The sequence below is a fragment of the Desmodus rotundus genome, chromosome 2 (genome assembly GCF_022682495.2).
Source record: "Desmodus rotundus isolate HL8 chromosome 2, HLdesRot8A.1, whole genome shotgun sequence".
NCBI classification, from domain to species: domain Eukaryota; kingdom Metazoa; phylum Chordata; class Mammalia; order Chiroptera; family Phyllostomidae; genus Desmodus; species Desmodus rotundus.
In genome coordinates, this window is record NC_071388.1 from 194,477,691 (window position 1) to 194,703,353 (window position 225,663).

Below are 225,663 nucleotides of genomic sequence, written 5' to 3' on the forward strand. Positions count from 1 at the left end.
GTGGCCATTAGAGACCTCTCCGTCCTAGTGGACTGCTGTGCTCTCCCCTGGCCTGTCCCCACCCCAACACTCGGGGCTGGGAAGATGAACGCCTCTCATTCTTCCCCCCCCCCCCGGGGGTGGGCAGCTCCTTGCACCCTCCCCCGCCCACGCACACAGAGGAGGAGATCTGCTCCTCCCAAAGATTGATCCCCGTCTCCCCATCTCCACCTCCTACCCCTCCCACTCTCATCCCCTTGTGAATCCAGCCTCGAGCCTGCCTCCTGGTGCCCCAGATGCTGATCTGCCCCCCAAGTGTCTGAAGATGGCCTACCGTACATGAGATACCGCCCCTTTTCCCTCGCTTGCTCCCCTCCCTTTTTCCCTGGTAGAAACGCGCTGGGAAGCGAACCTGCAGTACCCTCGCTCAGTTCCATCAGCTTCAGTGTGAGCTGGAACCTCAGAGCCTTTGCCAGGGTTAATACCCAGCTGGCCTGCCTCTGCCCTTGTCCTCCTCCGGGTCCTACTGGATTTCCTGCTCTCCATGCAAACACCAGTCCCCCAGATTTGCATCCCAGGGGCCCACATAGGCCAGGGAGTCACCAGGGCTCCCAACTTTGAATGAGACCGCAGTCAGCCTTTCACCACCACCACCCACACACGCTTCACCCACATAAGGCTCAACTTAACCACATATATCTGCACTTCCTGTGTGCCAGGCGTGTTGCCAGGACCGGGGACACACCATGACTAGGGTATGCCTCTGCTCTCAAGGAACTCACACCCGAGTGTAGAGAAGGATGCCTGAGCAGACTATCTAAACCTGAAATGCTGCAAATGTGCAGAAGAGAACATGGAAGGCCTGGAGCACAGGGGGACACCCCACCCCACCTGGGATGGCCACGGGGGTTTTGGAAAGTGCATCCCGAGGAAGTGTGGCTAAGAGGAGCTTGGGAAGGAGGAGAGGTTTGGGTGTTGGCAGCAAGGAGATGCACCCAAAAAGAAGTCAAAAGAGCCAAGGAGCCTGCCAGAGAAGAGAGTATGGGGAATGACAACAATTTTGGAACTGTACACAGTGGGAGCGTGGGAGATGATGCTGCAGAAGGCAGGAGGCTTCTATGGCAGACCAAGTCGCCTTTTTCTTGCAGAGGGTGCCTTTGAGGGACACTGAACAGAAAGAGGTGTGCTCAATCCTGGCAACGTCAGTTCCCATTGGAAGCTAAGTCACGGGTAGGGGACTGGAGACATCACTGGGAGACCACAGCCGTGGAGGATGGGGATTGAAGACTGAACTGGGGTGCAGAGGCAGAGTGAAAACAGAAGAAGGAAGGATGGCTGTGAGATAGGAGATAAACTTGGCAGGAAGCTGTGGCTGGTTGGCTCTGGGGACAGGGGTGGGAGAGGAGGGAGGCAGGCTTTGGAAACGTCAGGTGTGAAAATGTCTCTAACTGGGCCCAGTATAAAACAGATATTCACTATTTGCCTGTTACACACACAACAGATGGAACAGTCACCCGATACAGTACAACTGCTGGCAGGAGTGTAAACTGGTACAACCTCTCCGGAGAGTGATTTGACAATACTGTTTTCCAAAAATATTTTTAAAATTCAGAACCCTTTGATCCAGCAATTCCACTGCTAGAAATTTATGCTGTAAATAAAATGTGTATACATATGACCTTGTATGTATCCAGGTATTAATTGCATCCTTATTTATAATAGCAAAAGGCTTGAAATAACCTGTGTCTGTCAATGAGGGACTGATTAAACAAACCTTGCTCTGTCTATGCCTGAGAACACCGTGCAGGTATGAAAAACAGTGAAGTGGAAGTACCCAGGTAGATACAGAACAATCCCCAAGGTAGACGAGTAAATGAAACAAAGCAAGATTCATGACTATGGTGGTGGTGTATTGTCACTAAGGAGCACTATAAAAAAGGACAAATACACATATATAGTTTCATACTCGGTAGGTAACCAGAAATGGGCACTGTGGCTAATGCTGGGCAGCAGGGCTGGGGGGCTGGGTGGAAGTCACCCAAGAAGGGAGGAACACTTTTTTCTGTACATCTGTTCATCTTTTGAATTATTTTACTAAGTGCATTTATTAATTAAAAAAATAAAAAACAGTTTAAAATAAAAAAAAGACACAGTCACCTTTCTGAACATAACATCATACAGAACTCAAATTCCATGTCTTTCCTTCAGTCATTGCCTGCCTGCTCTACCCCAGGCGCTCGGGTCCAGCAGTGAGCTGAAGAAGAAGACACCGTAGGGAAAACAGAGGTTGGAAAAGTAATGACAAAACGAGAAAAGTAGAGAGTGGTGAATAAAGAATTAAAAATTTTTGTACTGCCAGTGCCAAGTTGTCACCCCAAGATGACTTCTGATCACAAAGAGGGGAATGTGCCTTTAAGGGGGAATCGCTGGCAGTAAGCAAGGGAGCAAACTCCGCATCAGTCACACTGGGACAACCTGACACCACACACCCACCCACCCCGTATGATGCAATGGGAAGTTCTCAGCATCACCTTTGCCCGTGCTACTTAAAGTGCTGTCTGAGGACCAGCAGGCACAGCAGCCTCACCTGGGAGCTTGTCAGTAATGCAGACTCTCAGGCCCCACCCAGACATATTGAATCAGATTCTGAATTTCAAAAAGGTTCCCAGATGATTCTTATGATAGCACAGTTTGAGAAGAGCTGACTGTTTTCAAGTATTCTTTTTTTTTTTTTAAGGTTTTTAAAATTTTTTTATTCTTAGACAGAGGGGAAGGGAGAGAGAGGGACAGAAACATCAATGTGTGGTTGCCTCTTGTACTCCCCTCTCTGGGGACCTGGCCCCCAACCCAGGCATGTGCCCTGACTGGGAATTGAACTGGCAACCCTTTAGTTCTCAGGCTGGTGCCCAACCCACTGAGCCACACCAGCCAGGGCCGTTTTCAAGTATTCTTGAAAAGACTTGTTTAACCAGAACTTATCAGTGCTTCAGAGGTACTTTCAGTTAGTGGGAAATACAGGAGGAAGAGGAACAAATTAAATAATGCACAAAGACTTAGACAAACCCACAGTGCAAACAAACATTCTACGAGACAACAGTCCTTGCCCTGGCTGGTGTAGATCAGTCGGTTGGCGTATCATCCCAGAAACCAAAAGGTCGTGGGTTCGATTCTTGGTAAAGGCACATGCTTAGGTTGCAGTTTCCTCTCTGGTCTGGGTCTGTATGAGAGGCAACCAATCAATGTTTCTCTTTCATATTGATGTTTCTCTCCCTCCCTCGACCTCTCTCTAAAATCAATTTTAAAAGTTCTAAAAATATATAAATAAGTGAAAAATTTGTAAAAAATACAACTGTCCTTGACTCAAGTAAGTCAATGCCATAGAAAAAAAGCTGCGGGACTGTCCTAGATATTAAAAAATACTGAAGGTATGTAACAACCGAAGTAAAGGCATGATCTTGACTTGATCATGAATCAGTAAAAACATCCGTTAAAGTCCTTGCGAGGACAGTTGGAGAAGTTTGACCGTGGACTGGAGAGATGACATCACAAATGATTGGTGAGGTTCTCAGGCGAAAATCAGATTACAGTTATGAAGGAGCAGGTCCCCATTCTTAGTTGGGTGCTAAACTAAGTATTTTGGGCCAACACGATATCTGCAGCCTTCAAACACACACACACACACACAGCAAATGAGAATTCTTGATTCTATGGGTGTTTGTTGTTATATTATTTTTCTATTATTTATATTCTTTTCTATTCTTGACACTTTTGTAAAAAAAATTGAAAACAATTTTTAAAAACATAGGTTCTGCCAAAAAATCCTGAGGCTAAATTAAAAGGCAAGCAGCAAAGTGCAGTAGAGAATCCCATGAATGACAGGCAGATTACCAACCTTCACACATTAAACATAAACAACTCAACAAATTACTTAAAATTTTACAAAAGAAGACATAGTCAATAAATATATTTAAAAATAGATTATCCCATTGGCTATATATATATGTGTATATATATACACACACACACATATGATGTATTTATATATATATATATATATATATATATATACATATATATATATAATCTCAACACAATGCTGATTTCCTTTCTGACATTCAAACTGAGATTTCTTAAAAGCTGGAGCCCAGGGCTGGGCAGAGTGTGAAGTGGGCAGTCTCCTGTCCTGAACACAGGACTACCAATTAAAGCAGCTTTCCTGGACAGCAATTTTTCTATTCACACCTTTGACCTAGCAATTCCACTTTTAGGAATTTATCCTAGAGGAATAATAATGGATGCAATCTAATGGCAAAGATTTAGCAATAAGAATACTTAATACAGCATTCTTTGTAGCATCAAATAATTGGATATACTTTGGAAGTCTAAAAATGAGCTATTGGTTACATAAACTATGCTATCTCATGGATTGCCATGGGACAATTAAAATGAAGTTGCAGTAAACCAAAGGGTCGCCAGTTCGATTCCCAGTCAGGGCACATGCCTGGGTTGTGGGCCAGGTCCCCAGTGGGGGCCACGTGAGAGGCAACCACACGTTGATGTTTCTCTCCCTCTCTTTCTCCCTCCCTTCCCCTCTCTGTAAAAATGAATAAATAAAATCTTTACCAAAAAAAATGAAGTTGCAAAATAATATGTAACATGTAATAGGAAAAATATATATGTAGATGGACCAATTGCCCAGTCGAAGGATATTATATGTGCACAGCACACACAGAGCTTACGTGCTGAACAATGACTCGAAATACTACAAGAGCTCTACCAGTGGTTTATCATAGTAGTGGAATTATGGGTGTTTCTTCTTTCTTTTTTGTCTGTTTGTATAATTGAATGAATACATACTTCTTTTTATTCACAAAAATATGGGTGTTATTTAAATTTTTTATCCTCATTTAAGGACTTTTTTTCATTGTTTTTAGAGAGAGAGGAACATTGATGTGAGAGAGAAGCATTGACTGGTCGCCTCCCATATGTGCCCGGACCAGGGATAAAACAGGCAGGGATCTTATTGGCCTGGACCAGGGAACGAGCCCACAACCTTTCAGTTATGGGACGACTCTCCAACCAACTGGAGCACACTGGCCAGGGCATAAGGGTGTTATTTAAAAAAAAAAACAAAATAGCATCTGTAGGGTGTTTATTCCTTTCAGCAGACTCTGTGTGAGCACACTCACATGCACACACACATGTGCACACACATAACATTTGCTCTCCAGAACTCAGCAAGGTGTGGTCAGGAGGAGGGGCTGCCCTTGCCCAGCCCACTGCAGTTCACCTTCCAACCCGAGTTCAGAGGTGGCAGACAGGAGAATTTCTGCAGGAATGGAGGCTGGAAGGCAGCTAGCCACCCAGGATGCTGAATTTGTAGGCAAAGCCAACTCCTGCACTTGAAAAGCTCGCACTCCTGTCCCACCCTGGATGAGATGGGGCCCCTGGATTGGGAGCCGGAGAGGAGACCGTGGCTGCCGGGAGAGAGTGGCACACGGAGTCCAAAGGCGGTGGTTTATGGCAGCTCATAAAAACTCCAGGTGGAGCCTGAAGCTGTGGGGGGGGCAGGGCAAAGAACATTTGTACCCCCTCTGAGCGAGTGTCATGCCAAGTACAAGAGACCTCTAGGGGTGCCGGGTCCCATCTGTCTTGGAGGGATCCCAAGCGTGGACCCCTGGCCCTCCATCCCTGGGTCTGGGTCTCCCTTGCCCAATAAGCCTTTCCCCAGGGAAGGAGGGGGGACTGCTGAGCCTCCTCCTCTGGGCTGGTGGGAGGAGGCACCTCCCCTGGTCAGGGCTCTCCACCTGCAGTGAGGGCCTGGGCCCTGGGCAGAAATGCACCCCATCCCTGGGGGCTCTCCTGGGAGCCTACGGTGAGGCACATGGGCCCTGGCTATCAGGCTGTCACTGGGCTACCCGCTCCCAGGGACCTGGCAGGCACCTGCTTCCCCACCCCCTCACCTATTCTTTCTCTCTCAGGGGCCCTATATTCCCTTATATGGTGAAGGCAGTTCCTAGAGAGGGGGGTGGGGTGGGTGGGGACAAAGGTCGTTCTCCTGCAGCCAGTCTGCCACAACTCCCTGAGATCTCCCAGGTGGCAGCTGCCTCCTCCAGCCAGGTAAGACAACCCTGTGGGAACGCACGGGGACCATAGGTGGTGGGAGAGGACAGGATAGAGTCCCCTGCTTCTCTATGGCAACATGGGGCCTCCCGGAGCACCTTGGACCTGCAACTTGGCACTCTGGGAGAGTCTGGCAAGAGCAGAGAGCCCAGCGTGGCTGCCTTGGCCTCCAAGGAAAGAATTGTTGAGGCTTCCCCCCGAGATAATTGTGCATTCAGACCCCTACCTGCCACTAGCTCGCCGCCCACTCCAGGTATCAACCATCCCCATTGCCCTGAACTGAGGAGAATGGAGATGTGGGACTTTTGGACTTAAAATTTGGACAGTCCTGAGCAAACTGGGACTAACTGGTCGCCCTGACATCTGTCCCTATACCCCCCAACGCTTTACCCATTTCTTCATCTGAAATGATTTCCTTTTCCATGTCATCACTTCCCTGGCACTCCTGGAAACTCAGGGCTCTTGTCTCTTGGATTCTAGAGTATAAGCAACAGCCATAGGGATTGAATGGGCAAAGGCAGAGGCAGGGGACACCTCTGCCCATCTCCCCTCCACCAGGACCTGTTGTCCCATTGGCCTCGCTAGCCACTATGACCCCACTCAGCGGAAATGGGGAGAAGGCAAGAGACATGTGCAGACCAGGGTCTTGGGACATACTGACCCCCCTTCCCAGGAAGCCTGCTCAGGCAGCCTCAGATGCCCATTCGGGCAGAGTCTGCAGGCTGCAGGCTGGGGCGTGTCCACTCCCACTGCTATTATAGGCCTGGGGAAGCAGGAAGGTGTCCTTGTTTTAGGGACTGCCACATCCCTGTCTAGCTCAGACCCGAATGACTGAGGACTAAGAGCAGTGACAGCCCCTGGAGTTCTCTGGAACCTGAACTCCAAGGCCGAGGACTCCGAGGGCAGCAGACAAGAAAAGGATGGGACCTGGCTGGGCAGGAACCCTACCTCCATCCAAGGCCCCAAGAAGGCCAATCCCCTTCCATTCCACTGTTCAGTCTTTCAGCTTCATGAATATTTGCTGAGCACCTACTATGTGCTGGGAGTAGGGGGCTACCCAGACAAACACATCTAGATCCTTGGTCCAGAGGACCTCACACTTACAAACAGGTCATTTAATCACCATGTTGTTGGAGGCCAAGAGAGGCATCTGTCCAGGATGCCTTGGGGCCTCGGATGTGGATTCTGAGAAGGTCTCCTGGGAGAAATGATGCCTAAATTAAGTCTAGAAGAACACGTAAGTGTCAGCCAAGGAAAAAAAGTGGGGGGGGATGTCTGTCAGTAAAGGGAACAACATCAGGATCAAAGACATGGAGGGGGGTGAGAAGCAGCAAGGGGGCTCTCAGAGCCACCCGCCCCATAATCCCCTTACTCACCCCCTTATTCATTCAAGCTGGAGGTCCCCAACCTTGATTTCTCTCTAGGGAGGGAGAGCGCCGGCTTTTTCAAGTCCTGGCTCCCTGGGATCTCCCCTCTGACAAGCAGGAAGTGCGTCCACATGTCTACCCTCTCCTCCTCTTGCTGGGCGGTGGGACTTTAGTGATCATCTGGTTGACCCCTCCCACCTCACAGATGAAGAGACAGGGCCCATGCTCATACGCTAGTGAGCGTCAAAGAATCTGCCTTGGAGTAAGGGGAACGCTGACAAAGGTGGCAATTAAAACAAAACATTCTATTCCTTTGTACCCGGATTGGTTCTACCGAACCCAGAGTTCCTGTGGGTGGAACGCATGAGGGAGGCAGGCCTCAGCCTGCAGGGGCAGCAGACAGGACCCAGGCTCAAGGGGCTCCTACAAGCTCTGCGCTGGCAGGGGGCTCTGATCTCCTGCAGGGGGTGCTAATCAGACGCTGGGCAGGGAGACCTTGCCCCTAAACTCCAGGAGGCCAGGGTGAGGGGTCACCCCTCAGGACTCCAAACAGGGTGTTCTGAGCAGTGAAAGAAAGGCCAGGTCATCATTCCAAGAGACGATTCAGAGTCAAGGTGCAGAGAGAGATTAGATAGAGACACTCCAGCCTGCCGTTCTGAGGCTAGATCTGGGGGGCCCGGTGACCTCTCGTTCATTATGGACCAGTTCAAGGAGCACTCATGGGGTGACTGTACAGCAGGCTGGGAGGTGGGGAGTGGGGTGAACTCCAGCCTGGGGGGGAGGGGAAACCAGGGACGAGAACCCCTAGGGGCAAGCGGTCCTTTGCCCTTGCTCATACCAGCGTCACTGGGGAGTTTTAAAGGCACCCAGGCCTGGGCCCGCCCTGGACTAATGAAGTCAGAAGCCCTGGGGAAGTGGCTTGCACACTGCAGTGTCAGTATTGTGTAAAGGCTCCGCAGGTGATTCTGATGAGCGGCTGAAGTGGAGAACACAGCTGCAGGTCAGAACCGAAAGTGCCACCAACGACACCGTAAACGAAGCTTGGGGCCTGGCTGGTGTGGCTCAGTGGGCTGGGCGTGGTCCCACAAACAGAAAGGTCGCAGGTTGCGGGCCAGGTCCCTGGTTAGGGGAGTTCGAGAGGCAACTAACTGGTCTTTCTCTCTCTTTCTCTTTTTCTCCCTCCCTAACTCTCTCTCTAAAAACAAACAAACAAACAAACAAATAAAAGCTTGGAGAGCGGAGGTTTCTTCTAGCTCGTGAGTGTAGGGTGGTTCACCTGGAAGCTGTCATCCGTCCATCCATTCGCCCACCGGCCCGCCCCCCCAGCGCAGCGCGGGCACGGGGCTGCATGCTGAGAATTCATTACTGAATGAACCAACCTGCCCATGCCCTTGTGGGGTCTACATCTTGTGGGCCCCCAGAACAGTGATCCAGGGGTGTCTGGGGGTAGCGGGGAAGGAATAGGAAACTGCTGCACACACTCGTTTACTGGGGTAAAACACGTAAGATTTCCCATTTTAACCACTTGAAAGCGTTCAGCACATACACGACACCTTCACCGCCACTGTCTAGCTCCAGAACTCTTTCCACATCCCAGGTGGAAACTCCATGCCCCGTACCAGTGACTCCCCATTTTCCTCTCCCCCCAGCCCCTGAAAACCACACTATCTCTACAGATTTGCCTGTTCTGGTATTTCATGTAAATGGAGTCGTCCAATACAAGCTTTCTGTGTCTGGCTGCTTTCACTAAACACAATGTATTCGCGGGTCGCCCGCACTGTCGCGGGCATCGGTATTTCTCATGGCTCCTACTCCACGGTGGGCGTCTGCAGCCTTTTGTGCATCCATTCATCTGCTGATGGAAGTTTGGGTTGTTTCCGCCTTTGGGCTATTGTGAGTAATGCTGTAATGGACTTCACGAACAAGCATTTGTTTAAACTCCTGTTTAAAAATTTTCTTTCAGCCCTTATTATTCTTTGCTTTCCTTTAAAAAATAAACTGGCTGACTTTTTTTAACCAAGCATGGCTTTCATGAACATTTTCAAAAAGAAAAAATGTTTAGGGCTAGCCCTGACCAGAGTGGCTCAGTCAGTTGGGCATCGTCCTTCTAAGTGATAGGTCACTGGTTCAGTTCCTGGTCAGGGCACATGCCTGCTTTGCAGGTTCGATCCTTAGTTGGGACGAGTACAAGGGGCAACCAATAGATGTTTTTCTCTCACGTCGATGTTTCTCTCCCTCTCTTACTCCCTCCCTTCCTCACTCTCTAAAATTAAATAAATAAAATATCTTGAAGAATTGTTTGGGGCTAAAGAAAGGCCTTCAGTGACAGGCTAAGGACTGGGGGCTTTATTCAGAAGGTGGTAGGCAGTCAGGGCAGGTGTTTGAGGAAGAGAGTGACAGGATGGGAGCTGGGTCTCAATCCTCAGTCAATTGGGGCCCGGAGTGGGGAGCCACCCCCGCCCCAGGTCCCTGGGCCCCGGCCTCCCGGCACTGTTGGGAGCTCTCAAGGCTGGGTGGGAAGAGCAGCACCTGAGCCCCAGGGCGCTCCCAACTCCTCAGTCCTTCCTCTCACACCTCCTTCCCCTTAGGCTCATCGCCATGACCAAACTGAGCGCCCAAGTCAAAGATTCCCTCAACATCACCACGCCTGGGGTGCAAATATGGAGGATCGAGGTGAGGTCTGCTTGGGCTCAGGGTGGGGGAGAGGACTGAGGGGAGGGAAGGCCTGGGATTACTCTTAAACTGTCCTCCAATACTGCCCTGCTGGTGAGGGAGCCCCTGGTGCCTGTCCCCAAGTGCCCCACTCCCTTGTCCTCAGGTATCAGCCTCTTTCTCCTGCTCCTTTACCTCCACCCCTCCTCACAGCCCTTCTCCTGGTCAGCTTTGTCATGCCCTCCTCCTCCCAGCTCTCTCCCTCTCCCACCTCCTGTGCCCAAGGGAGGAGGAAGCTGGGCATCCTGGGAGGGTCAGGCCAGCCCCTCTGACCTCCCTTCTCTCCCTAGGCCATGCAGATGGTACCAGTTCCTCCCAGCACCTTTGGCTGCTTCTTCGATGGTGACTGCTATGTACTCCTGGCTGTGAGTGGGGGTGGGCCGGGGAGGGGGCTGAGCAGAGAGCAAAGCCCACTGCGGTGTCAGGGAGGAAACTTGAGGCTGGGGCAGTGGGAAGAGCTGGTTGGCTTCATGCCAAGACAGTCCTTTCCGGGTGTCCCCAGATGCCCAGTTTAGTGGCAGCTCTGTAGGATCAGAGGTATAAGACACTCTCCCTGCCCTTGGACCACTGAGGCGACCTCCTGTGGGTTTATAGTCTTGGGGGACCTTCTGAGTTGATAGAATGTCACCCTGCCTTGAGTCCACATTTCCAAAATCCACAGCTACCTCCATATCTCCTTCTTGGTTTGGGCCACACCCTAGTACCACTTGTACCATTGGTGCATCCGCATTGTCTCTTATGTAACTCACTTTGAAACTTTAAATACATTTATTTAAAAGTATAACTCTGTATCACTTCCGTAAGTGGAATGCAATGTCCTGTGTCCCAAACGGAAAGTAGCTATAAAATATTTACACAATAATTTCACGTATGTGTTTGTTTGCACATCACCTAACCAGCCCATGGCCCTCTGATGGTCCATGCACATTGCTTTGGGAAATGATGCTATAATCCAATCAAAGTATTCTCAGGAGGAGAACAAGGCCCAGAGAGGAAGCCACTTGCCCCTCATCTCAGGATCTATGGAAGAGCTGGTGCCACAACTCAGGGCTCATCTGTGGCTCAGGCTGCAAATGTGTGGGAGACCATGCAAAGCAGGGAGGTGGGAGAGGGCTGTGGGTGCCCAAGGTCCTAGGTACATTGGACATCCCCTCTCCCTAGATCCACAAGATGGGCAACAACCTATCCTATGATGTCCACTACTGGATTGGCCAGGCCTCATCCCAGGATGAGCAAGGGGCAGCTGCCATCTATACCTCGCAGATGGACGACTTCCTAAAGGGCCGGGCTGTCCAGCACCGGGAGGTCCAAGGCAACGAGAGCGAGGCTTTCCGAGGCTACTTCAAGAAGGGTCTTGTGTATGGAGGGTGCACAGCAGGCTGGGGAGTGGGACCAGGGCAGGGGAGAAACACGCAAGGCTGGGGGCAGAGCTGGAGCTGGCAAGGCAGCCTGGGCCTATGGGGGAGCCCACAAGGGTGATTTATGTTCACCTTTGCACTTCCCCACCCCCATTTCTGCTGCCAACTTGTCCTTGGTTTTCATCCTTCCGATTGTTGTCTTTGGCTGCCCAAATGCCATCCTGAAATTCTGTAACTCTGGGTACCATGGATTTTGTAAATCAACTTTCAGGGCATCACATCAAGTCTCCCCTTTAAACAACCAGCAAATGACTTGCTCCTATCTCTAAAGGAGGCCTTTCACACTAAAAGCCCAAATTCCCAGCTTTCCCTGAAAAGTCTGAAGTTCCAGTCTCTGGACTCTCCCATGGAAACACATAGTCAGGAGCCAAGTTGCTACTGATCTGTAGGATAGGATAGGAGCTCTCCAGTTAGCCACAGTCTCCACCCCTCCCTTATGTCTCGCTGCTTCCCTTCTTCCCACATTTACAGCAGCATTCACTCCTTTGGGCATGTGAGCTGGCACCTCTGTTGCCTTAGCCTGCTTGGCCTGCCATAGCAAAATACAGAAAATACAAAATATAAAAAATAAACTGGGTGGCTTAAACAACAGAAAATAATTTCTTCACAGTTCTGGAGGTTGGCAAGTCCCAGATCAAGGTGCCAGCTGATTTGGTTGCTGGTGGGGGTCTCCTGCTGGCTTGCAGATGGCTACCTTCTCATTGTCTTTACCTGGTGGAGAGAATGAAACTCTTTGGTGTCTCTTCTTATAAGGGCACGAATCCCATCGTAAGAGCCCCACCCCCACGACCTCATCAGAACCTCCTCTAAATCTGTTACCTCCCCAAGGCCCCATCTCCAATACCATCACGTTGGGGTTAGGGCTTCAGCTTATGGGTTTGGGAGGGGACACGGTTTAGTCCATGGAATCTCCCCTCTTCTTCTCATCAGTGTCTGCTGTCAGAGTCCTGTACTGTCCTTCCACATCACCATGCTCCTGTACTTGATGGCCTCTTAGCAGGGGAGAGACTAAGTGAAGTGAGTGAGGCAGTCCAGGGTGAAAACTTTAAGGTGGCATTCACTGCTGGGGGTATGCAAATGCAGGTGATACACCGACCTTAACACTTGTGTGACCCTGAGAATGAATGTCTCCTTAAAGTCTGCACCTGAGGTGCCTCAGGCACCTCATCCTAGTCCCAGACTGCAGCCTCAGATGGCCCCAGCGGCAGCCAGGCAGCCCACTTCCCAGCCCACTCTCCAGCTTCAGCTCACCTCTCTTCTCAGGATCCGGAAAGGGGGCGTGGCTTCCGGCATGAAGCACGTGGAGACCAACTCCAGTGAGGTCCAGAGGCTGCTGCATGTGAAGGGCAAGAGGAATGTGGTAGCCGGAGAGGTGGGCATCAACCAGAGCCCTAGGGCATGGCCTCCTGTCCCCCTCCCAGCAGAGGCCAAGGACGGGAGGGGCTGGGTGATGGATGGGGTCTGACTGGGTCTGCGCCTTCCCCATGGCTCTCCAGGTGGAGATGTCCTGGAAGAGTTTCAACCGTGGGGACGTTTTCCTCCTGGACCTTGGGAAGTTTATCATCCAGTGGAACGGGCCGGAAAGTAACCACATGGAGAGACTCAGGGTAAACCCTGCCCAGGCAGCACCCCTCCCCAAGCCGTACCCTGTTCCCACCTGCTCCAACACACCAGCACCTGGCCTGCCCCACGGTCAGGCTTGCCAGACTTCTGCTGCTCCAGCCCACCCCACCCCACGTCCCCAGGTCTCTCTGCCCAGGGCGGGCGTTTGAAGGTGGGCCTGAGTCTCCATGTGTTTGGGATGAGGTATGCATGCTGGAGTTGGCAAGTGTGCACTTGTGGCTCATCCCCTGAGATTTCACGGGTCCCTGCTGTGTGGCACACCCTGTGCCAAGCGTTTGGGATCCAGTGGCGAATGAAGCAGGGGAGCCTGGCCCTGGCTCTGGCCTCCAGCTGACCATCCAGTGGGGGAGGTGGACATGAAGGGAATACCCAAGAAGGGAGGGGTGGGGTGTGCAGATCTGAGGATTCTGGGAAGGCTCCTGGGAGTTGGTGAGGGAAGGGAGGAGAAGGCCCTAAGGCAGGAGAGAAATGGCTGGGGAGGGTGGACCACCAGAGCAGCCAGAGCAGCCAGAGCATGAGATGGGGGTTTCAGGGAGCTTGGACAAGAGGGAGGCAGGTCACACAGGGGCAGGTTCTGTGGTCAGAGGGCTGTGTAAGAGGGTTGGGATTTGTTCTCAGTGCCAGGGAGGCTGTTGAAGGCCATCTGACTTCTGAGTGACAAAAGGGGGGTGAAGGGGACAAGGAGCCCTCTGTCCATCAGATGAGGAGTGGGATAGGTGCCCCGGCTCCTTGGACTGGGAAGGTGGAACCCACTGGACTTGTGTGCCGTATGGGGGTGAAGAGAGAGGGGCAAGGCAGGACTCAGAGCATTGTACCTCAAGTATACGGATGGATGGAGCCCCATTTCCTGAGCTGGGAAAGATCAGGAAGCAACAGACTCGGGAAGGAAATCTAGAGTTCAGTTTCGGACATCTTAAAATGGGGCCACCACGGAAGTTGGACAGATAAGGTGAGAGCAGAGAGCTAGGCTGGGGACAGAAGTATGGGCCTGGGTGAGCTCATGAGAGGGAGAGAGAGAGGGCCTGGGACTCCATGTGAGTCGCTGAACAGTAGACATTGGGCGGAGGAGGGTGAGCCAGGCTGTGTGCGAGTGTGTGTGAGTGTGTGAGCACATGAAGACTGCTGGCAAGCACATGTGGACTGTTCACCCTGGGGGTGTCTGTTTGAGGACCCGAGCGTCTGGGGGGTGTGCGTGTGCCTGTGTATGCACGCACACGTGAAGCTGTGTGTGCGTGTGCACACGTGCTCGAGCACACCTTGGGGCAAGCAGACCAAGTACTGCAAACTCCAGAGCTCAGCTTTCGTCCAAAACTGTGACATAAAATCACAAATTTCACACAATGTCAAAAACGAAGACCCACAAATTCTCCCCAAAACACCCTTCCGCCAACGAGGAAACATGCTTTCTCAGCGGGTTTTCACCTGGTTTCCTTGCATGCACCTTAACAGCCCTCAAAGCAGGAAAGCAGGGAGGTGCCTCACCCCTTGGGGCTGCTGCAGGGTGGGCTGTGGTCTCCTGCCATGGTTTGGGATGGTGGATGCTGCCCTGTCCCCTGGCCAGCTTCCATGGGTCACCTAGTGCCTCCCTGCAGGGCATGACCCTGGCCAAGGAGATCCGAGACCAGGAGCGGGGTGGACGGACCTACATAGCCGTGGTGGACGGGGAGAACGAGAAGGAGTCTCCGCAGCTGATGGAGGTCATGAACCAAGTGCTGGGCAAGCGGAGGGAGTTGAAGGCAGCTGTGCCTGACACTGTGGTGGAGCCCGCACTCAAGGCCGCCCTCAAGTTGTACCAGTGAGTGTTCAGCGGGGCTCCTCCTGGGTGCTGGGGGATTTCCTGGGGGGAGGGTGCCCCAGCTGAGGGGTCTGAGACCCCTCCTAGTTTAGGCTGTACTTTGTCTTGCAGCGTGTCCGATGCAGAGGGAAAGCTGGTGGTCAGAGAAGTTGCCACGCGGCCACTCACACAAGACCTGCTCAGTCACGAGGTGAGAGGGCTTGGGGTCCCCTAGCCATGACTCTCAACCCCCTGCACCCCGCCCAAGCTCCCTCAAGCCAGTGCAGTGCCGGGGCCAGGCGGGTGTAGGAGGGAAACCTCCTGTGCCGCCAGCTCCCCAGCCCAGCATCGGCTCACCATCAGGCTCTCACTCTGGGCCTCTCTCTCCTGCCTCCAGGACTGTTACATCCTGGACCAGGGGGGCCTGAAGATCTACGTGTGGAAGGGGAAGAAGGCGAATGCCCAGGAGAGGAAGGAAGCCTTGAGCCAGGCCCTGGTGGGCATGGGGTTGGGAGGGAGGACTGTGAGGAGAGTCCAGCAGGGAGAGGGAAGCAGGGTCAGACAGGGGCATAGAGGCCAGAGGAGGCTCTGGGCCTGACTCAGCTTGGGGGCCTGAGGGGCTGCTCTGTAGCCATCTTGGAGGTTGTCTGCACACCAAGGAGCCAACCACCATGTGACCTCAGGGCTTCCTTGGGATATGGGCTCCTACCTCAAGCTGGGTTCAGAGGAGGGAGGGAGAAAAATGGAGGCTGTCCTTCATACATAGAGGATGGGGGTCAGCACTGGGCAGGGCCAGTCAGGGTTGGGGGTCATTGTTGGGCCAGAGTCAGTAACCCTAACTGGCTTAGGGTCAGTGCTGGATTGAGGGTTGGGTTCATGGTTGAAGATGAGTCTGAGGGCCAGGGTTAAAATTGAGGTGGGGTCAAGTTTGGGGTGAGATTTGGCCTTGGGGTGGGGGTCAGAGTTAGATTTGGGGTGGTGTCAGGTTGAAGGCCTAGTTTGGACTTGGGGTTGGAGCCAGGGCAGGGTCAGGATTGGGACTGGGGTTGGGTTCTGGTTTGGGCTTGGGGCCAGGAGGGTAGGTTCACAGTGGGGTCTGTTTGGGGTAAGAGCCAGGCTTTGGCTTGCACTGTGGGGTGGGGGCAAGAGGTGTGACATGGCCCCAGCTACCCCCTCTCTTCCCAGAACTTCATAAAAGCCAAGCAGTACCCTCCGAACACGCAAGTGGAGGTGCAGAATGATGGGGCGGAGTCCGCTGTCTTCCAGCAGCTCTTCCAGAAGTGGACAGTGCCCAGCCAGACCTCAGGCCTGGGCAAAACCCACACTGTGGGCTCTGTGGGTGAGGGCTGGGTGAGGCTGGGTGGGCTAGGAGCCTGGAATGGGGCCCGGAGAGCACCCAGACCTGCCTCCTGCCCTCCTTTCTGGCCATGCCTTTCCTATGTGCACTTTCACCCCGGTCTGTGCTCCCCAGGTGGTGTGGGGCCATGAGGGGACATGGATGAACTCAGGGGTTGTCACAAATGGGAGCCAAGAATGACCTGACTTTCATCTGAAATGGGGTTGGGTCTCCCTAGAAACCAAATAACTCAGTCTCTCACCAAATCACATTGGCTGAGGGCAAGCTCAGTGCCAGGCACCTGGGGGAGGGTGAAAGGGTCGTCCCTCTCCTGGCTGCCCTGGGGCACCCTGGAGAAGTGTGAGTCTGAGGGGCAGGGAGACCTGGTTCTGTATTATAACTCTGGCAGGTGTAACCTTGGGTAAGCTATTGGATCTCCCTGGCCTTGGTTTCACCATCTCTAAAACAGTTGTAAGGATTATAGCTACCCCTCAGGGCTGTGGGGAGGACCTAGGGGACCTAAGCTAGTGACACAGTATCATGACTCCCTTCACTCCATCCAGCCAAGGTGGAGCAGGTGAAGTTCGATGCCATGTCCATGCACATCCAGCCTCATATAGCGGCCCAGCAGAAGATGGTAGATGACGGGAGCGGGCAGGTGGAGGTATGGCGAGGGGAGGGAGGCCTGCCCTGGGTGGGAGGGGTTGCTGGAGCCTGTCCTGGACTTCACACCAGCCTGGTACTGGCCCCAGGTGTGGCGGGTTGAGAACCTAGAGCTGGTGCCTGTGGAGTCCAAGTGGCTGGGCCACTTCTACGGGGGCGACTGCTACCTGCTGCTCTACACCTACCTCATCGGGGAGAAGCCGCACTACCTGCTCTACATCTGGCAGGTCAGGCCCCACTCACCCTGTCCAGAGCTCAGCCAGCTCAGCTCCTACCCCACTATACCCTTGCCAAGTGGCCATCCTTTTGTGTTGAGTACTCCTGGTAATGGGGAGCTCACCCCTTGTCTATTTTGGAACTGCTTTGGCTGTGAGATCCCACCGACACTGAGTACCTTCACTCACAACTCTTTTCCCCCTTTTGAGTCTCCCTTCCCATTTCCCTTCACCTGCTCTGACTGTGGGTTCCTGTGTCCAGATGTGAGGGGGCAGGGGGATGCTTGGGTGCTTGGGGTGAGTGGGGTGGTAGCCATGGTGTTTCCCCAAGAAATGTACAGTGAAGAGGAGGGGAGGTGTGGGGTCAAGGCTGGGACTGCAGGTGGGCCAGGGCTGCGTGAGGCTGGGAAAGGATTGGGTGTGGGGCTGGGATCAGCACCAGGATCTGGGTCACACTGGGGTTTCAGCTGTGACCAAGGTACAGTTTGATGAGGGGGACAGTTGGGCTTAGAGCCAGGTCAGAATTGGGGATGCAGTTGCCACTGAGGTCAGGGGTGGGGTCAGAATCAGGGGTCAACCTCATCCCACCCCTTGCATTCTGCTCATCCCCAGGGCAGGCAGGCCAGCCAGGATGAAATCACAGCCTCGGCCTATCAGGCCGTCATCCTGGATCAGAAGTACAACAATGAACCGGCCCAGATCCGAGTCCCGATGGGCAAGGAGCCACCTCACCTCATGTCCATCTTCAAGGGACGCATGGTGGTCTACCAGGTGTGGCTGCTGGACTGAGGGGCCTGGCAGAACCCCAACTAAGGCGGGGTGGGTGTCTAGAAGATCGGGGAGGGGACCTGGGATGGGAGCAGGGCTGTGGGCGAAGCCCATTTTCCACAGAAGAGGACGATTGAGGCTCCTCACCGAAGTGGAACTGGTGGTAGCGACAGCTGCTTGGCGCTTTAAAAATCCATGCAATGAGCACTTGGCATGTACAAGCACTGTCACTCTCTCCACCCCAGCTCTTCTGGCCCTTTACATGAAAAAGGAAGTCATTTTGGGTAGATTTGCCTAAATGATGGACCTGTCCGAACTGCATTGGTGCCTTCCAACAAAATGACATAGACAGCTTCTGCGTTCAATCAAGCAGTAATCTCTTTATTAAGCACCTACTGAGTACCCAGCCCTCTGCAAAGTGCCAAGGGGCTGGGGGTGGGATGGGGAGGGGAAGAATGCCACACTAATACTGTTTCCCATCTTGTTGGGAGAGCAGTGGACTAACAGCCCGAGGCACCATGTGGTTAAATGCCAGTAACACAGGTTGAGTTCAAAGGGGAATGTGGATACAGTGACCTGGGAATGGGCATGGTGTACTGGTGGGGAGGGGGGTGGAGGAAGTCTTGGCACTGGGGTCAGTTGACGAGCTTGGCCGAGGAGTGGTGAGGGCCTGCAATGCAGGGGGCACGGACAGGAAAAAGGGCCAGAGGGAGGGGTCTGTGGGGTCAGTGAGAAGCCTGGCCACGTGAACTGGACGGTTTGGAGAGAGCGGAGTCCACCTGCAAAGGCAGTTTGCAGCTTCATCGTGTGGGGCCTTCAAAGGCCCCTCTGAAGTGCTGAGTTCTAGTCCATAAGCAGTGGGGAGCCACTGAGGGCCTTGGGCAGGGAGGTGCCATGACCAAATGTTTTGGAGATTAATCTGAGGTATCAGCGGACCCAGAGGGGCAGGCAGGCCCCACCCCAAACTCTTTTCCTGTTTGGTTCTCTTCACCCCTCTAATCCCCCCTCATCTTAACTAAGTTACTCCTGTCTTCTCCCACAGGGAGGAACCTCCCGGGCTAACAGCCAGGAGGCTGTGCCCTCCACACGGTTGTTCCAGGTGCAGGGAATGAGCAACAGTAACACCAAGGCTTTTGAGGTCCTGCCACAGGCCACCTCCCTCAACTCCAATGATGTCTTCATCCTCAAGACCCCGTCCTGCTGTTACCTGTGGTATGGGAAGGTGTGTGCAGGCCCCCCAGCCTCAGAGCAGACTTGGGTTGGGGTGGGAGCCTCTAGCCCCCGTCCCTTCCTCTGCAGCTCTGGGTCTGGAACATCCTCAGAATCTCTGCCTCTGTCTGAGTCCATTTCTCATTGTCTGTCTCTGGCCACCACTGTCTAACCCGGCATTGGTCTGTCTTTATGTCTTAGGCTCCCTCTCACTACCCCTGTGTCTGTCACTCTGCTCCATCTATCCCTAATGAGGACTCTTGGCCTCTTGTAGTCCTTCTCCTGCTTTGTAAGGACAGTGAAGCTTCTCTTGCCTCCTCTGACGTTCCTTGGGGTGTCAGTGGAGAGGATGGGAGAACTGTCCCTGCTCCGGCCATGTGCTCGGGGTCCTGATCCAGGAGAGCCCTCCCATACCTGGGAGCTCAGTGAATATGGTGGGAAGGTGGGCATCAGCACGGCACTGGAGACGGTCTCCCCCAGCATACCCAGCTCTCCTTTCCCAAGGGCTGCAGTGGAGATGAGCGGGAGATGGCCAAGATTGTCTCTGACGTCATCTCTCGGACGGAGAGGCAAGTGGTGGTAGAAGGGCAGGAGCCGGCCAACTTCTGGATGGCGCTGGGCGGGAAGGCACCCTATGCCAGCACCAAGAGGTAAGTAACAACGGGGTCCCCCTGCCTCTTGCTCACCTTCTGAGGCTGAACAGCCTCCTGGCACCTCCACCCTCACGGCCCAGAGCCTGCAGCAGGCGTGGATTGAGGACCTGCAGAGCCACAATATGAGTCAGGAGCAGTCCACGCCCTCAGAACCTCTTTGGCACAGGGGCTGTGTCTGTGCTGCTCACCGTGGTCTGCTTGGGGCTTGGCAGGGCGTTTCCCTGGCAAAGAGAGTTCACAGCCACAGGAGGCAGGTTAAAGAAAGGGGCGGGGCTACAGGTTTGCCCTTTGGAATGAAGATGTCGGAGCCCATGCAGTCCCTTCCTTTTGGGGTTGACACAGGACCCAGGTGCTGAGGAACACCAGCTGTAAACCCTTTTCCAAATGGTTTTTCTTAAGAAGATCCAGGACCCCTAGTTTAAAAGCAAAAGGGTATGAACTGCAGTAGCAGCAGGAGGGATAGAAGGAAGATAACAGAAAGGACTTCCAAACAGGACTAGAGAAGAGCCACTGGAATGCAGGTCTTGAAAAATCAGTGGGAATTTCTCCCATGGAGCACTCTTAGACTCTTGGGAGGAGGAAGGACTTTTTGTCTGATCAGAGGGAAGAGCATTTTCCTAGAGGGTGGGTTTTCCATGTCGGAGTCCCTCCCTCAGAGTTCTGTGCCCTTGATTCTCCTTTTCCCACACCTTCCTCCTGCCAACACAATCTTCTCTCCATCCTGCAGACTGCAGCAGGAAAACATGGCCATCACCCCCAGGCTCTTTGAATGTTCCAACCAGACTGGGCGATTCCTGGCCACAGAAATCCCCGACTTCAATCAGGATGACTTGGAAGAAGATGATGTGTTTCTGCTTGATGTCTGGGACCAGGTGGGACTGAGGCCTGCCCAAGAAATAGTGGCTTTAGGGATGGAGAAGATATATTTTTTAAAGATCTTATTTATTTACTTTTTAGAGAGAGGGGAAGGGAGGGAGAAAGAGACGGAGAGAAACATCAACGTGTAAGGGATACATCAATCGGTTGCCTCTCACACGCCCCCAACTGGGGACCTGGCCTACAACCCAGACCTGTGCCCTGACTGGGAATCAAACCAGCGACCTTTAGGTTCACAGGCTGGCGCTCAATCCACTGAGCCACACCAGCCAGGGCAAATTTTGAAAAAAAATTCTATTGATTTGACAGGGAGAGAGGACAAGAGAGAGAAAGGAACATTGATTTGTTGTTCCACTTATTTATACATTCATTGGTTAATTCTTGTATGTGTGCTGACCAGGGATCCATCCCTCAACCTTGGCGTATCAGGATGATAACTCTAACCAACTGAGCTACCCAGCCAGGGCAGAGGGAAAGAGAAGATTTGACTTTTTCTTGGCTCCCATATATGTTCTCCCTGTGGAAAAGTATTATAAATGCAGGAACCTAAGAAAGAAGGAAGCAGCCTGGAGGGGCTACTGTGTGGGATGTATCTTTTCTCGAAGTCCACTTTATTTCACAGGGCAGAGCAGTGTGTCTGAGGGGCTTTAGCTTCGAAGTCACACATTTGCAGAATATCCAAGTAGAGAGCATCTGCCCACCCTTCTCATTGCCCAGATGCAAAGTCAAGGCCAGATGGGCCTGTGCAAGGTCAGGGTCCACAGTTGGACATCCATCTGAGTCTGGATGAACAGAGGCCTGTGTGGGGGCCAGGAGGACAGGGAGGACTGACAGAGCTCCTGGGCTCTCCACAGGTCTTCTTCTGGATTGGGAAGCATGCCAATGAGGATGAGAAGAAAGCCGCCGCCACCACAGTGCAGGAATACCTCAAGACCCACCCCAGTGGCCGGGAACCTGAGACCCCCATCATCTTGGTGAAGCAGGGACATGAGCCCCCCACCTTCACAGGCTGGTTCCTGGCATGGGATCCCTTCAAGTGGAGTGTGAGTGGCCCCAGTCCATCCTGGTCCTTACAGCCCAGCAATTCCTTCTCTGGGTGGCTGCTTCATGGTATATCCCGGGGGGCAGGGCAGACTCCCTGGCTTTCTGTTCTGTTCTGTTGTGATAAATGACATGTGATATATTGATAAAGGGGTTAGAGAGGCCTTAGAAGGAGAAGTAAGACTGCAGTAAGACCACTAATCTCCCTGGTGAGGGTGAGGGTGAGGGAAGGAAGTCTATCAAACCCTGGCTAGTGACAGTACCTTGTCTGTACTCTGGATTTAGCTCAATGCTGTTGGACGTTATTGGTGGGAGCTGTACTGGCTACTTGACTTTAAATTAATTAAAATTAAACAATGTTGAAGATTCAGTTTCTCACTGGCCACACTTTAAGTGCCCGATAGCCACATGTGGCCACAGCTACCATATTGGATGGCACAGGGAGAGAACATTTCCATCATCACAGAAACTTGTAGGGGACAGCGCTGCTGGGTCCTCATGCCACATGAAAGGAAACATGCCAGTTCTAGAGGACACATGGGTGTCTTCGTGGCACTAAATTCTAAGCAAAATGGGTCATACGTATGGCCTTTCCCAAGAGACAGCCCTTCCATGGGATTTCCTGAAACTGGCCCCAGATGGAAGCAGGTCCTCACAATGGAACCCCAGCGAAGGTTTCTGCAGGAAGGAGGAAGGCTAAGGTTAAGATGAGTGCTGCGCTGGTGGCTTTGGGTGTGCTGAACTGGCTCAGCAGATGAGGTTGGGGAACAGAGAGCTTTGAGTAATTTCCTCAAACACATGAAAAACAATTCAGTGGTTGATGGGTTGGATTTAGTCTTGTGGATGGATTCAAACAAATCTCAAGGCTGCAAATCCAGGTGCCAGAACTTTGTATATTCATATCATCAGTGCCCCAAGTCAATGACTTTGGCATTCTTGCCTCACCTCGAGTCTGTGCTGGCTTCCCTCCCTCCCTTCCTCCCTCCCTCCCTTCCTTCCACCTAACCAAACCTCATGATGTGCCATGCTTGGTGCAGACCCTGGGGATATGGAGATGGGGCTCCTTGTGGAGCCATGAACCCTCCTACTCCCTTCGCTCCTCTGTGGCAGAGTTCCCTCCCAGCTCTGAGAGGAGCCTCCCAGTTCTTCAGGACCCCAAGTCTCCTAGCATCTACACAGTGTGGCGGGGTTCTGAATTCTGGAAGGGGCTGCTTGTATGGGCCGCCGAGGGCCGGAAAATATCATACCCCTTAGTCCCCATGCTGGGCTGAGCAGGGGCAAATAACACCTGTGGGGGCCTTTTGTGACCTGCCAGCTCCTTCAGTGCTGATCCTTATCACCCTCCTTTTTCAGGGACCCTCCTCCAGCCTCCACCTAGCTCCCTGTTCCCTTTCTTGGCCCCAGGCCCTGGGCCAGCCTTCTGTCACCTCTTGAAGGAAAATGGTCTCCTCTGCCGAGAACCAGGTCTAATTTGTTACTTGCTTTATACGCAGAATGCCAAATCCTACAAGGACCTGAAGGGGGAGCTTGGCAACTCTGGGGACTGGAGCCAAATCACCGCAGTGAGTATGGGGCAGGTGGCTGGGCCCTGCAGTGGGCATCTGACCGTGATCAGACCTGTGGGGGGCTGGGAAAGCTTCAGAGAAGATGCCAGTGTCCTGTGCTTTCCTTCCTGCTATTTCCTCCTACTTCTCATGGAAGTTCTTCTTGCTGTTTCACTTCAGTGTCTCTAGCTGTTTTGTCTTCTTCATTTCCTAGTGAAATGATTCCCAGATTTTAGCATACATGAGAGTCTGGGTGATGAGGAGCTGAAGGGTGAGGGAAGCATATTAAACTGCAGATACACCCTGGCTGGTGTGGCTCAGTGGATTGAGCACTGGCCTGCGAACCTAAGGGTCGCCGGTTTGATTCCCAGTCAGGGCTCATGCCTGAGTTGTGGTCCAGGTCCCCAGTAGGGGGCGTGCAAGAGGCAACCACATATTGATGTTTCTCTCCCTCTTTCTTCCTCTCCTCTCCTCTCTCTAAAAACAAATAAAATCTTAAAAAAAAAAAAAGTTCACAGGCATGCAGGGAAAATGAAGCCAAGTAGCATCAGCAGAATGTGTCCAGAACATGGGATGGGAGCAATTTCCCAAGCTCACTTCTGTGATCAGCATATAACATATATGACTCCTCAGCCCCACCCACAGCCACAGAACCCCATGGCATTCCTAAACCCTTCTTTTTAGAATGGTGGTACAGGCAGGGACTTATAGATAGGTCAAGGCTACCTGATTTTACAGATAACAATTTCACAACAGCTAAGAGAAAGAGGGTCATAAATGTCCAAGGTATACCTCGAACATCTGGGGGAAGCCATCACGAAATTCCTGTGTCATAAAATAAGTCATCTTGAACCAACTGGCTTTGGTTGGATACACACCAGCTTTATGAAGCTCATGGGTCCAATCCAATGTGTTGTGTTCTTATGTGTGTGTATGTGTATGTGGGTGGGCCAGTGTGGGAGGATCATGGAAGGCATCTTGGAGGAAGTGCCCTAGGATTACTGTCAACTTCAGAGAGAAAGGCAGCCTGGGAGGTAGCCACAAACCAGCTGAAGTAACAGTGGTTTCCTTTTTTTCCCTAGGAGATCACAAGCCCTAAACAGGAAGTGTTCAATGCTAACAGCAACCTCAATTCTGGGCCTCTACCCACCTACCCCCTGGAGCAGCTGGTGAACAAGCCGGTGGAGGAGCTCCCGGCGGGTGTGGACCCCAGAAGGAAGGAGGTGGGTCAGACTTGAGGATGAGGAAGAGCTAAGGCTTGTCCATTCATTGGACAACACTAATTGATCTCCAGATTGTGCCCTTGGAGGTGACTAGGTGGTGGGGACAGCCGGTTGAACAAAAAATACCTGGTCTTCAACTTCCTGTGAAGTTACATGTTGGTGAGGGGAGAGATTGGAGGGCCCGGTTATACTATTATTTAATTTCAGTGAGGATAAGTGCCATGAAGAGTATTACAGAAAGGAACCTGCTTTAGACAGAGAAGACTCCCTTCTGAAAGATGAACAGGAATTGTTCAGGCAGAGTGGGCTATTCCTAGAGAAGGGGACCGTATACAGAGAGCCTCCAAGCCCCCAGACAAGAAAGGAGCACAGGGCGGAGCAACACTCCAGAGTGGTGGCTGCTTGAGAGCTGGGGAGGGCGGCTGGCCTGAGGGGCAGGGGCGGAACTGAGCAGTGCCTTCTCCACCATTTAAGGATGGTGGGGAAAGGGTAAGAGAGCCATCAGGGTTGAAGCAGGCGGATGGCGGTCAGGTTTACTCTTTCAAAGACCACTGTAGCTGCTCAGTGAAGAACGCGTTGGAAGGTGGCAAAAGCAGCCGCTCTAAATTAGGCTGAGAGGTAGATGGGAGCTTAGAAGAGGTGGTGGTGGGGCAGCTAAAGGGAAGGAAGCAGTTTAGAGAAATATTAGGAGGTAAAATTAACGACACTTGGTAAGTACTGGGTAAGAGGTGTGAGAGAGAGAGGGGGATATTGTATTATTCTCTAAGATTAAACAACCAAACAAAACACCCTGGGTCAGACTGAGCTTAGAGAATGATCATGAGTTCAGTGGCAGCTGTGTGGTTTGAGGCACCTGGGAGACATCCGGGTTGAAATAGGTGCTCAGTGGGCAGGCAATTCAGAGCGCGCTGGGAAGACCCATCTGGTAGCTGCAGCTGCAGCCTCCGTGGATCACTTGCGGGGGGGTTGGGGTGGGGGAGAGGGAGTTGGGCAAGGACTTGTTAAAAACACATTTCTAATGTTCATGAAGATCCCCAACAGACTTCAGATCTAGCTTGACGGGGGTTACCGAGAGGAGAGAAAATTTACTCTGTGTGTAGAAAAGCATAAAGAAGTCTTACAAATGGATTAAGAAATCCACAGGAGAGAGATGCATGGTTTCTCCAAGAATATCCAAATCTGTGAGGGGTTGGGGCCTGATATACGTGGAAGTGTACTGTTCCCAGAGCATTTGTGCCTGCCCTTCCCCTTGGAGACCACTTCCAGGCATTCTCCCAGATATGCCCATCTGTGTCCTCACTGATATTGGCATGATCCCAATATATTATTCATAATAATATTATAAATATGACTTGCCCAGCCCCTGATACATAAAAAGTTCTCTGTAAATGTAAGCTGTGATTATCACTGCTTTTTCTACTCCTGAGAAAACTCAGGCCCAGAGAAGGGAAGTGACTTGCCTGATGTGACATAACTAGTTAGTAGCCAAGACAGACCAAGAGCCAGGTCGTCCGAGTCCCACAGTTACCATTAATCACATCACTGGCATAAAAAGAGGATTTCTAAAGGGAAGGGCAGCCAGTGTTATTGAACCAGGTGATTGACATAAGTGGGTAGTTAATTTTGAGTGAAACCAATAGAACCACCACCACCTGCAACTTAGTGGAAGTAGTCTAAGAAGTCTTAGGGTCTTTAAAAACAATCAGTTGTCTGTTGCTTTTTTATCGTGGGAGTAGCATACATTCTTGTTGGACAGCTGTGGGTTCAATGTCAAGTGGTGAGGGTGGGAGAGGTCTCCAGACCTCTGGCTGCCCCAAACTCAAAAGTGGGGCCAGTGACAGTAAACAGTGGGGTGGTAGGTCTGACTAAAAGCGGTAGCAAGAGGGTGTCTAAGTGTTTGAACACCAGTGAGTAATCCAGAGAGGCGGATGTGGCCATGGGTGAGGCCGGCAATCAGCTGGCAGGACTGCAGCGTTCTTCAAGAACAGGACCAGGGGAAAGATACAAGTCCACTGGGATGGGCATTCCCTGCTATCTAGCTCCAGGGTCAAAGTCCAGGTCTCCACCAAACTGCAGAGCCAGCCTGGGTGGACCAGAGAGGGCACCTGAAGCTACTCGCAGACCAAGGACATTGTGCGGTTGGAGGGACCTGGCAGGGGTGGGGAATGCTACAAAGACTTGGGGTAGGCAGCACTTCCCTATTCACTGATGTCCAAACCACTTACATGTACTCTGTTTCCAAACAAGGCACTCCACTGCCCTGCCTGGGGGTGGAAGGAGGGCTCCCAAGAGGCTTAAGGAGAGAATGCCTAGAGGCTGGAGGAAAGTCTAAGGACAGGTTAGAGAACTGGGGCATCAAAGCCACCTGAGCTTGAGATCCAGCTGCAGGTGGTCAGTTCAGGGCTCTCTGTGGGAGTCAACCAAATGCTCCTCAGAGCAACTTTCCTTCATGAAAAAGAAACTCACTGTTTCACCCCACCCTGTGCCATGTTGGGGGGGCAGAGAGAAAGATTGGAGGGTGCCATTTTATAGCAGCTTTAATTTGGGGTTCATACTTGAGTGTGTCTTGAGGGTATTTAGCTTGCCTTAAAGAGTATCACTACCATATTAGCGGGGAGCAAGGTTCATTTCAGGCAATCCCCTCATTTTATGGCTGAAGATACCCAAGGCCTACAAAGGTGACTCCTAGCTGTAGGTTCAGTTTTGTAAGTAGATGAACAAGAGACCTTGTTGCCAATGCCCTTTCATATGTTAGTATCTTCATTGCCAAAAAAGCGTTACAAAGAAGAGGCCTTTAAGAAATTTGTCCCACTTTATAGAGAAAAAAATGTCCTAATTCTTATTTCAGGGCTAGTGTGAACTTGACCCTGGTCAAAAGGAGCTAATCTAGCTCAAGCTTGTTACCATTTTATTCCCTGCATTTTCAAATTTTTGATTCTATCTAGAGGAAGAAAGGGAAATATAGATGTCGGAAACATCGACTGGTTGCCTTCTGTATGCACCCCCGACTAGGTAACTGAATCTGCAACCCAGGCACGTGCCCTGACCGCTGGGAATTGAACCGGTGACCTTTTGGTTTGCAGGTCAACGCCCAACGGAGCCACTCCTGCCCAGGCTGTTACCATCCTTTTCGTTACATTCCCAATTCAGGGATCAAATTTCTCGGACTTCAGTGTCCCCTGCCTCATCCCTTTCCTGGCTCTCCTAACATGCCTGTTTTTGCTTTCTATACCACACCTATGTGACTCATCAAAGCAAACCCCGGAGAGGAATGTGACCTTTGCCTTCCATCCCTCTCTTCTAGGAGCACCTGTCCCTTGAGGATTTCTCTAAGACCTTTGGAATGACTCCAGCTGCTTTCTCTGCCTTGCCTCTATGGAAGCAACAAAACCTCAAGAAAGCAAAGGGACTATTTTGAGAAGAGTGGCTGTGATTGCAAAGCACTTTCGTTATTAATCCTTTGCTAATTGAAATTTTAGTTGTACCTGTGAGCAGCAGTCTGTGGCAACGATTTTGTTTACTAATCTATTCTTCCAGAAAGATGGCGCCTCCATAGAGCCTGTGGTCCCAGTTTTTGTTCTCCAGAAGGTAGCTGCATTGTTTCTATCCTGGGGTCAAGAGCTTCTCCTTAGAAGAGCAGCCAGAAACTCCAGGAAATATTCACTCCGAGTTGTCTTCTGTAGACTTTTCTTTATCAATGGCAGATGGGCTGAAGTATATCTGCAGTTTTACACCTTTTCCCAGAGTAATGTTTTTCTTTTCCTTTTCACATATACTTTCCTCACTGACTTCCTTGGGTGATAAGTTAAAAGGGATCTCTTCTTTGAAAGAGAGTTGAATGGACTAAGAGATGGCCTTAGTAGGTTCCAAAATACTCACTAGCCAGTCCTCAGTGACAGCAACACATCCATTGGGTCCAGGCTGGAGACCTAAAGGCAAGTATGACACACAAATGCTATTTCACCCCCTTCAGTACTCTTAATAAGGCAAAGGAAGAAAATAGTTAAGAAGGATGCTGGGTTTACAGTTATCCAGAGTCTCTGCAAAGCCTCATTGGCTCCTCGGATGAAAACAGCAGGAACTTGGTGCTGACTTTGGGTATGCGTTGGATGGCCACCCCATTTCCTTCAGGGTTTAACAGTGATGCACGGGAAGTCCGTCTGAGGCCACCAGTAGGCGGTTTCCACAACTTCAATAACTATTGTTAGGTGTCTGCAAGAGTATGTCCTTTCCAGAAATAAATCGAACAAACACAAGGTTAATAAAGGCTTTAATTTCACACACACACAAAAAAACTGCATAATTTAAGAAATCAAAACAAGGAAAAACTGTAAAGGATAAAGAGGAACAGTTCTGCTAAAACACAGATAAAGTGCTGCTCCATACAAAACAAAACATAAAGAATTAGAACCAGAAGTCACTCTGAACACAAAGAAAATCACCTCACAGATAATGTGGCCAAAGCTGCCAGCAAACCTGGTTGTGGCTCAGTTAGGCCAAGTGTAGGAGGCTTACTTCTCTTTTCCTTTCCTCAGCATAAACCATCGCTAGCAGGCCAGAGCAGTCGGAGGGAGGGAAACCTGGGACCAGAGGTGCCTACAACCACGTGTGATCGCACTCTGCATCTCGTGCTTGAAAGACCAGTTCAGCTGATTGCTTGTCTTTGTTTTGGCACGTGACCTAATGAACTTGGGTCCTGATCCAGACCCTCCATCCACTCTATTCTTACACCAGTGTACATGCCTATTCTTCGGACCTCTGTACTTTAAGAAAAGTCCAATGTTACCAAAATCAATTGCTTATATTCATACTGGCACACTTTCTAATTAAAACTGCAAAACCTCAGACACATAGCACACATGGAAAAGAAAATTTACTCATCGTTTATAAATAGGATACAACCAAAGAGACTGCCTGAAGCCTAGCAATCAAAGCATGCCACAAAGGGGTCAATGACTGCGCTGAGACACAGCCAAAGGCTTCTGTCACACAACTTTCAAGGCCTAACAAACTACAGATTCCCAACTAAAAAAAAAAGTGTTTTTCAGATGCTAATAAGACCTATCAATAAATACATTAGAATTTTGAAGTCATGTATTAGATGTTAGAGGGCAGGAATCTGTTTTTGTACACATTTAAAGAGAGCATTACTCAGTGTAAAGCAAGATGGGATGAGGAAAAGGACATCTGTTTTGGGGGAATATCTGTTCTACGTGACTTGCAACTGGTGTTGGGTTGTTGATTTTTCTAAAAATCTCCACATAAATACAAGATGCACATGTAATTAGAAATCTAGCTGTTTCCCCAATTTAATACAAAATACTACCTAAGGGGGTTGGTTGGTTAAATCAAATAGGGCAAAAAAAAAAAAGGAAAAAAGTTTGGATGACTAAGAGCATCCACTGTGTCATTTCACCAGAGAACGAAAGAGAAGGGTAATGTTTTGGTTTTGATATAATCTTTTCAGATCACAAATGAGTTTATAAACTACCTTCTTCTGTATGTTTCTACCCCATCCTCCATGCTCTCTCTACACTCACAATGCTCAACTATCTGAGACACTATCAAGAATTTCTTTAATTTAGGTGTATTCAAATAACCTTAACAACTACACCTGTAGCTGCAGTTATATTTATATAGTTATATAATGCTAACTGCAGTATGGAAGGGTAAGTCATGAATTCACTTGCTGAGGTTTTAATTTGTAAAGCTTCTCTTTCAGAAGAATTTCACACTAGATTAAAGAGAGAAAGAAATGTGCAGTCTAATGCTGCCTCCCAGAGTTAGCTGATGTTTAAGTGTCGCTGCATACTTCTTAAACAACACACCGTGGCAAGCAAACAGCTTTTGGAATAAAAATACAAATAGCACAAGTCATGGATTTGCTTCTTTTCTACCTTGCTGAAACAAAACGTAGGAGTGCGCACACACACATAAATATACTGCCCCCAGAACAGACTCTCTCTTCTCACAGGCTTACATTATAGTCATGGCTACCGAAGTGACGAGAGTATCTGGCCACATCCAACTTTTCAGTTCTCCGCAATAACATTAGCCAATAAGAATCAACAAGTTTAGTTTAATTTTCCCTTAAAAAAATAAATCCCAACTAAGATCAGTTGTGTGCAGAACCAAGTGCCGTGAAGTTCCAATTCAATGTCCTTTATAGTTATGTAGCCACATGTGGCATATTCAACAGGAAAGTTAATTACTGTGCAGGCTACCTGGGACCCAAGCACCTTGTACCTTCCTGGTCCAACATACCAAATGCACCACCCCGATTCTGAGCAAACTGATCATACTACACAAAAAATATTATCTACTTACAATTTTTAAATATAATCAGCTCAAAAAAAATTAACATGGTCCAGAAAAAATCTCCATCTGTAGTCATTGATCCTTCACTAAAGCAAAATACGGAAGTAACTTTGTAAAAGGGGTAATAAAGGAGTGCAGACAGAAAGACTGACCAGGCCCAACCATGAACGGCTATCGAGGAAAATTCAGTGAGGTAACTCATCTACCCCAGTGACCTATAGTCATTCAACTAAGCCCTGCCCAAGACATAAAGACCAAATCCAATTAGGTTTCTGAGCCAAGAGTACTTTCTACTAAACCAGACACCACATGCAAGCTATGAAAAGCAAGTTAATGAGGGTACTTCATGGACCATCTAGGTGTATGGCATTATTTCTATTTTTTTATGTCCTAATATACCCCCCTCTCACTTCAAATAATTCCCCCCACGTTTTTTTAATAGCACATCTCAAAATCTCAAATACAGACACAGGGAAGGGAAGTAATAAATAGCTAAAGAATTTGATTACCGCTTCACTTGTGTGAGAAAACCAGCTATTTTCAAGGAAGAAGAAAATGGCTCCCCAGTGGAAAAAGCTACTTTTTAAAACAAATATTTTCCTCTGCTCTATACTACTCCTGCATATCCTACCACCACACCACTGGAACATTCACTAGAGCATTATCTAAGTAAATGATAGGAGGCAAAGCTTTTATTAGTAGTTACGCAAAGTGCTGGGGCCATTTATAATTCAAAGATTCAAAATTTTAGAAGAGACTTTATCAGAACACATCCAAGTTTCAAGAGTTGGGGCTGGAGCTCTCTTAAGGCAATTTTCCAGAAAAGATGTTGCATCTTCTGTGAAAATGAACTTTAAAATATTTTTCCCCTTGAAAACCAGATATGGTTTTGCTCCTATTAGGAATGGGAGAGTAATCTTGTTTAAAATAAAAGAGAAAAAAATAAAAAAGACATATTGAAGGTTTCAGTCTGCTATAGTTAACTATGATCCTAACGATCCCCGGGCAGAATTCTACTCTCAAAGTCTTGACATAGTTTCACAAGTTGCTTAATCAAGCTGCTTCAGTCAGCCGGGTGACTAATGTAGCAGTTAATGTTGTACTACCATATAACATCAACTCAAAGCACCTAAAAAGGTAAATGCATTATGCACCGTTTTTATGTGTTAGTTCTTGTGATTACCTAAACCAATCACATTTTAATCCCCAGCCTATTTTAAGGGCAAGGCCAGACAGACAGCAAACGGTTAAATGTTCAAGCTTCATCTGATAGCTCATGTACTCACTTCACATTCCTAGTAGGGCTTTTAGCTTTACAGCGGTCCAGAGTTTTAGCTTTAACACGAGAATACCCCTCTTCACCTCTCTGTTTGAGACGGAGATGCTAGCATTCTTCTTCATCCCTAAGTATCCTTGCTGGGGCATCCCAATTATTTTCCTGCCTCTTAAAGTTTTGGTTGAACTGTTAGGATAATGCTTGCTCCATAGAAGAATGACACAGAAGAAAAATCAAAGATTCTATCTTCACCACCATAATAATATAGATGATATGCAATAAACACACTCAGTGAAGAAATCTCTTTAAAGAAAATACAAAGTGTACAATTAATACCAATGTGGGATCTTAACATATTCCAAGCACCAACAATCCATTTCTTGGGACTGCATGTAAACAGCAAAAGCATTACAAATCCATGAATTAATTCTTTAAAAAAGCTCCCAAGTCAGGTGGCAGAAATGCCCCCCCTTTGCAAGGAGGACAAACTGTCCTTAGTGTAACATGGAGAGCTGGTTTTCCAGTGAACTTTACTAATAAGAAACACGCATGAAAGATTACAGACTTGAGTGAAACTACTCAAGAACATAAAAGCTAAATGCTAACTGATATGTATACCTTCACACATTTCTTAGGTGAATGGACTCTTTGACAACTTCATTTCTTTCCAAACTGCTGTGCTACTAATTTTGAGCAGGCATACTCTGGTGGCTCATCGTAACTCTTTAAGGCTCCATTCATTCCTCATATATGTGTGTGTATGTACATATATATACATATGCATATTTACAACATATATTTCTAAGACAAAAGGAAGTGCTATTCTTGTAGGAGAAATAGAGGATAATCAACTATAGAGGTGAGACCAAAGTTTCCATAAAACAGTTAGCATGGAGCATTCCGCAAAATTGCAATTTTTGTCTTTTGGTTTGGCCCTGAGCTGTTTGTTGCTCCCGCATCAAGCAGAGTTCTGAATTCTCCTCAGGCAGAGGGAAAGTGAGGTGGGTGACAGCAAGGGAGCATATGCAGTGCGCACTGCCAACCCAGGAGTCTGCTCCTCACGAGGCCTGACGAGTGGTCTTCACCGCTTCCATGCTAAGTGCCTGAGAGTTCTTTTCTGTTTCCAGCAGCTCATCAAAGATCTCCCTTAAAATCAAACAAAAAAATGAGCATTCAGTGAACAAAGCCAAAAAATAGACAGAAAGTACATACTGATAAAGTATGCATAATCCCATTTGGTGCCTAAATATTACTAAACAAGTGGCTCATTTATTTGATCACCATCTTAACCCAAAGTGTTGATTTCTGAGAACAACAGGAGGGAGGAAGCTGGCAAGAGTCAGCTTTCATAAAAATGTTATGTAGTTTCCATCAACATAACTCAGATTTTCTAGCCGATACAACTAGAAGACAGCTTCTATCAATAAAGGAGTCTCAAGTTCCATACCTAGATGCTACAGTGTGATGGGTAATTAATGCTGAGTTAAGAAAGAAAATAATCTGGACTTACAAGGAAATAAGACATAAGCCCTAAGAAAAGATAACGAAACCAAAATTATCAACCAATTAAGTGATGGGAACATTTGATTCTTAAAGGAAGAAGAAAGAGTTGGGTAATTTTTAGCCCATGGCCTCAGATTGGGAACAGTTTCTTACTTGTGCATATAAAAGAAGATGTAACCACTCCGATCCCGATCACTCTGTACCGAAGCCTCTTGGATTTTAGATACCTCCAGGTCATTATAAGTAAACCACGCCTGCTTCTTAATGTCATACACATCACTAATGTAATGACCTGAAAAAAATAAAATCTTAAAATTGAGGTTTAAAAATTTTTTTTCAATTTTTCTCAGATACAGAAAGTTTCAGAAAGAGATAAAACAACCACACTATCTACTTTACTACCCCACCTCCTCCAAATTTCTAAAAACCATTAAACAAGCAAGTACAAACATTTAAGGGAGGAATATACCACACCAGGACAACTTTTTGACAAAAGATTTTGAAGTTTTTCTTGATGCATTCAACTTACACCTCCCAAAGCCAGGCACAGAGCAGCCTAATAAGGAGTAAATGCTGGCTACTACATTTATAAAATGCTGAAATCATTTTGTCCATTTACCTGAAGAAGAAGTGCTACCAATGTGGCTGACAACACTGATGAGCCGATAGGAATGAGGAAGATTTCCTGTCTGGAAAACAGAAGTGGGCATGACTTTTAACTCCTCACTTGAATAAAAGCAAGACATTAAATTTATTATCAAAGCTGACATGGCTAAGTTTTAGCGTGGGTGTAGTCAGATTCAATAAATTCTACTCCCAACTAAGAACATATCCTAAAAAAATAATTTGAAAGAAGAGTACATGTGCAAAATTACTTACTGTAGCATTATCTTTAATAACAAAAAGTTGGAACTAACAATAGGCCAATGATAGTTGAACAGTTTAGTGGTGTAACAACTCAACACAATATTATTCAGTTATTTAAAAATATCTTATGGGCCACCAATGTATTAACTTGATTTTCAAACCCACGAAAATGCACAAAATAACCACAGATCTATACAAATAAGTATGTTAATGGTTAAGTACTGAAAAGCAGGAAGAAATAAAAAATGAAGAGTTGGTATATTCCTGTAGGGATTATAGGTAAACATTTACATTTCAAATATTTTTTTAAATGCTATTAAAATATTGTCAGAAAAATAAAACAAAACTGAAAAGAGTACTCCCTACACTAAGGCAGCACCATTAGGCACAATTTTGGGCACAAATACAGCTATATGTAAACCAGAAACCACAAAATATTTATAAACTTCGATGCAGTAATTTACTTGTGGAGATTTAAAGAAAAAAGGTCCCAAACATAGAAAACATTACAACCTTACACAGTTCCTCAATGGATGCTTTATTATAGTGAAAAAACAGGAACAACTTAAAATGCTCAATGTTAGTTAAAAATAAAATAAACAGTATATTCATTTGAGGGAATATAGCACAGCCATTAAAAATAAACTGTGTAGCCCTGACTGGTGTGGCTCAGTGGTTTGGGTGTTGTCCCACAAACTGAAAGGCCACCGGTTCGAATTCCAGGCAGGGCACATGCCTGGGTTTCGGGCCAGGGCCCTGGTTGGTTCGGAGTGTGTGAGAGGCAACCAATAGATGTTTCTCTCTCACATCGATGTTTCTCTTCCTCTTTTTCTCCCTCCCTTCCTCTCTCTCTAAAAATAAGTAAATAAAATCTTTAAAAATAAAATGAAATAACATGCTTATAAAGACCTAGTTTTGAAAAGCAGAGTAAAAACTGTACTTAAAGGATCTCTTTTTAAAAGCATACTCAGGGGTATAGAAATGACAAAAGAATATGGTAAAACGCTAAATGTAGTTTTGTTAGGACTGTGGGATTCTGGGTAATTAAAACTATTAAAAAATTGGAAAATGGAAAAAAAGCAATTATTTAAAGAAAAAGAAAGATAAAAGATTCCAATGCATTCTAGTTAACACCTTTGATTCAACAGATGTTATAGTTTTGGTAGAACTAAAGATGATTTAATATACGTAAGACCTGGGGAGCCACGTTACTCGGTTATTACCTAACTGCATGTAAGGTATATTTTTGTTTTTGTTTCGTTTTGTTTTGAATCTTATAAGAAATGATGAGCAAAGGACAGGAGAAAATGAAGGCCATTTGATGGCTGCCACAGGGGCAGAAATGAATCTGCAATGGAAACTGACAGTGGGGTCTGTGAAGATGAGGAACAGAAGCAATACTGACTGTCTGACCAGGGCCACCCAGGGACTGGTGAGTAAAACGTCACTTACCTCCGCATTTCTCCTCAGTTCCTCAGCTTCAGCTTCCGTGTACTCCATATCTAAAACATCCTCATTTCCAGAGTCCTCATCAGAACCCAGTGAATCCAGAAAAGAGTTGTTAAACTCTAAAGAACACAAAGACAGAGTCTCGTAAAAATTTCTTGGAATAGACACAAAGAGATGATTAGGAAGATAAAAAACCGCCTGAGTTCACATTTTTCTCATTCTAAGAAAATATAAAACATATATATTATTATTAGGGTTACAATTCACCTAGTCCGCTCTGGGGACCAACAATTCAGGCACCAGGTATCTGTAAAAGAAATGCTCCTTTTCCTTTTTAAATGTATTTATATGAAAGGGGATGTAACTATATAAAGAATAAAACTGAAGAGAATATAATTTTATTTTTAAAAAATATTTTACTTATTATTTTTAGAAAGAGAAGAAAGCAGGGAGGGGGGGAGAAACATCGATTGGAGGCCTCTCGCCCACCCCCAACTGGGGGCCTGGCCTGCAACCCAGCCTTGTGCCTTCACTGGGGATCAAACTGGCAGCCTTACACTTCACAGGCCAGCGCTCAATCCACTGAGCTACACCAGCCAGGGCATAAAACATTAAAACAAACAAACAAGTAAATAAATATAGTGGTTTTCTTTTTTTGTTAAAACTTTTTGATAATTTTTTTTTAAAAGATTTTATTTATTTATTTTTAGAGAGCGGGGAAGGGAGGAAGAGAGGGAGAGAAACATCAATGTGTGGTTGCCTACTGGGGATCTGGCCTGCAACCCAGGCATGTGCCCTGAGTGGGAATCCAACCAGTGACCCTTTGGTTCACAGGCTGGCACTCAATCCACTGAGCCACACCAGCCAGGCCATCCATTTTCTTTAATAATATGCTTCCACTAGAAGAATCCATCTTTACTAATGGCTTTAAATAATCATAGGAACATTTGTACGTAAATGGCCCTTTGCTTTGAAATATAATTAATTCCACTAAAATCACTGTATTGAGTTGTTTAAAGGACACGAACACATAAAAATGAAAGAACAAGAAAAGACTATGTCTTCAAAATTCTGGAATCTTAAAAGTAGGTGGTTGACAGACTTAACAGACCCAAGAAAACTGAAGTCAAACCCTAAGCCAGTAAAGGAAAAATTGAGAACCAATCCAATTTACATCACAGAATCTTCAAAAAACATACAACTTGGAAATACCTGATACCTCTGAAACTGGAGGCTAAGTAAGAGATAAAAAGTAAGAATTAGGTGAAAGTTATTTGAGAAAATAAACTCCTAGCTCCATTTCCCTCACTTCATGCTGCTAGCCAATGACAGAAATGTGGAACTTTATTTGGTAGAGAGGGTAAAGCAGTCTCTGGACTGGAGGATGCCAGGCACAGGAGAGGCCATTGAGTACCATACTGAACACAGGAGTAGGTGACAGCTTGCATATTGAAGGATGACTACAACTGCTCCTCCTCCCTCAGCCTTATTCTTCTCCTTGGCTTCCAGAACTCTGACAGTCAAATCTTTTACCTCTAGGCAAAGGCAAAAGATTAGAAAATCCCTCCTGAGAAATCTGACCAGTCCAGGAGAAAGGATAAAACACCCCCCCCCCCCAAACACCCCCATTCTGTAAAACTCAAAAGTTGACTAGCGCTAGTTATTCATGTGTTCAGAGTGTCCAATTATCTTTTCAGTCCTCTATTCTTAGCCATGAGCTGACAGTCAAGGATTACTAGATATCTGAGAAAAGCCTTTAACAAGAAATATAAGGACCATAATACACACAGGACAGAGCAATCTGGAGGAAACAGAATCTATCCAGGGACAGTAAATTTATTTTTAGATTTTATTTATTTATAGAGAGAGGGGAAGGGAGGGAGAAAAAGGGAGAGAAACAGCAATGTGTGAAATATCCATCAGTTGCCTCTCGCACGCCCCCAACTGGTGACCTGGCCTTGCAACCCAGGCATGTGCCCTGACTGGGAATTGAACTGGTGAACTTTTGCTTTGCAGGCCAGGACTCAATCCACTGAGCCAAACCAGCCAGGGCTGGGACAGTAAACTTTAAGTAAACAAACAACTATATTTAATATCCTCAGAGAATTGAGATGGTATTGTTTCTATGAACCAAACCAAACCAAAACAAACAAAACATTATAAAAAAGGAATAGTCATATAAGCACAAGTCAGTTTTTTAAAATATAAAAATAAAACACTCAAAAGATTATTCCGAGTTGGTTGCAGGTCAGGTCCCCAGCAGGGGCTACATTAGAGGCAACCACACACTGATGTTTCTCTTCCTCTCCTTCCCTTCCCCCCTCTCTAAAATAAATACATAAAATCTAAAAAGAACCATACTAGAAAGTCTGGGTAATAGGAGTTTCAAAAGAGAAGAGAGAATGTGGAGGGGAGGGAATCAGTGAAAATTTCTTAGAACTCAAGGACACAAATTTCTAGATTAAAATGATTCAGTACCCAACAAAAGGGCTAAAATGGATCCACACCAAGGCACATCATCGTGAAACTTGATCACAAGAAAAACAAACAGAAGATCCTACCAGATTTTAAAGGTAAAAAAGAAAAAGAAAAAGAGATCATGTCTTTTTTCATTTTATTTTATTTTTTAATGTTTTATTTATTTATTTTTGGAGGGGAAGGGAAGGAGAAAGAGGAGAGAAACACCGATGTGTGGTTGCCTCTCATGTGTCCCCTACTGGGAACCTGGCCCGCAACTCAGGCATGTGCCCTGACTGGGAATTGAACTGGCAACCCCTTGATTTGCAGGCTGGTGCTCAATTCACTGAGCCACACCAACCAGGGCTCTTTTTTCATTTTAGAGAAAGAGAAGAAGGGAAAGAGAGAGAGAGAGAGAAAAAGAAACAATGATTTATCATTCCACTTATTTATGAATTTATTGGTTGTTTCTTGTATGCACCCTGACTGGAGATCGAACCAGAAACCTTGGTGTATCAGGGTGACACTCTAACCAACTGAGCTACCTGGCCAGGGCTGTAGAATTTTCACACAGCAACCCTACAGACAAGACTCCTCCCACTGCCCAGCAGCATGACTGCAAACCTGGACTTGTGTATTTAGCCAGACAATCAAATACTGCAGCAATGAAACTTGCAAAATTTCAAAAAAAATCTAAGTCATACCCCCCCCCTTTTAAAGATTTATTTATTTATTTATTTTTAGAGAGAAGGGAAGGGAGGGAGAAAGAGAGGGAGAGAAACATAAATGTGTGGTTGCCTCTCATACATGCCTTCTGGGGACCTGGCCTGCAACCCAGGCATATGCCCTGATTGGTAATCGAACCGGGGTCCCTTTGGTTTGCAGGCCTATGCTTAATCCACTGAGCTACGCTACACCAGCCAGGGCTTTATCCCCCTCTTTTGAAGAGAATACTGGAGGAGCTCTAACAAAGCACAACTAGACCAAGAATGAGGAAGAGTGAGATATAGGAAATGGGAGACTCAAACAGAGGAACGAATCAGAGGGAATTCCCATGATAATGATTAGAATAGCTGTAACAGATCTCAGGAGAGCTGTGCATAGATGTATATGGCGACCAGACTAAATTGGAGCAATACGACTCTTGATACAGCCATCACTACCACCATAGAACCATCTTTTAAATCCGAGGACAGAATGCCTGGGTGAGCTTAGCTTGAATTCTTATTTGTAACTGTCTCTACCATGTCCCAGTCAAATTCCTGCTCTTTCTTCCATGTCATGGTGTCCAGACCAGCTTAGAACACTCATTTTGTACCATCAAAACGTTCTGCTCTGATCTATTTCCGAGATTTGGAGAAAGACCACAATGATATTAGAAAACAGAGTTAGCCCACTTCCGGTGACTACGTGTTCCTGTGGACTTGCAGCACTTGGTTCATATATTCTGCCAAATGCCATGACTGTGGTGAACCTTATGCTTCTGAATACCCACTCATAACTGCCCACTGACTTCCCCAGAGCGATCTCTTACAAAAAAATATATTGTTTAGGGGCTATCAATACAATAAATACTATTTTTAAAATAACCAAGCTACTGCCCCAGCTGGTGCGGCATCGTCCTGCAAACCTAAAGGTTGCCAGTTCGATTTCAGGTCAGGGCACATGCCTGGGTTGCAGGTTCAGTCCCCAGACTGGGTGTGTGCAGAAGGCAACCAATCAATGTTTCTCTCCCTCCCTTCCTCTCTCTAAAATCAAAACAAAAATTCTTTTAAAAAGGGGAAAGAAAAAGCAAGCTACTAATTAATACAAATGTTAGAATAGTGGTTTCCTCTGGGAAGGAGGAGGAAGGAAGGGTTATCCAGGTAACTTCTAAAGTTTTATTTCTTTACCTGGGAGGTGTTCGAATTTATTGTTATTTAAACTAACAAACCCATTTTTCATGCTCTCCTCTGTGTGATACATTTCACCATTGAAAAAGGTAATTAAAATAATCTCCATACCTTGAAGACTTAACTCTGTAGCTCTTTTGATGTCATCATCTTCTTTCTGTTCCCAAGCCTCCTAAAGAGACAAGAACAAAACTAAGGTATTTAAAGAAGTCTTGATTAAAACTTATTTAATGAGGATAAAATTAGTTGCTCTAGAAGTATTTGCTAATAATGTTTTCCATAATTTTATGGATGTTTGGACTATGACCTATTGGAGGATGTAGAGAAGTTCTGTTCTTTCTCCTAAAACACACCCTCTGGGATTAAAAAGGCTTAAATGCTATCTTTGCTAGTCAGTGACAATTGGCATGCCAACCAAAAGCCATTCAATGTGACATTATGATATAATCCCCTTCCTTCTTACATGTATGAAATATCTGGCATATGGCAGATACTTAGTAAATTGCTCTGTTCTCTCCCTGATTTATAGCATGCACTAATCCCCATGGTGTAAGTACTGTCACCATGGCCAATCTTTGGCCACCAACATAACACTGAATGCAGGGTAGGAAAGAGGTATATGAAGCTGGCTCTCCTGAGCTGACAGTGAACTGGCTCTAGCACACCAATGGCCCAAAGTTTATGACAGCAGGATAAACGTTACGTCCACAGATAGTACTCAGATTTGTATATTTGTCCTTGCTAAAGAAACCAAGACACATAAACAGATGCTTGGTAAATACTAAATAAATGCTGTTACCTATTACTTTTCTAAATACATCTGAAGTTCTCTTAGAAAAACTGGTACCTCTGAAAATGTCTCAACTAGATGACTAATTACAAAAAGACATGGGGAAATGTTGATAATAAAAAAAAATTATCACCCCCATTTTCAGAGAAAAGATAATTTACAAAGAATGCACGAATAAAGAAAAATTATAATTTAATGAGGATAATTTTATACTTTCCTCAACTCTAGACTTGCTTTTAAAGATCTTAGAACAAGCTATTCTACATTATAGTACTGGAAGCAATAAATACTGTGTTCAAAAACCAACAGAGATATTATCTAAGGGAGAAAAAAGATTCCTTAAACTTATCCAAGTATATAAAGTCTATGCTGAAAACAGAAAGAGACTCTCTTTTAGTTATTAATAGAATAATGCAGGTATACCAAACTAAAGAAACTTCATCTTATAATCATACTCTCACATCTAAGGAAAATACAGGGCAGGACAAAAAAGGAGGTTTGCAGTTGTCAGTACATGAAACAATTTCTTCCTGCATTAGTATTTATTACTTATTGTATTATTTTTCTTATGAATCTCTTTTGCCCCACCCTGTAAGTTTGTTTTAACTGGGTCAGCTGACAAGAAATACTGTAAGATACTACTATAAAGAAATCAGATTTTGGTCTTTTACATTAAAAGTAAGTTTTCTAAAACAAATGATCACTATATATTACTTGTAAAATAGTTGGACATATAGCCCTGGCTGGTGTGGCTCAGGGGACTGAGTGCCGGCCTGCAAACCAAAAGGTCACTGGTTTGATTCCCAGTCAGGGCACATGTCTGGGTTGTGGGCCAGATCCTGAGGTGGCGCATGCAAGAGGCTACTGATGGATGTATCTCTCCCTCTCTTTCTCTCTCCCTTCCCCCCCGCTCTAAAAATAAATAAATAAAATCTTAAAAAAGTAAAATAGTTTGACATACATACACTTGATGACAAGGTGGGTAAGGAGGTATTTTTTATAAATAAAAAGATATAGAACAGTTAGTTCTGAAATGGTTTTAAAGTAGAAGTCCTCAACCTTGGCTGCACATTAGAATCAGGGAATAAAGTTTAAAAAAATCCTTATTAAAGGACTCATGGACACGGGCAACCCTGTGGTGACTGCTGGAGGAAGAGAGGTATAAGTAGACTAAATGGTAATGGAAAAAAAATACAATAAAAATTAAATTTAACCCCCCCCCAAAAGAAAACTAAGGAATCTAGATGCCCACACTAGAGCCCAGATCAATTACATCAGAATCAAGCACCAGTATTTTTTAAAGCTCCCCAGGCAATATTAATGTGTAATTAAGCTTGGGACCCACTGTTCTAGAGAAATTAGATTTCTTAATCTGATTGTCTGTAAACACTAAAACTGTGTGTTCATTCTAGGGAGTCTTGGTAAATTTTTATTACTAACATGACTTGGATTGCACAGGATTAGACAAGCAAAAGACATCACCTTTTAGTCTGATACCTTAATGACTACAACTGTGCAAATAAGCCAGCTTTGGCAAATGTTAGTATAAAGAAGTAAAAATTAAAGGATAGATTACTACATAAAGAGGAGAGCAGATAAATGTTAATATATGACTAAAATCTAAGTATCAGATAATATTTCTAAGAATTTTATCTTCAAATAATTCATAGGGAAGGACTAATATTGTGAGAAAATGACCAAAACAAACACACTGCCTTAAAATATTAAAGATAAAATCATGGTGTTATACTGGCTGTTTCTACAGCTTGCAAATAGGTTGGACTGGGATGGGGTCTAATAACCCCTCTTGCTTTAACATGCAGTGAATTATTGTAATGGGAGGTAACCAACAATGTATATTGTTGCAGTTGAATTTTCAAAAACAGAAAAACTATCACCATATCTGTTCAAATCCAATGCAAAGCTCCAAAGAAGTTTTTATTTTGTTTGTTTTGGTAGAGCAATGATATTGTATTCAAATCACCTGGAACAATGCCTCACACCCAGTAAGTGCTTAACACATGTAAGTTATTATTATTACTATTATTCTATTTCTTGGGAAAGGTAAGTATGGAGAAAGTAGCAGTATGACTATCTCTTACTTGCTCCTGGAGGCTCTGAGCCAAGGCTTGCTGAAGCTCTTGCTCTTCCCTTTCACGGTCCATGTCAAACTGCTGAAGCCAATCAACCTCTCCTTGAGATCCTTCTGGGGTTTTGTTTTCTTTATTCTCATCACAGTCTTTAGTTATCTCAGTAAAACTGGCTGGATCTGAGGAAGCAGAACATAACATAACTGGGAAATCCTCTCTAATAAACTGAAATCTCTGGACTAGAGTGACATCTACTGTTCAGAAAGTAATTTACCACAACAGGACATAAAATTCATCTTAATACATCTAGCCCAGGGTTTCTCAATCTCAGAACTACTGACATTTTGTGTAGGACAATTTTTTGTTATTAGGGGAGGGGTGTCCTATTCATTGTAGAATTTTAGCAACATCCCTGGCCTCTACCTACTAGATGCCAGTACCAACTCTCCCCACCCCACACCTCCAGTTGTGACAACCAAAAATAACAGACATTGTGAAATGTCCCCTGGGGAACAAAACTGCCCTTCTTTGTCATCCACTGATCTACAGCAATGGTTCTGAAACTTAATCAATCACCAGAAGCACTATGGTTAGGACAGAGAATTAAACAGCCATATTCATGGGTCATACATAATGTCACATGACGAAGTACTAGGAATAAAGAATTAGAGTAAATTAAGAATTAGTCTAGAATCATTAAGCTAATAATGAGATTTATCCCATTTGTTACAATGTATGTTAAGTGTTTTTGCATTAATAATCAAATAAGCCTTGTACATATTCTGAATCAAGAGTTCCATAAAACATGTAATAAATACCTCATGTACCACACAAGTATATGACAACATGTGTGTTTAGAACATTCATCCAGTGAAGTAAAAGAAAAATGAATCATCAATTTCTTTTTGTTCTTCAGTCCCTAGTCTATGGCTAGCTGGGATAAACAGTATGGTCATGATTTTGTTCCGGTTATTTGAACTGTGGATCAACATTTCATTATAATTTGTAATACTGGCAAGTATTAAAGGTAAGCAGGGAGAAGAGGACTCTACCTACCTATCTACCTGCCTATCTACCTCAAACATTTTACCAAAGCAAAAATTCTCACCAAAACAAGTTAAAGAAATTCTCATAAAAAAATCAACAGATCAGTAAGAATTACCTTTACAGGTTCATTCTATATAAATTGTTTTAAAATTAGTGTATGCTCTTTACCTGCCCCCAAACTGCATTTTAACCATTTAAACGATAGATACTTTTCTATAGCACTGACAACTCTGAAGCTTACAGCAACCTGGTTTCAGATTCTATTCAGCAACTAGTCATCATTTTAAAAATTGTATTGAATTGCTAAATATTTACCGCTAACACTAACTCAATATTCATTATGAGAGGAAAAGAAACTCAGGATATACTAAGAACAAAAAGCAGTATGATCCCAATTTTTAAAAATTATACTAGGGATATTAATGATTTCTTCCTTTTCTCCATGCTTAGAGAAACAATCATTTCTGCAGCCTGGAAGAGGCAGCTCTGAAGTCTATACAAATCTGCCTATCACTTTGGCCTTAGCTTAATGAACCAGGAATAAATATTTGGGTCAACCAATCAGACTCCTTGTAGAAATCTGGAACCGAGATATTCAAAGTTAGATGTGTTAAGCATTTCAAGTGGAAGATTTAGGAGCTGAGACTACTATTTTAGGGCATAAGATGAGTAATACTACTTTATCAAAACATATAAAAAGGTGACAGAGGTACAATTTTTTTAACCAGTAATTTTCAGCATTCAATGTACCAATGCACTTCACACAATCCTAGAATTACAATAGCAATTAATCCATGTGATAGAAAACAAATCCACAAAGTTCACATTGAGATGCTGAAATTTATACATACACTGTATTTACCTTTAAGACAAGATTATCAGATGGATACAAAAACTACTTAAGATCTACGGGAACAAATATGACCATGAAATAATACACTTTTAAGAAATGTGCACAATGGATCAAAGGGGAACATGTCAAAACTCAATATTCTTATACTAAATATATCACCCACCTCTGCCCCCACCACAGCTAAAATCTAGTTCTTTACTATATTCTACATTTCAGTGAAAGAGATCACTGGACACCCAGGTTTTTTTTTTAATGACAGAAACCTGGGAGTCATTTTTCACTTCTCATTTATCCTTCACATCAGGTAAACATTCTTTCCTATCTATTGAATCCATCAACTTTTTTTCTTTTCAATGCCAAAAGGGCACCATTAACTTTTGGTCTGGACTACTGCAGTAACTTTCTAACAGGTCTCACAGGATTACTTTGATTCTTCTCTGATCTATAAACTATACACTGATCTTTTTAAAATATAATTCTTTATCAAACACTTGTTTGCTTACAACTATTCAATAACTTCCTAATGCTTTTGAAATAAAAGTCCAAACTCCTAAACATGGCTTTAGGTCATGTAAAAACTTGTCTAGTCTCATCTCTTGTTTTCCCCCCTGAACACTATGCTCCAGTCATGTAGCTCATTTTGAACTTGGTTTTTGGTTCACTAACTTGCCATGACTGTTCTCACATCTAGGCCTTTGCACACACTGTTCCCTCTGGCTAGTGCCTAGGGACAATGAAAACTTACTTAGCCAGCATTCCTGTGCCACCTCAGTTGATTCATGAGACAGTTAATCTCTTGGGCCCCAAATATCTATTGGGGATCTACTATGTACCAGGCACTGTTGTAGAAGCTAGGGATGGATATAGTGTTAATTAAGGCAAGATGGCTCTTTTGCTCAAGAAGCTTAAGTGCAAAGGCTGAGATGAGAATGAACTTAAGCATATTTGAGGGAGAGAGAGAGAAAATGTCATTATGGCTGAAAGAGTAGAGTGAAAGAGGGGTAGAGTAGAGATGGCCTACGTAAGAAACTTGGATTAAGTGTAATGGGGAAGTCACGAGTTTTAAGCAGAAAAGTGACAATGTGGTTTATGTTTCAAAGATTACTTTAGCTGCTTTGTTCATGAAAGAAGGTCTGTAGGGGGCAAGAGTGGAGGAAAAGACATTAGGAATCAGTTGTGGTGGCCCAGGTGAGAGATGGAAGACTGGAGTTGTAGCTATGAAGATGTTGATCAATGGTTAGATTCAGAACATATTTTGTAGGTACAGCTGATTAAACTTATTGATGGAATGAATGCAAGGTATGAGGTAAAACAAATTAAGGGAGACATTTTTTGGCCTGAGCAACTGGATTTATCATGGTACCAATTTGCTGATATGGGGAAGGCATATTTGGAGAACAGGGATAAAAATTAAACAGCCAAATGGACATTTCAAGTAGGCATTTCAACATACAAGTTTAAAGCTCAGGGGAGAAATCTAGGCTAGAAATATAAATTTGGTATTTCATCAGTATATGAGGTTATGGTACTACATATAACTTAGGGAGAGAGCTTAGGTAGAAAAGAAGATACAGCTAAGGACAGTATCCTGGAATATTCTAACAATTTAGAGTTCTGATGAGGAAAGGAAAACAAACAAACAAAACACAAGCCTGAAATGAATAGTTTAGTAGAAAGAAAAAAAACTCAACAAGCATGGTATGATGGAAGCTCAGAGAAAAAAGTTTAGAAAGTTTTAAATGTTAAGAAGGGAGTGGTGGATTGTGAAATACTTCTAATGTAAACTTGATCAAAACACCCTTTCAGTGGAGTGGTGGGGATGAAAGCCCACTTGGACAGAGCAAACTTAAGTACTTTATGGCCTGTATAGGGTGGGGCAAAAATAAGTTAACAGTTGTTCATATGGAAAATAATACAATAATTAATAAATAATAATATAAAAATAAACTTTGTTATATTTATTTTAACATATAACAAATATGTTAAAATATTTGTTATATGCCCTTAAATATAAAATAACAAATATAAAATATTTGATATTTTATATTTATAACACATATAAAATATTTGTTATATTTGTTATATACTCCCCCCTCTCCTCTAGCAAGAGCTGAGGAGAGAATGAGAGGTGATAAGAAAGAAGAAAGTATGAATTAAACAACTCTTTCAAAGACTTTTGCTGTGGAGGGAGCAAAGAAAGGGGGCAGTAGCTGAAGAGGCACATAAAAGTCCTAAGGGTGTTTTAAAGATGGGCGAAACTAAGGCACAACAGAAATAATTAGAAGAGAGGGAAGACTTGAACCATTGCATGGCCTCTGCCTCTAGGCTGTGGGCAATGAAGCAGGTTGCACAGTAAGGAAATAAAAAAGAACAGAGGATCTTATATACAAGGTGGGGCAAAAGTAGGTTTAACACTTGTGAGTTCATGAAACAAAGTTTATTTTTATATTATTATTTATTAATGATTGTATTATTTTCCATATGAACAACTGTTAACTTATTTTTGCCCCACCCTATACACGCCATAAAGTACTTAAGTTTGCTCTCCCCAAAGCTGGTATAGTTATAAAACCAACTGTGATCATTAATGGTTTTGATAACCTCAGTGTTCTCTTCCACTGGCATCGATCACCTAGAACTAATTGTACATAACTGCCTTTGTTAATTTTAAGGAGATGTAGGACTAAGCAAAAAGTTAAAAGAGCTGAAAGCAGGAAATAAATGGACAGGGGACCAAAGCGCTAATGTTAACCAATGATATCCAAGGATAGTAATTATAAGTTTATTATGAGAAGTGGATTTCATAAGAATACTTACATCAAGAGGGATAAAAAAAGGAACACCTACAAAGATCATTAGCATTTTTTTCCCAGAAAAATTGAGGATAAACTAATTCTTTTCACTTGCACATAAAATAATTCAAAATTGATGAGGTCCTAACCTCAAGAATATAGAAAATAATTCTGTGATACAGTACCATTCTTTTTATTTCCAAAATCCTACGCTTGATTATTGAAAACACATTAGCTGGCTAAGTAGATACAGATATTAGCAATATCAGAAGAAAAAAATTACAGTTGGACATAGAAAGAGGCAATAAAAATTTTCTACCTAAAATTTTTAAAATACCCACAGTGCAAAGTAAGGAGGCTCAGCTTGGTTGTTCCCATGGATAACTTGAGAAATAACAAAATATAAATAATAATGACCACAAAAAAATAATTGTTTTATCTGTAGAACACTTTACATTAGATGTATATACTATCTAACATTCTATTTTGAACCTTCTGAAACTTGTCTGGTAGAGCCCCATACAGAGTAAGAAAACAGTATCAAAGAAGTTAAATTACCTATTTAGAAATTCACAGCTGGTAACTGGTACAGCTAAGACAAGAGATCTCTTAGTTCAGTGGTCTTCCTACGATTATGAAGGAACAGACCCAAAGGAGAACGAAGAATCTGAATTGTTTATATAGTTGACCCTCCATATCTATGGGTTCTGCATCCAAAGATTCAACCAATCACTGATAAAAAGTACTTGAAAAAAAATGTTACCCTGTTGCTGATGTGTACTAGTAGGTTAAGGCCTATGTTAGTTTCATCTGAACTGAACACACACAGACTTCTTTTCTTCTCATTATTCCCCAAACGATACAGTACAACTATTACATAACATTTATATTATATTAGGCATTAGAAATAATCTAGAGATGATTTCAAAGTATATGGGAGGAGTGCATAGGTTATACCCAAATACTATGCTGTTTTACATAAGAGACTTGTGCATCTGCAAGTTTTGGTATCTGCGGGGGTCCTGGAACCAGTCCCCCACTGATACTGAGGGATGACTAGACACTAAAACTTAGTACCAGTTCAGATACAGAAAAATGAAGAAAGAATTACACACATTTCTGAGAGACCAGTGATGAGAGAAAAGTGACCAAAAACTAACACAAACATTATTAAGTGCACATAAAAATACTTAACTTTTCTTTTGATGTACACCTAAAAGAATATGGCATATTTTACCATTAGCCTCTGGGTACTACACATATTATTTACTTCTCGTTTTTTCAAAATGTTAAAAAAAAAAAAGCATGAAAATATTATTAACTCTGTTATACACCATACAGATCCATCTTACCTCCCATTATTTAGAAGCCATTTGTCACATTAAAGCTTTGGAACACAGCTGTGCCTTGTTTAACAGATATCTTCATTAATCCTACCTGGCTCTGTGATTGTTTTGGGTTTCTCAGTTTCCATAGGGTCTGGATTTTCAGGCATTTCTTGAATATCATCCTCTGCAAATCCAGTGTCTGGGCTGCTGGTTGGTTTATCGTCATCTACATGACTCAGAGACGGTGAAGCTTCTTCTCTCTTACTTATCTCTAAAACAGCTGCTAGAAGCTCTTCTTCGCTCATTGCATCAAATCCTGAGTTTTCCACTTCAGACTTATCAGGCTCTATTCTGCCTGATTTTGAATCCTGAAGAAAAGAGTTAACTTTTAAAGGAAACCTGAATACCTACAAATACAGCGATCTTAGAGTTTAAAGTGAGAAGTTTATTTCAGTTGTAAAAAGTTTCCTTTCTTTGATACTTCGGGTTATTTAATAATCAATAATATCTAAAGTCACTGACAAACTTAATATACTTTTACTAATAACTAAGTAAGAACACATGTTCACTTAGAAAATGATTTATTTTCTTGGTTACAGTAAGTGTTAAGTACCCTCTTTGTAGAAATTTGGAAAATCTATAAAAATAATAAAATAAACAATTCAAAATCCATCAGAGATAATACTGTATTTTTGGCATATTTTCTTCCAGATATACGTGGATTATACTGTAAGTACTGTCTCTATATTTAATATTGCTTTTTAAAAGTTGGCAGGTCTTATTATTTTTTAATAAATGAGAAAAATAAAAGATACATTAATATTATGTAAATATTCAGAAGTTATTTTCTGAATACGTTTTATTTTGGGGAGAATTTCTGACTTTTTGTGATTCAAGGTGATCAACACAAACTACCTCCAGCTTTAAAGTACGGTGGGAAACAAGTCAGAACAAAAATAACTACTAAAATAATTACCTTCCTAAAAGGGAGGTTTAAAATCAAACAGTTGCACAAGATGATGCAAACTCCTAGAAAAGCTTGTGTCTTCAAAGTATTAACTATCCTTATGTGTTAAGATAGAAGATAATGTAATTAAACCTTTACACTCATTATTTAAACCTTTAGCTTATGTGGTTAGCCTGTTGATGTAAAACTTTTACTCTGGTTCCACCACATTAACAATTAGTACCAAAATTAAGCAAGTAATTACAATATTTGAGTACCGATATGTAAAAGCAGCTTTGAAGATTTATAGGAGAAAGCAATTTATCTACAACTTCCATTTCTTAAATGTCTCAGTGCTGGAAACAACCTGTGTCCATGGATGGATGGATGAATGGATAAAGATGTGGTATATAAGGGGAGACCCAAAAATCCCTGGAAGGCAGGCCCTTGTAATACAGGCTTTCCTGGCTAAGTGAGTGTTCCAGGAACCTATCTAAGGCAGTGTAACAGCTGGCATTGTTGTGAGAGGCTGTGTTCAGCTTCAGTGAATGTTTTTTGAAGATTCTTTCAACACATTTGCTCGTTTCATGATGGGTGATTAATGAGTGCACCAGCCCACACCATGTCATTGCATGACCCCATGTCCCACCCTCCCTATTACCTGATCTCGTCCTGAGTGACCTTTTTTTTGGTTTCCCCAGATGAAAAAAGTCTTCAAAGGGAAATGTTTTGCTTATGTGGGGAGGTGAAATAATGACAGAAGCACTAAAAACCATCATAATCAACAAGTTCAAACACTGTTTTGACAGTGGAAAAAACATCTTGATAGGTGTATTGCATCAAATAGAAAGTAATTTGAAGGTGACTGAAGTTTAAACATATAAGAATACACAATTTTTATAAATAAATTCTGGAATTTTCTTGGTCCCACCTCATATAAATTATTCAGCCATAAAAAAAGGACTTCTTGACCCTGAGGGCATTATGCTAAGTGCAGTAAGTCAGACAGAGAAAGAGGGTATCACGTGATCTCACTTGTATGAGGAATCCAACAAACAAACCCAAGCTCACAGATATAGAGAACAGATTGTTGGTTGCCAGAGGAGGGTGGTGGTGGTGGTGGTGGTTGTGGTGATGTGTGTGTGTGTGAGAGTGTGAGTGAGTGATGGGTGAAAGGGGCTGAAAGGTTCAAACTTCTAGTAACAAAATAAGTCCTGGAATGTAACATACAGCACGGTGACTACAGTTAATAATATGGTACTATATATCTGAAAGTTGCTGAGAGAGTAAATCTTAAAAAAACTTTAGTCACAAGAAAAAAAATGCTTTTGGTAACTATGCATAGTGATGGATGTTAACTAGATGTATGTGGTAATCATTTCACAATATATGCAATACAATATATCGCATCATTATGTTGTGCCCTGGCTGGGTGCCTCCATCTGTTGAGTGTTGTCCTGCACACCAAATGGTTGTGGGTTTCACCCCCAACCATTGTTAAACACTTAGACAACACTTAAACAATTGAATCTAAAAAAACAAAATAAATGAACAAGCAGAACAAAAACAGACTCATAGATACAGAGAATGTTTTGGTTTTGGGGGGGGGGCCACGCTGGGGGGATGAGTGAAAAAGGTGAAGGATCAAGAAGTACAAATTGTTACAGGGGATTTAAAGCAAAGCATAGGGAATATAGTCAATAATATTTTAATAACTACGTATGGTGTCAGATTGGTGTGAGATTTATCAGGATGATCACTTAGTAAGTTACATAATGTCCAAATACTGGGAAGTACACCTGAAACTAATATAATGTATGCCAACTATAATTGAAAAAAATATGTTAAAAAAAACTAGTGTTTGAACAGATCTGTTTATGATCTATCTTGTGTATTAAATTTGCTGATGCTGGTTATAAAAGGCATTTGTTTGGACAGTAAGAGCTATACATATCTTTGTCAGATGTTGTGATGAGAAATTACCTACCTTTTCCAGGTCTTCCTGCTGCTGTTCACAGCCTGACATTTCACAAAATCTCTGGCTAAGGGCCACAGAACGTTTTAGCTCATCCTCACTGTCTGAATCAAGACATAAAGCCAATGAACTCTTGGATTTAAAGGGGAAATACCTGTAATTCAAGGGGAAAAAAAAACCCTATATAACTCTGATAAACACCGCTCTTGTTATTCTTTTGATACATAAATCCCAAAATAAAAGAAAAAGCTTTTCCTAAATGGAAAATAATAGAAAAAAAGATGTATCAAAAGGTGTATTTAAGAATTACCTTTGCCCCACTTCAAAGGAGTCATGCTTTGAAAATTAGCTCTTATACCACTACACATTATCAGCAAACCAATCACTTTGTGCCTTTTTTCTTTTAATGATCAGCCCCAAAGTTGTTTGTTAGTGTCTTTATACAGCAAGTAATCCACTGAATGCATGCAGACATAGCAATGAAAAAATGTTGTTGACAATAGAGCATGAGAACTAATTTTTAATCTTTTAAATTATGATTCATGTACTTTAAAAGTAACAGTAACATTCCACTTATCCACTTTATATGTAGGTCAGACTTCTGGCAACCTCTACCTTCCAGAACACAGGGATTCAAAAGTAAGAAAAAAGGCATCTGAGGAAGGCAGCAGTTTCAAAGCCCATGCACTTTACTCTTTAGACAGGGACCCTTCTTTCCCAGGAAATGATGTATAAAATAATGTAGCAAGTTCGTCAAGAAATGAGAGCTAAGAAATGAGAGAGAATAACCACAAATACAGTAATAAAGAACTATAAAGTCATTTAATGTAAAGGTAAACCATCTCGTGAGATAACGTCATCTGAGGTCATTATCGTATTAAAGCACAGTGCAATAACTGACACTCCGTAATGTTGATTCCAAGTCATTACAATATATTTAAGTTATCTTCAGTATATTTTACTCAGAATATAAAGAATTCTATAATGTCATAGAGTACATAACCACCTAAAATGGTTAAATTTTTTAATTCTTAAAAGGCAAGCTTCAGTTATATAAAAATTATTTGTGAAATATCAAATATTCTTCAATGATACTAGATAAGTAAGGTGTTACTGTGTAGGCTTCCAAGTGAGCTGAAAATAAATTAAAGGAAAAAGTGGTAAAGGTCAAAGAGCACAAGCTTTCTTTGATGGAGGTTAACATAAATTCATATGCTATACTAAAAAAAAAAAGTAAAATGGAAATTGGAAAAAATGCAATTCATCTAAATGTGAAACTGTAAATAAACATAGAGAATGATGGCACTAAGAAATAAGAGGCCACAATGGAAACCAGGAGAACTGCATAGCAATGTAGATCAAAGAAAAGAGGCAAGTGGTCAGTGATAAGCCCAAACATAGTCTGTGGCTGAGAGCAGCCAGGATATCACTGCACTCCAGCCTGAATACTTGAATAGCCTCCTGTTATGTTGTCAGAAGGGTTTTTAGTATAACTTAGGAACAGCCAATTAGCCATCTTAATTTCTCATTTCTGATTTCATGCTCACCAAGCAAAACTGAACATATTAGTTTGTTTATCCAGGTAAATACTTTACTGAATGAGGGTGACACCTGGCTACCAATAACACCAGGGTCAAATGTGACAAAGGACACTGTAGAAGAACCAATGGTATTGTTTCATAACTCAGCCTCTTTTAAGTTTGATCGGCATGACAGGTCTTCTAGGGCCTAATATCTTTTATTGAACAACTCTCAAATTCTCATACCAATAGACCCTGGAGAACAGATGACCATGCCAAGTATCATGAAGCTCAATGAAATCTCTTTCTTGAAACTACAGTGATTTGGTACATAAAGAGTGCATTCCATTAATAATTACTATATTCACAGAAGGCAGCTTGCCTGTAGTAATGAAAAATATTCATCCTGTAAATGCATCACTTGCTCACTTTCTAAGCAGCCAAGTGGTATTGCTCATTTGTATCTTGAGAACGGGCAAGAGTATTCATATCGGTACCATTTCAGATTTCTAGTCATGTTAGTCATCTGGTTTTAATTGCACTGAAAAATAATTAACAGGAGGAAAAGAAAATAGCAATTCCCAAATGTCATTTTATGGTAATATAAGACCCCCCAAAGCCCTTAAACAACAAAAGTGTCTTTTCTAAAAGTATTTTTTGGACAACAAATTTTTAGGAAAACTAATTTTAAGGATCAATGACAAGCAAGTCATTTAGAAGTGTCTAATCAGGAACTGTGTGGTTCTAGTTTAGTCACATAAGAGGTATATTTTAAAAAAGCATTTGCTTCCCTTCTTGGACAAACCTTTGGTCTTAAACAAACAAACAAACAAACAAAACATTTGTAGAGTAGCTACATTCTAGTGTGTGTTTGCTTCTGTCTCCTTTCAGAACAGCTCCAGCTCATTGTCTAAAACAAGAAGTCCCAGACTGGCTAGCTACAAGTAAAAAGATATTTTGGGATCTCCATGTATATCTTTGAAGAACAGTGCTTTGTATCAATATGGGTTATTTCGGCCCTTTAATCCTTAAAATTCCTCATCATCAAGTCAATTTCTAGAGATGTAGGATGAAAATATTACATAGTAACAGATGACTTAAGATGTTATAGAACAAAATTTTGAGAGGACCATCTGAAATTGTTTCACTGTTAAAAACTTGTTATGCCCAAATTATAGTTTAAAGCAGATTCAGGAAAATTCCAAAGTATAGTAATACAGAGCAGTTATCATGCAAAAAGAGAAACAACAAAGAAAAGGGGAGGAGATAATCTTAGAAACTAGGGTAAGCCAAATCCTTAAAAATACAAATTTTGGGTACACAAGAAATATAACTCACTTTGAAGGTGTAGAAGGGCTGGTGATGCAGGAATTCACCATTTGAGAGGCTTTCAATGGTCTAGAACTATCAGAAAATTAGAAAATATATAATGTATATAATTACATTATTAACATATATATTTAACTTATAAAATGAATTATTCTGTACTATAGATCCTTACATATCTTTAAAAAAATCAAACAATTATACTACTTTTACTAGCAATAGAGGCCAAAAGAGAAAACAAAATACTATCTTCGGCCTCTCCTTGATCCAATGACCTTATTAAATAAAGAGCATTGGAAACAAAGCGACAAAGGTAACGCATATAAAAAGAACAGCTTGGAAAAAATTATCTTGTCTCAGTACTTTACCTTTAAGCAATAAAATAATAATAGCTCTCATTTTTTGAGGACTTACTAGATGTCATGCACTATAGTAAGAGTGTATGTGTTTCCCATCATTTAAGTTCACAACCACCCTATTATTTTCCCTACAAATAGGTCAAGGAATTTGTCCAAAGTCTTAAATGTATTAAATTACAGTCAGGTAGCCTGGTTTCAGGCCTGTGATTATGTATAAAGAGCCTACGCTATTGGTTTGATATAGTACTACTGCCAGAAAGAGTAATAACTCTACCAGCAGAGGGCAGCTGCATCAGGCAAAACAAAAAACAAACAGAAGAACCCAAAACCACACACATTCCAAAGAAAGACCGTAAGACAAAAATCCAGATACACTAATACTTGCTGGGAACACATCTTTATTAGTAGACTTGTTAACGCCTTTAGTATACATTTATACAATGTAGTATATATTTCAGTTATTAACCCAGGAGAAATGTACTTTTACAAAACTGCATCAATTCACATTAGCAAATGTTCATTCACTTTCTGAAATGTCTATTATTCTACTTTAGCCGAGTAACCTGGCTCTTCTAGTCACTAACCATATGACTTAAATAAAATTACTTCATCTCCTTGGATTTCTTCTGTAAAATTAAGAATTAGAAAAAATCTCTAAAATCCTTTCACCTCTAAAGTTCTAAACTTTATGACTATCAAACTAGAGTTCAGGTATAAAAATGAACTACAATATATGGCTCCAAAGTAATGCAAGTATGCAGAAGAAAGTTCAGAGAAGTCCTAAGGTTTTCCCAGAATATACAATGAAACAAATTAAAAATCAAAGGTTACTTCTTTTCTCATGTAAAAATTTCTAGGAGCCACTAAAGTTCTATACTTCTACTGGTAATAACACATTTATGAAGACATAATCTATTTTTGTGACCCCAGTATAACATTTAATATCCTGTTTCCCAGATTTGAATATCCCAAAGGGTCAGTAAAGGGATTTGTTAAAAATATTGATTTCTGAGTCCTATCTTAGATCTAATGTAACAGAACTTCTAGGGAAATAACACAGGAATCAGTATTTTAGTGTTCAGGTGACTCTTATGAGCATGCAAATTAAGTTTATATTCCCAGCATGTATCAAACTGTCTTCTTGTGATCTAAAAGCATAAGAGCATTGTCTAAAAAGATGACTAATTAATTATGAAAGGCAACCAATATAGTTGGAAGAATTCTGCTTAAGCATTTTATTACTTCAATTTATTACTTCAGTTACTTCAAGGAGGCAGTAATTTAATACAAAATCCCAAAAGAAAGCCAAATTAAAATCTCCTCTAGGTCTGATTTTACCCAGGAGTTGTGTTATCTACCTAGCTCAGTCATTCTTTTGATTAAATTACTAAAGCGTTTCTACTTTAAAGCAAAGGCAAAGACATTCTCTCAAGGACTTACATTGCCATATGTGCGCTCCAACCGAGGGGGAAGGGTGGTTTTGTATTTTCAGTGCAATGAGATGACAGGGTCAGGTATCTTGGAATGATGACTTGCTGCCCAATCTTGTTGTTAAGTGAGAGCGTGATATTGAAGCTATATCGCTTCAAATGAAGAATGAGGATCCTGAAAACAGGAAATGATGACATTACTAGTTTGTACATAACAAAGGTAGCTTTCTTATAGGTGAAAAGAGATCACAGCAACTAACCATGTTAGATAACTCTTGATTTAGAGAATACATTTGACCAAACTAAAGATTTGGCCAAAGACCATTTACTAAATATCTGCCACCTGCTAGGTATTGTGCTAGGTACTAAGAATATAAATAAAAATAAAACACTGGCATTAGTTGTATTTAGGTTAAATACAACATTCCTAGAGAAACAAAACACCCCCCCCATCAGATAGTAACACTAAGTTTTTACATACTAATATTAATATTGCGTTAAATTCTTAAATTATTTACTTCAATGTTATGTAGTTGTAAAAAACAGGTGTTATAATTTTAAGTGGAGTGTTAAAACAGCCCTATGTTTGATGGTAACAATGAGTTTTTTCAAGACGATTTCTGACAAGAAGTATTATTTCAGTAGATTTTCTCTGAAAAAAGCTAAGAAATAGAAAATTTTTCTCCTCTTAGAAGTTCTACAAAATTTCATGGCACATCTGGTTCATGGGTCTGAAAAGGCTTTTAGCTGTTAAAAACACTTTTTTTTAAATTTTTTGTTTTGTTTTTTAAAATTATTTTATTGTTGTTCAATTATAGTTGTCTGCATTCACCCCCCCACCACACCTACCCACCCAAGCCAAACCCATCTCCCTCCCCTGCTTCCACTTCATGCCTTGGTTTTGTCCATGTGTTTATAGTTGTTCCTAAAACACTTCTTTTTAGTTACTACTGTGGCAACCATTTCACCTCTGATACAGAGCACAATCTTTCCCTGATGGACTAGTTATACTTCACAGTATACAAGAACACTTTAATAACCAAATTTCAGAACTCTTACAGAAATAAATCTCAATTCTAGGCAAGAATAGTTTCTGATTTATGGTAAACTGTTTCCTTTCTTACCATATACATATATCTTCATCACAAAAGCCACTACCTCAAAAATTTGTAAACTGTAGTTATCAACTGTATTTTTCTTTCAAAAAGTGTGCTACAGAATTCATAACCTTTAAATTCACAACCTGAGAAAAAACAAGGATACAACTAATGTGAAGAAACCAAAATTACTATCAGATGTCAAATATTTTGCCGAAATTTTCAAATAATCATACCCAAAACAAAAAGTAGTATGAAAGAGACAGATGATAGTTAAAATTACTGATTTGTAAAGATGAGATGGACTAGAAATGAAAATATTTGATAAAGACGCCAGACCCTTCAAGAATGATAGCAGACTGGCTCTAATAGTGAAATGAATAAAATAAAGTCCAATATTAGGATTTATGATACAAAGTTTTGTTTTATGTAAGTGTGTAATAAATTAACCTTTAACATAAGTGACCTACTGGAAAAAAAAACCAAGGAGGAAAATTTCCCTCAGTATTTTTTTCTACTTTGAAAGGCCAAACAGCTAGGCAACTGGAAAGGGAACATTCAGCTTGCCAGCTCAAACACGTATTTTTAATTTATACTGATTTCCTTTGTTAATGACAGCTGGCAATAATCCTTTGCCTTAGTATTTGTTCCCTAACCCTCCTACCTCAAAACACAAATGCCAAAGAGCAAGTCTCTTAAGTAAGAAATATATACTATGGTCAATATAATGATAGTGTTATGATTTAGAAAGCCATTTCTTTAAAAAAAAATTTCATTTTCTAGAAAAGAGCAGATTATGGACTGTGAAAGAACTAGTCTCTAGAGGCTAGGTTCCAGAAAGTCCACACTTAAGTCTTAGAAAAATTGAAACTAATGAAAGAAAGAAAAGCACTCTGCAGGCAAAGTGCCATATAAGTACTTAATGTTAATAATAACCTTGTTAGTGGTTGAGATCTATTCTTGGAAAGAACTAAAAGCTGTCCTATAATCACATAATAATTTTTCTAGCTAGTTTGGATTTACATTTGTTTATACAAAACTAATACAACTTAAGTTAATATCATTCCTAATTCAGAATTCTTTATTTTTATAGAAAGCTCACCAACTTATAAGATCCTCTGAATAAAAGAATGCACAAATTGCAGAAAATTACTTTTCCTATTTTATTTTCACGTGTATGTGTATATGTCTGTAGCAGATTTTTACTGAAAGTTTGGGATACGAGAGGGAAGGACTACAGTACAACACAGGACAACAAATTATAACTGAATATTATACATTACTGAATTAAAAATCTACTAGCTATTCCCTATCATTATTCCAGAGTCTCACCGACCAAGTCCTCTTGTTGCCATCATTTGGAACTCTAAAGTTCCTTGAACATTCCAAATCCTCCTTTCTTCTGCATTCCAGATTTGCATCCTCCACCCTCTTCATATTTCAGCTTTGCTGACCTTCTTTACCAACCCATTATGGTAAACCTCATTTATCCAGTAATATTTCTAAGATCTTTAAAGAAGAAAAATTAAAAAGAGCATTTAATTTTACCTGGGCAGCCTGTTAAATTTGTGCCTGACAAGAGCACACTTCCCATTACACTTCTCACAGGAATACTCAAGTTCTTCTGTCTGTAGAAAGACAGGAGGGAAAAATAAAGAAGCATGAAGCTGAATCAGTATTATCCCATTAAATGCTACTAATCTTCCCTTGTCATACTACTTCAGGGGAATGACAACTACAATCAGTTTAATTGTTTCTAGAGTCACAAACCTTACTAAATTAAGACCTAATCTTCAAAATATAGTTATCATATCCTATTTCAGAATTCCTAATTTCCTTTTTTTTTTTTTGACCAAGGAAACATCTCAATCTATGATAATAATTAGATCGTACAGGAGCAGATTCTCAACCTTTTCCCCATGAATACACAAGAACTACTGCCAAGAGTATATCCAAACTTAACATTTGACCACAGCAGAGATAAGATCGCCTTCAGGTTAGTTGAAGTTCCTGGTCTGTTAGGTGTAACTACCCCTTTCTTATAATGGAACTCAATCTTCTGGTAACATCCCACTAAAAACAACTGCTCCGAAAGGACCAAAGTTTGGGGTGGATATCATTACCTAGAGAAAACTGAAACAAGAAATCCTTAAAAAATGGGGGCAAAGATACCAAAGAAAAGCTTCAAATTCTATGGTAATAACAAGAATAGTAAGGAATGATTAAAGCAACAACAAAAAAAACCAGTATCTTTGGGTGGAGCTAAATGTTCATCATTTAAACAACAGAAAGGTTTTTTTAACCTTAGGAGGACAATCCTGCTCATTTGCTACAACAAAACAAGAACCACTATTATAAAGACAGAGTTATAATCCTAGCAAATTTCCATCAGTTATAAGGACTGCTACACAATAGGTAGGTCCCAGAATACCTGTAACAGTATATCACAGACACAAATATGTATTTACAGCTTTGGATAAAATTGACTCTTCTTTGTTGTTTCTAACAGGGTACATACAACCTAAGGAAAGCAAAGAGTATTTTTTATTCCTCAGATCTTAGTACACTCACTTATATAGTGTCTCCAATTTTAACCTGCATTACCAAATTTTAGCATGTGTCACTTCTTATGCTTCAAATTAGTATTTGTTTATAAATAGCTGCTTCTAAGGTTGTCTAAAACACTTGCTGTTGAGTCAAATGTATAATCTACTTAAGCAATCAATTTTTTTCAATGAGTTAACAATGAGATTTATCAAGCAATTAGAAATAACATTTATAAATTATTTCTCATTTGTTTTCCCTTCAAGAATTTTGTCCAAATTCTGCCTTAAAGAAACCGACTTCAAATATAATTATTTATGATATATAAAATTTAGTTATGTGAAAATACCAAAAGATACTACTTGCCCTAAAGAAAAGATCAAGAGAATCTTGAATTGACCGTGGAGGGAGTGGCTTTTTCCTTCGAGGAAGGTCGATGGAGAGGTCATTAAACTGTTCTCTTTTGGGAATAATCTCTCCACATCTGTAAGAATAAAAGACGACAAATCTAAGCATTCAGAAGCCTAACTGCAATACAAAATAAATACAAATATACTTCAGAAACACTGTTCCCCTACAGAACTTAACCCCAACTGTAAGTATTTTAAGTACTTTCTTAAAATGTGAAAAGGCCCCTAGGTACCAAGATCCTGGCATTTTTGAAAAAAGGTAGGAAGCTACTTTGGTTAGAACAGAATGAGCAAAAGGAAGATTGGCAGGAGATGAAGTCAGAGAGTTAACTAGGGGATAAGGGCTGCTCAAAGACAATCATAAAGAGTTCTATAGACCATAGTATGGATTTCAGCTTTTAAGGGTTACAAAGAGAGGGCTGACATGAACTAATTTCCATTTTAAATGATCACTTTGACTAATGTGTTTAAAATAGACCACAGAGAAACAAGAACAGAAATAGAGAGACAAGTTTAGAAGGAAAGCAACAATCCAGGCAAGAGATGATAGTAGCTTAGTCCAAAGTAGTGGCAGTGGAGGTAGTAAAAAGGGGTCAGACTCTGGACATACTGTGAAGAGTCTGAAATGATTTGCTGACATTAGATGTAGGGGTGCAGGAGAAAGAAAAGAGTTCAGAAATACACATTTCTGGAATTGTCATTATTGAGACTGGGAAGACTGCAGGAAGAGTCTTTACAGGGAATATTAAGTACTTTAATTTTAGATATTTTAAGTTCTTCAAATGGAGAGTTCATAATTCTTCGTACTTGGGAATATATTATTAATATATTGAAATGCCATATAATAACTGAAAACCAGTCAATTTAAAAAATAGGTATTTTGGCAGACTGACCAAACTAACCTACAGCAAAAAAAGGAAAAAGACTAAACATGGAAAATTACAATGAGGAATAAGGTATATGGAATTTTCCTTCAGACAGAAACTATTTTGTGTTTAAAGAACAGTCTGAAAGAAAATTACTAATAAAGCAACGAAGGCAAGGCCTTTGAGGAGGCAACTGTAGCACTGCAGCTATGGCCCCACAGAACTGTGTAGCCTCCCACACTTGCCAACCCCTGGGACGCTGTTCAGCCTAGCTGCCTGGTGTGCCCATATCCCGTGAGCAACGTCACTGCTCGCACCGGCGCACACACCTCAACTGGACACCCAACACTTGGGTGCTGCACAACCGGAGTGCCTGAAGGCTGCTGTCGGCACAATGCAGCGGCCACCGCTTTGATGTAGTCTTTTTTAATCTTTACCTTGAGGACATTTTTTTCACTGCTTTTAGAGAGAAAAGAAGAGAGGAAGGGAGAGAAACATTGATGCAAGAGAGAAACATTGATTCGTTGCCTCCTGTACACGTCTGGATCAGAGGTGACCCTGCAACCTAGGTATGTGCCCTGACTGGGAATAGAACCTGCAACCTTTTGGAAACAGGACAATGCTCCAACCAGGTGAGACGCACTGGCCAGGGCTTGATGTGGTGTTCTTTCCTCCTATGGATATTTCTATCAGAAGTGACTGAAATTTGCCCATCAAAAGAAATTTGGTTGGTATTCCCACAATTAAATGAAATAACAATCAAAAACTCTGCTTTTCTCTCTGACTTGAAAAAATTTTGTTCGGAAAGTACACTAGAATAAAGGGAAGGATGGCTGTCTATCATATTATGGAGTTGACCAAAAAGTTCATTTAGTTTTTTCTGTATGATAGCTCTACTAGTTATTAGTTGTCTTTAACTTCATTCAAAACAATTATGTTAGATTGTATTGTGGCAGCTGTCACCATTAGTCTACGTTAAAAGAAAATTTACCAAAATTGGTGAATTTTTTGTACAGCCATTTTAATATTGAAGATGGAAGAAAATATGCAATATTTTTGGCACGTTATGCTTTATTATTTCGAGAAAGGTAAAAACACAACTGAAATGCAAAAAAAAAAAAAAAAGAAAAGAAAAGAGAAGAAAAAGATTTGTGCAATGTATGGAGAAGTTGCTGTGACTGATCGAACATGTCAAAAGGAGTTTGCAAAGTTTCTTGGTACTACTGACATTTTGGCCAAATAATTCTTTGCTGTAGGGCTGTCTTATGCATTGCAAGATGTTTAGCAGCACCCCTGGCCTCTACCCACTAGAAGCCAATAGTGGGAGATAGCTGACATACTCACAATATCCAAATCAATAGTTACTGGTGAAAATTTTAAAAATGCGTCTTTCATTTTATGGAGAAAAATAAACAAACCCTTTGGCTGACCAAATATTAACTGCTGATGGGCTCTCTAGCTTTTACAAGAAGATACGCTATATTTGTAAGACCTGGACTTTTTCTTTAAAAAATAACTTATCTACTGGAGGGAAAAGGGCTGAAGAAATCATGAAGTTAAGAAATGTTGACTACGTAACAGGCACACGGAGACAAAAGAAAAATGGCCCAATGAAAGAACAGTTCAAAGCTCCAGAAAATATACAACTAAGTGAGGAAGAAATAGCCAACCTATCAGATACACAGTTCAAAATACTGGTTATCAGGATGCTCCAGGAACTCACTGGGTACTTCAACAGCATGAAAAAGACACAGGCAGCAATGAAGGTTGCATTATGTGAAGTAAAGAAAAATCTATAGGGAACCAACAGTGACAGGAAGGAAATCAGGACTCAAATCAACGGTTTGAAGCAGAAGGAAGAAACATTCAAACAGAACAGAATGAGGAAACAAGAATTAAAAAAAAAAAAAAAATGAGGAGAGGCTTAGGAACCTCCAGGACATCTTGAAACATTCCAACATCTGAATCATAGGGATGCCAGAAGAAGAAGAAGAGCAAGAAATTGGAAACTTATTTGAAAACATAATGAAGGAGAACTTCCCCAATCTGGCAAAGGAAATAGACTTTCAGGAAGTCCAGGAAACTCAGAGAATCCCAAAGAAGTTGGACCCAAGGAGGAACACACCAAGGCACATCATAATTACATTACCCAAGATTAAACAGAAGGAGAGAATCTTAAGGAGCAAGAGAAAAGAAGACAGTTACCTATGAAGGAGTGCCCATTAGACTGTCAGCTAATTTCTCAAAAGAAACCTTGCAGGCAAGAAGGGGCTGGAAAGAAGTATTCCAAGTCATGAAATGCGAGGACCTACATCCAAGATTACTCTAACCAGCAAAGCTATCATTTATAATAGAAGGGCAGATAAAGTGCTTCCCAGACAAGGTCAAGTTAAAGGAGTTCATCATCACCCAGCCCTTATTATATGAAATGTTAAAGGGACTTATCTAAGAAAAAGAAGATAAAAAATATGAACAATAAAACGATGACAAACTCACAGCTATTAACAACCAAACCTAAAAAAAAAGACCCAGAACAAACTAAGCAAACAACTAGAACAGGAAGAGAAACACAGAAATGGAGATCACATGGAGGGTTATCAGTGGGGGAGTGGGTGGGGAGAGAGGGGGAAAAGGTACAGAGAATAAGTAGCATAAATAGTAGGTAGAAAATAGACATGGGGAGGTTAAGAACAGTATAGGAAATGTAGAAGCCAAAGAACTTACATGTACGACCCATGGACATGAACTAAAGGTGGGAACAGGGGAGGGAGGGGGGTGCAGGGGGGAGGGGAATAAAGGGGGGAAAATGGGACAACTGTAATAGCATAATCAATAAAATATACAAAAGAAAGGAAGGAAGGAAGGAAGGAAGGAAGGAAGAAAGAAGGAAAGAAAGAAAGAAAAGAAAGGAAGGAAGGAAGAAGGAAGGTCGGTCGGTCAGTCACAGACTAGTGTCCACATTCCACATCACTGTTTGAAACTCTAGCCAAAAATACTAGAATGTTTTAGCTGGAAGAGACCTCAATGAACACTATCAGTTTGAGCAACTTAAGAAAAAGAGACATATATGGAAGCCAGAGAATGGAGAGCAAATATATGGGTGTTGAGTATTTCTAAAAGAGTTCCAGCACAAATGGAAGAAAAGCAGTATTTAGATTTAGCAGAATTTCTTTAAACTAAAGAAAACACTAAATTTTCAGATGAAAAGGCTCCATCATATTAAAAGCAAAATTAACAAAAAGTGTCTATACCCAGATGTAAACTAGTGAAACTGTGAATTTCCAATAAATAAGGAAGATTTTTCAGGAAGAAATAGATTACTCACAAAATCAGGTTTCTCCCAAGTAACATAGAGTAACAAGATACAACGAAACAGTCTACACAATATTTTGAGGGGTAAGGCTACAGTGACTAAATAATTCTATATTAAGTCATTTATGAGAGCCACAGAAATAATTCTCACTTATATGGAGCTGTGAAGAATTCCACTGCCTTTGAAAAACTGTATTCAGAGATGTACTAGTATTCAATAACTGGAAGAGCCCTGACCGGTATGGCTCAGTTGGTTGGGTGACATCCAGCAAAGCAACAGGTCGCAGGTTAAATTCCCAGTCAAGGCTCATACCTGGGTTGCAGGTTCGGTTCCCAGTCAGGGCAGATGTGAGAGGCAACTCACCAATGTTTCTCTCACTCTCTTTCTCCCTCCCTTTCCCTCTCTCTAAAAAAATAAATAAATACATTCTTAAAAAAGAAAAGGAAGATTAATCAAAACAGAACCTTTTGATATGATATAATGAGCATGGAATTAATTAAATGTAGAAAGTAAATTTGAATAACTAATGTAAACATGGTTAAAAAGCATTGTAGAAGTTAAAAATAATTCAAATTTTGATCTATTTTATATAAATGCATTATTAAAAAACGATTTTTTGGTTCAACAATATGCAACTAAGAGAGACAAGCCCTCTCAAGGTAAAAAGAACAAGTATTCTTAAAGAACCTGATATCCCACACAGTGATTAATAGAAAATGCACACACAATACCACCCCCTCAAAGAAAGGGTAGATTCAAACTTAACTGTTATCACTAAAGCATATGACAAAACATTTAAGTATGCCTTAGTTCTCATCCCACCAAGCATTTTTATAAAAGACAGTGACAGTGAAAAAAGATGTTTGTATTTATGTTTTCCCATGACATAGGAATAAAAATAAGAATTAAAACCTCCATGAGTTTCAATCACTTGCCATAAAGAATTAAAAGGAAAAGGAGGTTTCTTGGAGACTACTTACGCTTTACAGATAATGGAGTGCTGAACCTCAAACTCCAAATTAGAAATAACAGGGCAAGTATATACTCTAGTGGCTGAAATATCTGGTAAATTTTCTTCTCCAGGAATAGGTTCAGTCTTCCAAGTTTTATTTAATTTTTCCATGTCCTCTTTTAGCTGGTCTAAGCACTGACTTAGAAATTCGTGAGCATCCTAAGAAGGCATAATATCTTTAATAAGATCAAAACATTTTTTGTCACAATAACAGCTATCAACATTGTGATTTATTAAAACTAAGCACTTGAAAGTCAATACATTATATTAAAAAGGTCAAATTTACTAACAATTTACATACTTTGTGAATAAGAACAGTGAATTTTATATTCTTTACTATCAGTGAGCTTAGTACGAATAAGTAATTGAATCACTTGTTTTTTTTTTTTAAAGGTGACTAAAAAAATAGCCTTTGTAGCTAAAATAGCCCAAGTTGCTGTACTGATAGACCACGTGTGTATTATTAAAAGATGATAAAGTACACAGAAGAGTCACACTGAACCTTACCAGAAATCCTCAGGTTTTTCAACCTGTGATGAACACAACACATGTATACAAATCTCACTTTAAAGTAAAAATCAGGTAACACACTAAAATCATTTCAAGTTCCCCTATTTCTAAAGTGTTTAAAAAAAACAACTGGTACTCACATTCTGCATATAACCAGAAAATCTCTCTGCTGTAGCAGAAATGGCATTTTTAACCTTCTTCAGTAAATCTTTTTTGGTCTCTGAATTACAGGTATCTTTTTTAACAAGCAAGTGTGCAAAGCGTCTGGTAAAACAAAAAGAGATCCAGTTTAACATGTTTTACAAAACACTGAATGGTATTATATTTTAAAGACTGTTAACATGGCACATTAAATTTTAAGTGTCTAAAACTCCATTATTCTATGATCAATAAGGTAAAAAGTTACTTAGTAAGTACATAACAGTTACCTGATAAGTGCATTGGGTGGAATTTTCTTCCATGGGATACCTTGCTTAAGCAAGTCATTGGCAAATGATTGGAGTGAAAACAGGGATTGTAAAATAGCATTCATATAGCAGGTATTTCCCAAGTTGGAGAAGCTGAAAACGAAAAAAATACTTTTGAAGACAATGGTAGTTCCTAAAGCATGTTTACTAGAGCAGGGGTTCTCCAGTATAGCATGTATCAGAATCACCTGGAGGGCGTATTAGAAGACATATTACTGGGCCCCAACTTCAGAGTTTCTCACTCTGGACAAAGAAGGTGCAAAAATATGCACTTCTAACAGGATCTCAGTTGATGGTGATGCTGCTGGTCTGGGGACCACACTATGAGAACCACTGCATTATAACAATTTAGTTTTATCTCAAGGAAAATCATACACTTTCAAATGAACACTAAAAATAACTGGGGAGTGCCCTGGCTGAAGTAGCTCAGTTGGTTGGGCATTGCCTGTGAACCTAGCTGGTGAGATTCCTGGTTGGGGTGCATGTCTGGGTTGTAGGTAAGGTCCCCTGGGGTGTGTGTGGAAGGCAACCAATGGATGTTTCTCTCTCACAGGCAATCAATGGATGCCCTCTCCTTCTCCCTCCCTTCCCCTCTCTAAAAAAAATTAATAAAAAAATAAAAAAGTAAAATTAAAAAATATATATACATATACATAAAAAGGATTGGGGACTTATCCAAAGAGCTACTTGTTTTTGGAAGCACCGGGTCACAGAATACAGGGTGGGGCAAAAGTAGGTTTATAGTTGTGAGTACATAAAACAGAGTTTATTCTTGTATTATTATTTCTTAATCACTGTATTATTTTTTACAGGAACTGTAAACCTACTTTTGCTCCACCCTGTATACTTTGTGTTTAGCTTTAATGGGTACTACACCACTTTTCCCAAGTAGCTATTTTTTAAAGGTTTATTTTATTCTCATTTTAGGACATGTTCATTGAGTTTTAGAGAGGGTGGAGAGAGAGAGAAGCATGGATGTGAGAGAGAAACATCAGTCAATTGCCTCTCACACGCACCCTGACAGGGGACTGAACCTGCAACCTAGGTAGCTGCCCTGACCAGGAATTGAACCAGTGACCTTTCCATGTACAGAACAACTCTCCAAGCAACAGAGCCACAATGGCCAGGGCCAAAGTACCTATTTTCAAAAACTTTTATTTGGAGATGTTCTCAAACTTTTAGAAAAGTTATACAAAAATTCTTTACCTAGATTCATCAACTGTTAACCTTTTGCACTATATGTTCTATCATTTCATACTGCTCAATTTTCTGCCCGAACCATTTGAGAGTAAGTTGCAGAAATCATACCCCTTTAGCTCTAAATACTTCAGGGTGCATTTCATAAAAGCAAAAATATTCCCTTATATAATTAGAGTATAGCATTATAAAATTTAATGCTAATATTCTTATCTACTATACTTTCTTTAATCCAGTTTTGTCAAATAACCCAAAATAGCATTTTTTCTCTCTCTCTAAATACAAGATTCAGTCCAGGATAACATAATGCATTTAGTTTTCATTTCTTTCATTTGCTTTAATCTGGAATAATTCTTCAGCTTTCTCTTTCATGACACTGACATTGGTGAAGAATACAGTCTCCCCCAACCCTTGATTTTTAATGGACTGTTCCTCATACTGGGTTTTCTACTTCGTCATGATGAGATTTTGACCAGTGTGGAAGAGTACATAGTAATGCATAGTGATACTGTGTCCTCCCAAGGACACCACATCTAGAGGCATGTGATGTGTGTGCTGCTCACTGGTGACGTCAATTTTGAACAGCCTTAAGGACTTCTTCACACTATGAAAAAGTATCAGGGTATGGATTTACCCTATCACCATAAACAATGAAAAAAAAAAAACACCTGGACAAAATATTGGACAACGGGCAGCCCAAGACTGTGATCCTTAAGAGAAGGGAAACAGAGTCAGCTGTACTATTATGCCAGCTTTTAGCTTGGAGGCAATTTGACAACTGCAGTCCAGGCAGGGATACCCAAACAGAATTCAGAAATCTTGAGTTGAAAGAAATTGGGAGTTTGAGAGGCTGAGATTGCTAAAACTTCAGGACCCAAAAGGAGGGAGCTATGCAAAGAAGAGCTCCACATATCTACACAGAAGACTGCTTGAGCACTCAGCTAAATAGCAACCTGTGCACGCTTAGGGTGAAGCCCCATGTCACCTAGCAGAAGAATTTCAAGGAAAAGAATGATTATTGGGGAGCTGATCTCCAGAGATCATGATGGACCTAAAATTGTTTGAGTTGCCACTAGTCAGAGGGAATCGAGAGACCTAGATGAATTCTTTGGGTATTAGTAGAAACCTCCAAGGCCCCATGCTCTAGGGAAGGAATGAAATTAGCCTTAAGAGTAAAGGTACCTCTAGATTTGACCCCAAAGAGCTGAACTACAAGTCTTAAAACAATCAAATCTAATTGCAGACAAGGATATTAAAACAGTTGTAAATATGCTTCATGTGATCAAGAATGTGAAGGAAAACAAACACAATGAGGAAAAAAAAGGAAGACAGTTAAAAGCTCCAAATTAAACTTCTAGAGATGAAAGCACAGTATTTGAAATGAAAATTTGACTGAATGAGATTAATAGCATTATTAAACACCAAAGAAGGAAATACCAGTGAACTTTAAAACTCAGCAATATATCAAAAATGAAGTATCTATACATTTTAATATAAAAACTTGTTTTATACAATTTAAAATAAAATATATTTATGTACTTTGTAAAATATTAAATATAACATGCAATTATATTTTATATAATCTTTTATGTCCTTACATATTCTACTTTATTGGGTATCAGGATGGCAATCCCTTTCTTATTGTTTCCATTAGACTGCTAAACCTCTCTTCTTTCCTTTATTTTAAAACTTTTAAAACCACTGCTCTAGGATTATCCCTCATACACGGCACAGTTTAGTTTTGCTTTCTGAGCAAATTTGAAAACATTTTTCTTATTATGAGTTAGCCCAATCACATTTCTTGATATTACTGATCTATCTGGACTCAACTCTGCCATTTTATGTTACAATTTTACTTCCTTATGTGGTGTGTTTTAGAAATATTTTTCATTGTGAGAAATATTTGTATTTTCTTGTTTTAGTGGTTATATCTGTATTTATACTTTTCTTCCCTATCTCTATAGTTTATTTTTTAATTGTGGTAAAATATACATAACATAAAATCTACCATTTTGAGTGTGTAATTCAATGGCATTAAGTATATTCATAATGTTGTGGAACCATCACCACATTCTATTTTCAGGCCTTTTTCATCTTCTTAAACAGAAACTCTGTCCCCATTAAGCAATACATATGTCCCCATTACCCTACCCCAACCTCTGGTAGCCTCTATTATACTTTCTGTCTCCATGAATCTGACTCCTCTAGATACCATATACAAGTGAAATCATATAGCATTTGTCATTTTGCATCTAGCTTGTTTCATTTAACATGACATCCTCAAGGTTCACTCATGCTACAGCATGTGTCAGAAGTTTCTTCCTTTATAAAATTTCCTTTAAAAAATTTTTTTAAGTATTTTATTGATTATGCTACTACAGTTGTCCCATCTTTTTTCCCTCCCTTTTATACCCTTCTGTCCAGTACTCCCCTTCCCTCTAGCATTCCTCTCCCCTTAGTTCATGTCCATGGGTTGTACATGTAAGTTCTTTGGCCTCACCATTTTCTATATTATTCTTAACCTCCCTGTCTATTTTGTACCTACCAATTATGCTTATTCCCTGTACCTTTTCCCCATTCTCCCCCTGCCACTGATAACCCTCCATGTGATCTCCATTTCTGTGATTCTGTTCCTGTTCTAGTTGTTTACTTAGTTTTTGTTTTTGGGTTCAGTTGATAGTCATGAGTTTGTTATTATTTTACTGTTCATAGTTTGATCTTTTTCTTATTTAAGTCCCTTTAACATTTCATGTAATAAGGGCTTGGTGATGATGAACTCCTTTAACTTGACCTTGTCTGGGAAGCACTTTATCCTTTAACTTGACCTTGTCTGGGAAGCACTTTATCTGCCCTTCCATTCTAAAGGATAGCTTTACTGGATCAAGTAATCTTGGATGTAGGTCTTTGCTTTTCATGACTTTGAATACTTCTTTCCAGCCCCTTCTTGCCTGCAAGGTCTCTTTTGAGAAATCAGCTGATAGTCTCATGAGAACTCTTTTGTAGGTTAACTCTACTGCTCTCTTCTCTTGCTGCTTCTAAGATTCTCTCCTTCTGTTTCATCTTGGCTTATGTAATTATGATGTGCCTTGGTGTGTTCCTCCTTGGGTCCAGCTTCTTTGGGACTCTCTGAGCTTCCTGGAAGTTGATTTCCTTTGCCAGATTAGGGAAGTTCTCCTTCATTATTTGTTCAAATAAGTTTTCCATTTTTTGTTGTTCCTCTTCTCCTGGTACCCCTATAATCCGGATGTTGGAACATTTCAAGATGTCCTGGAGGTTCCAATGCCTCTCCTCATTTTTTTGAATTCTTGTTTCTTCATTCTTTTCTGGTTGGATGTTTCTTTCTTCCTTCTGGTCCACACTGTTGATTTGAGTCCCAGTTTCCTTCCCATCACTACTGGTTCCCTGTACATTTTCCTTTGTTTCTCTTAGCATAGCCTTCATTTTTTCATCTAATTTGCGACCAAATTCAACCAGTTCTGTGAGCTTCCTGATTACCAGTGTTTTGAACTGTGCATCTGATAGGTTGGCTATCTCTTGGTTGCTTAGTTGTATTTTTTCTGGAGCTTTGATCTGTTCTTTCATTTGGGCCATTTTTTTTTTTATCTTGGCGTGCCTGTTACATAAAGGGGCGGAGCCTTAGGCGCTCACCAGGGTGGGGTAACACTGGTCACTGGGCTGTGACGCTGTATGTGGGGGAGGGGCCAAGAAAGAGAAATGGAGCTTGCTCCACTCTCTGCTGGTTTTCAGTCACTCCCTCAGCCACTCACAATCAAATTGGGCCCTTCTGGTGCTGCTTCCCAGGTGGGTGGGTTTGTGTGTGAGGCTGGGAGTTTCTTCCGCTGCTGCCCCAACTCCCACAGGTGTTTTCAATCAGAGGTCTGAGGCTTTATTTCCCCGCGCTGGAGCCCTGGGTTGTGTGGTCTGCTTCACTCCCGGGCCCCCCCCCCTCCCCACGCCCCCGCCGTTCCTCCCGGTTTATCTGTGCGCGAATGTGGGGTTGCAGTGTCTGCCAGCTGCAGCCTGGCCTGTCCCGTTCCACCGCCACCTTGACGCGAGTCCTCTCCGCCCCTCCTACCAGTCTGGATGAATGTGTCTTCTTTATCTCCTTGGTTGTCGGACTTCCACACAGTTCGACTTTCTGTCAGTTCTGGTTGTTTTTTGGTTTTAAATTGTTGTTGTCCTTCTTTTGGTTGTGCGAGGAGGCAGAGTGCGTCTACCTACTCCTCCATCTTGGCCGGAAGTCCAGCCTTTTATTCATTTTTTTTTTTTAAACAAGTCCTCTGTCCTGCCTCCTCACACAACCAGAAGTAGTAGTACATTCTAATGCTTGGAAGAAGTCTGAAAAGAGGAAAACTGTATTTCTAGAAATTGGTATAGATACTATACAAAAATGAAAGAAATACTGAAGGTAGACAGGGAGACTGGAGCACCAAGGGTAACTACTTAAGACATCAAAAGACTCTGAGGTGGATGACAGAGACCAAAAGTAGACTATAAAATAAACAAAAGGAGGCTATAAAAGTGAGACAAGTAATATCAAGGTAGACAAGATCTGGATGAAAAATGATGATAAAATGGGATGGGTAATACTAATATAACAATTTGAGGCAGGCCAATGAGAATGAAGAACAAAAGAAATTAAGAATTAACTGAAAAGTAAACATTTTAGAAAGAGCAGAAAAGAAGAGGTTCAGAGGAAAGAACAGTAAGCAAAGAAGAAAGTGTAATGTTTTCACTACAAATTTTACACTGTTTTCTGTTAAGATATGAAGCATATAAACTACCATGGATAAGCCAAGTGGTAAACACCACTCATTCAAGTAAAAAAATTATCTTAAAGCTGGTAGACAAACAGAGTAATCTGAGTGAAATTAAAAACAAACAAGCCAATAGGTTAGGGGAAGGCAATTTGGTAAGTGTAATCAAAGATTTCACGTGACTGGTGTGGCTTAGTTGTATGGGCGTCGTCCTATAAAAATAAAGGTTGCTGGTTTGATTCCTAGTCAGGGTACACGCCCTAGGGTTCAGTCCCTAGCAGGGGTGCATATGAGAGGCAACCAACAGATGTTTCTCTCTCACACTGATGCTTCTCTCCCTCCCTTCCCGTCTCTAAAAATAAATAAAATCTTAAAAAAAATTCAAAGTGCCTTCCTTTGTCTTAACAATTCTACTTCCAAGAATATATACTGTAGGGAAATTCCAACAAATATTAAAAACATGAATATAAAAATGTTCATGTTTTTCATATTCATTATTTTATTAATTCAAACTTGGCAACACATAACACTGCTCACTCCTAAAATTCAATTCACCTTTAAAAGAAGGCTCACTACTACGGATTATCCTCAATCTCAGATTCAAGAAGGCATTTCCCCTATAGGTTTTCTATAACGCTTTGAGCAACAGTAATATAACTGGAACAAATGTATAACACCTAAGAAGACACTCTAAAGGATAAACTCTTGGTTGTAACAATTTTAGTATTTTTATTAAAAGTTAAATTTTATCATTGTAAAAAAAAATGTTCATGTTTTGATTGTAATTGGAAAAAAAAATCTAAATGCATACTAGCATGGTTGAAGGTTATATATTAATATGAGGATGTTCATGATTAATGTGCAGTGGAAAAAATGAGGGAAAAGAGAATTAACGTAGCATAGTGCTTAAGAATGCAAGTGGAATCCAACTGCCTAGATTTACTACTGCTGTACTACTGACTATATATCACCTTGAGCAAGTTAATTAACTTCTCCAAGGCTTAGTTACTTAATCTATAAAAGCAGACTTTTAATACATCTAGCTTATTGAGCTGTTGCAATGATTGAAAGAAAAAAAATCCATTTAAAAATGTAGCACAGAGCCCTGGCTGGTGTGGCTCAGTGTATTGAGAGCAAGCCTGTAAACCAAGAGGTCGCTGGTTCAATTCCCAGTGAGGGTACGTGCCTGGGTTGCAGGCCAGGTCCCTGGTTGGGGGCGTAAAAGAGGCAACTGATTGATGTTTCTCTCACACACTGATGTTTCTCTCCCTCTCTTTCTCCCTCCCTTCCCCTCTCTCTAAAAACAAACAAATAAATAAAATCTTTTTTAAAAATGTGATGTCTGACTACCCTGTGAAGTAATCTAAAGACTGTGTACAGCAAGACTTCACATGAAAAAAAATCCCCAAAAGTTTGCACAAGTATCTGGCACATAATGAACACTTTAGGTAAGATACTATTATTATTATACTATGTTCTTAATTTTGTGTTGAATAAAAATATAAGAATGAAGGGACTGGGGAGGATACAAATAAAACAATACTGAACTATCTCAGAAGTAGGAAGAAGTGTATGGGATTGGAGATTACTCATTTTCTGCTTTATGATGAATACTTTATATGTATATACACATTCAAAGTTCAAAAATTTGACTACATAATGAACTTATTTATGGATGTGAGAAATCTTTAATAAATGAGCCAATATTTTATAACTATACTTAATATGACTCCTTTCATCAATTTTTATACCAATTAAAACATACTTCAGTTGAATCACTTTATAAAAAGAAATAAAGCAAAATAAAGAAATTTACCTACCCCTGAAGCTGCTGTTGGTGAGAGGAAAGGGGTAATCTTGGTTTGTTCCAGCCAGTATAATCTTGATTACACCTCAGTTTTTTAACAGAAAGAGGAGCTGGCTGAGGAAGAAACCCCAAACTTCTTTTGGCAGAGGGAATTTGGCTTGAAACATTAGTCCTAAAAATAAATAAAGAAATAAAGAAAGAAACAAAGAAACAAAGAAAATCCAAGTAAATGGCTTGAGAAAAACTATAAATATAGTTTTACTTTTTATTCACTTTTATCTACTTTAAGACCATGATGCATTAGTTTACCTCGCCTTAAAAAAATCTGGCCAGTTAACTTTTTCCACTATTACCAAAAAATAACACAACCAATATTACCCAGTCTCCTTGAGAACTTCCTCCAGTTTACATGCTGAGAAATGAAAATGTTAGAAGTATTTTTCATTATCCTAAGACAGTGTGATGTTTTCCAAAAATCCACCAATAATGAATTTCCATTTCTTCACATGGTCTCCCATTACATTATTACCAATCTAATGAGTGGAACATGATCTCATTGTTATTTTATTTTCCTGATTACTACGAAGTAAAAAATGTTTTTATAATATAATTTGTTTACTCTTCTCTGAATTGCTTTTCGTATGCCCTTGCGTTTTATATTGGGCTCTAAAAGATATTTAGAATATAGACTGTGATTTTTTACACAGTCTATATTCTAATCCTTTGTCTACTAGGTATTTTAAGTTCCAATTTCTGAATAGTCAAATTTATTATTTTTCTTTTATAGTTTTAATTTTTGTGTCTTAAGAATCATTCTGTAGCATAAATTCACAGAAATATCTTCCTATATTCTCTTTAAAGTTTTAAAACCTGTTTTCCCTCCTATTTAGATCTTTAATCTGCTTGGATGTTTATTTTTTGTATGTTGTGAAGCAGGAATATGATTTACTTTTTTATAAGAGAAAACTGTCTCCAAACAACTTACTGTCTGGCTAGGCAAACTAACAGCAAGTGTTTGGTTTTGTTATTTTACAAATATTGTGAAATAGAATATTTATACAAAAAAGTATATAAAAATCAAACGTGTACCACTGCTGTGCTGCAGGATGTCAATAGTGAGGGAAGTTGCATGTGTGGTGACAGATTTACAAAAACTGCACTTTCTGCTCAATTTTGCTATGAACCTACAACTGTTCTAAAAAACAAGGTTTATTAATTTTTTAAAAAGTGAAATGTAGAGCTTAACAAATTTTTATAAGTCAAATACCTGTGTAACAAAAGCCCCAAATGCCTCTTCCCAAACACAACCCTGTTCCTCTACCCTAAAAGATATCATTAGCTTTTTCAGTTTTATTCCTTTCAGTGAATGCACTCCTAAATACTGCAGTTTGGACAATGCGAGGTATATTTATTTCCATCTTTTTGCTCTCAACCTATCTGCATCTTTTTATTGCAGTTGTTTCTTTTTTCAATAGCAAATAGATTATTCTTCCTTTAAAATCCAGGCTATCTTTCTCTTTAAAACATTTAGTGTATTTTACATACCATTATTGATTTGTGTTAATAACTATTTTAAAATCTTTGTCTACTAATTCTGTCATCTTTGTAATTTCTGCCTCAGTATTTATTAATTTTTCTCCTCCATATGAGTTTTATTTTCCTGCTTATAAGTAAGTCTAGTAATGTTTTCTCAAATAGCAGCCATTGTGAATTTTCTTTTTGGGTGCTGGGTATTTTAGACTTCTATAAGCATTCTTGAATTTTATTTTGGGATGTGGTTTGGTTACCTAGAAACAGTTTGATATATTTTAGTCTTGCTTTTAAGGTTTGTTATGTGGAACCAGAGCAGCAATTGGTCTAGGGATCATTTTCCTCACTAATGCAGCAAGACCTTTCCTAGCATTCAAACTGCTTTTCGGAATAGGAACTATGCCTGGCTTTATGTGAACTCCCTAGTATTATTCCCTTAGATCTTTTGGGTGGTTCTTTCCCTGGGCTTGGCTAGTGTTCTCACCAGCATAAGCTGATTGGCACTCAAGATAGACCTTGTGCAGATCTCTGCAATTGTTTCTCTGTGCAGCTTTCCCCTCTGGTACCCTGTGAATTCTAGCTCTTTGGTCTCCCTGGACTCCTAGCTCCATTTCCTGAACTAGGGAAGAACACAAGGTTTTTTGCCTGGTTCCCCCTCTGTGTCGCAGTCTGAGAACTTTCTCTAGGAAGAAGCTCATAGAAGGGGCAGTCACAAGGCTAACTGCATTTGTTTCACATCTCTCAGAGATCAATGTCCCCTTCACTGCCTCATTTCCAGTGTCTTAAGATCCATTGTTTCAAATGATTTATTCAGCTTCTTAGCTATTACATGGAGGAGGACAATCTGGTCCCTGTTATTCCCTCTTGGCCAGAAGAGGAAGTCATCTTAAACCTTCTAATATGTCTAACTTACTGTGGCCTCTTCTCAAACAAGAAAAGGAACTTAAAACATTTTAATTTTCCCATATTCTTCCTCACTCCTGCATTTCTTATTGTCTAATATTTTATTATTATTTTTTGCTTTTAATACTACCACGTCCTCATTTTATAAAAACTACCAAAATGTATTTGATGCATGGATTCTTTTGATGCATGGATACATTTGAAATGTAACCCTGGAAGAATAGTAAAGTAGTTGCCTTGGAAAAAGGAAATGCACAACTAGGAGTTAGTAAACAAAGGGGGATTTACTTTTCACTCTATGCACCCTGTCACTTTTGAAGTTTCTACCATATGTATTTATTAATTGTACAAAAAAGTTTTTAAAGTATTTAGATTTAAAAATTCACTTTAAAATTATTTTGTGCACTGCTATTTCTTACTTACACTCTTTGTTCAGTTTTCTTTTTGATGAATAAATTATCTTTGTATTATCTAAAAGCAGCATTATTTGTCTGCATTCTTCAATTACAATTTAGCTGGGTATAGAATTATTTGATGCTATTACTTCATGTCTTCTGTCCCTACTGTTGCTAATGTCAGTCTGTTTTACCATTATAGATGACATATTCTCCTGACAGCCTTAAAAACTTCTTTATCTATCATATTCTACAATGTGGATTTTAAAAATATATGTATTTGCTGTTTGGCATATGTTGAGGTGGCTTTTCCCATGTGTGGACTTTTATCATTTTCGTCTATTATTTCTTTGACAAATTTCTTGCTTTAATTCTCCTTAGTCTTTTTTCCTCCAAATGCTATTAAGACATGGAGGGTAGACGAAGGAACCCAATATAAATCTCTTAATTTCATTTACATTCATCATCTCTTCTTTGCTGCATTCCATGATCATGCCTGCTTGACCTGCTTAGTAGTTGCCTTGTCTGTACCTCTAATCTGCATGGGACTTTATGTGAGTGCTTCAGAATTCTTGTCCCTGTGCAGGTAACATTAAAGCAGACACCATTCACTGCAATTCCCATTTCTGTGTATCTGCTCAGGGAACATCAGGCAAGCAGCACATTTATGGTTTTGCCCTGATTTACTAGTTCAGAGAGCAGTTCTAGATACCCACCTTCATGTAGCTTCACATAAGAAACCAGTTCTAGTCTGGGGTCAAGTTCAGTTTCCAATCTCCCATTAGTTTTGAAGACCCAGCCCTAGACACATGACTCGTATGTTTTCTACGTGCTTTATGGAGTCAGTCTTTACTCAATATTAGTTTTCTCACTGACCTTGAAATTTTCACCGTATTTTTGAGTGCAGCTTTGCATTAAAACAAAATTTTAATGCAATGAAAACACTCATTCTATTATTCTGAGAAGAAATTTGTATTGTATCTAATAAATCATTTGTAAACCAAATTTAGGCATTTAAAAAAAAAAAACCTCCAATTCCTTTAAAACCCTTCTAATAAACAGAAACAAGCCAAACTGCCTCTGTCTTAAATTCAAATAACTTAGTTACCACTACAGTCATAAAGTGCTTGAACAGATACCACCCAAGCAAGGCCTTATATACTTGAATATATATTAACAAATTCTTTACTTCATTTTAACCACTTTATACAAATAATCAAGGTGTTTTTACCACTTTGAGTGGTAAAATTCTAGTAAAAACCAAAATATAACTTAATAGGTCATTCATTGTATACCGTATTTATTATATACCCCCATTACCTTCACTTTTTACATTTACCACTGCTCTTCCGTGCCGCCCTCTGTAATCATGACTTCTTGACAAGTGCTTACCAGATGTCTTATATATTTATATCCAATAAATCTCAATAAACTTAATCTATAGACTCGGCAATCAAATTTCTGACTAGCCTTTTCCTCTAATGTGAAACTTGTTTTTTTAAAGTAAATGCCTGAACTTTTGACAGACAGCTTAAAAAATATACAGGTGACAAAGGCAATTTCTTGAGATCTTAATATTTGGGATGATGAAAAATAAAATACACTAGTCTAGAATCTGATCATATTGCCACTCACAACCCAGGGGCTCAGTACAAATCATCCTAGAACTCAGTTTATTCATTCCTTGAAAAACATAAAAAAGAAAAAAAAAAAAAGAAAAAAAAAAAAAAAAAAAAAAAAAAAAAAAAAAGAAAAACATAAAAAAGAAGAGCTTGAACTAAAACATTTGTAGAGTACTTTCTAATTAAAATGTTATAGAGTCTATGATTCTCATCAATTTTGTTATTTTAAATCAGGTATCACTTAGAGTACAGTTACAGAAGCAATAAGCCTTAACAATGTCAATGGAACATCTTACAAAAGTAGATGTGGAAGAGAGAGAAGGAAGGCTGTTTACAGTCTACCCCATCATTCAAAATTCTGAAGAAGAGAGCTCTTCAAGTTCTTCACAGGGCATATAACCAATGCATACCTGTCAAGATTAGTGCTGCCAGAAGAGTAGTCCTTGGATGCAGATCTGCTACCATAAAAGGATGACGACTGCAAAGGTAAAAGCCCTATAAACGAACAAACACAGGAACAACTTAATTCCTAACCAACCCTGAAGCCCAGTTAATAATAAAAATAAAATTATACATTAGGCCTACTTATACTTAACTATTTTCTCCCTTTCTTTTCGTTATATAAATGTTAAAAGATCAAATACTATGCAATAGCAAAGAATTCTTTCCTGCTCCACAAGCTCCAAAAATTTCGCTTCTAATTTCTAACCACTTTTTACAACCTAGTTTTTCCTATTTCCTCTGTAACACTAGATATTGTTTCTACTATTTTTTGACTTATTCATTAACAGTATCAGTTGACTCCCTATTAGGAAAAATTAGAAATTTCCCTACTCTTGGCTTACTTCCAACCAATTATTAGTTGTGTTTCTTTAGTTCTACTGACTAACTCTGTAACTTTAACATTCTTAAAACTTTTACATTTTGTTCCATGAACCTTATCACGTGATTACTTCCTTCTCTCCTCTTCCACATCAACTTTTGTAAGATGTACCTTAACTTCAACATTGTTAAGGCTTATTACATCTTCAAGTATTGTTTTCTACCTATCAGCTTATTATAAAAGTTGAAAACCATTAAGTGGAGTTTATGTAATGTTTTATTACTTCAGAAATAAGAATGATATTGGAGATACCTCTTTCTGTGAGAGTCCAACATCACAACTCTGAACTGCTCAAAGATTATTCTTAGAATCTTGATCAAATGAATTCTCTTAAACTCCCAATTTATCAAAATGATGCCATATTTTAGTTTGCTTCAACTTAATTTCAAGCTGATATAATATTCAAATCAATAGCTGAATCTCTAAGTAGTTCAGAGTATCAGGGAGATTGGTTAAGTGTAAGAAATACTGACAAAAATTCATGGACAGTCTAATTTTTAGATTTTGTAAAAACAGGGTACAGGTGAGGTTAAGCAATTCTTTAGGCAATAATTTCAAGATCTTCTAAAACTTCTAGTAAGTGACAACACTGATGAACTTTAATTTCAACCACTTTAACTCCTTGGATTCATTTAAGGTGCAGATACTTTGACAATGAAAGAGCTTAATTCTAGGCAGTTAAATCGGAAAGAAGATAAGATCTAGATTCTTTGTAAACAGAATAAAAGTTTCTTTATATTCCTAGTACTTTAAAAGTATTTTAGCAGAGGACTGAATACAAACTGGTGCCCAAAAACTAGCAATGAATTATGGAATATTCTTGAAGAACAGAGAGGTTATGTCCCAGTTTAGGTTTTTATTTCTAGTCTATACAATATATAACAAGTGAGTAGCTTATATAAAAACCAAATACTTACCTGATGTCCTATTCTCTTCTGACTGTTTCAAACTGAGCTGCTTCTCTCTACTGCTGGTTAAATACTTTCTGGAGGGATCTGTCATAGCCTTGTTGTTCCTAAAGTTAATAATTTAATTCAATATAGATGTGTAAAGATATAGTACTTAAATTTTATTTATTTTTAATTTAATCTTTATTGTACTTTTTCCCATTACCATTTAGTCTCCTTATACTCCCCTCCCCTCTGCAATAACCACACTATTGTCCATGTCCATTAGTCCTTTTTCTTTTTTGCTCAATCCCTCCAACCCTTAACCTCCCCGACACCCTGTCATTGTCAACCTGCTCTTCATCTATAAGTCTGTCCCCATTTTCCTTGTTAGTTCAGTTTGTTCATTAGATTCCACATATGAGTGAAATCATGTGGTATTTGTCTTTCTTTGGCTTATTTCACTTAGCATAATGTTCTCTGTAGTTCTTAATTTTAAATAGTTGTCATTAAAAATTTTACCTTTCAAGTGCTGAATTCATGGACTTCTTTGGAAGTTAGACTACAAAGTGTTAAAAGCCTCAAGAGGTCTTAAGCAAATGAAAATCATGAAAATAAGCTTTCATTACCAAGTCAAAAGCCAATCCAATCCATAATCCTAGTAATTAAGCAAAAATGAAGGAGTATTTTATTTTTATAAAGGTCAAACCAGAGACAGCAAGATTATATAGATTTTCTTCATTAAAAGCAAGAGCAGATGAAATGATTTAGCTACTGAAAGACCAAAATAATCAACTAAAAAGTAAGCTATTCAAGCCTGATACTAAATACATTTAAAAAGTAAAACAAAACCAAAATGTTCTTATGAAATACTACTAACTAAATGTCAATATCACTTAAATTCTAGTGATTAAACTATTTTAAGTTCGCCCTGGCTGGTGTGGCTCAGTGGATTGAGTGTTGGCCTGTGAACCAAAAGGTCATTAGTTCAATTCCCAGTCAGGGCACATGCCTGGGTTGCAGGCTGGGGCCATGCAAGAGGCAACCAACTGATGTTTCTCTCCTTCCCTTCCCTTCTCTCTGAAAACAAATAAATAAAATCTTTAAAAAACAAACTATTTTAAGTCCATGAACATAAAATTTAAGCCCCATTTCCCACATCAGTATTCCTAAATACCTCAACCTATATAAACAGAGCAGGTCCATTCAGATACATGCTCATGTTTTGATTAAAACTGCTTATTTTAGAAGAACCATCATGAATAAAGCCCGTGGCAGACAGATTATATGCTCAATCCAAATTCCCTGTGATTCAATTTTTATATCCTCTCTTTCACACCAATTTAGGTATGTTTCCGACATCAGTACCCAGGGTTATTTCTATTAATATTCTTTTATTTTGATTTCCTTAAGGCAGTGGTCCCCAACCTTTTTGGCACAAGGGACCAGTTTCATGGAAGACAATTTTTCCATGGACGTGGGAGGTAGGGAAAGGTGGTGGAGCTCAGGTGGTCACCTTCTGCCATGTGGCCCGGTTCCTAACAGGCCATAGACTGGTACCGGTCCGTGGCCTAGGGAGGTTAAGGACCCCTGCCTTAAGGGATGGTCTGAGATTATACTAATGCTTCATTTATTGTATTTCACCGTCTTGCTCACACCATTCCCTTCCTGATATCCCCTGGAGTACGTTCTTAATAAATCACTTGTACACTAATTTCCATTTCAGGGTCTCCTTTCTGGAGAACTTGATTTATATGTAACAGCTGGAACTAGGAAGCACACCCTAAGGAGAGGATTCTGGAATTGGATCACTTGTTTGTCAATGGCAACAGAAATCCATTGCTGATGATAACACCTCTGTTATCCACAGTTATCTATACTGAATTGGGATGGGATAGAGTAGAAGAGAATATGGCTTTTGCACATCTCTAGCACTGGAGAAATGTGGCAGACTGCATGATGAATCTTTCTGGAGTTTTAGGAATGTTCTAAAACTGGATTACGGTGATGACTGCAAAACTCCATAAATTTACCAAAAATCATTGAATTGTACATTTAAAATAAGTGAATTTTTATGGTGTATATAAAATATAACTTGATAAAGTTGTTTAAAAAATGCCCCAAATTATTTCGCTTCTTCTATCAAAGTTATCCCCCAGCCCATCAAGAAATGCAGTCTCTTTCCCAAAGGAGTTGGCCTTATGATTTCCTTTTCCCAAAGGAATGTTATAGACATAACAGTGTATGTAACTACTGATCCTTCAGTTAAACGCACCTTGCAAATTTCTACTCACTCTCTTGGAACCCTGCCACTGCTATATAAATAATTCCAAGTTAACCTGCTAGACGATGAGAGATTCTTGGCCAATCACCCTCATAATTCCCAACCACTAGCCAGCCAATGGCCAGTCATACAAGTAAGGCCATTCTAGATCAGCCAACCCCTTGCACAACTCACCAAATGACCATAAATGCATGAGAAAATGAGAGAAGCCAGTCATACTCAGCCAAGCCTGGCCAAATAACCAGAACCAATGATATGACCATTAACTTGTAAACAATAAATAGTTACTATTAAGCCACTAAGTTTTGGAGTGATTTGTCATATAGCTGATATATGACTGATACAAGTAATGTTAGGTAAATAGTAATCATGAAGAATATGGAATTGACTGGTTGTTGCTATGAGTGTGGATCCACTTGAGTGAAAATGATAGGCTCAGTTGAGCCAATTACTAACTTAAGGACAAAGACACCATGTAGAATTGCTCTCCCAAGGAGAATGGCAGCCCAGATCCTCAGGATTTGAGAGTAACACTATACAGCAGAAAATTATACATCATTTGTAAAGTATACATACTACTCCTGGCATATTACTAGACCCTGGAAGAGACTGAGCATCTGACTGAGTTATCAAAGACTCTGCAACCAGAGCTAGCCATCACAAGCTGGATGCTACCATATCAATGAAGTCATAAAACCAGGTAGTTACAGCAATAAATCCATCATAAAATGTGAGTGGTACATCTGGGATTAGTTCTAAGTAAGTAGGAATAGATAACATGAAGAAATCTTATGCCCAATTGAAAGAGCCTGACTCACAAAGGAACTTCTTAGTACTCTCATGTTCGTTTTTACTATAATTGGGCAATTACGGCAACCACAGCCTAACAAGTACACAGTAATCAACTCAGACCCCCGAGAAATGAAGATCTCAATCATACAAGCAGGCAAACCACCAAGAGCAGCAAATCTAGAATGAGGGTAGAAGAGGGAGATGCTAGTATCAGTTATAGCTTCAAGGCTATTTGTAGCAATTAAGGACTGTAGCCCATCCACTGACCCTCCGTTTTTAAGAGTCTCACCCAGAAACTGGAAAGCATTGTGTGAAGAATGTGTGGTAAGGCGGAATGAAATTAATAGTGATGCTCCATCACAGCCCCTCACATCCCTTTTAATACTTTTCATAGCTGCAGAGTACGTGTTTTCAACAGATAGCAACGGCAGTTCTTCTACAGAGAACTGCTTTGGGCTACTTCAAATATTTTGCCCATCTGGGCAAAGCCAAAGCCCCAGGCAGCTGTTAACCAAAGGCTGCAGTGTGGGAACAAGAAAGCCCATGTTCCTTACCTCAGGCTGGGACAAGCCCACGGTTCCACTGCTGGATCAAGATGAAACCTGCTCTCTGTAGGACCTTTACCTAAGATCGCATCCTTGGCTGGCTTCCTCCCATTCCCTATCCTGCTTTCCCCACTTTGTTACTGGTCTCCCCTATGAGCACTTATTTAGTAATTCACTTGCACAAGTATATTCATCCAAAGTATGCTTCTAGGAAGACCAAACTTAAAAAAATCTAAGTGTGATGGTGTAAAAAGTATTATTAGTTCAAAACTGATCAAAAAATGTAGGGCTCATCAGACAGAATTCTGAGTGGAACTGGGACTTCTTCCCAAAGTGTGGTGAGTATGGCTATCTGGCATGCAACAGTCCATTACTATGACCTTTTGTGTACCTCCCTGTCCTACACAAGCCAGAAAACTATAAAAACTGTATTTCCAAGTTAGTGTTTAGGATGTGATTTAACATTAGGCAATTATATATACTTGTATAATATCTAGAAAGTGGAAGCAGTCAGAGGTCGTATGTTCTTCTACTTATGATGACAAACACCATCTTGGAAGGGTCTGTTTGTTCTGTAGAGGATTTCCAAACTTGGCAGTGACAGCATAGTTCTATAGATGACAGCTTTCATAACAGCTTCCAATTTCACTGTTAGCTTCATGATAGCCAGAGCATCTTTGATGACCTAATCTGGGGCATGGCTCTCAAAAACCATCCCTGAAAGCTTAATCTAACAGAGGTGTCCAACCTTTTGGTGTCTCTGTGCCATACTGGAAGAGGAAGAATTGTCTTGGGCTACACATTAAATACATTGTGACACCTAATCACAAAAAAATCTCATGTTTTAAGTGAATCTATGATTTTGTGTTGGGCCGCGTTCACAGCCACTGGGAGCTGCATGCGGCCTAAGGGCTGCAGGTTGGACACCCCTGAACTAGAGCCTATCTTTTCGGCTTTCCTAATGACTCTGTAAGCCATTTAGTACTCTCTGTATGCAAATACCTTTGTGTGTAAACAAGCTGGAATAACTTTTGCTCCCTACAACTGGACTCAGAAAACACAATTTTTTTTTTTACTGGAAGTGAGATGCTACCATTAACAAACCTCAAATATATAGTACTAGCTCAGCAGGAAGGTAGAGGGTAAGAACACAAATATTATAGACTGGGAAACTGGGACTGTTGTTGTATCTCAGCAAAATATTTTTTATACTTAATTTTTTAATATAAATTTTATTTTTTCCATTACCATTGAGTCCCCTTATACTCTCCTGCCCCCTAGCAAACACCTCACTGCTGTCCATGTCTATGAGTCCATTTTCCTTTCAGTAAAATATTTATGAAACTGTTACCTGTAATATCTTCGGAAGCAGACGTCATACTTCCCAAACCTATAGCTCTAGAGAAGATGACTGAGACAATAAGAACACTGGTCTGTGTTCATGCTTATTGCCTTCAGTGAGATCCTATCTGAGACAGACAGATTTGGGGGAAAACTAGCCAGCTTGCAAGCATTGTGCCAATGACCTAGAACTGAAATTGTCTGGTAATTTGAGACCATATGGGACCAAAGAAAATCCAATTGCTTCTGATTCTCGAACTGGGGCAGTAAGAGATAAATGGAAAAGTAGTTTTGTGGAAAACCTCTGATGTTAACATTAGGGGAAACTGGGTGAGGGGTACATAAGAACATTCCATTTCATTTCTAACTTTTCTGTGTATCTAAAATTATTCCAAAATTTAAAAGTTTTATTAAAACAAGCAAGCAAACAAGCAAAAAAAAACTCCAAAATACTGGTCCAAATTCTTTCTGGAATCTATATAAGCCTGCTTGTTTTACCTTTAAAGAAACTTCTAGCCCTGGCTGGTGTGGCTCAGTGAACTGAGTGCAGGCCTGCACTCAAAGGGTCACCAGTTCAATTCCCAGTCAGGGCACGAGCCTGGGTTGCGGGCCAGGTCCCCAGTTGGGGGCGTACAAGAGGCAACCACATATAGATGTTTCTCTCCCTCTCTTCCCTTCTCTCTAAAAGTGAATAAATAAAAGCTTAGAAAGAAAGAAAGAAAAGAAAGAAGAAAAAGAAGAGAAAGAAAGAAAAAGGAAGAAAAGAAAAGAAAGAAACTTCTACATTCCTAGACACTTATTCAAGAATAGCGCAAGCATGAAGCAGACTACAAAAGCTGCATGGCTCCAAAGAACAGTTTCCAAGACCTTCAGCTATGGCCTTGAAAGATAACAAAGGAAACCTACCAGAGGACAAAACCAGGAGTCATATGGAGTACAATGAACAAGGGTTTCTCCCAGAGGAGAAAACAGAGACTGCTACATGGGCTAATCAAGAATTTACTCCCCTGCCTTCATAATTTCTACCTAACAAGATTTTATTATTGTTACAGATAAGTGACTCCTCCAGTTTCTTATTCTTGTCTTTTGTAAATGTAAGTTTTTATTGTGTATATCCTGTGCCTACTCCAGCAACGTATAGGCATAACTTCTTTTATTATGCTTCGCAGACATCACATTTTTAAAAAAACAAACTGAAGGCAAGATCCTCTGCCAGCAAAAAGATTATGAGCCACTAAAAGCTCAGATAATAGTTAGCACTTTTTAGCAATAAGTATTATTAATTAGGGTATATATATATATATATATATTTAGACACAATGCTATTGCACACTTACTCTAGTATAAACAAACTGAGAAACAAAAAAATCATGTAATTTTATTGCAGTATTTCCTTTACTGTAGATATGCCTGTATAATATGTATATGAAGATGAGAGTAGGGAATGCAGATTAACTTGCATTTTTGTTTTTACATATCAGACCATAAGGCTCATGGTCCAAAAGAGCACATCTGGATCTTATGTAGATGACTACACATCACCTAGAGATCCTGGACTTGGAGCTGGATACAAGAACTGAATGAGACTTGGAGGCTGTCTCCATTAGGGTGAGGGTAAGAGTGCTCTCTATATATGGGAAAATAATGAACAGGGGTATTTCTGTGGCTAGCGGGTTAAACTACAGCAGCCTGTTAGTTGTCTCCAAATAACCGTGGTACCCTTCAGCTATTATATAATTTGGGCTAGGTATATTTACTGGACTTTCTTATAACTTGATGTAACCATATGACTAAGTTCTAGTCAATGTGATATACATAAAAGTGGTGCAACAAACTGATGTTTCTCTCTCTCTCAGATATCAATAAATAAAAAATTTTTTTTAGAAGTTGTGTGTACAACTGTACAATTTCAAGCCTGTAGTATGCCTTCCCTTTGCTTCTTTTTCCCAACAGGAATGCAGACATGAGAGTGAAGGCTGAAGCAGCTACCATGGTTCACAAAATGGAACCTACTCATTAAGGAGAGTGGATCAACAAGATAAAAGGAATCTGAGTCCATGCTGATTATAGTTTCAGATACCACACCAGTCCCATTACCTACCCAGAGTTTTACTTCTATTACAGCAGCAAAACCAAGACCCCAATTAGTATGTAAAGTTTCCTCAGCTTTTTCCCCAATTCCTTTATGGTGACCTTCTTGACCTTGAACATCAATTAACTATCAACTGATTTTTGTTAAGGTGTTAATTGAGGTATTAAATGATAACTGAGTAATAAGTTTTCTCCCCCTAAGAAAAAAAAATTCAAAAAAGACTCTCCCACAAGGAAGAAGAAAATGTGAGCTGGTGACTGTCCTGTTGCAGGTGTATACCCTTTTGTTCAACCCAGAAAATAGCTCTAAAAGACTGATGCTTCATGCCTAGAATCTATGTAGGGTTTACATCCTTTTACCCCTAAGCTAACTTTGCACATGAATAAGGCAAAGAGATTTTTATAGGTAAAGGGAAGAGGGTAGAAGGGGTTCACGCTAAAAGAATGGACAGCAAGAAACACTTATTTAGAGTTTTTCAGCTCTATTCTTCCTCTAAGTGCTGCAGATTTTTTAAAAAGCTACAAAGGGAAAAGCGGAATGAAATGATCGAAGTAATAGCACGGGCCAAATCCTTTACTAAGCCTACAATCTACTATCACCAAAATGTTTTTCATTCTGCTCTTCTATCTTTGGAATTCCCATAAATTGAATAATCTTCCCTAGTGGTTGTAATTAGCAATATAAGAAACACTGATCTAGTGCTTTAAAGGTTCTTAAAGCAACTTACGATGATGAGTCATTTTCCTTAGGGTAATCTTCATTCAACTCTGAGCCAGATAGCATTCTTTTCCTCTTTTCAGTTCTACAGAGCACACAAAAAATGTTAAAAAGCCATAATTCATACCATTACAAAATATAAAGCAACACACTCAAGGACAGGAACTGTGACTACTGCTATCTAATTCTCTGCACCATAGTTACATTAATATACTGTATATCTGCATGCTCAATACATGTCATTGACATAAACTGCGTAAGACAGACACTAATTATCTACCAAAAACGCACTCTATACTTTCTTCTCCTAACACACTTTACTCATTGGACAATATCCTTCTTTTTCTCAAATTACTGGTCTTTCCAAAAGGCCTAAAAGACATTTACAAATAGGTATAGCTAATGACTAAGAAAGAAAAAAACATCTTTCATACCTATTTTCTAATAACCCTGATCTAAGAGGTGTTGATGTAGATGTCAAAGAGGGAATTGTCCGGGGGACAGTTATTCCACTTCCTGCTGCAGTCTTGATAGATCCTCTCCCTGGATTACCAAGAACTTTTCGAAATGGAGTATCATCTTTAGTTTCCAAACTTCCTCTTTTTGAAGAGGCCTGTAAGAAAGTTTGAGATATCAAATCATCAAATTTACTGGCATACTTTTAAACCAGTGATTCTTAAAGAGGACACTTAAAAAGATACCGACAACTACAGACCCATCTCCAGAGATTCTAACCTAAAAGACTGATGGCTCCATGCCTAGAATCTATGTAGGGTTTACATCCTTTTAAACCTTATGAAGTCCATTCTTCATCATTTTTAAAAAGCTCTTCAGGTGATTCTAATGTATGGTAAGTGTCATAAATTGAGCAACATTTTTTTCCCTGTAGTATTCTGTAAACTTAAATATTCCATAGCATACCTAGAGGCAGAAGGGAATTACTGATTAAAAAAAAATTCACATACACAAGACATGGTTCTAGTGACCAGGATGAAAACACATCTTTAGAGAAATAAATCCAACTATAATTATGATAAACTAAAGTGATGTGTGTGTTATGTGTCACTGAGTAGTCTCCAACTCCTGGTGACCCTAGGAATAAGTGATATCCACAATGTCCTATCCTCAACTGCTCAGCTCAGCTTCTGTAGGTAGACATATGCTTATGACTACATTTATGGTGTCAATCCATCTCATTTTTTATCTTCCTCTTTTCCTGATGCCTTCTATTTTTCCCAGTATTACTGTCTTAAAATGACAGAGATGTAACAAAAAGGAGCAACAATGACATCTGGTCATCAATAACTTAAATGCCAAGTCACATGTACCTCATATGACATTTGAAGGGGTTCCAGTTTGGAGGAATGAAACAAACATATGTAATGATCAGGGAAATGAGAGTGAGATAGAGATCAGTGGCAGAAGCTAAATCAAAAAGTCTACTATCCTAAAGACAGAGCAAGATTGTTCAGAGAGAAAACAGCAATTAGAAAATATAAGATGGGGGGCAAAAGTAGGTTTACAGGTGTTTGTATAGAAAATAATACAATAACTAATAACACAAGAATTGCATTTATTAGTATAATTAATAAACAACAATACAAGAGTATATAATTCACATACTCACAACTGTAAATCTCCTTTTACCATACCATGTATTAGTTGGGAAACAATGCTTTCAACCAGCATTCTGCCAGATAAGTTTCATAACTTATTATGAAGAGCTATGACAGGTATTTCCAATAACGTTCTATAAAATTGCAATCTTAGTAAAGAAAAAAATCTCTGAGGTCATCTTAATGAACAATTTTAAAAAGTAGTATTTATTTTCAAATGGGTGATACATTTTCAAGATTCAAAAATCGAAGTACTATTATAAAAATCATATACTGAGAAGTCTCATTATCACCTCAATGCCATCCGCCCCAGTTCTTCCACTTCCCATTCTCCTACCACTTATAAACCAATACTTATCCTTATTATGTACAATACCTTCTATTCTCTTCTTTATTTTTTTATTTAATGCTAGTCACAACCCACAAAATTCATTTTATAATCCCAGTAATGGGAATCATTACTTATAAAGTTATATTGGGTTGGCCAAAAAGTCCATTTAGTTTTTTCCATAAAAGACATGTTTTTCATTTTCACTAATAACTTTAGTGATTTGGATAATCTGAGTATGTTGGCTATCTCCCACGTGGTATAACGTTGACTGTTCTTGATTAATGTCTCAATTCAATCACTATCAACTTCAGCTGGTCTACCTGACTTTGGAGCATCATCCATTGAGAAATCTCCAGTACAAAATTTTGCCAACTACTTTTGATATGTCCAATCAGTCACAGAACCTTTTCCATACGCTGCACAAATCTTTTTTTGCATTTAAGTTGCGTTTTTACCTTTCTTCAAATAATAAAGCATAATATACAAAAAAGATATGTATTTTCTTCCATATGCAATATTAAAATAGCTATACAGAAATTCACCAATTTTGAAAAGCTGTTTTTCAAATGCATGCTGATATGACAGCTGTCACAATACAATCTAACAAAATTGTTCTGAATGAAGTTAAAGACAGCTAAGCACTCTTAGAGCCATTTTAAGGGAAAAAAACAAATTTTTGGCCAACCCAATACTTACACATTTAAATATTCCAACAGTTTAAATTTCTACCTATAAATGGATGAATTTCAAAATAATTATGCTCAATGAAAAAGCCAGACAAAAAATATTACACACTGACCCTGTTTATATAAACTCTAGAATATGCAAATTAATCTACAGTGACATAAAATAAATCAGCTTGGCTTAGGGAGAGAAACCAGAAAGGGAGAGAACTACTACAATTTACTGAATGTCAATTATACTTCAACTAAAATGTTTTAAAAAAACCCACACTATGTAAAAGAAACTAACAAAAATGAAATCTTATTCATTGCTTATTCCAGTAAGTGGACTAAGTAATCACCTCTCTGCACAGCAGAATAGAATTCATCAGTTCTAAAGTTTCTCGTTATCCCTGGTTTCACTTTGTAAAACAAATGAAAAGAGACATAGGACAGCTCAATTGCAATAGTGCACAGCAAGTCTCATGACTGGCTGAAAATATTTATGAAAGAAAAACTACTTAAAAAGCAAAAAAAAGACTTCAACAAGAGTCTGGTATCATACCATGTAGGGGCAAATTCACAACATAGAACAGACACAAAGGGCATCACAGAAGTAGTAGCAGCAAACACTGATCAGATAGTTAATATGTGGTACTCTGGACTAAGAACTTCACATGCATTATCTCACAGCAACCCTTAAAACATTATTGCTGTCTCAATTTTAAAGGTGGGTACTAAGACTCAGTATACTTAAGGAATTTCTCCAGTGACCCACAGCTAGTAAGGGTCAGCACCAAGTCTCAAACCCACATTTAACTAACTCCAAAGCTATGCTTTTAAACACTATACTGCAGGACATAATGATGACTATGAGACATGGAGCAAAGGTTAAATTGTGTTCAGTAAAACTGTATGTAAGAAGTGAAGAAATGAAACAAGTTTTAGAAAGACAAATTTAGAAATTTTATAAAAATAGTTGAATAGATATAACTAAAATGGTAAATTTCAGGTATGTGGAAAATACCCTTGTGACAATGCCAGAATTATTAGGCATTACAGCCTAAATTCTACTTAAAAAAAAAAAATTGTTATTCAATTATAGTTGTCTAAATTCTACTTTTTGTAACTACCTCATAGAATGTCTATCATTATCATTTTTTTAAAAGCTAGAAAGATTCAAATGAACATTACCTGATTGTCTGAGTAAGAAAGTTGCCTGTTGGTTTCTTTCTGTGAGGTCCTGCTGCCCAGAATAGCTCCAAAACTACCAGACCCCTGAGAAGGTTTCATGGCTGGTACAAAAACAAATAAACAAACAAACAATAAACCCCAAGTCACTTATTTTAATAGAGATTTGTCAATATTATTATATAGTATTGCAGAAATAAATCAAGCCATTAGCCAATTCTTTCTGAATAGAAAAGTACATCTGATATAAACAGTAATTAAAATTTAGAGCTAGTCTCAAGCAGAAAATTTAAATAACGTGCAAAAAATTGGGAACATGTAATAGAATAAAATTTTAAATGCAAAATAAAAATGCTAGAAATTCTCCTATATCAATACTTGGTAATTAACACTGTAGAAAAGTTAGTACTGTATCTATGGCATGAACACTGACATTGGATGCCAAGAAAACAAGGCAGAACCAGTGACAAATACATTTCCAACAATATATGCTCTAAAACATTCTCTGTAAGTTCAGCATGTGGAATACATGGGTTCCATTCCAAAGAAATCAATGCTCGTTTAACAAACACGCAAGATACTATATAAATATGAATTTGTAAATGAATTTGTAAATGCTTTTTTATACTTTAGTCAATTCCCACTAATGATCATTTGGAATGTTTTAGTATTTAAAAATTGCTGAATATCCTTTCACATCTCTTGCACTAATGGTACAATTTTAGTAGAATAAATTCCTCAGACTAAGTATTGCTGTGTTAAAGGATACTCTAGCTAGGACTTCCAATACTATGCTGAATAGAAGTGGTGAGAAAGGACACCCTTGCCTTGTTCCCGACTCTGGAAGAAAACCTTTGAGTTTTTCACCATTATGATGTTAGTTGTGGGCTTTCATATATAGCATTTATAATGTGGTAGTTTCCTTTTATTCCTAGTTCATGAGTATGTTTTATCCGAAAGGGTGTTGAATTTTATCAAATGCTTTTTCTTCACCAAGATGATCATGTGGTTTTTGTCCTTCGTATTTTTAGTCTGATGTATTACATTGGTTTTTTCATATCTTAAACCATCCTTGCATTACAGAAGTAAGTTCCACTTGGTCTTGGTGTGTAATCCTCTTAACATGCTGTTGAATTTGGTCTGCTGGTATTTTGATGAGGATTTTTGCCCAGATATTCACCAAGGATACTGGTCTGGAGTCTAATAATATACTTTTATAACTGCTAATGTCAGACCTTGGGAAAATTAGTGCTCACCTGCATTAAGTCTGTTTTGATGCACTGCATCTAGAAACAATCTCATTTCCTCTGCATCCTTACTTGGTACTTTGTCAATAGACAAGAAGCTGTTATCTTGTAGCGTTAACATTAAGCGGCTTTGTTTTGCTCCACTGGGTCGCAGTACCACGTTTTTAATGTTATGACTTAGCTGATCAACGCAAAAAAAAAAAAAAAAAAAAAAAGATCTTATCCTTAAAAACATATGATAATGAAGTACATAATAAGTTATATAACGAATAATAAACTTTATACTCTGTAAATTACATTTCTTACTCTTAACCACATTGACTTTTTATCCCCAAGCAAAAATAGTTCCCATTTCTTGACACATGTAAATCAAAGATTTCACTTTTAAGAATGGCAAACACATAGTATTAACATTTATTTTACATTGTAATCCTAGCAGTCTTGTTTTTATGGTAGCAAACTGCGTATTTTCAGGTACAGTTATAAAGTTTTAGAAACCAGTGAGTTAATTTTCAGAGTCTGGATGGCTATACCATCACCAGTTTAAAAAGCATAGTGCATTTGAGGCTCTTTTTCTTTTAAACAAAGTTCGTAAAATATCTGGCAGATGGTTTAAGTAGCTCCAATGTAAACATTACATATTAATTCAAACCATAATCCTCAAAAGAATTCCACCACTCAAAAACACAATGAAATAAAACTATCAGTATTCAAACATCTGTTTTTCTTTTTTAACTGTCTAAGCACACTCATTTAGCTTTTTATTCAATCACAAAGAACATAAGTACCCTGAAACTATCTTAGCTTACTTTCCCACTCCCCAGAACTGGTTTACAGCTTGTCTTACACTTCTCCAGATTCTGGATATGTACTACGAAGTGACAGCTTTTGTATTCTCTTGGCTGAAATTTTTCCAAGACTAAATTAATAAATCTTGCAGTTTCTTTACTATCTAAATAATTCCTGTCCATCAGAAATCCTTATTCTTTAACATTCTCCCTCAGCAAGCATATGCAAAGGTTTCTAAAGCTGCCTTTTGCTGAAGAAATACTCTTTGAACAGCCTAAAGAAGGAATAGCACTTCATAACTTTTAAAAAATATTTTACTTACTTATTTTTAGACAGAGGGCAAAGGAGGGAGAAAAAGAGGGAGATCAATGTGTGGTTGCCTCTCACATACCCCCTACTGGGGACCTGGCCTGCTACCCCGGCATGTGCCCTTACTGGGAATTAAACCGGTGACCCTTTGGTTTGCAAGCTGGAGCTCAATCCTCTGATCCACACCAGCCAGGGCCTCATAATTTTTTTTAATTATATAAGAATAAAAAAACAGTTCTACCACACTTAATTTTTATGTTTAAATTTTAAGTGATATACAGGTCTTAAGTTCATGTCCTTCAGTAGAAATTCTATTATAACACAATAACTAGTTTCAGATGTTTTAACTCCAAAATATAAAAGAACAGTTTAGTAGCAAACGGGAAATAGATCACATAAACCCATTACTTCAGTCAATATATCACTTTTTTAAAAAAGTTAAACATAAGGAGAAACATTTGTTCATTAACAAACAAGGTGAGAATAACCTTGAACTTGACAACTTTAATAACTGAAAAACTATCTAGCACCACAATTTTAGTAATTACCCATATGGTGAGGTCTCCCAATTCTTTCTCTAAGTGCACACCTCTCTGCTGGTGCTGTAGTCTTGTTCACCTAATACACACTGGACACCAATATCTGAATGCCTGATACCTCAAACAACTCATCTCTCCCAGTCCCCCATCATCCCCTCTGCGCCCTATCACAGAGGACAATAAAGGTACTGCCATCTACTCAAAAACTTGGGAATCTCCCTCAGATTCTTTTCTCTCCCCCTCCCCCTCAAATATAATAAGGTAAATGTTCTTAAACCACCTCAAATCTATCCTTTCCTCCTCTAGCTTCTCTCACTGTCTTTTCCTTTGTTCAGGACTTTCATTCCTAATTTAAACTACCACAATAACCTCCTACGTGGCCTTATTTTCCCACTATCTCTTGAAATAAAGTCATCTGCTTAGCCATCAAATAAAAATGAACTTAAGATTCTTGGTCAATGTATCTATGAACAATGGCTCCTTAGAATCTAAGCTCCCCTTAGGCATGAGAAATAAAATATTTCAAGATATGGTTCCTATCTAGTTCTTCAGCCTCTATTTCTGCTACTCCCTAATGTTCATTTATTTTAAAATAATTTTCTGGTTCTCTTGAGCGTTGATTCCCACTTGCACATTTCTGTCCATGTATAGAAATCACCTCCACCATGTTTGGCAAATTCCTATTTATTCTCTAAATCCTCAGAACATAAACCACCCTCTTCGTGTGTTACCTCAGTTATCTTTGAAGTATATTTTTTTATAATCAAAAAGTTTTCTTAAAATTTATCTTTTTAATTTTTAAAAGATTTTGTTTATTTTTAGAAAGAGGGGAAGAAAGAAACAAGATGTATAAGAGAAACAGCAATCAGCTGCCTCTCTCATGCCCCTAACTGGAGACCCGGCCTGTGACCCAGGCATGTGCCCTGCCTGGGAATTGGACCAGCAACCTTTCTGTCCGCAGGCCAGCACCCAATCCACTGAGCCACACCAGCCAAGGCTACAATTTATTTTTAATATAATTTAGAACAAGTGTACAACATAGTGAGTAGACATTTATAGACCTTACTAAGTGATCACAACAGTAAGTCTAGTACCCATCTGCACCATCTACAGTTATCAGAGTATTATTGACTATGTTCCCTATGCTGTACTTTACATTCTGCGACTATTTTTCTGACAGTTTGTATTTCTTAAATCTCTTCATCGTTTTTACCCATCCTTCCTCCCCCTTCCCATATGGCAACCATCAGTTCGTTCTCAACCATCAGTATCTATGAGGTTTTCTGTTTTGCTTTGTCGATCCATTGTCTTTTTTAGATAACACATTAGTGTAATTAAAAATTATTTGCCTTTTTCTAACTTATTTCACTTAGTATAATACCCTTTACGTCCTATCCATGTTGTGGCACATGGCAAGATTTCATTCTTTTTTATGGCTGAGTAATATTTTGTTGCACACATATGTACCACATCTCTTTGAAATATTTTTACAGCTGAAAATGCATCTGATTTTAAGTTCAAGAAGGAAAGTGTCTCATTTAGCTCTACATTCTTAGCCCTTAGCACAGTCTCCTCCACAGCATTCTGTAGGTGTTTAATGAATGCTGAATGCAAACTGATCAAGAAGCGAGATGAGGGTGGAATCACAGGTATAACCATTATGTTCTTAAATATCTGTTTGCTTAAATATTTATATATGTACTCAGTGCTAATTTGGGCTAAATTAGGAGGACTGAAAAACCAGATCTCTATTTGGAAAAAATCTTTCATTGAAATGGGTACTTAGGAGACATATGCATATGACAGGAATTGCTATTGTTTCTATTACCCATGTCACCACTTCTAATCTATTTCAGAATATCTTGCCCTGGCTGGTGTAGCTCAGTGGGCTAAGTGCAGGCCTGCTCAATCCAAAGGGTCACCATTCAATTCCCAGTCGGGTACATGCCTAGGTTGGATGCCTCGTCACCAGTAGAGGGTGTGCGAGAGGCAACCACACATTGATATTTCTCTCCCTCTCTTTCTCCCTCCCTTCCCCTCTAAAAATAAATAAATAAAATCTTTAAAAAAATCTTTAATGCTTACAGATCATTTTGAATTCATCTATTGGGTCTTCCTGTTCTCACCAGTAGACCCCGATGCCCCCCAAAAATCTGATACACAAAATCATAAGCAATTTATTTTCATTGTTGAAAAGCAAAGACAAATGGAAATTTTACCTCCACTCACGTTCTCACACATAAAGTTCTATATATTGTTCTTTAATAGAGTAGTTTAGAATGAATATACTTTTGCGTAATTTAATTAACAAATGTAGAAATTTAGAGTGCAGAAAAATGTAAGTAAAACATTATGTTCTTAAACCCAACTCATATCAAGATGAGTTCTTAGCTGCATAAGATAAACAGTATAGCAGTGAAAACAAAATTATATATATTTTTTGCAGTGAGAAAATAATGAGATCTTCTAAAAGCTTATAATCAGAAGAAAAAAACTGTAAAGATGACATTAAATAATCATCCTTGAATGGTCCATACTACCACTCTGGCAGATTTATTTAGAAAGTAAACATTAAGATAGCACTAAGAAGTCCTATTAAAACTAACAACAAATAGTGATGAATCTATCATATATGTTAAAGAAAAAAATATATATAGTTATTCTAACGTGGTTTTTTTTTTCCCTAACGTGGTTTTTAAAATAGCTTAGATAGTAGAATCCAAACTCAGTTCCTCTCATTTTCCTCCCACCAGCTCTCTTTTCAATAATGGTGACTACTTCCTGCTCTTTATTATAGGTTATCTATAATGTTGCTGAATAATTTATAAAATATGAACATAACGGTACCAGTGTCCTGGAAATAAAAAATAAGAAAAATTAATCTAGTAGGAAGGCTACCATGATAAAGGTTGTGATTAAAGATCTATTCCAAATCAAAATCTGGCAGTACCTGAAATATCCTTGGAATTCCTCCAGTATTGTAGTGAACTACTAGGCTAACTTTATTCTCTTTTTCCACAATTTCAAAGGATCCTTCTTTCCATTTTGTAATCCCAGTCTGCATACTTCGAATTCTGATAGGACCATGTATCTTCAGAGGAGACATACTTTCTTTAAAAATAAATTGTTTCTAGCCAAATTATAAAGCAAAAATATACCTTCACCTGACAGATTCTGAGAAAGAAAAATAAAATAAAAAGTTACAACTTGATTAAAATAAAAATTTGAAAGAGAACATTTAATGAACTACTTTATGTCCTTTTCTGTATTTCCATAAGCTATATTTTACTAAACATCCTCAAAGGCCTTGATTAGCTGGATGGCACAGTAAGAAAGACAACTACAGCAGTCACCGACGTTGAGTGTATGATTCGAACCAACATTTAGTTCTGTACACTTTCTCTTCTTTGCCATGTGTCCAGCACCTGCATCTATTACTGCCTAATTTTGCATTTTGTACCAGTAACAAATCATATTGCTGCCACTAAAAGCATGCCAAACGGGACTGCTAAAGATTCCATTCTCAATATGACCCACTTTTACATTCCCTCATGAATGCTAAAGGGTCTCGAATTTCAAATATAATTAAAAAAAATATTTTCAGTCAGCTGACTCCATTTCTTAGAATAGAATTCCTCCCAAAATATCAAATCATATCACTAAGTAGTCTAGGCATACCCACATGTATAGAAGACCTTAAAAGAATCCAAAACTGTAAGAATAACCAAATTAGTTTAACTTCCAGGATTATTTGAGAAAATCACTGATTGTCTAGGGAAAACTAACAATAAAACCTCTCTCCCTAAGAACCACCTATCATTTATGTTTAATATTACCATTCCTGGCAAGATTCTTTACCAATTTTATCCATGACAAATATTCAAATTTCCCAAATGAACTTCTAACACTGAAAAATGGCTTACAACAAATAGAATGTCTAAGACTCTTCAAACTAACCTACCAAATGTCAACAAGTACAATTCTAGTAATATCACAATGCTATCAAATAGTGCGTGTATTATACAATACCTCCATGTACCTTCCAGATACCTTTATGATGAACTGCAAATCAAATCATATCACACACAATGTTAAAACAAATTTTATTGACATTCTCTACAAATCTCTAAAAATAATGCCTCTGACAGATTCTTGCTTATATTAAAAACCATTAAATTTTGCATCTGCCAAAATAGCTTAACTAGAAAAACTTTAAAAAATAGTATACAAAGGAAAAACACACTAGATCTAGTTATCAGGAATCACCTGTTACTTACTAATTTGTTACTTATCTTTCCTAACCATTAGTTTTCTCAATTATAAAATAGGAATAGCAAATGCCATAGTGTTGCAGAATTAAATAAAATAACACACATTAGGCACTCAACAGACCCCAGACTTAATATGAATGAAATTACTGTCCACTTTCTGAATTTATTCCTTGTCTGCAACACCTCTTTTGCCAAAGATGCCAGATAAATAAGTTAACAGGGGTCACCAATTCAATTGTCTGTAGGGGCCTGGAAGGCTACACAAATGACTGAAGCAGGCAAAAAGATGAAAACTGCTATTCAAATTTAGCCAATTTTATATGTGAAGATCGTACACCTAACATTGACAGATCATCTAATTAAAAAAAAAAATGACATCTAAACTTTAAGGTAAAACTGCTCATTTTTAATTATGAGCAATGAATTAAAAGTTATTTTTAAAAACTACAAATCAAACAAAACCCACCTGTAGACAGGGTACAGCCTGGGGACCGCAGTTTGAGGCCTCTATATACTGCACATCAAATAACTAGGAATAAAATTGAAAAAGAAACGTAAAACATTTTGAATAGTTATAAAGTATCATGCACTGTAAATCCTCTATTACTATTCACTTATCAATTTTTTTTGAGTGCCCACGGTGGCCAGATTTAGATAGCTTAATTTACTGAATATATAAATCCACCAAAATATCGTAATAGAGTCCACTACTGTTTATAGCCAGTCTGTTAATGCGATATTTTGCTAAAACCAGTAACTACAGAATTTTGGGTCAGCAATGGGTGTTTGTAATACATTTTTTTTTCTGGCAATTAATAATTTGGTGCTTCATTGTTTGGATATGTCCTTGAGATTTTTTTTTTCCATTCTGTCTCTTAACATTGCCAATAATATGTTGGCATGCCAGTTGCCCATAACAGAAACGTGAGTTTTCTTTGACTACTCTGTTAATGATACGTGGTATTGGATTGGAAATTGGAAGGTCAAGGTAGAGTACTGTCAATTCTACCTCCATATACCTTCCAGACATCTTTATAATGAACTACAGATCAAATCACATCATTTTCCTCCTTAGTATTATTCAATGACTCCCCACTGCCCTCACAATAAGAGGACATTAACATGACATAACCTCCCTTCATGATCCAGGCCCTCCTTATCTCTCTATTCCCAATAAGCTCTCCAAATCCAGCCATCTGAACTACTTAAATTCTCCTAAAAAAGCCACATGTTCTCATGCCACTACACCTTTGCACACACTGGTCAATGTCTACAGGATTTTTATCTACTTTCCCCATCCCCATAATTTCTTTTCCTGTCTATAAAATCATGGCTTAATTTATATGTTATCTTTTTTTAGAAGCCCTTCTAGCTACCTTTCACTTTTCTCTCACCCATAGCCACACTGAGACTGTTTAATGTTTCTTTATTCTCTTGTTGTACCCCATGCTTACTTCTAGTAGAGCATTTATCACATTGTATTATATAAGCTGTCTGTTCACCTCTTTGTCTCTATCTAGACTCTGTTATTTAAAGACAGGGCATATGTTCTTTAATCTTCGCATCCCCATTAGGAAAGTGGCTAACATACAAGAAACAAACTCATTATTCAAGAATAATGAACAATAACAAACAAGAACAATGAACAAATCACTATTACCAATTTAATTCAATTTGCTGTTAAAATAAACAGCAGCAGATACTGAAAGCATAAATCCTTTATATATGGCCAATATAGGGTTTTTACTCAGTTCTATACAAGAGTATCACTATGCAGTGTATTACATGACTCATCCTTTGAACACAAGTTTTTTCCGTGCGCATCCGACTTTTCCAATAAATGCACAGCTGTTTCTATATCTTAAGATTCAGTAAGGGAAAAATCATTTATGAAGAGCAAGAATTAATATGTAGTTACAGAATGCATTATTAAAACAAAAACATTAGTAAACTTGCCTGAACAGGAAATCATATTCACTGCTCAATAAAGAAATTCCATTTTAAGAATTCTGTCAAATTACCTCACCTTTTAAAAAATGTCAGTCTGTGTCATGGTACTAAATTAAAAGGGAGTAAAATAAGACCCCATTATCTCAGTGTTTTCCTTACAGACCAAAAGTAAGTGAAGATGGTTGATCTTGAATTCCTCTAACAAAAACATACTTTTAAAAATTAGATTAACAAAAATTTGAGGTAAAGAATTCAATATTCACTAGAGTATATCAGAAACAAAAACTTCATTGGTTACTTCTCTTTCTATATAATTCTCTCTATAATTTCTCTTGATATAATTCTCAAACTTAGATGCAGAGTTTTGATTAAGCATATAAAATTTTACTTCAGATATTTAACATTTTCTTAATCCCTTTTAGCAACCTCTCTTTCCTCAAAGAAAAAAACCCTGAAAGGTACAGGACATAAAACTGGCAGAACCAATAAAACTTTTTCTTAATGCCCCAATTTAGTCCATCACCTACTCTTGCACTACATGAATTAACTGTATCTATTTTTGCACATTCATCGTATTTTCAGGGTTTTCCCTAATCAAGAGGAAAAAAAATGTTTCTTTTTCAGTATTTAGCACAGTAATCATTAAACTTTCGACGAACCTAGGACAAAAACAAGGTTTCTCTGAACTCTGTAATGCTAATTCACTATCAAAAGTGATATTAGGAAGACAAAATGTAATAACCAATGAGATATTCCCCTTTCCTTAAATTTCTTCACAATTATTAAAATTAATGTTCAACTTTGAGCATTCTATGAAAGCACAGTAACATGGCCAAAAGTTTTTCTATACTCTGCACAGATAACGTAAATGCTCCTATTTTAGGTACTACTTTGAAAATATACTTATTCAGAAGGGCATTTTGTGGTAAAGAAAGCATGCTACAGCATAAAACTGTTACTACAAAATAGAAGAAAAGTGTCAACTCTTGCCAGTATGCATACTCTTGGAAACATATCTAAAATAAAAACATTACTTACTTTTCAGTGACTTTTACTGAAAAACTATATGTAATAACAATTCACCTTTATTCTGATGCTTGTGCCAAAGGCAATGCAATCTTCTTGGGGAACTACTCATATTCTGCAGCTATCCCAGTTGTCCAGAAGCCATCAACTGAACTAAAGAAAATATAAGTGTGCCTTTTTAAAAGAATCCAATTCATGAAATTAAAATTATTTTTAAAAGTGATCATTTATACAACAAAGATTCACTTTTCATTATTTAAAAACCACATAAAACATAATGCTCAAGATACACACATGCATAAGAAATAGAACTTTAGGGATCTGTGTGCAAATTGAGGGATTCAGGAAGAGCTGCACCTTTATCAATCTGTGTCTTTGTTTATCCCTGCTACATTTCGAAACTAAGAAGGCAGTGAAAAAGAACACATCCTTTGTTGACTTCGTAAACACTGTTACATAATGATGTCTTAAGTCTTAAAATACGACTTTCACAAAGCTGTTACACATTTCAAAAGGTGGATAAACTTAGTTTTTACTTTTCTTTCAAAACTAACTTTATGGATTTCTTTCTCAAATTTAGGCACCTCTGAAATCTCTCACTGCCTTCTTGAAAGCTGTAGCATCAACTTTAAACTTATTTATTCACAGTAAAAAATCATTATCGAGCCACTCCAGTTTGATAGCACTGTGGTAGGGACACAAATCTGAAAATTATACAGTCCATGCCCTCAAAAGGCTCCCCAGACTTCCCTACACTTGTCCCTCCGCCATCGTTCAGGGAAAGTAATAAAATAAATAAATAAATAAATAAATAAATAAATAAAATTCTAAAAAACCTTAGCATCAGCTTTTACCTCATTCTCGTTTATCTAAAGTCCAGTCTTTTCATAACTACATTACTTTGCCACCACTCCTATCTAATATTTATTACACAACATAAACTAAGCACAGTGCTAAGCACCATACATGCATTTATTTTCACAAAAATCCTAAAGGACAAATATTTTATATGAGGAAACTGGGGCTTAGAGAGATCAGGTAATTTATCCGTGGTTACAGAGTCAGGAAGAGACAAAAGTCTAACACCAGAACCTATTAACTACGACCATATTGCATCCTCATCAATGAAAGTGGTTGCAGCAACCATTTTCCAGTCTCCTCATTTCTTCCACCCAATGAATCCTTCACCCTTTCTAAAAAACTACTCTTTTTATCTCTTACCAAAGAAAGTATGCACGAGCTGTCTCCTTAACTTTCTCCCTAAAGGAGGGGGAGAGAGATAGTTGGACCTGTCCTATCTTCTTTTGTACTCCTGCAACATAACAGGCACTTTGTTAAGTGCTAAATACTTGCCATTGATGCCAGTTCCCTCCCAAACATTTTTGAGTTTTATTTGATTATGTTAAGAATACATAAGATCTACTCTCAACAAATTTTAAGTGTATAATACAGTATTGTTAACTACAGGTACAATGCTGCACAGCGGATCTCTAGAACTTACTCAACTTGATTAACTGACACTTTCTCCCATTTTTAACAGCTCATCACTACCTATAAAATAAATCCAAATGCCTCTGTTTTGCATTCATATGCTTCCTACATTTTATTTTCTATTTAACAAAAATCTTGTTCTATATACACAAAAATTATTAAATTTTAATATTTTCTTCCACATCCACCTCTAAAAATTTACTTAAATATGACATTTTCCTTTATTTATGGGAACATCATCCTCACTGGTCTCATAGTTTAGCCTGTTGTTAAGGTATATAAACCACTGCTCTGATTTCTAAGGGTTTTCTTTCTTAAAAAGATCAATAAAACAAATGCACAGAGATAAAATTAGTGTTGTGGCTGAAAGACAGAAGGTGACCTAAATAAAGTTTATCTCCAATGCAAAGAATCTAAAAGCTGAGTGGTTTCATGCCATAAGCATGTAAAATCATCCAAAGCCAGGAAAACCCTTTGCTTTTTTTCTTTTATGTCCTTTGATTTGTCTGCAGAGTGAATATTCAAATGACAAAAATATCATGAAGTTGGTAATTCCAAAAAACATGATGGTTCTATAGCAAGCTCCAGCTTACTTATTCACTTAACAAGTTTTTGAGAAATAAACATGAAAAAGTTACCAGCTTATATCCTAGTAGGTGACAGACTTTAATCACACAAGTAAACATATAGTTACAAGTTCTAAAAAATGATACAAAATGCAGAGCATGATGAGTGATTATATTACTGTACCTGATTTAAGACTTGGGAGTTAGAGGTTAGAAAGCATCAAGAGAAGTTTTCTCTGAGGAAGTACCACTTAAGCTGAAAACTGAAGAGTGAGTTATCTGAAGGATTGTCAGGCTGGAACAATCCAGGCAAACAGAACAAAATGTGCAAAGGCCCTGTGACAAAATAACTTGGTGTGACTGAAATGAACACAGTGTGATGGAGTTTAGAGAGGGAAAAAGGATGGTACAAGATGAAGTTGAAGTTAGTAAAGCAGGAAAGAATCAGGTCATGCAGAATCTTGTAGACCATTGTAAAGATTTTGAATTTTACCCTAAATGTAATGAACACTCAATGATGGGATAGCCACTGAAGGGTTTTAAGCAGAGACGGTTGCATAGACAAGCGATGTGGTTTGTTTGAGTTTGGGGAGAACAGCGAAAGGAGCACGAATGAAAGAAAACAGGGCAACTAGATAGGAAACTACTGAAGTGATTCAGCTATAACAACAATTACTCCTTATTAGCTATTTACTGTGTGCCATGTGCTTATGACGGTTACCTTGTTTAATCCTCATAATAATCCAGTAAGGTGATATTTATTCCCATTTTACAGATGAGAATATAGGCTACTAGTAAGTAACATTAAGTCCTGGTGAATGAGGATTGTGGCTTGAACTAGAAAAGTGATACTGCAGATGTAGAGAAATAGATTCAAGACATATATTGGAAATAGAATAAATAGAAGTTGAAAAGGGTATAAACACACGGGATGAGGGGAGAAGTCAAGAATGGCTTTCCAGTGTCTAGCCTGTGTTAGTGGATAAAAGGATCTATCACTTAACGAAATGAGATAATGGAGAAGAAAGAAGGTGGGTATGGAGGGAAAGATTAAGACTGGCTTTTAGACATGTTTTATTTGAAATTTGTAAAAAATTAATTAAGCTGAGATGTCAAGCAGACAGCGCCTATTTAGATGTTAAACTGAAAACAAAGGGAACAGGCTGGAAATAAAAATTCTCAAGTCATCAATATATAAGTGGAATTTAAAACTTAGGGCATAAAGGGAAAAATAAAAAGAGAACAGAACCTGGGACCAAACCCGGATATTCACTTTTACTCCATCGTACTCTTGCTATGATCGTCGATTACTTTGATTTCGCAGGGCTTTGGACCTTGTTCAACGTTTACCTTTCAGCAAAATCCAACCCTACGGATTACTTCACTCTTTTACAAGACTCGTATTCCTCTATCCAGTTACTAAATGCCAAGCATCGCTTAACGCTCCTCCTTAGGCCCCCTTCTTTTAGCACTGTACTCTGTTTAGGCAATTTCATCCACATCCAAAGCTTTGATTACCATCAACGCAAAGTGGCAGATGACGCATGTACACGTATCTGTATGTCCAGCCCAGAACTCTCCTCTGAGCCCCAACTCTGTATGTCCAACTGCCTACTTGACATCTTCTCTTTTTAAACATTTTTTTAAAAAACTTACTGATTTGAGAAAGAGAGAGAGAGGAAGGGGGAAGAAGGAACAAGAGAAACATCTATTTGTTCTATTTATTTGTGGATTCACTGGTTGTTTCTTTTATGTGCCCTGACCAGAGATCAAACCGGAAACCTTAGCGTATCCAGACGATGTTCTAACCCACTGAGCCTTGGCCTTGACATCCTCTCTTGAATATTTCTTCCAGTTAGATATTTTTGAGATGCTGACACCCAGAAAAGGACATTTACATCGAGCCACATTTTTTAAAGAATTGCCTCAAAACCACCACAGGCCAACTCTCCAAAAACAGGACTTTGTCATCAATTATCATTTCCTTCCGTGGACCATTAACTAAAACAGGTAAACTTGACAACCTGATCTGATGGCTAGAGACGGGGAACAACCAAATGCACGACAAAAACACAATTCATACCTTTTAGTGAGAGATGGTTAGGAGAAAAAAAGAAAGTGAAGAATGTCAAGAGCGTGGACGCGCATCCTGTCCAAGGCCTGATGGATGTGCGGCAACCTAAGTTCCCCTTAGAGACAGCAGACCTCATTTAGGGGCGAGTCGCGGACGGCGACAGCCCCCAGCGAAATGCGGCAGGTTCGGGTTGCGGAGAGGGCGAGTGACAGTAAAGTCTAGGTCAAAGGAGGAAAGTCTAGGGGAAGACCCAAGTGGAGTACCGGTGAGGCCAGGGGAGCGCCAAGGGGATGAGGGCTCGGCTGAACGGCAGCGGCGAACTCCAGAGAGTGAACGCCGAGTGGGCGGACCGCACGGGTCGGGGGGAGGGGGCCTGAGGAAAACGGCTCCGTGGAGAAGCTCGCTGGGCCCGTCTTACCTGTGTCTGCGAGTCCGAAGCCCCGACAGGCCTGCTGGAACACGGAGTCCGCGTGGAAGGGGAGGAGAGGGGGTTAAGAAACGAAGAGGCGCCGAATGCGAAGAAGAGGAACAGCTCACTCCCCCGAATCAGGGAGAGCGGCTGATGGCGGGAACTGTGACCACACGCAAACACGCAACGCACGCACGCACACTCGACGCGACCAAACGAGGCGCGTGCGCGCAAGCCTGCAAACTCCGCCCTTTCACGCCCTCGCTCCGCCCCAGCACCAGGTGCGGTCTCGCGGAGGCAGCCCCTCCCCATCTGACGGTAGTACGCATGCGCATTTTCCACTCACTCACTTTCTCCCCACCGTTTTCCCCCTGCTCTGCCCAGTGGGGCATGCGCATTACTTGTTCGCCTAGGGCTGCTCGGCTTTTCCCGCCCTTCACGGGCCTCCGGAAGAGGGTTGGAGTTCATACCCCTTTCTGGGGTTGCTTGCTGCGGATGCAGGGACTGATGGGTAGCGGATATCCTTTGAGTCTTGAATATTAAGAGGCAAATTTCATACTTTGGGACTAACTCCGCTAAGGGCTAGGAGGCAGGAAGAGATTGTGTGGGCGGGGTCAGGGGTGAAAGGTCATAGGGCTACGGAGGGGCGGAGCGAGCCGAAGACCGATGGCGGCTGTGACGGCTCTTCACCTTTGGTGGCAGAGGCGCTGAAGTAGGGACGTGGGTCTGGAGCGTCCGGCGGTGGGAGTAGAGCGGTGGCCGCTCCCAACATGCACAGTCTGGCAACGGCTGCGGTAAGTAACTGGGCCGCCCGGCCCAGGCCAAGAACCCCTCCTCAGCCCTGCATTTCGGCCTCCTTTCGTAGCTCTCGGTGTGGAGCCCGGAGTCCAGCTCCGCCTGCCCTCGACCCACGAGGCCCGGGGCCCCCTCCTCGCCGCGCCTTGGCCGAGGTGGCGTCAGCTCCCGCTTAACTCGGCGGCGGGCTCTCAGGGACTCTCGCGCGGCGTTTCGCGTTCTTTTCCGGCCCCGGGGCCTGGTCCTGCGTCCCGAGCGCCTCTCCCACGGCCGCGACGAGCCATTCATTGATTCATTGCGCTGACCAACAGTTTCCAGGTGGCAGTTGCGTGCGCGGTGTCGGCGAGGATGGGGGGAGTTCCGTGAGCTATCTTGACAGGACCCGGGGCTCTCGGAACTCACTGCCTAGGTACGTCGCCGCGGGAAGGAAATGGCTTCTAGCTCAAACCACACGCTCTGCCATGGCAAATTTGAGACCCGGAGAAGTGAATTATTTATGTCTCACTTACGGTTGTCTGCGCTGCAAACCTTTTCCCACACATCTCATTTTATCAGCATGGGCTTTTAACAAAAACGGATCGTGTTAATTCACCTGTCTGAAGTTATCCTATGGCTTCCCGTTGCATTTAGGTAAAATCCAGATTCGTTGCCATGACAAGGCCCTCCCTGGTCCTTTCCCACGTTTACAGTCTCGTTTTTTGTCACTTGCTTGGTAGGCTCCAGTTACACTGGCCGCCGTTGCATCCCTTCTCTTACCCCTCTAGTGTGCTTTTCCACTCCGAGGGGCACTTTCTGGTCTCTGTTCCCGGAATGCTCAGTCCCTTACTCACACACAGGTATGCACACCCCCTGCCCCCGAGGTGGGCGTAGCTGGCTCCTCTTCCCGCGGGTCTCTGCCTAAATCTAGAGTTGGCCTTCTCGGGACGATCTTTTTGAAGGAGTTCTGTGACCCCCAACTTTTCTCTTAACGGTGCCCTTTACAGCACTGATTCCAATTCGTTCACTTGGTTGTCAGTGTCTCTCTTGAGGACAGAGGCATCATGTAGGTCCTGTTTGTGTGTTTACCCCTGCTCCTGGCACAGAGTAAGGGCTCCGACTCTTGGCTGAGTGAGGGGTGTAGATGAGGGAGAGCACTCGGCCTTAATGGGAAAACGGGATCATACGATTTGAGCACACTCTTCTAAATGCCCATCCCCCTTTTTCTGTTTCATCGAGATGAAATGACTTAGAGAGTATAACATACTGTAATTACATTAGGCAGAATGACATAAGAACCTCATAGAGAACCAAAAATGGCCTTGACTTTAAATATAAAAGTGAGCTTAGTGTGATTAGGCTATAGAAAAGTGCCACTTCCAAAGCCAGTGGCCATCTCTGCCTCCTGTTAGGAGGTTTCTAAGTGTTTGTAACTATTCAAAGTGGAGAGGTACCTTTTATATCTTTCAGTTGGTGTTTGCAGTTTCCCAGCTTTTTTTTTTTCCTTCTCCCAAATTATGTGTATAATTTGGAAAAAGCAAGTCAAGATGAAGTTGCTGCTAGTAGGGGAGGGACAGGTTAAACAAGGGATTCTTCTGAGGTTGGCTTGTCTCTCCATCTGTTAAAATCTGATTGTGTCTTCTCCACACTTTAGTACCAAGCTGCTCTTTTCCCCGTGCCTCCTCAAACTCTATACCTATTCAATTCCTTTTATTTTCACTTGCTCCCTAATGGCATCTTTCCAACAGCCATTAAAGCTGTGGTTTATTTATAAGTACCAAATTCTTGTTTCTTCAGTTAAATTTACAATACCTTACATTCATTTAAAATTTGAACTTTTAGATACACTTTCACCTGCTCTGCAGTCTGGACCACACAGAAGCTCTGACAAGTTCCTCTGCACCTCTCATTCACTAGAGTACTTGGTTAGTGAGGACGCTGAAGCATAGAAAAGTTGAGTGGCCTCTTTCCCAATTCTTCCTGCCTTCCATTAGACTAAACTGCCTGTATTTTGCTGGACTAACAGCAGAAACATTTTTAGTCTGAGATTTTTATATATTTCCTGTCTCTATTGTCTAGGTCACAGAAAATAGTTTTTTAGAAAGTCATCTTTAGCTCAGACCTTATCTTTCAGCTAGGTGAGAAGCAGCATTAGCAGAGCAATTAAGAGTATGGACCCTATTGCCAGGCCACCTGGATTCAAATCCTGCCTTGCCACTTTAGTGTTAAGTAATTTCTTTGCTCCTCAGTTTCCCCATCTTTAAAATGAGGGTGGTGATGATACTCATTTAATTAGGAGATTGCCTAACGAAGTAAGCACTATATATGTTAGCTCCCCTTTTTATTTTAAGAAATCTTGGTATTCTGTAACAAATACTGTATTTTGCTATGTATAATGTGCCCCAGTGTATAATGCACACCCATGTTTTTGGCCCAAACTTTCAGAAAAAAGTCTTCCGTTTTAATTTCTTAATTCAGTTACTTATTTATATCCAAAAACAAAACCAATTATCGTATTCTAGGGTATTATTTTGCATACAGATAATCATTATTGCTTTCTAGAGTTACTTTTAACATATAAGCATAAATAAAAATTAAAAACATTTATATAGATACGGAATTAGTACTACTCATGTATAATGTGTGCCCTTATTTTCCCTCAGAAATTTGGGCAAAAAAGTGCTCATTATACACCGCAAAATATGGTAGGTATTCAGTGGGTTTAAGCTAACATCTGCTATTAAATTGGGGGCAAAATTCAATAGGGATGATGAAAAGGAGTGTCCCTGCCCCAGGTATTTCCTGGTATCAAACTGCCCTCACCGCCTTCCCATTGCTAGAATGGCTATAGAAGCCACAGCTCCAAGCTAGTGAGGCCACATTAGTACCCACCTGACATCCCTAGCTCTCTTAGAACCAAGTTTTCATGGAGGCTGTGGCCCCCACATGGAGTATTGCTGACAGCAGGTGGTCTTGGCCCTAGGAATGCAAAAGTAGATGCCAGGAATTGACCACCCAGAGTGCCAGCACCATTCAGGAGGCACCATCTTCTCACTGGAGTCAAGTCAGCTCTGGAAATAGAATATGTGGGGATGGGGGGTGTTGTTCAGAAGCCATGATATGCTGGCTGGTGGCTACCAGTACAGCCTGGAGGTGTTCATCTAAGGCGCCGAGGCGGAATGGGGTACAGAGGTGCTGAGTACAAGTCACAGGCTGGCTCTAGTTGAGGTGATGGAATTTATTGATGGTAGTGTCTGGGTGACAGGACTTTGAGGGGAGTTGACCAGAATGAACAGTGTCTAAGCAGGATAGATACTATATTGCTGAACTACTGTCTGAGAGGCCCCTTTAGTTACTAGATTGTGGGTCATTCAAGAGACTGAGCAGCAAACCCAAAGCTAAAATTTTAGCCCTTGTTTTTACTGAACTTTTAAGGTGATGTAATACTCTAAATAAACATATCCTATCTTCTGGTGGGAATTACATTTCCAAAAATAATTTTTTAACTTGAGGCCTGTCTATAGCAGCATAGAAAGGACAAATGCTTGGACAGTACTACTTTGGCTGTAGGGAGGGAGATAAGTGCCCAGTTCTTTCTAGCTCATGTTGTTGCTTTAGGAGCCTGTGTTTCCTTGAGGAGCACCACTGATGGGAGTCCAAAAACAGCTTTTAACAGATTACTCTACAGTAGCGATTTCCAACGGCTGTGCCCCAGTAAGCACATCAGTGTGCTGCAAGAATTCTTAAAACATGCAATACCTGACTATTTAGTCAGGGGCACTGACCTTTTTTTCCTTAGGCTGTCAAATAAAAAACACGATAACAGCCAACACGACAAATAGCCATCTGGTGTGAATGAATCAAAGTTATACTCTTTTTTTGTCAGAGCAGCAAAAAATATATTTTTTGGTTTGCTGCAGAATTTTACTTGCTAGTTTTGTGTGTGCCATGAGAAAAAGGTTGAAAATCGCTGCTCTAAGGCATTAAGCTGCATGATGTTTCAGTTCATTTAACAGAACACCTTGCGGTTCATTCTGTCAAGCAAGTGAAATGATAAACATTAAGTAAACATTAAACTAAAAGGTTATAATCAAGCTTCCATTTATAGAAGGCGATTGTTCAGCTTGGGTAGAGTAAATGTGAATGTACCTCAAAGTCCATCTTAGACTTCAGTCTGTTCTTCAAGAAAGACATTTGTCCTTTTTGTTCCTCATCTTTCCATTTGTGTGATGGGTAGGTCAACATTCTGTCACACTAAGGTATAGGGGGAACATGGATACTGTCAGAAGCTGTCTAATTCAGTTCAAGAAAGCATTGGAATATGCACCTTCATACTTGTGTGAGCCGAGGAGGCTTATTCCTCTGAGCATAGTGATCTTACCTGCAAGGGCTCTCATCTGGAAGAGCCCTTCTTTCTATCTGCCCATCCTTTTCTTCCTCACAGTGTAGGGGTATTAAGTGAGAAAATATTGGACATGGGAGTAGAAATCATCATGAATTTGGTAGGACTTTAGAGCTAGAAATAGCAATGGTAATTCCTTTTCTACTCAACCATATTATTTTCTGGATAATTAAGGGGCCCTGACTGGTGTGGCTCACTTGGTTGGAGCATTGTCTATAGACTGAAAGGTCATGGGTTCGATTCCTGGTCAAGGCACATGCCTGGGTTGCGCGTTATGTCCCCAGTGGAGGAGCGTGCAAGAGGGAACTAATCGGTGCTTCTCTTTCACATTGATGTTTCTGTCCCTCCCTTCCCCTTTCTCTAAAATCAATAAGCATGTCCTCAGGTGAGAATGTTTTAAAAGCATAATTAAGGGATAAATCAAGGTATTAAGGCTATTTGACAAGTGTGAAGAATTATAGAAATCCTCAATTTGGTGGGAAGATTGTGATTCTATTTCTTTTTAAGATTTTAAAAAATATATTTATTTATTTTTAGAGAGAGGGAAGGGAGGGAGGAAGAGAGGGAGAGAAACATCAATGTGTGGTTGCCTCTCACACTGCCCCTACTGAGGACCTGGCCCACAACCCAGGCATGTGCCCTGACTGGGAATCAGACCTGTGACCCTTTGGTTTGCAGCTCATGCTCAATCTACTGAGCCACACCAGCCAGGGTGAATATTGTGATTCTTTTTTCTTTTTAATATATTTTATTGATTATGCTATTACAGTTGTCCCACTTTCCCCCTTTATTCCCCTCCACCCTGCACAACCCCTCCCACCCAAATCCCCCCCCCTATAGTTCATGTCCATGGGTATTACATGTAAGTGCTTTGCTTCTCCATTTACGATACTATTCTTAACCTCCCCCTGTCAGTTTTCTACCTACCATTTATGCTACTTATTCTCTGTACCTTTTCCCCCTCTCTCCCCCTCCCTCTCCCCCACTGATAACCCTCCATGTGATCTCCATTTCTGTGATTCTGTTCCTGTTCTAGTTGTTTGCTTAGTTAGTTGGGGGTTTTTTGGGTTCGGTTGTTAATAGGTGTGAGTTTGTTGTCATTTTACTGCTCATATTTTTGGTCTTCTTTTTCTTAGATAAGTCCCTTTAACATTTCATATAATAAGGGCTGGGTGATGATGAACTCCTTTAACTTGACCTTATCTGAGAAGCACTTTATCTGCCCTTCCATTCTAAATGACAGCTTTGCTGGATCCAGTAATCTTGGATGTAGGTCCTTGCCTTTCATGACTTCAAATACTTCTTTCCAGCCCCTTCTTGCCTGTAAGGTCTCTTTTGAGAAATCAGCTGACAGTCTTATGGGAACTCCTCGGTGGGTAACTGTGTCCTTTTCTCTTGCTGCTTCTAAGATTCTCTCCTTCTGTTCCATCTTGGCTAATGTAATTATGATGTGCCTTGGTGTGTTCCTCCTTGGGTCCAGCTTCTTTGGGACTCTGAGCTTCCTGGACTTCCTGAAAGTTTATTTCCTTTGCCAGATTGGGGAAGTTCTTCTTCATTATGTTTTCAAATAAGTTTTCAATTTCTTGATCTTCCTCTTCTCCTTCTGGCACTCCTATGATTTGGATGTTGGAATGTTTCAAGATGTCCTGGAGGTTCCTAAGCCTCTCCTCATTTTTTTGAATTCTTGTTTCTTCATTCTGTTCTATTTGGATGTTTCTTTCTTCCTTCTCCTCGAAACCATTGATTTGAGTCCTGATTTCCTTCCTGTCACTATTGGTTCCCTGTAGATTTTTTCTTTACTTCACATAATGCAACCTTCATTGCTGCCTGTGTCTTTTTCATGCTGTTGAAGTACCCAGTGAATTCCTGGAGCATCCTGATAACCAGTGTTGTGAACTGTGTATCTGATAGATTGGTTATCTCTTCGTGGTTTAGTTGTATTTTTCCTGGAGCTTTGATCTGTTCTTTCTCTTTTCTTTTTTTCCCGCCTCCACGCACCTGTTACTTATAAGGGGCAGAGCCTTAGGTATTCACCAGGGCGGGGCAACCCTCGTGGTTGAGTTGTGGTACTGTATGTGGGGGAGGGGTCCGAGAGGGACCAGTGCTGCTTGCTCTTTTGTCTGCCGGTTTTCAGTCACTTCACCCACTACCCACAATCAAATTGGGCCCTTCTGGTGCTGATTGTCAGGTGGGTGGGTTTGTGTACATTCTGGTTCCCTGTGGGTCTCTCCAGCAAGCTCTCCTGTGAGGCTGGGAGTTTCTCCTGCTGGTGCCTCAACCCCCACAGGTGTTTTCAGTCAGAGGCTTTGAGGCTTTATTTCCCCGCTGGAACCCTGGGTTGCTCAGTCTGTCATGCTCCCCAGTTGTTCCTCCCGGTTTGTCCGCATGCGAAGGTGGGACGGCCCAGTCCTCCAGCCCCCGCTTTGCTGTGCGTCATCTCCACCTGGCTGCTCGTCTCCTCCCCTCCTATCGGTCTGGATGAACGTTTCTTCTTTAACTCCTTGGTTGTCCGACTTCCATACAGTTCGATTTTCGGTCAGTTCTGGTGGTTTTTTGTTTTTAAATTTGTTGTCCTCCTTTTGGTTGTGCGAGGAGGCACAGTGTGTCTACCTATGCCTCCATTTTGGCTGGAAGTCCGAATATTGTGATTCTTGAGCACAATAAGTATGGTGTGTAAATCTGTGTATATAGTTCTATATGAGTGAGTAATGAATGGTTCGCAAAGGAGAGAATCTTTAAGAATGGGGAGCTTTTCCAAATTACATAGGTTTTCTGCTCCGTGTAGGAGGATGCTGGAATTACTGGAGAAGGATCAGCAATGGCTGGGGAGGGTGTAACTTTTTTCTTTCAAAAACTATTAGGTACATGGTTAAAAAAAAGTTTATGCAGAAGATTTTATTATGTATGATGGAAAGTAAACCATATGGATTCCGAACTTAGAGGTAACTACTGTTAACAATTTCTTCTGTTCTTCTAGAAATGTTATGTATAACTATATAGGGATATATGTGTGTATTAATGGAAGCATATATGCCATTCTACACCCTTTTTGTTGTTTTTTTTAATTTATTATCAGCACATATAGAGGTATCTTTTTTTAAAAGGCTGCGTAGTGTTCTATATAAAGATGTACCCATACATGTTTAACCAGTTCCTTAATGATAGCTATATGTTATTTAGTTGTCTACTTTTAAAACAGAGCAACAGTAAATATCCTAGTATGTCTTCAGTACAGCCCAAATATACCTATAGGATAAATTCCTAAACATGGAATTATTAAAGGATGTGTGCGTTTTAGATTTTGATAAGATCAATTAGTTTATATCAAGTGTATATATTTAGAAAAGCTCCCCTGGTGTTTATGAAAAGTATATTCCCTCTAAAGCACTACTGCAGATTAAGACTTGGTTTGACTCTAATGAAACTCACTTGTTTACTTTCTTGTTTTCACTTGAAGCCTGTGCCTACCGCACTGGCTCAAGTGGATAGAGAAAAGATCTATCAGTGGATCAACGAGCTGTCCAGTCCTGAGACAAGGGAAAATGCTTTGTTGGAGCTAAGTAAGAAGCGGGAATCTGTTCCTGACCTTGCACCCATGCTGTGGCATTCGTTTGGTACTATTGCAGCACTTTTACAGGTGGGTATATATCCATAAGCTGTGGTTTAGTTCTGTTTATCACACCTGTAACTCTCTGCCTTTGCCCAAATGATTTTGAAGACATTAGTAGGATGAGTCTCTAAAGTTGACATTTGCAAGACTATTTTAGAAAAGTCTAAGGTGCTTGCTAAAATGCAGACTCTTGGATCCTACCCAAGAGATTTGGTTTATTAGTTTGAGATTAAAATCTGTATTTTTTTTAAAAAAGATTTTGTTTATTTTATTTTTAGAGGAGAAGGAAAGGAGAAAGAAAGGGAGAGGAACATCAGTGTATGATTGCCTCCTCCATGCCCCCTACCAGGGACCTGGCCCACAACCCAGGCATGTGCCCTGACTGGGAATCGAACCTATGACCCTTTGCTTTGCAGGCCCATGCTCAATCCACTGAGCTATACCAGCCAGGGCTAACATCTGTATTTTTTTAAAAATGTTCTTTTATTGATTTCAGAGAGAGGGGAAAGGGAGGGAAAAAGCGAGGGAGAGAAACATTGGTATGAGAGAAGCATTGATCGGTTACCTCTTGCACACTTCCCAAATGGGCATCTGACCTGGAATAGAACCAGCAACTTTTTGGTTTGCAGGATGATGCCCAATCAACTGAGCCACACCAGCCAGGGAAAAATTTGTATTTTTATCAAGTACCTCCCCTGCTGTCAGGTGATTCTGATGCAGGTGGTCTAAGAACTACACTTTGAGAAACACAGCTTTAGCAGTACTACAAGCCAGTTCTACGTGAGAGTGGCGAGAAGGTGGAAAGTGAGTTATAAGGACCATAAGGTATATGCTGGGGAAAGAAAATGTTAAAGATAGAACAGTTGTAGGATTAAAGGTGGGTACATTTGTACATTAAAGAATAAATAACAGATTTGTTTCTGACTAGAATGGTCATTTGTGGGGAGTAAATTGCTGTGTTATAGTTTAGGGAATGATGATCCTTTCAGGCATTGTTCAAAATACCTAATATTTAGATTAATTTAGATCTATTAAGTTACTTCACATTCTGTTCCTACTGCATATAGCCAAGAATCTAATCCTTCTTATTGGAATATTTTCTTTGTAAAAGTTTTGCAATTAAAATTAATGAAATTGTATTCAACAGATTATCACCTTTTGATAACGAGTACATATATTCACTGCATATACCCATGTTCTTATCTTCATCTTTGCAGTTGCTACCCAGCCAAATTCAAACTCCTTTATGAGTCACTGTGGTTGATTTACTAACACTTCTTGGCCAGCTACTTCGTGATTATTACTTAAAGCAGGATGTTGACAAAAAAAGGGATTTTAAATGTAAGAGTTCCTCAAAAGTGAAAGCCTCACCAGATGCAGGATATAAGAAAAGTATCAGTGACCATAGTTACCCCATAGAAATCTTCCTAGAGAACTGTAGAGATGTCACAGATAGTCTCAGCCGAGCATATTTCTGATGAAAGGATAGGAGCATATTTCTGTTTAATTCTAACAGGATACGTAGAATTGAGGCTTTTTTTGTTTTTGTTTTTGCTATAATATCATGGGAATTGACTTTATAATAAGTTATTTGTTCATCTGGTGCTGGTCTCTATTTTTTTAGGAAATTGTAAATATTTATCCATCTATCAACCCACCCACCTTGACAGCACACCAGTCTAACAGAGTCTGCAATGCTCTGGCATTACTGCAGTGTGTGGCGTCACACCCAGAAACCAGGTAAAGGCTTCGAATGCATCTGTTAGGGGACTGAGTGTGGTCTTTAACTCTTTCTGAATGATGACAGAAGGGGCATGCAGTAGGGCGGATGTGGGTGCATATGGATCTTCAGGATCTACATTTACTTTTTGTTGTTTTCTTGAAGAATATCTGGTCTCTAAGTCACTAAATTTTGGTATAGTAACATTAATAGTATTGTTTAACATGTTCTTTTTTTGACCTCTTTTGGTGCACTGTTCCTGGAAGTACTGCAATACCAGGTCGGTGCTTGGAGTAGACGGAGCAAGCTCCTATTCCCATCTCCTAGTTCCAAATAATCCATTTAATGTATTGTCCTCGGATAGAGGACATATCAGATAATTAAACGGATAAAAACAGATACTACACTTGATCTTAGCCAAAAGGCCAAATATATATATATAACATATATATATTTATAAAATATATGTAACAATTTATATATATATAAATTTTACCATTTATACCATTTTCAAGTATACAGTTCAGTAGTATTAAATACACTTACAGTGTTCAACCAACACCACCATCCATCTCTGTAACTCTTCATCTTTTAAAGCTAAAACTCCATATCCATTAAATAATAGTTCTTCATTCCCCCAGCCCCTAACAACACCATTGTACTTTCTGTCTCTGTGATTTTGACCACTCTGAGTACCTCACATAAGTGGAATCATACATTATTTGTCTTTTTGTGATTGGCTTATTTCACTTAGCATAATGTCTTTTAGGTTCATCCATATTATAGTGTGTGTCAGAATTCCCTTTCTTTTTAAGGCTGAATTGTCTCATATACTTTTTACCCATTCATAGCAATGAATTTTAAAGCAGTGGTGTTCACATCTCAGGAAAGGTCAGGCATATAGTCACTTCTTCCTTCTGAATGCATGGTAGGTATCACTGTGCCATGTGTGAGGCAGTGCATGGCAGTTAGTAAATATTTGAACCCAGCACATTTGTTTCTCAGCACCCAGGTTCGGCATCAGAATCTTTTTTTAAAACAGCATTCTAGGCAACCTCTGTAAAAAAAAAAATGAGAATTGGTATGCAAGGTGAAAGGAAAATGCTGTTGAAGAATCTGCTTTGTGACCTTTATGGCCCTGAGATACTTAATAGTCATCTTATTAAAGTTTCTTCTCTCTTTGTCAAGTTCCCTTATAAAATCTGAGTCCTAGGATGGCACTGACCTTCCAGAGCTTTAGAGAAGTTACTAAAAAAATTATTTTTAAGCACTTAAGAAAAATGCAAGAGTACTTTGAGTGTTAAAAATTTAGAGTGTTAGCTCTCCTACAAGGTTTAACTATAAATAATAGATTCCATATTCGTTGCCTGACATTAGTTGCAGATTAAAATGTTTTTAGAATATGTAGTAAATCTGAAATTCTGTAACAAAAAAAGGAGTATGCATTTAAGCATAGCAGATAAACCTATAATGATGGCTGCTTTGTTTTGATTTATGAGGTTTTGTCTGACTATACCTTTGAATATTGTTATTCAGCCATAAATTAGGTGAGAGAAGGCATCTAGGAGAATCTCTTGAACACTTGATTGCATTTTATGATCTGTTTTTTTTTTAATCTGCAAGTTGGATATTTTCAGTTTTTAAGGTACTTGGTGCTGATAAGAGGGAAAATCATATATTCTCTTAACCATCGGCCTAGACTAGGGTTTTTAATCTTAACACCATTGATATTTTGAACTGAGTAAGTCTTTGTGGTGGGAGGAAGGGAGTTGCAGGGGGCTGTCCCGTGCATCATAGGATGTTTAGCACCATCCCTGGCCTCTGTCGACTGGATGCCAGTAGCACCACCTCAGTTGTGACAACCAAAAATATCTGCAGACATTGTCACATGTGCCTTTGGGAGCAAAATCATCCCAGTTGAGAACCACTGGTCTAGACTTTCCTAAAGATTCTTTCCAGTAACAGTCTCCTAAAGATTCCTTGGTCAGTCAGTGGTATAGACCTTACAGAATTAACCATCTGGAAATTTGAATGTTTAGAACCTTGGAAATTAATTCTAGCCTCTGAATGATTTTTTCTTTTCTTCCAGGTCAGCATTTCTTGCAGCACACATCCCACTTTTTTTGTACCCCTTTTTGCACACTGTCAGCAAAACACGTCCCTTTGAATATCTCCGGCTAACCAGTCTTGGAGTTATTGGTGAGTCATTAGGGGTTTTTTGCAAGCCTTAATTCCTAACTTATAATAGTGGTCTTAACTTGTATGTGTTGTCCAGCATTTTATAGCTTTCGTTCACCAATTGTTTTTGTCTTTGAGACTGAGTCTATTTTTACTAATAAATGAGTGTCAGGAATAAGATGGCTCTTTTCAAGTACCCTTCTGAGTGTTGTTAATAATCCTCACATTTGGGATTAAATTCAGCATGTATGTAGAAACAGTTACTGGAATTGTAGGGAGAGTAAAGAACAACAACTTCAGTCAACAAATAAAAGAGTATAATGATAGGAGTAAGAATTTGAGGGGGTTTTTTTGTTTTGTCTTTCTCACTTCTAAACTGTCCCTTAACTCTGAGGGTTTACCTTCTATTTCACCTAGTTAAATTTTTGCATGCTCAAATTAATGTTTTCCTTATATATTTACTATGGGAAATGTGTTTAAAACGTTTTACTCAAGAAAATAGTATGTCAGTTACTTCAGATCTCAGCCTCCTGGGTAGTAAAGAACTACTTTTGGATTTGTGAAATGTAAATATACTCCAGAAGGTTTCTTTCTCAATTACTCTTCCTGTTTTCAGTATCTTCTCATAGTTTTTGCTCCTATACTAACCAAACAATAAAAATGTTGATTATACAAACTATTTTGGTAGGGTATTACTTTTATGTTCAAGTTGTATTCACATTACTACAGTTACAAACCATGAATTAGGAAGTATAATTTAAAAGTTTGGTATTTCTAAGATATATTTCTGAGACATTTTATTCTACTTTTAAGCAGTAACTATTACTTCATATACTCCAAATGAATGTTACATTGTTTTTTACCTCTCCCTGCAAGTGGTACTCTAATTAGAAACTTTTTTCCCCATATATTCTTTTCTGTTTTTAAGTTATACAAATTTTTCATGTAGGATTTAAAACAGTTTGATTTCAGCCAAAAGAAAACATTCGTATCCTTAATTCTCATTTAAATATTCCTATTTCTGCTGGTTTTTTGGCCATTGAGGTTGGATGATGCATTTATGAGATGATAAGATAAAGTTGACAGTGGAGGGATAAATAAAATACTGTATTTTGCTGTGTATCGTGCACACTTTTTTGTACAAATTTTTGAGGGAAAAATAAGGAGGCACATTATATGTGGGCAGTACTAATTCTGTATCTATATAAATGTTTTTATTTATGCGTATGCATTAAACTATAACTCTAGAAAGAAATAATGATATCATATGCAAAATTATACCCTGGAATATGATAATCGGTTTTGTTTTTAATAGAAATAAATTAAAAATTGAATTAAAAAATTAAAAGATACTTTTCCTGAAAGTTTAGGCCAAAAGCATGGCTGTGCATTATACATGGCAAAATATGATGCTTGGACAATATTAAGCCATTTTTTCACCCTGGTGTATATTTTCTGAAACTCAGTTTCTGTCTCCACATCAGTTGAGGGAACAAGCAGAAGGTGGACATTTGGACCTATTCTTTTTGCTTATAGTTAAAGAAAACATGTGAAACTGAATAAAAATTAAAACACAGCATATCAAAATTTGTACAGTGCAGCTACAGCAGGGCTAGATGGGAAAATGTAGCATTAAATACTTAAACACTAGAAAAGAAGAAAGGTCTTTAATCAAAATTTTTTTAAATGTATTTATTGATTATGCTATTACACTTGTCCCATTTCCCCCCCTTCACTCCATTCCATCCTGCACACCCCCTCCGTCCCACATTCCCTCCCTATAATAGATTCATGTCCATGGGTCATACATATAAGTTCTTTGGCTTCTACATTTCCTATACTATTCTTACCCTCCCCCTGTCTATTTTCTACCTACCATTTATGCTACTTATTCTCTGTACCTTTCCCCCCTCTCTCCCCCTCCCACTCCCCTGTTGATAACCCTCCATGTGATCTCCATTTCTGTGGTTCTGTTCCTGTTCTAGTTGTTTGCTCAGTTTGCTTTTGTTTTTGTTTTAGGTGTGGTTGTTAATAACTGTGAGTTTGCTGTCATTTTTACTGTTCCTATTTTTGATCTTCTTTTTCTTAGATAAGTCCCTTTAACATTTCCTATAATAAGGGCTGGGTGATGATGAACTCCTTTAACTTGACCTTATCTGAGAAGCACTTTATCTGCCCTTCCATTCTAAATGACAGCTTTGCTGGATCCAGTAATCTTGGATGTAGGTCCTTGCCTTTCATGACTTGGAATACTTCTTTCCAGCCCCTTCTTGCCTGTAAGGTCTCTTTTGAGAAATCAGCTGACAGTCTTATGGGAACTCCTCGGTGGGTAACTGTGTCCTTTTCTCTTGCTGCTTCTAAGATTCTCTCCTTCTGTTTCATCTTGGCTAATGTAATTATGATGTGCCTTGGTGTGTTCCTCCTTGGGTCCAGCTTCTTTGGGACTCTCTGAACTTCCTGGACTTCCTGAAAGTTTATTTCCTTTGCCAGATTGGGGAAGTTCTTCATTATGTTTTTAAATAAGTTTTCAATTTCTTGATCTTCCTCTTCTCCTTCTGGCACTCCTATGATTTGGATGTTGGAACGTTTAAAGATGTCCTGGAGGTTCCTAAGCCTCTCCTCGTTTTTCCGAATTCTTGTTTCTTCATTCTGTTCTGTTTGGATATTTCTTTCTTCCTTCTGGTCCACACTGTTGATTTGAGTCCCAGTTTCCTTCCCATCACTACTGGTTCCCTGTACATTTTCCTTTGTTTCTCTTAGCATAGCCTTCATTTTTTCATCTAATTTGCGACCAAATTCAACCAATTCTGTGAGCTTCCTGATTACCAGTGTTTTGAACTGTGCATCTGATAGGTTGGCTATCTCTTGGTTGCTTAGTTGTATTTTTCCTGGAGCTTTGATCTGTTCTTTCATTTGGGCCATTTTTTTTTTTGTCTTGGCGCACCTGTTACTTAAAGGGGCGGAGCCTTAGGTGTTCACCGGGGGCGGGGTAATGCTGGTTGCTGGGTTGTGACGCTGTATGTGGGGGAGGGGCCAAGAGGGAGTAATGGCGCCCGATCCACTCTCTGAGGGACTTCAGTCACTTCCTCTGCCACCCACAGTCAAATTGGGCCCCTCTGGTGCTGATTCCCGAGTGGGTGGGCCTGTGCACTGTCTAGGCCCCTGTGGGTCTCTCCAACGAATTCTCCTGTGAGGCTGGGATTTTCTCCCCCTGGCACCTCAACCCCCACAGGTGTCTTCAGTCAGAGGTCTGAGGCTTTATTTCCCTGCGCCGGAGCCCTGGGTTGGGTGGTCTGCTTCACTCCACCCCTCCCACCCCCTCCACCCCCGCCGTTCCTCCCGGTTTATCTGTGCATGAATGTGGGGCCGAAGGGTCTGCCAGCCACCACCCTGTGGGGTCTGTCAGCTGCAGCCTGGCCTATCCCATTCCACAATCCGCCACCTTACTGGGTCCACCAGCCACTGCCTTGCCTCAAGTCCTCCCCGCCCAGATGTCCATCTCCGAGCCTCCTACTGGTCTGGATGAATGTTTCTTTTTTAACTCCTTAGTTGTGGGACTTCCATACAGTTCGATTTTCTGTCAGTTCTGGTTGTTTTTTGTTTTTAAATTGTTGCTGTCCTTCTTTTGGCTGTGCAAGGAGGCACAGTGTGTCCACCTACGCCTCCATCTTGACCAGAAGCCCCATTTCCTTTAATCAAATTTCTTAAACTTTCTCTTTAAGAAACAAGTAAAAGGAGCAAATTAAACCAAAGCAAATAGAAGGAAGGAAATAATAAAGGATAGATACCAGTGAAAATGAGAACAGAAAAACAATAGATAAAATCAATGATACCAAAGACTGAATTTTTTAAAAATTGAAATATAATTAACATATAACTTTGTATTAGTTTTAGGTGTACAGTATGATTTCATATATGTATATGTTGCAAACTGATTCCTACAAAAAGTTTAGTTAATACCCATCACCCATAATTTTTTTTTTTTTACAATATTTTTTTTTTCACAGAGAACTCTTAGGGTCTATTCTCTCAACAACTTTCAAATACATAATGCACTATTGTTACTATAATGACTGTACAGCACACCCTAGGATTTATTTATCTAATAACTGGAAATTTGTGCCTTTGACCATCTTTACCCATTTCAACTACCTCTAATTTTTTATTAAAACAAAATTCAATGAAATTAATAAACTTCTAACCAGACTGATAAAAAAAGAGAGAGAAGACAGGTTACAAACAGGAATGAAAGAGGGTATGAAAGACTCTACAGACATTAAAAGGATAGATAATAAAGGAATACTGTTAAACTGCATACCCATGAATTTGACAACTTGGATGAAATGGACAAATTCTTTGAAAGATTCAGTCTGCCAAATCACACTCAAGAAATATAGAGAAACAGTATAGTTTTACGTCTATTAAATTGTTTCTGTTAACAACTTTCCAACATAGAAAACTCTAGGCCCAGATGGTTTTGATAGTGAATTCTATCAAAAATTTAAAGAAGAAATAATACCAGTTCCACAAAACTTTCCTAGAACAAAGAGAGGAGGCTTCTTAACCCTTGGTTAGGCCAGCATTACTATGATAATAAAACCAGAAAAAGACATTATAAGAAAAGAAATCTATAGGCCAGTATCCCTTACGAACATAGATGTAGAAATTCTTGACAAAACAGGTAACATATCAAATCTAACAGTGTATAAAAAGAGTCACGACAAAGTGAGGTTTATCTTGGTAATGCATGCTGGTGCACCTTTCAAAAGTCAGTTAAAATGATTGACCATATCAAGTGACTAATAAAGAAATATAATTTCTGTAGGGTTTTTTAAAGCCTTTGATAGAAATCAGCACCCATTTTATGATAAAAACTCCAGCAACGTAGGGATAGAGGGGAACTTTCTCAATCTGATAAAGCACAAAAAATACAAACAAAAACCTACTGTTAAGATCATAGTTAATGTGAAAAACTGATTGTTATCCCAGAATAAGGCAAGGATGTTTATTCTTACCACTCCAGTTCACTATCATCTTGGGTACCCTAGCTGGTGCAATAAGGCAGGAGAAAAAAAGCAAACGGCTTGCAAATTAGGAAAAAAAAAAAATCTTCACATATAGCATGATTAACTATTACATATAAAAACCTTGGCAAACCACCCAAAAAAGCCATGAGAACTTGAAACCTACATTTTATAATAGCACCAAAATATGTAGAAAGACAGGTACAAATCTTACAAAATATGTGCAAATTCTATAGCTAAAAACTACAAAACCATGAAAGAAATCAAAGAAGGCCTAAATAAATGCAGAGATATACCATGTTGATTGAAATATCAGTGATTCAATATTGCTGAGATGTCATGTCTTCCCAAATTGACCTATAGATTTAGAGCAATTCCCCAAAAAAAGTCCAACAGGATTTTTTAAATAGAAATTGATGAGCTGATCCTAAAATTTAGATGGAAAGGCAAATGAACTAGAATATCCAAACTTTTTTTTTTTTTTAAAGGACAAAATTGGAAGATGTACACTACTTGATTTCTAGACCTGCTGGAAAGCTATAGTAGTCGAGACAGTGTGGTATTGAATAGACTTGTAGATCAATGAAACGGAATGAAGAGTCCAGAAATAAACCCACACAATTATGGTTAATTGATTTTTGACAAAGGTGTGAAGGCAATTTAGTGGAGAAAGGATAGTTTTGTCAATAGATAGTGCTGGAGCAATTGGATATCTACATGTAAAACAATAACCCATGATTCATACTGTATACTCTATACAAAGAATAATGGATTTTAGACCTACATGTAAAATCTAAATGAAGTAGTAATTTGATATTTCCTATAGATCATATTAGTAAATTATGATTATGTGCTGTTTGCTATGGGGTTTAGAGATCTAGCATCTAGAGATTGCCATTTCTGGGTAAAACAAATGATGTTCTTTACTCTCTCCTGAAGTGATTGATTTTAGTTACTGTTAGGTCTAATTAACCAAGGCCTTTCATATAAAGGCTACTGATGCGTTGGGCAGCTTATGGCACAGTAATTTATTTCATGGGCTTCTGCTTCCCTGTATACAGAATGGAGAAAACACCATTCAACTGTGTCCATCACCTGGTCAATGGTGTTGGCTTAGAAACCAACAGAAAAATAGAATTGGCATGACCCTGGGCAGGTGGCTCAGTTGGTTGAAGCGTTTGCCCCATATACCAAAATGGTTTCAGGTTTGATACTCCATTGGGTCATGTTCAGGAGGCAGCCAATTGATGTTTCTCTCTTTTTCTCTCTCCTCCTCTCTCCCCCTTCCTCTCTCTCTAAAATCAATAAATACACTCTCGGATAAGAATTTAAAAAATACTAAAAGAAATAAGAATTGGGGTAAATTTTAGAAATCATTTGTTCCAACTATTATTTTATGGATAAAGAAACAGGCTACAAAGTGAAGGTAATTTGATCAAAGTTAAGTAACTGTTGTGAAATCAGGATTAGAATCCAGGTGTGTGTGTGTGTGTGTGTGTTTCTTGTTTGGATACATCTGCAATGTTTGTGCTGTTTGAGTGAGGAGGGGCAATTAATAATCAGGAAGTAATGGTTATGTGCATTGTGAAGTAGGGTTCTGATACTGTTTCTTTGCTGCCTGGGAATATGCTTTAATACTGGTATGGAATCCTTCTGTCTTATCTAAAATAAATGGAGAATAGATGATGATATTATCATATGATTATCTACCAAGGGTGATAGAAAAATGATTTAGATGGCTAAACTGCTAACTCTTCAAGTGGATCAAACTTGGTTCCTCATCTTTTAATGCTGACTGATAACAGTCAGCTTGTGTTTTTCGTTCTTTTTTTTTTAACATGGGTATGACTTGATTCTCTGACATAGAAACCACAGTTTGTGTTCTGTGTTGTTTAAGTTCCACAACTAGCTGGATGAACAATATAAAGTTAATTTTAACTGGAACCATAACACTAAAATACTTTTGTCCATATTTTCTTTAGGGGCTCTGGTGAAAACAGATGAGCAGGAAGTAATCAACTTTTTGTTGACAACAGAAATTATCCCTTTGTGTTTGCGCATTATGGAATCTGGAAGCGAACTTTCTAAAACAGTATGTGCTTTTAACTTAATTAGACTCTACATTGTGTTGGCTCTTGAGCTACTTCTTTATGGTGTATAGGATAACTATTTTGGAAAGCTGTTTGACAGTATCCACTATAAACATAAGCCGATTGCATGGCCCAGCAGTCCCAGTCTTAGGAATATACCCCAGAGAAATGAGCTCTCACGTACATCAACACATGTACAAGAATGTTTATAGCAGTTTTACTCATAAAGGATAAATTATAGTATAGCCACAAAATAAACTACACAGTAATTAGAAAGAATGAACTCCTGATATATGCAACATAGATGATGCTTATAGGCATTTTGTTGAGCAAAAGAAGCCAGACACATATGGGTTCCTACTGTATTCCATTTATGTGAAACTCAGTAACAGGCAAAACCAATCAACGGAGATAAGTCACAATAGTGGTTACCTCTCAGGGAAGGCTAGTGGCTGGGAAAAGGCACAGGGAATCTGCTGGCATGCTGGAAATGTTCTATATTTTAATCTGCTTGTGGTTTATAAATATGTATATAGGTAAAAATTCATCAAGATCTACTTTAAGATTAGTGCACTATATATTCTTTACACTTTCTATTGTGTATATGTTTTTATTAGTTTGCTATTACAGCCATAACAAATTGTTACAAGCTCAATGGTTTAAAACAACACATTTATTCTCTTATAGTCTGGAAGTAAGAAATTATAAATCAGTTTCATGAAAGTCAGGATGTCAGCAGGGGAAAGTCCCTTTCCTTGCCTTTTCCAGCTTTTAGAATTGCATTCCTTGACTCGTCCCCCTCCTCCATCTTCAAAGCCAATGTTCACATCTCTTCCTGCTTTTCTTACATAGTCTTATCCTCTGTGGTCTAATCTTCCTCTGCCTCCCTCTTACAAGAACACTTGTGGTTGCATTTAGCACATACCTGGATAATCCAGGATGATTAATCTCCCCCCCCCACCCCTAAGATCCTTAACTTAATCACATCTGTAAAGTCCCTTTTGCTGTATTAGGTAGCTTGCACAGGGTTTGGTGATTAGGATCTGGATATCTTTGGGAGCCATTGTTAACCAACCACAATTTTATAACACAGTAAAATAGTAAAATTAAATAATTCCACAGTTGGTTCTGATATGCAGCCAAAGAAGAGAATCACTGTAATAACTACTTCACTATAATTAAGATACAGTAGTTATTTTTTAAATTCCTTCTATGTAAGAGTTAACAGGCTTAAGTTGAGGATATTCTTTACTGTTGTTGGAACAGTTTTTGAAGGGAGGCTTAAAAATCTTATTTCTTAACGGTGCAACTAGTTTTGGATCTCAACTTTGCAACTTAATAGCTTTGTCACTTGGGACCTTAACCTGTAAAGTTATTGATTGTCAGTTATACCTGACACATAGGAGGATTAAATAACTGAGAAAGTCTATTTTTTTATTTTTATTTTTTTTAATTCACAAAGAGAAGAAAATGCAGAGAGCAAAGTTTTTATTCACTTTCGAAGAGTGGAAAGGGGCATGGTGTGGAGAGATATACCAGCCTGAATATTTGTTTTTAAAGAATTTGATAATTACCCAGAACCTACCCTTTTATGTAAAATGAGAATAACAGTGAATGGTACCTTCCTCATAGGTTTATTGCGAAAATAAGATAAAGCATGTTTTATGCCTTTAGGAAAAATTCTGGCAGATAGTAAGTGTTCATATGGCATAATTTATATATTTTTTGTACTATGCATATCTGGTCAAGTAAGATGTATATAATGCTGGTATCTCTGCTTAATTTTATGAATCATGGTTATTTCTGGGAGATGACTAAACAGTTGGAAGACAAGTCTGAATAATGTTTTGGAGCCCTTAATTTTGTTTTACTCCAGGTTGCCACATTCATCCTCCAGAAGATCCTCTTAGATGACACCGGTTTGGCTTACATATGTCAGACATATGAGCGTTTCTCCCATGTTGCCATGATCTTGGTGAGTTCTTTTATCAGTCCTCCTTGCAACTACTGACCACACAGTTTAGTCCCTTTGCTATTGACACTGAGCAGTTGCAGTCTTCCATCTGGAAATAACAAACCTGGAACATTGTATAATCATTTTAGCAATATCTGATCTCTGAATCAACTGAGATGATTGTGTTTTTCGCATTTTTTTTCTTACGCCACCCCCTTCTGGGGGGAAATAGGGTAAGATGGTCCTGCAGCTATCCAAAGAGCCTTCTGCCCGTCTGCTGAAGCACGTAGTGAGATGTTACCTTCGACTCTCAGATAACCCCAGGTAAACATTTATAGGATTTATAGGGCTTTGGGGAAATACTCTGGTGAATGGTTGCTTCACTCATGGCATAGCTTCTATATCTTTAGGACAGGGAAGAGCTATAACTATATTTAGTTTGCCTGAGACAGAACTTGATTAATTCCTTTTAAAATCTGAAGTGCTGAATTAAAATATCTATCATAATTGTATTTCCCCACTATAACTCTGTACCCTACTCTAAAATTCCAGAGAGTTCAGATAGTTCCCAGGGAACCTTAGGATATGTTATTCCTATGATTTGAACTTTCTGTTGCTACTCTAGGTGGTCAGAAAGAGAAGAATATTTTCAAAGATCTCTTAAGAAAGGAACAGAGCCCAGAGGGTTCTTGATGTATTTTTAGTTCTCTCTTGATTCCTGTAAAGTCCTTGAGCTAATTATTTTATCTCCCAATGTTTATAATCTTTCTGCCAGAAATCATACATTGTAGGTATAATGCATTTTAGAAATGTTTGACCTTTTCCTTTGTAAATCCATAATTCATGCTGAAAGCCACTTGCTCAGATTCCGTTAAACCACATAATGGGGTGATTTCTATGTTCCTACGGATAGGAATAATTTGATTTAATGTGAACTCCTCCCACTAAGGTTATTCAAGCCCCAGCCATTTCTTTGACCATTTTGTCCTGTTCTCCAGTGGTTCCTATTTTCACCAAAATTTGAAAATGTTTATTTGCAATTCCACTTGTACGGAATTGTAACTTTGCTTAAAATAGCCTTGTACAGGGTGGGCAAAAGTAGGTTTACAGTTGTGAGTACATGAAAGTTTATTCTTGTATTATTATTTATTAATGTATTATTTATTTGTATCATTTATCATATCATTATTGTTATTTCATATCCTTACTTGTGATTTATCTTTTAGTTAACAGTGGCTGGTAACTTAACCTACTTTTGCCCACCCCTGTAGTTCACAGTCACCTTTTTGAGGTTTTCAGATTTGACTTTCTGATGGTCATCTTTTCAAGAAAGTGAAACATGTAAAAGTTCATATGATAATTTTGCTACCATTGTTTTGTTTTTATTGCTCATCTCCTAGTAAGGGTTTTAACTATAAAACTGAAGCAGTTTTTGGAAAAACACATTTATATTCATTTAGAATTAAAGTTTATCATACTATGAGTCAAATCATATTCCCTGATAATGTACTGGTTTTGGAAATATTTCATTTACTATAACCCATATATTTATGATATGAGTATATTGGCAATATTTACTGTAATAAATCAGAAAGCAGGTTGAATGAATTGAAGTAAACCATTGTACCATTTTATTCTACTTTCCTTTGTCATGAAACTCTCTGTTGGGGCCTCATGGTGAAATTGTGTGCAGGCTACAGATCCTGGAGTCTCTGGGCCTGTGCCTCATGTAAGCTTTAAAGAATTTTAATGACTTCTTCAAGCAACTTGGCATAGCCATAGTTTCCCAGGATTCTGTATGTCTAAAAAGGGGCTCTTCCCTGTCCCCCAAATGTGGGTTTATTTGTTGGTATCCCTGGTTGGTTTGTTTGTTTCTGATGCAGGGCACGCGAAGCACTCAGGCAGTGCCTCCCTGACCAGCTGAAGGACTCAACCTTTGGCCAGGTGCTAAAAGATGACACCACCACGAAACGCTGGCTTGCACAACTGGTGAAGAACCTGCAAGAGGGCCAGGTCACTGATCCCCGGGGTATCCCCCTGCCTCCTCAATGATCTTCCCCGGTCCCCTCCCACTACTCCCACAAGTTGGGGAAGGGAGGGGGAACCTTCGAGGAAACAGCTCAGGTTTTATTGCCGACTGGGAATAGACAACCTCAATGCTGAACTGCACTGGAGAGAAGGGGTGAGGTACCCCAGCTGAGGTATATGAGCTGCCTGCCATCTCAGGCTGCCTTGAGGACCTGGGCTCCCTCTGCTACTCCCAGGAAATGGGCTCCTGACAGCAGTCTGCCACCACAGCCCCAGGAGGGTGTCAACACCAGCAAATGCTGTATTTGCAGCATGCCCAAGATGACCCTTCTCCCCCACCTCTACCTAGCCACTGGCAGGGAGCAGAGACAGTGGTGATAGCAGCAGCACTCTAGGCATGGTGAACGCCTGGGACCAAGCCATGTGGCGTCTTTTTATTTTGCCTTCCTGGAAGACTCAATATGTGTCTCTTCATTCTCTCTCTCAGTATTTGTTTACTTTGGTGTTTGTTTTTTAATCTTAGAGAGAGATGTGTTTAGTGGACACAAGCTGTAATACTCAGCAAAATTTTGTCAATTGGCACTGTTTACAAGTCTGTTAGCTGCATAAGCTCAATAAAAAGTTGGTCTGGGCATTACATCCCCTCTAGCAGGCCAATAGCTGCATGAACTGTTGGAAGAATGGGAGGCGGGGGAAAGGGATAATGCCAAAGGATAGCAGGAACCCACCGCCTATTTCCCTTCCCTTTCCCAGTCTTCTGCCCTCAGTTCTGGATGCCATGAGGACCTTAAACTTGTTTTTGGCTTCAACTGCTAGCTTTTCCAAATCTCAGTGCTTCCCCCTTTTTCATTTTCCTCCAATTAAACTTAAAACAGACGTCTTAATTCATCAGGCTGTCCTGGAAGGGTATTGTATTGAGTGAGGGAGGAGAGACGGCGGTGGATCTCACCTTCAATTCAAGTCCTCAAAGATATTTTCTGGAAGACCTTTAAAAGGGAGGTACCTGAGATTAAGAAGATAGACTACTTGATCCCATTTTTTTTGTTTTAGTGTGAATTTCTGCAGCTCCATCTGTCTTCATGTTTGTACTTGAAGCAGTATTAGCTGAATTGAATTCATTTTATTCAGATTTAAGATAGAGGTTTGAGTCTACTATCTTAAGTCCACTCAGTCTTTTTTTTTTTTTTTTTTTTTTTGACACATTCCCTGTTGGTGTACAGGAATTACAGGGTTACCACTAAAATATTTTTCATTGTTCATGTTGTGTTAGAGAATCTGCCTTCCTTCTCTGGAGCTTTATGTGACTGTTCACAATCCTGTGTGAACTGCCTTGCTTTCCCTCAATCCTTCCTCTTGCCAACACTGCTCTCTCTTATCCCCAACTCCAGTCAAAGGTGGGATTGTTAATTCAACTCTAGAGAGAGTCCAAGTATTTTCTGTTCACATCTCACACAATTGAAGGTGTCTCTGAACAAGTGTGGGGCAAGGGTCTATAAGCGTTGAGCTCAGAGAAATCTTTACAGAGGCAGTTTTGCCAACACAAGGGCTCTTTCAAGCCGACTTTCACAAGGGGAGCCGGCCTTGCTAGTTGGCTTCTGTCTCTTTAGAGCCAAGAAAGTTCAAATTAAGTAGCCTAGGTGTAGAAAGGGTAGGATAAGCACTTACTCCCCTGCCTTCCAAACTGAAGAGGAGAAACAAGCCAGCTCTCAATAATCTCAAGCCTGAAGAGAAGAGGTCTTGGAGAAACAGAAAAAGCATGGACTGGATAGACATCTTGACTGCCTTCAGCCCATAGTTTGTATCTGGAGAGTCCAGCTAGGGTACCCCTGAGTTTTGCCAACCACCTGCCTCCCTGCTGAGCCAAAGTTCTCTCATTCCCCCTCCACTGGACAAGCAGCTGAGGCCCAGGGCCTTGGTCCCTGGGAAAATTTCTTTACTCTCCATCTTTTGGTGCATTGCCATATTGCTGTGCCAATAGTGTCTTAATTCTTGTTCCGTCTATTCTCAGCTGGCCTTGGACCCCTACATAGGCGTTGCAGGGGAGGGATGGAAATGGGTATTATTCCCTGTAGTTGATCCTGATATCGTGTGTGTATAATAGACCCCTCCCCTCATTTTGTGTTTTTCATCCCTTGCGCTCCCTCAACAGGATTGAAATAAAAACATGCTTCTGTTTTTATAAAAGTAAGTTTTTCTTTAAACTGGAGATTTTATTTTGTCAATAGATACCTAGGTACTTTGGTAAGGTAATCCTTGTCACCCCTGCCTCTACCCTTTGTCCATCTACACAAACGTACTGCCCTGCCAAGAGGTCAGTGATGGTTTCTTTGTGGATAAGATATTTAGGAGAGTCTTACTGATGGACAGAAGCTGTCTGGGGAACTAGGATGGTGCCCTTTATCTGATAAAATATCTCTTGCTGGAACAGAACCTCACTCCTGGCTGTAGTGACCAGATCTTAGTACTGGTGTGGGAGAGACTTCTGTAAGTAAAGAGGTAACACTTGAAACATTTTATCACATACCTGTTCATGGTTCTCAGTGGGACAGAGCCAACCTCTGCTTCTAGCTTCTTTTCCCCAAGGCTTTAGAGGGCCTGTGACTTCGAGTGTGGAACAAGGCAAGGAGAGGCATTGGTAGGGAGCCTTCAGGGCATGCCTTCCTTACTGTCCACATACGTGATTCCCTTGGTCGCTATTCCTGCTGCTCAGTGTCTGGGAAATTAGGGAGATACACAAAATTATTGCTGTCAAACGCTCAAGAAAAAAATCTGAAATAGGAAACCATAAAATGAAAGAGATTTCTTTCCTGAATGTTGTGGAATTTAATGTTTGAAAATATTTTAATATATGTCAAAAGCAGATATGGCATAAGTTGAACAACATATCAAACCTGGCTTGACTGACAGAATACTGTGGTCTAAACCAGCAATATACACACTCTGTAATTAACTGGAAGCATTTTACTAAACTTGATCATAATGGGACCATTACACAAGCCTCAAAAAAATTTTTTTTTAATTAATAGAATGTTTTCTGAACTGAATACATGGGATTAAGCTAGGAAAAAGAACACTGGAAAGTCTCTGTTTCAAAAACAGGCAGTTCAGCCCTGGCCAGTGTGGCTTCGTTGGAGTGTCCTCCCACAATCAAAAGGTGGTAGGTTTGGTTCCCGGCCCGGGCACATGGGATTGTTGGTCCAGTTGTGTACAGGAGGCAACCAATCAATGCTACTCTCCTGCATCGATGCTTCTCTCCCTTCCCCTGTCCCTTTCTCTCTAAAAAGCGATAAAAAAAAAAGTCTTCAGGTGAGAACTTTTTTAAAAATTAAAAAAGAAAAACAGTACAAAATATAAATACCATATGATTTCACTTGTATGTGGAATATAATGAAAAAAATAATCAAAATAGAAACACTCCTACAGAGAAGAGACAGTTATCAGAGGGGAGGGGGGCTAGGGGGCTGGATGAAAAAGTGAAGGGATTGAGCAGTACAACGTGGTGTTCAGAATAGCCATGGAGATGTATGTTACAGCATAGGGAATATAGTCAATGTGATAAACTTGTATGGGGCCAAGTAGGTACTTGAAGCAGCAGGGCGACTATTCTCTAAATTACATGATTTTCTAACCACTTCGCTGTACATCTGAAACTAATGCAGAATAATATCAAATGTAAACTGGGAAAAAAAATTATACCAGAGGGGGAGGAGGATGGGGGAAAGCAGAAGAGGGAATAGGAGGAATAAATGGTGACGGAAAGAGACTATACTTGGGGTGGTGAACACGCAATACAATATACAGATGCTGTATTACAGAACCGTATACCTGAAACCTATACATAATTTTATTAACCAATGTCACCCCACTAAATTCAATACAAGTTAAAATGCATGATCCTAAAAAGTAGAAATCAATTAATACATTAAATTAAAAAGCAGGTAGTTCAATTCTAAATAACCCCTGGGTCACAGAAGAAGTCACAAGGAAAGTTAGAAAAAAAGTTAATTGAATGATAAGATTTGCCATATGATAATCTGGTATACGGATAAAACAGTATTTAAAAGATACGTTAAATGCACATTGCAAACGAAAGGCTGAAGTCAATCTAGGTTTTTATGTCAAGAAACTGGAAGAGTAGCAAATTCAAAAAATGGAAGGATACCAAAAAAAAAAAAAAAGTAAATTAGAAAACATGTACAATAAAATCAACAAAGCCAAATATGCCCTTGAAAACATCGATGAAATTGATAAACCCTTAGTAAACTGGGAAAAAACAGTATGAACATTAGAAATGGAAAAATGGACATTTTTATATCTTATAGTCGCCAATCTGATAAGTTTCCAGAGACTAAAAAGAGAACATCCGGTTCACTTTGAAACAGTATAATCCATCCACCAAAACCTGTTGAGGATATCAGGAAAACCAGGAGGTGAAAATCCCATAAATGTAGACATAGAATCCCCAGACAGAATAAGCAAGTCAAATCTAGTAGTATAGCCCTGGCTGGTGTGGCTCAGTGGATTGAGCACCAGCCTGCAAACCAAAAGGTTGCTAGTTCTATTCCCAGTGAGGGCACATGCCTGGGTTTCAGTCTGGGTCCCTGGTTGGGGGCATGTGAGAGGCAATCTATGTTTCTCTCACACATTGATGTTTCCCTCTCTCAATCTCTCTCTAAAAATGAGTAAAATCTTTTTTTAAATCTAGTATATAAAAATGATAATGTATCATATCTAATTTGAGTTTACTGCAGGAATACAAGATTAATACAATAGTTGAACCAATGCAACCCACCACATACTCAACATGAGAAAAATCATACAATCATCTAAATGCAAAAAAATATAAAATTCAATGCTCATTTGTGACTTTTAGAAAAACATTGAAAATCAGGAACAAAAGGGCACATTCTTAATTTAATAAAAAGTATCCAAAAAAAAAAAAAACCCAACAAACAAACCCTACAGTAAATCTCTCATTGAAATCAGTGTTGATAAAATATTGAAATCATTCTCCACGAGATGAGGAATGAGATAATGATGTTCATATTATACCTCCACTTACCATTATACTGATCCCAACCAGTGTGATAAGATTATAAGGGAAAAACACGACATGATTCTTTATATAGATAATCTAAAAGAATCTACAAACTCTTAGAACTAAGTGAATTTTGCGAAGTCATTATACAAAACAACTATGTTTCTAAGTACAGTAAAGACAAAATGAACTTGCAAAAATATCATAAGTAAGCCCTGGCTGGTGTAGCGCAATGCACTGAGCGCAGGCTGTGAACCAAAGGGTCACCGGTTCAATTTCCAGTCGGCACATGCCTGGATTGCGGGCTAGGTCCCCAGTGGGGACCACATGAGAAGCAATCACACATTGATGTTTCTCTTCCTCTCTTCCTCCCTACCCCTCTCTCTAAAAATAAGTAAAAATCTTTAAAAGAAGAACTTGACAAGCTGATTCTAAAATTTGTGTGGATATGTAGAGTGCCAAAACAGCCAAGGCAATCTTGAATAAGAACACAATTGGAGTCCTCCCATTCCCAGATACTGTCCTTCAACATTCAACCTTTTAGTAATGCCTTTTGTATACATGAGTCTGACAAATAGCACACACATACTTTGTTATATGACCTTTTCTGAAAGGCCTCATGTGTAAAATTATGTCATATTTTATTCTAATTTCTATCATCTTAGTCTCAGGTTTATTTTATACCTCCTTGTTTCTTCGTTTTGGGTTTGTTTTTGTTTTTTTAATTTGTTTTTAACTGTGTTGTAATGGAGAAATGGCTATACGAGTATATCCTCTGTTCTTTCGAAGTTATTTGTCTTGCTTCTAATTATACAGGTAGCCTCACTGACTTTGTAAATGAAATTTAACACTTTATGTTGCCTTTTTGACCACCAAAAGGATGGGATTTATCTCAGAAGTGTGAGCAGTTTGGCTGGACGAGCTGGAAAACTACCTAGTCTCTGACTCCCTCGCCTGACTGTCCCCAAAAGAAAGATATCGAGGGTGTCTCTCCTGGGTGTCAGGAGGAGAGGGTAGGCTTGTCAGGGGGCAGTGTGAGAGTATAGAGTTTAGGTCTTCCTCTGCCAGCTGTACCTTCACTTAAATCTAAGACTCCTAGGCCTTTCCTGGGCACAGTTCCCAAAAAGTCCCTGTGCTGCTGCCACCGGATCAGGTTCCTGGATCTGTTAATAATAGACAACCTGGGGGGAAGGGCCAGCATCTGTATGATAGTAGGAACAACCAAACCAGATGGATGGACAGTGCCTGTGCCTGGGGCCGTCTGCTCTCTTCCTGATCTAGAGAGCATCCTGCACTGCGCGCTCTGAGCCACTCTTTGGAGCTATTCCAACCTGTGAAGGTCTCCAAGGGCCTGCCCCTAAAATCAGAACATGTGATCCGAGATCACTGTTTATGAGGACGCTGAAACAATATCTGAGTCTGGTCTCTCCCAGGAAACCCAGGATGAATGAAAATACACCTCACAAAACACCCAGAAGGCAAGGAGGCTGGGCTGCAATTAGGTGAAGCAAATAGTGACTCAGAAAGAGGCAAACCACTTGTAATCCCGGAGTGTTGAAGAGGAGTGGGGAATGTGAAGGGGAAGTGTGGAAAAATAAGGACGTGAGAATGATGTTGAGAAAGTAGAAACGGGAGAACATGGTCTCCATTAAGTAAATCTAAAGTCTGCGCAGTTTAAATATTGATACCCACCTCATCTTTTTACTCCCCATGATGGCCTCCCCTTCTTCCTCCCCCCTCCCTATTCTGCCTCCCCTCTCTGTATACTCTTCTTCATTTATCAAAACCTGCTCTCACTTAACCACGGTAAACACAACCTAGGAATAAATTGTGAAAAAAACAGTAAGGCTTCAGAAATTACTAATCACAAAAATTTGAAACCCTCTTATTATAAAATACACAGATATAGAAAACTACATAAAGAAAATGAATTGGAAATAGAACTTGGCCAACTATTTTGGAAGCTAGCTCTGCGCCTTATCCCATCACAGCTCCTGCCTCCTCCAAAAGTAGCCACTATACTGACATTGATGGTAATCACTTAGGAGGATTTTATTTTAATGGGACTAAAGTTTTAGCTATAAATAACCACTAATGGTAGAATATTAGGCAGTTGAGGGGTGTTTGGGGGAGCCATTAGAGGCAGCCAGGTCTCAGCACACTTAAAATCATGTCATTTCATACAGTCAGTTCACTCTGTGCCTATGGTAAAGACACACCTCACTGGAAGAGGATCCCACAGAAGTCCAAGTACAGGGCTGTGCCCTATGCTGTCAGCTGCCTTACTGTCACCCACTGGTCTAGAAGCAGCCATACCCTGCAGTCTTTCCAAAACAGAGTAAAAGTCGGTCCCGCTCACAGTGCTTAGGAGAGTGCAAGGGGCTGGTTTTCTTTGCTGCTGATATGTGAGTCCAGGACACTGCCTAAAGTTCCCTGGGCCTCAGTTTCTCACTGTTAAGTACAGAGCCATAACAGAGCCCTTTACAACCCCCTATTCCTCTCCTAAATTGGTCCTGTCTCCTCCGTCTTGGTTTCTGCTTCAGCTGCCTATTCATTCACCCTTATAAAAATCTCATTACCTTCCTTTCCCAGCTGGGTGTCTGCGCAGTCTTGTGCTCTTTTTTTTTGCCCTTGATTCTTACACACCGGGAGTCTGCCTCATTTCTGCACATAACTTTATAAACACACGTGTGTCCTTGCACATTGGAGGTAGTGAACAAATGCTCATGGAATGAATGAATGTAAAGAATAATGAATTCCTGTAACATTTTTTAAATGTTTAGTGACTGCCTAATATGTACACAGATACTAACCTGCCCCTTTACACTCTTAAGATCATTTCTCTCCTCCCTTTCTCTTCATCTTGTTGCTTTGCCACCGTATTCCATTTTTCTCTTTCCCTGTGCCACGGAGCTGGACTGAGTGCCCTACAGGGCAGGATGCAGAGACACACAAGCAGGCCGGCTGGTAGAAACAGATACCATGGCAAGGAGCCAGATGAAATAAGGGCAAAGACAGCTGTATAACATGCAGAGAGAAACCAACCAGAATGAAAAGCTGTGATTCATGGAGCGCTGCAACTCAGACACTCCTTGGATTTCACTTTGAGAGCTCTGGCCGGATTGGGGTCAGTAAGGGCTGGCATCAAGCTGAAGGGCAGCCAGGCTCCTCCTCCCTGAAGATGCGGTGCTCCAATCCCTCCCCTTAATCCTTTTCTACCCAGTCCACCCCATGACTCCCTCACTGACCAATGTCCTGGGCCTTTAAGAGTTGGGTGGGCTGGATTGAGGACAGAGCTCACACTTCTCCCCACCCCACTCCATTCTGGCTGTAACTGCCAGTCACGGCAGCAAACTGCAGTAGAAGAGGGGAGGACACCGGTGAGTGCAAGAGGAGCAAAGGAGAAAAGGAGCTGTCTGGGTTTCCTCATCCCACAGTGGAGAGCACCACGGAGCTCACAGACACTGGACTGCGATCCTGCACACGGTAAGGGCCTGGAGGCTCTGGCCAGCTGCTCCAAGCTCTGCTCTGCCTTCCACATGCTTATCCGCCCTGATTAAATTGCACCCTGGACTCCTTTGCCGGAACAGGTCTACAGGCTCGGACCTCCTGGTTCTCTCTAGCTTACCCTCTTTGCTTAGTTTTCCTGCTGGCTGGTGTCAGTCACCTTTTTATGTGGGACTTCTTAGCTACCCAGGGCTTCCTCTTAGAGGTAAGCCCCACCCCAGTAAGGAAAGAGAGAACTGGAGTAGTTGTGCTTTAGCACACACTCATTAACAGATTGTTGAGAATTACCAAATGAGGGTTGGCCAAGGCCCACAGGGAGTATAGAAACCCCTGGCAATAGGGGGAGAGTTATGAGACTTCCCTGGAAAGAGCCAGGGTTTAAGTTCTATACCTCCTTGTTCTTTGCCTGCTCAATGGACCAGGACAGTTTGTTGGCATGCCCAATGCTGTGCTAGGAACAGCACTTGCTTCTAGCCCCGACTTTGCCATCAACCAGGTATGTGACTTTGGACCCCAACTTTCTGATCTTTGAAAAGAGGGAGTTTAGGGCTTCCCTGACTTGCCTGTGTATCAGAGGCGCTTGGTAAAAATAAATCTACCTGAGCCCCATCTGTGGAAATTCTGACCTGGTATATTTGGGGTGGGGCTAAGGAATCTCTGCTTTAAGACACTCTCCAGGGAATATTGATATAGCCAGGAACCTCTAGATTAGATGTGTTATAAAAGAGTCTACAGCCCCAGCCGGTGTGGCTCTGTTAGATGGAGCATTGTCCGTACATCAAAAAATCATAGGTTTGATTCCTAGTCAGGGCACAGACCTAGGTTGCAGGTTCAATTTCCAGTAGGGGCACGTATGGGAGGCAACAATTGATGTTTCTGTCTCTCTCTGCCTTCCTCTATCTCTAAAATTAATAAACATATTTTTAAAAGTTAAAAAAGAGGCCCTAACCAGTGTGGCTCAGTTGGTTGGGCATTTTCCCACAAAGCAAATGGTCGCTAGTAGAATCCCCAGTCAGGGCACATGCCTGGGTTGCAGTTCTGGTCCCCAGTCAGGGCAGGTGTGAGAGGCAACCCATCAATGTTTCTCTCCCTCTCTTTCTCCCCTCCCTTGCCCTCTAAAAATAAATAAATAAAATCTTTTTAAAAAAGAGTCTTCAAGCTCTAACATTCTGAGGGCTATGACCTACGATGGAGCCATTTTGTCCTCTTTATATGAACCAGGTCAGGCATAATCTTCTCAGAAGCAAGAGAGCAGACAAAATGATTCTCTTCCTTCCTGCTCCTCAGAGAGACCAGAGACACTTGGATTTCACTGTAATGCTGTTTGCAATTTTGCCAAAGTCCATGTCTAGGTGACATAAGCCACCTGGAAGGCGAGGACTAAATCCTGCTCGGCTGCCCTGGCCACTTCCCACCTTATTTTGTGTCTCTGTTTTCTCATCTATAGTACAGAGGAAATTGTCTGTATCCTCGAGGATCTCCATGTCCATGAGTGAACTATTAAGACCTGGTCTCTCTTACTCTCAGTCTTCATCCTCTGCTCCTCGCCTCTTGTTCTTGCTCCCGCTCCCAAATCCTTTGTGTCTTCTCTCCTAACTGCACCTGTCTCAGCTGTGAGCATCCTTCCCATTTCACCTTCACACACCAGAGGGAGAGCCAAGACCTAGAACACCTGGGTTCTAAGTTGCATTCTCTGGGCAGTTTGTTTAGTTAGTCTCCTAGGATACGGGGGAAAGAGAGGCTGAGCAGAGGGATGTACTACTGGACCACAGTTTCAAAATTCTCACCAGGGCCAAGAACCAGAAAAAAGAGAGGAAGAAGTGGTGGGGAGAATGATGAGAAGAGAGCAAAGAGAGGCTGACAAGTGAGCAAATAGGGAGGCAGAGAGGATAGGAGAGAAAAGAGTGAGATGGGAAGAAAGGAAAAGGAGGGGGTCAGACAGGATGGGGAAAGGAAAGGAAATGAAAAGAATGAAAAGAAAGGCTGTTTTGTGGAGTACGGAGGAAATAGGAAAAGACAGAAGGGAGAGACAAAACTTTGATATTCCTCATTGATTCTTAGCCTTGCTGTAACCTGCTTTCTAGAGGAAGCCCCTTCTAGGTGTAGTGTCTTGGGGGGATCTCTGAGCTGGTCATATGGAGACCGTGGTTCTTGTCCCAGTTCTGTCACTTAATTCTTTAGGTGACTGGCAGTTCAACAATCTTTCTAGTGCTCAGTCCCTTTCTCTGTAAAATGAAGTCCAGCTCTGACATTCTACAGCTCCCTGTGTTGAAACTGACCCTCTTATGGATGGCCACATGTCACCTGGATACATAGTTAAAATAGTGATTCAGGAATGGGAGCAGGATGTGAACATCCCATGCCCTGGGGTTGGAAGAGTTTGACGAAAGAGGATAAAATAATTTTCTAAGGTCAGTCTGAGAGGAGGTGGCATTAGAAAACTAGGGGCATCCTGGTGCCTGGGCTCTGTTTTCAGGTCTCCCATGTTTTGGGACATTATTGTGTGGCTCCTGGGCCCAGACAGAAGGGAAGGTAATTTTGTCTTCTCCCAGGGCCAAGGCCCACCCCACCCCAGTGTCCCTATACCACAGACATGGGAACTGCAGTTCAGAGGGGAGATAAGGCAGGATGTTGGCGAGGGGGGTTGGACTTCAGCCCCAGGCTAACCCCACCCCCACCCCACCCCAGTCTGAGGACCTAAGATATTTAATGGGGAACCTGTTTCTATTTCAATCTTCACATAGCTTTTGCAAGCCTCAGGTTCCGAGCTGTGCATCTCTACCCAGAAAGGAAGAGAGGCTTTTCTGTTTCCCAAGAAGCACTCTGGGCCTCTTCTTCCATCCAGAGGTTGCTCAGCCATGCTCCCATATTCGGTCTCAGCCAGCAAAACCTTTTCTTCTTGGAACCGTTGCAGGGTTCTTTCTCTCCTGAGACATGCCTTCAGTTTTCTTTCCCACTTTGGTACAGACTGATCACCAGCCTTGCCCTCTCCCTCTGGGCACCTGCACATTGCTACTCATTGAGAAAGCCTTCCTGAGGTCCTGCAGTCAGGGAAACTGACTGACCTCTACCTTCTTCTCAAAGACTTAGTTCCCCCCAGGTGGCTTTGTGGGTTCTTCCCACTAAAGAGACAGAGGGTACTAATATGCTGTGTGACCTCAGACAGGTCACATCACATTTCTAGATTTCCACTTTTTCATTTGTAAAATATGGGGAGCTGAGTCACGTGCTATTTCAATGGAACACTCACTGAATGACTACCTCAGAGATTCTTTTAGTTTTTTAGATTTTCACCAATGTCAGCATTTTAAACTTATTAATTAAAAAGATAGACCATGCTCTGGCTTGGTGTGGCTCAGTGGATTGAACGCCAGCCTGCAAACCAAAGGGTCACAAGTTCAATTCCCAATCAGGGCACATGCCTGGGTTGCAGGCCAGGTCCGTAGTAGGGAGCACACGAAAGGCAACCACACATTGATGTTTCTCTCCCTCTCTCTCTCCCTCCCCCTCTGTCTAAAAATAAATAAATAAAATCTATTGAAAAAAAAAGACAGAGCACATGGTAGGTCACAAAACAAGCCTCAACAAACTCAAGAAAATTGAAATCATATCAAGCATGCGCTGGGATCACAATGGATTGAAACTAGAAACCAACCTTGAGAGAAATACTCAAAAACATTCAAATACATAGAGACTGAATAACGTCTTATTAAATAATGAATGGGCCAACAATGAGATCTAAGAAGAAATAAAAAAATATCTGGAAACAAATGGAAATGAACACACAACAACTCAAAGCCTATTGGACACAACAAAGGCAGTCCGGAGAGGGAAGCTCATAGTGATATAGGCCTACCTAAAAATGATAGAAAAATCTCAAATAAACAACCTAACCCTACCTGTGCAAGACCCAGAGGAACAACAACAGACAAAGCCAGAGTGAGGAGAAGGAAGGAAATAAGCAAGACCAGGGCAGAATTAAATGACACAGAAACTAAAAGAACAATTCAAAGAATCAATAAATCCAGGAACTGGTTCTTTGAAAAAATAAACAAAATTGACAAACCTTTAACCAGACTCGTCAAGAAAAAGCACAAAATTTCTGTTCAAGTGTAGATCCTTCGCTTATATAAAAGCATAGAGGTTTATGTTCCTCGGCTTTGCCAGTTTCATGATGATTTGGTCAAGAATTGTGTATTTCTTATTGGGGCAGGGCTAGAATCAAAGTGGCCATATATCAAATCTTCTACTTCTTTCCAAGGGAAGTTTGTTGTTACTTACTAGGACAAAGAAACCAGGTCCTAAATTAGCATATATCATAAAGGAAGTACTCTTTTTTTAATAGGTAGAAAAACTTAAAAATGCATTTCTGAGACTGTAATTTAGATGGTCTGTTAAAACTGTGCGAATAACTGTTATGAAAAGGAGCATAAAATATGCTTTACCATGTGAAGGTAGAAGATGGCTTATTTAGCTACATGCAGCACCAAGCAGGAGTGACAAAAGAAACACTGTAGGTAGGGGCTGGATAATCTACATGGGAGCGTGGAGAGACTTCCAGAATAGGGGAGCTAGGATGATTCCACCTGGAGAAGAGAAGACTAGGATGTAGATATTCCAGGTTCTGAAAGGACAGCCAGCAAGATGGTGGTTCCTAATAACGAGGAGCTGAGCAATATGACACAAGGTTATCTTGTGGACTATGGGGTATTGGGAAAAGGAGGGGTATTTGGCAGAAAGCCCGTGTTTTGCCCTTTCTGGAGATAGCTTTGGGAAACAGCAGAGGTTCTGGAATCAGACATACTTGGCTTTAAATTCTGAATCCCCATGTGATTTGAAGGAGGCTTCTTAGCCTCTCTAAGCCTCATAGTCACCAAATTCAAATCAGAAGTAAACAGAGCTACAGATTATCTAGATGAAATCCCTGATGCATTTGAGGAAACTTTGTTTTACTTCTCTTCCTTCCTTGATCGGCTAAACTGCCAAGATTAACCCAAAGTCTTTTGCTCCTCCTTTCTCCTTTAGGTGACTCTGGCATCAGCTGGTGGAGCAGCAAGTGATGGCATCCCTGCTGCAAGGCCGTGAGTACCTCGCAGAAGAGGGCTTGGGGAGACAGCCCAGGGATGGGGAGGAGGCTGAACCCCTGTTCCAGAGCTTCTCCTGGGCCCTCCACCTCCCTAGTCAGCTATCCAGCTCCTGCTTCTCCTGGCTTAGGGCTGCCTGTCAATGAGGATGTGCGGCTGATGCAGAAAGGCACGCTGATGCGCAAAGTGAGATCCAAAATCTGGAAGAAGCTAAGATACTTCCGACTTCAGGAAGATGGCATGTCAGTCTGGCATGCCCGGCAGGCTGGAGGCAGAGCCAAGGCCAGCTGTGAGTGGCATGGACAGCGAGGGGGTGGGCATGTGGGTGGGTAGAATCCTGAGGAGCCCAGCAGCCTGAGAACAGGAGAAGGACCAGTGTCCTATGATGGGTCCTCATTTTGTCCCGCTTGTATCTGTATCTGAGCCTATATAATGGGAATTGCAACACCACTTGCCTCTTAAGGCTGTTATTAGGATTGAATCAGTTATTGCGTGTGAAGGGCTTAGAAGAGTACTGGCACATAACGAGGCTCAATAGGTCATAGCTTATATGTTGGTTTTTTATTATAGTAAGAGCATGATCTCGGGAATTCCACGCAAAGCCCTGGCTCTGCCACTTTTTAGCTGAGTGGCTTTAGACAAGTTATTTAAACTAAGCTTCGGTTTCCTCATGTAAAGTGAGGGTTAAACAGTACCTGCTTAGTAGGTTATAGGGACTCAGTAAATTAATGTTTAAAGCATGGGACCTGAAACCAGATGCACTTAATAAATGTTAGTTATTATGTTGAATATTTTAAAATATCATAAACGCATCCAAAATGTGCGTTCTATTGGCTAAACACTTTATGATCTGTCTATAAATCTGGTCACAGGAACATCTAAGAGAGTCTGCTTTAGAGGCATAATCAAAGCTCACAATCCACACCACCCCCAGCTGAGGAAAGGGCGTGGAAGGATTTCTCTGTCTCCCTCTGCTCTGGAAAGAGGAAGCCCTCCAAACCCAGAATGGGAGAATGGAAATTGGGCATTTCATGCTTCAGTGTAACTGCTTCTATCCTGCAACTGTGCTTCCATTTGTCAGCCTCTCCAGTCCTTTTGTGATTGTCATGTACACTGGCCATGGAAGGGACCATCCCTTATTTAAGAGGAGGACACTGAGGATTAAGTTATTTTGTTTGTGTCATACTGCCAGCTGGCAGCTGGAAGCCAGGTCTTGCCATTCCCAGCACAGGCCCCTTGCCACGCTGCCTGAGAACCCAGCAGTGATTCATGTGGAATCCTGAATCTCTGAGGTTTGCATCTCCCTATACTAAAGCTTTTGGGGTTTCAGCCTTTGGAGGCTGGGGTTCCTTCTCTCTGTGGCTTCACAGTGAAGACGGGAGTAATGGTCCTTGACTCTTAACCCCTACAATTCGGTGAACTCTCTTGCTCAGTTCCCCCACCTGCTCTTCTCCGGCAGTCTCAATTTCCGATGTGGAGACAGTGCGTAAGGGCCATGAGTCTGAGTTGTTGCGCAGCCTAGCAGAGGAATTCCCCCTGGAGCAGGGCTTCACCATCGTCTTCCATGGCCGCCGCACCAACCTGGACCTGGTGGCCAACAGTGTTGAGGAGGCCCAGATCTGGATGCAGGGACTCCAGCTATTGGTGGATTTTGTCACCAGCATGGACCAACAGGAGCGGCTGGATCAGTATCAGCAGAATGGAGTTAGTGTGGGGGCAAGGGGTCACTGAAGGAACAGACGCTACAGTGCTAGGAACAGGTGGGAAGGGGGTAGGGTTAGGGATGCCCAAGACTTCAGATGCGGTAGGTAGGGGCAGCTCAGGCTGATATGAGACTGAGAATAGTGAAGGAGGAATCAAGGTTCGAGATGACAAAGGCATAGTCAGGAAGAGGTTGGCCAAGAATCAGGCCCCTAAGATTGGGGGAAGGGACAGCAAGAGACCAAGGACCAAACAAGGTACTGATCCTGAGAGCTGAACGGAAGATCCCAGTGGCATTAATTACTACAGGGGTGGGAAGCCACCCCTTAGAAGGCTCAGTGGTATTGACCCACTTCAAATTTCCTAGATTGTATTCACCTCCTACGCCTCGTTCGTTCATTCATTCATTCATTCATTCATTCACCATCTATTAAGCAGAATGTATCAGGCACCATGCCAGGCTTTAGACATACAAATATTTAGGAGACTCATATTGTTTTTGTCGGTGGAGAGGATGGACTTGTATAAATAAGTACCATGGAACTGTTATGATACTTAGATTATTTGAGGGTGTCCCAAAGAAAGAGACATATTTAATTCTACCTGAGAGGGTTCTGAGACAGCTTTAGGGAGAAAGTGGTATTTTAGCTGAGCCTTGAACATAATAGAATTTGAACATGAAGAGAGAGAGAGAGGGAAAGGTGCTCCTGCCTGAAGGAACAGCACGAGTAAAGGCCTAGAGAGAGGAAATTGAAGAGCTGGAGAGCTGGGACATCAGACAGCAGGGAGTTGGGGGTTTGGCTAAAGTACAGAAAGGACAGACATGTGTTGAGAAGACTGGGTTGGGGCCAGATCATGCGGGCACAGGAGACCTTAACTTCCATGTTAAGGTATCTGGGCTTTCTGCAGGCAACAGAGAGGTCCCTGCAGGCACCAGAGCCACACAGGAATGAGACAGATAGGTACTCTGGGGAGATTATTCTGGAAGCTAATGTGGAAAATGAATTGATGTGGAGGACAGACCGGCAGCAAAGACAGGGAGAGATGTCAGCAGATGAACATGCACACACAAACACACACGCAGTGCTTTTTTGCCTTGACTCAGACCTGGATGGCTGAGTGACTGGTTCCAGCGCGGAGACAAGAACCAGGATGGTCGAATGAGTTTCCAAGAAGTCCAGCGGTTACTACACCTGATGAATGTGGAAATGGAACCAGAATATGCTTTTCAGCTCTTCCAGGTGAGTCTCCTGGGGAAGGATTGGCAGAAGCCAGCCAAAGCCACAGTCTCACTTGACCAGAAGTACTCTGACCCTACCTGACAACACTCATTTACTAAATTTCTATTATATGCCTGAGCACTAGGCCAGGCTCAATGGGAAGTGGAGGCCGTGGTTCTTTCTATTCAGTCTTGTCAGAAAGGTGATTTATAACCTCATGAAAGGCAAATAATAATATGTTACTACATCAGACCTCAAGGATCTCTCTGTCCATGGCCAGAGTTCCACAGGTGCCTGGCACAGTGGAAAACTCCACCTGGAATAAATAGGAGGAGGAATATTTGGACATTTGGGGCATTTCAACTGTTCCTAGTTGAAAATTTTCTCTAGCAGCAAATGCTATGGCTGAAATTTGGCTCTTTATTTACATGTTTTGATCCATCTGTCAGTAAGACTGTTCTTAAAGACAAGTCAAGGCCATGAAGTGTGCTGTTCAAGGGCCTGTCTACTCACCTCTAACCCCTCCTGCAGGCGGCAGACACATCCCAATCTGATACTCTGGAGGGAGAAGAATTTATAGAGTTCTATAAGGCATTGACTAAGCGTGTTGAGGTGCACGAACTGTTTGAAAACTTTTCGGCTGATGGGCAGAAGCTGACCCTGTTGGAATTTGTGGATTTCCTCCGAGAGGAGCAGAAAGAAGGAGATCGTGCTTCTGATCTGGCTCTGGAACTCATCGACCGCTATGAGCCTTCAGATAGTGGTAAGGGGCCCAGAGCAGAGGCACCATACGTGGGCGTAGGGAGGGGGACCGTGACAGGAAAGGTCCAGAGACCAGCAGCCTGCTGCCTAACTCAAGGAAGGCTGATTCCATTCCTACCCTGCTCCCCTGTCCAATCACCTTCATCTCATTCCACCACTCCTCTGGAAGGAGAGCAGCCACTTCTTGCCTAGATAAGGCAGGAGTCTCCTCTGTGATACTGGCTCTCTCAGGAGGAAGAACATTCCATAAGACCCTTTTCCTCCTCCATGTTCATGTTGTACATCCTTCACTTGCAGAAAGTCCTTCCTGATAGCAGCCTCTGGCCTCAATGGAAACAGATAATCCTCAGTTCTCTTGCTTTGGCCTGTTCTCTTCTAGTGCATATGATTCCTTTTCTGCTAGTTCCCTTCATGGTGCCTGTTTGCTGTCTCTTTAAATGCTGGCTCTCTGCCCTTTCCTGGGCTTTCTCCAAATTTACCAGATGGTTCTTGAAGTCTTTAAGCCCCTGAAAGCCCTAAGAAGCTAGTCATCCCCTGGCTGAGGGGGATGATGATGAGGCCAATCATTTAGCTTTTAACAAACACAGCTGAAATATGCCCTCTCTGCCCTCAAACCTTTCTCCATGCCCATTTAGTGACATTTTTATGCTCTCCATTCCCTTCAGAATGTGAGGAATTTACATTATTAATAATAAATAATTTACAAGGTGCTTTCCTACCCCTTTTTTTCATTCAGTCCTCACTAAAACCTTGTAAATCTTCCTGTTCTCCATTCCCTTCAGAATGTGAGGAATTTACATTATTAATAATAAATAATTTACAAGCCACCTTCACATGCCTGATTTCATTTAGTCCTCACTGCAACCTTGTAAATCAAGATTGGGCCTTTGCTAAAGAATACATAAACCTTTCTCTTCTACTTCTTCCCATGATCAATTGAAGTAGGTTCTACTATTAAGTCACTTGTGCAAAAGAGGAAAACTGACGTTTAGAACAATTAAATGACTTGCTCAAAGGCAAGAGCTAATGAGATGAGGAATTGGGATTCAAACCCAGGTCATCTGATTCTTGGTGCCTCTCTTGAGAATGAGAATTAGAGATGAGATGAGTGAGAGCTGGACCAGCGACCCAAGTTTCTGAAGTCTCAACTCCCACTTCTTTTTTAAATCAATATTTTTAAAAATATTTATATTTATTTTTAGAGAGGGAGAGGGAGAAAGAGAAGGAGAGAAACATCGATGTGCAGTCCGCAGGCTGGCACTCAGTCTACTGAGTCACACCATCCAGTGCTCGTCTTCCACTTGTTTTCATTCATTTATTCACTGACTACTTCAGCTAGTGCTTATTGCGTACCTCGGTGTGCCAGGACCTAAGCTAGGTACCAGAGATACGGCAGTAGGTCAGATGAGGACGATGTGCTCGTGCACTTGAGGGTCAAGCAGAAAGTGCTGGGATCGGTGATTCAGATTCACGTGGGTGCTCAGAGAAGAAAGGGCTCTGAGAGCAATCGTTTCAGCAAACTACATAGAAGGGGAGTGCCACGGGGTTAAAAATAGGGTCTTCTATCCCCAGTGCAGGACCCAGTATACACCAGTTACATTTGTTCTACCCTTCCCTTGCCCTGGACTATCAGATACCATACTCCGACTGCAGGGAGTATCAGTCAAGAGACCTGGGCAAGTCCCCATTCTGCTTCTTACTGAGTACCTTGGGCAAGTTGCTTAATCTGAGACTCAGTTTTCTCATTTGTAAAATAATTTGTGATCAAATGAAATAACACATATGAAAGTAACTGGCAACTGTTGACTTAATCTAGTGATTCAATGTATTACTTACTGTAAAGAATGAAACTTCCTGCCATTCTCCACCATCTCCAGGCCTGTCACACCTGGATCAAGGAAGCTGGGTGTGAGAGTCTAAGTGTTTTTCCTCCCAAAGGAGCCCCCCTGCGGCGATGTTACCCTCATGAGACTGCACAGCCCAGGGGCATGGGGTGTGACCCCTGGCTGCCTGGATTCAAATCCCTACACTCACTGGTTATGCGACCTAGGATAAGTCACCTAACCTCTCAAGGCAGATTATGTCACATCTACCTCATCACGTTGGTGAGAGCATAAGAGATGTGCTACAAATAACATCCTCAGCGTAGAGCAAGCACTCAATAACTATTAGTCATCGTTGTTGATACATGAAGCCCATGCCGAAATGGGTGAGGGCTATGGAAGGAGTGACAGGACTCTGCCCTTGAAGAAAGTGTAGTCCAAAGCAGTGCTGGACAGACATTCCTCAAAACTCCACATGGAATTGACAATAGGAAGAGACCCTCCGGTCACAGTTGGCAGCACCTACACAGGCCAGGGAATAAAACAAAGGTACCTTGGTCATGTCGTTAGCAAGTCTTTGACTTGGATTCTCTTTGGGCCTCAGTTTCCCTGTCTATAAAATTACCTCTTGGGACTGAATACTGCACCGTCCATTGTGGTAGCCATAAGCTCCATGTGACTGCTAAATTTAATGAACTAACAACAAAATTTAATATTTAGTTCCTCAGTCACACAGCTACATTTGCTCAGGGGCCTATGTGTCTATAGACTACCCCACTGGACAGTGTAGAATAGAAGAAGGTTTTCATCACTGCAGAAAGTTCTATTGGACAGCACCGAGCTCGGATGATTGTAATGACTCCCCTTGTAGCTCTAACACTCTCCGAGGGTGGGGATGATTGAAGTGACAGACACTGAGAGGGGGCAAGTTTGGGATCTGGAGACTGGGAGAGGACACCATCTGGCAGGCTGCACCCTGGCGAGGGGTGGGGTAGACTGGCGGTAGGTGTGCTGGGGGCTCCCATTCAGAGTTCTCTCACTCCAGTGTCCCCCTACTCCACACCTCAGGCAAGCTGCGGCACGTGCTGAGCATGGATGGCTTCCTCAGCTACCTCTGCTCGAAGGATGGAGACATCTTCAGCCCATCCTGCCTCCCCATATTCCAGGACATGACTCACCCCCTGAGCCACTACTACATCAACTCCTCTCACAACACCTACCTGGTGGGGGACCAGATCTGTGGCCAGAGCAGCGTCGAGGGATATATACGGTGCAGTGGGGGTGGGCGGGTGGAGCTCACGAGAAGGGAACATCTGTGGGAAGTTGAGGGCACTGTCAGTGGATACGGGAATGGAAAAGGTGTTGTGGGGGGTGGGTTTGGGGCCTGAGGATCCCTGGATACCCGAGAGACTTGGAGGAGATAATGAGGACTGATGGGAGAGTGGTGTCAAACCCTCCAGGTAAATAGAGCTTTTCTCTCTTTCAGAGGCTATGAAACTCTCTTGGAACTCAGAGGTCCTGACAGATCTATTTTAAATACATAAATAAACTAAATGTTAAATGGGAGGCAGTAGAGCATAGGACTTAAAAACATAGGCTCTGGAGTCAGGCCACTTGAGGTCAAATCCTAGCTCCCCCACGTGGTAGTCTGGAGCCAAATATATAACCTCTCTATACCTCATTTTCCCCATTTGTGGAATAGGGATGATGACAGTGTCTATTCTCTGGGTTGTTGGGAGGATTCAATGAGATAATCTATGTGTCAATAGCTAGTAAATTGTACCAGCTTATGTTGTGATAACTCATTGGATTAGATTGAATAGTCAAGATATCTTTGCAGTTGCTGCTGATCTAGTAGCTTCAGAGGATACAAAGATGAATGAAACATATAGTTTCTGCCCTAGGAAGTCTAGTAGAGAAAATAAATTTACTGAGAATTTGAATAACTCAGGTGTTATATGATGAAATACAACCAGAACCCCCAGAAGCACAATGAGGCAGTATGGGATGGCTTGCCAACGAACGATATGAGTTGGGCTGATGGGGGGTGTTAGAGATTAGTGTGAGCTGTAGATGCGTGCCAGTGGACAGAGAATGATCCATGGAGGTGTAGCTTGAAGGGATCTTGACAGGTGCTTGTGAGCACTGTTCTATCTGTAGTGGGGAGGTCAGAGAGTGACCCCTTCTGTTCCTGGGGGCTTGGCATTCTTTCAGGGCCCTGAAGCGGGGGTGCCGCTGTGTGGAGGTGGATATATGGGACGGACCTAGTGGGGAACCTGTTGTTTACCATGGACACACCCTGACCTCCCGTATCCTGTTCAAAGAAGTTGTGGCCACTATTGCACAGTATGCCTTCCAGGTAGGAGCCCCAGGATGGGAATGCTGGTGAGGCAAGAGGACCTGAGGAAAGAGTGGCTGGCTCTGGGGAGGGTGCAGAGACAAGGGGAGGTTATATCAAATGGCATATAAGAAAAAGATTTTAACTGTGAAGCATCAGACAAATATTAAGGGATTATTATATATAAGTGTTACCTGTGTTCCTAGTAATTAGTCGTCATAGAAGTAATTGTTAGAGATTAGTAACTATTACTTCTAACAACTTCTGTCCCCTATCTGAGAGAGGGTGGGTAGGGAAACAGACACAGTGGTGGGCAGGGCCGGGGATGATAGGAACCTGGAGATGAAAGCCTGAGAGTAACCAGGGCAATGGCCTGGCCTTTCCACTCTGAACCTGAGAACTCAAAGGTCCCAGAGGGACCTGGGGTTGGGCCTGACAGTTGTCTGTTTTGGGATCCCGAGAGTGAGTTTTAGATGTGAAGTGGGCTCCAGGTCCAGCAAGACCTCCCTGAGGCCTGGAATGGGGTCAGAAGAGTTTAACAATCAGGGTACTCAGTTGAGTGTGTAAGTAGGTGGGCCTTGAGAAGCAAGGAGGTTCCAGGCTTTAGAACTCCAGCTCCAGCCTATCCTTCTCTCCCCATCAGACATCAGACTATCCAGTCATCTTGTCCCTGGAGAACCACTGCAGCTGGGAGCAGCAGGAGATCATAGCACACCATCTGACCGAGATCCTGGGGGAACAGCTGCTGAGTACTACCTTGGATGGGCTGCTGCCCACTCAGCTGCCCTCGCCTGAGGTAGGGATCTGCTTCCCCAGCCCAGTCTCTTCTGTGGCTTCCCTGTCCCCCCGCCCTTTGCCTCTTCCATGTTGTTCCCTTCTTCTCACCCTTAGATGGACCATCTTGTCCTTTGTACCCTCAGAGAGAACTTTAATTTACAAAAAATCTAATTGAACACAGACTTCTATTTATAGTTCTCTAAATTTTAAATCATGATTTACTTTACTTTTAGTTTTTCCATGGAAGTATCTTAATTTTTTTCCTGGTAGTTCATAATTGTAGACTAAACCAACAATATAGACAGAGAAATCTCCCCACCAAAATCTCAACCTTTGTCCAAAACTGCTGTCAATAGATTTTAAATGCTTATACAAACATATATGTGTATATATATTCACATTTAAAAAAAGTGAATGATAATATAATACTGTACATCAGCTGTTACAAAGTGAACGGGAGTATCTTCTATAGCCCTTTATATCACATGTAATATATAGCATGGATGTCTTTTCATGTATCAGTTTTTTCCTTTTAAACAGCTCAATGGTATTCCATTTAATGTTATGGACCATAATTTATGCAACCAGTTGATGGTAGATGTAAGCAGTAAATGGTAAATATTCAGGTTGTTTATACTTTTTCACTTTTATGCACAGCTTTGCCCACTTGTTCTTTCTTTCGTTGAGATGGATCCCTAGAGGTAAAATTGCTGGGTTGAAGAGTTTGCATGTTGACATGTTGGTTGTTATTGCCAACTTGCCCTCTGGAAAAAAACACCAAATTGCACTCCTACCAACAGTATAAGGGAAGAGCCACAAATAACTCCAGTAGTGAGGTGATTCATAATAGCAAATATGAAAAAAAAGTTAAGAAAGGTCTGTTTTCTTCTTTTGACTTAATCAATAACCACTTTGATGGTTTAAAAATTTTATTGATATATAACAATTTTTAAAATTAAAAAAAAAATTTATTGTTACAATTGTCTGCATTTTCTCCCCATCCCTCCACCCCACCCCAAATATATAACAATTTTTTAAATGTTAAAGATACTAATGCTCTGGGAAATTTTTTTGAGAAAAGAACTTCTGAGACACCATAGTGCACGAAACAGCCAACCTTATTCCAGAATGGAAATGGCTTCCTGGATGGATTTTCACACGCCTCACTTCTTCTCCAGCTGTTTGGCCCTACTCATTGTCTGAAGGCAATCCTGGGTGGAATATCATCTCCAAGGTCTCAGGGGCTTTACGACTTCTCAGGGACGTTCAAAATAATTCGACAGTAATCACTTACTGCTTCCTGGTGTCTTCTGTTTAAGCTGATACCAAATAGATCTTTGAATGAAGTGAGTCAGAAGATGTGGGGTGAAGACATGGCTCTGCCACTAATATTTCCATCTCAAACAAGTGACTGGTCTCTTTGTTTTCTCACCTGTGAAAGAGAATGACTGCCCATCTGAAAACCCCAATTCATGCTGGTGCTGTAGGGCTCACAAAGGTAGAAAAAGATCTATTTTCTTCTAAAATCCTTTTTAAAAAAAATCCTCACCCGAGGAGATACATTTTCATTGATTTCAGAGAGAGAGTGGAGGGGAGAGAGAGAGAGACATCAGTGAGTTGCCTCCCCTGCATGCCCTGAACCAGGACCGAACCCACAACCTGCGTATATGCCCTGCTGGAGCATGGAACCCGCAACCTTTCTGTGCATGGGATGATGCTCCAACCGACTGAGCCGCTCGGCCAGGGCAATTTTCTTTTAATATTCTTTATATTTACATGTAGATCTTTAATGTATGAGGAATCTGCATGTGTCAAATGTGAGGTAGGGGTCCCCATTTATTTTTTTCCATATGGATAAAGACATTACAGGTTTGCTTAACAATACAAAATCCCTGCTGCATGTATCCAGCAGCCTTCCTGTGGGAGCTTCTGACCACTCACTCACTTCTGTTGCCTTTGAGGTGGCCCCATGAGAACAATAGGATCTGCATGATCCCATGAGGGTCCCAGAGAAGACAGGTAGCCAGGCCCCTTCATTTTTGTCCCCTAGGAGCTTCGGAAGAAGATCCTGGTAAAGGGGAAGAAGTTACAGACAACTGAGGAGGATCTTGAAAAAGAGGAAGAGGAGGAAGAGCTAGAAACTGAACTAGAGGGGGAGCAAGAGGCTGAGCTGGAGCTGGAGTCCCAGTTTGAGCCTGAGACCCAGGAGCTGAGCCCTCGCAGTAAAGACAAAAAGAAGGTAGGCCTGGAGAGTGGTCTTGGCTCTGGCATTCGGTCAGACTTTATCACAAGCTGAGAGCCCACGTATGAAGAGACTCGAGCCAGGCAGGGTAGAAGGCCAAGGAGCAAAATGCCTCTTGTCCCCAATGCAAGAGGAATAAGAATGGATGCAGTGGCTTTCCAGCTTCTTTGGGCCATGAAATAGTTTTTAATGAAATTTTTTCTGGAAGCTCAGTATGTAAAATAGATAAATGCAGTCACTCTAATTGAGGTGCCTGTTCGGTTCTATCCTGGGTCTCCCAGGTGACTCCTGAGACATCTTTGTACTACTGCTCAGCCTCTTTAAAGGCAAGAAAGTGACTGCTGGGTGTGTGTGTGTGTGTGCTGCCTCTTTATATTGGGTAAGTAGAGCTTATTGGAGTGACTGCTGTGACCTCAGCTAATGGGGGCTTAGTTAGAGAAAGCTTCTTGGAGAAGGTGAGTCTCAGGTGGAGCCAAAAATAGCCATAGAGAAGGTGTAGGAAGAGGTGGGGAAGGCAAAGTCTCTGACAAGGCTGTGGTTGAGAGGTTTGGCTCCCTGTGGAGACGGGGTGCCATTTGTGGGACCACCAAGGCCCTGGTTTGATGTCTGCATTTGTCTCTCATGTGCACTTGCTTGGCTCAGCTGACTTTGAGCTTACACTGGCTCTTTCTGGAGCTGTGGTGTCTAACCTGTTGCCATGTCCAGGGATGGAAATGGGAATGCAGGAGATAAGTCTAAAAGTATTACCCTGGGACCCTCACATCCTCCCACATGTGACTTCCATGATCATTTGCATACCTTGACATACCTGTCTGGGTTCAAGTACATTTTAACCAAAAATAAACAACTTATTTTAAAAGAAGAAAGGCAGGGAGGTTGACACCTCTCTGTTTAAAAATGATAATACATTTAAAACATGTTATCCAGAAAGTAATATAGAACAGACTCTTCAAGTCCCGAGGCCGAAACTATTCCCATCAGTATTCGTAGAGAGTCTTTATTCCCATTCCCATCCCCAGGTTGTGATGTGCCCGCTGTTTTGTTCGTCTCTCTGTTGTCAGATTATGGTCCAGGCTCCTCTTCCCAAGCCTGGGTTCCCTCTCTTTCCCAAGCAGGTGAGGCAGGAGGGAGGATGCAGTGGGGAGGCAGTGGGCAGAGGCTTAGGTTGGGTGGGGAAGTGCAGATTGTGGCCATTGGCTTCTTTCCTCTCAGATTGCTCATGGTTCGATTCCATCTTCCTCTCTTTCTCCTTTTCCAGAAATCCAAGTCCATGTTGTGTCCATCCCTCTCTGCCCTGGTTGTCTACACAAAGACTGTCCCATTCTACAGCTTCACTCATTCGAGGGAGCACTACCACTTCTATGAGTTATCATCTTTCTCTGAGACCAAGGCCAAGAGCCTCATCAAGGAGGCTGGTCAGGACCAAAAGGGAGGGACAGAGAAGAAATGGGATTGGTAGGGTCAGGTCTGATGGGCAAGCAGATGAGTTCTAAGAAAGAATCCAAGGGAGCTAAGGAGGGATCAGGGAGCTAGGGCACTCCTCAGAGCAGGCATGGGGGAGGAGGCATGAGTTATAGGGCTGAAAGCTCTGGGGAGAAGCTGGGGGAGATGCTGGGGAGGGGAGTGAGGTTGGTGGGAGGGACCTTGGGACCAGGGAAGGGGGAACACCCACCCCACTTCCATCTCTCTACCTACGCCCTTTTTACAGGCAATGAGTTTGTGCAGCATAACATCTGGCAGTTAAGCCGTGTGTATCCCAGTGGTCTGAGGACAGATTCATCCAACTACAACCCCCAGGAATTCTGGAATGCAGGCTGCCAGATGGGTGAGGGGGCAGTTAGGACAGGGAAGAGAAAGTGGAAGAGCAACAAGTGGGCATTAAGTTCCTGGGTGACCGTAGAGCCAGGGAATGCTGAAAGAGTGCTAGGCTGGGAAATATCTGTGGAGGTATTCCTTGTGGGCCCTTGTATACTCAATATGTCTTTCTAACTCGATGAGAGGCTAGATGGCCCCAAGGTAAATCCTTCCCTTCTCTCCTTCTGGGGCCCCAGTGGCTATGAATGTGCAGACTGCAGGGCTCGAGATGGACATCTATGATGGGTTCTTCCGTCAGAACGGTGGCTGTGGCTATGTGCTGAAGCCAGATTTCCTACGTGATACCCTGAGTTCCTTCCACCCGGAGAGGCCCATCAGCCCTTTCAAAGCCCAGACCCTCCTAATCCAGGTAAAATGGAAAGCAGAACTGTTGGGAAGAAAATTGGGATATTTGGGATAGAAGCAGGGAGAAGAGGTGGCTAGGCCTGCCAAGTTCCTTGGGAGAGGCAGGATAGCCTGATTGTTACCAGCATGGACTTTGGAGCCTATTGCCTAGATTCAAACCCATTTGCTAGCTGTGAAGTGGTCGGCAAGTTCCTCAACTTTAGTGTCCTCACTTGCAAAACGGGGGTAATGCTACCACCTACCTCACGGGGTTGTTGTGACTAGTTGAAATGAAGTGCTTCAACAATGCCTGGTGCACAGTAAATGCTACAGAAGGGGATGCCGTCATTAGCATACCTTTTATACCCTGTTAAACTTCTCCTTGAATGCATTAAAAATTGCACACAGATTACTAGAAGAAAATCTATTACCCATGGAGGATTGGCTTTGCAAACCCAAAGCTAGAGAGTGAGATTGGGCATTTCACCCTTCTCTTCCCTTTCCCTGGAGCGTGAGAACTGCAGTGGGGCTGGGCTGAGCAGGAACTGTTGCAGGTCATCAGTGGTCAGCAACTCCCCAAAGAGGACAAGACCAAAGAGGGGTCCATTGTGGATCCGCTGGTAAGAGTGGAGATCTTTGGCATTCGCCCAGACACAACCCGGCAGGAAACCAGCCATGTAGAGAACAACGGTGAGACTGGACGGTGCTGGGGGGAGGTGGGAGGAGCAAGACTGTTACTTTCTTACCATCTTGCCCTCTGTTCAGTATAGTCCATGTCACCGCCCTCCCTCCCCCGCCTCCATGGGAGGCAGTGTGGAACCCTACGAAGAACCAGGGCGTGGACGTCTTCAGTCTGAATCCTGGCCCCTCAATTATAACTTCCAGTGACCTGAGTTTAGCCTATGAAACTTAAGTGAGAGCACACAGGGAAAGTGACCCAGCATGGGTCTAGAGAAAAAGTCTGTTCCTTCACTCCCTCCCTCACTCGCCCCCTTCCATCCCAGGTTTTAATCCATACTGGGGGCAAACACTATGCTTCCGGGTGCTGGTGCCTGAGCTGGCCCTGCTGCGTTTTGTGGTAATGGATTACAACTGGAAATCCCGAAATGACTTTGTCGGTCAGTACACCCTGCCTTGGACCTGTGTGCAACAAGGTGAGCCTGTCCTTTCACCCCTGGCCAAACCCCCTAACTCTGGCTGCCGGCCTAATGCTGTCCACCTGTGCCTTTCCAGGTTACCGCCACATACACCTGCTCTCCAAGGATGGCACCAGCCTCCACCCAGCTTCTATCTTCGTGCACATCTGCATGCTGGAAGGGCTGAAGGAGGTTGAATCCTAAGGTGGGCACTTCATGGGAAGGGTGGGTGCATTTGCTTTAGATGGTACGAAAAACCTGGACGGACACTCCAGAAAGCAGAGGTGGTGAAAAGCAGGCATTGGGTTGTACATTCCTAGGCACAAGATTCCCTCACTCTTCCTAACAAGCAAATTTAGGACTTGACTTTTCACCTTCCTTCATTTTCACAAAACTTTTGGTATCTTCCCTGCCCTTCCCCTTTGTGCATTCTATCCTGGAGTTCCTTCCTTCCTCTTACTGTAGGCTTAATCCCAAACCCAGACCTAGGATTAATCTCTTACTAACTCTGGCTCTAAGGCAGATTGCAACTACAAATCCAGAGGGGTTTGGGACACAGAAATCCAAGAGGTATTATCCCCTCCTCCACAAGTTCCTCAAAGCCTAGAGTCAAGGAAAGGATAAACCAAGCCTCAAGCTTCCCCAAGCAAAGGCTGGGGCAAGAGACCTGCCCCCAAGACTACCATGGCTCTCAAGAGAACACCGCACTGCTCCTTCCTAGCCCTGCCAGCGTTAATAGAGCTGCTCTCCCCAATCTGGCTTGAGTATGGTCTGTCATTGTTGGGCAAGGATGAGGGTTGGGGGACATTTGGGTAGACAGGTGGGGCAGGGAAGAGGTAGAAAAACAAGATTCCAGGGATCCCTCCACCTGTGCTACAGAGGAATGGTATAGGAGTATGGTTTTTAGGGGTCCGGGCAAAAGGAGCAGATAAAGAGTTATGTGATCCCAGCCCTCCTGAAGAGTTTGCCTGGAAGAGTCCTGGTTTATGTCTGCTGTCCCAGCACAATTATTAACAGTACCCTCTCTGACTTTCCCAGTGAGTCCCAGTTCAGATGATAGTCACTGTGAGGCACCCAGAGTTCTGCACTGGAGATCTACCTCCACCCCTGCGATCATTTGCCTTTCACACCATTGTTCTGCATCAACTCTAGTACAGCTGCTGATCCTGTCTGAGCACCGCTGTTGAATTAAAGCTGCTTCCACAAGGAAGCTTAGTAGATGGCAATCCTTCCTCTACAGGTAGACAAAGTGGCTCGGAAATAGGGAGCAGAATATGGGCCAGGCTCAAGAAGAGAGAGAAGGCAGACCTGGGCCTGCTTGAGAATCAGTCACTCAGTGAAGAGGGAAGGAAGAAAAGAAGAGGCAGAGGTAGAAGAGGGGGCAGGGCAGATCAAGATGACAGCCTGGAATGTTGACACATGCACAAGTCTGTAAGCTAGTAATCATTCTGTTTAACATGCTTCAGACAGCACTAGGCACAACAGCACACACGGTTAGGTACAACTGTTTTGAGGATGCTGAATGAAAATAGTACTTGACATAGTAAGAAGGAAAGAGAAAATGGAATTGGTAAAACCAAGATCTTATAGTCAGGGACAGTGGGTGTCCACACAAAATCAATTTGTGGTCCATGTCTCTCGCTTATGTAGCCGCCAACATTAAAGTCCTACGCCCAGAGTCCCAGGAGGGTTCCAGCCACCCTGACACCCCAAAGCCAGTCCCTCCTCCTGTTCTGAGCTTCTCAGGCTAGCTGCGGACATCTTGGACCACACCCTCTTCTTGTCTGGGAGGCGGGGTGGGCTCTTAGCCCTCTGGTCCAGTCGGGGGAGCAGAAGGGGCGGGAGGGCTGGGATCCTCCAACTGCACATCATGCAGGTGCACCGTGGGGGTGGTGGGGTCTTTGCCCACGCCTTGGTTTGGGTCGGCCTGCTCAGGGTGGTGCCTGCGCACATGCTTGACCACCTGGAACTTCTGCTTGGCCTTGTAGCTGCAGAGGCGGCAGAAGAAGGGGTGGCGGTCAGTGTGGGTGAGGGCGTGATGGCGCAGGCCAGCAGCCCAGCGGAATGCACGGTGGCACACGTTGCACACGTAGGGCCTGGCCTCGCTGTGCTTGCGGAGGTGGGTGCGCAGCAGGAAGCGCGTCTTGAAGGCCTTGCCGCACTGCTCACACATGAAGGCCCGTGCTTCCCGGTGCCTGGTCTCCTGGTGCACGCGCAGCGCGTCAGCCCGGTTGGTACAGTACTCACACTCGGGACACTGGTATGGCTTCAGTCCTACAGGATGTGGCAAAGACAGGGAACAAGTCACCACTGGAGGGAGTGGAACAGGGGTCAGTGGACAGTAGGAGTCACTGTGATGTAAAGGACACAAGCAGCAAGCTGATACCGTACCTTTGGAATGTTCCAGTCTTGTCTGACATTTCTGTGCCCTTCTCCCAACACCACCCCTTGTATACAACAGGTGCTCGATAAGGACTGATAACTAACTGGATTGCTAAATAGCCACCTGACAGCAATGGATAATCAAATATGATAGGATTTCCAAATGGGAAATTTCAACCTCCTTTTCGTAATGGGGTTCTCACGGAAGCTGGGGATGTGATAAATCCAACTGCTTGCTCAATTCAAGAAGTCAAAGAAAATGCTTAAGAGGGAAGGGGGTAGAGGTGAAAGAAGAGACTTTTATAGACACAGATGGCTTTGGAATGCCACTGCTCAATTCCTTTACATGAGGAGGTCATGTGCAGCAATCACAGGCACATCACCATCATTAACCCTTTTCTGAGAACGTGTAGTTCACGGACTCCACAACCAGGAGAAACAAAGGGTAAGTTAAAAACAGGTGGACCCTCCCACTCTCTCCTCTTCACTGAGGAGAGTTCCATCAGGTCTGTAGGAACGAGAGAGACCCGCCCTTAGTCACTGAGTTGGGGGGTTCTCAATGGGAGGTAAGTGACCTGGTACCACAATCACCTGGGGAGCCTTTGAAAAGTAAACATGCTCAGGCTCTCTGTTCACCTCTCTTATGCTTCAGCAGGTTGGGAAGCTATTCTAGCCATTCAGCCTATCCACCACCCCGAATCTGAGTGAGGACATACACCACCTCAGGAAGCTTGGTGTGCCCGGGAATGGGGGAGCCCCTTGGGCCTGTCAGAAACCACACACACTCACCTGTGTGCTTGGTCATGTGATACTTGAGCTGGTTGACCCACTTGCACTTGTAGCCACAGTCAGGGCACAGATACTTCCGTTCTTCCTTATGGATCCGCATATGGTACTAGAGGAGGAAGAACAAAGAATACGCCCAGAAAATGGGCACCTCTGGCTACTCAATGGATGAGGAACTAGGGGAAGCAGGGAGAGAGACTGCTGGCAGATAACCCTGTCCCCTGCTCCCATCCTGTCCATACTACCGTTACCAGTCAGGTTCCTCAGTCTGGCCACTGTGACACCAACCTAACCCAGTGGGCCTACCCCTAGGTCTGCCCGGACTGTCTCAGCTCTGCCATGTTATTACCTGTGTGTCTGGGTTACCTAGCCCCTAATTCTTATCTTAATAATCTGTAAAATGAGAAACAGTAAAAGTAACTATATCTTGTAAGGATTTTATCTTTATATCTTTGCAAGGATTAAAATTACAGTGCCCAGCATACAAGTGCTCAATAAATGTTAGATGTCATCATTATCTAGGTTATTCCCAATCTATTACATGTTCATCATGTGACTAGCGTGTATTATGAAATTTTATCTTTACAACAACCCTATGAGGTATTAGCCCATTTTCAGATGAGGAATCTGAGGCTTGGAGAGACTAAGGAAATTGACAAAGGTCACAAAGCTGATATTTGGGGGAGCCAGGATCTGAGACCCCAGGAAATTTAACCCCACAGCCAGTACTCCTAGCCCTCATGGTCCCGGACCTCACCTTGAGGCGAGAAGGGTCGGCACAGGCGTAGGAACAGAGGTGACAGCGGTAGGGCTTTTCCCCGGTGTGAATGCGGCTGTGCCAGGTGATCTTCTGCCGGTTCTTGGTGCTGTAGGCACAGTCAGTACACTTGTACAGCCGGGTGCCCCCATGCCCTTTCACATGGTGATCTAGCACCAGCTGATGGCGGCATGTAAAGTCACAAAAGGGGCAGCTCAGTGGGGGCTGGCCAGCACCCCCATCGGAGGCTGCTGCTGAAGTCTCCTCGTGCTGTTCTAGGTAGTGCTTCACCAAGCCAACCCGCTCCCGGGCAGCAAAGTCACAGAGCTCACAGCGGTGGCTGAAATGCTGCTGCCTTCGGTGTTCATCCAGTGCTGGCCGGCTAGGGAAGGTCTGCTGGCAGGCCCCACACTCGAGCCGTGGTTGCTGTTTACAGGTGTGTCCTCGCAGGCCAGCAGGGCTGGAGCACAGGAATCCACAGCGGGAGCAGTGCAGGGGGCCCTCAGCAGCTTCTGTAGGAGAGCCAGCAGGGGCTGGGGGTGTAGGCTCAGGATGCCGGCGCAGAGCATGCTGCTTAAGTGCTGTCTCGGAGCTGAACTGGGCCTCACACTGGGGACAGGCAAAGGCTGGGGTGCCCTGGTGGCAGCTGTTGACATGGCGAGTGATGTCATGGCGAAGGTAGCCACTATAGTCACAGAGTGGACAGAAGTGGGTGGGTGTTTTGTCGTGTACCCTTAGCTGATGCAAGCGCAGTTTTGAATTAGTACCAAATGTCTGGGGACAGGAACTGCAGGAGATGCGGCCAACACCTGTGTGTCGGGACTGGTGAGCCTCCAAGCGGTACCGTCGAGTGGTGGAAAAGTCACAGAAAGGGCACTGATATGGTTTCACGCCCTCATGCTTGAGTCGCTGGTGCTGCTGTAGGCACCTGCTCTGTTTACAGATGAAGCCACAGTCCCCACACTGAAGAGGTGGCCGGGGGCCACGGGCTGGAGCCACAGTGGAGTGCTTCCGCTTCTGGTGGAGCTTCAGGGCGGTGGCAGCAGGAGCGGTGAATGAGCAGAGGCTACAGCGAAACTCTCCAGACTGCTGAAGGGGGCAGCCCCGGGCCTGGTGAGTCCTCAGAGCCCGCTCCTGCCGGCAGCTGAAGGGGCATGTGGGGCAGGAGAAGCGGGCCCCCTTCTGCTTTGGAACCACAGCTGTGTCCCCATCACCAGGGCTGCGCTCCATACTCCCACTGTTTAGGGGAAGTGAGTCCCCATTGCTCAGTGGAGACACAACAGGCTGGGTCTGGGAGACACTTCGCTTTCCCGCCCCACTACGTATCCCCCGGCAGCCTTCAGCCACATGAGAGGTAATGGAAGAGAGCCGAGAACAAAGGAACATGCATGAATTGCAGTGAAACTTGCCCTGTTCAAAGTAGAACTTCTCAGGGGTCTCTGGGGATGAGGAGTTTCCCGCAGGAAGTACCGTAGAGCCAGAGGATGTGGCCGGAGGCTCCTCTCTTTCTTCTGGTTCCCTAGAAAGCTCAGAAGGAGCATCTTTTGAGAGCACCACCTCTACTTCTAATGGTGCAGGCACTGGCTTCCCACCTTCTGCAGCCTCTGAGGCCTGGCTGCCAGAGGGCACAGGATGCAGAGGGATGGCTGAATCTGGTCTGGGCAAGCTCCTGTTCTTTTTGAGTAAGACAGAGCACTTCTTCAGTAGGTGGGTACTAAGGCCACGCTGCTGCTTGAAACGAGCCCCACAATGAGGGCACAGCAGGGGCTCTCGGTGGCCACGGCACACTGTCCTGGAGTGCAGACTCATGGTCTTCTCCCGGCGGGTGACGAAAGGGCAGTGTGGGCAGCGGAAGGCCCTCCCCTCTCCCTGTACCACTACCATCTGAACCCGACCCTCCAGTACCAATGCCTCTGCCTGTTCTTTGTCCTGCCTCCTTAGGGCCTTAAGTAGTGACTCTGACTCAGGCAACTGGGGCAGGAGTGCTGTCTCAGTGGGTGGAGTTGCCTTGAAGGTTTCCACCCAGCTGTTAGGGGGTTCCTCTGAGGAAGGAGGGTTTCTGGGAGGCTCAGATACTGGCTTCTCCAGAATGGGCTCCTCTTCAGCACCCAAGTCAGAAGTCCCAGCACCTTCAAAGGTAGACAGCTCTGTCAAAGTCCCCTCTGGCCCTTCCAGTCTTAGGGGCCCCGAGGGATCCAGGGACCTGAATTCTCCGGGCGCCGTTTCAGCGATCTCCTCAAGTGGTGGCTCAGCCACAGGTCCCAGTTCTACTCCCAGGGCCTCCAGGTGCAGTGTGCAGCTGCCCTCATCTACCTCCGCTGGACTGGGGCTTCTGACCAGGTCATCCCCTTGGGGCACTTCACTGCCATCCTGTCTCCCAGGACTGTCCTCACTGGCCTCTGGCAGAGTCTGGTCCAAGCTGAGGTCCACCACAGTCTCAGTATCATGGTCCTGCCCCACAGGCTGGGCAGACAGCTGATCTGAGGACTCTGAGTCTCGTGGGGGTGTCAGGCATTGCCTGGCCTCCTCTGGCTCCTGGCTGGCATAGCGGAGCTGCCAGACCTGGTCCCCGGGCACATAGCCATGGGCCTTGCGCTTGTGGAAGAAGAGGGTGGTGTTGCTGAAGGTGCGGTAGTCACAGAGGGCACAGCGGAACTCACGGAGGCGGGTGTGTTTGCAGTTCTCGTGGCTCAGCAGGGCCTGCTTATGGCGGCTCTGGTAGCTGCAGTAGCGACAGCGGTAGAGTGGGGCTGGCTTGCTGGGGTGGTGCTGGGAAGCCATGTGTTTCTGCAGCTCATACTTCCGCTTGCAAGCAAAGGCACACACCTCACACATCAGTGACTTGCCCTGATGTCTCAGCTTGTGGCTGCTCAGCTGATCAGCCCGGTGGCAGCGATAGGAGCATTGACTACACTGGTATCTGGTGAGCAGGGATGGGGGTGGGGGGCGGTGGTTAGCAAAATCACAACTATACATCAATCGTAACAACTAACAGTCACTAGTTACTATGGCTCAGGCTCTACACTCAGTGTTGTGCATACACCATCTAATTCAATGTTCTTTCCCAACAACCTATGAAATAGGTATCCATTTTACAAGTGAGGAGACTAAGGCATAGAAGTTAATAACTACAAGTTACAAAGTGAAGGGCAGAGACAGTCTAGTTTCAGGGCTTATGTTCTAGACCCTACTCTATATTGCTCCCTAAAGGGAAGGTGTGAATCAGCAACCCACTGTGGATTTCTAAGAAGCTGACGTGCCCACAGCTCCACAGGGCAGGTTTTGCGCCTAGTTCCCATTCTCCCATGGAGGTATGAAAGCCAAGGAGAAACCTCTAGCCAGCTGTACCCAGAGATCAGAGGGCAAGGTGCCTGAATCTGGAAGTGGTCAGGATTGGGGCCACAGTGCAGTCTATCTGCTTTCCCAAGACTGGGCTCTGAGAACTCAAGCGACACCTTAGTGCCTAGGCCTAAACTCTGGGTTCAGGCCTTCTCTGAGCCCGGAGATCTCTCACCCGCAGACTGGGCCACAGGCAGAGGCCAGCTGTAGGCAATGTGGCATTATGGGAGTCTACCTGGGCCCAGAAGAGCACTGGGGCCACAGCGGAATTCAAGAGGAGGCCCATACGTTAGCACGACACTCTTGGGGTAGGGGTGGAGGCACATGCACACGCATACCTGAGGTCCCCCAAGTGCTTTCGCATGTGCACACTGAGGTAGTGCTTCCACTTGGTGACGTAGCCACACTCGGTGCACATGTAGTCCTTGGTGTTGGAGTGGGTGAGCATGTGCTTGGACAGGTAGCTCACATCTCGGCACGTGAAGTCGCACAGCTCACACTTGTGAGGTTTCTCACCTTAGGGCAGGGTGAGGGTGGGGGTAGGAGTGGGGATGAGAAGGGAGAAAACCCAGATCACACACAGAACAAGTAAGCAGACAGCCCATTTCCCCCAGCAGGTCTGTCCTGACACCAGGTAGGGGCCAAAGCCTCAAGTGCTGATCGTGAGAGTCAGGGCCACTTCACTGCCCTCTTAGCCAACACTGCTCTGCTCCAACACCAAAGGAGGAGGGAGGGAAGTGGAGACTGAGCTTTTCAAAACCAGCTTTAAAGTCTATTCCTGATCTCTCATTCAAATTGTTGGCACTAACAGCCATCTGCTCCACTTAGCCCAATTCCTTCCAGTTTTGTGGAAGAGAAGAACAAATTAGGCAATACGCATAGTGGTTAAGAACTCTGGAGTCCAACAGTAATAAAGATATTAATAGCCAATGTGTACAGAGTGCTCACTCTGTGCCGGATACCTTTCTGAGCACTTATAAAAATGCCTCCTCTCACTGAATCCTTACAATAGCCCTAGGAGGCAGGTGGTGGGATTATCCCACTTTACGGGAGAAGCAGCTGAGGCAAAGAAAGTATAGAGCTATTAAGTGGTGGCTCAAATCCCAACTTACTGCCACATGGCCTTGGGTAGGTCATTTAACCCCTTTAAACCTCAGTTTTCTTGTCTCCAAGAAAAGGGCAACTAAAATACTGACCTCACATGGTTGATAGGAAGATTAAATGAGGTGTCCCATAGTTCTCAGTGGTGCCCAGCAAGAACTCGAGGGCAAGCTGTCCCTGGAGTCAGTCAAGACCCGGCACGAAGGAGCTGCGCGCCACACTCCTTTGGGACAGTTCCCTGTCACCCCTGACCACTCTCTCAGGCCCTTTCCCTATGGTGAAGGGCCAGCAACGCGGTGTTCTGCTCTGCTCTGGTCCTGTGACTAGCGGTGTGATTCTGAAACAGGCCATATAAATTTTCAGAGTTTCTCACCCTTACCTGCCTTCCTTACAAGATTGTTATTATGTGTTAAATAAGATAATATATGTAAAAGAACTCGATAAACACTAAAACACTATATAGATGTGAGGTTTTAGAAAAGACCTCATAAAAATGAGTTTGTGACTAAAGCAATGGGAACAACAATGGCTTTGTCCCAAGCTGCCTAAAAACTGCCCTTATAAACTAAAGAGTCTTTAATTTAAGTGTTTAAATGTCTTATCGATCTACTATGCTTACACTGAGATTACAAGTGGGATGATGCTATACCAGGAAGCCTGAACTTGGTTGTCACTCCAAGTATCAGGAATGCTCATAACCATTAAAAGCCTGCAACTTCCAGGTCACCAAAAGGACTCCTGTTTCAGTGTCACGGCAGCCAGAGCTGTAACGTGTATGGTGGCTCAGGGCCCCTCACCCTGTCTCCCACAGCGCATCCGAGAACCTGCATCACAAAGGGAGGTCTCTTCCTGATCTGGGTCTCTTCTCTTTAAGAGGCTGGGTGCTGACCCATCAGTGCTCACTAGGAGTGGGCACAACTGGACAGGGCCTTAAGGGCGAGACACAACAATGCGGTGGCCACAGTGCAGGCCCCGGATTAGACTGCTTGCATTCAAATCCTAGCCCGACCACTTCTCTAGCTGAGTGACACTCAGCTTTAGGCTCCTAAATTCCGAATACCAGATTTTCCCCTAGGAACACTAGGTCACACGAGACAATGAGTGCAAAGCCCTTCATGTGTACGTGTGTCATCATCACCATCACCACCATTACGTTTTCGTCAGGAAGGAAGCCACCTCACCTGAATGCAGCAGCATGTGGCGGATGAGCACTCTCTTGTGGGCAGTGGCAAAGTTGCACTCAGGGCACTGGTGGATCTTCTCATGAGCGTGCATCTTGCCCACATGATCCTGGTAGGCCACCGGGTTGAAGGTGGCGAAGGGACAGAAGGTGCAGCGCAGCTCCTCACTGCCAGGGTGGCCCTGCTTCTTGTGTTTGCGGAACAGGTGCTTGTTGGAGCAGGCGAAGTCGCAGTGGGGGCAGTGGAAGGCATAGTGGCTCTTGTGGTGGGCCTCCATGGCTTCAGCTGTGGCGAAGAGCATGGGACACGAGTGGTGGCGGCACTCCACAGCCCGCAGCCCGTGGGTCTCCTTCAGGTGCTTCAGGAAGGCCTTGCGGTCGGGTGCTGTGTAGCTGCAGCCCTCCTGAAAGCAGCCAAGGGGCAACGGCTCCGCGGCCGCTGCCGCGGCGTGGCTCTTGAGGTGCTCCTTAAGGGCCTGGCTGAGGCGGAACTCCTCCTGGCAGACAGGACAGGCGTAGGTGTCTGAGTAGAAGTTGGAAATATCCTCGTGCATGCTGGCCATGTGGCGGTTGAGCGCATTCCTCTCCACTGCGCTGTAGTTGCACAGTGGGCAGCTGTGGGCCTTCTTGCCCTGCTCCCGCAGCTGATGGGTCTTGAGCTTGCTCTTACTGGTGAAGAACTTCTGGCAGTTGGGGCACTGGAGGCTGGGGTCTGGGAAGTGCAGATGTAGGTGCTCCACCAGATGGGTCCGTTTCTTAAAGCAGCGCTTGCATTCTGGACACATATGGGTCTTGAAGAGGGACTCGGTGCCAGGAGCCACATCCCCTGTAAGAGGGAGAGGCAGAGACGGTTTAAAGCACGATTCTTTGATAGATCTGGAGCTGGCCGGATCATGGAGGAGCCACAATTTGCCCAGACACAAACAGCATGTGGTCTTTCCCTCTGCTCTCCAGGAAACCAAACAACAGCACCTCAAATACTGTAGTCTCAAAGAGACAAGAAACACAAGTTTCTTGAGAAACAAAACCATAGGAACTCCTCAAACCTATCTGAAATACATTACCTAGCCACCCACCCACTACTCCCGAGCCTCTGTCTAGAGCGCTCAAAAGAACAGTATGGATGGAGCTTCCTTATTCTTCCTGACCACATACATGGGGGCCAGTGGAAGGGTCAGCAGGGCTGGTTGGAAGGAACAGAACCCCACAGGGAACGAACAGAGAAGGTGAAGTACTCCAACTTCCAAACATGGGCTCTTGAGTTCTAGGTCACCGAGAGCTGGTAGTAAATATAATTCTATCTCTTCTCTATACCTGACAATAAACACGAGCCCTGTGCAATGTGTTTCAATGTTGTTCTACTGAGCTGGAAACTGAGAAGCAAGGGTTTAGGGAAAAAAAAATCTTAGGGGGCTCAATGCCAGACGAGACAGGTTGCTGATCATCAGTAGTAACCTCTGGCATCTCTATACTATGGATATTGCCCTTTCCTTCCCTGCAAAAGTGCTTTCTGCCTGAGGAAAACCAGCCCTGGAGAACACACTCTATTTACCCCTTCACCCTGTGTAACTAAAGTTTTTACCTATTTACCATTTTCCCACTAGATGTGTCCAAGTGGACTCTTAAGAATGAAAGGATCTGCCCTGGCCGGTGTGGCTCAGTGGATCGAGCGCTGGTCTGCAAAGCAAAGGGTCGCTGGTTCGATTCCCAGTCAGGGCTCATGCCTGGGTTGTAGGCCAGTTCTCCCCAGGGTAGGGGGTGTGCGAGAGGCAACCACACACGGATGTTTCTCTCCCTCTCTTTCTCCTTCCCTTCCCCCCTCTCTAAAACTAAATAAATAAAATCTTTTAAATAAATAAAAAATATAGAATATTAAAGTAAAAAAATGAAAGGATCTGAACAAAACTCAAAAAACCAAACCTTAGAACCTCAATGCCAGGCTCTCCACAATCCATTCCTCCCTACCACTGAGTTCAAGCTTAATCATATCATTACCTTCCAACTGCTGGGTCCCTTGGCTTTTCTCCAGGGCTACCTGCGAGTCCTTCAGGGTGCCACTCTCCTCCACTTCCTCCTCTTCAGCTGACTCCTGCCCAGGCAAGGGTGTACCTGCTTCCTCTGAAGGCTGTCCCCCTCCTGGGGGCAGGTTGGGAGCTGGAGACACATACAACTTGATGAAGTCTACAGGGGACAATGACAGCACCAATTGCTTATACTTCTCCTCTTGCTGGCTGTCAGAACCACCCCCTCCCTGTTTAGCATAAGGGAATCTTGGACTCTGATAGGAAGACCAGGAATGAAGCGACCAGCAATGCTCCAGCCTAAAGTCGGTCACACCTCAGACAACACCACCCTCAGACCCATTCAGGTAAGACCTCTGAGGTCACTGGAGCTGCAGGTAGGGACTGAGACATGGAGAATGAGCACACTGCATGTCACTGGCTCAGGCCCCCAAGTCTGACAGCTGCCACCGCAGTGCAGGTGAACATAACCTGAACTCTAAACCGTCCTACTGAGAAACCCAACTCAGCGATTCAGGGTCACACCCCGTCCCCTCAAATCTGCCCCTTCTATTCAACAGGAGCAGCTGCCTTGGTAAGGCAAAGACCTACGGACTACTTCCCAGGAAAAAAAGGGTCTTCTCTTTGGGAGCAGAGCATCATAACTCTGGCCTCTACTGGCCTGGTTGCTCTGTTTCCTCCTGCTCCTCTGCTCAACCTACACCCTTTTGTGAGAACAAGAGGAGTAAGAATCAGTGAAGCACAACCCTCCTTGAAGTTTCTTTTTTAAAATAACCCTAGCTTCTCCTATGCAATTCCACTTACTCTAAAAGGGAGTCAAAAGACATTCTACCCAGTGGCTATGGGCATTTTAGTTTTTACCCTCAGAAAGTTCTAAAATGGATCAGAACAGAATGAGTGGTTAAGTAACTTCAAGGCCACAATGTAGCTGAAGCCAAGTTTCACTCAATGTCACAGACAAAGACTTTCTCTGTATCCCATATACTCTGACTGGTCCAAGCTTTCTGGATGCCCTCCCACGTCAGTAGTTCTGTCCTTCGGAGCCACTACTCTGCTTCATCTGTATTCAGGCATACACCCACAGCACTAGATGCAACTTCCTTTCCAGGTGGCATACTGCTGGGCCCATGGCCTCCTACCTGGCAGCAGCTCCTGGGATGGAAGACCCTGAACGGCCGACAGTTCTCCCTGTGTCCCGGCCCCGTGGCTGCGCTGATGCTGCCGGAAGAGTTTGACGTTCGAGCCCATGAAGCTGCAACGGTTGCAGTGGAAAGGGTAATGGGCCTGTTGGTGCAGCTCCATGCCCTGCTGGCTCCCAAAGAGAAGGGAGCAGCCCCGGAAACAACAGGGCACAGGAACCACTCTGTGGGTCTGCCTCAGGTGGTGCTGCAGACCCTTACGATCTTCAGCAGAGAACACACAGCCAGACTCTGGGCAGGAGAAGGTGTCGGGGGGTCCCCGGTGAATCTTGAAGTGGCTCTTCAGGGCCTGGGGTTGGGCAAACTCCTGTCTACACACAGGGCATGGCAGGGGCCTCTCGAGTGGGCTGTGGCTCTGCAGAGGGCCAGGGAAAGTGAGGTTGCTGAGGGGTAGCTCTACAGAGCATGGGGGACTAGAGAGGCCCTGCACAGGCTGTATAAGGGTCTCAGTGCACTGGTGCAGGGCCAGCAGAGTGGGCTCTGCGAAGCTCTGCTGACAGCGTTCACAGAAGTACACCTCCACCACCTTTACCAGGACACCTGCAGGCAGAAGACCAACAGAGAAAGGCACAGAATCAGATAGAACCAGAATCATGGAAGTTAGTCACTAGCAGAAAATACAGGTGGATCTTTTTTTTAATATTGATGGACCGGAGATGGACTTTAAGTCTGGTTCTGCACCTGGGCTGTAAGCCCCATGAGGGCGGGACAGTCTAAGTCTTACACATGCGTTTGGACTCCCCGTATCTAGTGCAATACTGGGCACAAATTAGGTACTTAATATTTGTTAAATGAACGTAACAAATGTTAATCAAATCCAGAAAGCATTAAGAAAAGGCAATATATTTTGCCCAAATAAAAAATTAGTAACTTCCAAGAAAAGAAAATGACAACCTGGGAATAATATCTACAACAGAAACAGCAAAGGGATTTACTTTCACATTCTGTAAAGAGATCGTCATAGGGCCCTGGCTGGTGTGGCTCAGTGGATTGAGTTCCAGCCTGTGAACCAAAGGGTGGCCAGTTCGGTTCCCAGTCAGGGCACATGGTTGGGTTGCGGGCCAGGTCCCCTGTGGGAGTCACACGAGAAGCAACCACACATTGATGCATCCTTCTCTCTCTTTCTCCCTCCTTTACCCTCTCTCTCTAAAAAAAAAAAAAAAAGAAGAAAAACCCAAAAATTAAAAAAAAAGAGACTGTTATAGATTCAGTAATTCATAAAATGGAGAACATCCTTTTGAAAAAAGTCCTATCATGTTCACAGTAATTGATGCCATTTCTTAAGCAACAGGCAGGGCCTTGATAAAGAAAGGCTTAGCAAACCCTTTCTTGGCCCTCCAACTGCCCTGTGAGAAGAGGAACCTGGGATTCTGTGAGCTTAATGCCGCCTTGTTTGTCAATGGTAGAGCCCTGACTCAAGCCCACGTGTGTCTCACACTGATTCTGGTGGTCCTTTTTCTCTTCATATTTTTGTTTAAAGAAAAATTCAAATAATACAGATATATTTCTTATTTTTATTTTTAGAGATCGTATTTATTTATTTTTAGAGAGGGGGAAGGGAGGGAGAAAGAAAGGGAGATAAAAATCAATGTGTGGTTGCCTCTCGCACGCCCTGCCCTAGGGACCTGGCCCACAACCCAGGCATGTGCCCTGACTGGGAATCGAACCAGCGATCCTTTGGTTCACAGGCCAGCACTCAATCCACTAAGCCACACTAGCCAGGGCTATGGAAAATTTTTTTTTAAAAAATCCCACCCTCAAAATTTGGTCTGTATCCTTTCAGGCCTTTTTGGGTAATTTTTCTGCAATTTGTTTTTCCTTTGTTATATAGCAAGAATTTTTTTTATCTATGAGTACATTTAAACCTACCTTATATTTTTTTGTCCAGTTCATAGTACTTCAGCGCATGGATAAATCAAAGTGGTATTTTGTTCTTACTGATGGACATTTAGATTGTTTCCAACCATCACAAATAAAGCTAGCCTCCCCATGCTTCTCCTTCTATCTTTGTGCATGTGTATGAGTCTTCCTTCAGGACAGGTCCTGACAAGTGGAATTACGGGGTCAGAGTACACATACTGTAAAATGTGTTATGTAGATAAACTGGCCTTAAGAAGATTATGCTGGGCTTCCAGCCAAGATGGAGGCGTTGGTAGACACACTGTGCCTCCTCACACAACCAAAAGAAGGATGACAACAATTTAAAAACAAAAAACCACCAAAACTGACAGAAAATCAAACTGTGTGGAAGTCTGACAACCAAGGAGATAAAGAAGAAACATTCATCCAGACTGGTAGGAGGGGCAGAGACGGGCAGCGGGGCAGAGAGTACTCATGGCAGGGTGGCGGCTGGTGGACCCAGCGAGGTGGCGGATTGTGGAACAGGACAGGCCTGCTGTAGCTGACAGACCCCACAGGGTGGTGGCTGGCAGACCCCACGGCCCCACATTCGCACATAGATAAACCAGGAGGAACCACGGGGGAGAGAACCCAGGGCTTCAGTGCAGGGAAATAAAGCCTCAAACCTCTGATTGAAAACACTGTGGGGGTTGAGGTGGCAGTGGGAGAGACTCCCAGCCTCACAGGAGAGTTCGTTGGAGAGACCCACAGAGGCCTAGAGAGTGCACAAGCCTACCCACCTGAGAATCAGCACCAGAGGGGCCCAATTTGATTGTGGGTAGTGGAGTACAGCAGAGTGGAGCGGGCGCCCTGGCTCCCTCTCGGCCCCTCCCTCATGTCCCCCACGTACAGCGTCACAGCACAGTGACCAGCGTTACCCCGCCCCCGGTGAACACATAAGGCGCCACCCCTTTACCTAACAGGCACGCCAAGACAAAAAAAAAAAAAAGGCCGAAATGAAAGAACAGATCAAAGCTCCAGAAAAAATACAACTAAGCAACCAAGAGATAGCCAACCTATCAGATGCACAGTTCAAAACACTGGGAATCAGGAAACTCACAGAATTGGTTGAATTTGGTTGCAAATCAGATGAAAAAATGAAGGCTATGCTAAGAGAAACAAAGGAAAATGTACAGGGAACCAACAGTGATGGGAAGGAAACTGGGACTCAAATCAACAGTGTGGACCAGAAGGAAGAAACATCCAACCAGAAAAGAAAGAAAAACAAGAATTCAAAAAAATGAGGAGAGGCTTAGGAACCTCCAGGACATCTTCAAACACTCCAACATCCGAATTATAGGGGTGCCAGAAGGAGAAGAGGAAGAACAAAAAATGGAAAACTTATTTGAACAAATAATGAAGGAGAACTTCCCCAGTCTGGCAAAGGAAAGAGACTTCCAGGAAGTCCAGGAAGCTCAGAGAGTCCCAAAGAAGCTGGACCCAAGGAAGCACACACCAAGGCACATCATAATTACATTAGCCAAGATGAAACAGAAGGAGAGAATCTTAGAAGCAGCAAGAGAAAAGGACACAGTTACCTACAAAGGAGTTCCCATAAGACTGTCAGCTGATTTCTCAAAATTTTGAGACCTTACAGGCAAGAAGGGGCTGGCAAGAAGTATTCCAAGTCATGAAAGGCAAGGACCTACATCCAAGATTACTCTATCCAGCAAAGCTGTTATTTAGAATGGAAGGGCAGATAAAGTGCTTCTCAGATAAGGTCAAGTTAAAGGAGTTCATCATCACCAAGCCCTTATTATAGGAAATGTTAAAGGGATTTATCTAAGAAAAAGAAGATCAAAAATAGGAACAGTAAAAATGACAGCAAACTCACAGTTATTAACAACCACACCTAAAACAAAAGCAAACTGAGCAAACAACTAGAACAGGAACAGAACCACAGAAATGGAGATCACATGGAGGGTTATCAACAGGGGAGTGGGAGGGGGAGAGAGGGGGGAAAGGTACAGAGAATAAGTAGCATAAATGGTAGGTAGAAAATAGACAGGGGGAGGGTAAGAATAGTATAGGAAATGTAGAAGCCACAGAACTTGTGTGTATGACCCATGGACATGAACTATAGGGGGGGAATGTGGGAGGGAGGGGGAAGGCAGGATGGAGTGAAGTGTGAGGGAAATGGGACAAGTATAATAGCACAATCAATAAATACATTTAAAAGAAAGATTATGCTAATTTATATTCTACATAAGCTATAAAATAGTGTCTGTTTACCCAAAGCCTCATCAACACTAGGTATTATAAAAAATGTTCGACTTTTGCCAAAATCAAGAAACAAAAATGGCATGTCATAGTTATTTTTAATTGGAATTTGTGTGTTAGTGAGATGAGATCTTTATGGTTATGGACTATTCTTATTTCTTTAATAAATTTCATGTAGATTTCTTTTCCCCCTTTAAAAAAAAGTACTGTTTCTTTTTTTGTACAGCTATTTAAATTTTAAAGACATCAACTCTTCCTTACACATTGCAAATGTTTTTCCCAGGTTTGTTTTTTATTTATTATTTCTCCCACCACATAAAAGTTTAGCAATATTTCATGACCAAATGAACTGCCCTTTCCCAGTGTCCTCTGTACACCACCAAGGGGAGTTGTGACAACTGTAGCTAGAGGACAGCAACTAAAAACAGTGCAGTTACTTTAAATAAAAAGTTGTAGATGTGGGAAGAATAAAGGGGAGAATCTCTCTTTTTACCTAAGTGTAAATGCTCAACTCTCACTCTTAGCAACATACCTTGGATGAGTTAAGTATGCCATACAGAAGAAACCAGGGAAGGGAAATACCAGATTACTTCCGGGAAGCCCTGCTAAGCCCAGGGTGGTGGACCTTTTGCCTAATTCCTGGCTGCAGTTCCTGGGTGGGAGGGTCAATATGGGGGAAAGAATCCCCAAGGACTATTGCAGTGAGGATTGGGCAGAGGTGTCAAAAATGTCTTCCCTTCTGAATTACTGCCTAGCAGACATGATGCCCTCACAGAGAAAGACTGCCAAGAGCTTGGTACCAGGTTGTGACCATCTCGCCAGCTTTCAGTCAACATTTACCAGCTGCAAATCAAATTACCACATCTCTCAGTATAAAAATAGGATGCTACCTTGTGTTCTCCTCCTACTCACACATAAGGATCAAAACAGACAAAACTTCAGGGCTGTTTGTCCCACTGGCCTGCTAGCAACTGTGTTCATACCTGGTGTCTCTCCAGGAGCACTTGGGGATAGGTTTCCAGCTACCGCTTCCACAATGATCTCCATGTTCCCTGTGTCCTCTTCTGTTGTCGTGGCTTCTACCAGCAGGCAGCCTGGGGCAGCAGGCAAAGGTGTGGGATTCCCAGTCGGACAGGGGCTGTGGACAGGCTCCAGGATTCCAGGGTCAGAGAGAGGTGGGGGGATCAGCAATAGCTCAGAGCACAGTCCATCCATCCCCTCAGTGCTGTTGGCTGGCTGTGAGTCCAGCATGGGGTCTGTCATCACCACCAACTTGAGTGCTGTGGTCTTGGAAGTGCTGATAAACCAACTAGAAGTAAAACCAAACAAAATATAGTTGGATCTCTCACTTTCTTCCCAGCTGGTGTGGGCACACAGCCCAGTGCCTGCCCACTTAGGCATCTCCTTGGATGGCAGCATGCCACAACTGGTTAACCTTGAAGTTTTCTTTTTATGACAACGTCCAGAACAAAGATTACAAAAATTATAACAGGGGCCAGTACTAGGAGGGAGCCAACAAATTTTGGCCAATATATTAAAGACTACAGGTTATTATTTTTTTGGAGGTAACTGACTTTGGTCCAATCATTAAGCAGTCTGGGTCTGTTTTCTTATCTGCAACAAAATTGGCTGGGGCCACGAGATCTCAGAGGTACCTTCCCCCTTTAACATTTTATGATCTCACTATTCCTTAGCATGGATATAAGGCCCTTCCTTCATGGTCTGGCCCTTGCTAACTTCTCCAGACTCTTCTTTCACCTCTCCCCTCAACAGATCTCTGAACCAGTCATACCGCATTCCCCAGGCTCACCACATTCTATTTCGCTTACATACTCTCACACATGCGGGTATCCATCTGCCTCTGTCTCTGGGCTTGATGGGCCTTTTCCCTTTCTCCATCTTTCTTGTCTGGCTAGCCAATTCCTAACTATCCTTTTAAGAGTCTGCATACATATCCTTTCCACTATGAAAGCTTCCTGACAGATTAAGGCAGAGAGAAGGGCTCGGGAATGAATGAAACCTGGCCTGGGTATTAAGGCACCGGGTTTCCACCTGCCTGAGGGCTCTGACTCACCGCGTAGATCTGGGCTTAAGTAACCTCGCTTCTCTGGGTCTCAGCTTTCTTATCTCTGAAGAGGAAGCGATGACAGTGTCCACCTCGTTGGGCGGGAGCGGGAATCACAAGAGCCACAGAATGGGAAAGTCAATTTGTAACCTGCAAGGCTTGGGATGGAGAATCGTCAAGATTATGTTCCTGAGGAGAGGCAGCGGGTAAGCGGGCGGGGTCCTAAACAGTGACGCTACTGAGGCACCCGGGTAGCTACGTAACGCGCCGGGGTCCCGTTCGTAGGGGGTTCCTACCTCCCAGGCCCACCCTCATTCTAGGGCACGAGAAACTTTTGCCTCCAGCCCGCTCCTCCCCCACTCTCTACTAGTTCCCGCCCCGCAGTCGCTCACTCACCTCCCGGCCCGGGGCCGGCGGGAGCCGCATGTCTTTGGTCGACCAGAAGCTGGAGCCACCTCCCGGGGTACTCTTTGTACGACCGCCTCCGGCCCAGCGGCCCCTAGAGCCACGGGCCTACGGAGGCCACTCTCTCTGCGTCTTGGCGGCGGGAGGAACACTCTATGGTTTTCTCTTGCGTTCTCCCTCCCCCTACATCCACCCCAGGCAGGAAGCCCGAGACGTACCCTCGAGAGTCTTGAAGCAGAGTGGCGGGGCCTTCTCAGTAGGCGTGGCGGGAAGTAGATGAAAAAGTCCGGGGTGGAGCCAAGCAGCCCTTCCCTCGAGTGCGGAGGGGTACACCATCGAGAGGGCGGGCCAGAGAGTCTTGGCGGTAAGGGGATGGAGTGACCAGTTGTACCGAAGCACGCTGGCGGAGGCGCGAGCGGGGGTGTGGAGGGGTTCGGGAGGGGGCTCCCGGGCGCCGAATAAGGGTCCGCAGTGGGAAGGGCTTTGTCTGTGGCCTTCCACGCGTAGGTATTTTGGAATTCTGTATCCAGCCCTGAGCCTCAGTGGAGGTCACTGCTGTCAGTTTAGCACCCTGCGCGCCAGGCTCCGAGTAAAGTGGCAGTGGACAGGGGAGGTGTACGGGAAATCAATTGGCTTTCTACCCCTCGGGATCTTACAGTCTAGAATCAGACCCGGTCACTTTGTGTGTGTGTGTGAAAGAATTATGAAAAACCTCCGTGGAAGTAGCAAATGGGCAGGACTTCAATTGGAGAGAATAAAGCAGTTCTCTCCAGTCGGGCTTCCGACTGGAGAGAACTGCTTGAGCCAGGAGATGGTTTGCACATTCGTTCAACAGGGAGTTTTAGGAGCTAAGCCATGAAATGGAGGTGGAGGGCTTTGAGTACCAGGCAGAGGTCTGCCGAGACCTCAGGGGTCTGTTGAGAGGTGTTGGAGTAGAGAGAGAAATAGGAGTGAAGCTGATCTTTATGAAGAATGACCTAGACCCTTGTGTAACAGCAGTTTGGTGAAGCAGGAGGTGGAGCCCCCCATTAAGATGCCATTTCAAGAACTAAAATTAATTTTAAAGAGACAAATGGGAAGTATTAAGGGGTTAAACAGGACGTCAGGAACTGAGCATGTAAAGGAGAGGATATTTGAAGGTCATTACTCATGGCAACAAGGCATGATGGTTTCCAAGAGATCAGTGGAAGAGAATGGCTTCATCCTCTGCTCTCTGGCCAGTGTGCCGCTTTCTATTTCGGCTGGTCCCAGGTACCACAGAAATTTTGCCCATCCGTGCTCCTGTTGTGAAGCTGGTTACGTTGTTCTCAGGATTAAGAGAATGTAGTCCTCTGACAGGAAACTGAAATGTGAACAGGATAAGGGGGGCAAAATGGAACGAGAGGTCTGGAGTCCCAGACCCTGAATTCCAACACCAGGGCCACCCTACAAAGGGAGGGTATTGAAGCACACAGTAGCTGACCTTTCCTGCTCCCAGCTTCTGCAAGAGGGAAGGGGTGGGGAGAGGAGGGATTGAGAAGTACAGTTTCTAAACTAATCTTGTTTTTTCCCATTTACACCGCTCCTCGTCCCCAGGTTTTGAAAATGCCTCAGGACCTGTAAAGTTCGTTGTTTCCCTTTCAAGATGCCCCTCTCAGACTTTGTTCTGGCTCTGAAAGACAATCCCTATTTTGGGGCTGGATTTGGCCTGGTGGGTGTGGGCACAGCCCTGGCCCTGGCCCGGAAGGGTGCCCAGCTGGGCCTGGTGGCATTCCGGCGCCACTACATGATCACACTGGAAGTCCCTGCTCGAGACAGGAGCTATGCCTGGTTGCTTAACTGGCTCACCCACCACAGTACCCGGTCTCAGCACCTCAGTGTCGAGACCTCATACCTTCAGCATGAGAGTGGCCGCATCTCTACTAAGTTTGAATTTGTCCCCAGCCCTGGAAACCACTTTATTTGGTAAGCTTGGGGCCAGGGAGGGCTCTGAGGGTAGAAAAGGAGAATGAGGGGAGCTGGGTTGCACTCATTCACTCACCCCATTTTGACCATTGTTACTCAGGTATCAGGGCAAATGGATCCGAGTGGAACGAAGCCGAGAAATGCAGGTGATAGACCTGCAGACTGGTACTCCTTGGGAATCTGTTACCTTCACAGCTCTGGGCACTGACCGCAAGGTTTTCTTCAACATCCTGGAGGAAGGTGTGGGACGATGACATGGGCAAGCTCTATGGGGAATTGCAGGGACGGGGGCATTTGACATCAGAGGACGAGAAGCTCAGAGGATCTGAGCCGAGGGGAGCAGGGGGCAAGGGTTAGCTGTTTTGGCACAGCTCTGCCTTACATGCACAGCAGAGAAGAATATTGGCTTTGCCTTGTCTCCTCCCTTCTAGCTCGAGACCTAGCCTTGCAGCAGGAGGAAGGGAAGACCTTGATGTACACAGCCATGGGCTCTGAATGGCGACCCTTTGGGTATCCACGCCGGCGGCGACCACTGAATTCTGTGGTTCTAGAACAGGGTCTGGCTGAGCGAATTATCAGAGACGTCCGGGAATTCATCGATAACCCCAAGTGGTACACTGACAGAGGTGAGAAGCAGCTGGGGTCTTGGCCAGGCTGTTTTTGATGCGGTGTTAGAGCAGGAGGAAGCAGGCTAGTTTCTCTGGCCAGTGGGGTGGATATACAGCTCCAGCCCAATTCCCAGCAATGAAGAGGAACGAACAGTTGCCTATGGGGATTTCTTCCAATAGCAAGGTCTCTGGGCCTCCTGGGAGCAGGGGGGGAATGTATATGGACATCGGGGGCAGAGTACATGATTGACCTTAGTTCTTGACAGTCATCCTTGCTGTATTCCCAGGCATTCCCTACAGACGTGGCTACCTGCTTTATGGGCCCCCTGGTTGTGGAAAAAGCAGTTTTATGTGAGTAGTCAACATTTCTCTTAACCCTCAAACTGGAGAAAGAGCTGATGGGATTGGAAAGAGAAATAAATGTGGGGAACAGGGACCAGGATAAACATAAGGCATGGGGAACATTAGCGGGTGGTGGTAGAAGGGTCAGGCCTGACACACCTAGTATAGTGAGGAATGAGCAGTTGGGTCCAAGGACAAATGCCCAGATCGCCAACGACCTGCCTCCCATCCTCCATAGCACAGCCCTGGCCGGGGAGCTGGAGCACAGCATCTGCCTGCTGAGCCTCACAGACTCCAGCCTCTCCGATGACCGGCTCAACCACCTGCTGAGTGTGGCCCCGCAGCAGAGCCTGGTGCTCCTGGAGGACGTGGATGCTGCCTTTCTCAGTCGAGACCTGGCTGTGCAGGGTGAGTTGTTGAGGGAAAGGGTGTTTCTAAATGAGGAACAGTTGTTGAAGTGGAAATCTAGAGGGCTAATGGATTTCTGGGTTGGCAGCAAGAGCCCAGAAGAGGCACAGATAAGTAGGGGAATGTGGTCGGGAATAAAGGGGCTAACTTTAAGTAGGGTTACAACTGACCACTTGTGCCTCTTTATCTGCCTTCCTGTAGACCCAGTAAAGTACCAAGGTCTAGGTCGTCTCACCTTCAGTGGATTGCTCAACGCCTTGGATGGTGTGGCTTCCACCGAGGCCCGCATTGTATTCATGACTACCAACCACGTTGACAGGTAGGGAGTGAGGCTCTCAGATTGCGAGGCCAGACTCCTCCAACACTACACCTTGGGAGGATGAGCAAGTTCAGAGGGGACCATCATTTTGGGGGTACCAATGATAGCTACTACTGCCCGTGACTGCTTTGCTGCCTTCTCCCCTTAGACTGGACCCTGCCCTAATACGCCCCGGGCGAGTAGACCTGAAGGAGTATGTGGGCTACTGCTCACAATGGCAGCTGGCCCAGATGTTCCAGAGGTTCTATCCAGGGCAAGCACCGTCTTTGGCAGAGACCTTTGCAGAGTGTGTCCTTCAAGCTACAACGCAGATCAGTCCTGCCCAGGTGCAGGGCTACTTCATGATGTATAAAAACGACCCTACAGGTGCAATTCACAATGCTGAGTCCCTGAGGACGTGACATCTCTCCTCGAGGGGATCAATAAACACCTGTCACTGTACTCTGGTCTGACTTCCCTGTATTGGTACTTCATTAGAAAGCCTGAGCTGCAATCAGATGCCTACAGGGGCCCTCAAGCATACACATATACACAGTCTAAGCACAGTCTAAGACAAAGAGGAAAAAGAACTATAGTAAACAGAAAAGCACAGTCCTCCACCCAGAAGCATTCGGGGGGTGGGGGAACGGTGTGTGGAATCTACATACACATAACGTGGCCATATATACGCAATGGGTTACAGGGCAGGATGGTTCCTACAGATTCCCCTTAAATACTGGCGGCCACTGGTTTCCCCTGAAGCCCACTACACTAGCGGAGATGTCAGACCCCTCTTTTCCTAGATCCCAATCTCATGACAGATCTCAGGACAAAGTTGGGGCTACTCTGCCACACTCCAGGCTTGCAAGGAATTTAGAAAGACAGCCATACTTCACAGGCTTGACGCTATTGAGCAAAGAAAGCCAAACAAGTCCAAATCTCTTTATTGCCCCCCTCCTACCCCCATTCCCCTCTCCCCCCACAGTACTGCTAGGAACCATCCTCGGATTCCAGGCTGAAGGGTTCCCTTCGAGTACCAGCAGGGTAGGCTCCCCGACCCCGACGCAGGCGTGGGTAGGAAGAACCTGGTGTCCGACTTTTGGGGCGCCCCCAGCGAGCACAGTCCCCAGTCCGGCGGGGTGGGGGACCTTCAACCCCTTGGTTATGTGGTTCTTCTGGTTTTAGGTCCATGGGCTCCTTGGAGGGCCTCTCAGGAGGTGGTACTTCCTGAGTGTCATTGGTGCCTTTGGGGGCACTGTACTCCCCTCCCTTTAAGTGCCTCCGTTCAGGCTGTCTCCAGGGGCCTCGACTGGCCCGGGGGCGACCTAGGATAGCTTTCTGGGTCTCGCCCAACCTTTGCTGATTTGGCCCAGTCCCTGGAATCTTCTCACACGTGTATTGGGAGGCCATAGGCAGAGGAGTTGACTGAGGGGGTTGGGCAGTTGATGAAGTGGACAGTTCTGTGGCAAGGGCACTGGGTGGTTGGGATCCTCTGGAGGCATCTACCGCTGACTCAGGTTCCAAAGGGGCAGGAGGCTAGAAAGAAGTGAGCAGATGCAGTGAAGGAGATTCAGCTGCTCAAAGCAGGGAACTATGGCCTCTTGCCCACTAAATGAACCAACCACCATCAGCCTATTACCTCCCTGGGTAGAACAAACTCACCCTTGGGACAAGGCAGAGGGGTGCTGGTAGGAAGGTTGGTGTCATTAGGGAAGGAGTGGGAAACCCTTTCCTCACCTGCTGGAGGCTGATAAAATACCGGTTACGCTCAGCCTCAAGGTCAATGATGCCCCCCCTCTCCTGCTGCCTCTGGTAGAGCCGCTTGAGCTCTTCTTGCTGGCGCAAGCTCTCTGCATTGGGTTGGTACAGCTCCTGGAGGGAAGGGAGCAGATTGGCGGGGAGGAAAGAACAAACTGAAGGTAGACCCAAGTCCCTGCTTTTCCAAGACTGCCTCAGGAGATCTGCACAAAGTTCTTGGCTTCATCCCTCAGATTTGGGCTCCTCAATGAAGCCTTGGGCTCCCCGTGGGGACTGTGGCTTTGCAGAGGTCCCGGGATGGGCCCAAATGCAGATCCCATTCAAGGCAAACGAGATGCCATTTCTCCCTCCTTGGAGAATACCATTATTCTTGGCTCAGGTTAGAGGGGAGTTCCCTTACCATGGGCTGCTGGGGTTCAGGGGCTGCTTTCAGTGAGGCAAGATCATACACGAGGGGCTCTCTGCAAACTGGACACTGCACACCGACTGCTTTCTAAAAAGAGGAGAAAAATCACACCACTGCTTCATGGCCCAGGGTGATCGCCAGCTGCCCAACCCAGCCAGCCAGCCTAATCTGCTGAGGCATGGGATGGAGGGGCACAGGAATGCCTGTCCAGCAGTGAGGCGGGACAGAGAAGGGCTGCCTAGCTAGGAAGTCTGGAACCCTCTGAAACTGTCCGGTGTGATTACATGTACACAAGGATGCTTCTTCTAGGTAAGTGAGTGTTCATTAATCTCAAAGGTATCTTTGACTGTAGACGGTTAAGAGCCTCTGGAGCGGAGGGAGAGGAAAGGTGGGGAGGTGGCGGTGTCAAATGTGAGCAGGGGCTAGCGGGCTGACCTGTTTGGTTGCAGCATGCTGCCGTTCCTCTTCCTGTCCTTGAGCCTGCAGCTCGTGCTCCATGTGCTGGATGTACCGAGCAAGACAGTGGCAGTGGAAGTAGTGGTAACAGGGTGTTTTGGTAAAGGCTTCATGCTCCTACAGGGAGCACAGATGTGGGGCACTGCGTCAAAGCTCTCTCACGAGCCCTCCACTCCCCATCCCAAGCAGACCCCAAGCCCTACAGAGACCCACCTGGAAACCATAGAGGCAGATGACGCACTGGCCATGAGGGATGTTGTTATCTGTGAGAATTTCCTTCCCTTTCTGAGAGGAGAGAAGACACTGTTCAAACAGGGAGGCGGAGGCAAGACCTGTGAACAAAACCTGTCTACTATTCCCAGAGTGGCTGGACTGTCTCCCACCAGGCCAGTCATGTTCATGCATTTCTGTCTTGATGATGCTCCCTCTGCTTGGAATTAGTCCTGCTCTTAAGTCCCCACTCCTACCCCCAAATCTGCCTGGCTCAAAATCCAATTTAACTGTTTTCACTCATTTAGTCACCTTTAATACCTCTTGTGGATGAAAAGAATATACGTTAGAGAGAAAAAAGTGTTCTTTTAAAACCTGTCCTCTGGGAGGCCATTCTTGGTTAACTGCCTTTGAATGTCACTGCCCCAGTGAGTCTGTTCTGGAGTAGACTTTCAGAAAGAAGGTCAAGGCATGGGCAAGCTGAAGGAACAGAGAATTCAGGCTGCATAAAGTTGGGCTATCAAATAAACATGAACTTGCACTGTTATTTTAACAGCTAACACTCCGGAATTCCACAAAGTTCAAAACTACGTGGCGGAGGCCTGACTCAGGAGTGCGACAGTGGCCTCGGCGCGCTCTCTCTGACACCAGGCCACTCTCCTTTATTTTCTAAATGTTCCTCCAAGAAACTCAAAGTAGATGAAACCAGACTGTACTTAATGATGTGTTTTTTAACCTCAAACTGCAAAAATGGTCTGTGAATATTAACTTGTAGTTCTAGGTGTGGCTTCACGGAGGTTGTTTCCTTCACTGGGCTAGAAGCTCAGTACAGGACCACGACTCGTCCCAGTCAGCTCTAATGGCAGACTAGCCTGCAAATGTTCACTTATGGCGAACACCCTCAAGGGATCCGTGTCTTGCTACTTTCAGTTGCCAGTGCCAAGAGAACAAGGAAGCACTCAAACTGAAGCAAGCAAAATGCAAGTTAAAGAGGAAAAGTAATTTTCTAACAAGATGCTGGAATAGGCAACCTGGCAAGGCTACAGAACTGCCTATCTTTTGGGGAGATTTTTTCAAACAGAAGAGTCTCATCTTTCCGGATTTAGACCTTACCCTAAACGAGGACTAAGTAAATACAGATATATTCATGATTCTAGGTCCATGGCCTCCCTTGAAAGAAACTGCTCTAGCTTGATGGGAAGGACATCTCCCAGGGCTAGAACACCTCTTACCTCGATGAGTTCATAGAGCATGGCAGTACCCAGCCCAGCCGTGGCCACTTGGCTCAGTGCCTGTGAGATCCTGGAGGAAGAAGGCAAACCAAACATTAGGCCTGCCCCGTTCCCTCCCTACACTGAACTGTATCTTGAGTTTTCCCTGCACTGACCAGTCCACTTACTTGTGGATTTGTTCATCTGAGAGTCCTCGGGGGTTACGGATAGAGATCTGTGGCACCTCATTGGGATACTAGTAGGACAAAACCACAAGTTACCACTAAATCACTCCACCCAGGACCTGTCCCCTTCCTCCCTGGTCCCATTCCACCCTTTGGTGCCGTAAGATAGGGGCCTCACCTTTGCTGGGACATGAAGCACCAGAGTGAAGCACACATACTGCGAGTCCTGGTCTTCTGCAGTGGCAGGGTACAGGGTGATATAGACCTCCCACGGTGAAGATCTGCAGGTGGATGAAGTGGAGATGGGGGATGTGATTGGGCTGGGGCTGGAGGGTTGGGGTGGGTGGGGGTGAGATGGTAAAATGGACAGAGGAGTAAGCACTGGGATGGCTCTTTTTTGGGGGGGAGGGGGGTGGAATAAAAGGAAGTCTTTATCTACAAGAGAGAAACATCTCTGAATCAAGGCTCACAGATCCTGCATGGAATCCTCTCATTCCCAAGGGACTCATGACCACCTCTAGTTGAATACATACCTGCCATTTCCTTTAACCACCTGTAGTTCATCCAGATAGATAGATTCTAACACCTCAATTTCAGAGGGAAGCACCCTAGAGAGACAGAGTTTTAGAGGTCATTTCCGCCAACAGGTGAGGAAACAACCCCAGGAAGGTGAGATGACTAGCCCCAATCTCAAGGCTTAACAGAGTACAGAACTCTCTTCAGAGGAGTCTGGTTTCCTGACTCCCTGCTTAAGTCTCGTTGCTCTATGGATTATTCCTTAGCGGCCATCTCTCTGACCAAGAAATGTGATGTCCACTGATTAACATCAAGGTTACCAATGCCATTCTTGGCTACCCCTGCACTATTGTTCACGTGGATCCCAGTACCTACATACACTGCTAATACCAGTCACCTTAAAGCTTCTCAAAGGACGTACCAACCTGAACACACCCAGGTAGTACAGAAGCTGTGTTGTAGTGCAAGAGCCATCAGCCTCAGAGTTGGTACCAGTCACTTAGCAGTGACATGGCCTGAGTAGTTACTTATGTCTGTAAGCCTGAGTTACCCTGTGTCACATGCACAGCTAACACCACCTCCTCCCTAAGGTTACAGTGAAGATGAAGGGGATTTGTTTATGTAAGGTACCTAAGAGCATCTTGACTAGAGTAGCTAGTCTATGTCCTCTTTTTCCTATTCATATATACCCTTCTTCCTTAAAAGGAAGAAAGAATGCAGTTAGTATCCGATGTATTTATTATCCTGTTGTATAGCTGATCTACGTAAACCTGTCTGGATCAGGATCCAGCGGTCCTAATGTACATCACAGGACACACATTTTCAGTCACAGAAACAGCAGTTGTAATGACAGTGAGGATGAGTGACTGGCTTAACTCCACAGCTCCGCCCAGGTAATACATGGAAGGATTCCTGCTTGGTTTGCTTTTTTTTTTTTAAATAATATATTTATTGATTATGCTATTACAGTTGTCCCACTTTCCCCCCTTCACTCCATCCTGCCCACCCCGTCCCTCCCACATTCCCCCCTATAATAGATTCATGTCCATGGGTCATACATATAAGTTCTTTGGCTTCTACATTTCCTACACTATTCCTACCCTCCCCCTGTCTATTTTCTACCTACCATTTATGCTACTTATTCTCTGTACCTTTCTCCCCTCTCTCTCCCCCTCCCACTCCCCTGTTGATAACCCTCCATGTGATCTCCATTTCTGTGGTTCTGTTCCTGTTTTAGTTGTTTGCTCAGTTTGCTTTTGTTTTTGTTTTAGGTGTGGTTGTTAATAACTGTGAGTTTGCTGTCATTTTACTGTTCCTATTTTTGATCTTCTTTTTCTTAGATAAGTCCCTTTAACATTTCCTATAATAAGGTCTTGTTGATGATGAACTTCTTTAACTTGACCTGATCTGAGAAGCACTTTACCTGCCCTTCCATTCTAAATGACAGCTTTGCTGGATACAGTAATCTTGGATGTAGGTCTTTGCCTTTCATGACTTCAAATACTTCTTTCCAGCCCCTTCTTGCCTGTAAGGTCTCTTTTGAGAAATCAGCTGACAGTCTTATGGGAACTCCTTTGTAGGTAACTGTGTCCTTTTCTCTTGCTGCTTCTAAGATTCTCTCCTTCTGTTTCATCTTGGCTAATGTAATTATGATGTGCCTTGGTGTGTTCCTCCTTGGGTCCAGCTTCTTTGGGACTCTCTGAACTTCCTGGACTTCCTGGAAGTCTCTTTCCTTTGCCAGACTGGGGAAGTTCTCCTTCATTATTTGTTCAAATAAGTTTTCCATTTTTTGTTCTTCCTTTGTTCCTTCTGACACCCCTATAATTTGGATGTTGGAGTGTTTGAAGATGTCCTGGAGGTTCCTAAGCCTCTCCTCATTTTTTTGAATTCTTGTTTTTCTTTCTTTTCTGGTTGGATGTTTCTTCCTTCTGGTCCACACTGTTGATTTGAGTCCCAGTTTCCTTCCCATCACTATTGGTTCCCTGTACATTTTCCTTTGTTTCTCTTAGCATAGCCTTCATTTTTTCATCTGATTTGCAACCAAATTCAACCAATTCTGTGAGTTTCCTGATTCCCAGTGTTTTGAACTGTGCATCTGATAGGTTGGCTATCTCTTGGTTGCTTAGTTGTATTTTTTCTGGAGCTTTGATCTGTTCTTTCATTTGGGCCATTTTTTTTTTTTTTTGTCTTGGTGCACCTGTTGGTAAAGGGGTGGCGCCTTAGGTGTTCACCAGGACAGGGTAATGCTGGCCACTGTGCTGTGACGCTGTGGGGGAGGGGCCAAGAGGGAGCAATGGCCTCCGCTCCACTCTGCCGGATTTCCGTCACTCCCTCCACTACCCACAATCAAATTGGGTCCTTCTGGTGCTGATTCCCAAGTGGGTGGGCTTGTGTATGCTCTATGCCCCTGTGAGTCTCTCCAACGAACTCTCCTGTGAGGCTGAGAGTTTCTCCCACTGCCTCCTCAACCCTCATGGTGTTTTCAATCAGAGGTTTGAGGCTTTATTTCCCCACGCTGGAGCCCTGGGTTGGGTGGTCTGTTTTGCTCCTCCACCGTTCCTCCTGGTTTATCTGTGTGCGAATGTGGGGCCGTAGGGTCTGCCAGCCACCCCCCTGTGGGGTCTGTCAGCTGCAGCCTGGCTTGTCCCATTCCACAATCCGCCACCTCGCTGGGTCCGCCAGTCGTCGCCTTGTGGCTGTGAGTCCTCTCCGCCCAGATGCCCATCTCCGCCCCTCCTACCAGTCTGGATGAATGTTTCTTCTTTATCTCCTTGGTTGTTGGACTTCCACACAGTTCGATTTTCTGTCAGTTCTGGTTGTTTTTTGTAAATTGTTGTTGTCCTTCTTTTGGTTGTGCGAGGAGGCACAGTGTGTCTACCTACGCCTCCATCTTGTCTGGAAGTCCCGGTTTGCTTTCTTATAGGTGTATCATTCCCTCTTCACCAAGATCAGCGCTGCCTTTAGCATGACCTATGTATTAGTGGTTGTCAAAACTTTTCTTTAAGTCTCTGAGCACTACAGGCTAGCTGTGTAATCACTGCCGCCCTCTCCATGGGTCACAGTATCTCCTCAAACCCTAACATTCCCCTGAACAGGCTGAAAACCATGCGTCTAGATGGTCTCAGTAAAGGCTAGCACTGGCGGGGCTTCCTGGTTCAAGGAAACTCAAGAGGCCCTTCAATACTTCACCCAGCTTAGGTGCACCTTGGGCCTTGATGTGAGGTATGGGATGGGACGGTGGTAAGTTGGTGACAAAAAAAAAAAAAAAAAAAAAAAAGGGATGGGGGAAGAGATTGTAGAATATCTTAGAACCAAGGATACAAGATTTGGAATCAGACATTCTGGACTCCCAGTCATAACTAGGTACGTAACCATTTTACCTGCCAGGCTTCATCTAGTCTTGTCAGATGCCCACATCCCAGAGTCATTAATGAGGAGGCCGATGCATGTTCCAAATCCATCCTGACCCTCTCAACTATTCTGTGAGGTAGATGCCACACCCACTTTTTCAAAGCAGAGGACACTGACTCATGGAAGGTGGGTAGCCTGGTCGGCACCACACAGCTAATAAAATGTGGAGTGAACCCACACTTATCCTTTTCCCAAATCCCAGGGTCCTGCCAGTTTCTGGTCTCTTGTTAGTATTGCTTGAGACAAGGATTAAGAGCTTTGTGTGAAGTGTAAGGCTTGGCTTATCAGACAATAGTCCCCAGGGCTGTCAGGGAGGGAGAATGCTGAAGAAAGCCTCAGTAGAAATAGGCTGATCCAAGGGGAAAGGGGGGGGGGTGCTGGAGGACACGGGCTTGGAGAGGTTAAAAAGGAGGGGGGCGATCTGATGAGCAGACATCCCTCTGGACCCTGAGCAAATCCACTTCAGTAAGACAATGGGATGGGACGAGGCCGGAGGAGAGGGGAATAGAACTGGGTAAGGTGCGGCTCCACTCGGCTGGGGCAGCGCAGGCTTAGATTAGCGTCCCTCCACCCACCCGCTCCCCAGTCCTGAAGCTCACTCAGAGAAAGATGTCAGCATCTCTGCCATCCCTCTTCCCTCGCTCCGCCCCGCATGCCCGCCATACGGACCGTCCGCGGCCGCAGCTAGTCCCCGGACCGGATCCAGGCGGTCAGCCAAAGCCCATGCCCCAAGTTACCAGTCCTCCTCCCCTGCAGCTGCCGACGAAGACGTCGCCATGTCCTCCCCGGCCCACAGCCGGAACCGGAAATACCCTCGGAGTAATCGGAGGCGGAAAGTTAAGGGGATGGTGGCAGTGGCTTGCGGCTGTTTCTAGGCAACCACAGACTCCGGGTCTTTAGTGGGTCCTGATAGCCAATAGGCGGTTCGGAAGTGCCCTAAAAGGTGCCTAAGGTCGGTCTGCCGTCTCCCACACATCTCTCAATGCCTTTGTTCTCTGGACCTCTGACCAATTGTAGCAAATACTATTGGTAACAGTGGGAGTCTAAAGAGACCGCCAGTGCGGGTGGAGAAGAATTATAAGTCAGGCAACATACGCAGGCAGCCTGAAGGGGCGGGGCTGAAGGCCGGAGCCGGCGTCCCTCGGCCTGAGGAGCTTGAAGCTCCTAGGCTGGGGGTAAGATTGGCGCTCATGCCTGTGCAGCACGCGCGCAGCGGGTGTGGGCAGGGATGCTGAGCAGGTTGGCAGTGGCAAGAACTTGGGGGAGGCTGGAAGAGGCGGGGTCGGTGGGCGAGGCTGAGTAGAGAGAGGGGAGTCGGAGGGCGGGGGCGAGGGGAAGGGGACACAGGGCCGGGACTCTACGTTGGGTTGGGGCCAGGAGACCTGAAAAAGAGGGACAACTACAAGAAGCACATTATTTGCTCCAAGATGTCATTTTCCCATGCACTCCACCCTACCATGGTTTTGAGGCGTGGATTGTTATGAAAAAGAGGAAAAGGCAAGGCAGCTAACATTACCCTTTCTTTCATGCCCGAAGCAGACTTCCCTGATGTGTGGAACTGCCCCTGGAGCTGTAGCTCTTCACGACCTTCTTCTTTCTGAGGAATCCTGAAACTCCTGTCATGGAAAAGTACCACGTGTTGGAGATGATTGGAGAAGGCTCTTTTGGGAGGGTGTACAAGGGTCGGAGAAAATACAGCGCTCAGGTGGTGAACAAAGAGGGGTATCTCTTGGGTGGGATTCTGTACCCCCAACTCCAGTGGAAAACGGGTCCTTAAGGGAAGCATTCATACCAACCAGTAATCCTAAGGCACTGACTCCTTCATACTTCTTATGGAGTGTGAGCTCTGAAATTGGATTACTTGGGTTCAAATCCTAGCTCTACCACTTTCTGGCCTTAGAACTATGGAAAAGTTACTCAACCTTTCTCTCTGTGTCTCAGTTTCCTCATTTATAGAGTGAAGGTAAGTATAGTATCTGATTGATTGAGTTGGAAGATTAAATGTAATGTCACACTGAATCACTTTGTACAGTGCTTAGTAGACAAGTAAATATCACCATTATTAATCAGTATCATCCCATGCAGGAAGAAATAAACCATCTGGACGCTATTTGTCTCTCTTCATTTTTCCTTCCTTCTATTTCCCCTAAATCCCTTAAATCTTGAGTTCTTTACCTAAATCAGAACACCTTTCCCAGAATCCACCACAGGGATCTGTCTGACAGAGGCTGTTCCCTCCTAGGGCAAAGGGGTAAGGGAAACCTGGGTCAGGCCAGGGTACCATGGGGAGAGTGCAGTGGGAGGCTCGCAGGAATAGTAAGAATTGCTCAATCTAAATCTCACTTCTGGACTTTTGAAGCTAAAGTTTCAGTAGTGCGTTTAGGCCTTGACTCTTCATCTTACCACTGACAGGTGGTGGCCCTGAAGTTCATCCCCAAATTGGGACGCTCAGAAAAGGAGCTGAGGCATCTGCAACGAGAGATTGAAATCATGCGGGGTCTGCGACATCCCAACATCGTGCATATGCTCGACAGCTTTGAGACTGATAAAGAGGTGCATTTTGGTTTGGGGGTCACCTCTTCCCAAGAAGAAGCATCATAGGAATTTTCCAACTTCAGTGCATAAATCTGGAGCCATCAATGCCTTTGCCTTTGCCTTTGCCTTTCAGGTGGTGGTAGTGACAGACTATGCTGAGGGAGAGCTCTTTCAGATTCTGGAAGATGACGGAAAACTTCCCGAAGACCAGGTATGTTTTCTGGCTCAAACTCCTCCCCAGCCCTGACCCTCCTCAAGTTAAGGACTGGTAGGGAAAGCTGAGGACACTGAAAGTCTCCATTTTGAAAATTTTCTGAGAAAAATATAAGTGCCTAGGTGTATATAGAGGCAGTGTGGTGTGACAGTAAAGTCACAATCCTGGAGCCGAAATCTTTGAGTACAAAGTTTGGCTCTGCCACTCTCCACCTAGATCCTCTTGGGCAAATTACTTGAACCTCTGTGCTCAGTTTCCTCTTTTTGAAATGGAAATAATCACGTTTATCTCTTAAAGCTACTGTGAGGATTAATGACTTAATTCACATAAAATGCTTAAAAGAGTTTCTGAAATACAGTATTCACCGTAGTTAGCTATTGTTACTGTTGTTATTCGTGGGCACCGTTAGGGGAGAAGGGCCAGTGTGGCGGTACCAGAGAGGGCGGGAAGGTGTAAGCTTGTGGTTAAGGCAAGATTTGCCACCTAGACAGCAGTTAGCAGTGGGATTTGGTGGAGCATATTGTCCAGCCAAATTTATCCCAGGGGTTTCTGTGCTCCAGCAAGTAGGCCCTCCTCAGGACTTCCTGTTGCAGCATTCTGTTCCCTTATGAGCACTCATCATCTTTGGTGAGTCCCTCTCTTCCTTTTATTAAAAAAAGGTTTTATTTATTTTTAGAGAGAGGGGAAGGGAGGGCGAAAGAAAAGGAGAGAAACATCCATGTGCAAGAGATACATTGATCAGTTGCCTCTCGCACATCCCCAAATGGGGACCTGGCCTGTTGGTTCAATTCCCCAACAGGCATGTGCCCTGATGGGGAATTGAACCAATGACCCTTCTGTTTGCAAGCCGGCACTCAATCCACTGAGCCATACCGCCAGGGCCACTTATTCCTTTTGTCTGTCTTGTGTCTTTGACTACTTGATAAAGGGATTTTGTCCCTTTCTTAATAACAGGTCATGTATATTGAATGTTTGCTAAATGCCAGGCACCATTCTGAGCATTACATTACTTTACATGCTTTAATTCATTTAACCTTCACAATAACCCTAAGAGGTAGGGGGTATTATTATTGTCATCTTATAGATGATGAATCTGAGAGGCACAAGATAATCTGCCCATGGTCATGCAGCTAAGTGTAACTCATTTTCTTTGAGTCAGTGAGTGAGCAATTGAAAGAATGAATGAGTAGGGAAGCAAGAACTATAGATGGTATCTGAAGCTCTGGAAGAAAAGGAAGGAAGAGAAGATCACATCAGCTGTAGCTTTAGGGAGGAGTCTTTGGGCTCCTCAGCAGGCTCCTTCCTCTGGCTCCTCCTTTCTTTCTCCTACCCGACTGACCCCTAGGTTCAGGCCATCGCTGCCCAGTTGGTGTCCGCCCTGTATTACCTACATTCCCATCGCATCCTCCACCGGGACATGAAACCTCAGAACATCCTCCTTGCCAAGGGTGGTGGCATCAAGCTCTGTGACTTTGGGTGAGGAGCCCTTCCTCCTGTCTCTACTCCTGTTTCTGTAGGGAGTCTTAGACCATTTGCTTGGCTTACATGGGCCTAGTTTGAGAACTTGAGCCAGAGACCGGCACTCCTTTCTGGGTCTTTTGGAAGGTGCTCTTTCTGTTCAGGTTTGAGGTTCTCACACAAATGAGAGGGGCTGGTGTCCAGGTCTGGTTTTTGCTGAATATCTTCTTTCTGCGTTTCCATTCCATCACCTGCAGGTTTGCCCGGGCTATGAGCACCAACACAATGGTGCTGACATCCATCAAAGGCACTCCCCTCTATATGTCCCCGGAGCTGGTGGAAGAGCGACCATATGACCACACCGCAGACCTCTGGTCTGTGGGCTGCATACTGTATGAGCTGGCTGTAGGCACCCCTCCCTTCTATACCACGAGCATCTTTCAGCTGGTCAATCTCATTCTCAAGGACCCTGTGCGCTGGCCCCCAACCATTAGTCCTTGCTTCAAGGTAATATAGAAAGGAAGCTTACTTTTATGTTGGAAACCTGTCTCCCTCTGCCTCTGTTCCCTCTTTTAAAATCCTTTTCCAGAGCTGGGCAGGACTTTACAGTTAATGCAGGTGCTGGTACAAGCTGCCTTGCTTTTGTACTGCAGGGGCTTCTGGGTAGGTATGCCAAACTTGGGAATAGCAGCCCGTCCTTGGACCAAGGTATCTTTTATCACAACGGAAAGGTGATTTCAAGACACCAGAGATAGATGCTGGTTCTTTCACATACCCTGTATTCCACTTAATTCCTGACAGATGATATCTAGCTTTGCAAGCACAGCTTTCAGTCCTCTTCCTGAAAGGAGGAATCTGCATTGATCCAAACGGCCAGAGCTGGTGGGGCTTCCTTGGTGATTAGGGGCAGATGAGAGAGGTGGTGTCTGCTCCTTGCAGCTAAGTCTCAACAGGCTGGAGGAAGGAGGGAGGAAAAAGAGTTGACCCTTTTTATTTCTTACCTAAGGCAAGATTTGGACGTTGAGTGGAATTTAAATGCAACTTTCTCCCAGAGTGAAATCTCATAACTTTCCTTCACTCTATCTAAGATGAAAAGGGACAGGTTTCTCCCCAACCTATTTAGTTTGGGGAGGCTCAAGTAATTATTAAAAAAGAACCTAAACAAAGGAGACTTAAGTGGGAGATAGCCATAGAATATTTATTCTCCCTGAGGGCAGACAGGCAGTTCTCTCCAGCCAGAGCCAGTGGCATACTAATCACCTAGTTTTAGGGCAGTAGTCACAGTCCAGTGCCTTCTATTCCCGTTTCAGGCTCAATTGAGGAGTTCCCCAGGGATACCTCATAATGAGGTACCCTTTTAGACGCAGTCTCCTTTCCCTTCCACCATCTGAAGACTTGCTGAAAGATTTCTGGTTTTGAGTGCTCCTAAACACATCTTTACACAGAGACTTGTGCGTGTGAGTGTGCTTTCAGCTGTAAATCCATCTGCTCCTACCCAGCTGTGAACGAACCGCAGTCAAAGGGAGAGCGAAGTGAACAGCTGGGATTTCCTTTGAATGTTTGTTTTCTGAAGGTGATTTTGAAGGTGACAGCCCTGTCTTTCTCCTAATTTTTTCCTCACTTCTTCACAAAGCTTGTTCACTGAGAAAAAGAACACTGAGATTTCTGTTTTTACTTCTGGGGTTCCAAAATGGCTGTGGACAGAAATTGGGGGCCCCCCAAGAGATGAGGCAGTGAGTTCTGTCCATGATGTCAGCCGGGGAAATGAGGCCTAAGGATAGGGTTAGAAAGGGTGTGATCAAGACTACCTGGTCTGCTGTAAGATTCGACTCTGGAATCTTGGTTTGCAGGTTCTGCTGATTGGTTAGAGCCTGTGTGGAATCGAGGGCAAATGGGGGATTTTCTCTCCACAGAACTTCCTGCAAGGACTGCTCACCAAGGACCCCCGGCAGCGCCTGTCCTGGCCAGACCTTTTATATCACCCCTTTATTGCTGGCCGTGTCACCAGTGAGTCATTAGGGTTCCCAGGGCTTTTGCACTTCCTTAGTGTTCTCCCCAATTTACCCACCTTCCCCCAATATCTGGATCCAAAATACCTTCTTGACCCCACCACCTTGGACTTTCTTCCTAGCGCTTTACCTTACCTTTGCCACCTCCCTTACAATCCCCCTCCCTCTTTGTCACTTTATCAAAATAGTCTTCCATAGAAGCCTGGAGACACTGACGTTGTCTCTGGCCAAGTGGACCTGGCGCAGCTCCATTGTGATCATGCCTTCCCCCTCTTCCCTCCCTGCAGTAATAACCGAACCAGCAGGCCCAGATTTGGGCACCCCATTCACCAGTCGTCTCCCCCCGGAACTTCAGGTCCTAAAGGACCAACAAGCACATCTGCTGGCCCCCAAGGGCAATCGATCTCGAATCTTGCGTCAGGCCTGTAAGCGCATGGCCGAGGAGGCCAAACAGAAGCAGGTGTGTGGGAATCTGTGGGAAATGTGGGACATGACCAAGCTAGTGACTTTCTAGAGTTGTGAAAGGGCCCCATATAGGATTTGTACTGCCCTGTGGCACCCACATAGTTCTGACTGAGGGTCTCCTGCCCACGTCCCACAGAAACACCAGAACATAGGACCTGCCCTTGAGGAAGAGGACAGGACCATCAAGGTGGTTTCTGGCATGGCCCCTTTGCCCAGACTAAGGGCCACTCCTCAGGAACCAGGCCTGTTGGCTGGCATCATGGCCTCAGAAATGAAGAGCAGCTGGACTGAGTTGGGGGCTGGAGAGGCGCCCCCTGCACCTCGGTGAGGAGCGTATGGCCCGGGATTTATAGGGTGAGGTATCTTGCGGATCTTTGGCTTTAGCCAAAGCAAATAAAACATGGTCCCTGTCACTCAATGTGGACAGAGCCTTAGGGGTCTAAGTCCTGGATTCTTGGATTCTAATTCCAGATACTTTCCTGATTCATCAGGAAACATGGGGACTTTCCATTCTCTATGCCTCAGTTGTACATTAACTGAAAGGGTAAGAATTCTCTCAATACAAAAGGGAAGGTTATTTGAGTTGGGAGCCTAGGTATGCTTAAGAAGAAGATCCAAAGTGGGAGAGCAGTCAAGGATGTGTGCGTAGTGGTCAGCCCACCGTGTCCTGGCCATATCCTAGAAGGTCTCCACTCAGTCCTACATGGCCTTTGCTTAATTCCTATCTTGGCTTAGAGGGGGAGACAGTTTAACGAACCCCAGGCCTCACAGGTCTGTAATTCATCCTACTTCTGCTTCCCCTGGCAGGGAAAAGCAGATCACCCAGGACAGTGAACAGGCATTCGCAGGGCTGAGGCCAGAGGAGGCGGGCCAGCAGAGCACTGATGTTGTAGACCTAGAAAACGAGGTGAGCACTAGGGGCTCTTGGCCTTGTCACTGCCACAGGATGTTGGGTCTGGGAAGGTGTTTTTCTACAACGGGGATTCCCAATCCTCCAAGTATGAGCTCCCTGTATGTTAAAAACTGCTTTCTTATTATTAACTTATAAGTCTTTAATTACACAGTTATCGAACATGTAATTATTAAAGTTGTAAAACAGGTAAAAATGTAAGTCCCTCTTAAGCATTACCTAGGTCCCAGAGGTGTCTGCTGTTATCAGTTCCGTCCGTCTCCTTCTATCCTTTCTGTGCTTTTGTATGTACATATATGCACACATAGAAATACATAGTTTGGCTGTTTTAATGTTACCGAGTTTATACCATATATATTGCTGACATCATGCCTATCATACTATATGATCTGTTTTAGATGTCATTCTACATCTGAACATGTAGTTCTACTCAGTCTTCTGTGGGTGTTTTTTAGTGTTTTAACTTTTTTTTAAATTTTAAATTTAAAATTTTTTTTTATTTTTAGAGAGAGGGAAAGGGAGGGAGGAAACATAAATGTGTGGTTGCCTCTTGCGCGCCCCCTACTGGGGACCTGGCCCACAACCCAGGCATGTGCCCTGACAAGGAATCAAACCAGTGATCCTTTGGTTCCCAGGCTGGCGCTCAGTCCACTGAGGCACACCTGTTCCAGGGCTATTTTTTTTCTTTTTAATCTAATATTTTCTTCATTTTTATTGTTGGCAGTCTTGCAGATGTGCCTATTTCCCCCCCTTTGCCCCCTTCCTCCCAGCCCCAGCGCCCCCTTCCCTCAGGGCATCACCACATGTTATATGTGTCCATGGGTCATACATGTATGTTCTTTTGCTGATCCCTTTACCTTCTTCCATCTAGTGCCATCCCCAGCCCCCTAGGGTTTTAACATTTTATTGTGAAATAATTGAAATTTAAAGAATAATTGTAAGAATACCACAAAAGAATTTCTGTGTACTCTTTCACCTAGATTCACCAGTAGTTAAAATTCTGCTATTTTGCTCTATAATTCTCTCTCTCTCTCTCTTTCTCTCTCTCTCCATCTCTCTCTCTCTATATATATGTGTATACGTGTATAAACATATCATCTTTCTGTGTCATTTTTAGGGTAAGTGGCAAATATGCCCTTTTTCCCCTAAATATTTTAGTGCATAATTTTCTAAGAACATGGTCATTTACTTGTATTACCATAGTACAATTATAGAAGTCAGAAAATTAACATTGATGTAATTTGGTTGCTTAATGTATAATCCGTATTCAAATTTTGCCAATTGCTCCAGTAATTTTTTATAGCCAAAAATTTTTTCCTGATCCATAATCCAATCCATTGTTATGCAGTGCATTTTATTATTTTGCCTTTTAAATTTCCTTTAATCTGGAACAATTCCTAATTTATTTTATTTTGTTTGTTTTTTTTTTTTTTTTGGCCCTTCATGACTGGCAGTTTGAAATACACAGGCCAGTTATTTTGCAGAATATCCCTCAAACTGATAATTCCTCATGGTTAGATTCATGTTATGCATCCTTTTTGGCAGAAAGACTGCATAAGTGATACATCCTCAATACAACAATCTTCTTAATAACTTCTAAGGATTATCTAATATGGATGGGCCGTGACTTAGTACTCCATTATGGACCAGCTTTATGACACTTCCTTTTTCTTTTTAAAATTATTTTAAATTGTAAGCCATGCTACAATGGATGGACGTCTTTCTAAGTATCTCTTTGTGCACTCATGGAGGTGTTCTCCAAGAGACTTTTCAAGACCTCCCCCCCCCCCCCAACTTCTAGCTCTACCTTTTTAAACTGGTAACTGGAAAAAATACATCTGTGCCAAAGGAGTCCCTGGTTTCCTGCAGTTATTTCATGATCCCCCAGACTGGAAGCTACTGCCCTCAACCTTGCACTCCTGACCTCTGTCTCTCCCCTGTGCCTCAGGAGCTGGACAGCGATGATGAGTGGCAACACCTGCTAGAGGCCAGCAAGCCTACGCCTGTCCAGCTGAAGGCCCCTCTTACCCTGCTGTGCAATCCAGACTTCTGCCAGCACATCCAGAGGCAGCTGCATGAGGCTGGAGGGCAGGTGATGGGCAGGAGGATACCGTGGAGGGGGCTTGAGACTGTTTTCACAGATAAGACATTAAAAAACATTGATTGGCATAAGGAGAAAGAGGAAGTTTGTCCCTTTCCAGTTTTCTTTCAGTTCATCTGCTTAATTCATGGAGATTTGCTAACTTCCTTTAGTAACACAGAAAGAACAGGTCTTGGGTTTCTCTCTCTGAAGGGAAAAGCATTCATCCAGAGCAGGAATCATCAAACTTTCTAATAGTAAGTACTTCAGGCATTGTGGGCCACAAGGCAAAAACGCAGGACATGTCCTGGCTGATGTGGCTCAGCGGATTGAGTCCCCGCCTGCAAACCGAAAGGTTGCTGGTTGGATTCCAAGTCAGGGCACATACCTGGGTTGCAGGCCAGGTCTCCAGTTGGGGGCATGAGAGAGGCAACGGACCGATGTTTCTCTCCCTCTCTTTCTCCCTCCCTTCCCTTCTGTCTAAAAAAAGGAAAAGTTTTAAGAAAATGGAGGATGTTATATAAGTACTTCTACGATGAGAAAAATGTATCTACACAATTTTTAAAAAAGATTTTATTTTTAGAGAGAGAGGAAGGGAGGGAGAAAGAGAGCTAGAAAAACTTCAATGTGTGAGAGAAACATCGATTGGTTGCCTTCTGTACACCCCCAACCAGGGACCTGGCCTGCAACCCAGGCATGTGCCCTGACTGGGAATTGAACTGGAGACCCTTCAGTTCACAGGCCAGTGCTCAGTCCACTGAGCCACACCAGCCAGGACTGTCTACAATATTTTTATTGACAAAATGAAAACTATAGCTGTGATGATTGAGTATACAATATTTTCTAATATAGGTATGCTAACCAGAAGAATGAAATTCTTTTTTAGGGAGTAACATTTTGCTTAATTGGCATTCATAGCAGTGTTCCCTCCTACAAAGGGAACTCTGAAACACAGTGATCTTCCTTCCTGGGAACTCACCGAAATATGTTGCCTGCATCTTTTCTGCTCTCTTTTCTTTAGTCTTTGTAATAATTATTTAATAAATGGACCAAGATGTGAAACCATCACCATAACCCAGCTTCAGAACATTTGCGTTCCCCTGATAAGATCGCTCATACCCATTTGCAGTTAGTCATCAGTCCGGCCCTCATTCTCAGGCCACCATTAATCTGCTCTCTGTCTCACAGATTTGCTTTTTCTGGACATTTCATGTAAGTGGAATCATACGGTATACAGTATTTACGTCTGGCTCCTTAGCATAGTGTTTTTGAGGTTCATTCATGCTGTAGCATGTAGCGGTACTTCATTCCTTTTAATTGCCGATTAGTATTCCGTTATATGGATATATGTCATATTCTATTGATCCATTCACCAGTTGATGTACACTGAGGGTGTTTCCACTTTTTGGCTTTTATGAATAATGCTGATATGAACAGTCACGTGGGAATCTTTGTAGACATACTTTCATTTCTTTTGGGTGGATACCGAGGAGTGGAATTGCTGGGTCACGTGGTAAATTTATGTTTGACATTTTAAGAAGCCGCTGAACTATTTCCAAAGTGACTACACCAGTTTGCATTCCCATGGCAATGTATGAGGGTCCCCATTTCTTCACATCCTTGCTAACATCTATTATTGTCTGTCTTTTGACTGTAGCCATTCTTGAGTGAGAAATAGTGTATCATTGTCACTTTAATTTTCATTTTGTTAATGACTAATGTCATGCATCTTTCCATGTGCTTTTTAGCCATTTGCGAAATTTCATTTCTTTAGCTCATTTTTTAAATCAGTTTGTTTGTCTTCTTATTGAGTTGTAAGACTTCTTTGCTTATTCTGGATACAAGACCTTTTTCAGATATGTGATTTGCAAATATTTTCTCCCAGTCTGTGCTTTGTCTTTTTATTCTTCTGAGTGTCTTGAAGTACAAGGGTTTTAAATTTTGATGGAATCCAATTGCCATATTTTCCCTTTGTAGGTTATGCTTTTGGTGTTGTATCTAAGAAATATTTTCCAAACCCAAAGACTTGGAAGTTTTTTCTTCTGTGTTTCTTTGAAAAGTTTTCTAGTGTTAGCTCTGACTTTTAGTTCTCTGACCCAAAATTTTGTATTTAAATTTTGTATATGATGTGAGGTCCACGATGTGAAGGATCTAAGTTGATACTTTGCATGTAAGTACATAGTTGTCCCAGCACCATTTGTTGGAAGGACTCTCCTTTGTCCCGTGAATTGCCTTAGCACGTTGCATCTCCCTTTGAGTCTTGACGTGTTGTGCTGGACAGCTTTTCAGTAGGGAAGCAAGTTAAAAGCTCTGCCTCCAGGATAAGACTTCCTAAGTGGAATTTTACTTGAACTACCCTTTAGCTGCGTGATTGTTGACAACTTACTTAGCCTACCTAGAAGCTTCGGTCTCACCTGTAACTGTGTTTGTGTTTACTTCAAAAAGTTATTGTAAAGATTACATAAGCAAATAAGTGAAAAGATTTAAAACAGTGATGTAAATGTTATTCTTCTTTCAAGAATAATCTTTTAAGGAATAACCATTTAAAGATATAACTGTTCTCAGCTTGCAGGCTGTATAAAAATAAGCAGTAGGAGGGATTTAGTGTGTGGACTGTAGTCTGTCAGCCCTTGGTTGAGAGTTGAACAATATTGTTTTGTTTACTTGGAGTTGAATGGCATCTGTTACGTGTCCATTGTTTTTAATTTTCAGAAGTATATGTGAGTGTGTGTGTGTTTTGTTTTTAAGATGAAGGGCTGGAGAAGGGAGGGAGCAGATAGGAATGGCATTGCGTCTGACACAGAGATCCTGAGGGGCAGTCCCCTCCCCCTTGGTCACTGTTATATAAGTCAGGTGACCCGACCATCTATACTCCCCTTCCCTGGTACTGTTTCCCTACTTTCCTCCTCTTCTCTGGGCGTCAGACTCCCGAAGAAAGGAGGGAGAGCATATGGTTGGATTTGCCAACTCCTTGGGGGAACTTGATCTGTGTGACTCTTCTTTTACCTCTGATAATATTGATTACTACTTCCTTCCCTTGTGCCACCAGATCTTGAAAGGCAAGCTAGAGGGTGCTTCCCATATCCTGCCCGCGCTCCGGGTCCTGAGCAGTCTTCTGTCCAGCTGCAGTGACTCTATTCCCTTATACTCCTTCTGCCGTGAGGCAGGGCTCCCCGGGCTACTGCTCAGCCTGCTCAGACACACCCAGCAGAGCAACAGTATTCAGCAGGTAAGCACTGTGCAAAGAGCCTCTAAAGACTTCCAGGAGTTTCTGCGTAGATTTCTCTTCTTCGAGCTGCCATCTCTGTTTGGCCCAGTTGCCTTTTTTATTTTCTTTCCTCTTTCTACTTAGTTGACCATGAATTCAGACTTTAATGCCTCACGAGACCAGGCACATCATGTCGGTCAGTGAAGTTGACTACGGCGGGCTGTGTGAGTAGTGGGGATGGATAAACTGGAGATCTCATGCCTAGTCTAATGGTATATCCTCCCCTCAGCTCCAGCCCACTGTTGCCATGTGGGAATACCGGCCCAGTGTTGCCTGATCTTCCAGTTTTCCTAGAGAAGCCAGAAATCCCGATTTTTATGTGTAGTGTCCCAATACTTAGAGCACTGTGCTTTGAAATGTTAAATCCTTGGCTTTATTGACCCACTTTTACAGAGTGGGGACCGCAATTCAGAGATGAACTGACTCACACACAGGCTCTAACTTGTAAACAGACACGGAGATGGAAGCAGAAGAGCTGGGATTGAGACTCAACGTGTCTGGGGAGAAACCTCTGCTTCCCCGTGCTGTGTTCTGCCCCAGCTAAGCTGAGAACAGAATAAAGAGATGTTTAATGGGACCTTGGCTCAGGCAGCAAGAAAGCTGCCCTCTGCTGATGAGTACTAATCTTGAGTGTTTTGAAGAAATTTAGAAAAGAATTTGAGCTATTTTGAAAAAGAGAACCTCCTAAACTCCAAGATGCTGTTCAGGCCAAACAAGACACATTTTTGTCCTATTTACAGCCCGTTGTCTACCGTCGGTTACTTCTAGATCTCCCCTCTGTCCAAACACTCTTCCACCTGCCCATTTCTGTCTGGCCGGCCTGGCTGGGTATCTGATACCTGTTTAAACCATTTTGTTCTATTCTTTTTCTCCATCTACATTGCCCTTACTCTCTGTCCTTTTCTCTGGCAGCAATGTTGGTATGGGACCTTCTCGCGAGACCTCATGGCTGTGATTCAGGCCTACTTTGCCTGCACCTTCAATCTGGAGAGGAGCCAGACAGATGACAGGTGGGATAAGACACAGTTTTGCTCTGTTGGCCAGGTTGGCTTCTTTTTCTGTCCCCATTCTTCCCTTCTCCTTTAGGAATAGGCTAAGTGAGAAGCCATTATTTGTGACAGGTTTAAGGATCAGCTGACTGACCCCTCAGAGTCCAGGTTATCCTCCTAAGGACCCTGAGATGCCTCCAAGTTTGCTCCACAACTTTTGGGACTTAAGTGTCAGCAGTCACCATACACTATATGAATGGATCAAGATGTGAAGAACCTAGAGAAATGGCAAAGAGAAGGGGCTTGGAGGGTGTATATGTGGGTCCGTGTGTGCTTAGCAGCACGGAGTGGCAGGGGCATTGTGATGTGTTCCTTTGCTGAGCTTCTCCTACTTGCCCCATTCACACATCTGGGCTTTTAGTAGGAAGATGAGAAGAAACCATGGGCTCATTTTTTCCCAGCCTGCAGGTATTCCAGGAAGCTGCCAGCCTCTTTCTGGACATGTTGGGGAAACTGCTGTCCCAACCAGATGACTCCGAGCAGACCTTGCGGAGGGATAGCCTTATGGTAATCTGTCCCCATTTCCAGACTTCTGTCTCTCCTGTCTTTCTCTGTGTTTCTCCCACTGCCTTTCTTATGACTAGATAGGGTTAGATCAAGGTAATAACATCAACTATTTGTTGGATGACAGCTGTGTGCCATATGCAGTTTGAGTAAGAGGAAATTCCTATCGTCACAGGCCTGGGATAGTCTAGTAGGGGAGATATATAAAGTGATCAAGGACAATAGTGTGAAAAGTACTTAGATAGCTAGTTCCCCCAGATTTTCCTCCTCCTTTCTTAGGTTCTCTAGGGATTCTTGCTCCTTACCATTAGCCTAGTCAGTTTTCTGATTCCCTAATATGAACCCTGCCCTCATCTCCCTTAGTGCTTTACTGTTCTGTGTGAAGCCATGGATGGCAACAGCTGCACCATCTCCAAAGCCTTTTACTCCAGTCTGCTGACCACACAGCGAGCTGTGCTGGATGGGCTTCTTCATGGCTTGACAGTGCCACAGCTCCCTTTCCACACCCTCCCAGGTGACCAGAGTGGGGAGGGGAGGACTGACTTGTTGAGTAGGTCCAACTCTGCTCTTTCTACTGCCATCACCTAGACACAGTTTAGTGAATTACTGTGGACTGAAAGAATGGAGGGGGATCTGAGAGAAACAGCTAGACCTACTCTTCATTCTTTGCCTTTCTCCATAGGAGCCCCTCAAGTGAGCCAGCCACCGCGGGAGCAGAGTGAGGATCTGCCTGGAGCCATTTCCTCTGCATTGGCAGCCATATGCATTGCCCCTCTAGGGCTGCCTGGCTGCTGGGAAGCCAAGGAGCAGGTTTGAGCTGCAGTTTCTTGTTCCTCTCGCTCCTGTTGCCAGGGTTGGAGAGGCTGGCCCCAGCTTCTCAGAAAGGCAGAGAAATAAGCTGTTATGCCTCCTCTTACCCTCTAATTCCAGAAACAGATGATCCCACCCTGGGTCTGGGCCTCTTGTAGAACATGATGTGGCCAAAACCCCAGAGGCCTTCGTTAGAGAGCTCAGTGACACATTGCCCATGTGGTAGAGCAGTTGATCTGAAGCTCCCAATGATGCTTCTTCAAGGGCTCAGGATTCAGGTTTCCTGTTCCCGTTTGGCTAGCAACACTGTCCTCTGTGCCTGCCTACACTGAGGCTAAAGATCGTGACTTTTGGCTCTCCGTCGGCCGTAAATACTGGGAACGGAATGGGGTCTGAGGCTTCTGGTTAACCTAGGGAAGAGTGACTAGCAAGGGATGAGAGTCCTGATTAGTTGGAGATGTGAGAGGAATAGGATTGGAATAATGGGAATGGGATTGATTCTCTAGGAATGTCCCTACAGATCTCTCGGCATTTGGCAAATCAGCTCACCGAAGACAACAACCAGCTGAGGCCATCCCTCGTCTCTGGATTGCAGCATCCCATCCTGTGCCTACACCTTCTTAAGGTACTGCCTGCCCATAACTCTTGGCATTGCAGATTTCTTTTTAACCCCAACGCGCTCTCGCGCGCGCACACACACACACACACAGACTGAGATGAGAGACCCCCTTGCAGAACCCCTTTCTACTTTTAAATCTTTTCAGCTGAGATGGCCCCATTATTAGCCAGTCCTCACCAGAACTGAGAAGTATCCTTATCTCACTGTTTTACAGCAAGAGGTGGAAGTGGCCCAAACTTCTCCGATACCCCCAAGTGTGGGTATCAGATCTGTTGAGAGGTTAGCCTGCTTTCAGCTGAGCCTTCCAGTCTAGGAGCCCAGGTGCTGCTTGCTCACTGACAGACTCCTCCCCACTTCCTCAGGTTCTCTACTCCTGCTGCCACGTTAGCGAACGCCTGTGCCGTCTTCTAGGGCAAGAGCCCCTGGCCTTGGAGTCTCTGTTGATGTTGGTTCAGGGCAAGGTAGGCCAGCAACACAGGTGGGCATCTCATGGTGGCCCCACCATCTCAATCAGAGATTATCTGATATCTTTAGTTTCCTTTGTAGGTCAAGGTAGTGGATTGGGAAGAGTCTACTGAAGTGGCACTCTACCTCCTCTCCCTTCTTGTCCTTCGGCTCCAAGATCTGCCTCCTGGGTGAGTCATAAAGTAGGGTCTGTCCACTAAAATCTTCTACCCACAGAGCTCACCCTGACCGAGAGCAGCCTATCCTTAGGAGGGACTGGGACCTAGGGAAGGTTTCTCCACAAAGAGCAGACCTTGATTCCTGCCAGCTTTGTGACTTGGAGCTGGACATGCAGCCTGGGTGGAGAGTGCCATTCAAGGGAGGAGGAAGGCCACCCACCAGCCCCCTCTCCCACTGCTGCATCCCCTGATATATCTCCTTATTCCAGAATGGAGAAGCTAGGCAGTGAGATTGCTGCTCTCTTTACCCGTTCTCACGTCGTCTCTCTCGTGGTGAGTTTTCAACTTCCATCTTCCTCCCCTTTTCACCCTGTCATCCCACAGGGAAGTCGTCATCCCCTTTGCAGCTGTTTATGTGGTATTCTCCCAGTCTAGGACAGAGAACTAAAGCCTCCCTGCTTGTGCTGAATACCATTTCTTCTCTGCTTCTAACTCTCCAGAGTGCAGCGGCCTGTCTGCTGGGACAGCTTGGACAGCAAGGGGTGACCTTTGACCTCCAGCCTGTGGAGTGGATCCCTGCAACCACACACGCCCTGTCCGCTCCTGCAGAGGTGAGATCTGCAGGGAATGCATAGCCATGTTTTCTCTGCGTCAAACAAGGAGTGTATTCAGGGAGGAAAGACTGAAATGCCAGCCAGCATAGAGTAAACTAAAAATTGGTAAAGGAATCAAGGAATCTTTGCTACCCTTCTTCCCCCAGATAATTGATCCCTCTGAGCCCAGACTAGTCAGGGCTTCAGATCTGTTGTTAACACTCTGGACCACTAAAGAAGGAGAGAGGCATCGTTTCTATCTTGGACTTTGACACTTGCCCACTAAAGGTTCTCTCTTTTTCAGTCCATTTTTCTTCACTGCCACCAGAGTGAGTTTTCAGTGAAGGAAAATCTGATCATTTGTTCAAGCAGTAATTACTTAACACGAGAATTGAGTACTAGACACTATTCTAGGCTCTGGTAATACAGCAGTGAATAAAAGTATAAAGCTCCATCTTGCCCATATGGAGCTTGTGTTAAGTCCTCAGTGGCTTCCCACTGCTTCTGGGATGAAGTCCAAATTCTTTAGCAGGCTGCTGAAAGCTCATCTGTTACATCTAGGCCAGGGGTATCAAACTCATTTTCACTGGGGGCCACATCAGCCTCGCGGTTGCCTTCAAAGAGCCAAATGTAATTTTAGGATTGTGTAAATGTAACTACTCCTTAACTAGGGGCTAGGAGCTCGGCACTGCCACCGGGTAGAAACAAGGTGCCGTGCCGGATAAAACAAGGTGGAGGGCCAGATTCGGCCCTCAGGTCTTGTGTTTGCCACCTGTGCCCTAGGCCCTATACTGCTTGACCAAAAGAGTTACATTTCAAAAATTCACTATGGTCTCTCATGACCTGCCTTTATTTATGCTGTGACTTCCTCTTGCAATGTTCTCCCTTACTGCTTTCACCTTCTCTTGTCTGCCTTTTAAACTTGTAATCCCATCAGTTTCCTACCTCTAGGATGCAGAGTTAGGCACTCTTTACCTGTGAACTCGCACCCTCACCCCAGCCTCTTGTTTAGAAAGTATTTTCCTAAAGTATAAGGTTTTTCTGTGTCTGCTTACCCTACCAGACTGTGTCTTTAGGACAGAGTTAGTCATATGATCAAATAGGCAGGAACCATGACTTTCCACGACACCAGGTGGAGGAAGAGCTCTTTCTCCTTGACCAGGAGTGGGCTGTGCAGGCCTATGAGGCCATCTCCTCTGGCTCAGAGGTCTGCCTTCCTCCTGCCTCTGTCCTACAGGTCCGGTTGACTCCACCAGATGGCTGTGGATTCTATGACGGCCTGCTTATCCTTCTGCTGCAGCTCCTCACCCAGGTACAGCTGCAACTTAAGGCACCTGGGAAGTAAGGGAAGAAAAACTGGGCATTTTAGGGAGCTGCTGGACATTAGGAAAGAAAAAGCAATCCACAAACTACTATGCTTGTGATGGCTTTAAAAGGGCCCCACCTGCCTTCAGTATGGACCCTTTATTTTTATTGGTTTTAGAGAGAGAGGAAGGGAGAGAGAGTGAGAAACATTGATTTGTTTTTCCACTTATTCATTCATTCATTGGTTGATTTTTTTAAAAGATTTTATTTATTTATTTTTGGAGAGAGGGGAAGGGAGGGAGAGAAAGAGAGAGACATCAATTTGTTGCCTCTTGTACACCCCCAGCCAGGGACTTGGCCTGCAATCCAGGCATGTGCCCTAACCAGGAATTGAACTGGTAACCTTTTGGTTCACAGGCCAAAGCTCAGTCCACTGAGCCACATCAGCCAGGGCTCATTGGTTGATTCTTATATGTGCCCTTACCAGGGATCTAACCTACAACCTGGGCGTATTGGGACGATGCTCTAACCAACTGAGCTACCCAGCCAGAGCAGTATGGATCCCTTAAAAGAAACTATGCAGATGCATCCCTTGGGATTCAGTGGAAAGAAAAGTTCCCCTGGTTTCCAGCAGACATGCACATGGGTTGAGAGGTCAGGGGGTTAAGATGTGATAACAAGGGGAACCAAGATAAAAGGGAAATCCCAGCTGGGAAAACAGAAAGGATCATTTCTGGGACTCCTTTTCCTCATCCGTCAGGGACAGGAGTGAAAAAAAGGCATTTTGACTCCTGACTTTTACCCCACCCACCCACCCTCTCTTTTAATTTTGTCTCTAGCAGGGGAAGACTAGCCTGATAAGGGATGTGGTTAGCTCCGAAATGTGGACTGTCCTGTGGCACCGCTTCTTCATGGCTCTGAGGCTCCCCAAGGATGTATCTACGCAGGAAGAGGAGCTATCCCTGTCCAGTCCACGTAGCTCAAGCTCAGGGCCAGACTGGATGCTGATCTCTCCTCAAGGTAGCTTTTCATCTGCATGGCCTTCTTTGTGGGGCCAGTGTATTGATCCCTCTTTATGAGGAGCAGCCTAGAACTGGGTTAGCCATTGGAAATTGCTGTCGCTGCTGCTGCCTGGGGAGAGGATGGAAATTCTACACTGAAATTGCTCAGGGATGGGGAAGGGACTGAATAAGTGGTAGCCTGGGAGCCACAGGGAAGCAGGAGCTTCTGGGCTTCTTGTCTGTTCCACTGGGTCTTCATTCTTGATGTTTCCAGGTGTGGCAGCCCTGCTGAGCCTGGCTGTGGTCACCTTCACCCAGGAGCCCCACTTATGCCTGAGCCACCTGTCTCAGCGTGGAAGTAGCCTCATGTCCACCCTGAAGCATCTGCTTTCTGCCAGCTTTTTGCAGCAGCTGGGCCAGGCGTGAGTTTGAGCTACAGGAGGGACAACTGAAGATCCAGAGAGTCTGCAGTGGCAGGCAGGGAGGGGGAGGCTGGAGAGAAATAGCTGACAGCTTGAGGTATGAGGCCAGAGATGGTATGCTGAGATTGGGGAAGGAGAGCTGGACTAGGAAACTTGAAGCAGGGGGAATAATAAAAGGTGGGTGAGCAAGACCAAGTGAATCCTTCCACACTCCCCTCCTTAGGCCTCATGGGTCTGAGTTTCTCCCCGTGGTGGTGCTCTCTGTCTGCCAGCTCCTCTGCTTCCCCTTTGCCCTGGATGTGGATGCTGACCTCCTTGTGGGTATCTTGGCTGACCTCACAGACTCAGAAGTCACAGCCTACCTGCTGCAGGTACTTTGGAGGCATGAAGGTGGGAGAGGAAGATAACCAACCGCGTTATGCACTCTAATTCACTCCTGACAGCTCCAGGGCTCTCCTTGGCCCCTGTAAGAGTAGCACATCTGGTTTGATCTAAGAGTTGGAGTGGAGAAACCATTCGGGCCTGAACAGAGGCATGTGGTTAGAGCTGGGGCTGGTACCTCCATCAGTACGTTATCTGAATTTTGTTGGAGCTCAGTAGGGTGAACATCCCAGTCTAGGTACTGGAGACTCAACTCCTAGCCAGGAATCACTTCTCTAGCAATTCGTGGCATTAAACAATGGGTCTTTGACAAGCAGAGCAAGGACTGAACTTGGAAAGAACCTTTTCTCTTGGGGTCCACATTGTGTCTCCTGTGGAGTGCTATGGGTCAGCTCTCTCCATGCTCTTAGCTCTCTGTGGTGTTTCTCACTATGGCGTGGCTTTTCTCCCAGATTTTGGGCTCCTTCTAGCTATCGAGTTGCAGTGTGTTCTCCCTCTCCCTGAACTACTTTTGCCTGACCCCCTCCTTCTCCTCTCCTAGGTCTGCTGCTACCATCTTCCATTGTCACAAGTAGAGCTGCCCATCAGTCTCCTCACACATCTGGCCCTCAGGGATCTCACCTGTCTCAGCCAGTTTGTGAACACAGTGGCCGCCTCCCCCAGAACTATCGTCTCGTTCCTCTCAGTTGCTCTTCTAGGTGACCAGCCGCTGCTGACCTCTGACCTTCTTTCTCTTTTGGCACACACAGCCCGGGTTCTGTCCCCCAGTCATTTGTCCTTTATCCAAGAACTCCTAGCTGGCTCTGATGAATCCTATCGGCCCCTGCGCAGCCTCCTGGGTCACCCAGATAACTCTGTGCGGGCCCGCACTTATGGGCTCCTGGGACACTTGCTCCAACACAGTGTGGCCCTGCGTGGGGCATTGCAGAGCCAGGCTGGACTGCTCAACCTTCTGCTGCTGGGGCTTGGAGACAAGGACCCTGCTGTGCGACGCAGTGCCAGCTTTGCTGTGGGCAATGCAGCCTACCAAGCTGGTCCCCTGGGACCTGCCCTGGCAGCTGCAGTACCCCGTATGACCCAGTTACTTGGAGATCCTCAGGCTGGTATCCGGCGCAATGCTGTGTCGGCTTTGGGCAACTTGGGACCTGAGGGGTTGGGGGAAGAGCTGTTACAGTATCAAGTACCCCAGCGGCTCCTGGAGATGGCGTGTGGAGACCCTCAGCCAGATGTGAAGGAGGCTGCCCTCATTGCCCTGCGGAGCCTCCGCCAGGAGCCCTGTATACATCAGGTACACCCCAGGGGATTTAGGGACCATGATGATGGGGTTGTAGTTCACAACAGTTTTCTGAGATAGACTCAAAGGAATTGGGACATCCAGAAATCAAAGTTTGTCCTCTTGAGAGCAGGAAACCCAGGGGCAGTGTCTTGGAGATGAGTTTTTCATCTGCCATCTCTCACCCCAGAGAAGGGAAGGGACCTGGAAGAGGGCTCCATTGGGCTGGGGCATGCCTGGGGTTTCCAGGACCACTGCTTCTCTCATTCAGAGTCTGCATGAGAGGGAGGCGAGGGAAGATTGGAGATGTGGAGGTACAGAGTGGCTTCCTTCTGGGAGCTGTGACGATGCTGTCTCTCTTAGCACTTAGCATGTTAAAAGCCCCATGCTAAGAGTTTTACCTTTATTATCTGGTTTAAGCTATTTCATTTTGCAGGCTAGGAAGCTGAGGTACAAAGAATTTATAACTTGTTCAAATGACAAAGCTAGTATGCAGGATTGGACTTTTGAAGTCAAGAGTCTGAGTCCCATATTCTTAACCACTGGTTTATTCTATCTTTTCCACTCAATCCTCAGTGTATAAACAGCCTAATGAAATCACATATCTACCTGTGATAAGGCTAAACCTCCAAATTATAATAGCTCAGTATGGTAGCATCTTTGGGGTGCATGCAGAACAAATTTTGACAAGATGGTGATGATATGTATTATAGGGTTTTCTGGCAGTCCGTGTGGGGACACGATAAATAGGGTTCTGGGTAGTAACGAGGTTAAGTCCCACTGGTCTGGACCCATGGCTTGGAATCACCGGTCTGCTATCACCTCCTGAGGACAAGTGCGTGGATCCTTGGTGCCTTGGCGTCATGGTCTGTAACCAAAGAGAGTCTAAGTAGACCTCTGGTCCTGATGAATCCTGTCTCGAAGGTTTCTCTTTTCCCACACAAACTATTTTGTGTCCCCAAGAGCCCATTTTTTTTCTGGAGTGGGAATTGCTAGGCCAAATGAGAGTCCTCCACATGTTGTATTCTGACATCTGCCCTCTGTCCCACAGGTGCTGGTGTCCCTGGGTGCCAGTGAGAAATTAGCCTTGCTCTCTCTGGGGAATCAGTTACTGCCGCACAGCAGCCCCAGGCCTGCCTCTGCCAAACACTGCAGGAAACTCATTCACCTCCTGAGGCCAACCCACAGCACATGATCCCAGATTTCTGGTGTCCAGCCTCCAACCTTCATTGCCCTACTATTGCCAACTCTCTTTCTACGATATAAGCCACCAACTGAGAGTTAAAGAAATTTTAAAGAGAGAAAAGCTGCCAACTCAACTGATTTGAGAATGAGAAATAGAAAATATTTATATATGAAGCTCCCTCCACCCCCAATCCAGGATGATTTCAACCAGTAAACTTCATTGCTGTTGGTGCCAAAGAAGACTCCTCCCTTCTCTACATCCAGAGGTCTTCTCTCCAATGCTATGCCTTTAACCCCAGGAACATGCTTCCCAGAGCTTGGGGGAGACACCGCCTACCTGAGAGGTTTTTTCCTTTCTGGAGCTCCTATAATCCTCCCAATAGGTCCTTGGTTTAGGCGCACGGGCCCAAGGACAGTGATGAGGACAGAGCCTGTCTCAGCTCTAGACTCGGGATAAATGCCTTCAGTCCCTGTGTGGAGGGCTCCTCAATCCATAGCCCACATTCCCATCTGTGGGAGGGCATGGCGGGGCGGGGGGAGGGGGTTGTATCCTTTTTTTGTAATGTTTATAAACTCTTGTAATAAAAGGTGTGCCTCACCCTACTTTGAGCTGCTGTAGTGAGGGGTTGGGAGGTTTGGTTCCTCTTTAGCTTCTGTGTGGTGCTGGGAGCACTGGTGTCCTGTTCCCACAAGATCCTGGTTTGGGAGCTTAGTTGCATCTTTGCCTACCTTCCAGCTTCTTTTACCCCAGATGAGCCACATGTGGACACCTACTTCCAAGCCCAGGCCCATGCGGTTGAAGGAATTGAAAGAATTAAGCAGGTAAATGGATTGCTATGAACACTCAGGCTCAGTGGCTAGTTTTAACATTTGGTGGCGTTTTGGTGTATAGCTGCTCTACAGCAGGGTAGTCGTTTACGTAGGCTGTGCAGTTTACTAGAAGGGGGTGTGTGGCTGACTCATCAGTTAGAATTGTAATCCAGCGGGAAACACACTGGAAAGCTTAGTAAGTGGCCTAGGATGACTGTGATTGTGGCCCAATACAAAATTGTAAACTTATTTAAAAGCCTTTGCTTTTGCTCATCAGTGTTCATTAGCGTTTGTGTATTTAATGTGTGGCTCCAGACAGCTCTTCCTCCAGTGTGGCCCAGAGACGCCAAAAGGTTGGACACCCCTTGACTCATTGGATGGCTTGTGACAAGCTTCCCAGGGCCCTCATTTTCCCATCCATAAAATGGGAGACTACTTTTTGTCCTTCCTTAAATTCCCTTATTTTTACAAGGAATTTTATTTAGTTCCTTGTCTTCATTGCCTACTTATTGTCCGTGTTTATATTTTAGCAAAAGTAACATTTTTTCCCATAATTTCCTTTTATCTAGATTATTTTAATCAATTCAGCATATACTTACTGAGTCCTTTCCATATACCAGAAACTGTTCTAATCACTGGAAGCGAAGCAGTGCCTGTCTGTCACAGACTTTCCATTCTGGTGGGGGAGACAGTGAACTTACCAAAATGAGTGAGTTATATATAGAATGTAGGAAAGTAATACAAACTCTGGAGAAAAATAATGCAAGGGGAAAGGGATGAGAAGTGCTGAGTTGGATGATCAGGGTAGGTCTCCCGGAGGAGGTGACGTTTCAGCAAAGACTTGACAGAGATGAGGGAATGAGCAATGCAGTGATCCAAGGGAAAAGTGTAGGCAGAATGATCACTTGAAAAGCCCTGAGATGGAAGCATGCTGGCCTGCTGGTGGAGCGATGAGGAAGCAGTTTGGATGGGAGAAGGGAAGAAGAGGAAGAATAGTGGGAAATGAGGACAGGAAGGTAAAGGGGCCAGAGCTTACAGGCCTTGCAGATCTGGTACTTAGAGTAGAGTAGGGCTCTACTGAAGAGTTTTGAACAGAGGTGGACTGTGATCTGCCCTACGTTCTAAAGGGTCACTCCTCATTCCTGTGTTGTGAATGGACTCAGGAGTCAGGAGGAATGGGAAGTAGGGTGAGCAGTTAAGACACTATTGTACAGTAGTAATCAAGGTGAGAGATAGTGGTATTCTGCACTGGGTGATACCAATGGAGTGGTGAAAAGTAGGCATATTTTGAATGTATTTTGAACATGGAACAAATAAGATTTCTGGATGTACTGGATGTGGGAGTGTGAGCAAAGGAAAGCAGACAAAGATGACTGCACGGTTTTTGGCCTGAGCAATTGGAAGGATAGAATTGCCATTAACTGAAATGGGGAAGGCTGTTAGTGGAGTGTAGGTGGGTGGGAAAACTCAAGTTCAATTTTGAATATGTTAGGATATTAGTTGGAAATTTTCAAACACACACAAAAGTAGGTTAGTCCACTGAATACCATCACTGCTTCAAAAGCTACCATATTTGTCCTTTTTTTACTCAGGCACTTTAAAACAAATCTTGGGCAACATATAATGTTACCTGTAAGAACCTTGGTGTATCTCTCTAACACACCAGAACTTTTGTTTTCGTGTTTAACAAAATCACAGTACTTCACTAAGATTTGCCTGCATTTAGGCAAATACAAGATTATAAAATCTGGACTTTTTTTCCCCCTAAAAGATAAACTAGGAGGAATTACCTTGTGCAAGTATTATTCTTTTTTTTTCCTGAATAGTTCATTAAATACTAGTGTGAAATATGTTTATCTGGTACGTAATATAATGTAGAGAAATTAAATATACATATCCAACTTTTTAGGCGGTCACATAAAAGAACAGTTAATCATTTTTTAAGGACGCATGATAAGAAAACGTTGCTGTCCTTGGGAGCATAAGATCTACAGGAGTAGAAATACGAAAACAATTTTACACATAGCAGGCATTGCACAAAGCGCTGAGAGGATTGGGAGCTACGCCTGAGTAGTGCCTGGAATTCAGGGAATGTGGAAGGTCTGAGGGTTTGTGCCTGTGTTTGGTTTTGCTGTGTGTGAGTGTGTATATGTTTTCCCTTTCTTGGGAGGAGAGGTAGCTTAAAGTTTTCAAACATACACAAGTACAGAGAGCAGCATAAACCCCCGTAGTCTGATCCCACAGATTTCAGCTGTTAATGAACATTTTGCTACATTGGTTCTACCTATTCCTTTTTAAATTTTGTCATTGCTATAGTTTAAAAAAGCATTCTATTTTGACATAAATTTAAAGAAAAGTAAGAACAGTACAAAGAACTCCCACATACACTTCACCCACATTAACGAGTTGTTAATATTTTGCCACAGTTAGTTTTATCACATTTTTTTAACCCTTTGAGAGTAAGTTGTAAATATGCCTTTTTACCTTTAAATAATTAATCTACAGCTCCTATTCAAATGCAGTCCAACCTCTTCTCGAATGCCTTGGTTCTTGAACAGTTCAGTTCTTGGCCAAGTTATTCACAGAAAAAATGTCTCAATTGTCTAACAAAACTTTGGGTCTTGACTCTACCCAAGAACCCTTTCATGCTGATACCTGTATGCCCAGTCATGTGTCTCTCAGGCGACAAACACAGGAGATTCTGTTTTTTGAGCAAATCGCTTCTCCAGCGGTTTTCTGGAATGGAGTAAGTTCGAGAATCGAGGTTCCATTGTATTGCCAATCATTCCAATAATGTTCTTTATACCAGTTTTTGCCCTGGTCCAGGATCCAACCTAAGATCATAACTTGTATGTGGTTGTGATGTCTCTTTAGCCTCTAGGACCATTCTTTTGTCTTTTATGACATTTTGAAGAGTACTGGCCAATTTGGGTATATCTGATGTTTCTTTGTAATGTGATTCAGGCTATACATTTTTGGCAGAAACACTGCATAAGTGATGGCGTTATCTGGAGGCTGATGATGTGGCTTTTTCCCATTGTTGGTGAAGTTACTCCTCATCACTTGGCTCAGGTGGGCTGGACAAATTTCTGTTGCTGTAGCTTTTTTTTTTAATAGACTATATTTTAGAACAGTTTTAGATTTACAGAAAAATTGAGCAGACAGTACAGAGTTAAACCAACCCTACCCCACAATTTCCTGTATTATTTTCATCTTACATTATTATAATACATTTGTTACAATTAGTGAACCAATGCCCTGGCTGGTGTGGCTCAATGGATTGAGCACCAGCCTGCTAACCAAAGGGTCACTGGTTTGATTCCCAGTCAGGGTACATGCCTGGGTTGCGGGCCAGATCCCCAGTTGGGGGTGTGCAAGAGGCAACCAATCGATGTATCTCGCATATCGATGTTTCTCTCCCTCTCTTTCTCCTTTCTCTTCTCTCTAAAAGAGAGAGAGAATAGTACAGATGCTCTTCAATTTACAATGGGGTTATGTCCCCATAAACCCAATGTAAGTTGAAAATATAGTTGTAAGTTGTAATTTGAAAATACATTTAATATACCTAACCTACCAAACATCATAGCGAGCCTAGCCTGCATCAGATGTGCTCAGAACACTCAGATCGACATTAGCCAACATTTTGGGCAAAATCATCTGACACAAAGCCTATTTTATAATAAAGTGTTGAATACTATATAGAAATTGAAAAACTGGTTGTATGAGTATTAATCATTAACATACATAGCTGAAAGCACTATGGGTATAAAGAATGAAGAATTGAACTACAATTAATCACATGACAAGAGTATCATACTGCATATCACTAACCTGGGAAAAGATTAAATTCAAAATTGGAAGTATGGTTTCTACTGAATGCATATCACTTTCACACCATAATAAAATCAAAAAATTGTAAGTCATGCCCTGGCTGGTGTGGCTGAGTGGGCTGAGCAATGGCCTGCGAAGCTAAAGGTCACCGGTTCGATTCCCATTCAGGGCACATGCCTGGGCTGCAGACCAGGTCCTGGGTTGGGGTCATGCTAGAGGCAGCCAATCGATGGTTTTCTCCCTCTCTTTCTCTCTCCCTTCCCCTCTCTCTAAAAATAAATAAATAAAGCCTTTAAAGAAATTGTAAGTCAATCGTTGCATATTGGGGACGGTCTGGATTAGAATCTGAGACATAGGGCTAGGTGTGCTTGTTGCTCCCGGGTGTTTGCTATAGTATTTTAAAGCAAAAGCAAACCCCTGGTATCCTGTCCTTTAACCGCGCCCCCCCAAACGTCTCTGTATCTGTAAAAAATAAGGATATTTTCTTAACCAAAATGTCAAAATAGCCTGTGGCTACCACAACAAATTTCCACAAACTTAGTGGAGGTTTATTCTATCACAGTTCTGGAGGCCAGAAGCTGGAAATCAGGCTGTCCGAAGGACCCCATTCCCTCAGAAGTTTCTAGGGGAGGATCCTTTCCTTGCTCTTCCACCTTCTGGTAGCTCCAGGCATTCCTTGGCTTGTAGGCACATCACTCTAATTTCTGTCTCTGTAGTCACATTGCATCCTCCTCTTTTCCGCATCTTCTCTGTGTCACATCTCCCTCTGCCTCATAAAGGACACTTGTCATTGGATTTAGGGCCTAACAAGGTTATCCAGGAAAATTCCTTAAATCCTCTCCAAATCATCCTCTCAAAAATCTTAATCACATCTTTTACCAGAGTATAAGGTGATATTTACAGGTTCCTGGAATTAGGATGTGGCTATATTCTGAGGGGCGCCATTCAGTCAACTGCAATAATAAAATTAATGGTTTCTGAACACTGGCTATGTTCCTATGTCCCCGGTCCACATTTAGATTTCTTCATTTTCTCAAAAATACTTTTTTACAGTTGGTTTGTTTAAATCTAACCAAGGTTCAATCATTGCATTTGATTATGTCTCCTAACTCTCCTATAATTTAGAACACCTCGGTCTTTTTTTATACTTTGAAGTTGTTGGAGAAACAAGGTCATTTATCTGTACATTGACCCACATTCTGGCTTTGTCTGATTGCTTTCTTGTGGTGGTGTTTAATTATTTCTCTCTATTTCCTATAATCTAAAAATTGAAGTCAAAATCTCCATTAGATTCAAATTCAACTTTTAATTTTTTGATAAAAATACTCTATATAAATATTTCTGTGTAGTTCAAATTGCATCACATCAGATGACTTAATTTATAGCTGTCCCACCTTTCAGGATCTATGATTGTTTAAAATATGCAGATGGTGGCAGACAACCAGTGTAAAATTCCATCAATCCTATAATGAGTTTAGCACCACCAATGACTGTTACCTAAATCAATTATTTAAGCATTCTTGCTCTGCTCTGTATTGTTTTCATTGGGTTAGTTTCATCTTTTATTCCCCCCTTTATTTCTGTATCATACTGTTTAGAATAAAGATCTTTTCACCGCCCCCCCCCCCCCCGGTTTAGATCTTAAAATCCATTAGGTCTAGGGATATTTGAGACTGAGAGCATGATCTGTCTTGCTTGAGGAGATAAGGATGTCAAACTCATTTCACCCAGGGCCACATCAGCCTAGCGGTTGCCTTCAAAGGACACAATGTAATTTTAGGACTAAGTGTAACTACACCTTAACTAGGGGCAAGGAGCTCAGCACTGCTGCACGGTAGAAACAAGGTGAAGGGCCGGATTCGGCCCACGGGCCTTGTGTTAAGGTAGGTAGTTTCCTAAAGTTCACAGTTGAAGCCCATAAAACAGGTGTTTGTAGTTGTACCTGCTGGGTGGTTTGGAGTTAGGGGACGTTTGGTTGGAGGGAGATAGTGAATCTGCCAATCTAATCTCACTTTCCCTGGGATCAAACTCAAAGACTTCAACTTGAAAGAACTACCGAAAAAATTCTTTAATAAAGCCCGAGATATTTGATTTTAGAAGAGCGAATTAAGGCATGGCCAAAGAAAGTCCAAACGGGTTGGGTGGAACCACGGTAGGGAGAATCTTGGACAGAGCCTTTTCGGGGTCTTTAAGCTCCGGACTACACTTCCCAGAGTCCCGGCTGCTGGGTCCCACCTGGCTAGAGCGACTGCGCGTGCGCAAGGCGGGTGGAGGCCTCCCCCAATCTCCGAGATTCCGCGCGCTCGCCTCCCTCCCGCCGAGACCGCCTCCTCCAGGCCCTCGGTGTGTCCACTGGGGGCGCGCGCAGCGCGTGGCAGGCGGTAGCGGCGCTGGCGGCTGAGAGCGCGGGGCGCGTAGCAGTGCGTGGTTGCTAGGGGCGCCTGAGCCCGCCTGCTTGCCCAGCAGGCCAGGGGAGGAAGCAACGCGGAGCCAGCGCCGAGCTGGGCCAAGCTGGGTCCGCTAGGTGAGTGCGGCTGCGGAGCCGGGGGCAGGACCCTGCGCCGGCCCATCTCTCCTTCTCCTCCCTCTGTCCCGGTCGTTTCGCGCAGGTCCCCAGCCCTCTGGCCGCTTCCGCCCCAGTCCCGCTCTTGCCCGTCACCTCTCCACCCCCTAGTAGGCCAGGGGTCCTCGGCCTAGAAACCAGGACTTGGTGCCTCGTTGGAACCCGTGTCCCCCTCCGTCGCGCCGGTGAACTCAGTCCGCCCCGCCACTGGGTACCCGAACCCTGCGCGTACCCTTACCCTAGGCCTCCGTGCCTTCTCTTTCCCGCCGCTCTGCGGTTTAAATTCTCCCTTGGGTGTGAGCCCGAGCTCCTCTCAGCCTTCAGGGCTGAATTTATCATGGACACCCACTTCTTTACTTCCCCGCCTTCAGTATCTATAGAAAAATACTTTCCTAAACTGTAGAGATTCAAACAGCACCTGGAATCCTGTGGAATATAACTCTTCGTTTATCTGTCCATTCATCCCTTCATTTAATTAACAAATATTTAATCGGCCAGGCCACCATGGAAGGCGCTGGGAGGAAACAGTGGTGAACAGGACAGGTGTGTTCACAGAGCTTGGAGTCTAGGGGAGATTTTAATCGATCAAACACGCATTCGCTCTAGTGTGTGGTGTGTGCTCTGATAGAACATTAGGGAGATGTTTAACTCAGACTCCTTTGGAACACCAATATCCCCACTCTCTGGTCTTCACAGTTCTGTTCTGGATCTAGGAAATGTTTTAATCCTCCCTTCTTTATGCAGTCATCCCTCAGATACTCCGAAAGACATCTTCCTTAACTTCAGCACCTGTTGATTTAGCCAACCAAGCTGCCTCTCCTCCTGATAGCTCCTTCTTCATCAACACCCACCTGTCACTAGAATCAGACACTTAGATCATTCCAGACTGCTCCTGTCTTATTCTCCCTACATCTACTCTGCCACCAGGTCCGGTCACCCTGTCATCCTTAACTTTTCTCTTAATCCTCTCCATTCCCACTGCAACCTCCATAAATTCCTCATCTCTAGCCTGCCTGGTCTACAGTTTTCTCATTAGCTTCCAGCCTGTAGGCTAAAATCCTTCCTATTCAACCCGTACACTTCACACTACAGTAATCTCAGACACGAATCTGGTGCTACTTTCCTGATAATTCCCTGTGATTTTCCTACAACATACTCTTTCAAATGGTTTATTCCTGTGTCCCCAAAAGAATTTCTAAAACCATGTATTACTTGCACATCTTAAAGTTGAATTCTAAAATTTTTCATCACAAATTTTAAAAAGTTTTTTCTTTTGTTAAGAGAAGGAAGAAAATACTAAACTTTTTATTAAACAAAGAACTAAGTTAAGGATACACTGTAATTGGAATAAACTGTAATTGCATGCCTTGATTTGATAAAATAAGTTTCAACTATCTTATTTATCTAACTTAGCTTTGAGGAGAAAGATACAGGAGTTACACTTTGGACCTGCTGAGTTGAAGTCCCTGCCGCACATCTAGGTAGAAAGGCTCAGGAGGTCCCTCTGCAGGTTTGGAGCTCATGACAGAGGTCTGGGTGATGATGGAAAGCTAAGAATGCCATGGAAGAGTTTGTGGTAATAATTACAGCTATTTATTGAGTGCTTACTATGTGCCAGGCAAAATGAGAAGACTGAGCTCAGAGGAACACCAACATTGAAAGCATGGGTAGAGGAAAAGGATGGAAGAAGGAAGTAGAAAATTTAGGACCCAATATAAAAATGAATATGTAAGTGAAAAGTTTCTTGTTGAAGACTGTATGTCAGTGAAGCCTTAGCTTCAGGATCTGATACTCATAATCTGGAGTTGACTTTAGCTGCCCCATGAAGATTCCTTTATGACCTTGGAATTGTCTGATCATAGGCTCCCTGGATTTTAGCATGGGATCAGATGCTTTGATCTGTCAGTGAAATACAGAAAAAATTTTCTATAATGACCCGACTTTTTACCCTCTCTTTTGGCAGAACTTGGAAGCTGGAGTTGGCATTTTGCAACGAATACTGAGAGTGCTAATTTCTCTGGGATCCAAATACAAAGGACCTTGTCCTTAGGTGCCCTCATTTACTCATATATCCTGGACAGGCAGTGGTGTTTGTGACCAGAGGTGTCCAGATTTTTGGTCTGAGTACTCTTTTATGCACTTCATAAGCTCTTTGGGGTCTTAAATATATATATATGGGTATATATATACATATATATATATAAGCATGGGATATATGTATCTATATATATCTTGATATTCACCATAATAAGAATGTTTTTAATTCATTTAGCAATAATAAATCCATTACAAGTTAATATAAGTTGCATTTAAAAAATATTTTATTACTTATTTTTAGAGAGAGGGGAAGGGAGGGAGAAAGAGAGGGGGAGAAACATCAGTCAGTTGCCTCTTGTACACGCCCAATCAGGGACGGAACCTGCAACCCAGGCTTGTGCCTGACTGTGTATCAAATCAGCAACCTTTTGCTTTGCAGAGCAATGCCCAACCAACAGACTGGTCAGGGCAAAGTAGCATTCTTTTAAATAAAAATACTATTGTTTCAAAAGATTAGTGAGAAGCTGCCTTAACAGAAGACAGCTGGATTTTTATATCTGTTTCTGCATTCAGTTGGTTGTGATATGTTGTTTTGATTGAATTATGAAGAAAATCCACCCCCACACAGACATTTTAGTTGGCAAAAGGAGGAGTATTTCTTCAGCCTTTGCAGATAATTATGGTTGTTCTTCTTTGGGACTACACAAAAGGTAACAAAGGGTGGTTTTGTGAAAGTTAGTTGCAGTGTGGAATCTGAAATGGTATCAGTTAACTTTTCATACTTTGTTACAGTAAAATCCATTGGTCTATCTTTTACTTTTTTTTTTTTTTTTGCATGACAAAGAGTCTTTACTTTTAAATGATTATCAGTACACCAAGTAATAACGTGGAACAGTTCTTAAATTCTGCCATCTAGTAATTATGATTAAGAGATACTAAAAGCAGCTTTAACAATTAAACTAGAATTCATTGTTCTAACCTGAACCGGAAAGGACTATTTTAAGGCTGGTTGCTGCTTTACACAGGTTACAAACAACTACTTACTACTGTTTCACAGGTAAAGCCCCTGACCTTCCAGAAAGCTTTAGGGGGAAAAATATATGTATTTAATCCCTTTCTTTCTTTCAAAGAAATGTTTCTTACTATATCTAAGAAAGAAAAATTAGTATTGTCATACATATATATTGCTTGTGCTAAAAGGCATAGAAGAAACAGACAATGTATGCCCATTAAATTTCTAAGAATGTGAGGTAAAAAGATGAAATCTTTGGATAAGTTCTAAGTTTGTACAAGCTTTAAGTTTGCTGTTCTCAAAAAGTAAAAGGACCTACTATGTAATATACAGAAATAATTTCATGCCTTTCCACAGGAATGTAACTCAAGCTTTGCAAAAGCTTCATATTCCATGGAGGCATCCAGAATGCCAGTCCATGGAACTGGTGCTTTCTTGTCCTCCTGTCCATTTATGCGGTAATTTTCATGGATTTCCGGCTGGATGTCGCAGACAAGGGCCAAGGGATTATCCAGGGCTTCATCCCTGTTCTGCCGGAAGTAGGTCATCTTCTCCTGGGTGTCCTTCTCCACTTCAGTGCTGCAACTGCTGTGGGAATCCCAGAGCTGCAGCTTCCTTGGCCTTGAACTCCTCCCTCTGCAGGTGGTAATGCTCAGTTTAAGCTTGCGCCTCTTTTTAGGCCTGTTTCAGCCTCCAATTCTCTAGCCTGCGGGCCTCAGATGCCTTCTTGGCCTGCAACAGCTGCTGGATGCCCTGCAACTGAGGCCATGGTGGCGGTGGCTCGAAAGCCTAGGTGCGCGGCCTAAATCCTCTCCATTGCCCCACAGTTCAGCTGGCCCACCTGCTTAAGATCTGTGCCTCTCCATTGGTCTTTCACTTTGACCTGATCTTTTACCCATACGTGATTCTGTAACATTGTGTGCTAGGTATTTGGAAAATACTAATTCCCTGAGTTACACACATCTTCCAAATGTTACATTTTATTACACAATATCGAAAAGTCGTATTGCCACCACACTCCTTAGAAAGGTGGTTAAGTATTGGGGAGCTGTCAAGTTCCTGGTGGCAGAGACAAGTTTGCCAAAATTCTGATTTTCCCTTGGAAGCTCAAACATTACTATTGGCAACAAATACCGTCAGTTGGTTTCCTTGATGTGACAGGCTTTGGGTACCACGCCCCCCCCCCCCCCAATATCTGCCAAAGTACCAACGTCTGACCGACGCACCACTTGTGTGCCATTCAGTCTTTCAAGTAAGCATATACTCTGCGGAAGAGTTTTGCAGCTCAGACGATGCTTTACTGAGACACCGCCGTCTTCTGTATGCCACTTAAGTGTTACAGGTGCTTCTCGTTTTGCCACACAGACTATTAAAAAGGCATACTTGAGGACTGAGACTTAGGACTTTTTACTGCGTCACCAGGGGCAGTCTCAGGTAAAGCTGGCACTTACTCTCTTTGTGGTGAGGAAGTGTGTGGTGACAAACGATCTCACTGGGCGCCATTGTCTCGGTTCCCACTCAGGCTCCAGCGGCTTGACCTGGTGCAAAGAGCAGCCTGGTAAAAAAGGCAAACCACATGAATACAGTTTGCCTAGCAGAACTGCCGAGAGGGTCCTGGGGTTCCCTCGGGTTCTGTGGACCATGCTTTGAGGACCACTGCTCGCTAGAGCTCACCTCCAGAGGCAGAAAGAGGGTCCTTTCTGAAGCTGAGAAAGGTCAAGACTTCAGGAAAGGTAGTCTCCTAATTATATTCAGCCTTCACCTGTTTTTCACTTTTCAGTAATTTGTAGGTCCCCCCCTCAGCCCTAGCTGCTGTGAGCTGTATTTTTCCCTAGTTTTGCCCACTCCTGTCATACTGAACTGTGGTGTGCAGCACCAACCCCCCCCCTTCTCATTAGGGCTGGACTAGTGACCTTCCTTTCTCAGTAGGACTTCAAGAAATTCATTGCTCCTCCAGCTTTCTTTAGGGAGGATTAGCTTGGTATTTATCTCATAAGAGAAAATGAATCTGGTTCCTATATTCCTCTCCATTTTATTTGGTTCCACGTGAGTCAGTTCTCTCTTCTAGTTTAACTACTGAGCAAGCAAAGTAATCTCATCAGAGATCTTGCAGACTGTGGACTCTGAACCATTTCTGATGTCCTGAGTTCCCCCGGTGACCGAGGGGAAACACCTAGATGGAGGAGGAAAAGGAAACTGCGGATCCCAAGAGTCACACACACTCCTGTAATAGAGGAGACTGATTTAATCAGTGGTAATGAATAATTGCTTTCTGTAGAAAGAGATACCTTGTCCAAGTTGGTCTGGGCCTGGCCCCTGGAGACTTGATGGTTTGAGACAGCAGCCATAGATTTTCAAGTCTGGGCTGCTCAACCTTCTCTCTTACTTAAGAAGGAAACTTGAGGCAAAATCACCCCACAAAGAGTGGAAGGCAGAAAGAGATAGGCAGTTTCTGAATGCTGTATCAAGATGACAAAGCAGGATGGTGAGATTCCTGAGATGGGATGCTTTAGCGGGGCGAGGGGGTAGGGGAGGCTGAAGCCCAGGAGGTCTGTGGGGATTCTGCTGTGACAGTTCTGCACTTGGTGAAGTGGGTGGGGGATTAGGGATTGGGCTGAGCCAGCCCTACAAACATAAAGAAAGGAATGTTTGAGGCCATTTTGTTTATCTTTACAATGCTCTGCAGTTCTTTACCTGGCTTTCTTGTCCCTTTAGTCAATTTTTTAAAAGAGGATTTTATTTATTTATTTTTAGAGAGAAGGGAAGGGAGGGAGAAAGAGAGGGAGAGAAACATCGATGCGAGAGAGAAAC

At 43.0% G+C, this 225,663-nt stretch overlaps 9 protein-coding genes, 1 non-coding gene and 1 pseudogene across 26 annotated transcripts in view; 6 read left to right on the plus strand and 5 right to left on the minus strand.

Annotated features, from left to right (window-relative positions):
* The window catches only part of CTDSP1 (CTD small phosphatase 1), an 8,292-nt gene extending 6,635 nt beyond the window's left edge, over nt 1-1,657 (plus strand). The window contains exon 7 of the mRNA XM_053919073.2: nt 1-1,657. This exon is cut by the window's left edge and continues 2,364 nt beyond it. The gene's annotated coding sequence lies outside the window, so the exon portion shown is untranslated.
* Nucleotides 1,658-6,037: 4,380 nt separating this feature from the next.
* VIL1 (villin 1) lies at nt 6,038-28,262 on the plus strand. 2 transcript variants are annotated; one of them, XM_024563990.4, is made up of 20 exons: nt 6,038-6,099; nt 10,058-10,142; nt 10,472-10,546; nt 11,343-11,539; nt 12,863-12,971; nt 13,096-13,206; nt 14,815-15,017; nt 15,129-15,207; nt 15,394-15,492; nt 16,182-16,335; nt 16,896-16,996; nt 17,085-17,222; nt 17,823-17,981; nt 19,021-19,200; nt 19,692-19,837; nt 20,568-20,712; nt 21,571-21,759; nt 23,251-23,319; nt 24,384-24,524; nt 27,829-28,262. In XM_024563990.4, exons 2-20 carry the CDS (start codon nt 10,068-10,070, stop codon nt 27,940-27,942), a joined length of 2,484 nt encoding a protein of 827 aa, XP_024419758.2. In that variant the 5' UTR covers nt 6,038-6,099; nt 10,058-10,067; the 3' UTR covers nt 27,943-28,262. The 2 variants fall into 2 exon arrangements, with proteins under 2 accessions (XP_024419758.2, XP_053775049.1); XM_053919074.2 differs by lacking the exon at nt 6,038-6,099 and adding an exon at nt 9,345-9,362.
* A 515-nt stretch (nt 28,263-28,777) lies between these two features.
* On the minus strand, nt 28,778-107,649 carry USP37 (ubiquitin specific peptidase 37). Of its 6 annotated transcripts, none has more exons than XM_045197981.2 (26): nt 107,535-107,649; nt 102,702-102,797; nt 100,135-100,197; nt 98,348-98,571; nt 93,770-93,941; nt 92,517-92,617; nt 89,148-89,326; nt 88,724-88,798; nt 80,973-81,070; nt 79,583-79,667; nt 74,736-74,894; nt 66,923-67,054; nt 66,635-66,758; nt 65,953-66,143; nt 60,750-60,867; nt 59,388-59,467; nt 56,753-56,917; nt 54,966-55,031; nt 52,120-52,261; nt 49,296-49,554; nt 43,179-43,345; nt 40,398-40,458; nt 35,941-36,056; nt 34,241-34,310; nt 33,775-33,913; nt 28,778-33,264 (listed from the first exon to the last, which is right to left on the minus strand). In XM_045197981.2, exons 4-26 carry the CDS (start codon nt 98,501-98,503, stop codon nt 33,177-33,179), a joined length of 2,943 nt encoding a protein of 980 aa, XP_045053916.2. In that variant the 5' UTR covers nt 98,504-98,571; nt 100,135-100,197; nt 102,702-102,797; nt 107,535-107,649; the 3' UTR covers nt 28,778-33,176. The 6 variants fall into 6 exon arrangements, with proteins under 6 accessions (XP_045053916.2, XP_045053914.2, XP_045053915.2 ...); XM_045197979.3 differs by lacking the exon at nt 107,535-107,649 and adding an exon at nt 107,194-107,396; XM_045197980.3 differs by lacking the exon at nt 107,535-107,649 and adding an exon at nt 103,866-104,755.
* A 164-nt stretch (nt 107,650-107,813) lies between these two features.
* CNOT9 (CCR4-NOT transcription complex subunit 9) lies at nt 107,814-133,149 on the plus strand. Its single transcript, XM_024563966.4, has 8 exons — nt 107,814-107,978; nt 115,815-115,994; nt 117,592-117,707; nt 119,777-119,886; nt 126,872-126,981; nt 128,856-128,954; nt 129,166-129,257; nt 130,817-133,149. Exons 1-8 carry the CDS (start codon nt 107,955-107,957, stop codon nt 130,983-130,985), a joined length of 900 nt encoding a protein of 299 aa, XP_024419734.1. The 5' UTR covers nt 107,814-107,954; the 3' UTR covers nt 130,986-133,149.
* Nucleotides 117,931-118,124, minus strand: LOC112308097 (U2 spliceosomal RNA). The gene has a single exon (XR_002975108.2). It is a non-coding gene; the product is annotated as a U2 spliceosomal RNA (small nuclear RNA).
* A 6,058-nt stretch (nt 133,150-139,207) lies between the features above and the next one.
* Nucleotides 139,208-159,535, plus strand: PLCD4 (phospholipase C delta 4). Its single transcript, XM_045198191.3, has 17 exons — nt 139,208-139,485; nt 144,532-144,587; nt 144,721-144,879; nt 146,050-146,278; nt 147,403-147,532; nt 148,043-148,274; nt 151,165-151,366; nt 152,311-152,455; nt 153,078-153,230; nt 155,262-155,450; nt 156,712-156,868; nt 157,162-157,278; nt 157,505-157,677; nt 158,207-158,342; nt 158,657-158,806; nt 158,886-158,993; nt 159,312-159,535. Exons 2-16 carry the CDS (start codon nt 144,566-144,568, stop codon nt 158,990-158,992), a joined length of 2,301 nt encoding a protein of 766 aa, XP_045054126.1. The 5' UTR covers nt 139,208-139,485; nt 144,532-144,565; the 3' UTR covers nt 158,993; nt 159,312-159,535.
* A 30-nt stretch (nt 159,536-159,565) lies between these two features.
* Nucleotides 159,566-178,380, minus strand: ZNF142 (zinc finger protein 142). 3 transcript variants are annotated; one of them, XM_053919078.1, is made up of 10 exons: nt 178,134-178,379; nt 177,747-177,895; nt 176,656-176,981; nt 171,494-172,093; nt 170,329-170,487; nt 168,330-169,159; nt 166,391-166,563; nt 162,714-165,633; nt 161,960-162,065; nt 159,566-161,062 (listed from the first exon to the last, which is right to left on the minus strand). In XM_053919078.1, the coding sequence occupies exons 3-10, from the start codon at nt 176,933-176,935 to the stop codon at nt 160,593-160,595; spliced, it is 5,538 nt and encodes a 1,845-aa protein (XP_053775053.1). In that variant the 5' UTR covers nt 176,936-176,981; nt 177,747-177,895; nt 178,134-178,379; the 3' UTR covers nt 159,566-160,592. The 3 variants fall into 3 exon arrangements, with proteins under 3 accessions (XP_053775053.1, XP_053775051.1, XP_053775052.1); XM_053919076.2 differs by having other exon boundaries at nt 170,329-170,514; XM_053919077.2 differs by lacking the exon at nt 177,747-177,895 and having other exon boundaries at nt 170,329-170,514; nt 178,134-178,380.
* On the plus strand, nt 177,923-182,204 carry BCS1L (BCS1 homolog, ubiquinol-cytochrome c reductase complex chaperone). 6 transcript variants are annotated; one of them, XM_045198195.1, is made up of 8 exons: nt 177,923-177,943; nt 179,718-180,086; nt 180,187-180,326; nt 180,518-180,712; nt 180,982-181,045; nt 181,275-181,444; nt 181,646-181,763; nt 181,912-182,204. In XM_045198195.1, exons 2-8 carry the CDS (start codon nt 179,767-179,769, stop codon nt 182,162-182,164), a joined length of 1,260 nt encoding a protein of 419 aa, XP_045054130.1. In that variant the 5' UTR covers nt 177,923-177,943; nt 179,718-179,766; the 3' UTR covers nt 182,165-182,204. The 6 variants fall into 6 exon arrangements, with proteins under 6 accessions (XP_045054130.1, XP_024419931.1, XP_045054127.1 ...); XM_024564163.2 differs by lacking the exon at nt 177,923-177,943 and adding an exon at nt 178,371-178,506; XM_045198192.1 differs by lacking the exon at nt 177,923-177,943 and adding an exon at nt 178,449-178,563.
* Nucleotides 182,205-182,713: 509 nt separating this feature from the next.
* On the minus strand, nt 182,714-190,754 carry RNF25 (ring finger protein 25). The gene is made up of 10 exons (XM_024564262.3): nt 190,633-190,754; nt 186,502-186,576; nt 186,147-186,249; nt 185,972-186,039; nt 185,805-185,874; nt 184,576-184,647; nt 184,342-184,479; nt 183,901-183,993; nt 183,480-183,614; nt 182,714-183,278 (listed from the first exon to the last, which is right to left on the minus strand). The coding sequence occupies exons 1-10, from the start codon at nt 190,671-190,673 to the stop codon at nt 182,733-182,735; spliced, it is 1,341 nt and encodes a 446-aa protein (XP_024420030.1). The 5' UTR covers nt 190,674-190,754; the 3' UTR covers nt 182,714-182,732.
* A 254-nt stretch (nt 190,755-191,008) lies between these two features.
* On the plus strand, nt 191,009-213,150 carry STK36 (serine/threonine kinase 36). Of its 4 annotated transcripts, none has more exons than XM_045198077.3 (27): nt 191,009-191,070; nt 191,432-191,600; nt 192,308-192,448; nt 192,564-192,641; nt 193,990-194,120; nt 194,360-194,609; nt 196,016-196,109; nt 196,399-196,571; nt 196,713-196,900; nt 197,384-197,483; nt 199,435-199,578; nt 202,616-202,795; nt 203,747-203,844; nt 204,285-204,390; nt 204,751-204,901; nt 205,070-205,197; nt 205,718-205,822; nt 206,179-206,277; nt 206,363-206,451; nt 206,709-206,772; nt 206,940-207,050; nt 208,270-208,344; nt 209,177-209,357; nt 209,613-209,760; nt 209,984-210,131; nt 210,683-211,429; nt 212,466-213,149. In XM_045198077.3, the coding sequence occupies exons 2-27, from the start codon at nt 191,517-191,519 to the stop codon at nt 212,607-212,609; spliced, it is 3,957 nt and encodes a 1,318-aa protein (XP_045054012.2). In that variant the 5' UTR covers nt 191,009-191,070; nt 191,432-191,516; the 3' UTR covers nt 212,610-213,149. The 4 variants fall into 4 exon arrangements, with proteins under 4 accessions (XP_045054012.2, XP_024419993.2, XP_045054013.2 ...); XM_024564225.3 differs by having other exon boundaries at nt 191,016-191,134; XM_024564226.3 differs by having other exon boundaries at nt 191,023-191,134; nt 191,435-191,600.
* Nucleotides 213,151-222,969: 9,819 nt separating this feature from the next.
* Nucleotides 222,970-224,355, minus strand: LOC128780318 (V-type proton ATPase subunit G 1 pseudogene; annotated as a pseudogene).
* Nucleotides 224,356-225,663: the final 1,308 nt, after the last annotated feature.

Excerpts from the sequence above, each read along its gene's own strand:
- VIL1 (XM_024563990.4), top strand. The coding sequence starts at position 10,068 with ATGACCAAACTGAGCGCCCAAGTCAAAGATTCCCTCAACATCACCACG. Across the intron at positions 11,540-12,862 it reads TACTTCAAGAAGGGTCTTGT|GATCCGGAAAGGGGGCGTGG; the intron begins GTATGGAGGGTG and ends CTCTCTTCTCAG. Across the intron at positions 13,207-14,814 it reads ACCACATGGAGAGACTCAGG|GGCATGACCCTGGCCAAGGA; the intron begins GTAAACCCTGCC and ends GCCTCCCTGCAG.
- USP37 (XM_045197981.2), bottom strand. The coding sequence starts at position 98,503 with ATGTCTCCTCTGAAGATACATGGTCCTATCAGAATTCGAAGTATGCAG. Across the intron at positions 81,071-88,723 it reads AAGGAAAATGACTCATCATC|GAACAACAAGGCTATGACAG; the intron begins GTAAGTTGCTTT and ends TATTAACTTTAG. Across the intron at positions 33,265-33,774 it reads ATCTTCTTTTATATGCACAA|GGAGATCTTTGATGAGCTGC; the intron begins GTAAGAAACTGT and ends TTTGATTTTAAG.
- CNOT9 (XM_024563966.4), top strand. The coding sequence starts at position 107,955 with ATGCACAGTCTGGCAACGGCTGCG. Across the intron at positions 115,995-117,591 it reads CTATTGCAGCACTTTTACAG|GAAATTGTAAATATTTATCC; the intron begins GTGGGTATATAT and ends CTATTTTTTTAG. Across the intron at positions 128,955-129,165 it reads CCCATGTTGCCATGATCTTG|GGTAAGATGGTCCTGCAGCT; the intron begins GTGAGTTCTTTT and ends GGGGGGAAATAG.
- PLCD4 (XM_045198191.3), top strand. The coding sequence starts at position 144,566 with ATGGCATCCCTGCTGCAAGGCC. Across the intron at positions 144,588-144,720 it reads GGCATCCCTGCTGCAAGGCC|GGCTGCCTGTCAATGAGGAT; the intron begins GTGAGTACCTCG and ends CTCCTGGCTTAG. Across the intron at positions 144,880-146,049 it reads AGGCAGAGCCAAGGCCAGCT|TCTCAATTTCCGATGTGGAG; the intron begins GTGAGTGGCATG and ends CTTCTCCGGCAG.
- ZNF142 (XM_053919077.2), bottom strand. The coding sequence starts at position 176,935 with ATGACAGACCCCATGCTGGACTCACAGCCAGCCAACAGCACTGAGGGG. Across the intron at positions 172,094-176,655 it reads TGCTCCTGGAGAGACACCAG|GTGTCCTGGTAAAGGTGGTG; the intron begins GTATGAACACAG and ends TTCTGCCTGCAG. Across the intron at positions 170,515-171,493 it reads ATCCCAGGAGCTGCTGCCAG|ACTTCATCAAGTTGTATGTG; the intron begins GTAGGAGGCCAT and ends TGTCCCCTGTAG.
- BCS1L (XM_045198195.1), top strand. The coding sequence starts at position 179,767 with ATGCCCCTCTCAGACTTTGTTCTGGCTCTGAAAGACAATCCCTATTTT. Across the intron at positions 180,327-180,517 it reads CTTCAACATCCTGGAGGAAG|CTCGAGACCTAGCCTTGCAG; the intron begins GTGTGGGACGAT and ends CCTCCCTTCTAG. Across the intron at positions 181,445-181,645 it reads TCGAGACCTGGCTGTGCAGG|ACCCAGTAAAGTACCAAGGT; the intron begins GTGAGTTGTTGA and ends GCCTTCCTGTAG.
- RNF25 (XM_024564262.3), bottom strand. The coding sequence starts at position 190,673 with ATGGCGACGTCTTCGTCGGCAGCTGCAGGGGAGGAGGACTG. Across the intron at positions 185,875-185,971 it reads TCAGATGAACAAATCCACAA|GATCTCACAGGCACTGAGCC; the intron begins GTAAGTGGACTG and ends TTCTTCCTCCAG. Across the intron at positions 184,648-185,804 it reads TGCTCTATGAACTCATCGAG|AAAGGGAAGGAAATTCTCAC; the intron begins GTAAGAGGTGTT and ends CTCTCCTCTCAG.
- STK36 (XM_045198077.3), top strand. The coding sequence starts at position 191,517 with ATGGAAAAGTACCACGTGTTGGAGATGATTGGAGAAGGCTCTTTTGGG. Across the intron at positions 191,601-192,307 it reads GGAGAAAATACAGCGCTCAG|GTGGTGGCCCTGAAGTTCAT; the intron begins GTGGTGAACAAA and ends TACCACTGACAG. Across the intron at positions 206,278-206,362 it reads TGATGTTGGTTCAGGGCAAG|GTCAAGGTAGTGGATTGGGA; the intron begins GTAGGCCAGCAA and ends TTTCCTTTGTAG.